The sequence below is a fragment of the Coregonus lavaretus genome, assembly GCF_964263955.1.
Source record: "Coregonus lavaretus genome assembly, chromosome: 2".
In the NCBI taxonomy this organism is placed as follows: domain Eukaryota; kingdom Metazoa; phylum Chordata; class Actinopteri; order Salmoniformes; family Salmonidae; genus Coregonus; species Coregonus lavaretus.
Window position 1 is genome coordinate 79176529 of NC_139989.1, and position 266968 is coordinate 79443496.

Consider the following 266968-nt stretch of genomic DNA (forward strand, 5'->3'; position numbering starts at 1 on the left):
GAAATGTAAAACTTGTAGTGTATTTGAGGTTTTAAAAGGCTTCTGAAGTTTGTAATTTCCACTGAGAAATGCCAGACTTGAGTTTCGCTTAATAAAAATGTATCAACCGCTACAAAAATGTCCATTAATTATAATTCACACTTCCTGTTGCTGCAGGAATATTTTCCTGCTGTAGCAAACTGGCTCAAATTAAGATCCTACATATGTACATGCAAATGTACTTGGCGAATAAAGGTGATTCTGATTCTGTAAAGGTTGAGTCTTGAATATTGATATATTGAATTTGACTTGCCCATGTTCAGTTAGCACCATTTTGTATGATTAAACTGACACAAACCTGTCTCAGTTGAAGTAGACTGTTAGGTCTGAGTGTTTTACATACATTCACTGTACTAGAATTACACCATACATTTAATTTCTCTACACACTTTACAATCATTCCTGGCATGATTCTCACCTTGTAGCCTGAATTCACAACCAGAACATGTCAAGTCATTGAGATATCTACTGTTCTGCTGAGAGAGCACCTTCGTGATGACTAGCGCTCTGTATATTCCTATGGGTGAGCCCTGAGCTGGAATGTGAAGCTAACTGAAGCTAACTTTAGAAAACCATTATATCTAGCTTGCATCATAGTCCACCCCTCTGGCTAAGTTCAGGTTACAGCATGAGGCAGACATCAACAGCCGAGTTGTAGGCTACTACCTGGGTTGTACTCATTAGTTTACTCCGCAGCCAACAGTTATAAAAATGTTGCATAAACGGTTTGCTCCAAACGCTGTACAAGGTGACCTAAACAGTTTACGTTGCCAAACGTTTTGCTACGGTGGGCACTAATGAACACACACAACCTGTTTTGAGTAGTGTAAGTTGTTGTTAATCTTTCCACAGTATTTATTTGTCTCTCTTTCACACAACATACCTTCCTGAGTGAAAAGCGTTAACAGTAGATTAGAAAGAGAAAATGTTGTTGCTTGTTGTGTTTTAAGCCTGTTTTGAGAAGACAAGTCTATAGACCTATGATACAGTACACTCTTAGAAAAAAGAGTTCCAAAAGGGTCCTCTGGCTGTCCCCATAGGAGAATGCTTTTGGGTTCCAGGTAGAACCCTTCTGGCTTCCATGTAGAACACTCTGTGGAAAGGGTTCTTCATGGAACCCAAAAGGGTTCTACCTGGTACAAAAAAAGGGTTTTTAAGGAGAGTAGGCCTATTATAACACTGTCCACAAAACATATCATCAACTATATTAATACACATAACAATATCATCAACTATATTAATACACATAACAATATCATCAACTATATGAATACACATAACAATATCATCAACTATATTAATACACATAACAATATCATCAACTATATTAATACACATAACAATATCATCAACTTTATGAATACACATAACAATATCATCAACTATATGAATACACATAACAATATCATCAACTATATTAATACACATAACAATAACATCAACTATATTAATACACATAACAATATCATCAACTATATGAATACACATAACAATATCATCAACTATATTAATACACATAACAATCGTCGTCTTACCTTTTATATGTCTCTCAATAGAAGTAGAGTCTGGAATGATCATTCGGTGGTGGAAAGTTCCTTTAGTTTGTTCTGCTCATTTCCATATCAGGTTCTACCTGTTCTCTCTCCCACTCCCTGTCTCTTTATAGCTCTTACAATGTGCCTTGGCATACATTCTATAAGTGTCTGGAACTCCAAATGTAGTTCTGATTTAGTGTTCCAAATTAAAACAATTTGATTAAACTGGTTAATATGGTTAAAATACATTAAGACTGAGTAATGCTGTGATTGTTTTTATTATTTTCTATTGAAATGTTTGACTTTATTTTCCCTATGTCCTTTCAATATAGGAACAATTTGTGAAATGACAGCCTTCTGTAAATATGGACAAAAGTCTATGGATTCATTTGATGGTATGTGTCTTGCAACATTATGTAAAATGACAGGTTGAGAAACACTGCATCTTCCTAGGTGCATATGTGAGAAGGAACACAAACTGTCTCCCTATGTTTGTGCCATCCCTAAACATCAAGTGTTTGTGGTTCATTAAAGTGTTCATTGTCAAGGTTGAAAAAAGAAAAGAAAAGTCTCTTGAACTCTATTGGAGGGATGTGACATCATTCTTCCACAAGAAATTCCATAATTTAGTGTTTTGTTGATGGTTGTCTTCAATTGGGTTGAGACCTGGTGACTGAGACGGCCATGGCATATTGTGAAACATCAGCAAGTTCAGCAATCTTCATTACTGAAGCTCCTGCCAAACGTGCCCCAACAATCACCAATCGATAAGCTCTTCCCGAGCAGGGTCACAGTCTCTCTTCGTAGCAGCTCCTCTCTCCCCAGGGGCAGCAGCTCCTCTCTCCCCAGGGGTAACAGCTCCTCTCTCCCCAGGGGTAACAGCTCCTCTCTCCCCAGGGGTAACAGCTCCTCTCTCCCCAGGGGTAACATCTCCTCTCTCCCCAGGGGCAGCAGCTCCTCTCTCCCCAGGGGTAACAGCTCCTCTCTCCCCAGGGGTAACAGCTCCTCTCTCCCCAGGGGTAACAGCTCCTCTCTCCCCAGGGGTAGCAGCTCCTCTCTCCCCAGGGATAGCAGTTCCTCTCTCCCCAGGGGTAACAGCTCCTCTCTCCCCAGGGGTAACAGCTCCTCTCTCCCCAGGGGTAACAGCTCCTCTCTCCCCAGGGGTAGCAGCTCCTCTCTCCCCAGGGATAGCAGTTCCTCTCTCCCCAGGGGTAACAGCTCCTCTCTCCCCAGGGGTAACAGCTCCTCTCTCCCCAGGGGTAGCAGCTCCTCTCTCCCCAGGAGTAGCAGCTCCTCTCTCCCCAGGGGTAACAGCTCCTCTCTCCCCAGGGGTAACAACTCCTCTCTCCCCAGGGGTAACAGCTCCTCTCTCTCCCCAGGGGTAGCAGCTCCTCTCTCCCCAGGGGTATCAGCTCCTCTCTCCCCAGGGGTAGCAGCTCCTCTCTCCCCAGGGGTATCAGCTCCTCTCTCCCCAGGGGTAGCAGCTCCTCTCTCCCCAGGGGTAACAGCTCCTCTCTCCCCAGTGGTATCAGCTCCTCTCTCCCCAGGGGTAGCAGCTCCTCTCTCCCCAGGGGTAACAGCTCCTCTCTCCCCAGGGGTAGCAGCTCCTCTCTACCCTAGGATATGAAGACATCGGTGGCTTAGCCCACAGCCAGTAGGAGGGTCCGGGAAGGAATTTCAACAGCTAAATCCGTGAATACATCACCAGTGTATTGCCAAAAACCACTCAAGAACTTCAAACATAGACTCTGACCTGTCCAATGAGCCAAACTGATTAAATAATCCCACAGTACCTAAACACTCTATCTCTCTCTCTCTCTCTCTCTCTCTCTCTCTCTCTCTCTCTCTCTCTCTCTCTCGCTCTCTCTCTCTCTCTCACACACACACAGTGCAGTAATTAGAATCCCGATATCAGCTTTTAGTGATAGTCTACTGTGTGTTCTCCCCTCCTCTGTCTCTATCAATCACTTTCTCTGTGTCGTCTATTGATGTCTTTCATCTTGTCTGGTGTCTCTCTCCATCATATCCTATTCTTCTGTTGCTGTCTCTGTGTCTTGTCTGGTGTCTCTCTCCATCATATCCTATTCTTCTGTTAATGTCTCTGTGTCTTGTCTGGTGTCTCTCTCCATCATATCCTATTCTTCTGTTGCTGTCTCTGTGTCTTGTCTTGTGTCTCTCTCCATCATATCCTGTTCTTCTGTTGTTGTCTCTGTGTCTTGTCTGGTGTCTCTCTCCATCATATCCTATTCTTCTGTTGTTGTCTCTGTGTCTTGTCTGGTGTCTCTCTCCATCATATCCTATTCTTCTGTTGTTGTCTCTGTGTCTTGTCTGGTGTCTCTCTCCATCATATCCTATTCTTCTGTTGTTGTCTCTGTGTCTTGTCTGGTGTCTCTCTCCATCATATCCTATTCTTCTGTTGCTGTCTCTGTTTCTTGTCTGGTGTCTCTCTCCATCATATCCTATTCTTCTGTTGTTGTCTCTGTGTCTTGTCTGGTGTCTCTCTCCATCATATCCTATTCTTCTGTTGTTGTCTCTGTGTCTTGTCTGGTGTCTCTCTCCATCATATCCTATTCTTCTGTTGCTGTCTCTGTGTCTTGTCTGGTGTCTCTCTCCATTATATCCTATTCTTCTGTTGTTGTCTCTGTGTCTTGTCTGATGTTTCTCTCCATCATATCCTGTTCTTCTGTTGCTGTCTCTGTGTCTTGTCTGGTGTCTCTCTCCATCATATCCTATTCTTCTGTTGCTGTCTCTGTGTCTTGTCTGGTGTCTCTCTCCATCATATCCTATTCTTCTGTTGCTGTCTCTGTGTCTTGTCTGGTGTCTCTCTCCATCATATCCTATTCTTCTGTTGCTGTCTCTGTGTCTTGTCTGGTGTCTCTGTTTAGTTTTGCAATCCAAATTTGGAGCTATTGGAATTGTAACATGTTGTCCCATGTACATGGTGTAATTTACTGATGGTCCCTAACTAGCCCCATAGGGATATCCAAAGTCAACCCACATTTACCACAGGCATTACGATTGGGTTGCGTGCAGTTGCATTCTGAATGGATTATTACTTGGTGTGGGCATGTGGGCAACCTTCATTTACGTTGTGATGCAGTCACAACCACAAGTCTCACTAAACTCAGTTTTGGACAAGACTGACTTTATGACAAAAATTATCCAACATTTTCCCGCTGAATTTTGAGTGTGTGAGGGTGAGTGTCATGGTCGGGATGGCCTGAACTCAGAGCCTGATAGAATACCAAGGAAAACCGTAGTAACTGCAGTAGAACATGGTGGAACAAAGCCAGATGGCAGTAACCTCACTTACTGCTGTTTCCTTGGTTTTTACTTGGATTTTGTAGTTGCATCAAATTTGACACTCCATTTTCTCTGAAACTGAAGATAATTGAATCAGGACACTTTGTCACAAGATATAACAAATACTATGAAGCCTGATTTAGGTCTGAACTCATCTTTGACCAAATGTGTAGCAGCAGTTTGCAATCGTACGGCAGAATAGCTGTGCACATAATCCTAATACCTCTTCATGGACTACATTTGAACACTTAAACATTGTCTTCTTTTAGGGCGGGACCTGGTATGGTCTGGTCACATTGCCTAGTGGTTAGAACGTTGGGCCAGTAACTGAAAGGTTGCTGGTTCGAATACCCGAGCCGTCAATGTGATAATCTGTTGATGTGCCCTTAAGCAAGGCACTTAACACTAACTTGCTTCATGGGTGCTGTACTACTATGCCTTACCCTGTAACACAACACATTTCACTGCACCTATCCGGTGTATCTGACAATAAAAACATATATATTTTTTTGCAATTCCAACAGTTAATTTAACAATGCTGGTCATAACTCTTGTTTACGTTGATCCAAGGACATCTTCACTTGCCATTTGTTCTCAGATTCACTGTTTGCATAGACTGCTTTTTGCCTTTGTAAGGCAGTAGTTCAGGTGGCTTCCCTTGCCCTTAGTCTGCCTCCTGTCGCTCCTATCACCATGAAGACACCTTCCTGAAAACAATGACTCCATACTTTGCTGAAACCTGTTCTGCCAGTTCATGTCCTTAAAGATGAATGTTGGAATGTTCCAATGTGGTTACCCCAAAAAGATGCCAAGACAGATCACACATCCATACCTTGTTTCCTGCTTGTAGCAGGCCGCGTTTACAGGAATCCTTTTCTCTAACTATAAGTCATATGATTTCATGATAATATTTTTCTGTAGTGAGAGTGTAATGCAAGTCAAGGTGTCCTTTGATGAATGTCAACAAGATTTATAACCAGCATTGTTAAATTAACTGTTGTAATAAATAAATAAAATATTTGTAAATGTATTGTCACAGACACCGGATAGATGCAGTGAAATGTCCTGTTTTACAAGGTCATCCACAGTAGTACGGTGCCCCTGGAGCAAATAAGGTGTAAGTGCCTTGCTTAAGGGCACAGACAGATTTTTACCTTGATGGCTCAGGTATTTGAACGAACAACCTTTCAGTTACTGGCCCCACTAGGTAATCTTACCATACCAGTTCACACCCTAACAGAAGATACTGTTCAAGTTTACAAATGTAGTCCATAAAGAGGTATTAGGATGATGTGCACAGCTATTCTGCCGTACAATTGCAAACTGCCGCTACACATTCGGTCAAAGATGAGTTCAGACCTAAATCAGGCTTCGTAGTATCTGTTATATCTTGTGACAAAGTGTCCTGGTTCAATTATCTTCTGTTTCAGAGAAAATGGAGGGTCAAATTTGCTGTAACTACAAAATCCCTTTAAAAACCAAGGAAACAACAGCAAGTGAGGTACATAAGCACATAACACCATTAAAAACAACAAGAAAGCTGGATAAACACATTTAGATTTTTTAGATGCTGCACTTTGCTTTTGCATGACCCATACAGCTGTTTAAGGTCATACAAAGGCAGAGTGCAGTATCAGCATTTTAGGGGTCATAGGTCAGATCAGTGGTCATAATAAGATGATACATCAGTGCATTTACACTTATCTACCTACGACATATTTGGCTGAACAGCAAAAACAACTTTAAAGCCTTTTTTGTCTTCATGTCAGGTGTTGAGTGTGGATGCGGTGAGGAATCAAGCGCAGGAAACACGGGCGTTCGTCAACAGACTTTAGTAAACAAAAATGCAGCACCAAACAGGCGAACAGCCAACCCAACCGGGAGGCAAAGTACAAAATTACGCACAACACACACAGTGCGTAAAAATGAATAAAGCGCACACAGTGCAGACTCTCGGGAAAACAACAAACACGAGAGTATACAACAGAGCAACAGCTTGACAATGAACAATCACACATAACACCTGACCCAACACACGATAACTAAATAGGAAACAAAATCAGACACTAACAAGGGACAGGTGTACAACTAGACAAAACCAAACAAACATGAAACATCGAACGGTGGCAGCTAGTACTCCGGGGACGACGACCGCCGAAGCCTGCCCGAACAAGGAGAAGGAGCAGCCTCGGCCGAAACCGTGACACTTCAGTTGTACTGTTTTCTAGTTGATGCTCTTTGCCTTTGTAGGGCCGTTTATTCAAGCAGTCAACGGACAACAACTCTTAATGCGATCACGGGGAAAACACTTTTGAAAGCAGTTTTGGCCTTTGTTAAGGAATGGAATTAAGAATACAGTTGAAATCGGAGGTTTACATACACCTTAGCCAAATATATTTAAACTCTGTTTTTCACAATTCCTGACATTTAATCGTAGTAAATATTCCCTGTCTTAGGTCAGTTAGGATCACCACTTTATTTTAAGAATGTGAAATGTCAGAATAATAGTAGAGAGAATGATTTCTTTCAGCTTTTATTTCTTTCATCACATTCCCAGTGGGTCAGAGGTTTACATACACTCAATTAGTATTTGGTAGCATTGCCTTTAAATTGTTTAACTTGGGTCAAACGTTTCGGGTAGCCTTCCACAAGTTTCCTACAATAAGTTGGGTGAATTTTGGCCCATTCCTCCTGACAGAGCTGGTGTAACTGAGTCAGGTATGTAGGCCTCCTTGCTCGCACACGCTTTTTCAGTTCTGCCCACAAATTTGCTATAGGATTGAGGTCAGGGCTTTGTGATGGCCACTCCAATACCTTGGCATTGTTGTTTTAAGCCATTTTGCCACAACTTTGGAAGTATGCTTGGGGTCATTGTCCATTTGGAAGACCCATTTGCGACCAAGCTTTAACTTCCTGACTGATGTCTTGAGATGTTGCTTCAATATATCCACATCATGTTCCTTCCTCATGATGCCATCTATTTTGTGAAGTGCACCAGTCCCTCCTGCAGCAAAGCACCCCCACAGCATGATGCTGCCACCCCCGTGCGTCACGGTTGGGATGGTGTTCTTTGGCTTGCAAGCAACCCCCTTTTTCCTCCAAACATAATGATGGTCATTATGGCCAAACAGTTCTATTTTTGTTTCATCAGACCAGAGGACGTTTCTACAAAAAGTACGATCTTTGTCCCCATGTGCAGTTGCAAACCGTAGTCTGGCTTTTTTATGGAGGTTTTGGAGCAGTGGCTTCTTCCTTGCTGAGCGGCCTTTCAGGTTATGTCAATATAGGACTCGTTTTGCTGTGGATATAGATACTTTTGTACCTGTTTCCTCCAGCATCTTCACAAGGTCCTTTGCTGTTGTTCTGGGATTGATTTGCACTTTTCAGAACAAAGTACGTTCATCTCTAGGAGACAGAACGCGTCTCCTTCCTGAGCGGTATGACGGCTGCGTGGTCCCATGGTGTTTATACTTGTGTACTATTGTTTGTACAGATGAACGTGGTACCTAAATGCTATTTCCACAATTTTTCACATGAGTTTTTTAATTAGAAATGGTTGCTTATGGGTACCTTCAATATTACTGTTCTCAGATGTTTAATTAATAGATTTTAGATGTGCATTATTTTTAATTGCAAAACGCTATATATCCATTGTTTAGCTGAAATGGAATGTTCGTATCCTGTATATTTGACTGTATTATCTGGTTGTCTCACCTAGCTATCTTAAGATGAATGCACTTACTGTAAATCGCTCTGGGTAAGAGCATCTGCTAAACAGGTGGGGCTCTGCCCTGAATGACAGGTCACCACTGCTCCAAAGCAATTACATGTTGCACAGGAACCACTGACTCGCTGCATGTTTCTATTATCAAGACACCTGCTGGTACCTCTTAACTGGTTAGTACAGCTCATGAGGTGTCCTAAATATCTGCCAACTAGGTGGGACTCTTATGAATAAAGAGGCTTCATGCATAGCTTTAATTTATACCCATAAGAGTAGGACTAAAACGGCTTTATTCTCAGCACTTATACGACACATTTTCTACTCTGAGATGCTTTTTGGATATGGGCCCAGATCTCAAAATATTGTTTTAGAAAACGATTTTTTTTAATAAATAAAACATGAATATTACTAATGTAACTGACTTTAAAGACTTGGATTAGTTTATTGTGTTGCTCTGCTCATGTCTGCGTTCTGGAACTGTCCGCGTCCACGTACGGTTTGGTGCCAAGCATATTGTCCAGTTACGCGCAGAGTGGACTGAGGTGATCTTGGGGAACAACGACGGAGTTCGTTACAGTGTTGAGACACCGAAGTTTATTGTTCAATTTGCTTTTTTTCATAATGGTCAGGGACAGTATGAGTGTAGCCAGATCCTTTTCACTCTCTATCCTTGTTTAATTGTGTGGTTCACCGGATTCGTCATCATCCTCGAGGGACAGACGGACCTCTACAATCTATGTGTTGTGATAATTGCATTGTTTGCTCTATAACCTGTTAGTTCATATGCACTAAACAACTATTGATTTAGAACCACGGAGAGTTAACGCAAGTCACTAAGAAAACAGGAGCTGCCTCCACTATTCCAGCACCATTTCAACTTCAACATTTCAACATTATTAAATCACCTCTGCTTAGTCTAATACAGTGACAACTGAAAGATACCAAAAACAATTCAGTCCAATCAACGTTAGCTAAATATGATGTGGCTGTCCATGGGTCTGATTTCTCTGTGTGTGTGTTGGTGCCAGTAGAGAAAACATGTTGACTCACTCTACTAGGAGAGAAACACCAATGACATCCTCCTCTTTCATGTTGACTCACTCTACTAGGAGAGAAACACCAATGACATCCCCCTCTTTCATGTTGACTCACCCTACTAGTAGAGAAACACCAATGACATCGTCCTCTTTCATGTTGACTCACTCTACTAGTAGAGAAACACTAATGACCTCCTCCTCTCTTTCATGTTGACTCACTCTACTTGTAGAGAAACACCAATGACATCCTCCCCTTTCATGTTGACTCACTCTACTAGTAGAGAAACACCAATGACATCCTCCTCTCTTTTATGTTGATGATGTCGTGGAAATTCAACACAGGGACACACAAAGTCAAACTTAAATGAATTTAAGTTTAATTTAATATTGTTTATTAACAGTTAACTGGAGAGGTTCCAACCAACTCAATGCACCATAGTACACAGGTCGGTCAGAACATGGATTGGTTCCTGCTTGTGACTGGCTGTTATCCCGCAGGCTTAGTTTCCTAAGAAACTGAGCAATGTCTCCTATCTTAACTTCCAGAACATATTCTGGGCGTTCTGCCAGAGGGTCACAGTCACCTGCATGAACTAAAACAGAGTGAGAGAAGAGATAGCAATCTCTTCAGCAACAACATTCCAGCACAACAAAATGGTATATCACTCTGTCATACAGTACACACTTTTATTTGTTGTTGTCCTAGGCTACCTGGCTAAAAAGCTTGCTCGCTAGCCTAACTTCCATTCATTTGTATTTACATTTTTATTTCACCTTTATTTAACCAGGTAAGCCAGTTGAGAACAAGTTCTCATTTACAACTGCGACCTGGCCAAGATAAAGCAAAGCAGTACGATAAAACAACAACACTGTCACGATGTACTTGTGGATGTGGTGGTGAAGTCAGGTGCAGGACACAGCGGAGAAGTCAAACAGCTTTCCTTGACTGAATACACAATACAGAAAATAAATGGCCTCAAAACACAGGAGGCGAAAACCTGCAACGCGTAAAACACTAAAGCACAACATAAACCAACAGACAAACGACAGGCGGACAACAACACACAACTCCAAAACCTAACACAGGGAAACTTATAAGTGACATAATCAGGACAGAATACAAAACAGGTGCACTAAACTAGACATGACCAAACGAACATCGAAACATCAAACGGTGGCAGCTAGTACTCCGGGGACGACGAACGCCGAAGCCTGCCCGAACAAGGAGGAGGAGCAGCCTCGGCGGTATTCGTGACAAAGACAAATGTGACAGGTGAAAGCAATGTTTCCACACCTAGTACTATCTTAAGGGGCCAAGACAAATGCGCTGTAAGACGTCGGTACCCAGGTGATAATGTGATAATGTGTCTCACTGGTTGAATGATGCCAATGGATGAACGGGCGATGGAAACGGATAATGGGGCACGTTACTTTACAATTACATTTGAATGAACTGAACGATGAGGAGGGTGAAGAGGGTGAAATTAATTTAGAACAATGGTGTAATGATGATGAAGTATTGTGGGTGTTGTGGGTGGTCTAATTATGTTTACACATTTTGCCATGTGGTGTAGAGAAAATATTGCAGTTTTATAACACATTTCATGCAATTCTACATATTTTGACATGGGGCAGAGATACATTTTTTGAGTTTTAAAGCAAATTTCCTGCAATTTGACCCATTTTGCCAAGATTTCTTGAGTTATCTTGATTAATTCAGACTATTTTGAGGAAGTGTGTACTGGCTACGGTGTCTCAAAATGGACAAACAGTACTATAGCTTTTTTTTCAAGTTTTTTAAGCAAAGGTCTTTTAAGGTATTTTTAAGGGAGTATGCAAGAACACTCGTTGGGTTTGGCTAGCCAAGTTCAGAACCAGCCACTCTGAAGCATTATTCATGAGATTGATTCTGTCACGGACGTTGAGAGACGGGTCAGACCCAGGTGCAGCGTGGTATGCGAACATGTTTATTTAACTGAAATAAACATACAGAAACAACAAAACAACATAACGTGAAGTCCTCAGGCTAAACAAGCCCAACACAGGAACACAAACAAGATCCCACAACAGCAGGAAAACAGGCGACCGCTGCCTTTGATTGGAAATCACACCCGGCCAAACCTAGAAATACAAATATAGAATGTCCACATAGAAATACACACACATGATATTCACACCCTGACCAAACTACCTCGAGAATAACAGTCTCTCCAGGTCAGGGCGTGACAGATTCATGAGTTAAGACACGGGTCAGGCCACAATACAGGGTCCCATACAATCGATAAATGACTCTTGTTTTCATATCTTTTCATGGATATCTTTTCACCGATATTTATTTATGTAATTCATCCTTTACAATTGTTTCTGCACTATTTATCAAGCTTTGGTACTCATGTTTACAGCAAATAATATGACCGTGAGCCTTGCAGGTTGATATAATTCTCTTTTACGTTTTACTTTGTATAAAGAAGCTGTTACTGGACTGTATTACTTACTATAACTATATTACTAATCACATCTATAAATACTATTTATCAAATGTATTACATTGTCATGATTTTATTGTATGGGAAACGAAAATATGCTACATGTTTCAGTAGGCCTTTGTAGAATATTATATAACGTCTAATCCTGAACGCTGATTGGTTATAATATAAAACATATCCTTACATACATGTACTTCTAAATATACAACTATTCAAAATAATTAACAAAATATTCTTAAGACATTCAATGAAGCAATATGTTTTCTTTAGATGGTATTTATTTAGATTGATAACAACCCAGTAGATGAACCTGATGCGTTTGCTAAAGGAGATGCCCAACAACGTCCCCTACTGAAGTCTGAACGGTCTATAATGCAGTGCCTTCAGAAAGTCACACCCCTTGAATTTTTCCACATGTTGTTGTTACACAGCCTGAATTAAAAATGGTTTAAATTGAGATTTTGTGTCACTGGCCTACACACAATACTCCATAATGTCAAAGTGGAGTAATGTTTTTAGAAATTAATTAAAAATGAAAAGCTGAAATGTCTTGAGTCAACATGTATTCAACCCTTTTGTTATGGCAAGCCTAAATAAGTTCAGAAGTAAAAATGTGCTTAACAAGACACATAATAAGTTCCATGGACTCACCTGTGTGCAATAATAGTGTTTAACAGGATTTCTGAATGACAACCTCATCTCTGTACCACACACAAACAATTATCTGTAAGGTCCCTCAGTCGAGCAGTGAATTTCAAACACAAATTCAACCACAAAGACCAGGGAGGTTTTCCAAAGCTTCGCAAAGAAGGGCACATATTAGTAGATGGGTAAAAATAATATAAAAAGCAGAATATTTCTTTGAGCGTGGTGAAGTTATTAAGTACACTTTGGATGGTGTGTCACTACAAAGATACAGGCGTCCTTCTTAACTCAGTTGCCGGTGAGGAAGGAAACCGCTCAGGGATTTCACCATGAGGCCAATGGTGACTTTAAAACAGTTAGAGTTGAATGGCTGTGATAAGAGAAAACTGAGGATGGATCAACAACATTGTAGTTACTCCATAACACTAACCTAATTGACAGAGTGAAAAGAAGCCTTTACAGAATACATTCACATTTCAGTCACTGATGAGGTGGCGGATGGTCTCCTGAGGGATCTCCTCCCAGACCTGGACTGAAGCATCCGCCAACTCCTGGACAGTTTGTGGTGCAACGTGGCGTTGGTGGATGGAGCGAGACGTGTTCAATTGGATTCAGGTCTGGGGAACGGGCGGGCCAGTCCATAGCATCAATGCCTTCCTCTTGCAGGAACTGCTGACACACTCCAGCCACATGAGGTCTAGCATTGTCTTGCATTAGGAGGAACCCAGGGCCAACCGCACCAGCATATGGTCTCACAAGGGGTCTGAGGATCTCATCTCGGTACCTAATGGCAGTCAGGCTACCTCTGGTTAGCACATGGAGGGCTGTGCGGCCCCCCAAAGAAATGCCACCCCACACCATGACTGACCCACCGCCAAACCGGTCATGCTGGATGATGTTGCAGGCAGTAGAACGTTCTCCACGGCGTCTCCAGACTCTGTCACGTCTGTCACATGTGCTCAGTGTGAACCTGCTTTAATCTGTGAAGAGCACAGGGCGCCAGTGGCGAATTTGCCAATCTTGGTGTTCTCTGGCAAATGCCAAACGTCCTGCACGGTGTTGGGCTGTAAGCACAACCCCCACCTGTGGACGTCGGGCCCTCATACCACCCTCATGGAGTCTGTTTCTGACCGTTTGAGCAGACACATGCACATTTGTGGCCTGCTGGAGGTCATTTTGCAGGGCTCTGGCAGTGCTCCTCCTGCTCCTCCTTGCACAAAGGCGGCGGTAGCGGTCCTGCTGCTGGGTTGTTGCCCTCCTACGGCCTCCTCCACGTCTCCTGATTTACTGGCCTGTCTCCTGGTAGCGCCTCCATGCTCTGGACACTACGCTGACAGACACAGCAAACCTTCTTGCCACAGCTCGCATTGATGTGCCATCCTGGATGAGCTGCACTACCTGAGCCACTCGTGTGGGTTGTAGACTCCGTCTCATGCTACCACTAGAGTGAAAGCACCGCCAGCATTCAAAAGTGACCAAAACATCAGCCAGGAAGCATAGGAACTGAGAAGTGGTCTGTGGTCACCACCTGCAGAACCACTTCTTTATTGGGGGTGTCTTGCTAATTGCCTATAATGTCCACCTGTTTTCAATTCCATTTGCACAACAGCATGTGAAATGTATTGTCAATCAGTGTTGCTTCCTAAGTGGACAGTTTGATTTCACAGAAGTGTGATTGACTTGGAGTTACATTGTGTTGTTTAAGTGTTCCCTTAATTTTTTTGAGCAGTGTATATCAGTAAAAAAAATTACAATAGTTATTTGTTCAGAGAGTCAAGGATATGTTTTGTATAATTCTACAAAGTCCTAGAAAAAATGTAGGCCTATTTTCCTACAGTGAGTATCTATATCCACCATCATCAGTACAGATGACTCCAGTGCTTTTACCATTCCCCTACAGTGAGTTACTATAGGCAGCCGTGATGTCAGAGTTTTCAGTTCAAATGAAAGCTAACTTTGCAACAAGATTTGATGAGTTTAGTATCACAAAGGTGATGCATTTTTTAATGTTTATTATTATTCTATTATTTATTTATTTATTTTAAGGGGGTAGATCAGCTTTAATACTGCAGATAGATTGTAACTTCCATCAATGTAATTGTCTGCATCACTTCCAATCCCCCATATGTTTATTTTTTTGCAAATATATATATATATATACACACACACACATACTGTTGAAGTCAGAAGTTTACATACACCTTAGCCAAATCCATTTAAACAGTTTTTCACAATTCCTGACATTTAATCCTAGTACAAATTCCCTGTCTTAGGTCAGTTAGGATCACCACCTTATTTTAAGAACGTGAAATGTCAGAATAATAGTAGAGAGAATGATTTATTTCATCTTTTATTTATTTCATCACTTTCCAGTGGGGCAGAACTGAAAAAAGCGTGTGCGAGCAAGGAGGCCTACAAACTTGACTCAGTTACACCATCTCTGTCAGGAGGAATGAGCCAAAATTCACCCAACTTATTGTGGGAAGCTTGTGGAAGGCTACCCGAAACGTTTGACCCAAGTTAAACAATTTAAAGGGAACGCTACCAAATACTAATTGAGTGTATTGTGGGAAGCTTGTGGAAGGCTACACTCAATTAGTATTTGGTAGGATTCCCTTTAAATTGTTTAACTTGAGTCAAACGTTTCGGATAGCCTTAGTAACTGAGTCAGGTTTGTAGGCCTCCTTGCTCGCACAAGCTTTTTCAGTTCTGCCCACATATTTTCTATAGGATTGAGGTCAGGGCTTTGTGATGGCCACTCCAATACCTTGACTTTGTTGTCCTTAAGCCATTTTGCCACAACTTTGGAAGTATGCTTGGTGTCCATTTGGAAGACCCATTTGCGACCAAGCTTTAACTTCCTGACTGATGTCTTGAGATGTTGCTTCAATATATCCACATAATTTCCTTCCTCATGATGCCATCTATTTTGTGAAGTGCACCAGTCCCTCCTGCAGCAAAGCACCCCCACAGCATGATACTGCCACCCCAGTGCTTCACGGTTGGGATGGTGTTCTTTGGCTTGCAAGCAACCCCCTTTTTCCTACAAACATAGCGATGGTCATTATGGCCAAACAGTTCTATTTTTGTTTCATCAGACCAGAGGACATTTCTCCACAAAGTACGATCCATGTCCCCATGTGCAGTTGCAAACTGTAGTAAGGCTTTTTTATGGCAGTTTTAGAGCAGTGGCTTCTTCCTTGCTGAGCGGCCTTTCAGGTTATGTCGATATAGGACTCGTTTTACTGTGGATATTGATACTTTTGTACCTGTTTCCTCCAGCATCTTCACAAGGTCCTTTGCTGTTGTTCTGGGATTGATTTGCACTTTTCCCACCAAAGTACGTTAATCTCTAGGAGACAGAACGCGTCTCCTTCCTGAGCGGTATGACGGCTGCGTGGTCCCGTGGTGTTTATACTTGTGTACTATTGTTTGTACAGATGAACGTGGTACCTTCAGGCGTTTGGAAATTGCTCCCAAGGATGAACCAGACTTGTGGTGGTCTAAAAAAAAAATCAGAGGTCTTTTGATTTTCCCATGATGTCAAGCAAAGAGGCACTGAGTTTGAAGGTAGGCCTTGAAATACATCCACAGGTACACCTCCAATTGACTCAAATTATGTCAATTAGCCTATCAGAATCTTCTAAAGCCATGACATCATTTTCTGGAATTCTCCAAGCTGTTTAAATGCACAGTCAACTTAGTGTATGTAAACTTCTGACCCACTGGAATTGTGATACTGTGATTATAAGTTAAATAATCTGTCTCTAAACAATTGTTGGAAAAATTACTTGTGTCAAGCACAAAGTAGATGTCCTAACCGACTTGCCAAAAACTATAGTTTGTTAAGAAGAAATTTGTGGAGTGGTTGAAAAACAAGTTTTAATTACTCCAACCTATGTGTATGTAAACTTCCGACTTCAACAATATATACATATATACATATATATACACACATATACATATACATATATATATATATATATATATATATATATATATATACACACACATATACATACATATATATATATATACATACATACATACATACATACATACATACACATCCTTTTTAGAAATATATTCCCCTTTATTACTTTCCAACCCCACCACCCCTTCCCTAATTGGAATAAACTAGTGAACAACAAGGTTTAGGCCTCTACTTCCAGCTTACAGTGGGGGAAAAAAGTATTTAGTCAGCCACCAATTGTGCAAGTTCTCCCACTTAAAAAGATGAGAGAGGCCTGTAATTTTCATCATAGGTACACGTCAACTATGACAGACAAATTTAGAAAAAAAAATCAAGAAAATCACATTGTAGGATTTTTAATGAATTTATTTGCAAATGATGGTGGAAAATAAGTATTTGGTCACCTACAAAGAAGCAAGATTTCTGGCTCTCACAGACCTGTAACTTCTTATTTAAGAGTCTCCTCTGTCCTCCACTCGATACCTGTATTAATGGCACCTGTTTGAACTTGTTATCAGTATAAAAGACACCTGTCCACAACCTCAAACAGTCACACTCCAAACTCCACTATGGCCAAGACCAAAGAGCTGTCAAAGGACACCAGAAACAAAATTGTAGACCTGCACCAGGCTGGGAAGACTGAATCTGCAATAGGTAAGCAGCTTGGTTTGAAGAAATCAACTGTGGGAGCAATTATTAGGAAATGGAAGACATACAAGACCACTGATAATCTCCCTTGATCTGGGGCTCCATGCAAGATCTCACCCCGTGGGGTCAAAATGATCACAAGAACGGTGAGCAAAAATCCCAGAACCACACGGGGGGACCTAGTGAATGACCTGCAGAGAGCTGGGACCAAAGTAACAAAGCCTACCATCAGTAACACACTACGCCGCCAGGGACTCAAATCCTGCAGTGCTAGACGTGTCCCCCTGCTTAAGCCAGTACATGTCCAGGCCCGTCTGAAGTTTGCTAGAGTGCATCCAGAAGAGGATTGGGAGAATGTCATATGGTCAGATGAAACAAAATATAACTTTTTGGAAAAAACTCAACTCGTCGTGTTTGGAGGACAAAAAATGCTGAGTTGCATCCAAAGAACACCATACCTACTGTGAAGCATGGGGGTGAAAACATCATGCTTTGGGGCTGTTTTTCTGCAAAGGGACCAGGATGACTGATCCGTGTAAAGGAAAGAATGAATGGGGCCATGTATCGTGAGATTTTGAGTGAAAACCTCCTTCCATCAGCAAGGGCATTGAAGATGAAACGTGGCTGGGTCTTTCAGCATGCCAATGATCCCAAACACACCGCCCGGGCAACGAAGGAGTGGCTTCGTAAGAAGCATTTCAAGGTCCTGGAGTGGCCTAGCCAGTCTCCAGATCTCAACCCCATAGAAAATCTTTGGAGGGAGTTGAAAGTCTGTGTTGCCCAGCGACAGCCCCAAAACGTCACTGCTCTAGAGGAGATCTGCATGGAGGAATGGGCCAAAATACCAGCAACAGTGTGTGAAAACCTTGTGAAGACTTACAGAAAACGTTTGACCTGTGTCATTGCCAACAAAGGGTATATAACAAAGTATTGAGAAACTTTTGTTATTGACCAAATACTTATTTTCCACCATAATTTGCAAATAAATTCATTAAAAATCCTACAATGTGATTTTCTGGATTTTTTTTCCTCAATTTGTCTGTCATAGTTGACTTGTACCTATGATGAAAATTACAGGCCTCTCTCATCTTTTTAAGTGGGAGAACTTGCACAATTGGTGGCTGACTAAATACTTTTTTTCCCCACTGTATACAGTCAATTTTACAATAATTATATTTTGTTTGTTTTTACTCCTGAACTTCCTCTACCCTCAACCTCTCCGATCATTTTCATGATGTCCATCCGGTTTGCTTCTATATGCCATATCTTTCTAACTGTGCTCTTTCACAAAAGCTCTCAACCTATAACCTATATACTTGTAATGCTTATTATGGACACAGTATGCTTACATTATTAGTTATCTTGTTGTTATTGCTTGTTGTTAGTTGTTATTAGTCCCATCCTTAAACTCCATTCAATACCTCCCATCTATCTCTTAACACCATCCATATTGGATTTCTATTTGCCATATATGTTTCAACTGTACTGTGATGTTTTACAAAAGTTCTGAACCTTTCTATTCTCATTGTTTCTACAGATTGTAAAATGAAAATAAACATTTTTGCTAAAAGTATTATTATATTATTGATTGATTGACTATGACTTTTCAGATCACCCAGTAAGGCTATCTGCAGGGTTAGCTCCAGGTAAATATTGCAATCATTTAGCCATTCCTGGACCTGTGTCCAAAAACAAGCTACAAATGGACAGTACCAAAACAAATGATCTAATGATTCTGTGTCTTCGCAGCAAAATCTGCAGAGCTGGGAAGATTGTATCCCCCATATAAATATCATTCTATTGGTTGCAAGAATTTAATATAATAATTTAAATTGAAAAATTCTAAGTTTTGAATACGGCGTCGTTTTGCGTATCAGTTCATAAACACTATGCCATGGAATGGGTACGTCAAAAATCTCTTCCCAACTATTTTGCAATCTATATGGGACGGCTGTCAATCCTTTGGTCCTTAAATGAAACTGGTATATTTATTTATTTATCACAGTTTTCTTTAACCAATTATGTTCTTTAATGCAAGGCCGACAGACAAGTTCCTTACTTTTTCCCCCTTCCACTTTCCTCTTCCATTTTTGCGGTAATGCTGCAATTATTTGGTTGCAATTTTGGGTAGAGCAGACATTTCCATATGTTTTTGTTAGCTGCATGTGTGGTGATGCAGTTTGTTAGGGACTCTTTCTATACTGATGCGGCGGGGGAGACTTCTCTGTGAAAGCTAAGGTGCCGATGTCACATGACAAGGGTTCCCTCTACCTAGAGATCGTAGACATGCAAGTATCTTATCTGAGGCAGGCGCTTCAGTCTGTGGGCTGCGCAAAGTTTTGGACTGAGCATATTATTGCAGAAAAATTCCCAAACAGACAGGAGTAAATCCAGCTTCTCTCATATGAAAACGAACACTGTTCCTCCCTGTCAAATGGGAATCACTGCGGGTTGCCCTGATTACCTGCCAAACTTTTCTGCTCTCTCCAAATCTTAAAAGTGCAATTTCTTCCATTTGAAGGCAAACACTTGTGTGTTTCTTGTGTTAAAAATAAATGGTGTAAGACAGGAAAGAATGAAATGAAATAAATATAGAACGGAATGTGATACTGCTCAGTTGAAATATGCATAAAAGGTTGCCTATGTGTAGATGAAGACTAAAGATAAAGCTTTGGATGTAGAATGGAATGCAGGTCAACTGTGTTAGAAGTTATTTCCTGTCTTACACCATTTACTTTTTACATAAGAAACACACAAGTGTTTCCCTTCAAATGGAAGAAATTGCACTTTCACTAAATATCCAGTTAAATAACGCTGACTGCCACCCAATAGCTTCAGGATGCTATATCCAGTTAAATAACGCTGACTGCCACCCAATAGCTTCAGGATGCTATATCCAGTTAAATAACGCTGACTGCCACCCAATAGCTTCAGGATGCTATATCCAGTTAAATAACGCTGACTGCCACCCAATAGCTTCAGGATGCTATATCCAGTTAAATAACGCTGACTGCCACCCAATAGCTTCAGGATGCTATATCCAGTTAAATAACGCTGACCGCCACCCAATAGCTTCAGGATGCTGAGCACTAATGCTAGCTTATTAGAGGTCTATGATCGTCTTGTCTGTTCCATCTCCCTCCCTCCCTCCCTCCCTCCCTCCCTCCCCCCCCTCCCTCCCTCCCTCCCTCCCTCCCTCCCTCCCTCCCTCCCTCCCTCCCTCCCTCCCTCCCTCCCTCCCTCCTCTCAGCCGGTTTGACCCATCCCCACTCCCCTCCCTCCCTCCCTCCCTCCCTCCCTCCCTCCCTCCCTCCCTCCCTCCCTCCCTCCCTCCCTCCCTCCCTCCCTCCCTCCCCCCTCTCAGCAGGTTTGACCCATCCCTCCCTCCCTCCCTCCCTCCCTCCCTCCCTCCCTCCCTCCCTCCCTCCCTCCCTCCCTCCCCCCTCTCAGCCGGTTTGACCCATCCCCACTCCCCCCCCTCCCTCCCTCCCTCCCTCCCTCCCTCCCTCCCTCCCTCCCTCCCTCCCTCCCTCCCTCCCTCCCTCCCTCCCTCCCCCCTCTCAGCCGGTTTGACCCATCCCCACTCCCCTCCCTCCCTCCCTCCCTCCCTCCCTCCCTCCCTCCCTCCCTCCCTCCCTCCCTCCCTCCCTCCCTCCCTCCCTCCCTCCCCCCTCTCAGCAGGTTTGACCCATCCCCACTCCCCTCCCTCCCTCCCTCCCTCCCTCCCTCCCTCCCCCTCTCCCTCCCTCCCCCCTCTCAGCAGGTTTGACCCATCCCCACTCCCTCCCTCCCTCCCTCCCTTCCTCCCTCCCTCCCTCCCTCCCTCCCTCCCTCCCTCCCTCCCTCCCTCCCTCCCTCCCTCCCTCCCTCCCTCCCCCCTCTCAGCCGGATTGACCCATCCCCACTCCTCTCCTCCCTCCCTCCCTCCCTCCCTCCCTCCCTCCCTCCCTCCCTCCCTCCCTCCCTCCCTCCCTCCCTCCCTCCCTCCCTCCCTGTCTGTTTGTTTGTCAGCCCCAGTGCTTTCGTTAATGAATAGAAAATAATCTGTAGTCCGACTACAAAGTGCATAATATCCACTTCATGGATTGTGTTAATGGTGAAAGTGCATAAAGATGGTGGCCCCCATGTACTTACCACAAATACCTTGTTTGCTAAGTTTGCCGTATTGTACAGTGCTCTCCATTACTCATTTTTTGTTTTGTCATGAACACAGTATACTTGATCCCAATTTTAGCTCCAAGGTGGTGGACCGAGTGGTGCAATGGTCTAAGGTACTGTATTGCAGTGCTAGAGGTATCCTTATAGACCCGGGTTCAATCCCTGGCTGTATCGTGATCGGGAGTCCCATAGGGCGGCGCACAGCGTTGTCCAGGTTAGGGGAGGGTATGGCCGGGGTAGGCCGCCATTGTAAATAAGAATTTGTTCTTAACTGACTTGCCTAGTTAAATACATTTTAAAAAGTAGATGGTGCTGATTTACTGGTGCACTGAACCATGTTGCACACCGTAGTTTAAGAACTCTGTGGACCAGTAGTAAAAACAATGACGTCATATCTGAATTCTTCCATCTTTATGCACCTTGAAATTGTAACTCTGGTTTGGAGTGGTTTGCTGTGAGTTTGATTCAATGAATTGGACTGTAGAGAAAGGTTGTTAAGGTAACGATATGCTATCATTGGATCATTAAAGAAATCATCAGTTCAAGTGTACATGTCAAATGTGTGTGTACAGGATGGATGACTTTTATAGTTTCCTACGAGGCAGGAAAGTTCCGGAGGAGACTATAAGAGAGATGGAGAAAGAGAAGGTGCAAAAGTGAAGATTGATCCAGATAGTGTTGTTTTCCCTGGAATCAAGCTGTTTATTCAATACATTTCCACTGGGTCAAATTACATATATTTTGTACTAACTCCCCACTTGAAGTAAATTGTGGTTATGAACTTATACAACTATTGATGTTTTATGTCAATGGAAAATATATTATTTAGATTTTCTTCCCTGCATTAGAGTGATGAAAGTGTGCTTCCACTCACGAGTGATGACCAGCTAAGCGCATACCAACCGTCCTACGGGGATCGCCTTGCCATTCTCACATACTACAGGCAGAAGACTAAAAGCCTTGCCAAACGAAAATCTAAACTGTTTGACAGATTCAAATTCAAGTTAAAGGCAAAGCAGAGCCATCAGTCAACAGATCAATCGTCACAGGAAGAGAACTCAAGTGGAGAGACAAAATCAAGACCTGCTCTGATGAACAACAGAGACATGTAGGTGGGGGGGTCATCAATCAGAGGAAGAACATAACCTTTGTTAAGTCAGAGCCAGGCGAGGTGGGGGCACCCGCAAAGTTTATGTCCCCAAGGACAGGGGAAAGAACTCAAACAAATGGCACATAATTTATATTTTCCAAATGGAGAAAATGATCATGGAAAAATCGAAGACTTTGATGTGGATCTGACTGATTACTAAGAATAATAATATGCCATTTAGCAGACACTTTTATCCAAAGGGACTTACATTTTTACGTATGGGTGGTCCCGGGGATCGAACCCACTACCCTGGCATTACAAGCGCCATGCTCTACCAATTGAGCTACAGAGGACCACATTCAACTGATGACAGCATCACAGTTGGACAATTATATGAAGCCCAAAGTTTAATATAATGAGGTTCTACCTGACATCACAAGGAAGGTAAGAGGCAAATGGAACTAATGGAAGGGAAGAAGCAAATGGAACTAATGGAAGGGAAGAAGCAAATGGAACTAATGGAAGGTAAGAGGCAAATGGAACTAATGGAAGGGAAGAAGCAAATGGAACTAATGGAAGGGAAGAAGCAAATGTTGCTGCTGATGACAATGAAACACTCTCCAGGTTCTCAAGCCCTCCCAGATACTCATATAAGCATTCTGCTGTTACAAGACCTCCCAGATACTCATATAAGCATTCTGCTGTTACAAGACCTCCCAGATACTCATATAAGCATTCTGCTGTTACAAGCCCTCCCAGATACTCATATAAGCATTCTGCTGTTACAAGACATCCCAGATACTCATATAAGCATTCTGCTGTTACAAGCCCTCCCAGATACTCATATAAGCATTCTACGGTTACAAGCCCTCCCAGATACTCATATAAGCATTCTGCTGTTACAAGCCCTCCCAGATACTCATATAAGCATTCTGCTGTTACAAGACCTCCCAGATACTCATATAAGCATTCTGCTGTTACAAGACCTCCCAGATACTCATATAAGCATTCTACGGTTACAAGCCCTCCCAGATACTCATATAAGCATTCTGCTGTTACAAGCCCTCCCAGATACTCATATAAGCATTCTGCTGTTACAAGACCTCCCAGATACTCATATAAGCATTCTGTTGTTACAAGCCCTCCCAGATACTCATATAAGCATTCTGCTGTTACAAGCCCTCCCAGATACTCATATAAGCATTCTACGGTTACAAGCCCTCCCAGATACTCATATAAGCATTCTGCTGTTACAAGCCCTCCCAGATACTCATATAAGCATTCTGCTGTTACAAGCCCTCCCAGATACTCATATAAGCGTTCTGCTGTTACAAGCCCTCCCAGATACTCATATAAGCATTCTGCTGTTACAAGCCCTGACTCTTCACCCCCTGAGCAGGTGACCCAAAACACTGACATTGTGGAGAAGGCTTTTGCAGGAGCAAGCACAGACTTATTATATACAGAGGATATGCAATCTATAATGTATGTCAGTCTTATGGATGAGAGCAATATTGTCCCAGTTGGCAGTGGAGAACATCCAGGGATAGTAGACCTCAGGCTGGAGGACACGTTACCTCTTGGGAGAACCTCAGACAATACGGCCAGGATAGAAGACCTCAGGCTGGAGGACACGTTACCTCTTGGGAGAACCTCAGACAATACGGCCAGGATAGAAGACCTCAGGCTGGAGGACACGTTACCTCTTGGGAGAACCTCAGACAATACGGCCAGTATAGAAGACCTCAGGCTGGAGGACACGTTACCTCTTGGGAGAACCTCAGACAATACGGCCAGGATAGAAGACCTCAGGCTGGAGGACACGTTACCTCTTGGGAGAACCTCAGACAATACGGCCAGGATAGAAGACCTCAGGCTGGAGGACACGTTACCTCTTGGGAGAACCTCAGACAATACGGCCAGGATAGAAGACCTCAGGCTGGAGGACACGTTACCTCTTGGGAGAACCTCAGACAATACGGCCAGGATAGAAGACCTCAGGCTGGAGGACACGTTACCTCTTGGGAGAACCTCAGACAATACGGCCAGGATAGAAGACCTCAGGCTGGAGGACACGTCACCTCTTGGGAGAACCTCAGACAATACGGCCAGGATAGAAGACCTCAGGCTGGAGGACACGTTACCTCTTGGGAGAACCTCAGACAATACGGCCAGGATAGAAGACCTCAGGCTGGAGGGAACTTCACCTCTTGGGAGAACCTCAGACAATACGGCCAGGATAGAAGACCTCAGGCTGGAGGACACGTTGCCTCTTGAGAGAACCTCAGACAATACGGCCAGGATAGAAGACCTCAGGCTGGAGGACACGTTACCTCTTGGGAGAACCTCAGACAATACGGCCAGGATAGAAGACCTCAGGCTGGAGGACACGTCACCTCTTGGGAGAACCTCAGACAATACGGCCAGGATAGAAGACCTCAGTCTGGAGGGAACTTCACCTCTTGAGGGAACTACCACCAATGCAGCAAAGAGTATAACCCTGGTTGTCCACCGAGGCCAAGTACTTAAGGAACTGATCCACCATTTCTGTGATGACACTCTACTTGAAGCTGACATTCAGATCAAACTCATTCTTCCTGATGGAAAGTAGGAACATCTGAGTTCTGGGAGGAGTTTAACCACCAATGTACCATGGGTAATCATGCAAGGTGCCATTTCTTCAACACAACTTAGAGGAAAAGGAGTGGCAATGTGTAGGCCGCATTATTACAGTAGGATGGAGAAAGGAGAGATACCTACCTGTGAAGATGGCTCCAACAATATTGGAACAAGCAGCTTTTCGAGCAGTGAGTTCTGATCTTGAAGTACATAACTGAAGGGGAGCTCCTGACCTTGGAGGTCTGTCGGTCAGATTACAGCAGTGTAGATCCAGAGGAGTTGACAGAAATCCTGGATATTCACAGCTGTCCAAGGAAGGCAAAAGCAGATGACCTGGAAGAGATTCTACAGGAGTTGTTGTACTAAACATAGAAGTTTTCAATATACTATGACAACTACCCAGACTTTAGATCTGAGATTAACAAGATTCTAGAGAGTAAAGTGTGGGTGATGGACATTGAGTAGTAGGGAGAGAGTGTCACACCTAGTTCTTGTCTTTGGATGAATAATGTGTTCACCTGTGTTCAATGGTTGAACCAATTTGGATAATACCTCTGTTGGTACAGAGGTAGTTTTATGTTTCATGGTCAGATTTAGATATGGAGTCATCACAAATTTCACCCCTGGGGGCATGGTCTCTGAAAAAAATGCATACAAAGAAATGTCTATTCAAGTTTAAGATAGTTGGCCTTTAAACAATGCAATGTTATTACCATGTTTGTACAAAATGGTTGTTTTAAAATTGTTGTTTTTGATTGAATAACAACAATAAGGTTGCTTTGATACTAAACACAATAGAGAGGGTTGCAAATGATTTCCATAATAGATGTACATTAGTCCTCCTTTCCCATCGATTACCATCTCACCCAGAGTTGGTCCCTTTTATTGAAGAAAGGATCTCCTTCAGGGTCATAAACTAAATGTTGACATTTAAAAAATGACATTGTGTCTGTTGTGGTATTTAACAGGACATTGTGGCTGTTGTGGTATTTAACAGGACATTATGTCTGTTGTGGTATTTAACAGGACATTGTGTCTGTTGTGGTATTTAACAGGACATTGTGTCTGTTGTGGTATTTAACAGGACATTGTGTCTGTTGTGGTATTTAACAGGACATTATGTCTGTTGTGGTATTTAACAGGACATTGTGTCTGTTGTGGTATTTAACAGGACATTGTGTCTGTTGTGGTATTTAACAGGACATTGTGTCTGTTGTGGTATTTAACAGGACATTGTGTCTGTTGTGGTATTTAACAGGACATTATGTCTGTTGTGGTATTTAACAGGACATTGTGTCTGTTGTGGTATTTAACAGGACATTGTGTCTGTTGTGGTATTTAACAGGACATTGTGTCTGTTGTGGTATTTAACAGGACATTGTGTCTGTTGTGGTATTTAACAGGACATTGTGTCTGTTGTGGTATTTAACAGGACATTGTGTCTGTTGTGGTATTTAACAGGACATTGTGTCTGTTGTGGTATTTAACAGGACATTGTGTCTGTTGTGGTATTTAACAGGACATTGTGTCTGTTGTGGTATTTAACAGGACATTGTGTCTGTTGTGGTATTTAACAGGACATTGTGTCTGTTGTGGTATTTAATAGGACATTGTGGCCATGATATACACAATTATAGTTTTAACCACGTTTTGAAGCTATATAGTGTTTGTTTACATTTACTTTGTTTCCACACATTGGAGTAAAACAAGCTGATATGTTGAGTTCTGATGGGTACAACAGTTGAACTAAGCTCATGAGGCATTTATAAGTTATAACCTATTATTCAAGAATCAATAGTAAAAAGTCCAAAAATGGATCTAGCAACTGCAGATTGGAGCTTGCACATTAGTTGTGACTGACCTGACATATTGCTTAAGAGAGGCTTAAAAAGTTGTTACCAGGAGACAATATTATTGATACATAAAGTTGGGAATTCATAAGGAAGTAAATTGTACTGAAATTAAATCTGACTTTATTTGGAGACTGGAACACACACGGTACAATGACATGCTGACTGAGTCCAGACTACTGAACTAACTATATGAACCAGACTACTGAACTAACTATATGAACCAGACTACTGAACTAACTATATGAACCAGACTACTGAACTAACTATATGAACCAGACTACTGAACTAACTATATGAACCAGACTACTGAATTAACTATATGAACCAGACTACTGAACTAACTATATGAACCAGACTACTGAACTAACTATATGAACCAGACTACTGAACTAACTATATGAACCAGACTACTGAATTAACTATATGAACCAGACTACTGAACTAACTATATGAACCAGACTACTCAACTAACTATATGAACCAGACTACTGAACTAACTATATGAACCAGACTACTCAACTAACTATATGAACCAGACTACTGAACTAACTATATGAACCAGACTACTGAACTAACTATATGAACCAGACTACTGAACTAACTATATGAACCAGACTACTCAACTAACTATATGAACCAGACTACTCAACTAACTATATGAACCAGACTACTGAACTAACTATATGAACCAGACTACTGAACTAACTATATGAACCAGACTACTGAACTAACTATATGAACCAGACTACTGAACTAACTATATGAACCAGACTACTGAACTAACTATATGAACCAGACTACTCAACTAACTGAGAGATGATATTACATGTATTGTGTTTTGGAAACCAAACTGGATTAGAGATTTGTCCAGGAGAGATTCTGCAGAGTGTCCATCTCCTCTGAGCTGGTCAAAAATAGTCCATCCAAAACTCTCAACATTGACTTCTCAGAGTGAGCCACCAACGCTCAATTCTTTGATTTCCAGTGTTGGGGCCCAAAGTGACGCAGTCTGTTCCAGCCTCATCCACAGAGTGACGCAGACATTTTTGAATCTCTGCAATATGGGTGTTTTCAGTTCCATGATCAAGCCTCAATCTATAGCTGTATCCGTTTCTGTCATTCACAGCATCCATGAAATACACAGAGACGACCCAGCGACGACCCAGAGACGACCCCAGGGTCATTGTTTGTCATTGTTTGTCTCGTAGCCTTCTAGCCATATCTGTCACGATTCTCTAAAGCAGAACCCAGAAGCAGACCAGGACAAGGTGAGTAGAACGAAGGTGAGTATTTATTTACAGACTCAAAGGTGGGAGTAGAATAATCCAGGAGACGGAGCGGGCAGCGGAGGTGAGTTGGTGGGAGTGAATAGGCAGATCCAATGGTGTCACAGAAGCCACTGACGACCAGGCAGGGGTGGGGTGAATGTTCCGGGAGAATGACTGTAGACTGAGTAAACAGAGTGTCACGGTTTCGGCCGAGGCTGCTCCTCCTCCTGGTTCGGGCAGGCTTCGGCGATCGTCGTCCCCGGAGTACTAGCTGCCACCGATCTATGTTTCATGTTTGTTTGGTTTTGTCTTGATGTTGTACACCTGTGTCTTGTTAGTCCTCGTTAGTGTCCTATTTAGTTCTCGTTAGTTGTGTTTGTCGTTGTGTGTGATTGCTACTCTGTTCTCATGTTGGAGGTTGGTATTTCCCTCCAGTGTTTTGGAGAGGTATTTCCGCACATGTTTGTGCACCATTTATTTGACGCCTGTGTGCGCCGTGTATTCGCCTTCGGGCTTATTGTGCTTATTTCTCTACGTATATTACACTAAAGCCTTTTGGACTGAGCCTCTGCGTCCTGCGCCTGATTCATACACCACACCCACCTTCAGCAACCGCTGACAGAATCACACACAAATATGGAATCAGCAGGATCTGCAACTACGTCTGAGTCGCTTGAGGAGCATGTCCGTTGGCAAGATGACCAGATAATACAACTGGAGACCGCTCTACAGGACGTAATTAACACCTTGCACCGATGGGAGGCCAACGGGGTACCCACACCTCCACCTACCCTGTCAACCCCATCGGCCGGTCCACCAGTCCCAGGTCCGGAACCCAGGGGAATTAGACTCTCGCTCCCGAGGGCGTATGACGGAACACCTGCCGGGTGTCAGGGGTTCCTCCTACAGGTGGACACCCTGCTGGCCACCCGTGGACGTCCCGAGGGGGGTCCGTCCATTCCGCCCTCCGGCACCTCTGAGCCGAGCCCTATGGAGCTCGGGGGTGCCGGCGCTAGAGAAAGGAGGAGGAGGAGCCCGAAGGGGCCTGTCTCCTGCACCAAGTGCGGTCATGGAGGGCACACTGCGGCCAGGTGCTGGGGAGGGTTCTCCGGGGGAGAAGACAACAGGCCACGCACTGGGGGGGCCTCCCAGGTGAGTAGACGTCCCACTTACCCAGAGCTTTCTGTTGCGCACTTTTGTATACCTGTGTGTTTTCCACAGGTTGCACCTCATTCCCAGCATAAGGCGCTAGTAGATTCAGGCGCAGCTGGGAATTTTGTTGATCGGAAGTTTTGTTTAGATTTAGGGATCCCTCTCCTACCAATTGACAAACCTTTTCCCGTTTGTGCCTTAGATAGCCGCCCGTTGGGGTCGGAGTTGATTAGGGAGATCACAGCGCCACTTAGGATGTGTGCGCAGGGGGGTCATGAAGAGACTATACAGCTGTATCTGATCGACTCTCCTGCGTACCCAGTGGTGCTGGGAATTCCCTGGTTAAGCACCCATAACCCTGCTATTTCATGGCAACAGAGGGCTCTCGATGGGTGGTCTGCTCAGTGCAAGGGGCGATGTCTGGGTGTTTCCGTGGGGGCGACTTCGGTGGAAAGTCCAAACCAAGTGCCCGCACTGCACATTCCGCCTGAGTATGGGGATTTAGCTCTCGTGTTTAGTAAAACTAGGGCGACGCAGTTGCCTCCTCATAGACAGGGGGATTGTGCGATTGATCTCCAGGCAGGAGCAGCGCTCCCACGGAGCCATGTGTATCCTTTGTCTCAAGAGGAGAGAAAAGCTATGGAGACTTACATAGCCGAATCTTTGAGACAGGGATACATTCGGCCTTCCACTTCTCCCGCCTCCTCAAGCTTATTTTTTGTGAAAAAGAAAGATGGAGGGTTGCGCCCGTGCATTGATTACCGTGGTCTCAATCAGATTGCTGTAAAATACAGTTACCCACTCCCTCTGATTGCGACCATGACGGAGTCATTGCATGGAGCGCGGTTTTTCACAAAATTGGATATCAGGAGCGCGTATAACTTGGTGCGCATTAGGGAGGGCGACAAATTGAAGACAGCGTTTAGTACCACGTCAGGTCATTTCGAGTATCTTGTCATGCCATATGGGTTGATGAATGCTCCATCAGTCTTCCAATCCTTCGTAGATGACATTTTCCGGGATATGCAGGGACAAGGGGTGGTCGTGTACATTGATGATATTCTGGTGTACTCGTCTACCCGAGCCGAGCATGTAACCCTGGTGCGTCGTGTATTGAGGAGGCTGTTGGAGCACGACCTATATGTCAAGGCAGAGAAATGTCTGTTTTTCCAGGAGTCGGTCTCCTTTTTGGGTTATCGGTTGTCCGTGTCAGAGGTGAGAATGGAGGTGGATCGTGTGTCCGCTGTGCGTAATTGGCAAACCCCAACCACTGTAAAAGAGGTGCAGCAGTTCTTGGGCTTTGCGAATTACTACCGGAGGTTTATCCGGGGTTTTGGACAGGTGGCAGCTCCCATCACGTCCCTTCTGAAAGGGGGTCCGGTGCGCCTGCAGTGGTCAGCTGATGCGGACAGGGCCTATGGGAGACTGAAAGACCTGTTTACGTCGGCTCCGGTGCTGGCGCATCCGGATCCCGCATTACCCTTTCAGGTGGAGGTGGACGCGTCTGAGGCAGGTATAGGGGCCTTTCTCTCTCAACGGTCCGGCACGCCACCTAAACTCCGCCCCTGTGCTTTTTACTCTAAGAAGCTCAGCCCGGCGGAGCGTAACTATGACGTTGGGGACAGGGAGCTGTTAGCTGTAGTTCAAGCCCTTAAGGTGTGGAGGCATTGGCTTGAGGATGCTCAACACCCTTTCCTCATTTTGACTGACCATCGGAACCTGGAGTACATCCGGGCAGCGAGGAGACTGAACCCTCGCCAGGCTCGATGGAGTATGTTTCTCACCAGGTTCGTATTTAAAACCACATACATCCCTGGGTCCCAGAATGGTAAGGCAGATGCGCTGTCCCGGCGGTATGACACGGAGGAGAGGTCCGTTGAGCCTACTCCCATACTACCGGAGTCTTGCCTTGTGGCACCGGTGGTGTGGGAGGTCGATGCCGAAATCGAGCGAGCGTTGCGTACCGACCCCAGCCCTCCACAGTGTCCTGAGGGTCGGAAGTACGTTCCGCTCGAGATTCGGGATCGACTCATTTACTGGGCTCACACGTCCCCCTCCTCTGGACATCCTGTTATTGGCCGGACAGTGCATTGCCTTAGCACTAAATACTGGTGGCCTACTTTGGCTAGGGATGTGAGGGTTTATGTCTCCTCCTGCTCGGTGTGCGCCCAGTTTAAGGCGCACCGACATCTGCCCAGGGGTAAGTTACAACCCCTGCCCGTTCCACAACGACCATGGTCCCACCTCTTGGTAGATTTTGTGACAGACCTTCCCCTCTCTCAGGGGAATACCACCATCCTGGTCGTTGTGGACCGGTTCTCTAAGGCCTGTCGTCTTCTCCCAATGTCGGGTCTTCCTACTGCCCTACAGACCGCTGAGGCCCTATTTACCCATGTCTTCCGGCATTACGGGGTGCCCGAGGATATAGTGTCTGATCGAGGCCCCCAGTTTACCTCCCGTGTTTGGAGAGCGTTCATGGAGCGTTTGGGGGTCTCGGTTAGCCTTACCTCAGGGTACCACCCGGAGAGTAACGGGCAGGTAGAACGTGTCAACCAGGATATGGGTAGGTTTCTGAGGTCGTATTGCCAGGAACGGCCTGAGGAGTGGGCACGGTACCTTCCCTGGGCCGAGAAGGCCCAGAACTCTCTCCGCCACTCCTCTACCAACCTAACCCCCTTCCAATGTGTATTAGGTTACCAGCCGGTCCTGGCACCTTGGCAGCAGAGCCAGATTGAGGCCCCTGCGGTGGATGATTGGATGAGGCGCTCGGAAGAGACGTGGAACGCTGCCCACGTCCACCTACAGCGGGCCGTCCTTCGTCACAAGGCGAGCGCCGATCTCCACCGCAGTGAGGGGCCGGTGTACGCACCCGGAGATCGAGTCTGGCTCTCTACCAGAAACCTACCCCTCTGCCTGCCCTGCCGGAAGCTGGGTCGGCGGTTTGTGGGGCCCTTTAAAGTCCTGAGAAGATTGAACGAGGTATGTTATAGGTTACATCTACCTGTTGAGTATAAGAATATTAACCCCTCGTTCCATGTGTCTCTTCTCAGGCCGGTGGTAGCTGGTCCACTCCAGGACAATGAGATAGGAGAGACTCCTCCGCCCCCACTGGACATCGAGGGGGCTCCGGCGTACACCGTTCGGTCCATCTTGGACTCCAGACGCCGGATGGGGGGTCTCCAGTATCTCGTGGAGTGGGAGGGGTACGGTCCGGAGGAGCGGTGCTGGGTGCCGCGGAGGGACATCCTAGACCCATCTCTTCTGTCGGAGTTCCACCGGGACCATCCCGTGCGCCCTGCTCCGTGTCCTCCTGGTCGTCCCCGAAGCCGGGGTCGGCGCACGGCTGGAGCCGCGCGTCAAGGGGGGGGTACTGTCACGGTTTCGGCCGAGGCTGCTCCTCCTCCTGGTTCGGGCAGGCTTCGGCGATCGTCGTCCCCGGAGTACTAGCTGCCACCGATCTATGTTTCATGTTCGTTTGGTTTTGTCTTGATGTTGTACACCTGTGTCTTGTTAGTCCTCGTTAGTGTCCTATTTAGTTCTCGTTAGTTGTGTTTGTCGTTGTGTGTGATTGCTATTCTGTTCTCATGTTGGAGGTTGGTATTTCCCTCCAGTGTTTTGGAGAGGTATTTCCGCACATGTTTGTGCACCATTTATTTGACGCCTGTGTGCGCCGTGTTTCGCCTTCGGGCTTATTGTGCTTATTTCTCTACGTATATTACACTAAAGCCTTTTGGACTGAGCCTCTGCGTCCTGCGCCTGATTCATACACCACACCCACCTTCAGCACCCGCTGACACAGAGGTGAGTACACGGCAAGCAAAAAGTACAAAACAACAAAACTAACTCTAGTAAACTTGAGGCTGATACGCTGACACAACATACTGTTCATGGCTAACGATCCGGCAGGGAATGGATGTCAGGTCACAGCTTATGAAGAGAAGAGGTGATGATCAGGACCAGGTGTGCAGATAGCTGATGAGATGCAGGTGCGGGTACTGGAGAGATCTCTCGCCTAGCCTCGTCGCCCGGCAACCAGACAGGGTGCGTTCAGGAACCTTCAGGAAACAGACTCCAAGACAGAAAACAGGCAACTCAGGCAGAAACAGAACTCAGGAAGCGGGATTCCTGACAATATCCTTTTAGGTGAAAACCCGTCGATGCATCCACTGGTACATATTCCATAAGGTTTTAACTTGTCGCAACCACCCACATGCCAAACATAAGGCGGTTTCTCAGGCGGTTTCTTGTTCGCAGGTTGACACCCTGACCATCCTGAAGGCACAGAAGTTGACGGACAGTTTCCTTGTCGGTAACTATTCCGGCCATCCAACATTTCTGGTGCGTCCAGCGGTAGCCATGTTGTCGACCTGATGTTTGAAGCTGCTGGTGTATGAAGGAGAGCACCTCTGCTTCATCTGCTCTGTTTTTAACCTACCAGAGATGATTCCTACTTAGAACTATTTCTGTCTGAAGACGTATTGTAATGTTGAGTGATTCCTCCAATAATAACATTTCGTTGTTGGTGAATCCACGCTGGAAGTAGTCCTCAATGATATTGTCCATTGTCTATGTAGGAGTTAAGACACTTAGGCTCTTATCAGGGCCACCAATACACCCCAACCAATCAATGTAGACACAGGGAATCTTGAGACTCAGAGAAATTAGGTAAGCCCCTCCCCCTCTAATTACACATATTATTACATCACAATATCAGCTAAACAATGTAAAAATAATAACCCACTTTATCATAAACTATACAGACTCTTATAGGTCGGGATGTGGCCTCCTTTTCACAATTCAGAACCAGACCTGTACATCCGTTTAACCTTACAAATCAATTAAAAACATTGAACAGCAATCAGAATGTAGTGATTAAACCAGCAGATAAGGGGGCTCAGATTGTTGTAATGGATAAAGTGAATATCTTCTTGAAACCAATAGACAATAGGATAATGTTAAACACTATGTGCTACATGGTCCCCAGGGTATATGAATATAAAGAGACATGAGACAAAACAATGGACCTGTAGAATGGAATAAGTTATAAGACCTCTATGATTCATTTCATTTGTCAGTTCTTCCAGCTAATGTGAGATGTTTAGATGACATAACATTTGAGGACACATACTGTAATTTAGCTGGCCATCTTTTCCCCTCCCTTTCTGGCTGCCCTCCCCCTTCCCTTCTAAGTTCAAGTTGGTTTATTTGTCATATACATGGAGTTAACAGTGCAATGAAATGCTGACTAGCAGGTTAACCTCTTGACAACAACAATAGAACAAGTCAGTAGCTAAGTTAATATAAAGAGTAATACAATAGTAATAAACCCTGCATTCATAACTATCCTTAACATACCTGGGGTGTTTCTGGGATAGAGGGTTGATATAAAAGTCAATATAATCAGCAACACAGGAAGATTCTGAGACACAATCACTTACTATTGGTCAGCCGTAGGGAACCGCCAACGTCTCAGGAGATATGTATTTTAGGCAGTAAGTATAACTGCCTAGGCCTTGGAGAATCTGCCCCAAAAAGATAGACCATCTGTTTATCTGTAATGTACTTATCCTCATATAGTTTACTCACTATCTCCTGGATTAATCTTTGTGTTTTCCGGTTGTGTTGAGTGGGACAATGGAACATAATGTTTACCATTATCCTATTGTCTATTGGCTTCAAGAAGATATTCACTTGATCCATTGCAACAATCTGAGCCCCCTTATCTGCTGGTTTAATCACTATATTCTGATTGCTGTTCAATGTTTCTAGAGCTTGATTTTTTGAAAAATGTGTAAGGTTAAGCTGATATACAGGTTGGGTTCTGAATTGTGAAAAGGAAGCCACATCCCTACGTATAACAGTCTGTATAGTTTCTGACACTGACTCCAACTGAGGTTCCCAATGTGAGGGGTTTGGAAATAGTATATGAGGAAAATCTGTTTCATAATCAAAATGATCTAAAAACTTAAATCTTCTATGATAGAAGTGTAGATCCCTCCGGAGCTCCCCGCAGTCCACATGTTTAGGAGTTGGTATGAAAGTCAGTCCTCTTTCTAGAACCTCACTCTCGGCTTGGTTGAGCCCAATGGGACATTGCTGGTCAACACCTCAAATCGGTTGTGAAGTAGTATGGACATATTGATGGAACAAGGTCACTAAACTGGTGGTTAGACAGGGTAGATCCAAGAGCAGGCCTCTGCTGTCATCTAGAGGGCGTTTCTCTGTACTGCTTGACACATGGAGACTCAATGGAGGCACAGTGCAAAGTGCTCAAAGTAAGGCCCAAACAATTGTTTGTCAGGCTGGGATCTATAGTTCTGGTGAAAAATGTCCTTTAAGTATCTCCACAATATCCCCATATGTCTTATTACCTGTTCTGTCTGGCTGTAGCAGGCTGCCAAGTAAATTACATGTCTTTGGCCCCATTACACTAAAACATGTAGGCACAATGTTGTCCTCATCCATGTCATCCAAGAACAAAATATTCAAACCGTTCTGTATATGAGCTCCACTGTTCAATACTTTTATCAAATTGTCCAATGTTTACAACAATTCCAATAATTGTTCATTTCTCAATAAGCTCCTGATTGTCACTCACTTCAATATTGTCCTCAACCACAGCAATATTTTCCTCAGTCACATGATCTTCATTCACTTCACTCACTGACGTTTCCTCCTAAGTTCGCTCATTTAGCAGATTTAATTAAAAGGTTTGTCTTCACAGTTGAATAAATGTCCTTTCCTTTAATCACTGTATATTCCTCCTTTTTAATCACGTTGTTTTCCCACTCCAATGTCCGTCTCGAGTCCTTTTCTGCCGTCCATGACGATGTTAACTCCAGTGGTGGAAAAAGTACCCAATTGTCATATTTGATTAAAGTAAAGATACCTTAACAGAAAATGACTCAACTAAAAGTGAAAGTCACCCAGTAAAATACTACTTGAGTAAAAGTCTAAAAGTATTTGGTTTTAAATATACTTAAGTATCAAAAGTAAATGTAATTGCTAAAAATTTACTAAAGTATCAAAAGCAAAAGTACAAGTATAAATCATTTCAAATTCCTTACATAAAGCAATCCAGACGATTTTCTTGTTTTTAAAATGTACGTTCAGCCAGAGGCAAACTCCAACACTCAGACAATTTACAAACAAAGCATTTGTGTTTAGTGAGTCCCCCAGATCAGAGGCAGTAGGGATGTTCTCTTGATAAGTGTGTGAATTGGACCATTTTCTGTCCTGCTAAGCATTCAAAATGTAATGAGTACTTTTGGGTGTCAGGGAAAATGTATGGAGTAAAAAGTACATTATTTTCTTTAGGAATGTAGTGAAGTAAAAGTAAAAGTAGTCAAAAATATAAATAGTAAAGTCAAGTACAGATACCCCCAAAAAACTACTTAAGTAGTACTTTAAAGTATTTTTACTTAAGTACTTTACACCACTGGTTAACTCTCTTTCTTAGCTAGCTCGACTATGCACTTGCCTCTGCTAGCAATACACTGTGCTAACATTAGCCTATTCTGCACCACAGAAAATAACAGTTTTAAACAGTTGTAAAAACCCACTTCTTCCAGACAGAATAGTTCCTGTAGATTCAGACGTACTCATCACCAATCTTTTGTTGTGTCTCGTTGGTTTCATAACCACGTCTGTATAACAATTCAATAATGATGAGACAGGAGACAGGAATCAGTTCAACCATTTATCTGGAACGTGATCATCTCAACACATACAAACCCCCATGATGCTCTGCAGCACAACCCCAATATACAACAAATACATAAATAAGTAAATGGACACTAAATAAAACTAATAGAGGAATTTAAATGTTCAGTTGTAGAAAGTAGGGCCATGGGATAGGGTCAGAAAGGTCAGTATGTTTGATAACTGGTTACAGAGGTGACATAACAAGCATAAGGTCCATTATAACACAGTGAAGTAGAGGTGGGAGCTAAAAGCAGACATGGACAGTGAGACCGTGTGAGGAGGTCAGGGGTGAAACACTAGATCAGGACAGGTAGAAATGGCAGGGCTGGAAATAGACACAGAGACACATTCTGATCATGGCTCAGACCTGACCTGAGACACCCAAACAGAAGATGCCATAGGAAAGTCCTGTCCAGTAGGCTATATGGGATTTCCTTTCATCAAAATACAACACATGGAAATGTGTCCAGTGTGTGAGTGTCCAGAGTGTGTGTGTGTGTTTCCAGTGTGTGTCCAGTGTGTGTGTGTGTGTGTGTGTGTGTGTGTGTGTCCAGTGTGTGTCCACTGTGTGTGTGTGTGTGTGTCCAGTGTGTGTGTGTGTGTTCAGTGTGTGTGTCTAGTGTGTGTATGTGTGTTCAGTGTGTTTGTGTGTGTGTGTGTTCAGTGTGTGTGTGTGTGTGTGTGTGTGTCCAGTGTGTGTGTGTGTGTCTAGTGTGTATATGTGTGTTCAGTGTGTGTGTTTGTGTGTGTGTTCAGTGTGTGTGTGTCCAGTGTGTGTGTGTGTCCCCAGTGTGTGAGTGCAGTGTGTGTGTGTGTGTGTGTGTGTGTGTGTGTGTTCAGTGTGTGTGTGTGTCTAGTGTGTGTGTGTGTGAGTGTGTCCGGTGTGTGTGTGTGTGTGTTTGTCCTGCGTGTGTGTGTCCAGTGTGTGTGTGTGTGTGTGTGTGTGTGTGTGTGTGTGTGTGTCCAGTGTGAGTGTGTCCAGTGTGTGTGTGTGTCCAGTGTGTGTGTGTCCAGTGTGTGTTTGTCCAGTGTGTGTGTGTGTGTGTCCAGTGTGTGTGTGTGTACAGTGTGTGTGTGTGTGTGTCTAGTGTGTGTGTGTGTGTGTGTGTGTGTGTGTCCAGTGTGTGTGTCCAGTGTGTGTGTGTGTGTCCAGTGTGAGTCTGTCCAGTGTGTGTTTGTCCAGTGTGTGTGTGTTTGTGTGTGTGTCCAGTGTGTGTGTGTGTATGTGTGTTTGTGTGTGTCCAGTGTGTGTGTCCAGTGTGTGTGTGTTCAGTGTGTGTGTGTGTGTGTACATTGTGTGTGTGTGTGTGTGTGTCCAGTGTGTGTGTGTGTGTCTCGTGTGAGAGTGACCAGTGTGTGTGTGTGTCCAGTGTGTGTGTGTCCAGTGTGTGTTTGTCCGTTGTGTGTGTGTGTCCAGTGTGTGTGTGTGCACAGTGTGTGTGTGTGTGTGTCTAGTGTGTGTGTGTCCAGTGTGTGTGTTTGTCCAGTGTGTGTGTGTGTGTGTGTGTGTTTGTGTGTGTCCAGTGTGTATGTGTGTGTGTGTGTGTGTGTGTGTGTGTTTGTTTGTGTCCACTGTGTGTGTCCAGTGTGTTTGTGTCCAGTGTGTGTGTTCAGTGTGTGTGTGTGTCCAGTGAGTGTGTGTGTGTTCAGTGTCTGTGTGTCCAGTGTGTGTGTGCAGTGTGTGTGTCTAGTGTGTGTGTCTAGTGTGTGTGTGTGTGTGTGTGTGTGTGTGTGTTCAGTGTGTTTGTGTGTGTGTCCAGTGTGTTTGTGGGTGTTTAGTGTGTGTGTGTGTGTGTGTGTGTGTGTTCAGTGTGTGTGTGTAGAGTGTGAGTTTGTGTGTGTGTGTGTGTGTGTTCCCAGTGTGTTTGTGTGTGTGTGTGTGTGTGTGTGTGTCTGGTGTGTGTGTGTGTGTTTGTCCTGCGTGTGTGTGTGTGTGTCCAGTGTGAGTCTGTCCAGTGTGTGTGTGTCCAGTGTGTGTGTGTTTGTCCAGTGGGTGTTTTTGTGTGTGTGTCCAGTGTGTGTGTGTATGTGTGTTTGTGTGTGTCCAGTGTGTGTGTCCAGTGTGTGTGTGTTCAGTGTGTGTGTGTGTGTGTGTACATTGTGTGTGTGTGTGTGTGTGTCCAGTGTGTGTGTGTGTTACCCGTGTGAGTGTGTCCAGTGTGTGTGTGTGTCCAGTGTGTGTGTGTCCAGTGTGTGTTTGTCCGGTGTGTGTGTGTGTGTCCAGTGTGTGTGTGTGTGTACAGTGTGTGTGTGTCTAGTGTGTGTGTGTGTGTGTGTGTGTTTGTGTCCAGTGTGTGTGTTTGTCCAGTGTGTGTGCGTGTGTGTGTGTTTGTCTTTGTGTGTGTGTGTGTGTGTCCACTATGTGTGTCCAGTGTGTTTGTGTCCAGTGTGTGTGTTCAGTGTGTGTGTGTGTCCAGTGTGTGTGTGAGTGTGTTCAGTGTGTGTGTGTCCAGTGTGTGTGTGCAGTGTGTGTGTCTAGTGTTTGTGTGTTTGTGTGTGTGTGTGTGTGTGTGTCCAGTGTGTGTGTTTGTCCAGTGTGTGTGCGTGTGTGTGTGTTTGTCCAGTGTGTGTGTGTGTGTGTGTGTGTGTGTGTGTCTTTGTGTGTGTCCACTGTGTGTGTCCAGTGTGTTTGTGTCCAGTGTGTGTGTTCAGTGTGTGTGTGTGTCCAGTGTGTGTGTGTGTGTGTTCAGTGTGTGTGTGTCCAGTGTGTGTGTGCAGTGTGTGTGTCTAGTGTGTGTGTGTGTGTGTGTGTGTGTGTGTGTGTGTGTGTGTTCAGTGTGTTTGTGTGTGTGTCCAGTGTGTGTGTGGGTGTTTAGTGTGTGTGTGTGTCTAGTGTGTGTGTGTGTGTGTGTGTGTGTGTGTGTCCAGTGTGTGTGTTTGTCCAGTGTGTGTGCGTGTGTGTGTGTTTGTCCAGTGTGTGTGTGTGTGTGTGTGTGTGTGTCTTTGTGTGTGTCCACTGTGTGTGTCCAGTGTGTTTGTGTCCAGTGTGTGTGTTCAGTGTGTGTGTGTGTCCAGTGTGTGTGTGTGTGTGTGTGTGTGTGTCCAGTGTGTTTGTGTGTGTGTGTGTGTGTGTGTGTGTGTTTGTCCGGTGTGTGTGTGTGTGTGTTTGTCCTGCGTGTGTGTGTGTCCAGTGTATGTTTTTTAGTGTGTGTCCAGTGTGTGTGTGTGTGTATGTGTTTTTGTGTGTGTCCAGTGTGTGTGTCCAGTGTGTGTGTGTTCAGTGTGTGTGTGTGTGTGTGTGTGTGTACAGTGTGTGTGTGTGTCCAGTGTGTGTGCGTGTGTCGAGTGTGAGTGTGTCCAGTGTGTGTGTTTGTCCAGTGTGTGTGCGTGTGTCCAGTGTGTGTGTGTCCAGTGTGTGTTTGTCCAGTATGTGTGTGTGTCCGGTGTGTGTGTGTGTGTGTTTGTGTGTGTCCAGTGTGTGTGTGTGTGTCCAGTGTGTTTGTGTCCAGTGTGTGTGTTCAGTATGTGTGTGTGTTCAGTGTGTGTTCAGTGTGTGTCCAGTGTGTGTGTGTGTGTGTGTGTGTGTGTGTGTGTGTGTGTGTGTCAGTGTTACCATGGTTATTATTTACAGGGACACTGAGGAGTCAACATCCCAAACCCAAAACCCTGGATAGAGGGGCTCAGTGAATGTGGAGTGGAATGTGTTCAGGTGGGTCAGTGTGTCAGAGGAGACTCTGTAGAAGGACAGAGTGCCGGCTGGCCAGTCCAGATACACTCCTACTCTGTGGGAGCTGGAGGAGGGGACGTCTATGGTAGTGTGATTATTATTGTGCCAGGCAGAGTAACTGTTGTCAGAGCAGGTCAGACTCCAGGACTTGTCATTGTATCCAATCACACAGTCATCACCCCATCCTCTCCTGCTGATTCCTTTATATGCCACTCCTATATCAGCCTCACTCCCACTCCACTCTACCTCCCAGTAACAGTGTCCAGTCAGACCCTCTCTACACAGCACCTGTCTCCTGCCCTTAAATCTCTCTGGGTGATCAGGATACGGCTGCTTCTCTCTCCTACATGTCACCTTTCTGTTCTCCTCAGACAGAGAGAGGTGTCTGTTTACTGTGTTTAGGTCCAGTGTGAGATCACAGACATCTGATGGATGAAACCAGACACAATATTAGAAATCATCATCATTCACATTAGAATGTTAACTCACTTTTCACTAATTCATTTAATGTAGATGTTTCTAGGTATCAAAAGGAGAAGTTACGGTAACTTGAGACTTGTTGAATGATCATATGTTATACTGTATGGTAATATAAAACACACTTATTCCCATTAATTACACACACACACACACACATCCTGAACACACACACACTGGACACACACACACACACATTTCTAACATAACACGAGCACGCCACACACACACACAGACATTAATTACATACACACACACACACACACACATTGTCAAAGCAACTCTTTGTAAACTTTGGTGTCCCTGATTTGTGCTTCTGTAGAACTACAGCTGATATTTAATATGACCAAGTAAGTAATGATGGTGGTCTTTGACTTTGACTTCACTTGAATTAAGACTTATTCTTAGTCATATTCTTCACAGCAGTCAACACTCACATTTTCTAAGTCCAGGTTTCATTGTGTTCTCTCCACCATGTTCCACACTGTAGCGGTAAGCAGAAGAACAGACAGTCATTGAGGGATACACCTGAACTCTCACACACACACACACAAACACACACACACACACACACACACACACACACACACACACACACACTGGACACACACACAGTCTTTATATAACTTAGTCCAAGTGGTGGTCAGAATGTTTGTCTTAACTAGCCTGATAACTCCAACATGTCTGATATGAACATTGACATAAAACCTCTACATACTTGAGTTTCTCCAGTCTGCAGTGTGGATCCTCCAGTCCAGCAGAGAGCAGTCTGACTCCTGAGTCTCCTGGGTGATTGTAGCTCAGGTCCAGCTCTCTCAGGTGTGAGGGGTTTGACTTCAGAGCTGAGACCAGAGAAGCACAGCCTTCCTCTGTGACTAGACAGCCTGACAGCCTGCAAAGAGTCAAATCATATTAAAACCACACTGCTATTCTTTGGTGGTGAAAATAGTGGCAGTATATTTTTTCTACATATTAAGATATATCAGTGTCCTGAAACCTGCCATATCTATTCATAAATGAATGTATCATTATTAGAAATTAGAAATTATCAAAGTATTGCTTGTAGATAGAAAAATGCATATTACAAATATTTGAGTAGACTGACCAGAGCAGTTTAAAAAGCAGTATCAGTCAAAAGACAGACAGTGAGGTATAAGATTTAGATTGTATTGAGTATACAGTCCACACCATATATAGTTTGACAGTGAAGCTAACATTTTAAATGTGGCTCTGTACTCCAGCATTTTGGATTTCAGATCAAATGTTTCATATGAGGTGACAGTATATAATGTCACCTTTTATTTGAGGGTTTTTTAATACAAATCTGTTTCACTGTTTAGAAATGAAAGCACTTTATGGATCTATTCCCCCCATTTGACGAAGTCAAACGTATTCTGACCATTTCACTTACAGTGTATTAAAGTAGTCAAAAGTTTAGTATTTGGTCCAAACTCATTGGTTGCATTTGCAGTTTGTCTTGGTTGTGTTTTGGGTTATGTTTTGCCCGATAGTAACTGAATGGTGGATGATGACTGGAGTAATTTTCTGTCTAAGTGAGTAGATAACATGTTTCTAAACACTACTAAATTAATCCTAATGATGCCATGATTAATAAAAGTCATGAATGAATCATGAATAATAATGAATGAGAAAGTTACAGAGGCTACAACAAAACATGCTAACCTCTCACCATTACCAATAACAGAGGGGGTATGATACTTGTTCCTCTGTAACTTTCTCATTCATCATCATTCACGATTCATTCATGATTATTCATAATCATGGTAGCATCCACAAGAATGTAGAAGTGTTCAGAAACATCTTCTATTCTTACTGACAATACAAGTGAAGTGTCTCCAAAATGACAGGACATTATTCACCATTCAGTTTCTATTAGGAAAAACATCATCCAAAACACAACCAAGACAAACTGCAAATACATTCAGCAAGTTTGTAGAATCACAAGCTTGGTGTAATCACTGCAGGTAAGGAATATGGGACCAAATACTAAACTTATGACTACTTTAATACAATATAAGAGAATGTGTCCAAATTATTACGACTTTTTCAAATGGGAGAACTAGACACATAATGTGCTTTCATTTCTAAACAGTAAAACAGATATGTATGAAAATACTCTCAAATTAAAGGTGACATTCTGTACTGTTGCCTAATATGAAACATTCCATCTCAAATCCAAAATGCTGGAGCATAGCACCAAATGTAAAACTGTAAGCTTCACTGTCCAAACACATATGGTGTGGACTATGTGTGCCTGGTAAACACATGTGGATCTGGTGAACAGTTATCACTTGTTGACCAACTACAGGAATACTGACCTCAGAGTCTCCAGTTTACAGTGGGGATTCCCCAATCCAGCAGAGAGCAGCTTCACTCCTGAATCCTTCAGGTCATTGTTACTCAGAGCCAGCTCTCTCAGGTGTGAGGGGTTTGACTTCAGAGCTGAGACCAAAGAAGCACAGCCTTCCTCTGTGACTAGACAGCCTGACAGCCTGGAAAGAGTCAGAGCATATTAAAACCACACTGCTATTCTTTGGTGGTGAAAATAGTGGCAGTATATTTTTTCAACATATTCAGATATATCAGTGTCCTGAAACCTGACATATATATTCATAAATTAATGTATCATTATTAACAATGACAAATGATCGAAGTATTGTTTGTAGAGAGAAAAATGTATATTACAAATATTTGAGTAGACTGACCAGAGCAGTTTAAAAAGCAGTATCAGTCAAAAGACAGACAGTGAGGTATCAGATTTAGATTGTATTGATTATACAGTCCACACCACATCTATTTTGTCAGTGAAGCTAACATTTTAAATGTGGCTCTGTACTTCAGCATTTTGGATTTGAGATCAAATGTTTCACATGAGGTGACAGTATATAATGTCACCTTTTATTTGAGGGTTTTTTCATACATTTCTGTTTCACAGTTTAGAAATGAAAGCACTTTATGTATCTAGTCCCCCATTTGAAGAAGTCATAAGTATTCTGACCAATTCACTTATAGTGTATTAAAGTAGTCAAAAGTTGAGTATTTGGTCCAAACTCGTTGGTTGCATTTGCAGTTTGTTTTGGTTGTGTTTTGGGTTATGTTTTGCCCAACAGTAACTTAATGGTGGATGATGACTGGAGTAATTTTCTGTCTAAGACAGTAGATAACAGGTTTCTAAACACTACTAAATTAATCCTAATGATGCCATGATTAAGAATAATCATGAATGAATCATGAATAATAATGAGTGAGAAAGTTACAGAGGCTACAACAAAACATGCTAACCTCTCACCATTACCAATAACAGAGGGGGTATGATCCTTGTTCCTCTGTAACTTTCTCATTCATCATCATTCACGATTCATTCATGATTATTCATAATCATGGTAGCATCCACATGAATGTAGAAGTGTTCAGAAACATCTTCTATTCTTACTGACAATACAAGTGAAGTGACTCCAAAATGACAGGACATTATTCACCATTCAGTTTCTATTGGGAAAAACATAATCCAAAACACAACCAAGACAAACTGCAAATGTATTCAACAAGTTTGTAGAATCACAAGCTTGATGTAATCACTGCAGGTAAGGAATATGGGACCAAATACTAAACTTATGACTACTTTAATACAATATAAGTGAATATGTCCAAATTATTAAGACTTCTTCAAATGGGAGAACTAGACACATAAAGTCCTTTCATTTCTAAACAGTAACATAGATATGTATGAAAATATCCTCAAATAAAAGGTGACATTATGTACTGTCACCTCATATGAATCATTTGATCTCAAATCAGACCAACTACAGGAATACTGACCTCAGAGTCTCCAGTTGACAGTGGGGATTCCTCAGTCCAGTAGAGAGCAGCTTCACTCCTGAATCCTTCAGGTCATTGTTACTCAGATCCAGCTCTCTCAGGTGTGAGTGGTTTGACTTCAGAGCTGATACCAGAGAAGCACCGCCTTCCTCTGTGACTAGACAGCCTGACAGCCTGCAAAGAGTCAAATCATTTTCAAATCACACTGCTATTCTTTGGTGGTGAAAATAGTGGCAGTATATTTTTTCAACATTCTCATTCATACCAGTGTCCTGAAACCTGCCATATATATTTATAAAAAAATTACAGTTTGATTATTGGAAATTACAAATTATCGAAGTATTGCTTGTAGAGAGAAAAACCTAAAGTACACATATTTGAGTAGCCTGACCAGAGCAGTTTAAAAAGCAGTATCACTCAAAAGACAGACAGTGAGGTATCAGATTTAGATTGTATTGAGTATACAGTCCACACTATATCTATTTTGACAAAGATAACATTTTAAATGTGGCTCTATACTCCAGCATTTTGGATTTGAGATAAAATGTTTCATATGAGGTGACAGTATATAATGTCACCTTTTATTTGAGGGTATTTTAATACTTATCTGTTTCACCGTTTAGAAATGAAAGCACTTTATGTATCTAGTCCCCCACTTTTGAAGAAGTCATAAGTATTTTCATAAATTCACTCATAGTCTTTTAAAGTAGTCAAAAGTTTAGTATTTGGTCCGATATTCCTTGAACACAATGGCTACATCAAGCTTGTGACTCAAACTCGTTGTCACGATCGTCTAAAACAGGAGACCAAGGCGCAGCGTGTTGAGCGAACATGTTGACTTTATTTAATGAAAGCAACACCGAAACAACAAAACAACTGACGATAGTGAAGTCCACAGTGACAATGACTGACTAGGAACAAAAACCCACAACACCCAAGAGAAAACACACAGTATAAATATGGCTCCCAATCAGAGATAACGAGCCGACAGCTGACACTCGTTACCTCCGATTGGGAGTCAATGACCAAACCTAGAAATAAACGTGACAGAAATGCAAACATAGAAAATCACCCAAAACCCAACAAAACACAATACACCCTGGCTCAAATACAAAAGTCCTGGAGCCAGAGTGTCACAGTACCCCCCCCTAAAGGTGCGAACTCCGGGCGCACCAGCATACAGTCTAGGGGAGGGTCTGGGTGGGCGTCTGTCCACGGTGGCGGTTCTGGCCCTGGTCCCCACCCCACCTTAGTCACTACCCGCCTCCGTAGCCTCCTCCACATGACCACCCCCCAACTAAACCCCACTGGATTAAGGGACGGCACCGGACTAAAGGGCAGCACCGGACTAAGGGGCAGCACCGGACTAAGGGGCAGTACCGGACTAAGGGGCAGCACCAGGATAAGGGGCAGCACCGGGCTAAGGGACAGCACCGGACTCAATGGCGGATCCTGGCTGGCTGGCTCTGGCGGATCCTGGCTGGACGGCTCTGGCGGATCCTGGCTGGCAGAAGGCTCTGGCTGATCCTGTCTGGCGGAAGGCTCTGGCTGATCCTGTCTGGCGGAAGGCTCTGGCTGATCCTGTCTGGCAGAAGGCTCTGGCTGATCCTGTCTGGCAGAAGGCTCTGGCTGATCCTGTCTGGCGGAAGGCTCTGGCTGATCCTGTCTGGCAGAAGGCTCTCGCGGCTCCGGTCTGGCGGACGGCTCTGACGGCTCATGGCAGACGGGCGGCTTAAGCGCCTTTGGGCAGACGGGCAGTTCAGGCCCCGTTGGGCAGACGGCAGACTCTGGCCGTCTGAGGCGCACCGTAGGCCTGGTGTGTGGTGCCGGAACTGGAGGTACCGGGCTGAGGACACGCATCTCAGGGCTAGTGCGGGGAGAAGCAACAGGGCATGCTGGACCCTGGGGACGCACATAAGGCCTAGTGCAGAGAGCCGAAACAGGGCATGCTGGACCCTGGGGACGCACATAAGGCCTAGTGCGGGGAGAAGCAACAGGGCCTGCTGGACCCTGGGGACGCACATAAGGCCTAGTGCGGAGAGCAGCAACAGGACGCACAGGACTCGGGGAACACACAGGAGGCTTGGTGCGTGGTGTAGGCACTGGTCGGGCTGGACTGGCGACGCACACCGTGGACTTGGTGCGGGGAGCAGGACTATGCCGGACCGGGCTGTGGAGACGGATAGGAGGCCTGGAGTGAACAGCGGCCACCACCCGTCCTGGCTGAATGCCTACCCTCACACACTCTGTGTGAGGCATCCGCACAGGACGTACAGGGCGGTGTACCCCTGGCCTGGTGGCCTCCTGGATTCGCCCCATCTTTGCCTCCGTCGTCCATGCCGTGTGCTTGATGCGTGGAGTCGGAACAGGTCGGGCTGGACTGGCGACGCACACCGTGGGCTTGATGCGTGGAGTAGGAACAGGTCGGGCTGGACTGGCGACGCACACCGTGGGCTTGATGCGTGGAGTAGGAACAGGCCGGTCCGTACTGGGAACACACACCACTGGCTTTAACTGGGGATCAGGAACGGGCCGGACCGGACTGGTAACACACATCAGTCTCTCACGCCGTGCCGCAACAACTTCCCTTCCTCTACTCGCCAATGGCTCCCGTAATCCGATAGCCTTCTCTCCACATCTACCTGTGGCAGCCTCCTGCTGCCCAACCGCCCAAGCCATGTGCCCCCCCAAAAAAACTTTTTGGGGTTGCCTCTCGTCCCTCCGACGATGGCCCTGCCGACGCCGTTGTTCCTCTCTCCGTCGCCTCTCCACTGTCTCGCTCCATGGACGGCGATCCATCCCCTCCAGGATTTCCTCCCAAGTCCAGGACCCTTTTCCGTCCAAAATCTCCTCCCATGTCCAGACCTTTGGAGCTGGGTCCTGTTGCCGCTTGACACGCTGCTTGGTCCTCTTATGGTGGGTTTTTCTGTCACGATCGTCTGAGGAAACGGACCAATACGCAGCGCGTGGAGTGAACATGATGACTTTATTTAAATAAAAGCAACCACGAAAACAACAAACAAATGACGATAGTGAAGTCCTACAGTGACTATGACTGAAACGGAACAAAAACCCACAACACCCAAGAGAAAACACACAGTATAAATATGGCTCCCAATCAGAGATAACGAACCGACAGCTGACACTCGTTACCTCCGATTGGGAGTCAATGACCAAACCTAGAAATAAACGTGACAGAAATGCAAACATAGAAAATCACCCAAAACCCAACAAAACACAATACACCCTGGCTCAAATACAAAAGTCCTGGAGCCAGAGTGTCACACTCGTTGGTTGCATTTGCAGTTTGTTTTGGTTGTGTTTTGGGTTATGTTTTGTCCAATAGTAACTGAATGGTGGATTATGACTGGAGTAATTTTCTGTCTAAGTGAGTAGATAACATGTTTCTAAACACTACTAAATTAAACCTGATGATGACATGATTAATAAAAATCATGAATGAATCATGAATAATAATGAGTGAGAAAGTTACAGAGGCTACAACAAAAACATGCTAACCTCTCACCATTACCAATAACAGAGGGGGTATGATCCTTGTTCCTCTGTAACTTTCTCATTCATCATCATTCACGATTCATTCATGATTATTCATAATCATGGTAGCATCCACATGAATGCAGAAGTGTTCAGAAACATCGTCTATTCTTACTGACAATACAAGTGAAGTGACTCCAAAATGACAGGACATTATTCACCATTCAGTTTCTTTTAGGTAAAATATAATCTATAACAAAACCAAGACAAACTGCAAATGTATTCAACAAGTTTGTAGAATCACAAGCTTGATGTAATCACTGCAGGCAAAGAATATTGGACCAAACACTAAACTTTTGACTAAATTAATTTGTCTAAATAATTATGACTTTTTCAAATGGGAGAACTACATAATAAAGTACTTTCATTTCTAAACAGTAAAATATACAGTGAGGGAAAAAAGTATTTGATCCCCTGCTGATTTTGTACGTTTGCCCACTGACAAAGACATGATCAGTCTATCATTTTAATGGTAGGTTTATTTGAACAGTGAGAGACAGAATAACAACAAAAAAATCCTGAAAAACACATGCCAAAAATGTTATAAATTGATTTGCATTTTAATGAGGGAAATAAGTATTTGACCTTTCTACAAAACATGACTTAGTACTTGGTGGCAAAACCCTTGTTGGCAATCACAGAGGTCAGACTTTTCTTGTAGTTGGCCACCAGGTTTGCTCACATCTCAGGAGGGATTTTGTCCCACTCCTTTTTGCAGATCTTCTCCAAGTCATTAAGGTTTCGAGGATGACGTTTGGCAACTCGAACCGTCAGCTCCCTCCACAGATTTTCTATAGGATTAAGGTCTGGAGACTGGCTAGTCTTAATGTGCTTCTACTTGAGCGCCTCCTTTGTTGCCTCAGCCGTGTGTTTTGGGTCATTGTCATGCTGGAATACCCATCCACGACCCATTTTCAATGCCCTGGCTGAGGGAAGGAGGTTCTCACTCAAGATTTGATGGTACATGGCCCCGTCCATTGTCCCTTTGATGCGGTGAAGTTGTCCTGTCCCCTTAGCAGAAAAACACCCCAAAAGCATAATGTTTCCACCTCCATGTTTGACAGTGGGGATGGTGTTCTTGGGGTCATAGTGTCATGTGCATTTCTATCTCTAATTCAACCTAAGCTTGAATCATTACCAGAGGTTGTAAGGCTCTGGTTTTAATCATCAATGATTCAAGGTCCATAACCAACAAGTCTTATCTGTATATTTATTCATGGAGAGCTCTGGCGCCAAAGACACAAACATACGATTTTATACCTCCTGGACTTGACTCCTCCCACCTTTAGGTGACTTTTCTAAACAGTTTCCGCCTTCCCCCTTGAATGTTTAGTACCGCCCCCTCTGTTAATGGTTTGACACTACATGATAATTCTAACATTTATACTGTATTTGGGGTGAAATCCTTTAGTCATTATTCTTAAAATCCAAATTAATCTAACACATAGGCAGCATTCCTGCTCCTCCAAACACGGCGAGTTGAGTTGATGCCAAAGAGCTCGATTTTGGTCTCATCTGACCACAACACTTTCACCCAGTTCTCCTCTGAATCATTCAGATGTTCATTGGCAAACTTCAGACCGCCATGTATATGTGCTTTCTTGAGCAGGGGGACCTTGCGGGCGCTGCAGGATTTCAGTCCTTCACGGCGTAATGTGTTACCAATTGTTTTCTTGGTGACTATGGTCCCAGCTGCCTTGAGATCATTGACAAGATCCTCCCGTGTAGTTCTGGGCTGATTCCTCACCGTTCTCATGATCATTGCAACTCCACGAGGTGAGATCTTGCATGGAACACCAGGCCAAGAGAGATTGACAGTTATTTTGTGTTTCTTCCATTTGCGAATAATCGCACCAACTGTTGTCACCTTCTCACCAAGCTGCTTGGTGATGGTCTTGTAGCCCATTCCAGCCTTATGTAGGTCTACAATCTTGTCCCTGACATCCTTGGTGAGCTCTTTGGTCTTGGCCATGGTGGAGAATTTGGAATCTGATTGATTGATTGCTTCTGTGGACAGGTGTCTTTTATACAGGTAACAAACTGAGATTAGGAGAACTCCCTTTAAGAGTGTGCTCCTAATCTCAGCTCGTTACCTGTATAAAAGACACCTGGGAGCCAGAAATCTTTCTGATTGAGAGGGGGTCAAATACTTATTTCCCTCATTAAAATGCAAATCAATTTATAACATTTTTGACAAGTGTTTTTCTGGATTTTGTTGTTGTTATTCTGTGTCTCACTGTTCAAATAAACCTACCATTAAAATTATAGACTGACCATTTCTTTGTCAGTGAGCAAATGTACAAAATCAGCAGGGGATCAAATACTTTTTTCCCTCACTGTATATGTATGAAAATCTTTAAATAAAAGGTGACATTCTGTACTGTTGCATAATATGAAACATTGTATCTAAAAACCAAACTTAAAACTGTAAGCTTCACTGTCCAAACACATATGGTGTGGACTATGTGTGCCTGGTAAACACATGTGGATCTGGTGAACAGTTATCACTTGTTGACCAAATACAGGAATACTGACCTCAGAGTCTCCAGTTTACAGTGGGGATTTCCCAGTCCAGTAGAGAGCAGCTTCACTCCTGAATCCTTCAGGTCATTGTTACTCAGATCCAGCTCTCTCAGGTGTGAGGGGTTTGACTTCAGAGCTGAGACCAGAGAAGCACAGCCTTCCTCTGTGACTAGACAGCCTGACAGCCTGCAAAGAGTCAAATAATATTAAAACCACACTGCTATTCTTTGGTGGTGAAAATAGTGGCAGTATATTTTTTCAACATATTCAGATATATCAGTGTTCTGAAACCTGCCATATCTATTCATAAATGAATGTATCATTATTAGAAATTATCATAATATTGCTTGTAGAGAGAAAAATGTATAGTACGAATATTTGAGTAGACTGACCAGAGCAGTTTAAAAAGCAATATCAGTCAAAAGACAGACAGTGAGGTATCAGATTTAGATTGTATTGAGTATACAGTCCACACCATATCTAGTTTGACTGTGAAGATAACATTTTAAATGTGGCTCTATACTCCAGCATTTTGGATTTGAGATCAAATGTTTCCTATGAGGTGACAGTATATAATGTCACTTTTCATTTGAGGTTATATTTAAACAAGTCTGTTTCACCATTTAGAAAAATAAAAGCACTTTATGTATCTAGTCCCCCTATTTGAAGAAGTCATAAGTATTCTGACCAATTCACTTATAGTGTATTAAAGTAGTCAAAAGTTTCGTAGTTGGTTCCAAACTCGTTGGTTGCATTTGCAGTTAGTTTTGGTTGTGTTTTGGGTTATGTTTTGCCCGATAGTTTCTGAATGGTGGATGATGACTGAATTAATCGTCTAAGTGAGTAGATAACAGGTTTCTAAACACTGCTAAATTAATCCTAATAATGCCATGATTAAGAAAAATTATGAATGAATCATGAATAATAATGAGTGAGTGAGTTACAGAGGCTACAACAACACATGCTAACCTCTCACCATTATCCTCAAATATAAGGTGACATTCTGTAATGTCACCTAATATGAAACGTTTTATCTCAAATCCAAAATGATGGAGCATAGAGCCAAATGTAAAACTGTAAGCTTCACTGTCCAAACACATATGGTGTGGACTATGTGTGCCTGGTAAACACATGCGGATCTGGTGAACAGTTATCACTTGTTGACCAACTACAGGAATACTGACCTCAGAGTCTCCAGTTTACAGTGGGGATTCCCCAGTCCAGCAGAGAGCAGCTTCACTCCTGAATCCTTCAGGTCATTGTTACTCAGATCCAGCTCTCTCAGGTGTGAGGGGTTTGACTTCAGAGCTGAGACCATAGAAGCACAGACTTCCTCTGTGACTAGACAGCCTGACAGCCTGCAAGAGTAAAATCATATTAAAATCCATCACTTGATGGTTTCATTTCAGAGACAAATAATGTGTTTCTTTTGTAAAATGCTATATATCTGCCTCACTCTCAGAGAAATCAGAAGTATTGCTAGGTTTTACACAGTAATAAATGTAACAAATAACTACATTTGTAATAAAGAACTGTACACATGTACAACATTCAATACAGTAATATGAGATCTGTATGTAAAACATTTACATTTGACATTTTAGTCATTTAGCAGATGTTCTTATCCAGGACTGGTTTCCCAAAAGCATCTTAAGGCTAAGTTCATCGTTAGAATCTTCCTAGGAGCATCATAGATGCTTTTTTGCCCTTCCGCATGACTTTATACACAGAAGATCTCCAGTAAACATAGAATCACATGGTTTATCCGTCTCTTTGTGACCGCAGATAAATTCAGAACAAAGTTGAGTACAAATACAAAGTTGCCAATGTCTTTGCAATTGATTCAAACAAGGGAAGTACACAAATTTGTTTCAAATGAAAACCGAGATGACTGCACTAAAATATAAACAGTAGGCTATAGGCCTATTTCAATCATATTGAAATATATTTCATGTTCAATTAATTGAGTTCTATTTTGCTACTTGTAGGCTACAGTCTGTAATTTGTCCCAATATATTTCATGATGTGTAGCCTAACATGTGCCCAATGATGTGCCAAATCCATATTTGCAGCCGTAGGTGATAATATCTCTCTAGGAGCTGATCTGTCATCAGTATTGTGAACTAATTATAATGTTAAGGAAAGATTTGAATGGAGAAAACTGATCCGAGAGCAGCGCTCCCCTTCTTTCGATCCTATCAGTATCGATACATGCTCCACCGGACTTGATACCTTGTCATTCTGCTGATCCAGTTTCTGCTATGGAACTCTGACCTGTTCACCGGACGTGCGACCTTGTCCCAAACCTGCTGTCTCGACCTCTGAATGCTCGGCTATGAAAAGCCAACTGACATTTACTCCTGAGGTGCTGACGTGTTGCACCCTCTATAACCACAGTGATTATTATTTGACCCTGTTGGTCATCTATTAACATTTGAAAATCTTGAAGAACGATCTGGCCTTAATGGCCATATCCTCTTATAATCTCCTCCCAGCACAGCCAGAAGAGGACTGGCCACCCCTCAGAGCCTGGTTCCTCTCTAGGTTTCTTCCTAGGTTTCTGCCTTTCTAGGGAGTTTTTCCTAGCCACCGTGCTTCTACATCTGCATTGCTTGCTCTTTGGGGTTTTAGACTGGGTTTCTATATAAGCACTTTGTGACAACTGCTGATGTAAAAAAAATATTCTGGGAACGCATATGAAGCAGACCAGGCCAGGGTTTGGGGTTTGAGAAGTCAATGAGAGGTAAAAATGACTTCCTTAGTTGTTAATTTTGAAAATGTTCTGTCTTAAGTAGTTTAACAAACTGACACATTTTCATGTTAGTCATAAACAACTTTATATCGAAGGAGTGCCTTTGATTTGACGGCCTGCACATGTGCAGTTCAACACAAGATGACCATTAGACCCAATGACGTATTTCTGCGCATGAGCTTCAAATGAAATCAAATTGTATTTCTCACATGCGCCGAATACAACAGTGGTACACTTTACCGTGAAATGCTTACTTAAGAGCCCTTTCCCAACAATGCAGAGTTAAAAAGTAACAAAAATTAGCTAAATAAAAAAGCAAATAGTAACATAATAAAATTACAATAATGAACATAATAAAATAACAATAAGGGGTACCAGGTAGTTGAGGTAATATGTACATGTAGGTAGGGGTAAAAGTGACTAGGCAATCAGGATAGAGATTACATCTCCTCATCCAGGGAGTGCGCACACACACACACACACACACACACACACACACACACACACAGGGAGGGAATGTTGTGTTAGTTTAATATTGTTTCAGGACTATGAAAATTGAAAAAAGATTTAGCCTATGGATTATGAAAACAACAAAAAGAAATGGGAAAATGGGAGTGGAGAAATGACTAGAGACAATGTTGTTTAACTCACTGACCATGACCCATGAGTTCTTCTTACCTTTGTTCAGTAGAAAAGGCTCCCTCCCAAAACGCTATATATCCATTTTCAGAAATGTTGGTAAATTAGCTTTTATAGTTTAAAGAAATTATGAAAGAGATTGGTGTGTTTTTTCACTATCTAATCATGGCATGGGGTTGTTCAATGACAGACATGTATTTGTTTAAAATCAATCACTTGATGGTTTCATTTCAGAGAGACAAATAATCATGTTTCTTTGCACAATGCTATATATCTGCCTCACTCTCAGAGAAATAAGTGCCTCACTCTCAGAGAAATAAGTAGTACTGCTAGGTTTTACACAGTAATAAAATATATCTGGCTCACTCTCAGAGAAATAGGTAGTACTGCTAAGTTTTACATAGTCAAATGTGACTGATCTGCTCAATTTTATGTAGCAACATTTGAAATTTGTGTTTTTTACATTGGATAAAAGTAGAGACTCAGCTAGAAAAAGGTATATCATACACTACAGTTGAGGAACAATGGGAAAGTAATTTTGCTTTGAAAGATGATAAACTTGTAACCTCACTTTTGAGAAAATGGCCTTTGAAAGTTTTGGTTCACCTACTGGAGAGCTCTTCTTTATCTACAGTGATGTTACTTTGGCAGATAATGTCACCCATCTAAATAAATAGTATATACACTGCTCAAAAAAATAAAGGGAACACTAAAATAACACATCCTAGATCTGAATGAATGAAATAATCTTATGAAATACTTTTTTCTTTACGTAGTTGAATGTGCTGGCAACAAAAGCACACAAAAATTATCAATGGAAATCAAATGTATCAACCCATGGAGGTCTGGATTTGGAGTCACCCTCAAAATTAAAGTGGAAAACCACACTACAGGCTGATCCAACTTTGATGTAATGTCCTTAAAACAAGTCAAAATGAGGCTCAGTAGTGTGTGTGGCCTCCACGTGCCTGTATGACCTCCCTACAATGCCTGGGCATGCTCCTGATGAGGTGGCGGATGGTCTCCTGAGGGATCTCCTCCCAGACCTGGATTAAAGCATCCGCCAACTCCTGGACAGTCTGTGGTGCAACGTGGCGTTGGTGGATGGAGCGAGACATGATGTCCCAGATGTGCTCAATTGGATTCAGGTCTGGGGAACGGGCGGGCCAGTCCATAGCATCAATGCCTTCCTCTTGCAGGAACTGCTGACACACTCCAGCCACATGAGGTCTAGCATTGTCTTGCATTAGGAGGAACCCAGGGTCAACCGCACCAGCATATGGTCTCACAAGGGGTCTGAGGATCTCATCTCGGTACCTAATGGCAGTCAGGCTACCTCTGGCGAGCACATGGAGGGCTGTGCGGCCCCCCAAAGAAATGCCACCCCACACCATGACTGACCCACCGCCAAACCGGTCATGCTGGAGGATGTTGCAGGCAGCAGAATGTTCTCCACGGTGTCTCCAGACTCTGTTACGTCTGTCACGTGCTCAGTGTGAACCTGCTTTCATCTGTGAAGAGCACAGGGCGCCAGTGGCGAATTTGCCAATCTTGGTGTTCTCTGGCAAATGCCAAATGTCCTGCACTGTGTTGGGCTGTAAGCACAACCCCCACCTATGGATGTCGGGCCCTCATACCACCCTCATGGAGTCTGTTTCTGACCGTTTGAGCAGACACATGCACATTTGTCGCCTGCTGGAGGTCATTTTGCAGGGCTCTGGCAGTGCTCCTCCTGCTCCTCCTTGCACAAAGGCGGAGGTAGCAGTCCTGCTGCTGGGTTGTTGCCCTCCTACGGCCTCCTCCACGTCTCCTGATGTACTGGCCTGTCTCCTGGTAGCGCCTCCATGCTCTGGACACTACGTTGACAGACACAGCAAACCTTCTTGCCACAGCTCGCATTGATGTGCCATCCTGGATAAGCTGCACTACCTGAGCCACTTGTGTGGGTTGTAGACTCCGTCTCATGCTACCACTAGAGTGAAAGCACCGCCAGCATTCAAAAGTGACCAAAACATCAGCCAGGAAGCATAGGAACTGAGAAGTGGTCTGTGGTCACCAACTGCAAAACCAGTCCTTTATTGGGGGTGTCTTGCTAATTGCCTATAATTTCCACCTGTTCTCTATTCCATTTGCACAACAGCATGTGAAATTTATTGTCAATCAGTGTTGCTTCCTAAGTGGACAGTTTGATTTCACAGAAGCGTGATTGACTTGGAGTTACATTGTGTTGTTTAAGTGTTCCCTTTATTTTTTTGAGCAGTGTATATATATAGATAACTAAATGTATGGTGTTTTTGGTTTATGTCAGTTTCATTGTTTGTTATGCTATAAATTGTTATGTTATGGTTGTAAGTGGTAAAATGAACTAGAAAATGTCATATTTTGCAATTCTGAGTAATCACTACTTTAGTAAGGATATACTTTATTCAGTACTACTGCAGTTGCTAAATAATTCCAATAGATGGGAGCGTAAGACCATGAATGACATTTTAGAAGGTTAGTTTAGTTTTCTCCCTGGATACACCACCACTCCCCCTCACAGGAAAATTCCTGCACACGCTTTTTACTGTCCCTTTCCACACTGCTAACGCAAGAGGAACGACTGAAAAAGCATTTAACAGATTACTGTGAAATAATATAATGATGATTCATGTTTATTATTAGCTGTTTTTATGCTCATGTTTTGAAATTATACTTCATTACTATAACAATTATCAATAAGCCTGAACATTTATTTAGTCACCTCTGGTCAAGAAAACGTATTTTCCTAGTACATTCATTGTCAGATTCATCAACCAGCAGCGAGCACTCTGCCTTCTAGCACAAGCGAGGGGCATGTTGAGGTACATTTGCTAACCGCGAGGGTTGCATGATGTAATTCATTGGCGGGCTGGAAGACGCACTCTTGTCTTATTTATTCTGAGGTTGTTTAATCGTAATATTAGATATTTAAAAATGCATGTATACTAGGGTTGAGGTTGGAGCATCTGACTAGTGATTATTTACCAGGGGTTCAACACCTGCTATAGTCACTATTTAATTGCTCTTCCAAAAGCATCACAGGCCTAATACGAGATATATAGCTAACTAAAGTAATGAGTGACCATTTTAGAAAATCATGGGACATATATATTTTGGTTGCATGCTATTTTAAGTGAATCATATTGCTGCTTGTAGCCTATAACTGATGCTTTGTGGTCTTATGCTGCCATCTATTGGAAATATTTTGCTATTAAAAGTTATTAATTCACGTACAGACATTGGTGAGGCAGCTGAGAAATAAAGTGTATTAGATCAGTCTCAATCCTGCCCCACACCAATTGCTGGACTTTCACACAGAGGTTACTAGGTCACCCAATTCAAACCACATTTGAAAAATAAAACAAATGTGTCTTATTTATCAAGTGTTCTGTCTTGACATTATACATATAATAAAATAACAACAAAATAATCAAAACGCTATTTAATACTATAATTGTATTTACTAAGATAATATTATTACTAAAATAGTTTCTAAGAGTGTTCTAGGCTACCCTACCCTAGAATTAGGGGTTAGGGTTATGGCTAAAATAGGTTATAAGTAGGGTAAGAGTTTCTGTATAGCACTTTGTGACATCTGCTGGTGTAAAAAGGGCTTTATAAATACATTTGATTGATTGTTAGGCAAAAAACAGTATGGGTTTATGGCTCTCTTGCTCCTCCTTGTTGCCGTCTGTGGGTACTACATAACTCATTCATGACACCTGCTAGGCTCATAATCTGAGGTAGCAACTGCATCCGATCTACAAATCCATTGGCTAGACCATCCTGTAGTGGCTTCCTTTCCTCTTTACCATAGCCACTGCCCTAGCCTGAAGCGGGGTTGTTTCGGACGCATACAGTCCACACTCAACGTTTCCAAACGGCCAAACATTCAATGAGATCCAGGGATATAGTGCAACAAAAAATGTTTATTCTTCTTATCTAACAAAAAGGTATTCTCCAATCAACTTAAAGCAGAGATTACTTGAAATGCAAATACATAATATAATATGACCTGTCTGTCTGTATTTCTGTATGTCTATATGGTCAAAAAACTATACCGCTCCCGCATCTAGCAAGGACTCCTCCCCCCGAAGGCCCAACTTCCTGCCTTTATACTAACACAATTAACACAGTACAATGAATGGGCAAGAGGGGGGGCCAAAAACTGAGTTACACTAATAACAAATGAATATATCTCAATCCGGTAAATAAATCATAAAGGTACGTACCTAATATTTCATCATATACATTAATATTTAATATATTTACACAAATGTACATGGAGCTCAGTATGTTCAGTCTTTTATACAAAATATGCCCAAATCGGCTCTAACATACCGGCCCCTAATTGTTGACTGCACTGAATGCACAACAATTACTTAATATTCAAACGTAGAGCCAATACAAAAACATTCTATACCAGAGCACCATTACAGTTCATAGCTATATACAAATATACAAGGTGCCATATAGGAAAATAGTCCATAGATCTCAGTCTGAGTTGAAGTGTAAAGGTGTTCAACTTCCAAAAAATGTCAAGAGTTTGACGTCCACAAAATGTATGACATCAAAGAATGTAAGAGTACGACATCAACGAATCAGAGGTGCACGTGATTCAAAGATGGAGCCCTGTGTGTGTGTGTGTGTGTGTCTCACTTCGTCGCCTCAAGGAGCAGACAGAGTTTATTGATAGGTCTCTGTAGGATATTGGTCTTAGTCTTAACCATGACGCTCCGGACAAGACCTTTGGCCCCTGGCAAAGCCTTCACCACACGCCCCATTAGCCAAGAGTTCCTTGGGGCGGTGTCATCGACGATGACCACAAGGTCACCAGGACTGAAGTTTCTCTTAGTTTTGTTCCACTTGTTCCGCTCCTGCATAAGTGGAAGATACTCCCTGATCCATCTCTTCCAGAAGAGGTCAGTGATATATTGTACTTGCTTCCATCTCCTTCGTGAGTATAGGTCACTTCTCTGGAATAGTCCTGGTGGCAGGACTGGCTTTGCTTTCAGATGAAGCAGATGGTTCGGAGTCAGGGGTTCTAGATCGTTAGGGTCATTTGTTACAGTAGTGATTGGTCTGTCGTTCATAATCGCCTCAACTTCACACAAGGCTGTCTGCAAAGCCTCATCATCCAGTACTTGCTCTTTAAGGACTGAATAGAGGATCTTTTTCACCAGTCGGATCAACCTCTCCCATACCCCCCCATGGTGGGCTCCAGAGGGAGGGTTGAATGACCATGTCACTCCTTCCTTCAGTAATTTATTTTGAATCTTGTTGTGATCCAGCTCTTTCAGAGCTTCTCCTAGCTCTCTGTGTGTTCCAACAAAGTTGGTGCCATTGTCTGTTCTGATACTTGTTACTGGGCCCCTTCGACAGATGAACCTGCGCAGGGCATTGATGCAGGAATCAGTATCCAGATAACTAGCAACTTCTAGATGGACAGCTCGACTCACAAGGCAAGTAAAGATCACACCATACCGCTTCACATGAACGCGGCCTCGCTTCACCTCTATGGGGCCAAAGTAATCTATGCCCACATGGGTGAAAGGCGGCAAATCAGGTGCTACCCGATCTTGTGGAAGGTCAGCCATCTTCTGTTCCCCAGCTCTAGCTTGCATCCGCCTGCAGAAGACACAGCTCTTAAGGATCTTCCTTGCTAAGGAGTTGGCACAGGGTATCCAATATCGCTGGCGAAGTCTAGAAAGCATGTGACCTCTCTCAGAGTGGCCAACCTGCTCATGGATGTGGAGTAAGATCAGTCTGGAGATGTAGGAGTCTTTGGGCAGGATCATAGGATTCTTTAGTTCCGTAGGCATAGCAGCTTTGCTTAACCTTCCTCCTACTCTCAGAATGCCATTGTCAACTATTGGATCAAGCTTACAGATTGAGCCGCTTCTCTTGGCACATTGTTTTCCTTTTACAACTAGTGCAATTTCTTGTTTAAAGTGCTGTCGTTGCTCAAGTCGAATGATGACCTTTTCTGCTTCATCTAGGTCATCTACAGACAGACTTTCTTTTCCAAACGTCAGTTTGAACTTGTCAATTTGTTCCTTCAGTGAGTTTGTCAGACTCTGATCTGATCCTGGATCAGTTTGGGTGAGAACTTTCCTTTTCTGGCTTAACTGTAGTAGAAGTCTCTTCAGTTTCAGCATCCAGGCAACTGCTTTCTTCAAGCTGTTCCATGTTGAATAGTACTCAATCAGTTTGCTGGTCGGACTCTTTTCTTCCACACATGTACTGTTTACGATGACGTCTTTTCTCACCTCTGGATCATCTGGAGGGATGGAGCCAAGCTCCTCGGGGACTTTCGGCCATTGTGTTTCTGTTTTCTCCAGGAATTCTGGTCCTTTGCGCCATCTCTTTGAGTTCAGGAAAGTTTCAACATGTAATCCTCTTGAGGCATCATCGGCTGGGTTGTGTTTGGAGTTCAAATACCTCCACTGTTTTGCTTTCGATAGGTCACGGATCATAGCAACCCTATTAGCCACAAAAGTATGGAATCTCTTGGTATCGTTGCGGATGTATTTTAGCACCGACTGGCTGTCTGTCCAGAAAGTTGACTCCTCAAGTTCAATCTGGAGCTCCAACCTTAACATCCTGTCCACTCGCACTGCCAATGTTGCTGCAGCAAGTTCCAGTCTGGGGATCGTCATCTGCTTGAGTGGAGTCACCCTTGATTTCCCCAGTATGAATGCGATGTGGACCTTTTCCATAACGTTTGTGAACCTAAGGTAGCTTGCCGTGCCATAACCTTGTTCACTTGCATCACCGAAGTGATGCAGCTGTGCGGTCTTGATTTGACCAAAGTTCTCCGGCATCATACACCTGTTGATCTGGAATCTGGAGAGCTGGTCCAGCTCTGAGAGCCATCTCTTCCATGAAATAGAGTGTTCTTCAGGGATGACTTCGTCCCATCCACACTTTAGCTTGCAGAGCACTTGAAGAATTTGCTTTGCCTTTAATACGAATGGGGCGAGGAAACCTAATGGATCATAAATAGAGCTGACAGTTGAGAGAATACCTCTTCTTGTAAGGGGTCTGTTCTTGACAGTGACCTGGAAGGTAAACACATCCCTTTCAATGTTCCATCGGATTCCAAGTGCCCTTTCAACAGGCAGCTTTTCTCTGTCCAGGTCCAGTTCTTTTATCTGCTTGGCTTTGTGTTCATCAGGGATAGAAGCTAGTACAGTGCGGCTGTTGCTGACCCACTTGGTCAATTTGAACCCACCTTGAGAGCACACATCCCTGAGGTTTCTTGTGAGAGCTATGGCTTGTTCTTCTGTGGCCACTGACTTGAGGCAGTCATCAACATAGAAGTTGGACTTGACTGTTTGAATCACCTCTTCATCGTACCCCTCACAGTTGTCTTCTGCAGTCTTTCGCAGTGCAAAGTTTGCACAACTTGGAGAGGATATAGCACCGAAAAGATGTACTGTCATTCTGTACTCCTCCAATCTTTTGTTAGTATCACCATCCGGCCACCATAGGAATCGCAGGAAGTCTAAGTCATCTTCATGGACACGTACTTGATGGAACATTCCTTCGATGTCTGCCATCATGGCAATGTGCTCTTGCCGAAATCTTAGCAAGACTCCTATAAGCGTGTTTGCCAGGTCAGGGCCTTGAAGGAGTTCACTGTTAAGAGATGTACCTTTATAGGATGATGAACAGTCAAACACCACTCGTATCGTTCCTTTGCGCTTATGGTGAACGCCATGGTGTGGTATGTACCATACCTTGCCTTTCTCTCTGAGGAGCTGTTCTTGTGGTACCTTCTCGGCGTAACCTTTTGTTATCATCTCTTCCATGAAGCCTTTGTACTCTGCAGCGTAACCTTTGTCCTTCTTGAACTTCCTGATAATATTTAGAGCCCGCTGCTTTGCCATGTCACGGTTGTTTGGCAGGACTACATCTTTGTTGCGAAAGGGCAACGGTAAGTAGTAGTGATGGTCTTTGAGGGTTATGGAGCTTGATACTATCTCCATAAACCTACGATCCTCGGCTGACATCTCACTTTTCTCTTCATACTCTCTCTCAGGGAAGTCATGGTTGTACTGATTTACAAGAAGAACCCCCAGGTCGGCCATTGAGATACGATTGGCCATCACCGTAGGACGCCCGGATTCTTCTGCCATGGTACAACTGTTGAGAGGACCATTCATCACCCATCCAAAGAGGGTTTTCACTGCATACGGTCCGTTGCCTTGGCTATTTATGATTTGCCAGGGTTCCATTGCCTTTGGAGCATTTACGCCAATCAGAAGTTCGACGTCAGCATCAATCTCCTTCAACTGAACCTCTTTCAGGTATGGCCACCTTTTGAGCTCTTTCTGAGTGGGAATGTTCTCTCTTGTCACTGGGATCTTATGTTGGGTGTAGACCTTTGGTAATGCAAGAAATGTGTCGCCTTCCACATTGCCAATCTCTAATCCAGATATCTCAAAGCTCTTGGTAGGACTCTCCTGCCCCATTGTGCGTAGCAGAATTTCAGTCGCACTGCCTTTAGCTTGCAACTGCCTCATGAGTCTCTCCGTACAAAATGTTGCTGAGCTACCAGAATTGAGAAACGCATAGGTTAACACAGACTTGCTTCCATTTGCCACCTTTACTTGAACTGGCACAATTGCAAGTGCACAATCTGTACCGGCCCCGGTATCTTCACCAGCTTCCAGTGAAACAAGAGCACTGCTGACAGTCTCCTCCCGCTTTACTGCTACACCACTCATATCTGCCTTTTGAGATCTAAATCTCTCTCTTCCTTCAATGTGCAGGATAGTGGGGTGCTTTCTTTGACAGCTCTGACAGGTCATCCTTCTTTTACATTCTCTGCTTAAGTGTCCTCTCATCAAACAGCCAAAACAAAGGCCTTTTGATCTCAGAAACTCAACCTTGAATTCATGTGGCTGTGCCTTCACCTGTTGGCAGTCGACCAATAAATGCGCACCAGCACAAAATATACATGAGATACTGGGAGCATCAGAAGGGTAGGTGCCTGGTCTCTTTACTTTGAATGTTTGTTCTTTTAAAGGTTTTTCAGAGTCACAATCTGCCACTACAGCTACTGTAGTGGCAAAGCTGCTTCCCCTACTCTTGGACTTGAACTGCTGTTTAAAGTCAGCTTCTGTTTTGGGTTTTAAAAACCTTTTGTTGTACAGGGGATCTTGAATATCTCCATACAACGGATCCTGCAGTATTTTGGCCTGTTTTTCCATGAACGTTACCAGGTCACTGAACTGGGCCCTCAGGTGACTTCTCTCTAAAATATCACATGCCATAGACCTCCATTTTTCCCTTAGTTTGTAGGGAAGTTTTGACATGATCAGCTTTATGTTGGAGGGAAGATTAAGCTCTTCCATGTTCTGTGGGTCTTGCATAGCGTTACAGCAACCTCTTAGATAGAGTGCATAACCACCCAGTCCCTTTCCATCATCGGGTTTGATGTTTGTCCAGTTCCAAGCCTTTTCCATGTAAGCAGTGGTGACTTTGATTTCATTGCCAAAGTGTTCCTTTAACAACCTCTTAGCTACTGCATAGCCTCTTCTGGCTTCCATATGCAGACAACTACGGACCAGATCCTTGGGCTGACCAGAGGTGTATTGTTCCAGGTAATAGAGCCTATCCTGGTGACTGCTTGTCTTATCTTCTATACCATGCTCAAATGCACGCATGAATGGCCTAAAGTTTAGAGGATCACCGTCAAACCTAGGTATCTCCCTAACAGGGAGTGTGGCTTGTTTGTGCTGTAGTACAAGGAGGTCAGCAATTTCATTCTGCCTTTGCATGACAGTAGAGAGGTTATCATGGCTGGTATTATGGCTGATACCCGCAGTGTTGATTCTGTGTCAATTGCTAGACCTTGCTGTTGGCTGCTGAAGAGTGTGGTTTACGACTGTTTTCGGAATAGGGTTTGATGGCTTTGTGATCGGTTGTTGTAAAACTCTTTGTAGTGGGGTCTTTGGAACTGCACCTAATGCAGCAAACTCAACAGGTGATGGTTCAGGTTCCACATAGACCTCTGGTTCCTGTTTCTCAAAATAAGAGTTCATTCCATCTTCTTGGCTTAGTAAATGGGCTGCCACAGAATGGGATTGAGAAGTTGACTCGGTACTCTCCAGGACCTTCAGTTTGGCATTATATGCTGCTATGTCCGTTTCCAGTGCCATTTTTTCCATCCTAACATTCAGTTGAGCTTTCTCCAGTTCCAATGCATGCTTGTCTTGTAATGATGCTTGGCGAGCTAGTAGAGCTGCTCGTTCTGCCTCGGCTTTAAGGCGTTCAGAGGACACTGAGGAAGCAGTCTTAGAATACTTAGTTTTACTTGATATTTTTGACACATTGGAAATGCTGTCATGTGGTTCAATGAGCGTTTGTGGCTCAACTTCAGCCTTTTTCCATATTTCCACCTCTTTCAGGAAATGTTCATAAGTTCTCATTCTTGGTTGATAATAGTTAATGCTCTCCTGTTCCTGTTCCTCCTCTGTGACCAGCTCTAGCACAGATTCATGAGCCTTCTTAAAGTCATTGAGCACAGCATCAAATGCTTCAAGACTCTCATTCACAGTTGCAATGTTTCCTCCATCAACAAGAAGGACTTTTATTTCATTCATTTTGCGTGTACACACTCCAAGTTTGCCTCTCCGGGCTGCATAGAGTGAATTTAGATGCTCCTCTGCCCTCTCCAGTGGAGTCTTATTTGGGATTTCCTCCTCCATCATTCACTTTTAGTTCACTCAATTTACAATGACACGGTTGTTGGTTTGATTGTTAAATGTAATGCCCCTTTAGACCTCCTTTAATCTTTAAAAACACAGTCATCCATTTCAGCATATTGACCCATTTTGAATTGCACATGTGCAAGTTTGGCATTTTAGATGCGTTTTAAACATTTCATCCCGTTGAGGTTTTGTCCCTTTAATGAAGTTTTAACACGCAGTATCTTTAGATCCTTAAGTTGCATTCGTTGCGTTGATGGATTGCATTTCCACGTTAGGCCAAATATTAGATATATGATTAGGCTACATTGTGCATAGGATCTGTGTTTCCCAAACTTAAACTTCTTAATTGTTTTCACAGCGCTGTATTTTGAATTCCATTCCCAAGTTTATCAAACATTCCAATTATAAGCACATTTGCGCTTCCATAATATGCATGATCAAACGATCGCCTTGAACAGGGCAGCTCATTCATTCGCAGTGGTTACTCACGGCTGGCGAAATCTAGGAGTTCAAATCCTTCCAAGCGAGCTGTCCTTATGGTCCGAATGCAATTACAAATAGAACAAAATCCAGCGTGTGTCCGAACCGGAGATTTCCTTCCGGTAGTAATCCTTCACGGAGTTTTTTGACTTGATTGTAGTGGCTTCCTTTCCTCTTTACCATAGCCACTGCCCTAGCCTGAAGCGGGGTTGTTTCGGACGCATACAGTCCACACTCAACGTTTCCAAACGGCCAAACATTCAATGAGATCCAGGGATATAGTGCAACAAAAAATGTTTATTCTTCTTATCTAACAAAAAGGTATTCTCCAATCAACTTAAAGCAGAGATTACTTGAAATGCAAATACATAATATAATATGACCTGTCTGTCTGTATTTCTGTATGTCTATATGGTCAAAAAACTATACCGCTCCCGCATCTAGCAAGGACTCCTCCCCCCGAAGGCCCAACTTCCTGCCTTTATACTAACACAATTAACACAGTACAATGAATGGGCAAGAGGGGGGGCCAAAAACTGAGTTACACTAATAACAAATGAATATATCTCAATCCGGTAAATAAATCATAAAGGTACGTACCTAATATTTCATCATATACATTAATATTTAATATATTTACACAAATGTACATGGAGCTCAGTATGTTCAGTCTTTTATACAAAATATGCCCAAATCGGCTCTAACACATCCGATTAGACAATCATCACCCCATTATACCCATTTGGTTTGCAACTCAGTGAACCTGCGCAGCATTCGCTCAATTTGATGCCTACGAACTAAGATTTCGATGCATATCAAATTACCCAGCAGCCATTTAGAAACAACAAGTCGTCCAAAAAATGGTTATTTCTTAATTAAAAAATGTCTTCTGGCTGTTTAAAATCACCCACATCTTGAAAAAGAGGACAGGGACATGCGTTTTGTTTAGATTGTACACATTTTTCTTAAAACAAATATGGTTAACCATGACCAGAAAATGTTTAATGTTTGATGGCTATCCGCCAGCCATCGCTGAGAGGGAGAAGCCGGACAGGGGGAGCGTAGGCCAGCATCCATCAACGAGAGAGGGAGAAGCCCTCCACGGTATTTAACAGGTGGAAGAAACAACCAAGGAGCTCCATCGGTCCACAAGAAATGCAGGCAGCCAGTGATGATGTAGGGATAGCTAGGATAACTAGGATGCTGCTGGTAGAGTAGCTAGCTTAGCTAGCTGTACCGACTAGCTTGGCTAGCTAGCAGGTCGTTCGTCTGTCCCTCGAGGATGATGACGAATCCTCTGAACCACAAGATGAAACAATGATAGCGAGTGAAAAGGATCTGGCTACACTCATACTGTCCCTGACCGTAAAGCAAATTGAACAATAAACTTTGGTGTCTCAACACTGTAACAAACTCCGTCGTTGTTCCCCAAGATCACCTCAGACCACTCTGCTCCTAACTGGACAATATGCTTGGCGCCAAACCGTACGTGGACGCGGACAGTTCTGTATGGGGACATGAGCAGTGCAACACAATAAACTAAACCCAGTCTTGACAGTGGCTTACATTAGTAATATTCATTTTTCTTTTAAAGATGTAAAACAAACATTATGTTTTTTTATAACAATATTTTGAGATCTGGGCCCATATCCACAACGCGTCTCAGAGTAGAATATTGGTCGTATAAGTGCTGAGAATAAAGACATTTTACACTTATGGGTATAAATTAAAGCTATGCATGAAGCCTCTAGTCCCACCTAGTCGGCAGATATTTAGGACACCTCATGAGCTGTCCTAACCAGTTAAGAATTAACAGCAGGTGTCTTGATAATACTATAGAATAATGCAGCGAGTCAGTGGTTCCTGCGCCACATGTAATTGCTTTGGAGTAGTTCAAAATAATGTTTCTATATTTCTATATGATCAATCCATAAATAATATAGACCTACATGCAACCGTATGTCTTGTGCTTTTGGCAATGATTTCTGTATGATAATTATGTATAAGTGATACCATGTATGTCTGCATAGCATGTTGTCTTCATTTTGGCAGATTAACTCATTCTTATTTCTGAAGAGTAACTCAGGTTTTCGCCCAGCGTCTAAGGAGTTGGAGCAGTGGCAGGAGTTGGACCTATGGCAGAAAGGTGGCTGGTTCGAATCCCGTGCCGGGCGCTGGAAATAACAGGCGGGCTTGATCTGACCTGGAGGGCTGCTGGGTTCACATCCTCAAAACATTCACCTTTCGTTGATCAGAACTATAGAGGTTCTTCTTCACTGAACCCCAAAATATATATTACTTTTATTGGTTCCATACAGTTGAAGTCGGAAGTTTACATACACTTAGGTTGGAATCATTAAAACTCGTTTTTCAACCTCTCCACAAATTCCTTGTTAACAACCTATATTTTTGGCAAGTCGTTAAGGACATCTACTTTGTGCATGACACAATCATTTTTCCAACAGTTGTTTACAGACAGATTATTTCACTTATAATTCACTGTATCTCAATTCCAGTGGGTCAGAAGTTTTTATACACTAAGTTGACTGTGCCTTTAAACAGCTTGGAAAATTCCAGAAAATGATGTCATGGCTTCAGAAGCTTCTCATATTCTAATTGACATCATTTGAGTCAATTGGAGGTGTACCTGTGAATTTATTTCAAGGCCTACCTTCAAACTCAGTGCCATTGTTCTCTTTTACTTTACTTTCTTTTTACTTTTCTCTTTTTTTTAGTTGAAATTTGAAAATGAATTTTCCCACACAGCAGGAAATGCATACTTGTAATGTATTCAAGGTTTAAAAAGGCTTCTAAAGTTTATAATTTCCACTTCAAAATGTCAGACTTATTTTGCTATAATGAAAAATGTATCAACCCCTACAAAAAATTTCCATTAATTATAATCCACATAATATAATTCACATTTCCTGTTGCTGCAGGATGCTGCAGGATTATTTTCCTGCTGAGAGAAACTGGGTCAAATTAAGATATGGCATCTGTAAGTGCATTCATCTTACAATAGCTAGGTGAGACAACCACATATCACAGTCATATATACAGGATATAAACATTTTATTCTAGCTGAACAATGGAAATGTAGTGTTTTGCAAACAACAAAAAAAAAAATGCATACACATTTAAAATCTATGAATTACAAATCTGAGAAAAGTAATATCAGCAATAAATTATATATTTTTTTAAACACAAATGTGATTTTTTGGGGGGAAATAGCGTTTTGGAAATAAACATAATAAATTCTTCATATAATTGTTATCTCACCTCTTAGCTTTGGTGTCATGTTCCCCAGAGAGACGCATTTTAGAGGCAGGGCCCCCCTCCTCTCTCTCTCCAGAGAGACTCATTTTAGAGGCAGGGCCCCCCTCCTCTCTCTCCCCAGAGAGACTCATTTTAGAGGCAGGGACCCCCTCCTCTCTCTCCCCAGAGAGACTCATTTTAGACCACTGACCCCTAAACAGAGATGCAGCATGTTGGTTGTGGTGAACACAGTGACAACTCATTCTAGAATGTCAATTTATCTCTTTTACTCATGATCTCTTAGAAATAAAACATTTACTAACAGACACATGCAAATAGTCGGGTGATTTAATTTAATCACATGAACATTGTTACGTTCCTCAACAAGAAATAAAACATTGTCTCTCAAACAGAAGAAGGAACTAACAAAGAGTCACTAACAACAACCAAAACGAAACAGGTGGTTTTAGGAGGGGTTCTGAAAGACACTCATGGGGGTGTCCACTAGTGGTGGGAAAACAGAGGCTTTCTGAACCCTTTGGGGCTTTCAACAAATTTTGCAGAAAACGCCATGGATAGATTTGAGTACTAATAAAAATAACATTTAGTTAGTTATGTTTTCAAAAATGATGCATCTGTGGTATTATTTAGGATACTAAATACAGAAGATTATCATAGGTTACACTAAATAAAACACATTATTTAAACAACAATGGGAAATCCCAATCCCCGTCCCTACCTGCTGAGCTCCCATTCAGGGGCTACAAACTGGAAGACATCAAACTAAATGTATAAATAAGGTGTCCAGTAGAGGTCAGTGTTTGAAAGAGACTTTGCATCTAAAAAAAAAAGCACTGGCACCAGGGAGAAATCAGTGAGATCTCTCGCATTTTGTGAGGCCGGTTGGACGTACTGCCAAATTCTCTAAAACGACGTTGGAGGCAGCTTATGGTAGAGAAATGAACATTCAATTATCTGGCAACAGCTCTGGTGGACATTCCTGCAGTCAGCATGCCAATGGCACGCTCCCTCAAAACCTGAGACATCTGTGGCATTGTGTTGTGTGAGAAAACTGCACATTTTCGAGTGGCCTTTTATTGTCCCCAGCACAAGGTGTACCTGTGCAATTATCATGCTGTTTAAACAGCTTCTTGATATTCCACCCCTATCAGGTGGATGGATTATCTTGGCAACTGAGAAATGCTCACTAACAGGGATGTTAACAAATTTGTGCACAAAATTTGAGAGAAATAAACTTTTTGTGCGAATGGAACATTTCTGGAATATTTTATTTCAGCTCATGAAACATGGGACCAACACTTTATATGTTGTGTTTATATTTTTGTTCAGTATAGATAAAAACACAAAGCTTCCAGCAGAGGTCAGTGCTCTTCTGACACCTGTCAGATGGTAGTGTAATGTCCGAAGCTTCGACCGTCATCATCACGTAGTATTGTTACTTTGATACAAGCATTGATACGTTGTGTCAAATCAGTAGAGATTTTGAAAACTGCAACGTGCATCGTAGCCCCGGTATTAATGGTCCAATCCTTAGTGTCCACTGAATGTTGACTAGCAACAAGAAAGTGGTACCTAAAGGACACCCACCATGAGTGCCCATTGAAGTGGCTCCAGACGAGGACATCTGAAATAAAAACCCTCCAACTTACAACATGGAGTAAAAAAACAAGTGGAGCAAACCAAACCAAACCAGACCAAACCAGACCAAACCAGACCAAACCAAACCAAACCAGACCAGACCAGACCAGACCAGACCAGACCAGACCAAACCAGACCACACCAAACCAGACCACACCAGACCAAACCAACCCAAACCAGACCAAACCCTGGAAGATACAAGACAGAAAGACTTTGTTCATCAACTTAAAGAAGCAGTGCTACAAAGAGGTGCCAGTCTTCTAACATCTCTAAGGCCAACCAGAACACTGGACCAGCTGCTCTTCAATATCACATAACAGATGGAACCCTTCTGACTAAAGAGATGACAAGCCAGTACAGGCATAAGCATACTGTCTATTGAGGTGGCGCCAAGAGGTGCGGCCAACATGCTAACGTCCAACCTCAAAATATAAATGGAAATACCAAAGCCTGTAACAACATGTAGTCGTGACTGATTTCTTTCACCTCATCTCCCTGTTACTGTTTGTTTAGGTAGTTATAGACAGTGCAGCAACACAAGGCCACATTCCTATCAGCCCTTCCACTCTCTCAGGCTAATGTGTATTTATTAAAAGTAGACTGTTTCTTTCAATCTGTTATTTTCTAAACGTATCTGAGAATGTAGACAGAAGGGCTAAAACGGACATGATTGATCTGAGGGTGATCAGTGATCCGTACAGAAAGGTTTTTTGCAAGAAGTAAGAGATTTTATATTATGCAAAGTAGGCTAGGTTTTACTGTATAATGGCAGTTTGTTGGTGATATGCAGATCAAGGTCTATACCTCGGCTATAGCCCAAGCGTCGTCCGGGGTAGGCCGTCATTGTAAATAAGAACTTGTTCTTAACTGACTTGTCTACTTAAATAAAGGTTAAATTAAAAAAGGTTAGGTCTCTAGATTCCCTTGCTGCTCTGGGGAAATAATGAAATGGTTGTCATAGTGATTTAAACTGGGACTGGTTATCTCCAAACTCTGAGACCATGTCATTTGTTACATTTCACCCAATTGATAAAGGAAGCTAGAAGGCTGAACCCAGAAGACAACTCTAAATCAACACTTACTGATATTATCCTCAAATCCTTTCACTCATATTATAATGTATCTTTGTTCAACGGATGTCGGGAAGCCTATGATATCAATAGTGTAGCAAACAGCGGGCAGGGCGGTAAAGCCAGGTCGCTGGCCAAAAAGGCAAACACCCTACGCATCGCAGCAATGGGAATTGTAACCTGACTCACACTGTCCCCTACAAAAGTCCCGTGCTTCGACTACTCAGACCCCTCACATGTCCGGGCCATGAATTCTGATGGCCTCACAGACACCATACTACTTCTGACACCAATGTAGCGAACAGCGGGGCAGGGAAGCTAACCCAGGTTGTATGTGTAAAAGGCAAACATCCTACGCATCGCGCCGTTGGCGCCAATTGGGTTACTTGGTTGGAATTGTGACTTGGCTCATTTAGCGAGGATCACTACACTATAGTGGAACTATGATACAATTACAGTTATCATATGAAATGTTAAATGTAGAGCTATAATATATGAATATATTGAATTTGACTTTCCCACATGCAGTTAGCTCCATTTTGTATGATTAGACTGACACAAACCTGTCTCAGTAGAAGTCGACTGTTAGGTCTGAGTGTTTTACATACACTCACTGTACTAAAATTACACCATACATTTAATTTCTCTACACACTTTATAATAATCCCTGGAAAGATTCTCACCTTGTAGCCTGAATTCGCAACCAGAACATGTCAAGTCATTGAGATATCTACTGTTCTGCTGAGAGAGCACCTTCCTGATGACTAGCGCTCTGTATATTCTAATGGATGAGGCCTGAGCTGGAATGTGAAGCTAACTGAAGCTAACTTTAGAAAACCAGTATATCTAGCTAGCATCATAGTACACCCCTCAGGCTACATACAGGTTTCAGCATGAGGCAGACATCAACAGCCGTGTTGTAGGCTACAACCTGGGTCGTATTCATTAGTTTACACCACAGACAACAGTTTTAAAAATGTTTCATAAACAGTTTACACCAAACGCTGTACAAGGTGACCTAAACGGTTTCCGTTGCCAAACGTTTTGCTACGGTGGGCACTAATGAACACACACAACCTGTTTTGAGGAAGTGTAAGTTGTTGTTAGTCTTTCCACAGTATTTATTTGTCTCTCTTTCACACAACATACCTTCCTGAGTGAAAAGAGTTAACAGTAGATTAGAAAGAGAAAATGTTGTTGCTTGTTGTGTTTTAAGCCTGTTTTGAGAAGACAAGTCTATAGACCTATGATACAGTAGGAGATCACCCTGGGGAACACAGTCTATAGGTCTATGATACAGTAGGAGATCACCCTGGGGAACACAGTCTATAGACCTATGATACAGTACACTCTTAGAAAAAATAGATCCAAAAGGGTCCTCTGGCTGTCCCCATAGGAGAACGCTTTTGGGTTCCAGGTAAAACCCTTCTGGCTTCCATGTAGAACCCTCTGTGGAAAGGATTCTTCATGGAACCCAAAAGGGTTCTATCTAGGACCAAAAAGGGTTCTACAAAGGGTTCTCCTATGGGGACAGCCAAAGAACCCTTTTAGATTCTAGATAGTGTAGGAGCGATCACCCTGGGGCACACAGATGGAAACAGAACGAATTCACCCCACACATCTAATTTATATTGAAAACATTTTAAGGAGAGTAGGCCTATTATAACACTGTCCACAAAACATATCATCAACTATATTAATACACATAACAATATCATCAACTATATGAATACACATAACACTATCATCAACTATATTAATACACATAACAATATCATCAACTATATTAATACACATAACAATATCATCAACAATTTGAATACACATAACAATATCATCAACTATATTAATACACATAACAATATCATCAACAATTTGAATACACATAACAATATCATCAACTATATTAATACACATAACAATATCATCAACAATTTGAATACACATAACAATATCATCAACTATATTATTACACATAACAATATCATCAACAATTTGAATACACATAACAATATCATCAACTATATTAATACACATAACAATATCATCAACTATATGAATACACATAACACTATCATCAACTATATGAATACACATAACAATATCATCAACTATATTAATACACATAACAATATCATCAACTATATTAATACACATAACAATATCATCAACTATATTAATACACATAACAATATCATCAACTATATTAATATCATAACACTATCATCAACTGTAGTAATACACATAACAATATCATCAACTATATTAATACACATAACAATATCATCAACTATATTAATACACATAACAATATCATCAACTATATTAATACACATAACAATATCATCAACTATATTAATATCATAACAATCGTCGTCTTACCTTTTATATGTCTCTCAATAGAAGTAGAGTCTGGAATGATCATTCGGTGGTGGAAAGTTCCTTTAGTTTGTTCTGCTCATTTCCATATCAGTTTCTACCTGTTCTCTCTCCCACTCCCTGTCTCTTTATAGCTCTTACAATGTGCCTTGGCATACATTCTACAAGTGTCTGGAACTCTATTGGAGGGATGTGACATCATTCTTCCACAAGAAATTCCATAATTTGGTGTTTTGTTGATGGTGGTGGAAAACGTTGTTTCAGGCGCCTCTCCAGAATCTCCCATAAGCGTTCAATTGGGTTGGAACCTGGTGACTGAGACGGCCATGGCACATTGTGAAACATAAGCAAGTTGAGCAGTTTTCGTCACTGAAGCTCCTGCCAAACTTGCCCGAACAACCACCAGTCGTTAAGCTCTTCCCGAGCAGGGTCGCAGTCTATCCTGGTTGCTGCCCCTCTCCCCAAGGGTAGCAGATTCTCTCTCCCCAGGGGTAGCAGCTCCTCTCTCCCCAGGGGTAGCAACTTCTCTCTCCCCAGGGGTAGAAGCTCCTCTCTCCCCAGGGGTAGCAGCTCCTCTCTCTCCAGGGGTAAAAGCTCCTCTCTCCCCAAGGTTGAAGCTCCTCTCTCCCCAGGGGTAACAGCTCCTCTCTCCCCAGGGGTAGCAGCTCCTCTCTCCCCAGGGGTAGCGCTCTTCTCTCCCCAGGGGTAGCAGCTCCTCTCTCCCCATGGGTAACAGCTTTTCTCTCCCCAGGGGTAGCAGCTCCTCTCTCCCCAGGGGTAGCAGCTCCTTTCTCCCCAGGGGTAGCAGCTCCTCTCTCCCCAGGGGTAGCAGCTCCTCTCTCCCCAGGGGCTCCTCTCTCCCCAGGGGTAGCAGCTCCTTTCTCCCCAGGGGTAGCAGCTCCTCTCTCCCCAGGGGTAACAGCTCCTCTCTCCCCAGGGGTAACAGCTCCTCTCTCCCCAGGGGTACCAGCTCCTCTCTCCCCAGGGGTTGCAGCTCCTCTCTCCCCAGGGGTAACAGCTCCTCTCTCCCCAGGGGTAACAGCTCCTCTCTCCCAAGGGGCTCCTCTTTCCCCAGGGGTAGCAGCTCCTCTCTCCCCAGGGGTAGCAGCTCCTCTCTCCCCAGGGGTAACAGCTCCTCTCTCCCCAGGGGTAGCAGCTCCTCTCTCCCCTAGGATGTGAAGACATTGGTGGCTTAGCCACACAGCCAGTAGGAGGGTCCGGGAAGGAATTTCAACAGCTAAATCCATGAATACATCTACAGTGTATTGCCAAAAACCACTCAACATATTCAAACATAGACTCTGACCTGTCCAATGAGCCAAACTGATTAAAGAATCCCACAGTACCTTAACTCTCTCTCTCTCTCTCTCTCTCTCTCTCTCTCTCTCTCTCTCTCTCTCTCTCTCTCTCTCTCTCTCTCTCTCTCTCTCTCTCTCTCTCTCTCTCTCTCTCTCTCTCTCTCTCTCTCTCTCTCTCTCTCTCTCTCTCTCTCTCTCTGTTATGAGATATTTTTGTCAGATGTTACTATGGTATACTGAAGTATAATTACAAGCATTCCATAAGTGTCAAAGGCTTTTATTGACAATTACATTAAGTTTATGCGAAGAGTCAATATTTGCAGTGTTGACCCTTCTTTTTCAAGACCTCTGCAATCCGCCCTGGCATGCTGTCAATTAACTTCTGGGCCACATCCTGACTGATGGCAGCCCAGTCTTGCATAAAAATGCTTGGAGTTTGTCAGAATTTGTGGGTTTTTGTTTGTCCTCCCGCCTCTTGAGGATTGACCACAAGTTCTCAATGGGATTAAGGTCTGGGGAGTTTCCTGGCCATGGACCCAAAATCGCGATGTTTTGTTCCACAAGCCACTTAGTTATCACTTTTGCCTTATGGCAAAGTGCTCCATCATGCTGGAAAAGGCATTGTTCGTCACCAAACTGTTCTTGGATGGTTGGGAGAAGTTGCTGTCGGAGGATGTGTTGGTACCATTCTTTATTCATGGCTGTGTTCTTAGGCAAAATTGTGAGTGAGCCCACTCCCTTGGCTGAGAAGCAACCCCACACATGAATGGTCTCAGGATGCTTTACTGGTGGCATGACACAGGACTGATGGTAGCGCTCACCTTGTCTTCTCCGGACAAGCTTTTTTCCGGAATCCCCAAACAATCGGATGTAATGTATTGTCAAATACTTTATGATGATAGACTTTATGATGATAATATATGCCTAGGAACTAACTTGGTTAAGGCCACAGGACTGAAAATGAACGAATTCAACGACCATGTCGCTGTCACTAACAAGTACAGTCAGTGGTAACGTTACAGTTCACTATAAAAGGCAAGACACACTGGGAAATGATTTAGGAGGCGTGGCTTAGTGGGGGGCAAGGCTTTCACATTACCTGGAGTGGGAGATGTACCGTGCTACAGACAAGCCCCCTTTATGAGAGTCACAAGTACGCATCAGGCACTGAAGGAGGCAGTGTCATGGTGCGTTTGTTACCAAGTGGGAAGTGGGAATTTACTACATAACACTGGGAAAAATCCACTTGAACGGCCCTCCAACTGGTAATTACTAGTGGGAAACTGGTCTATCATCCTGAGCGACCACTTCTCCCACACGGTGACCTCTGACCTCACCTAATAAGGAAATGGTTTCTATAACAGTATTTTTGGCAGTTAAATGCAACAACAAAACATTATTTATAAAAATCTATCTGTTTTTGAACTCTATAATTTGGTTACAAGCATGATAACTGTACTTTTAGTTCATGGTTGACGAAGTTGTTGGCCATTAGCCAAGCACCGTTTATCAATGAGTTCAAATTAAATGAATGCATCCAACTGCTTTTTACGACTTCAGAAAAATTCCCAACTTCCAAATGGTTACAAACGCAGCATCAGAGTGGAAACTTGAGAGACCAAACATAACAATCCTGTCACAACAGAAAATGCCATTGTGAATGATGAACAATAGGAATGTTCTTTTAAAGAGTCCTTGGCAGTTTGCACAGTGCAAGAAATCTTTTGGATTTCCATTTGGGAAACTGCTTTGTTTATAAGGAACTATAACACCTTTGCCTTCTCTTATGATTTGCCTGTTGTGTGCTCTGTCCCCACGTTGTCTCAGTATGGTCAGTGGGAGCTTCCAGTCTTTGGAGTTCTTTGGGAAAGAAAGGGCCTTTTGCCACTTCAGCTTCACCTTTATGAATCATTTCCAGATGCCGGGCAATTTTTGATTGTGGTTTCTCACAAAAGAGACAGTAATGTTTTGATCAATCTTTAGTCTTTGTAACGTGCATGACTTCAAGTGAACTTGTGGATTCTTGCACAGAGGTGTCAGACTCAGTATTTATATGTCCCTTATAGGCCTTTGTTCTTCAATACAGTAAAGCTCTAAACTGCTCTCGTTGCCACGTTCTGTTCCTGGCACATATTCATCTTCTGTTGTTTCTATGTTGCTGATTGAGTCTTCAGAATCATATCCAAGCATTTGTTTGTTGAGCTGAAATCATAAAAACAATCAGAATTAATACAGTTGTTTTACTGAATACATTGTCTGGTCACTGAAAACATGAACTGTTTTACTCCAACATATCAACTCTTATTTACTAAACCAATAACTGTTCAATCATGTCCTGATTTTTCTGAAAAGGGTTATTTCATATAATCAAGAAAGAAAAACTGTAAACATTCCATTACCTATTTTGTAGGCTAATGCACAGAATAGTACACACCCCAAATCCTATGGGGACAGCCAAAGAACCCTTTTAGGTTCTAGATAGCACTATTCTTTCCTAAGAGTTTAGAAAGATGATATCCACAGTATTTTGGCCTGAGCTCATGGTCTTCCTCTACCTCTTCTGTGACAGCCAGGGGGAGCAGGAGGCTGACTAGTGGTGGTTATTCAGCATGAAACGTCCATTGGGGTGGGGGCATGGTAAGACGTCTGTAGCATCCACAGTGTTTAGAAAACAACACAATACATTATCTAGCATTCATTTCAATTCGGCACAAAATAATCAGAAACTACCTAAACAAACTGCAAATGCATCCATCGAGTTTGAAGAGTCACAAGCTTGATGTATGCATTGCGTGCTCGGAATATGGGATACATACTAAACTTTGGAATTGAAACAAGCCCCAAAATGGCTATTGCACAAGTATCCCAAAAACATTTCCCTAACACAAGTGGTTAGTACCTGTGCAAGAATGAAATAATCACAGCCATTTTGTGTTGAGATATAAGGGGTTGGGGTCAATTCCATTTAAATTCCAATCAATTAAAAAAGTTAACCAAATTCCAATTCCACATTTTCCTAATTGAAAACTATTGAAGAGAATTGGAATTTCAGTGTACTTCTTGAATTGACTGGAATTGAAATGGAATTGACCCCAACCCTGTGTGATAAACTGTACATTGATATTTACAAATACACTCTCTGTTCTTTCCAGTTGCGGAACCACTTCTCTGGTTGAAACAGATGTATTGTCAATTTTTGGGCTCGACTGAAAAATAAATCAAATAAGAACCATTTCAAGTAATGAAATGACAATCCTCATGTCAGTGACTTGGATCTTATGAGAGGTTGAATTGACTGGCTTCCAAAATAAAAACAAAAGGAAGCAAAGCTCTAGCAAACACATTTCTAAACATCTAGGTCAGGGCTATTCAACTGGCAGCCCACAGCCAAGATCCATACCATTTATCAATTTAGAATGGCCCTTTGATAAATGCTGAACATTAATTAAAAATAATCTGCAAAACAATCCCAGTAAAAATGGAATGTTTAGGGCCAAAATGAGCCCTCGTTCAATATTCTCCAATGGGAGAATCTGTTTTCCTATAGTCTTGCCCATTAAGTGCTGTCAATCAATATAAGTAACATACCAGTTGCAGCCAATCAGAGCTGCTAACAGGGGTACAGGGACTGTCTGCCCGCCTACTGGCTCTTTCGGCACTGATAAGACTACACTGCCAGAGCGTGCTTTGGCTAAACTCAGCATTGACTTAAAAAACTATGAACTCAGTTATGGCTATCATAAACTTTATCCGATCAACATTTATCCTTCAACATTGATGTTTCGTGGTCTGCTGAGCATCATGATATACTTTTACATAATGAGGTTCGGTAGCTAAGTAAGGGTAGGCCTAATTCTCTCAAGAGAGTATGGGAGTTTAGGGAGGAGATCATTGCTTTGCTGTAATGACAGTGGTGAATTATCATTAAGTGATAACAGTCTGGGGGAACAAGGTATGAGGATACCTCTTTCCAAAACATGTCCCCTGGTCACTCCCAGTACATATGATTAAAGGAGCCCAAGGCACCTTGATTACATAGATCAAACAGAGGAGCGGTTGTGATTTCTATTAAATTATGTTTTCTAGGTAGAAGGTTTACCCTGTGTATGAGATTAAAATGTATCAGCTGATAATTAGGATTGTTAGATGAACCCACTAAGTTCCTGATGAACTCAACTGGTGAGCCTCTTTAGCAGCTAGTTCCATGGACACACTGATTCCAATGTCCTTTGCCAAGGTCAGATGACTTTCAGTCAACAGTCTCTTTTGTGTAGCTTCACTCCGTAGCCCACAGAGCTCACACCCAGTGGCTCTCCAGGACCAGGTTCAGAGAACACCTGACTCACTGATAATAGTCTAACACCTGGAAGGACAAGGGATTCACTAAAATTATATTTAGTGGCCTTTAATGAAGGGTTTTAATTGAAGATATTGTTTAAAGATATTGTCCATCATGTTGTGTGCAGAAGAGGCTTTGGCCTTCTGGGCTTGTTCAATGACAAGGCCATTATGGAAACAGTTGTTCAGCTGTAGAGACACATCAACACAGTAATTCAGTATATCTGGTCCTCCATTATGGAAAGAGTTGTTCAGCTGTAGAGACAAAACAACACAGTAATTCAGTATATCTGGTCCTCCATTATGGAAAGAGTTGTTCAGCTATAGAGACACATCAACACAGTAATTCAGTATATCTGGTCCTCCACCATGGAAAGAGTTGTTCAGCTATAGAGACACATCAACACAGTAATTCAGTATATCTGGTCCTCCACCATGGAAAGAGTTGTTCAGCTGTAGAGACACATCAACACAGTAATTCAGTATATCTGGTCCTCCATTATGGAAAGAGTTGTTCAGCTGTATAGACACATCAACACAGTAATTCAGTATATCTGGTCCTCCATTATGGAAAGAGTTGTTCAGCTGTAGAGACACATCAACACAGTAATTCAGTATATCTGGTCCTCCATTATGGAAAGAGTTGTTCAGCTGTAGAGACACACAGTGGCGGCTCCTGAAAAAATTCTCAGGAGGGGCAATTTTTCTGATGATTTAGGTGACCTACACACATTTTAAAAAAGATATGTCCAGCAACAACATGAAGACAGGGGCAGCATATAAGTCAATACCAGAAGCATTTATTGACTGATCTGGGGAGATGGATTCCAGTTTCTGTGACAGATTATAAATAATCTCTGATGCCTTTGTTATATTAGCTTTTGGTTGAATGTACTGTCGTAGTAAATATATAATGTTATAGCTTGGTCTGACTAAAATCTTGTGCATGACCCATTTTGTGTTGGGCGTTTGTTTTCAATCAATGCTGTTCCTATCCTATAACAATGGACAAAAGAGTCCTATCTTGTCAGCCTTGTCAGCAGGTGGCCAAGGACAACACCCACGCCATAGGTCTCTCAGTTCTTCCAACTCACGAGTTCTTGCTCTGAGGACACACACACACACACACACACACACACACACACACATCATCACTGATAACACACACACACACACACATCATCACTGTTAAACACACACACACACACACACACAAATCCCCTCTCTTTAGGCTGAACATTTGAAGACAGAGAACCCGACTCAGAGCCAATGCATTAAAGGGCCACATCAGAATGTTAATGTTTCTAGGTATTAAAGGGCCACATCAGAATGTTAATGTTTCTAGGTATTAAAGGGCCACATCAGAATGTTAATATTTCTAGGTATTAAAGGGCCACATCAGAATGTTAATGTTTCTAGGTATTAAAGGGCCACATCAGAATGTTATTGTTTCTAGGTATTAAAGAGCCACATCAGAATGTTAATGTTTCTAGGTATTAAAGGGCCACATCAGAATGTTAATGTTTCTAGTTATTAAAGGGCCACATCAGAATGTTAATGTTTCTAGGTATTAAAGGGCCACATCAGAATGTTAATGTTTCTAGTTATTAAAGGGCCACATCAGAATGTTAATGTTTCTAGGTATTAAAGGGCCACATCAGAATGTTAATGTTTCTAGGTATTAAAGGGCCACATCAGAATGTTATTGTTTCTAGGTATTAAAGATACACATCAGAATGTTAATGTTTCTAGGTATTAAAGGGCCACATCAGAATGTTATTGTTTCTAGGTATTAAAGAGCCACATCAGAATGTTAATGTTTCTAGGTATTAAAGGGCCACATCAGAATGTTAATGTTTCTAGTTATTAAAGGGCCACATAAGAATGTTAATGTTTCTAGGTATTAAAGGGCCACATCAGAATGTTAATGTTTCTAGTTATTGTCAGGGGTGCTGAAGGTGGGTGTGGTGCAGGAATCAAGCGCAGGACGCAGAAGCTAAGTCCAAAAGACTTTAGTGAATTATACACGTAGTACACAAGCACAATAAGCCCGTAGGCGAAATAAAGGCGCACACAGGCGTCAAACAAAAGGCGCACGAACATGTGCGAAAACCTCTCCAAACAACGGAGGGAAGTACATAGCTCAGAACACCAAAACAGAAGAGCAATCACACACAACACCATACACACACAACGAGAACTAAATAGGACACTAATGAGGACTAACTAGACACAGGTGTACAACATCAAGACAAAACCAAACGAACATGAAACATAGATCGGTGGCAGCTAGTACTCCGGGGACGACGACCGCCGAAACCTGCCCGAACAAGGAGGAGGAGCAGCCTCGGCCGAAACCGTGACAGTACCCCCCCCTTGACGCGCGGCTCCAGCCGTGCGCTGACCCCGGCCTCGGGGACGACCAGGAGGGCGCAGAGCAGGGCGCGCGGGATGGTCCCGGTGGAACTCCGACAGGAGAGATGGGTCTAGGATGTCCCTCCGCGGCACCCAGCACCGCTCCTCCGGGCCGTACCCCTCCCACTCCACGAGATACTGGAGACCCCCCATCCGGCGTCTAGAGTCCAAGATGGACCGAACGGTGTACGCCGGAGCCCCCTCGATGTCCAGTGGGGGCGGAGGAGTCTCTCCTATCTCACCTTCCTGGAGTGGACCAGCTACCACCGGCCTGAGAAGAGACACATGGAACGAGGGGTTAATATTCTTATATTCAACAGGCAGATGTAACCTATAACACACCTTGTTCAATCTTCTCAGGACTTTAAAAGGCCCCACAAACCGCCGACCCAGCTTCCGGCAGGGCAGGCGGAGGGGTAGGTTTCTGGTAGAGAGCCAGACTCGATCTCCGGGTGCGTACACCGGCCCCTCACTGCGGTGGAGATTGGCGCTCGCCTTGTGACGACGGATGGCCCGCTGCAGGTGGACGTGTGCAGCGTTCCACGTCTCTTCCGAGCGCCTCATCCAATCATCCACCGCAGGGGCCTCGATCTGGCTCTGCTGCCAAGGTGCCAGAACCGGCTGGTAACCTAACACACATTGGAAGGGGGTTAGATTGGTAGAGGAGTGGCGGAGAGAGTTCTGGGCCATCTCGGCCCAGGGAATGTACCGAGCCCACTCCTCAGGCCGGTCCTGGCAATACGACCTCAGAAACCTACCCACATCCTGGTTGACTCGTTCTACCTGCCCGTTACTCTCCGGGTGGTACCCTGAGGTAAGGCTCACCGAGACCCCCAAACACTCCATGAACGCTCTCCATACTCGGGAGGTCAACTGGGGGCCTCGATCAGACACTATATCCTCGGGTACCCCGTAATGCCGGAAGACGTGGGTAAATAGTGCCTCTGCAGTTTGTAGGGCAGTAGGAAGACCCGACATAGGGAGAAGACGACAGGCCTTCGAGAACCGGTCCACAACGACCAGGATGGTGGTATTCCCCTGAGAGAGGGGAAGGTCTGTCACAAAATCCACCGAGAGGTGGGACCATGGTCGAATGTGGAACGGGCAGGGGTTGTAACTTACCCCTGGGCAGGTGTCTGGGCGCCTTACACAGGGCGCACACCGAGCAGGAGGAGACATAAACCCTCACATCCCTGGCTAACGTGGGCCACCAGTATTTAGTGCTAAGACAATGCACTGTCCGGCCAATACCCGGATGTCCAGAGGAGGGTGACGTGTGAGCCCAGTAAATGAGTCGATCCCGAATCTCGAGCGGAACGTACTTCCGACCCTCAGGACACTGTGGAGGGCTGGGGTCGGTACGCAACGCTCGCTCGATTTCGGCATCGACCTCCCACACCACCGGTGCCACAAGACAAGACTCCGGTAGTATGGGAGTAGGCTCAACGGACCTCTCCTCCGTGTCATACCGCCAGGACAGCGCATCTGCCTTACCATTCTGGGACCCAGGGATGTACGTGATTTTAAATACGAACCTGGCGAGAAACATACTCCATCGAGCCTGGCGAGGGTTCAGTCTCCTCGCTGCCCGGATGTACTCCAGGTTCCGATGGTCAGTCAAAATGAGGAAAGGGTGTTGAGCCCCCTCAAGCCAATGCCTCCACACCTTAAGGGCCTGAACTACAGCTAACAGCTCACTGTCCCCGACGTCATAATTTCGCTCCGCCGGGCTGAGCTTTTTAGAGTAAAAAGCACAGGGGCGGAGTTTAGGTGGCGTGCCGGACTGTTGAGAGAGTACGGCCCCTATACCGGCCTCAGACACGTCCACCTCGACCTGAAAGGGTAATGCGGGGTCCGGATGCGCCAGCACCGGAGCCGACGTAAACAGGTCCTTCAGTCTCCTAAAGGCCCTGTCCGCATCAGCTGACCACTGCAGGCGCACCGGACCCCCTTTCAGAAGGGACGTGATGGGAGCTGCCACCTGTCCAAAACCCCGGATAAACCTCCGGTAGTAATTCGCAAAGCCCAAGAACTGCTGCACCTCTTTGACAGTGGTTGGGGTTTGCCAATTACGCACAGCTGACACACGATCCACCTCCATTCTCACCACTGACGCGGACAACCGATAATCCAAAAAGGAGACCGACTCCTGGAAAAACAGACATTTCTCTGCCTTGACATATAGGTCGTGCTCCAACAGCCTCCTCAATACACGACGCACCAGGGCTATATGCTCGGCTCGGGTAGACGAGTACACTAGAATGTCATCAATGTACACGACCACCCCTTGCCCCTGCATATCCCGGAAAATGTCATCTACGACGGATTGGAAGACTGATGGAGCATTCATCAACCCATATGGCATGACGAGATACTCGAAATGACCTGACGTGGTACTAAACGCTGTTTTCCATTCGTCGCCCTCCCTAATGCGCACCAAGTTATACGCGCTCCTGAGATCCAGTTTTGTGAAAAACCGCGCTCCATGCAATGACTCTGTCATGGTCGCAATCAGAGGGAGTGGATAACTGTATTTCACAGTAATCTGATTGAGACCATGGTAATCGATGCACGGGCGCAACCCTCCATATTTTTTCTTCACAAAAAAGAAGCTCGAGGAGGCGGGAGAAGTGGAGGGCCGTATGTATCCCTGTCTCAAAGATTCGGCTATGTAAGTTTCCATAGCTTTTCTCTTCTCTTGAGACAAAGGATACACGTGGCTCCGTGGGAGCGCTGCTCCTGCCTGGAGATCAATAGCACAATCCCCCTGTCTATGAGGAGGCAACTGCGTCGCCCTAGCTTTACTAAACACGAGAGCTAAATCCCCATATTCAGGCGGAATGTGCAGTGCGGGCACTTGGTTTGGACTTTCCACTGAAGTCGCCCCTACGGAAACACCCAGACATCGCCCCTCACACTGAGCAGACCACCCATTGAGGGCCCTCTGTTACCACGAAATAGCAGGGTTATGGGTGCTTAACCAGGGAATTACCAGCACCACCGGGTACGCAGGAGAGTCGATCAGATACAACTGTATAGTCTCCTCATGACCCCCCTGAGCACACATCCTAAGTGGCGCAGTGACTTCCCTGATCAACCCCGACCCCAACGGGCGGCTATCTAAAGCATGAACGGGAAAAGGCTTGTCAACAGGTAGGAGAGGGATCCCTAAATCTAAACAAAACTTCAGATCAACAAAATTCCCAGCTGCGCCTGAATCTACTAGCACCTTATGCTGGGAATGAGGTGCAACCTGTGGAAAATAAACAGGTATACAAATTTGCGCAACAGAGAGCTCTGGGTAAGTGGGGCGTCTACTCACCTGGGAAGGCTCCCCAGTGCGTGGCCTGTTGTCTCCTCCCTCGGGGAACCCTCCCCAGCACCTGGCCGAAGTGTGCCCTCCAAGACCGCACTTGGTGCAGGGGACAGGCTCCCTCGGGCTCCTCCTCCTCCTTTCTCTAGCGCCAGCACCCCCGAGCTCCATAGGGCTCGGCTCGGAGGTGCCGGAGGGTGGAATGGACGGACCCCACTCGGGACTTCCACGGGTGGCCAGCAGGGTGTCCAGACGGATGGACATATCGACCAACTGGTCGAAGGTGAAATTGGTGTCCCTGCAGGCCAACTCACGTTGAACGTCCTCCCGTAGGCTACATCGAAAGTGGTCGATGAGGGCCCGTTCATTCCACCCTGCGTCTGCCGCTAGAGTCCGGAACTCCAGCGCGAACGCCTGTGCACTCTTCCTCCCCTGTCTCAGGTGGACTAGACGCTCCCCCGCCGCTTTGCCCTCAGGTGGATGGTCGAACACGGCCTTGAAGCGACGGGAGAACTCGGCGTAGGTGATGGTGGTGGCGTCCATCCTCCTCCACTCGGCGTTGGCCCATTCCAACGCCTTGCCCGTGAGACAGGAGATGAGGGCGGAAACGCTCTCGTGTCTCGAGGGCACCGGGTGTACTGTGGCCAGGTAGAGCTCCACCTGCAGGAGGAACCCCTGACACCCGGCAGCTGTTCCGTCATACGCCCTCGGGAGCGAGAGCCGAATCCCACTGGGTTCCGGACCTGGGACTGGTGGACCGGCCGATGGGGGTGGCAGGGTAGGTGGAGGTGTGGGTACCCCTCTGGACTCCCATCTGTGCAGGGTGTTGATGACGTCCTGTAGAGCGGTCCCCAGTTGTCGTATCTGGTTATCCTGGCCGCGGACATGCTCCTCCAGCGACTCAGGCGTGACTGTTGCTCCTGCTGATTCCATTCTTAAGGGTGTGTGATTCTGTCAGGGGTGCTGAAGGTGGGTGTGGTGCAGGAATCAAGCGCAGGACGCAGAAGCTAAGTCCAAAAGACTTTAGTGAATTATACACGTAGTACACGAGCACAATAAGCCCGGAGGCGAAATAAAGGCGCACACAGGCGTCAAACAAAAGGCGCACGAACATGTGCGAAAACCTCTCCAAACAACGGAGGGAAGTACGTAGCTCAGAACACCAAAACAGAAGAGCAATCACACACAACACCATACACACACAACGAGAACTAAATAGGACACTAATGAGGACTAACTAGACACAGGTGTACAACATCAAGACAAAACCAAACAAACATGAAACATAGATCGGTGGCAGCTAGTACTCCGGGGACGACGACCGCCGAAACCTGCCCGAACAAGGAGGAGGAGCAGCCTCGGCCGAAACCGTGACAGTTATTAAAGGGCCACATCAGAATGTTAATGTTTCTAGTTATTAAAGGGCCACATCAGAATGTTATTGTTTCTAGGTATTAAAGGGCCACATCAGAATGTTGTTTTTTCTAGGTATTAAAGGGCCACATCAGAATGTTAATGTTTCTAGGTATTAAAGGGCCACATCAGAATGTTAATGTTTCTAGGTATTAAAGGGCCACATCAGAATGTTAATGTTTCTAGGTATTAAAGAGCCACATCAGAATGTTAATGTTTCTAGGTATTAAAGGGCCACATCAGAATGTTAATGTTTCTAGGTATTAAAGGGCCACATCAGAATGTTAATGTTTCTAGGTATTAAAGAGCCACATCAGAATGTTAATGTTTCTAGGTATTAAAGGGCCACATCAGCATGTTATTGTTTCTAGGTATTAAAAGGCCACATCAGAATGTTAATGTTTCTAGGTATTAAAAGGCCACATCAGAATGTTAATGTTTCTAGGTATTAAAGAGCCACATCAGAATGTTATTGTTTCTAGGTATTAAAGGGCCACATCAGAATGTTATTGTTTCTAGGTATTAAAGAGCCACATCAAAATGTTAATGTTTCTAGTTATTAAAGGGCCACATCAGAATGTTATTGTTTCTAGGTATTAAAGGGCCACATCAGAATGTTAATGTTTCTAGGTATTAAAGGGCCACATCAGAATGTTAATGTTTCTAGGTATTAAAGGGCCACATCAGAATGTTAATGTTTCTAGGTATTAAAGGGCCACATCAGAATGTTAATGTTTCTAGGTATTAAAGGGCCACACCAGAATGTTAATGTTTCTAGGTATTAAAGGGCCACATCAGAATGTTATTGTTTCTAGGTATTAAAGGGCCACATCAGAATGTTAATGTTTCTAGGTATTAAAGGGCCACATCAGAATGTTAATGTTTCTAGTTATTAAAGGACCAAGGAAAGGTTATTTAAGACTTGCTGAATGATGATATGTTATACTGTATGGTCATTTAAAACACAAACACAGAGCAAAACATAACCACAGAGTGAAGTCCTATTAGTGTAACCACACATCCATAGCTCACTTATCAAGCAAGCTCTGAAAAATGATTCCATTATTTTCTAACCCCTTACTATAAAAAAGACTGAGTAATAACAAGCTAATTCTTCCCAGCAGTTAACACTCACATTTTCTAGGCCAAGGTTTGATTGTGTTCACTCCACCAGGTTTCACACTGTAGGGGGAGCAGAAGAACAGACAGTTAGTAAATGGAAATCTCTCTCACTAACCTGATAACTATCATTTATCATACTGTAACTAGCCTGATAACTATCAATTATCATACTGTAACTAACCTGATAACTATCAATTATCATACTGTAACTAACCTGATAACTATCATTTATCATAACTAACCTGATAACTATCATTTATCATACTGTAACTAGCCTGATAACTATCAATTATCATACTGTAACTAACCTGATAACTATCATTTATCATAACTAACCTGATAACTATCATTTATCATACTGTAACTAGCCTGATAACTATCATTTATCATAATGTAACTAACCTGATAACTATCATTTATCATACTGTAACTAACCTGATAACTATCATTTATCATACTGTAACTAGCCTGATAACTATCATTTATCATAACTAACCTGATAACTATCATTTATCATACTGTAACTAGCCTGATAACTATCAATTTCATTATGTAACTAGCCTGATAACTATCATTTATCATAAATAACCTGATAACTATCATTTATCATAACTAACCTGATAACTATCATTTATCATACTGTAACTAGCCTGATAACTATCATTTATCATAACTAACCTGATAACTATCATTTATCATAACTAACCTGATAACTATCATTTATCATACTGTAACTAGCCTGATAACTATCATTTATCATAACTAACCTGATAACTATCATTTATCATACTGTAACTAGCCTGATAACTATCATTTATCATACTGTAACTAGCCTGATAACTATCATTTATCATACTGTAACTAACCTGATAACTATCAATTATCATACTGTAACTAGCCTGATAACTATCATTTATCATAACTAACCTGATAACTATCATTTATCATACTGTAACTAGCCTGATAACTATCATTTATCATACTGTAACTAACCTGATAACTATCAATTATCATACTGTAACTAGCCTGATAACTATCATTTATCATAACTAACCTGATAACTATCATTTATCATACTGTAACTAGCCTGATAACTATCATTTATCATAACTAGCCTGATAACTATCATTTATCATACTGTAACTAACCTGATAACTATCATTTATCATAACTAGCCTGATAACTATCATTTATCATACTGTAACTAGCCTGATAACTATCATTTATCATACTGTAACTAGCCTGATAACTATCATTTATCATACTGTAACTAACCTGATAACTATCATTTATCATAACTAGCCTGATAACTATCATTTATCATACTGTAACTAGCCTGATAACTATCATTTATCATACTGTAACTAGCCTGATAACTATCATTTATCATACTGTAACTAGCCTGATAACTATCATTTATCATACTGTAACTAGCCTGATAACTATCATTTATCATACTGTAACTAGCCTGATAACTATCATTTATCATACTGTAACTAGCCTGATAACTATCAATGATCATACTGTAACTAGCCTGGTAACTATCATTTATCATACTGTAACTAACCTGATAACTATCATTTATCATACTGTAACTAACCTGATAACTATCATTTATCATACTGTAACTAGCCTGATAACTATCAATTATCATAACTAACCTGATATTTATCAATATCATAACTAACCTGATAACTATCAATTATCATAACTAACCTGGGGCGGCAGGTAGCTTAGTGGTTAAGAGCGTTGTGCCAGTAACCGAAAGGTCGCTGGTTCTAATCCTCGTGCTGTCTAGGTGAAAAATCTGTTGATGTGCCCTTGAGCAAGGCACTTAACCCTAATTGCTCCTGTAAGTCGCTCTGGATAAGAGCGTCTGCTAAATGACAAAAATATATTAAAATATATCATAACTAACCTGATAACAATCAATTATCATAACTAACCAGATAATTATCATAACTAACCTGCTAGCTATCAATTATCCTAACTAACCTGATAACTATCAATGATCATAACTAACCTGATAACTATAAATGATCATAACTAACCTGACAATTATCAATTATCATAACTATCAATTATCATAACTAACCTGATAATTATCAAAACTAACCCAAACATTTCTTACAGTATTGTGTTGACGCTGTGATTACAGCTTGCAAGGAATGACTTCACCAAATCATGAACAAACTGCTCTATGCCGGTGCCTCCTTGCCAACTCTGCCTGGGTCTCTGAGAAACTGTTATAAGGCCGATCCGAGAGTTCAGGCAGGTGATTGAGGAGAGCTGGTGCTTTGATGAACGTTGGGTTCCATAGCCTACAAGTATCTGTATTGCACTCACTCTAATGGGGACATGTTGTCGTTCGCTGCTGGGTAGGGCTGCCGGCGACAAAGACAGGTAGTGAGGGGGAATTTGGGGAACAAGATGAGATAGTTGTGTTTCAAGGGGTGCTCATCCTGTCCCCTACACCTTTGGAATAGAACAGGCTGCTTGTTGTAGCACGTTCTTTAGCCTCCAACTGAAATAACTAGCCTGAACTAGAGCACAGCTGTTGCTGCATTATTAGGGTGGTCTTATCGTGTTCTTCTGGATTCTAAGTAATGAACCTGAATCTGTGTCCCCTTCAGGCCACTGTAGTTTATTCACCTGCAACTTGCCATGCCAGCCGGCTCAGCAATACTGATGCTCAGGTTGAATCACATCGCCTACTGATGCTCAGGTTGAATCACATAGCCTACTGATGCTCAGGTTGAATCACATAGCCTACTGATGCTCAAGTTGAGTCATAGACTCCATCCATTTTGTAGGCCACCTCACATCTTATCCACATTATCCTATGAACTTGATTGTAATAAAGTATTACAATGTTTTCCTCAGGTGGTTGTGTGTTGGTGTGTTCAGACCTCTGATGCCGGCCCATACTGGTTAATGCAAAGATGGTGGTAGCGCTATGCTACTCTGATCAATCCAGTCCTTGTCCCTCCACTCAGGTGGTCTACTCTGATCAATCCAGTCCTTGTCCCTCCACTCAGGTGGTCTACTCTGATCAATCCAGTCCTTGTCCCTCCACTCAGGTGGTCTACTCTGATCAATCCAGTCCTTGTCCCTCCACTCAGGTGGTCTACTGTGATCAATCCAGTCCTTGTCCCTCCACTCAGGTGGTCTACTGTGATCAATCCAGTCCTTGTCCCTCCACTCAGGTGGTCTCAAGCTCTATTACAGTAAGTCAATCATCAACACAGATTGACACAAACCCTCTACATACTTGAGTTTCTCCAGTCTCCAGTGTGGATCCTCCAGTCCAACAGAGAGCAGTCTGACTCCTGAGTCTCCTGTGCGATTGTTACTCAGATCCAGCTCTCTCAGGTGTGAGGGGTTTGACCTCAGAGCTGAGACCAGAGAAGCACAGCCTTCCTCTTCGACTGCACAGAGCGACAACCTGCAGAGAGTTAAACATGATTTCAAAATCACACTGCTCAGAGGTGACCCTTCATTCAGGCTAGGTGGGGCAGAGCTGTTTTGAGCCCCACCAGTTTAGCTTTAAAAAAGAGCCTGTTTTGCTTGTTATTTTTTGCATTAACACGTGTCAGATATCAGTTTGCAAACAATGTAAAAAAAATTAAATAATAACTGAGTTAATAAAGCCGCATACAAACATGGTCTCTTTTTTGCTTTCTTGAGTAAGGCAGCTCCAAAATGCAGGTGTTTCAGCCTAGCTCAGTGCTTTCTGTGGTGGTGGGGCAAGCCAGCGGAAAATACGGAGCGTAGGGGTTGGTAATGTTCTCTAGTTGCGCCGTGATTGGCTCAGTGTTCTGTCACTCATGGAGACTCTATGTCACCGTAAAATCTAAGGGGAGAGCTCGAAAATTCAAGCTCCTTGGGTGCTGCCATAGAGTTACATTAGAAGTGCCCATCCCAGAAGGCTCAAGGTCATTGGCCACAGATAAAATGACGTCAAATCACGTTATATCTACAGTAGCTTTGATTGGACTGATCCTATCAACATCATACTAGGAAGCTAGCAGTCATCATCATGAATCAAGTCGACAATCTACTGGCAAATCCTTTTCAAACCTTTTCACATGAAGATAAATTATGGAGGGAAATTATAGATAAAACGTATCAGTGCTCATCGGCCATTGGACATAAACATTACACAACAAGTTGGAAATTGCAAATTCAACAACGAGTGGTTTAGAAGGAATCAGTGGCTAACTGCAAGCATTGCAAAGCGATCACTAGCCTGCTATACCGTGGAGTGGATGTGTGGTCCAAGTCTGGGTTTAAGGGTCTCTTTTCCAAGCTTAAAAGGATAAACATTCACATGCAACATCATGGGCCAGAAAAGGTTGAATACATTGGCCATGCTGTTAATCCAGCATGACTTCTGTCGCTTTCAAAACAACTGGAAACTCGGAACTTGGAAATCTCAGACTTCAGTGAGTTCGAGACAACTGGGAACTCTGAAAAAAACGAGCTCCGACTGGGAAAATACGTTTTGAACGGTCATCCAACTTGTAATTCTAAGTCGGGAACTTGGGCCTCTTTCTAGAGCTCCGACCTGAAAGTCACTAACGTCATGATTCGACCTTGTTTTTTTCTGAGTTCCCAGCTGTCTTGAAAGCACCATAAATCCAGAGAATGCCAGACTTTGATGACAAAGTTTGATGACTAAATTTGCCCACGAAGGACCGCCGCGCCACCTTCCTGTTCAATTGAGCACAGAACAACAAGGTGAGTCCAAAAATGCATTGTACGCTACTGCATGAATTATGTAATATGCCTGGGAGATATGTATACTGCAGCTAAGAAAGTAATATTAAGTGTATGTTGTGTAGTAAGCTGTTAGTAGCCCATGTGCCTCACCCTAGTAATTTGGTCCCTTTTCCCCTCATAACTTAGCCTACTGTTCTGACTTGGTGGTGCACATGTAGCCTATAACCTATTTTAGAGAAATTTAACCATTGAATATTGTAAGAGCTTTCATTGTCTGCTTATATTCCCCCTTTATGTATCCTACAGTTCTGACTTGGTGTACAGGGAGAACACTGTAAGAACGGCCCGTGATCTGAATTCTGTCGCTGTACATTTCAAAAGTGCTGAACAAATAGTTATATTGACTTCGTCCGTCCCAGCTCGCTCATTAATGTCTTAATCGATATTACGGATTGCCTCTTATCCGCTCGTCATCCCCTTATGCCATAGTTTGGACATCTCAATTGTCAGTAGAAACCACATTTGTTTAAGCAAGTCAGCCATATCAGCTATGTGTTTTTAAAAGGCAGTAAATGAGGCTGAATGAACTGTTTTGCTGCCAGACAAGGCTCTGCTGATAGCCAGGTGTAGCAGTGGTAAGGTGTTGGGACTGCTGTTGGGAGAGCTTTATGTAGACCCTAACAGTTTGTGGGCACCGTTTGTCACCGTCCAATGAATGTACTGTTTAGTGTTGTGTTGTGTAGTGGCTTTGCCCCACCAAGATTTACGTGCTAAAATCGCCACTGACACTGCTATTCTTTGGTACTGAAAAGAAAAAGTGGCAGCTTCATTAAATTAAAATAAAATAAAACATGTATCTATATATTGTCAGTCAAAGGTCAGATGATGAGGTGTCAGATTTACATTGAATTATGTATTTTGGTCCTTTATAAACACGTGGATCTGGTGAACAGTTATCACTTGTTGACCAACTACACTATAGGAACACTGACCTCAGAGTCTCCAGTATACAGTGGGGATTCCCCAGTCCAGCAGAGAGCAGCTTCACTCCTGAATCCTTCAGGTCATTGTTACTCAGATCCAGCTCTCTCAGGTGTGAGGGGTTTGAGCTGAGAGCTGAGGCCAACACTTCACAAGATGCTTCTGTGAGTTTACAGCAAGTGAGTCTATGAACACAGAGTAAGCATTTTAATATAAAACCATTACATGTGGATCTAATAAAAGGTTATCACTTGTTGACCAACTACAGGAATAGTGACCTCAGAGTCTCCAGTTTACAGTGGGGATTCCCCAGTCCAGCAGAGAGCAGCTTCACTCCTGAATCCTTCAGGTCATTGTTACTCAGATCCAGCTCTCTCAGGTATGACGGGTTTGAACTGACAGCTGAGACAAACACTTCAAAGGATGTGTCGGTGAGTTCACAGTCAGTGATTCTGCCAACACAGAGTTAATACCATGACAGACAGGTTGTATGACAACGTTACATTTAGCTTTCCTTACACAGTTACCAGTGCAGGTCTAATGTGTACAACGTGAATACTGTACATGGCTTGATGTTGCAACTTATTTTGATCAGTTTGTATTATAATTTGTTCAAGAGTTTTCAGCTGATAGACAATCTAGTCAGCAAATGAAACTGCTGTTCCTACAAAGATAATCTCGGAACTCCAGAACTAGGGTTTAATATCTTCCCTGGATTTTACAAATGTTCCATACCAAAAATAAACAAATTTTCTCCCGGGTAACCTGGTCTTTCCCAAAACCGGACGTTCCTGAGGTGAACCTTCGTCCCAGTCTGAGGTCCTGAGCGCTCTGGAGCAGGTTTTCATCAAGGATCTCTCTGTACTTTGCTCCGTTCACCTTTCCCTCGATCCTGACTAGTCTCCCATCCTTGCCACTTAACAAAAACATCCTCACAGCATGATGCTGCCACCACCACGCTTCACAGTAGGGATGGTGCCGGGTTTCCTCCAGACGTGACGCTTGGCATTAAGGCCAAAGAGTTCAATCTTGGTTTCATCAGATCAGAGAATCTTGTTTCTCATGGTCTGAGAGCCCCAAGCGGGCTGTCATGTGCCTTTTACTGAGGAGTGGCTTCCGTCTGGCCACTCTACCATAAAGGCCTGATTGGTGGAGATTCTCCCATCTCCACAGAGGTACTCTTGAGCTCTGTCAGAGTGACCATCGGTTTTTGGTTTGGATAGGTTTTAATCGTCATAGTGGGAACAATATCCCCTATACACTTCCTGATTAACTCAGTCACCATGTCAGTGTACACATCAATGTTATTCTCAGAAGCAACGCAGAACATCCCAGTCCACGTGATCAAAACAGTCTTGAAGCATGGATCCCGATCGGTCAGACCAGCGTTGAATAGAACTTAGCAAGGGTACTTCCTGTTTGAGTTTCTGTCTATAGGAAGGGAGGAGCAAAATTGAGTCGTGATCTGATTTGCCAAAGGGGGGCGGGGGAGGGCCTTGTAGCCATCCAGGAAGGGAGAGTAACAATGGTCGAAATCTTTAGAAGCACAAGTACTGCAGGCGAAGTGTTGATAAAACTTCGTAAGCATTTTTCTCAGATTTGCTTTATTAAAGTCCCAAGCTACAATAAATGCGGCATCAGGATATGTGATCTTTCTAGAGCTCCGACTTTCCGACCTGAAGATCACTGACATCATGATTTGACCTCATTTCTTTCTGAGTTCCCAGTTGTCTTGAAAGCACCAACACAAGTATTTACAGAGCCTTTCTGCGGCACTCCACAACTGGACCTCCAACGTCCCTCCACTGATTTTGATATAAAGCTCATAACAGGAGCAGTCAAGCTATTGTAAGGCCGGGGTTAAACAGTTATCTATGGACACTCCAACTTCAGATGTAGACTCAAGGTTTAATTAAAGCGAGCTACACAACTTCAGGGTACAAGTAAAATAAAGGATGAAATACTATGAGCAGAGATCAGGCACCTGCAATGGCACCAAACTATAAACTGAACAGCTATCCCAGCAACCTCTGCCGATTAAACCCAGAGTCTAAGCACCCGCCATCAAATTAAAATTCACAAAATTAAGGCCCCATATTATATTAGAAACACATGGATTGACTGAACAATTATCACTTGCTGATCAAGTAAAGGAACACTGACCTCAGAGTCTCCAGTTTGCATTGGGGATTCCCCAGTCCAGAAGAGAGCAGCTTCCCTCCTGAATCCGTCAGGCCATAACTTTCCTTTAGATCCAGCTCTATCAGATGGGAGGAGTTTGAGCTGAGAACTGAAGCCAACACTTCACATAATGCGTCTGAGAGGTGACAGTCAGTGAGTCTGTCAACACCAAGTAAATACCATGACAGACATGTTATTATAATGTTACGCTTAGCTTTCCCTGCTTACCCTGTTAGCCCTGCATGACTAATATGTACGCCGTGCATACATGGCTCAACTTTTTCTGATCAGTTATAGGTTGTTGAAGAGTTTTCAGCTGATAGAAAGTTTAGTCAGCTAATTAAAATACTGCTATAACTACAATTTATTTTGGTGTGGGATATTACTTACAGAGCTTTCCTGCAGCGCCTCACAGCTGGGAGCAGTCTCCTACGACCCTCCTGTGATGTCTTGTATTGCTTCAGGTCAAACACATCCAGAACCTCCTCTGATATCTGTAGCATGTAGGCCAGCGCTGAACACTGAGAAAGTGTGAGGTTTTTGGATATGTTCTCTGACCTCCAGTACGCTTGGATTTCCTCCTGTACTGAATGGTCTTTCATCTCTATCAGACAGTGGAAGAGATTGATGCACCTCTCAGGGGAGATGTTCTTCCTCTGCATCACCTTAAGGGATCTGATTGTTTTCTGGATGCTCTCTGGACTGCTTTCTGTCTGTGTCACCAGACCTCGTAGGAGCTTCTGATTGGACACCAGTGACATGCAATGAAGGAAGCGGACAAAGAGGTCCAGGTGTCCGTTCTTGCTCTCCAAGGCTTTATCCACGGCACTCTTCAGCAGCTCATGCAAGGTTAGCTCTTCAGATGCAGCTCTAGACTTTCTCTTGAGGAAGGGCTTCAGTGCATCCATGTTCTTGGTTGTGTAACAATGGTACATGTAGACAGCTGAGAGAAACTCCTGAAGACTCAGATGAACAAAGCAGTACACCACTCTCTGAAATAACACAGACTCTTCTTTAAAGATTTGTGTGCACACTCCTGAGTACACTGAGGCTTCTTTGACATCAATGCCACACTCTTTCAGGTCTTCTTCATAGAACATGAGATTACCCTTCTCCAGATTTTCAAACGCCAGCTTCCCCAGCTTCAGAAGTACTTCCTTATCTGACTCCATGAGCTCCTGTTGATCCATCTCATCTCTTCCATGATATTTCTGGTTCTTCAGGCTGGTCTGAATGAGCAGGAAGTGTATTGACATCTCAGTCAGAGTCGTGGGCATCTCTCTCCTCTTGTCTGTACTCAACATGTGTTCAAGGACTATTGAGGAAATCCAACAGAAGACTGGAATGTGGCACATGATGTGGAGGCTCCTTGATGTCTTTATGTGTGAGATGATTCTGCTGGCCAGGTCCTCATCACTGAATCTCTTCCTGAAGTACTCCTCCTTCTGTGGGTCATTGAACCCTCGTACCTCTGTCACCTGGTCAACACACTTAGGGGGGATCTGATTGGTTGCTGCTGGTCGGGAGGTTATCCATAGGAGAGCAGAGGGAAGCAGATTCCCCTTGATGAGGTTTGTCAGCAGAACATCGACAGACGATGTCTGGGTGACATCAGACACCTTTTCATTGTGCTGGAAATCCAATGGAAGTCTGCTTTCATCCAAACCATCAAAGATGAACATAGCTTTACAGGCAGTGAGTTTCTTTGCATTGCCTATGTCTAGTTCTGTGTGGAAGCCATTTAAAAGTCTGAGAAGACTGTACTGGAGATCTTTAATCAAGTGCAGCTCCCGGAAAGGAAGCACAAATATGATATCCACATCTTGGTTCGCCTTCCCTTCAGCCCAGTCTAGGATGAACTTCTGCACAGAGACTGTTTTTCCGATGCCAGCGATGCCCTTCGTCAGCACAGTTATGATGCTTCTCTCTTGGCCTGGTAAGGGTTTAAAGATGTCATTGCAGTGGATTGCTGTGTCATGTGAGGTTGGCGTCCTGGATGCTGTCTCTAGCTGCCACAACTCATGTTCATTGTTAACCCCTTCACTCTATCCCTCTGTGATGTAGGGCTCTGTGTAAATCCTGTTGAGGGGAGTTTGGTTCCCTGCTTTTTCCATGCCTTCTATCACACATTCATACCTCCTTTTCAGACTGTCTTTATGGTTTACTATAGCTCTCTGCAGGCTGTCATCCACTACAAGGGAAGAGGAAAAATGATGTGTATCAGAAACATTCATTGACAGGATGAAAAGTGGGCCTTCCACAACTACAGTAACTTCTATTATCTCATAACATTGCAGTTAACTACTGTAAATCATATTAAGGTATTGACTTGGCCCACGTGTGCAAGTGGTCTTACTGTTTTCAGAGCCTCTTGTTTTATTGGGTTGACTCAGGTGCTGTAGTACAGGACGTGTTCTGGATCTCTTTCTACACTGAGGACAGTCATAGTCTCCTGAAAGAGCAGGTTTCTCCCAGTATCTGGTGATGCACTGTCTGCAGAACCTGTGTCCACGGGTGATAGAGACTGGATCCCTCAGCACCTGCTGACACACTGCACACCTGGACTGATACTCTGGCAGAGTAGACCTTCCACTACAGAGATAAAAGAGAGAGAGATTGTAGATGTTATAACTGATCCTTTAACAGAGTAGACCTTCCACTACAGAGATAAAGGAGAGAGAGAGATTGTAGATGTTAATACTGATCCTTTAACAGAGTAGACCTTCCACTACAGAGATAAAGGAGAGAATGATTGTAGATGTTAATACTGATCCTTTAACAGAGTAGACCTTCCACTACAGAGATAAAGGAGAGAGAGAGAGATATTGTAGATGTTAATACTGAGCCTTTAACAGAGTAGACCTTCCACTACAGAGATAAAGGAGAGAGAGATTGTAGATGTTAATACTGATCCTTTAACAGAGTAGACCTTCCACTACAGAGATAAAGGAGAGAGAGATTGTAGATGTTAATACTGATCCTTTAACAGAGTAGACCTTCCACTACAGAGATAAAGGAGAGAGAGATTTTAGATGTTAATACTGATCCTTTAACAGAGTAGACCTTCCACTACAGAGATAAAGGAGAGAGAGAGAGATTGTAGATGTTAATACTGATCCTTTAACAGAGTAGACCTTCCACTACAGAGATAAAGCAGAGAGAGATTGTAGATGTTAATACTGATCCTTTAACAGAGTAGACCTTCCACTACAGAGATAAAGGAGAGAGAGATTGTAGATGTTAATACTGATCCTTTAACAGAGTAGACCTTCCACTACAGAGATAAAGGAGAGAGAGAGAGATTGTAGATGTTAATACTGATCCTTTAACAGAGTAGACCTTCCACTACAGAGATAAAGGAGAGAGAGAGAGAGATTGTAGATGTTAATACTGATCCTTTAACAGAGTAGACCTTCCACTATAGAGATAAAGGAGAGAGAGAGAGATTGTAGATGTTAATACTGATCCTTTAACAGAGTAGACCTTCCACTACAGAGATAAAGGAGAGAGAGAGAGATATTGTAGATGTTAATACTGATCCTTTAACAGAGTAGACCTTCCACTACAGAGATAAAGGAGAGAGAGCTTGTAGATGTTAATACTGATCCTTTAACAGAGTAGACCTTCCACTACAGAGATAAAGGAGAGAGAGATTGTAGATGGTAATACTGATCCTTTAACAGAGTAGACCTTCCACTACAGAGATAAAGGAGAGAGAGAGATTGTAGATGTTAATACTGATCCTCTAACAGAGTAGACCTTCCACTACAGAGATAAAGGAGAGAGAGAGATTGTAGATGTTAATACTGATCCTTTAACAGAGTAGACCATCCACTACAGAGATAAAGGAGAGAGAGATTGTAGATGTTAATACTGATCCTTTAACAGAGTAGACCTTCCACTACAGAGATAAAGGAGAGAGAGAGAGATTGTAGATGTTAATACTGATCCTTTAACAGAGTAGACCTTCCACTACAGAGATAAAGGAGAGAGAGAGAGATTGTAGATGTTAATACTGATCCTCTAACAGAGTAGACCTTCCACTACAGAGATAAAGGAGAGAGAGATTTTAGATGTTAATACTGATCCTTTAACAGAGTAGACCTTCCACTACAGAGATAAAGGAGAGAGAGAGAGATTGTAGATGTTAATACTGATCCTTTAACAGAGTAGACCTTCCACTACAGAGATAAAGGAGAGAGAGATTGTAGATGTTAATACTGATCCTTTAACAGAGTAGACCTTCCACTACAGAGATAAAGGAGAGAGAGATTGTAGATGTTAATACTGATCCTTTAACAGAGTAGACCTTCCACTACAGAGATAAAGGAGAGAGAGAGAGATTGTAGATGTTAATACTGATCCTTTAACAGAGTAGACCTTCCACTACAGAGATAAAGGAGAGAGAGAGAGAGATTGTAGATGTTAATACTGATCCTTTAACAGAGTAGACCTTCCACTACAGAGATAAAGGAGAGAGATTGTAGATGTTAATACTGATCCTTTAACAGAGTAGACCTTCCACTACAGAGATAAAGGAGAGAGAGATTGTAGATGTTAATACTGAACCTTTAACAGAGTAGACCTTCCACTACAGAGATAAAGGAGAAAGAGATTGTAGATGTTAATACTGATCCTTTAACAGAGTAGACCTTCCACTACAGAGATAAAGGAGAAAGAGATTGTAGATGTTAATACTGATCCTTTAACAGAGTAGACCTTCCACCAATGTTCCCTCTAAATGTTTTGGGGCACTGAGCAAATTTCTGCTCTTGTGAGCGGAAACTTGAACGTTGTGAGAATTCTGAGCAACTTCCGGCGCACGTTTACAGTGAACACTGAGGCTGTACCCTGACAGTTGTAGACAGTAGCCAATAGGATGTACCCTGACAGTTGTAGACAGTAGCCAATAGGCTGTACCCTTACAGTTGTAGACAGTAGCCAATAGGCTGTACCCTTACAGTTGTAGACAGTAGCCAATAGGATGTACCCTTACAGTTGTAGACAGTAGCCAATAGGCTGTACCCTTACAGTTGTAGACAGTAGCCAATAGGATGTACCCTTACAGTTGTAGACAGTAGCCAATAGGCTGTACCCTGACAGTTGTAGACAGTAGCCAATAGGCTGTACCCTTACAGTTGTAGACAGTAGCCAATAGGCTGTTGTGGCTATTTTAGTATAATGTAGGCCTACCAACCAAACCAATGGAGCAAATCCTATATGTGGTGTTCAATGCAGGCCTACATTGCATGAGACTTAAAAAAAAGTTTTTACCTTATTCAGGGCTTGCCATTAACCCTTAAAAGTATATTGATGCACCAGTGCGTCAACCTAAGTAACATAAAAAAATCCCCAACAAAATCAGTCAGTTTAAGCTGGAGATATAGTCTCAATCCACCGCATCCGCCTATGTTGGCCTTCCACATCTGCGGTGGAAGGTGGCGGATCTACAGCGGAGTTTGTCAGACCATGAGACATCCCGAAAATTGGTCTTCTCACGAAAATGTCTGTAGCATCTGTATGATCCCACTATGAAAAGGAGAGACTCTCGTGAACATGGTAGTGTTCTCTGTTTTGCTCTACGACCCACACAAGTGCTACGGGACTCATCTGAAGCTATCCCATACAAACAAATAGAAGTATGGAGGTAGTTTTGTGCCCCATAAATATGGGGTTATATGGGTAAAAAAAATATAAAGAATCCTGATCTGTCTTATGTCTCCTAGATACAGGACAGACACTTCAAAACTTTATTCCTTATGATGTATTTTTTTGACTGTCTTTTTTTGCCATTTATGAATGTGTTATTCAATGAGTTTATATGGGCTTTAGTAGTAAAGGCCAAATTCAATATTTTATCAAATAATTGTTATATATATATATATATATATATATATATATATATATATATCATCTAATGCTAGCTAGCTACCCAACCAGCCCATAGAGAGAGCATTGCGGATGTTGTAGTCAACTTTAACTGCAACAGATTTCCACAACAATTTTCACATTGCTACCAACCTTACTATAACACGAAAATGTAATATTTGTTCACAAAAAACATTGTTCTCACATATTAGTGTTATTTAACGCTGTAAATTATAGGAACTTGTGGTTTTGGGTGGATTTTTCCTTTAATTTAGGCACGACAGAAAAACATAAAAGCCCATTGATGTAGCCATGCTCTTTTAGGTAAATCAATGAAACAAGCTCCAGTAGGCTAATCTTTTTGAGTGTGGACTGTACTGTATGGTATTATACTGTATTATATGGACTGGAATTACACACATTGTTCAAACCATGAAGCTGGGAGAGAACATGCATGCTTTCGCAGGACATATAACCTACAAAGTTACCATCATAAGCTAGCGAATTAGATTTTAATAATAGTGCCTACTTTACATGTATAATGTATATATACACCTTTCATAATATTCCCCCTAATATTATTAGCCTATCTCCTCCTTCTCTCTCTATTGGTGCTTCATTCCTTCCTCGCTTTAAAGCAGTTAAATGAAATAGGTTCCGTTGTCCTGATCTTCATCATTGTAATGACATGCTGAATAATACAGGACTAGAATAAGATGCAGACGTCTTTCACTTCTTTTCACGAAGATTGAACAGTTATAGGTCTGAATAAATAACTGCTATAGCCCAGTGTTTCCCAAACTATAGCCCGGGCTAGATCGTGGCGAGCCAAGGGAAGCCCCTTGGCCAAACCCTCCCCTTGGACGGCACTGGGCCAATTGTGCGCCGCCCTATGGGCCCGGTCATGGCCAGCTGTAGTGGCGCCTCAGCACTGGGATGCATTGCCTTCCTATAATTTACATTGTTAAATAACACTACTAATAATATTACTAATATGTGAGAACAATATTTTTTTGTGATCAAATGTTTCATTTAGCCGTTATTATAAGGTTGGTAGAAACATGTAAAAATCGTTTTGGGTATCTGTCGCAGCTCAGGTCGGCTACAAAATCCACAATACAATGCTCTCTCTTTGCGCTGGCTGGCTAGCTTGCAAGCAAGCAAGCAAACGTAGCTACACAAATTAATACCAAATACAATATCAGCATGTGAAGTAGCTAGTTAGCTGTAAAGTGGCCTAAACAAACTGCACTATCAATTTAGGGGTCTACAATCTCACCATGTTCAACCTGCAGATCGATGTGCCTCACAGAGTGGAGTCTGATGTTCACAACGGCAGAGATCCTTTTGAGGAGATGGGGAAACTCCATTGGACTCCTGGTAACTCCATTGGACTCCTGGTAACTCCATTGGACTCCTGGTAACACCCATTGGACTCCTGGTAACTCCATTGGACTCCTGGTAACTCCATTGGACTCCTGGTAACTCCATTGGACTCCTGGTAACTCCATTGGACTCCTGGTAACGCCCATTGGACTCCTGGTAACTCCATTGGACTCCTGGTAACGCCCATTGGACTCCTGGTAACTCCATTGGTCTCCTGGTAACTCCATTGGACTCCTGGTAACTCCATTGGACTCCTGGTAACGCCCATTGGTGTACATTGCCCATGCTACGTCCATGGGCCGCGCGGTGCATTCTGGGTGATTCTGGGACAAGGAGAGCTCTCCTTCAAGGAGTGAACGGGAGGCAATTGAGTGCTAGCTAAAAAAAAAAAAACATTAGCACGAATTTCGTCAACAAGGTACAACATTACGAATCTTTTCCGAGTTATGATATAATTGATCTCTTTATATCTGTAATATTGTATAGCTTTGGAATCGTCACATTATGAACTTTCGAGGAAAATAGGCAAGTTTCTGGACTCATACCCTGAATTTGAGAAGGGATTCCGCTACGATTAGTTTAGCAACCGCGTGACGCTGTATGACAACTTCAACGGGATTGGTCGACAGTCTGCTGGGGGTGGAGCGTTATACTCTCCGACGTGCATTGCCCAATGTGATTCCTATCTGTTTTCTCTAATATCTCTGGCAACGGCACCATGCAATGCACCCTGGACTGAAGAGGCAGACAAATAGGAGAAATGTGCTAGACAGATGGTTTTATTTGGTTTTATTTCCTGCAGTGTCTATTCATTGTCCAAACGCATGGCCGCTTTCTGGCTTGCTCCTGACTGCTGTAGAGTTTTCACAAATGCCTTAGTACACATCATTCCCAAACATTCAAAATAATTTATTAAAACGTGAAAATGAACATTTCTAAGTGGTCACTTGTCAGAAAATGTTTTAAAAGTATCATATTATTCCCGGGGGTGTATAATGCATTTAATTCAGTTGACTGATTGCCTTATATGAACTGTAACTCAGTAAAATCTTTGAAATTGTTTGCTGTTGCTTTTATATTTTTCAGAGAAAGACTGCGAGAGAGTGCTGGCATGTGCATTGATTCAAAGCAACGATATTCAAGTGATAGGCTGTTTTAAAACTCTGCCGCTGCAATAAATAAAAATATAAGTATCTTTACAATAACAAATTTGCCCCCCCCCCCCCCCGAAACCAGATGTAGATGTGTAAATTAGACTCGCATTCTGTCCTTATGTTACCATAGCAACAGTTACCATGATGAGATGGTAGGTCTACATGCATTGTCCTGCGCTCCATCCTGAGAGGTGCTCTGTCCCCACCCGGAGGGTTGATGATTGATCATGCAGATAGCAGAGACAAGGCCGTCGATAAGCCAGATTTAGACATTGCATATAATTTAACAGTTCCATTTTACATTTTGCTGTTAATATAAACAATGTATTATAATCGACCGGTTTGTGCGTTTGAACGGTAGTGGGTTTGAACGGTAGATCTCGGTAACCCGGTTCCCGCTATTCAACCCTAATCACCATGCACTCCTTAAATATCTCAGTGTCAGTGAAGAACTTGGTGTGTTAAGTTAAAACCAGGGCTCTAATTGAGTGGGTATGTGAGGGTATTGTGGCTTTTGTTAAAGAAAATGGCTGATTATATAAAGCGATCTATATGCCAGAAACAAGCTGTAAAATGCAGGCGAAAGACGTGACCGATGCATATTGGACATCTTTGATTTGTCTATGATATTCAGAGGCTGCACAACATTTTATAGGATAAACAAAATTGACTTTGCTTAAGCAATGTGTGATTCTGTCACCATCAATTGATGTTCGACATTTCAACCGACTGTTAAACAACATACTAACTCTAAATGAGTCAGGAGCAAGCCAGGTAGCCTAAGGAACGAAAATGAATTATTTAGGCTGTATTATTATTATTATTCCAAGGCTATAGCCTGCCATTTAAGAAATCAATTGTGAAGCATTTCAAATATCGTCCAAATCAAATTGTATTGGTCACATGCACATATTTAGCAGATGTTATTGTGGGTGCAGAGAAATGCTTGTGTTTCTAGCTCCAACAGTGCAGTAGTATTTAACAATTCACAACAGTACACACTAATCTAAAAGTAGAAGAATGGAATTAAGAAATATATAAATATTAGGACGAGCAATGTCGGAGTGGCATAGACTAAGATACAGTATAATAGATGACAGTATATACATATGAGATGAGTAAAGCAGTATGTAAACATTATTAAAGTGGTTAGTGTTCCATTATTAATGTGGCCAGTGATTCCATGTCTGTGTATATCGGGCGGCAGCCTCTAAGGTGCAGGGTTGAGGAACCGGGTGGTAGTGTTCCATTATTAATGTGGCCAGTGATTCCATGTCTGTGTATATCGGGCGGCAGCCTCTAAGGTGCAGGGTTGAGGAACCGGCTGGTAGTGTTCCATTATTAATGTGGCCAGTGATTCCATGTCTGTGTATATCGGGCGGCAGCCTCTAAGGTGCAGGGTTGAGGAACCGGTTAGTGTTCCATTATTAATGTGGCCAGTGATTCCATGTCTGTGTATATCGGGCGGCAGCCTCTAAGGTGCAGGGTTGAGGAACCGGTTAGTGTTCCATTATTAATGTGGCCAGTGATTCCATGTCTGTGTATATCGGGCGGCAGCCTCTAAGGTGCAGGGTTGAGGAACCGGCTGGTAGTGTTCCATTATTAATGTGGCCAGTGATTCCATGTCTGTGTATATCGGGCGGCAGCCTCTAAGGTGCAGGGTTGAGGAACCGGCTGGTAGTGTTCCATTATTAATGTGGCCAGTGATTCCATGTCTGTGTATATCGGGCGGCAGCCTCTAAGGTGCAGGGTTGAGGAACCGGCTGGTAGTGTTCCATTATTAATGTGGCCAGTGATTCCATGTCTGTGTATATCGGGCAGCAGCCTCTAAGGTGCAGGGTTGAGGAACCGGCTGGTAGTGTTCCATTATTAATGTGGCCAGTGATTCCATGTCTGTGTATATCGGGCGGCAGCCTCTAAGGTGCAGGGTTGAGGAACCGGTTAGTGTTCCATTATTAATGTGGCCAGTGATTCCATGTCTGTGTATATCGGGCGGCAGCCTCTAAGGTGCAGGGTTGAGGAACCGGTTAGTGTTCCATTATTAATGTGGCCAGTGATTCCATGTCTGTGTATATCGGGCGGCAGCCTCTAAGGTGCAGGGTTGAGGAACCGGTTAGTGTTCCATTATTAATGTGGCCAGTGATTCCATGTCTGTGTATATCGGGCGGCAGCCTCTAAGGTGCAGGGTTGAGGAACCGGTTAGTGTTCCATTATTAATGTGGCCAGTGATTCCATGTCTGTGTATATCGGGCGGCAGCCTCTAAGGTGCAGGGTTGAGGAACCGGTTAGTGTTCCATTATTAATGTGGCCAGTGATTCCATGTCTGTGTATATCGGGCGGCAGCCTCTAAGGTGCAGGGTTGAGGAACCGGGTGGTAGTGTTCCATTATTAATGTGGCCAGTGATTCCATGTCTGTGTATATCGGGCGGCAGCCTCTAAGGTGCAGGGTTGAGGAACCGGTTAGTGTTCCATTATTAATGTGGCCAGTGATTCCATGTCTGTGTATATCGGGCGGCAGCCTCTAAGGTGCAGGGTTGAGGAACCGGGTGGTAGTGTTCCATTATTAATGTGGCCAGTGATTCCATGTCTGTGTATATCGGGCGGCAGCCTCTAAGGTGCAGGGTTGAGGAACCGGCTGGTAGTGTTCCATTATTAATGTGGCCAGTGATTCCATGTCTGTGTATATCGGGCGGCAGCCTCTAAGGTGCAGGGTTGAGGAACCGGTTAGTGTTCCATTATTAATGTGGCCAGTGATTCCATGTCTGTGTATATCGGGCGGCAGCCTCTAAGGTGCAGGGTTGAGGAACCGGGTGGTAGTGTTCCATTATTAATGTGGCCAGTGATTCCATGTCTGTGTATATCGGGCGGCAGCCTCTAAGGTGCAGGGTTGAGGAACCGGGTGGTAGTGTTCCATTATTAATGTGGCCAGTGATTCCATGTCTGTGTATATCGGGCGGCAGCCTCTAAGGTGCAGGGTTGAGGAACCGGTTAGTGTTCCATTATTAATGTGGCCAGTGATTCCATGTCTGTGTATATCGGGCGGCAGCCTCTAAGGTGCAGGGTTGAGGAACCGGTTAGTGTTCCATTATTAATGTGGCCAGTGATTCCATGTCTGTGTATATCGGGCGGCAGCCTCTAAGGTGCAGGGTTGAGGAACCGGGTAGTGTTCCATTATTAATGTGGCCAGTGATTCCATGTCTGTGTATATCGGGCGGCAGCCTCTAAGGTGCAGGGTTGAGGAACCGGCTGGTAGTGTTCCATTATTAATGTGGCCAGTGATTCAATGTCTGTGTATATCGGGCGGCAGCCTCTAAGGTGCAGGGTTGAGGAACCGGTTAGTGTTCCATTATTAATGTGGCCAGTGATTCCATGTCTGTGTATATCGGGCGGCAGCCTCTAAGGTGCAGGGTTGAGGAACCGGTTAGTGTTCCATTATTAATGTGGCCAGTGATTCCATGTCTGTGTATATCGGGCGGCAGCCTCTAAGGTGCAGGGTTGAGGAACCGGGTGGTAGTGTTCCATTATTAATGTGGCCAGTGATTCCATGTCTGTGTATATCGGGCGGCAGCCTCTAAGGTGCAGGGTTGAGGAACCGGCTGGTAGTGTTCCATTATTAATGTGGCCAGTGATTCCATGTCTGTGTATATCGGGCGGCAGCCTCTAAGGTGCAGGGTTGAGGAACCGGTTAGTGTTCCATTATTAATGTGGCCAGTGATTCCATGTCTGTGTATATCGGGCGGCAGCCTCTAAGGTGCAGGGTTGAGGAACCGGCTGGTAGTGTTCCATTATTAATGTGGCCAGTGATTCCATGTCTGTGTATATCGGGCGGCAGCCTCTAAGGTGCAGGGTTGAGGAACCGGGTGGTAGTGTTCCATTATTAATGTGGCCAGTGATTCCATGTCTGTGTATATCGGGCGGCAGCCTCTAAGGTGCAGGGTTGAGGAACCGGCTGGTAGTGTTCCATTATTAATGTGGCCAGTGATTCCATGTCTGTGTATATCGGGCGGCAGCCTCTAAGTTGCAGGGTTGAGGAACCGGCTGGTAGTGTTCCATTATTAATGTGGCCAGTGATTCCATGTCTGTGTATATCGGGCGGCAGCCTCTAAGGTGCAGGGTTGAGGAACCGGGTGGTAGTGTTCCATTATTAATGTGGCCAGTGATTCCATGTCTGTGTATATCGGGCGGCAGCCTCTAAGGTGCAGGGTTGAGGAACCGGTTAGTGTTCCATTATTAATGTGGCCAGTGATTCCATGTCTGTGTATATCGGGCGGCAGCCTCTAAGGTGCAGGGTTGAGGAACCGGTTAGTGTTCCATTATTAATGTGGCCAGTGATTCCATGTCTGTGTATATCGGGCGGCAGCCTCTAAGGTGCAGGGTTGAGGAACCGGTTAGTGTTCCATTATTAATGTGGCCAGTGATTCCATGTCTGTGTATATCGGGCGGCAGCCTCTAAGGTGCAGGGTTGAGGAACCGGGTGGTAGTGTTCCATTATTAATGTGGCCAGTGATTCCATGTCTGTGTATATCGGGCGGCAGCCTCTAAGGTGCAGGGTTGAGGAACCGGCTGGTAGTGTTCCATTATTAATGTGGCCAGTGATTCCATGTCTGTGTATATCGGGCGGCAGCCTCTAAGGTGCAGGGTTGAGGAACCGGTTAGTGTTCCATTATTAATGTGGCCAGTGATTCCATGTCTGTGTATATCGGGCGGCAGCCTCTAAGGTGCAGGGTTGAGGAACCGGCTGGTAGTGTTCCATTATTAATGTGGCCAGTGATTCCATGTCTGTGTATATCGGGCGGCAGCCTCTAAGGTGCAGGGTTGAGGAACCGGGTGGTAGTGTTCCATTATTAATGTGGCCAGTGATTCCATGTCTGTGTATATCGGGCGGCAGCCTCTAAGGTGCAGGGTTGAGGAACCGGCTGGTAGTGTTCCATTATTAATGTGGCCAGTGATTCCATGTCTGTGTATATCGGGCGGCAGCCTCTAAGTTGCAGGGTTGAGGAACCGGCTGGTAGTGTTCCATTATTAATGTGGCCAGTGATTCCATGTCTGTGTATATCGGGCGGCAGCCTCTAAGGTGCAGGGTTGAGGAACCGGGTGGTAGTGTTCCATTATTAATGTGGCCAGTGATTCCATGTCTGTGTATATCGGGCGGCAGCCTCTAAGGTGCAGGGTTGAGGAACCGGCTGGTAGTGTTCCATTATTAATGTGGCCAGTGATTCCATGTCTGTGTATATCGGGCGGCAGCCTCTAAGGTGCAGGGTTGAGGAACCGGGTGGTAGTGTTCCATTATTAATGTGGCCAGTGATTCCATGTCTGTGTATATCGGGCGGCAGCCTCTAAGGTGCAGGGTTGAGGAACCGGGTGGTAGTGTTCCATTATTAATGTCGCCAGTGATTCCATGTCTGTGTATATCGGGCGGCAGCCTCTAAGGTGCAGGGTTGAGGAACCGGGTGGTAGTGTTCCATTATTAATGTGGCCAGTGATTCCATGTCTGTGTATATCGGGCGGCAGCCTCTAAGGTGCAGGGTTGAGGAACCGGCTGGTAGTGTTCCATTATTAATGTGGCCAGTGATTCCATGTCTGTGTATATCGGGCGGCAGCCTCTAAGGTGCAGGGTTGAGGAACCGGCTGGTAGTGTTCCATTATTAATGTGGCCAGTGATTCCATGTCTGTGTATATCGGGCGGCAGCCTCTAAGGTGCAGGGTTGAGGAACCGGCTGGTAGTGTTCCATTATTAATGTGGCCAGTGATTCCATGTCTGTGTATATCGGGCGGCAGCCTCTAAGGTGCAGGGTTGAGGAACCGGCTGGTAGTGTTCCATTATTAATGTGGCCAGTGATTCCATGTCTGTGTATATCGGGCGGCAGCCTCTAAGGTGCAGGGTTGAGGAACCGGCTGGTAGCCTCCTAGTCATGGCATGTAGCATTGGTCACATGCTGCATGCTGGCAGGAGCATTCAGCATTTCAACAACACATGAACAACAGCACTTCAACAACATGCCTATAAATTGAGCATTTAGGCTGTATAAAACGCATGCCTTATTAAGCTATACAGTGCCTTTGAATTTACTTTTTAGAAACACGAGTTTGGCCAGTCTTTGGTTTGAGGATCATGTGGTGAGTTATAAATGCCTGGTTTGTTAATTTAGCCTAGCAGAGGCTAGTGTATTCCCACGCCCTAATCACAGTCAACACAAATCTATTTTGTAACAACAATATCATGGAAAGAAATAGAATACATTAGAAAATGATAGTTTCCCCCAAAATAATTTACAAGTGCACATTTTCCCACCTGATGATTTGCGGCTGCTGTGTTGAAAAATGAATAACTTTTTCTCAAATTCATTGATGATCAGATACTTCAGTTGTAACTGGTTCTGTTTACATTTACATTTTAGTCATTTAGCAGACGCTCTTATCCAGAGCGACTTACAGTTAGTGAATGCATACATGTTTTTTGTGTTTTTTTTTCATACTGGCCCCCCGTGGGAAACATCCCACATCCCTGCTGGCCAAACCCTCCCCTACCTTGGACGACGCTGGACCAATTGTGCGCCGCCCATGGGTCTCCCGGTCGTGGCCGGCTGCGACAGAGCCTGGACTCGAACCAGGATCTCTAGTGGCACAGCTAGCACTGTGGTGCAGTGCCTTAGACCACTGCGCCACTGTTGCGCTCCATGTTTACAGTTGATGGACAGCTTTAGCACTGTTCCAAACTTAGAATATCCTATTTTTTTAACAATAGCCTGTATAGATATCAAGATGTATCAGGTGCTGCAGCATGATCTCATTCGTTGTCATGCTCTGCTGTGGTATCAAAAAAGATTCTGCTTGTCACCAGTCATGTAAAATGACGTAGAATTGCATCGGACCTCAAATAAGATGATAGACTCATGCAGTGTTTTTATTATAATGGATATCTTTTCACCCCTACCCTTGTCCACGGTGGCCTGCGAATCCGCAACCTTCTGGCTACTTTGCCATGTAATGCTTACAAAACGAACAACAGTTTGTAAAACTGCATATCTAAGGCTCTGGTCTGTCCTAGGAGTGGAGGGTAAATGCAGGGTTCGATACTGTGATCGTTTGACTTGGCAGTGCGACACACATTTTAAATTGATCACAAGGTAGCCAGTGAAAATATTTTACCTGTTCACATTAGTTTTTGGTTCACAATTAGCTTTTAATGTTTTATCATCCTGATTTATTCAAATAGTAATGTGCAATTGACCGAAAATAAGCCTACTTCCTGAAGAGGAAACAATGTCACGGAATGCCCCTGTCTGTGTGTGTGTGTGCAGTGTGTGTAGGGCCTATAGCCTAGGTCTACCACGGAATGCCCCTGTCTGTCTGTGTGTGTGTGGGCAGTGCGTGTAGGGCCTATAGCCTAGGTCTACCACTTTGTGTAGGTGTTAGCGATGATAATGACAGCCTAACCGTCTTCGGCTAGATGGAAATGCAATTAAAAGGAAACTACAAAGTAGGCTGTGCCTACCTGGCAGAATCATTACATTTTACATTTTAGTCTTTTATTAGACGCTCTTATCCAGAGCAACTTTTTTTTTTATACTGGCCCCCCGAGGGAATTGAACCCACAACCCTGGCGTTGCAAACACCATGCTCTACCAACTGAGCTACATCCCTGCCGGCCATTCCCTCCCCTACCCCTGGACGATGCTGGGCCAATAGTGCACCGCCCATGAGTCTCCCAGTCGCGGCCGGCTGCGACAGAGCCTGGATTTGAACCAGGATCTCTAGTGGCACAGTTAGCACTGCGATGCAGTGACTTAGACCACTGCGCCACTCAGGAGTCATGACTATTTGTATCAATCCAGGGGCCATTTGTTTTGAAAACTCCATCACAAGTGCTCTACAGACATAGGAGGCACATCCATAACCTAGCTTTCCCCTAAAGTCAATGGAATTAAATAGCCAAAATGGTGGCACGTCCATAAACTAGCTTTCCCCTAAAGTCAATGGAATTAAATAGCCAAAATGGCGGCATGTCCATAAGCTAGCTTTCCCCTAAAGTCAATGGAATTAAATAGCCAAAATGGCGGCATGTCCATAAGCTAGCTTTCCCCTAAAGTCAATGGAATTCAATAGCCAAAATGATATAGCCTAATTAGCCTGCTCTTATCTATATGGAAATAAATACAATCATTCAAAATAGACTACTACACAAGAAAGCATGATTTGGCCACAGAGGATCATTGGTTTCTTTAAAAAATAAATAAGCTGTGGATTGCTTACAGTCGAAAGAGCCCGCAGTTTGGGCAGCAAATACCCTGGTTTTTAATGTCTATGCAAATACCACATAGATTGTTGAGTTGTGACTGTCAGCGACAAGCAGAGAGGCCCAGCCAGGCTATTGCAATATTTCATCATAGTTTGGAAAGCTAATGACTATTGCTGTAAAGACTAATCTATACATCTGTCGTTTATAGTTATCAAAATTCTCAACTGAATTGATTAGTATAGCCTATCTTATTGGCATCAGCAGAGAGCATCGCCATATACATTTACATTTTAGTCATTTAACAGACGCTCTTATCCAGAGCGACTTACAGTTAGTGCATACATTTTTTTTCTTCATACTGGTCCCCCGTGGGAATCGAACCCACAACCCTGGCGTTGCAAGCGCCATACTCTACCAACTGAGTTACACGGGACTAGTGTAGTAATAAAGGCCTAGTTCACGAAAATGTATCCCCCCCCAAAAATGTGGGGTTTATCAGGCAGCACCTGATGTGTCTCTAAATCTCTTAAGCTCAGTGTCTGTTTAGTTCAGTGCCAGCTCCTCACAGGCATGCCTGGTGCTAAAATACGTTGAAAATATGTATTTTCCAGATGTTGAAATCAGGGTTGGGCTCAATTCCAATTCAATTCTTGAATTTGAATTTAATTTCAATGAAAGGAAATATAATTTAATACAGTGAAATTAAATTAAATGTAAATGCCTCTTCAATTCCATTTTAGGTGTCGTCTATATAAACATAATCATAATAATAATATGCCATTTAGCAGACGCTTTTATCCAAAGCGACTTACAGTCATGCGTGCATACAATTTTTTTGTGTATGGGTGGTCCCGGGGATCGAACCCACTACCTTGGCGTTACAAGCGCCGTGCTCTACCAGCTGAGCTACAGAGGACCGCATCCCCTGCTTCCAATTGGCTCATTCATCCCGCCTCCTCTCCCCTGTAACTATTCCCCAAGTCGTCGCTGTAAATTAGAATGTGCTCTCAGTCAACTTACCTGGTAAAATAAGGGTAAAATAAAAAATAAATTAAAATTGTGTGGGTGGGAACTAGTGTGCCTGAGAGCACAGACAATTTTCAACCGTTTCATATCGTACTCTTTCTGTTAGTGACAATGATTTAAGAAAATAACGAAAATAAATGGACTAAAATTATTGGATTTCTCTCTTTTATTGGATTGTGTGCAATGGAATTATCCCCAGGTCACTAGTAAGTGGCATCAATAATTTTTTGTTTTTGCCACTACAAACTGGTGAGATGACAGAGAGGTACCGGGAGGCCCAGGTCAAGGCCAAACTCAGTGTAATAATTGATGGAGGAGTGGGAGCAGGAGAGGTGGCCAGAGAGGTGTCCAGAGAGGGATGGATGAGAGGGGGCAGGAGAGTGGGCCAGAGAGGGATGGAGGAGAGGGGGCAGGAGAATAGGCCAGAGAGGGATGGAGGAGAGGGATGGAGGAGTGGGAGCAGGAGAGGTGGCCAGAGAGGGATGGAGGAGAGGGATGGAGGAGTGGGAGCAGGAGAGGTGGCCAGAGAGGGATGGAGGAGAGGGGCCAGGAGAGTGGGCCAGAGAGGGATGGAGGAGAGGGGGCAGGAGAGTGTGCCAGAGAGGGATGGAGGAGTGGGAGCAGGAGAGGTGGCCAGAGACGGATGGAGGAGAGGGGGCAGGAGAGTGGGCCAGAGAGGGATGGAGGAGAGGGGGCAGGAGAGTGGGCCAGAGAGGGATGGAGGAGAGGGGGCAGGAGAGTGTGCCAGAGAGGGACGGAGAAGTGGGAGCAGGAGAGGTGGCCAGAGACGGATGGAGGAGAGGGGGCAGGAGACAGCCACTGATGGGGGATAAGGGGGTAAGAGCAGTGTTGCTCATCGGAGGCGTGTACCACTGACACATACACACACACACCAGAGGAGGCTGGTAGGAGGAGCTATAGGAGGATGGGCATATTGGAATGGCTGGAATGGAATAAATGGAACGGTATCAAACACATCAAACATATGGAAACTCTTCCATTTATTCCATTCCAGCCATTACAATGAGCCTGTCCTCCTATACCTCCTCCCACCAGCCTCCTCTGACACACACGTATACATAAACACACTAGGCATTCATGCACCTAAGGGTATTCTGTTGATGCCTCTCTCTCTCTCTCGTTGCATCCAATGGCAGTGTACGCGATAAGCTAATGCAAGGAGCTGCTTGTGGATTTGCCATCTCTAACGCAGTTCCACCTCCGATTTGATAGAATCTAGCCCTTCACATTGCATTATCCAGTAACCACATCAACCTTTAATCCACATCTTATACTTTTCTCATATTTTGTGTGTTCTTTCATCCATATGGGAATGAATGCTGACAAATAAATGCTCATATTATTTTATTGATGAAGTATTCCACTAAATGAAAGAAGATAGAAATGAACTTTTGACCAATGCTAGCTGATAATATTTACTCTTCCATATGCGTTGTGTTCTTACATCATCTTCAGTATGAGGTCTGGGATGTACACCATGTGATTTTTTTTGCCATTTGCCTTTTTCAACAGCTTTTCTCTTTCTTTCTCCCTCTGTTTCTTTTCGTTATAGTTCCTTGCCACCTCGTCCAGGTGGGCTTTCACCCTCTCCTTATTCTTCCTCACTTCTTCCTTACTCTCTGCTTTTCTAGCTCTGAGCAGTTCTTTTACTTTGTTCTTCTCCAACAAGTCTCTTTCTTTCCTCTCCTTTTTCTCCTGCTTTGCCCTGACTCTCTGGGCGCGTTTAGTTTCCATCTGAAAGAGAAAGTCCATACATGTTGGTCAGTGATCTGAAATATGATTATTACTCCTTCTCTAGCATGCAGTCAACTTAATCTGTTGAATCTGATAGTATAACCATTAGGAGGTGACTTATGACCTCCCTGAACTGTGACTGGTTAAATGGAGTACTGTACCTGTGCCTGCTCTTGCTCTCTGAACCTCAGGACAGTCTGCATCTGGTACAGCTTTATGTACGCCTCCTTCATCCTCTCCACCACATCCCTCTTCTCTATTGCCCATCTCTCTTTGTCCCTTTGCATTTTCTCAATTTCACTACTCTTTCTCTCCCGCTCCTCTGTAATCTTCCAGTTCTCCTTCTCCATCTCTCTCTTTTCCATCTCCCATCCCTTCTTCTCTTGTCCATTCAGGCACAGAATCCTCATCTTTTCTCTTTCCAGAGCCTCTATCGCTCTCTCCTTCTCTCTCAGCTCAATGATCCACTCCTCTGCTGCCTGCGTGCTCCTCCTCTTAATCTCCTCCTTCTCCTTCATCCATCTTTCCCCCCGTTGATCCAAGAGGCTTCGTAGGCCAGCCTTGGCCTTGGCCCATCTCCCCCTGTCCTCCTTCCAGGCTACTAGGGTCTGATTCCTCTCCTGGTCTGCTTTGGCCAAAGCTGTCTCCAAACCATTTCTTATGAGGTTCCATCCATTCCTCTCTCTCACCCTCTCCTTCCCCACCCTTTCATTCTCAGCTAACAGTCTCTTCTTGTTCTCCACTGTCACCTTCCATAACTTGCCCAAGGACATCTTCACCTTTGATATCTTGTCCACCATTGTTTGTTTGTCGGTCGCTGCGCTTTCTCTCTGTTTGTCCATCACCTCTCGCTGCCTTTCATTCTCAGCTGACAGCCTCGTGTTCTCCACGGTCAACTTCCCTATCTTGGCCAAGTGCAGTATGTTCTGCACCTTCAGCTTTGCCATCTTGAGCTCCATCTTTTTTCTGTCTGACACTGCGCTTTCTCTCTGTTTGTCCGACACCTCTCTCACCCTTTCATTCTCAGCTGACAGCCTCGTGTTCTCCACGGTCAACTTCCCTATCTTGGCCAAGTGCAGTATGTTCTGCACCTTCAGCTTTGCCATCTTGAGCTCCATATTTTTTCTGTCTGACACTGCACTTTCTCTCTGTTTCTCAAACAACTCTCTCTCCAGCTTCCATTGGTAGCAGTTTACCTCAATAGAAGCCTCAGTCTCCCTTATCTGTCTCAGCAACTCTTCAATTAGCCTTTCTCTTTCTTGCTCTGGTTCCACCCTCACCTTGTTGACTTCCTCCAACACCTCTCTCTGCAGCTTCCACCGGTAGTGGTCTACCTTGTTACAAGTCTCAATCTCCTTTCTCATTCTCAGCAGCCCCTCCATTTCTCTTTGTCTTTCTATCTCTCGTTCCCCCCTCATCTTGTTGCCTTTCTCCATCTCCTCACTTTTAGTCATCTCTTTCTCCATCTCAATGACTTCTCTCTGCATCAATATGTATGGAGAAACATGTATTCCTTATTGTTTTTATTTTGTGTGAATCTTTTCCATGTCATTTTCTTAAAACTGTCTGGCCATGCCAGTTTTCCAACTTCAGTTACCTTCAGGCTAACTGGTATAATTTATTAAATGGTAATAAGTAGGCCTACCTTCACTGATTTCCTTAGAAGTCAAACACTTTTACACATTATTATGTTCTAACTCACCTCTCCTCCGCGATGTCTGTCCACTTCTGAAGATTTAAAAAGATATACACTTGAGTAGTTATGGTGTGGTGAATGGATATGCTGGTTGTTTTCTTTGGTTTGGAACTTGTTGTAGCCAAGTTCTAATTCCAAATTCTATGGTTGTAGCCTAGCTTAATTGTTGAGTCATAATGAGATTGGAATGTTGGCTTGAATTCTGTATTATGGACAAAAATCTCAGAATTCTGAAGATTTTAGAATTATATTTAAAAATTATTGTTTGTCATACATTCTATATACATCATTCTAGCCCTTGGATGCTCTCTCAGAGTTATAAGTCTTATATTCTCAGCCCAAAAGAAATTTGGTCTATTTCAAAAATATTCAAAATAAGGATTACTTTGTAAGTATTGGTTGTCATGGTGCCGTGAGGAAGCCTAGGCAGAGAGCTCTGTTAATATGTGACCGACCCCCCCCCCCACACACACACACACTCACTTAAAGACCTTGAAGTTTGGTTTGGAAACAACATCACTATTTGTCCTGGCAATGAAGGTCTGTCTTCTGGAACACTCATGAAAAAAGAGAATGGTTTTCGTTTAAGTTGTCCACTTTAAAAACCCTTCAGCTTCTTCTCGCTGAGTTGCTTGAGGACACGGTAGCGCTGTGGCGAGGAGGCACAAGATAGGTCCTTAAAATAACATAACTAAGGCTACTTAACACTGTAGAAACTCTGGAATCACACTTTGTTGGCATAAAGACACCCACAATCTCTCCTTCTATCTCGGTACATTCTGTGTTGCACCAACGAGTGTTCAGTCCTTGCACACCATATAATGGAGGGTGTCATTCCAAAATACCCCTTCGCTGCATTGAACCTGCTAATTACCGAGACAGTTGAACGTTAAAATGATTGAGAATGACTTTCACCACTAAATAAACTTCCACAGTTTGACAAAGACACATCAGGGGAAAACAGCTACTCGTATTAAAAACCTTTCATTATGGCGATAGCTATTTGCTGCAGTGACTGAGAGCCAATTGAGGCCCAGTATTCTCAGTGCTTCTGGGGCCTGTGCAGTGCAGGTGAATGGTGTGCGTGTGTGTATGTGTGAAATGTAGGATTGTCTGAGCACAAACAGAGCTACTTATTTTGGCAACGCATGAAGCAGAGTTAGCAAACAGCTTGAGTGATGAATGACAGGCTGCTAGGAGAGGCAGAGAACCCAAAGATCCTTCCTCACTCACACTCCCAGAAAAAGCTTTTGAGTTGCTGTGGATCCAGTGGTTTGTGTGTGTGTGTGTGTGTGTCTGTGTGTGTGTGTGTGTGTGTGTGTGTGTGTGTGTGTGTGTGTCCAGTGTGTGTGTGTGTGTGTGTGTGTGTCCAGTGTGTGTCCTGTGTGTGTGTGTGTCCAGTGTGTGTATGTGTGTGTGTCCGGTGTGTGTGTGTGTGTATCCTGTGTGTATGTGTGTGTGTGTCCAGTGTGTGTGTCCAGTGTGTGTGTGTGTGTGTGTGTGTGCAGTGTGTGTGTCCAGTGTGTGTGTCGTGTTTGTGTCCTGTGTGTGTGTGTCCAGTGTGTGTGTGTGTGTGTGTGTGTGTCCAGTGTGTGTGTGTGTCCAGTATGTGTGTGTGTGTGTGTGTGTGTGTCCAGTGTGTATGTGTGTGTGTGTCCAGTGTGTGTGTATATGTGTGTTTGTCCGGTGTGTGTGTGTGTGTGTGTGTGTCTAGTGTGTGTGTCAAGTGCGTGTGTGTCCAGGGTGAGTGTGTGTTCAGTTTGTGGAAACACAAACACACACACACACACACTGGACACACACACACACTGGACACACACACACACTGGACACACACACACACTGGACACACACACAAACACACTGGACACACACACAGGACACACTCACACACTAGACACACACACTGGACACACACACTGCACACACACACTGCACACACACACACACACACACACACACACACACATACACACACACCAGAGACACACACACACACACACACACACACACACACTGGACACACACTGGACACACACAGGACACACAAACACACAGGTCACACACACACTGGACACACACACACACAGAAACACACACACACACACACAAGACACACACACACACACACACACACACACTGGACATACACACACACACTGGACACACACACAAACTGGACACACACACACAAACTGGACACACACAGTGGACACACAGGACACACACACACACAGGACACACACACAGGCACTGGACACACAGACACACACACACACACACACACTGGACACACACTCACATACTGGACACACACACACACACTGGACACACACACACACACACTGGACACACACACAGACACACACACACACACTTGACACTCGACAAACACACACACACACAAGTCACACACAGACTAGACACACACACACACACACACACTCGACACACACACACACGTACTGGACACACACACACACACTGGACACACACACAGACAAGCATTCTTACCACCGCTTGGACAAAGTTATATGCTGACTGTGTGTGTGTGTGTGTGTCCAGTGTGTGTGTCCAGTGTGTGTGTGTGTGTGTGTGTGTGTGTGTGAGTTCAGGTGTTTCCCTCAATTACTGTCTGTTCTTCTGCTTACCGCTACAGTGTGGAACATGGTGGAGAGAACAGAATGAAACCTGGACTTAGAAAATGTGAGTGTTGACTGCTGTGAAGAATATGACTAAGAATAAGTCTTAATTCAAGTGAAGTCAAAGTCAAAGACCACCATCATTACGTACTTGGTCATATTAAATATCAGCTGTAGTTCTACAGAAGCACAAATCAGGGACACCAAAGTTTACAAAGAGTTGCTTTGACAATGTGTGTGTCTGTATGTGTGTGTGGCATGTTCGTCTTAAGTTAGAAATGTGTGTGTGTGTGTGTTCAGAAAGTGTATGTGTGTCCATTGTGTGTGTGTGTGTGTGTGTGTGTTCAGGATGTGTGTTTGTGTCTATGTGTGTTCAGTGTGTGTGTGTGTGTGTGTGTGTGTTCAGGATGTGTGTGTGTTCAATGTGTGTGTGTGTGTAATTAATGGGAATAAGTGTGTTTTATTTTACCATACAGTATAACATATGATCAGAACTGATCTGAGGACAACAGAAAGGTGACATGGAGGAGAGAGAAGCAGCCGTATCCTGATCACCCAGAGAGATTTGAGGACTGGAAAAAGGTGCTGTGTAGAGAGGGTCTGACTGGGCGCTGTTACTGGGAGGTAGAGTGGAGTGGGAGATGGGTTGGTATAGGAGTAACATATAAAGGAATCAGCAGGAGAGGAGGGGGTGATGACTTTGGGATTGGATGGAATGACAAGTCCTGGAGTCTGTTCTGCTCTGACAACAGTTACTCTGCCTGTCACAATAATAAGTCCACTACCATAGACGTCCCCTCCTCCAGCTCCCACAGAGTAGGAGTGTATCTGGACTGGCCAGCCGGCACTCTGTCCTTCTACAGAGTCTCCTCTGACACACTGACCCACCTGAACACATTCCACTCCACATTCACTGAGTCCCTCTATCCAGGGTTTTGGGTTTGTTATGACTCCTCAGTGTCCCTGTAAATAATAACCATGATAACACTGACACACACACACACACACACTGGACACACACACACACTGGCCACACACACACATACACTGGACACACACACACACTGGACACACACACTGGACACACACACACTGGACACACACACACACACTGGACACACACACACTGGACACACAAACACACTGGCCACACACACACACACACTGGACACACACACACACTGGACACACACACTGGACACACACACACTGGACACACACACACACACTGGACACACACAAACACACACTGGACACATACACACACTGGACACACACACACTGGACACACACACACTGGACACACACACACACACACACTGGACACACACACACACTGGACACACACACACTGGACACACACACACACACACACACTAGATTCACACACACACACACACTGGACACACACACACACAGGACACACACACACACTGGACACACACACACACTGGACACACACACTCACACACACTGGACAAACACACACACACCTGACACACACACAGGACACACACACACACACACTGGACACACACACTAGACACACACACACACACACACACACTGGACACACACACTGGACACACACAAACACTGGACACACACACTGGACACACACACATACGCTGGACACACACACAAACACACTCACATATGGACCCACACACATACACACTGGACACACACACACACTGGACACACACACACACACTGAACACACACACACACACAGGACACACACAAACACAATGGACACACACACACACACACACACACACACACACACACTGGACACACACACTGGACACACACACATACACACTTACACACACACACACACTCACACACACTGGACACACACACACACACTGGACACACACACACTGGACACACACACTCACACACACTGGACACACACACATACGCTGGACACACACACACCTGACACACACACACATAGGACACACACACAGGACACACACACACACACTGGACACACACACACACACTGGACACACTCACACACACACACACACTGGACACACACACTCACACACACTGGACACACACACAAACTGGACACACACACATACACACTTACACACACACACACACACACACTGGACACACACACTCACACACACTGGACACACACAAACACATACACACACTGGACACACACACTGGACACACACTCATACGCTGGACACACACACACTGGACACACACACACACTCACACTGGACCCACACACATACACACTGGACACACACACACACAACACACACACATACACACTGGACACACACACCTGACACACACACACACACACACACACACACACTGGACACAAACACACACACTGGACACACACACTCACACACACTGGACACACACTGGACACACACACACACACACACTGGACACATTTCCATGTGTTGGATTTTGATGAAAGGAAATCCCATATAGCCTACTGGACAGGACTTTGCTATGGCATCTTCTGTTTGGGTGTCTCAGGTCAGGTCTGAGCCATGATCAGAATGTGTCTCTGTGTCTATTTCCAGCCCTGCCATTTCTACCTGTCCTGATCTAGTGTTTCACCCCTGACCTCCTCACACCGTCTCACTGTCCATGTCTGCTTTTAGCTCCCACCTCTACTTCACTGTGTTATAATGGACCTTATGCTTGTTATGTCACCTCTGTAACCAGTTATCAAACATACTGACCTTTCTGACCCTATCCCATGGCCCTACTTTCTACAACTGAACATTTAAATTCCTCTATGAGTTTTGTTTAGTGTCCATTTACTTATGTATGTATTTGTTGTATATTGGGGTTGTGCTGCAGAGCAACATGGGGGTTTGTATGTGTTGAGATGATCACGTTCCAGATAAATGGTTGAACTGATTCCTGTCTCCTGTCTCATCATTATTGAATTGTTATACAGACGTGGTTATAAAACCCACGAGACATAACAACAGATTGGTGATGAGTAAGTCTGAATCTACAGGAACTATTCTGTCTGGAAGAAGTGGGTTTTTACAACTGTTTAAAACTGTTATTTTCTGTGGTACAGTCTAGGCTAATGTTAGCACAGTGTATTGCTAGCAGAGGCAAGTGCATAGTCGAGCTAGCTAAGAAAGAGAGTTAACCAGTGGTGTAAAGTACTTAAGTAAAAATACTTTAAAGTACTACTTAAGTAGTTTTTTGGGGGTATATGTACTTGACTTTACTATTAATATTTTTGACTACTTTTACTTTTACTTCACTACATTCCTAAAGAAAATAATATACTTTTTACTCCATACATTTTCCCCTGACACCCAAAAGTACTCGTTACATTTTGAATGCTTAGCATGACAGGAAATGGTCCAATTCACACACTTATCAAGAGAACCTCCCTACTGCCTCTGATCTGGGGGACTCAGTAAACACAAATGCTTTGTTTGTAAATTGTCTGAGTGTTGGAGTGTGCCTCTGGCTGAACGTAAATTTAAAAAACAAGAAAATCGTCTGGTTTGCTTTATGTAAGGAATTTGAAATGATTTATACTTGTACTTTTACTTTTGATACTTTAGTATATTTTAGCAATTACATTTACTTTTGATACTTAAGTATATTTAAACCCTCTGTAGCTCAGCTGGTAGAGCACGGCGCTTGTAACGCCAAGGTAGTGGGTTCGATCCCCGGGACCACACGTACACAAAAAAATGTATGCACGCATGACTGTAAGTCGCTTTGGATAAAAGCGTCTGCTAAATGGCATATTATATTATATTATTATTATAATACTTTTAGACTTTTACTCAAGTAGTATTTTACTGGGTGACTTTCACTTTTAATTGAGTCATTTTCTGGTAAGGTATCTTTACTTTTACTCAAGTATGACAATTGGGTACTTTTTCCACCACTGGAGTTAACATCGTCATGGACGGCAGAAAAGGACTCGAGACGGATATCGGAGTGGGAAAACAACGTGATTAAAAAGGAGGTATATACAGTGATTAAAGGAAAGGACTTGTATTCAACTTCAAATTCAATTGATTGGACATGATTTGGAAAGGCACACACCTGTCTACATAAGGTCCCACAGTTGACAGTGCATGTCAGAGCAAAAACCAAGCCATGAGGTCGAAGGAATTGTCCGTAGAGCTCCGAGACAGGATTGTGTCGAGGCACAGATCTGGGGAAGGGTACCAAAAAATTTCTGCAGCATTGAAGGTCCCCAAGAACACAGTGGCCTCCATCATGCTTAAATGGAAGATGTTTGGAACCACCAAGACTCTTCCTAGAGCTGGCCGCCCGGCCAAACTGAGCAATCGGGGGAGAAGGGCCTTGGTCAGGGAGGTGACGAAGAACCCGCGAAGAACCCGATGGTCACTCTGACAGAGCTCCAGAGTTCCTCTGTGGATATGGGAGAACCTTCCAGAAGGACATCTCTGCAGCACTCCACCAATCAGGCCTTTATGGTAGAGTGGCCAGACGGAAGCCACTCCTCAGTAAAAGGCACATGACAGCCCGCTTGGAGTTTGCCAAAAGGCACCTAAAGGACTCTCAGACAATGAGAAACAAGATTCTCTGGTCTGATGAAACCAAGATTGAACTCTTTGGCTTGAATGCCAAGCGTCACGTCTGGAGGTAACCTGGCACCATCCCTACGGTGAAGCATGGTGGCGGCAGTATGCTGTGTGGATGTTTTTCAGTGGCAGGGACTGGGAGACTAGTCAGAATCGAGGGAAAGATGAACAGAGCAAAGTACAGAGAGATCCTTGATGAAAACCTGCTCCAGAGCGCTCTGGACCTCAGACTGGGGTGAAGGTTCACCTTCCAACAGGACAAGGAGCCTAAGCACACAACCAAGACAATGCAGGAGTTCTAAAAACCCATAACTTTGTCATTATGGGATGTTGTGTGTAGATTGATGAGTAAAAAAAAACAATTTAATCAATTTTAGAATAAGGCTGAAAATGTGGAAAAAGTCAAGGGGTCTGAATACTTTCCTAAAGCACTGTGTAACTATGTGTGCTCGATTGTATACACCTGTCAGTAACGGGTGTGGCTGAAATAGCAGAATCCACTCATTTGAAGAGTGTCCACAAACTTGTGTATATTATGTTAATTATTTATGCATAGTCACTTTAACTCTACCCACATGTACATATTACTTCAACTACCTCAACTAGCCGGTGCCCCCGCACATTGACTCTGCACCGGTACCCCCCTGTATATATAGCCTCCCTACTGTTATTTTATTTTACTTCTGCTCTTTTTTTCTCAACACTTTTTTGTTGATGTTTTATTTTATTTTTTTTCAAAAAAAAATAAATGCACTGTTGGTTAAGGGCTGTAATTAAGCATTTCACTGTAATGTCTGCACCTGTTGTATTCGGCGCATGTGGCCAATAAAATTCGATTTGATTTGATTTGATATATAGTGTATTTCCCTGGGATATTACTCAGGTCCCACCAGTCCAGTTATGCTGCTCTGGCGCCATCCTGTGGACAGCTGGGAACACAACTTCAACTCCATTACATTCAATGTATCCCACAAAGTGCCACTTGGCTGGACAAAGCAGTCTGAATGGAAATCAGGTCCATATATGAATACAGGCAGACACACAGCCTTACATGTCATATCACTGAGTCTCAGTTTAAATCACGGTTTAAACATAACAAGTCATTGCAAGTGAAAATATTTCTCAATTAGGTTTTAGGTTTTATTTATTCACACCAAGAAAATAAGTGAAAGACAAAACACTGCAGATAAATAAACAGGTAAAACTGTGTTCAGGTGAGGATGGGAAGCTCAAAAGGGCTGATATGAAAATAAACAGGTAAAAACGGTGTTCAGGTGAGGCTGGAAGCCCAAAAGGGCTGATATGAAAATAAACAGGTAAAAACGGTGTTCAGGTGAGGCTGGAATCCCAAAAGGGCTGATATGAAAATAAACAGGTAAAAACGGTGTTCAGGTGAGGCTGGAAGCCCAAAAGGGCTGATATGAAAATAAACAGGTAAAAACGGTGTTCAGGTGAGGCTGGAAGAAAAAACATGTTTGATTATGTATGTGTGTGAGAGAGAATCAGGCTACATGGAGGATTATTGGGTAGTTTGGTTCATCAGGCTGACCCCTAGTCTTCATGGAGGGGATTATTGGGTAGTTTGGTTCATCAGGCTGACCCCCAGTCTTCATGGAGGGGATTATTGGGTAGTTTGGTTCATCAGGCTGACCCCCAGTCTTCATGGAGGGGATTATTGGGTAGTTTGGTTCATCAGGCTGACCCCCAGTCTTCATGGAGGGGATTATTGGGTAGTTTGGTTCATCAGGCTGACCCCCAGTCTTCATGGAGGGGATTATTGGGTAGTGTGGTTCATCAGGCTGACCCCCAGTCTTCATGGAGGGGATATTGGGTAGTTTGGTTCATCAGGCTGACCCCCAGTCTTCATGGAGGGGATTATTGGGTAGTTTGGCTCATCAGGCTGACCCCCAGTCTTCATGGAGGGGATTATTGGGTAGTTTGGTTCATCAGGCTGACCCCCAGTCTTCATGGAGGGGATTATTGGGTAGTTTGCTTCATCAGGCTGACCCCAGTCTTCATGGAGGGGATTATTGGGTAGTTTGGTTCATCAGGCTGACCCCCAGTCTTCATGGAGGGGATTATTGGGTAGTTTGGTTCATCAGGCTGACCCAAAGTCTTCATGGAGGGGATTATTGGGTAGTTTGGTTCATCAGGCTGACCCCCAGTCTTCATGGAGGGGATTATTGGGTAGTTTGGTTCATCAGGCTGACCCCCAGTCTTCATGGAGGGGATTATTGGGTAGTTTGGTTCATCAGGCTGACCCCCAGTCTTCATGGAGGGGATTATTGGGTAGTTTGGTTCATCAGGCTGACCCCCAGTCTTCATGGAGGGGATTATTGGGTAGTTTGGTTCATCAGGCTGACCCCCAGTCTTCATGGAGGGGATTATTGGGTAGTTTGGTTCATCAGGCTGACCCCCAGTCTTCATGGAGGGGATTATTGGGTAGTGTGGTTCATCAGGCTGACCCCCAGTCTTCATGGAGGGGATTATTGGGTAGTTTGGTTCATCAGGCTGACCCCCAGTCTTCATGGAGGGGATTATTGGGTAGTTTGGTTCATCAGGCTGACCCCCAGTCTTCATGGAGGGGATTATTGGGTATTTTGGTTCATCAGGCTGACCCCCAGTCTTCATGGAGGGAATTATTGGGTAGTTTGGTTCATCAGGCTGACCCCCAGTCATCATGGAGGGGATTATTGGGTAGTTTGGTTCATCAGGCTGACCCCCAGTCTTCATGGAGGGGATTATTGGGTAGTTTGGTTCATCAGGCTGACCCCCAGTCTTCATGGAGGGGATTATTGGGTAGTTTGGTTCATCAGGCTGACCCCCAGTCTTCATGGAGGGGATTATTGGGTAGTTTGGTTCATCAGGCTGACCCCCAGTCTTCATGGAGGGGATTATTGGGTAGTTTGGTTCATCAGGCTGACCCCCAGTCTTCATGGAGGGGATTATTGGGTAGTGTGGTTCATCAGGCTGACCCCCAGTCTTCATGGAGGGGATTATTGGGTAGTTTGGTTCATCAGGCTGACCCCCAGTCTTCATGGAGGGGATTATTGGGTAGTTTGGTTCATCAGGCTGACCCCCAGTCTTCATGGAGGGGATTATTGGGTAGTTTGGTTCATCAGGCTGACCCCTAGTCTTCTCTTGAAGTTATTGAGGGTTGATGATGTTTTGACGATGTGAAGATAAGAATTCCAGAGTATGGTACCTCTGTATCTGATAGAGAATTGACTATGTGAGATGTGGCAGTGGGGAGGGTGACGGTTATCACAGTTACAGTGGGGAAAAAAAGTATTTAGTCAGCCACCAATTGTGCAAGTTCTCCCACTTAAAAAGATGAGAGAGGCCTGTAATTTTCATCATAGGTACACGTCAACTATGACAGACAAATTGAGATTTTTTTTCTCCAAAAAATCACATTGTAGGATTTTTAATGAATTTATTTGCAAATGATGGTGGAAAATAAGTATTTGGTCACCTACAAACAAGCAAGATTTCTGGCTCTCACAGACCTGTAACTTCTTCTTTAAGAGGCTCCTCTGTCCTCCACTCGTTACCTGTATTAATGGCACCTGCTTGAACTTGTTATCAGTATAAAAGACACCTGTCCACAACCTCAAACAGTCACACTCCAAACTCCACTATGGCAAGACCAAAGAGCTGTCAAAGGACACCAGAAACAAAATTGTAGACCTGCACCAGGCTGGGAAGACTGAATCTGCAATAGGTAAGCAGCTTGGTTTGAAGAAATCAACTGTGGCAGCAATTATTAGGAAATGGAAGACATACAAGACCACTGATAATCTCCCTCGATCTGGGGCTCCACGCAAGATCTCACCCTGTGGGGTCAAAATGATCACAAGAACGGTGAGCAAAAATCCCAGAACCACACGGGGGGACCTAGTGAATGACCTGCAGAGAGCTGGGACCAAAGTAACAAAGCCTACCATCAGTAACACACTACACCGCCAGGGACTCAAATCCTGCAGTGCCAGACGTCTCCCCCTGCTTAAGCCAGTACATGTCCAGGCCCGTCTGAAGTTTGCTAGAGTGCATTTGGATGATCCAGAAGAGGATTGGGAGAATGTCATATGGTCAGATGAAACCAAAATAGAACTTTTTGGTAAAAACTCAACTCGTCGTGTTTGGAGGACAAAGAATGCTGAGTTGCATCCAAAGAACACCATAACTACTGTGAAGCATGGGGGTGGAAACATCATGCTTTGGGGCTGTTTTTCTGCAAAGGGACCAGGACGACTGATCCGTGTAAAGGAAAGAATGAATGGGGCCATGTATCGTGAGATTTTGAGTGAAAACCTCCTTCCATCAGCAAGGGCATTGAAGATGAAACGTGGCTGGGTCTTTCAGCATGACAATGATCCCAAACACACCGCCCGGGCAACGAAGGAGTGGCTTCTGAAGAAGCATTTCAAGGTCCTGGAGTGGCCTAGCCAGTCTCCAGATCTCAACCCCATAGAAAATCTTTGGAGGGAGTTGAAAGTCCGTGTTGCCCAGCGACAGCCCCAAAACATCACTGCTCTTGAGGAGATCTGCATGGAGGAATGGGCCAAAATACCAGCAACAGTGTGTGAAAACCTTGTGAAGACTTACAGAAAACGTTTGACCTGTGTCATTGCCAACAAAGGGTATATAACAAAGTATTGAGAAACTTTTGTTATTGACCAAATACTTATTTTCCACCAAAATTTGCAAATAAATTCATAAAAAAATCCTACAATGTGATTTTCTGGAGAAAAAAAATCTCATTTTGTCTGTCATAGTTGACGTGTACCTATGATGAAAATTACAGGCCTCTCTCATCTTTTTAAGTGGGAGAACTTGCACAATTGGTGGCTGACTAAATACTTTTTTCCCCCACTGTATATAGATGGATTTCAGAATGAACCTGGAAGAATCCATTGAAGGGTTTAGGTAAACTGTCTGGTAGGTGAGAGTATTTGTAGATGAAAGTGCGTAATTTCTGTACATTAATGTCGTAAATAGACAAGATATTGAGTTTCTTAACCAAAGGTCCAGATGGAGCCAGGTAATTAGAGGAGGTGGCTGGTGGTGCACATTTCTTTTGTATGATGAGTAATTTGTGTAGGTAGGAAGCATATGTACTGGTCCAGACAATATTACAGTAAATGAAATATGGGTGAATTAAGCTATAGTATAGAGTTAGGAAGCAAGCCTGAAGAACCAAACCACTAGTCTTTCCGATTTCATCACTTTGCTACAGACAAATTGAATACGATCTTTCCAGGATAACTTTTCATCAATTAGAACTCAGAGGAATATAGTGGATGTGACGTGTTCCATTTCATTCCCACCAATTGAGATTCTGGCTCTTTTTTGAATTTTTAAACTATATTTCTTATTCTTCTAGTGAATACAATAAAGTTGGATTTTTTAACATATAAAGATAATTTGTTTATCTGGTCCTGTTTGGCGCCCCCTCTGGCTTGTGTGGTGGAGGAGATCTTCGTGGGCTATTCTCAGCCTTGTCTCAGGGTCGTAAGTTGTTGGTCTGTTTACAGGGATTCTTTTTAAAGTTCGATCAGTAACAGTTTTGTTATTATTACTGTGGTTGTGTTCCAAATGACACCCTATACCAGGGGTGTCAAACTCATTTTAGCTCAGGGGCCACATGGAGGAAAATCTATTCCCAAGTGGGCCGGACCGGAAAAATCATGGTATATATAACTTAAAAACAACAACTTCAAATTGTTTTCTTTGTTTTAATACGATCAACATACAACATAAAGCTGGAGCCTGAGGACAGTGTGTCCAAAATAGTACAAGCACAACATCACTATTAATCATAAAACACGTCAAGTTTATTTGAAAATTCTAAAGAAAAAGAACACACAAACACACAATGCCTCAGTGATTAACAGAACTGTTTCACAGATCACAGAACTATCTCAGGGTGTCATTTCTCAGGCAGAAATGTAGATAAAAATAATGAAATCCTGTTCCCCAAACAAGTGCAAGAACCACAGAGTCAAGAATAGGTTAAATATACAAATAAAATAAAGTCAATTAAAAACAATAGCACATCAACATAAAAACATATAAACATAAATCTGAAAGCGTTGCTCAAACTCCCGTAACAGTCCCGTTATTTTATCTTTGAACCGCTTCATGTCTGCCACATGTTGGGTCGCGCACACTTTTTTCAGACAGGGGAAGTGAGCTGCATCACCACCGGCAAGTTGCGTCTCCCACAATGACAGCTTCAACTTGAAAGAACGTATGCTGTCATAATACTGCGTGACAACTTTGTTGCGCCCTTGCAGCTGTTTGTTCAAGTTATTCAGGTGCTCTGTAACATCCACCATAAATGCAAGGTCCTGCATCCATTCTGCGGAATGAAATTCTAACACTGGTTTGCCCTTTTCTTCCATGAACTGTTCAATTTCTTCTCGTAAATCAAAGAAACGCCTCAGCACAGCACCTCGGCTTAACCATCTTACCTCAGTGTGGTATGGCAGGCCATAGATGTGGTCTTTCTCTCTGAGAAGGCTGTCAAACTGACGGTGATTCAGGCTTCTGGATCGGATGAAATTAACAGTTTGGATGACCACCTTCATGACGTTATCCATCTTTAATGACTTGCAACACAAAGCCTCCTGGTGCAAAATACAGTGAAAAGTCAAAAAATCACGTCCTCCATTTGCAGATTGCACTTTCTCTCTGAACTTTGTCACAACGCCTGCTTTTTTCCCGATCATTGAGGGAGCACCATCTGTAGCCAGGCTGACAGCGCGGGACCAGTCCACTCCGACCCTGTCCAGCGCGCCGACGAGTGCGGTAGAAATATCAGCTGCTGTCGTTGTATCTGTCATCGGCACCAACTCCACGAACTCCTCGGTGACGGTCAATGTGTCATCAACTCCGTGGATGAAAATGGCCAGTTGTGCAACATCTGTAATGTCCGTGCTTTCATCAATTGCAACCGAAAACGCAATAAATGACTTTACTTTTTGCTTCAACTGGCTGTCCAAATCCACTGAAAGATCGGAAATCCTGTCTGCAACTGTGTTTCTTGTCAGGCTGATATTTGCAAAAGCCTGCCGCTTTTCAGGGCACACAATCTCCGCTGCCTTCATCATGCATGTTTTTACAAATTCACCCTCACTAAATGGTTTTGAAGCCACTGCGATTTCATTAGCAATGAGGTAGCTAGCTTTCACTGCAGCGTCACTGATGTCTCGGCTGTGAGTAAACACAGACTGCTGTTTCTTCAGACCCGCCAACAGTTCATTCACCTTCTCTCATCTCCGCTGTCCTTGAAAGTTGTCATATTTGTCGGCATGAAGACTCACATAGTGGCGACGAAGGTTATATTCTTTCAGCACTGCAACATGCTCTGAACACACCAAACATACAGCTTTCCCATTCAATTCCGTGATTAAATAGGATGACAATTTTTCTTGGAACACTCTGCACTCTGCGTCCACTTTTCTCTTTTTTGACAGAGACATATTGGGGCAATGAGGGTGCCAAAGCACATAATGTTAAAAGTAGAAGCCGTAATAAATATCGCGGGCAAAACAAAGTAGCTCATTGGCTGCACGTGCTTGACCTACTTGCTCTGCCCCGGTATAAACAGTTTGCTTGCTTAACACAATTGCTATTGCGCCATCCAGTGGAACAGCAGTTTATTTTATTGAAAAATTGCAGCGCATTTTTATACTTTACAAAACATTATTTTTTTATTTTTTTATCATCTCGCGGGCCGGATTAAACCCGTTTGCGGGCCTGATCCGGCCCGCGGGCCGTACGTTTGACACCCCTGCCCTATACCCTTTATAGTGTGTTACTTTTGACCTGGACCCTTAGAGATGCGTTCACAGGGTGACATGTGACAAACAGAACACTAGATGATGAGGTGTTGTCCAGTCTTGTCAAATAACAGTAGTTAAAGTACAGGCTATACTCAGCCTTGTCTCAGGGTAGTAAGTTGGTGGTCTGTTTACAGGGATTATTAATAACAGTAGTTAGAGTACAGGCTATACTCAGCCTTGTCTCAGGGTAGTAAGTTGGTGGTCTGTTTACAGGGATTATTAATAACAGTAGTTAGAGTACAGGCTATACTCAGCCTTGTCTCAGGGTAGTAAGTTGGTGGTCTGTTTACAGGGATTATTAATAACAGTAGTTAGAGTACAGGCTATACTCAGCCTTGTCTCAGGGTAGTAAGTTGGTGGTCTGTTTACAGGGATTATTAATAACAGTAGTTAGAGTACAGGCTATACTCAGCCTTGTCTCAGGGTAGTAAGTTGGTGGTCTGTTTACAGGGATTATTAATAACAGTAGTTAGAGTACAGGCTATACTCAGCCTTGTCTCAGGGTAGTAAATTGGTGGTCTGTTTACAGGGATTATTAATAACAGTAGTTAGAGTACAGGCTATACTCAGCCTTGTCTCAGGGTAGTAAGTTGGTGGTCTGTTTACAGGGATTATTAATAACAGTAGTTAGAGTACAGGCTATACTCAGCCTTGTCTCAGGGTAGTAAGTTGGTGGTCTGTTGATTTCCCTCTAGTGGTGTGGGGGCTGGGCTTTGGCAAAGGGGGTGGGGTTATATCCTACAGTATAGTAGACTCTCTCTCTATTGTATAGTATATATACAGTATAGTCTACTCTCTATAGTATAGTATATATATAGTATAATAGACTCTCTCTCTAGTATAGTATATATACAGTATAGTAGACTCTCTCTATAGTATAGTATATATATATACAGTATAGTAGACTCTCTCTATAGTATAGTATATATACAGTATAGTAGACTCTCTCTCTATAGTATAGTATATATACAGTATAGTATACTCTCTCTATATATAGTATAGTATATATTCAGTATAGTATACTCTCTCTCTCTCTAGTATAGTATATATAAACAGTATAGTATACTCTCTCTATATAGTATAGTATACATACAGTATAGTATACTCTCTCTCTATAGTATAGTATATATACAGTATAGTATACTCTCTCTCTATAGTATAGTATATACATTATAGTATACTCTCTCTATAGTATAGTATATATACAGTATAGTATACTCTCTCTCTATTGTATAGTATATATACAGTAGAGTATACTCACTCTCTATAGTATAGTATATATATAGTATAATAGACTCTCTCTATATAGTATAGCATATACAGTTGAAGCTGAAGTTTACATACACTTAGGTTGGAGTCATTAAAACTCGTTTTTCAACCACTCCACAAATTTCTTGTTAACAAACTATAGTTTTGGCAAGTCGGTTAGGACATCTACTATGTGCATGACACAAGTAATTTTTCCAGCAATTGTTTACAGCCAGATTATTTCACTTATAATTCACTGTATCACAATTCCAGTGGGTCAGAAGTTTAAATACACTAAGTTGACTGTGCCTTTAAACAGATTGGAAAATTCCAGAAAATGATGTCACGGCTTTAGAAGCTTCTGATAGGCTAATTGACATCATTTGAGTCAATTGGAGGTGTACCTGTGGATGTATATCAAGGCCTCTCTGCTTGACATCATGGGAAAATCAAAAGAAATCAGCCAAGACCTCAGAAAAAAATTGTAGACCTCCACAATTCTGGTTCATCCTTGGGAGCAATTCCCAAATGCCTGACGGTACCACGTTCATATGTACAAACAATAGTACGCAAGAATAAACACCATGGGACCATGCAGCCGTCATACCGCTCAGGAAGGAGACGCGTTCTGATGAACGTACTTTGGTCCGAAAAGTGCAAATCAATCCCAGAACAACAGCAAAGGACCTTGTGAAGATGCTGGAGGAAACAGGTACAACAGTATCTATATCCACAGCAAAACGAGTCCTATATCGACATAACCTGAAAGGCCGCTCAGCAAGGAAGAAGCCACTGCTCCAAATCCTCCATAAAAAAGCCAGACTATGGTTTGCAACTGCACATGGGGATAAAGATCGTACTTTTTGGAGAAATGTCCTCTGGTCTGATGAAACAAAAATAGATCTGTTTGGCCATAATGAGCATCATTATGTTTGGAGGAAAAAGGTTGTGCATGCAAGCCGAAGAACACCATCCCAACCGTGACGCACGGGGGTGGCAGCATCATGCTGTGGGGGTGCTTTGCTGCAGGAGGGAATGGTGCACTTCACAAAATAGATGGCATCATGAGGAAGGAACATGATGTGGATATATTGAAGCAACATCTCAAGACATCAGTCAGGAAGTTAAAGCTTGGTCGCAAATGGGTCTTCCAAATGGACAATGACCCCAAGCATACTTCCAAAGTTGTGGCAAAATGGCTTAAGACAACAATGTCAAGGTATTGGAGTGGCCATCACATAGCCCTGACCTCAATCCTATAGCAAATTTGTGGGCAGAACTGAAAAAGCGTGTGCGAGCAAGGAGGAGGCCTACAAACCTGACTCAGTTACACCAGCTCTGTCAGGAGGAATGGGCCACAATTCACCCAACTTATTGTGGGAAGCTTGTGGAAGGCTACCCGAAACGTTTGACCCAAGTTAAACAATTTAAAGGCAATGCTACCAAATACTAATTGAGTGTATGTAACCTTCTGACCCACTGGGAATGTGATGAAAGAAATAAAAGCTGAAATAAAACATTCTCTCTACTATTATTCTGACATTTCACATTCTTAAAATAAAGTGGTGATCCTAACTGACCTAAGACAGGGAATTTTTACTACGATTAAATGTCAGGAATTGTGAAAAACTGAGTTTAAATGTATTTGGCTAAGGTGTATGTAAACTTCCGACTTCAACTGTATTGTTAATCCCATTCCTTACTTAGATTTGTGTGTATTGGGTATATGTTGTGAAATTGTTAGATATTACTTGTTAGATATTATTGCACTGTCGGAGCTAGAAGCACAAGGATTTCGCTACACCCGCTATAACATCTGCTAAACACGTGTAAGTGACAAATAACATTTGATTTGATTTGATTTGGTCATACTGGAGACACCACCTGGTGATACTGGGGTCGGTGACAGTCACACACTCCAAGGTTGAAACCTCAAACGTAAACAAGGAAAAGTTCAGTTGATCACAGTAAAAGAGACTGGACTGAAGCTGACCATGACGCCTCTGAGGCATTCAGTATACTATATGCACAAAACTCTCCTCCAACATCACAAGCAATGGGTGGCAAAAAGAAACTGGACTGAACTTGACCACGACGCCTATGAGGAATTCATGCAAATGATGGCACAAAACCCTGCACCATCATCACAGGGTTTACCTCCTACTGAGTACAGGATCCCAACAGGGAGACCATGGTGCACCAAGGCTGCATTCTGCAAGCAACATCATTCAACCACAGCAACAGCCACTAACACTGAACTGAATGTTGTGAGATTGTTAGAGCTCTGTTGCGAATGACATAACATATTGGACCATATAGCCTGTATGCATGGTCTATTATCAGATGGTAAATGATTTTAACATATTGAACCATATAGCCTGTATGCATGGTCTATTATCAGATGGTAAATGATTTTAACATATTGAACCATATATCCTATATTCATGGTCTATTATCAGATGTTCTATTAGCAATAAGCATGATCCCCTGTAGCCCAACGGATGCAGCATAGTGGCTATAAATGAAGCATGGGGTTTGTCCAGCTGCATTTACCCCATTGGACACAACTTCCTGATTATTATTATTATTATTATTATTTATTATTATTATTATTCACTCAGAATTGTTGTTGGGGGGTTTCTATTACAAAGTTGCCCTTTTAAGATGCTGTTGCCCCTTTAAGAGCTCTGTTGCGAATGTTCCTAAACCATGCTTGATACTCCGGTTTTAAGATGCCGTTGCCCCTTTAAGAGCTCTGTTGTGAATGTTCCTAAACCATGCTTGATACTCCTGTTTTAAGATGCCGTTGCCCCTTTAAGAGCTCTGTTGCAAATGTTCCTAAACCATGCTTGATACTCCGGTTGTAACTGCATTTTTAAAACAATGCTTTAGCACAATTGTAGGAGTATAGAAATAAACGTGATATCAATGGAAAGCTTGGATCCCCCTCTTGTTTTAACAAAGGTCAAAACTGCTTTCAAAAGTGTTTTCCCCGTGATTGCATTAAGAGTTGTTGTCCGTTGACCGCTTGAATAAACGTTTTCAAGCGTTTCAATATTTTGTTTGCTATCTTTCTTACCATTATCTGGGTATTTGCATTTCAATGTGAGTTAAACCATAATGTTTCTGCGGGATTGTGCCATGTTTTATTCTGGTGATAACTGGACCACTGGCTGTCTCATTGAGTGTGTGAGGGTGAGTGTCATGGTCGGGATGGGCTGAACTCAGAGCCTGATAGAATACGAAGGAAAACCGTAGTAACTGCAGTAGAACATGGTGGAACAAAGCCAGATGGCAGTAACCTCACTTACTGCTGTTTCCTTGGTTTTTACTGGGATTTTGTAGTTACAGCAAATTAGACCCTCCATTTTCTCTGAAACAGAAGATAATTGAACCAGGACACTTTGTCACAAGATATAACAGATAATACGAAGTCTGATTTAGGTCTGAACTCATCTTTGACCAAATGTGTAGCAGCAGTTTGCAAATGTACGGCAGAATAGCTGTGCACATAATCCTAATACCTCTTCATGGACTACATTTGAGCACTTGAACAGTGTCTTCTTTGAGGGCGTGAACTGGTATGGTAAGATTACCTAGTGGCGCTAGTAACTGAAAGGTTGCTGGTTCGAATACCTGAGCCTTCAAGGTAAAAATCTGTCTGTGCCCTTAAGCAAGGCACTTACACCTGATTTGCTCCAGGGGGCGGCGTACTACTATGACCCTGTAAAACAACACATTTCACATTATCTATCCGGTGTCTGTGACAACACATTTACAAATATTTTATTTATTTATTACAACAGTTAATTTAACAATGCTGGTTATACATCTTGTTGACATTCATCCAAGGACGCCTTGACTTGCATTACACTCTCACTCCAGAAAAATATTCTCATTAAATCATATGACTCATTGCTAGAGAAAAGGATTCCTGTGAACGCGGCCTGCTACAAGCAGGAAACCAGTTATGGATGTGTGATCTATCTTGGCATCTTTTTGGGTAACCACATTGGAACATTCCAACATTCATCTTAAAGGACATGAACTGGCAGAACAGGTTTCAGCAAAGTATGGAGTCATTGTTTTCAGGAAGGTGTCTCCATGGCGATAGGAGGGGCAGGAGGCAGACTAAGGGCAAGGGAAGCCACCTGAACTACTGCCCTACAAAGGCAAAGAGCAGTCTACGCAAACAGTGAATCTGAGAAAAATGGCTTTAAAGTTGGGGTTTTTGTCCAATCATATCAACCATTAACACTGATATGACCTTTGACCCCTTAAATGTTCATACTGCACTCTGCCTTTTTATGGCCTTAAACAGCTGTATGGGTCATGCAAAAGCAAAGTGCAGTATGTAGAAATCTAAATGTGTTTATCCAGCTTTGTTGTTGTTTTTCTGTTTGATGGAAACAGTTTGAGTGTTGTAACTATATTCCAACTGTATTTAATGGTGTTATGTAGCAACAGCAGCAGCAGAATATGATATGATGGAGAGAGACACCAGACAAGACACAGAGACAGCAACAGAAGAATATGATATGATGGAGAGAGACACCAGACAAGACACAGAGACAGCAACAGAAGAATAGGATATGATGGCGAGAGACACCAGACAAGACATAGAGACAGCAACAGAAGAATATGATATGATGGAGAGAGACATCAGACAAGACACAGAGACAGCAACAGAAGAGTAAGATATGATGGAGAGAGACACCAGACAAGACACAGAGACAGCAACAGAAGAATAGGATATGATGGCGAGAGACACCAGACAAGACACAGAGACAGCAACAGAAGAACAGGATATGATGGAGAGAGACACCAGACAAGACATAGAGACAGCAACAGAAGAATATGATATGATGGAGAGAGACATCAGACAAGACACAGAGACAGCAACAGAATAATGGGATATGATGGAGAGAGACAGAACAGGCCATAACAGAAGAAAATAGACACAGGAGACAGTAACAAACTGGAACCTGAGACAGCAACAGATACAGACAGTAACAGGCAATACACAGACAGCAACAGGCAAGACACAGACAGCAACAGACAAGACACAGAGAGCAACAGGCAAGACACAGACAAGACACAGACAGCAACAGGCAAGACACAGACAGCAACAGGCAATACACAGACAGCAACAGGCAAGACACAGACAGCAACAGACAAGACACAGACAGCAACAGGCAATACACAGACAGCAACAGACAAGACACAGACAGCAACAGGCAATACACAGACAGCAACAGGCAATACACAGACAGCAACAGGCAAGACATAGACAACAACAGACAAGACACAGAGAAAGTGACAGAAGAGGGCAGATGGAGAGAGAACCAAGGTTGGTTGAGCAGAAGAGGGCAGACAAGAGAGAAAGCAACAGAAGAGGGGAGACATTAGAGACAGCAACAGAAGAGGGGAGACAAAAGAGACAGCAACAGAAGGGGGGAGACAAGAGAGACAGCAACAGAAGGGGGCAGACAAGAGAGACAGCAACAGAAGGGGGAAGACAAGAGAGACAGCAACAGAAGAGGGGAGACAAGAGAGACAGCAACAGAAGAGGGGAGACAAGAGAGACAACAACAGAAGAGGGGAGACAAGAGAGACAGCAACAGAAGAGGGGAGACAAGAGAGACAGCAACAGAAGGGGGGAGACAAGAGAGACAGCAACAGAAGAGGGGAGACAAGAGAGACAGCAACAGAAGAGGGGAGACAAGAGAGACAGCAACAGAAGAGGGGAGACAAGAGAGACAGCAACAGAAGAAGGCAGACAGGAGACAGCAACAGAAGAGGGGAGACAAGAGAGACAGCAACAGAAGAGGGCAGACAAGAGAGACAACAACAGAAGAGGGGAGACAAGAGAGACAGCAACAGAAGAGGGCAGACAAGAGAGACAGCAACAGAAGAGGGGAGACAAGAGAGACAGCAACAGAAGAGGGGAGACAAGAGAGACAGCAACAGAAGAAGGCAGACAGGAGACAGCAACAGAAGAGGGGAGACAAGAGAGACAGCAACAGAAGAGGGCAGACAAGAGAGACAACAACAGAAGAGGGGAGACAAGAGAGACAGCAACAGAAGAGGGGAGACAAGAGAGACAGCAACAGAAGAGGGGAGACAAGAGAGACAGCAACAGAAGGGGGGATACAAGAGAGACAGCAACAGAAGAGGGAAGACAAGAGAGACAGCAATAGAAGAGGGGAGACAAGAGAGACAGCAACAGAAGGGGGGATACAAGAGAGACAGCAACAGAAGAGGGAAGACAAGAGAGACAGCAACAGAAGAGGGGATACAAGAGAGACAGCAACAGAAGAGGGGAGACAAGAGAGACAGCAACAGAAGACAGAAAAAGTAATGGAGAGAGGCAGAGGAGGGGAGATCACACAGTAGACTGTATCACTTAAAGCTGCTCTTTAGATTCTAATTACTGCACAGTGAGTGTGTGTGTGTTGGGGGGGGGGATATGTGTGTGTGTGTGTGTCTGTGAGTGTGTGTGTGTGTGAGAGAGAGAGAGTAAATAATGGTAAAACAGCATTATAATGATAGTCATACAATGTCAAATATTTCTAAAGTATAAACATTCTCCATGATGAACTAACCTTAGGCCTACTATAATACAACATTGAAAACATGAAAAACACGACTACATAACACCATTAAATACAGTTGGAAGGTAGAAACAACTATCAAACAGTTTCCATCAAACAGATAAACAACAAGAAAGTTGGATCAACATATTTAGATTTCTACATACTGCACTTTGCTTTTGCATGACCCATACAGCTGTTTAAGGTCATAAAAAGGCAGAGTAGTATAGCACCCATGAAGCAAGTTAGTGTTAAGTGCCTTGCTTAAGGACACATCAACAGATTTTCACATTGACGGCTCAGGTATTCGAACCTGCGACCTTTCAGTTACTGGCCCAACGTTCTAACCACTAGGCAATGTGACCACACCATACCAGGTCCCGCCCTAAAAGAAGACAATGTTTAAGTGTTCAAATGTAGTCCATGAAGAGGTATTAGGATTATGTGCACAGCTATTCTGCCGTACAATTGCAAACTGCTGCTACACATTTGGTCAAAGATGAGTTCAGACCTAAATCAGGCTTCATAGTATCTGTTATATCTTGTGACAAAGTGTCCTGGTTCAGTTATCTTCTGTTTCAGAGAAAATGGAGGGTCAAATTTGATGCAACTACAAAATCCCAGTAAAAACCAAGGAAAAAGCAGTAAGTGAGGTTACTGCCATCTGGCTTTGTTCCACCATGTTCTACTGCAGTTACTACGGTTTTCCTTGGTATTCTATCAGGCTCTGAGTTCAGGCCATCCCGACCATGACACTCACCCTCACACACTCCATGAGACAGCCAGTGATCCAGTTATCACCAGAATAAACATGGCACAATTCCGCGGAAAAATATTAGATAATTTTGGTCACATATTCAGTCTTTTCCAAAACTGAGTTTAGTGAGACTTGTGGTTGTGACTGTTCACAACGTAAATAAAGGTTGCCCACATGCCCACACCAAGTAATAATCAATTCAGAATGCAACTGCACGCGACCCAATCGTAATGCCTGTGGTAAATTTGGGTTTAATTTGGATATCCCTATGGGGCTAGTTATGGACCATCAGTAAATTACACCATGTACATGGGACAACATGTTACAATTCTAATAGCTCCAAATTTGGATTGCAAAACTAAAGAGAAACATCAGACAAGACACAGAGACAGCAACAGAAGAATAGGATATGATGGAGAGAGACACCAGACAAGACACAGAGACAGCAACAGAAGAATAGGATATGATGGAGAGAGACACCAGACAAGACACAGAGACAGCAACAGAAGAATAGGATATGATGGAGAGAGACACCAGACAAGACACAGAGACAGCAACAGAAGAATATGATATGATGGAGAGAGACACCAGACAAGACACAGAGACAGCAACAGAAGAATATGATATGATGGAGAGAGACACCAGACAAGACACAGAGACAGCAACAGAAGAATAGGATATGATGGAGAGAGACACCAGACAAGATGAAAGACATCAATAGACGACACAGAGAAAGTGATGGAGAGAGACAGAGGAGGGGAGAACACACAGTAGACTATCACTAAAAGCTGATATAGAGAGAGAGAGAGAGAGAGAGAGAGAGAGAGTGAGAGTGAGAGAGAGAGAGAGAGAGAGAGAGAGAGAGAGAGAGAGAGAGAGAGAGAGAGAGAGAGAGAGAGAGAGAGAGAGAGAGAGAGAGAGAGAGAGAGAGAGAGAGAGAGAGAGAGAGAGAGAGAGAGAGAGGGTGTTTAGTTACTGTGGGATTCTTTCATCAGTTTGGCCCATAGGACAGGTCAGAGTCTATGTTTGAATATGTTGAGTGGTTTTTGGCAATACACTGTAGATGTATTCATGGATTTAGCTGTTGAAATTCCTTCCCGGACCCCCGTACTGCTATGGGCTAAGCCACCAATGTCTTCAAATCCTAGGGGAGAGAGGAGCTGCTACCCCTGGGGAGAGAGGAGCTGTTACCCCTGGGGAGAGAGGAGCTGCTACCCCTGGGGAGAGAGGAGCTGCTACCCCTGGGGAGAGAGGAGCTGATAACCCTGAGCTGCTACCCCTGGGGAGAGAGGAGCTGATACCCCTGGGGAGAGAGGAGTTGCTACCCCTGGGGAGAGAGGAGCTGCTACCCTTGGGGAGAGAGGAGCTGTTACCTCTGGGAGAGAGGATCTGTTACCCCTGGGGAGAGAGGAGCTGCTACCCCTGGGGAGAGAGGAGCTGCTACCCCTGGGGAGAGAGGAGCTGCTACCCCTGGGGAGAGAGGAGTTGCTACCCCTGGGGAGAGAGGAGTTGCTACCCCTGGGGAGAGAGGAGCTGCTACCCCTGGGGAGAGAGGAGCTGCTACCCCTGGGGAGAGAGGAGCTGTTACCCCTGGGGAGAGAGGAGCTGTTACCCCTGGGGAAAGAGGAGCTGCTACCCCTGGGGAGAGAGGAGCTGCTACCCCTGGGGAGAGAGGAGCTGATAACCCTGGGGAGAGAGGAGCTGCTACCCCTGGGGAGAGAGGAGCTGCTACCCCTGTGGAGAGAGGAGCTGTTACCCCTGGGGAGAGAGGAGCTGCTACCCCTGGGGAGAGAGGAGCTGTTACCACTGGGGAGAGAGGAGCTGTTACCCCTGGGGAGAGAGGAGATGTTACCCCTGGGGAGAGAGGAGCTGTTACCCTGGGGAGAGAGGAGCTGCTACCCCTGGGGAGAGAGGAGCTGATACCCCTGGGGAGAGAGGAGCTGCTACCCCTGGGGAGAGAGGAGATGTTACCCCTGGGGAGAGAGGAGCTGATACCCCTGGGGAGAGAGGAGATGTTACCCCTGGGGAGAGAGGAGCTGATACCCCTGGGGAGAGAGTAGCTGATACCCCTGGGGAGAGAGGAGCTGTTACCCCTGGGGAGAGAGGAGCTGATACCCCTGGGGAGAGAGGAGCTGCAACCAGGAGAGACTGCGACCCTGCTCGGGAAGAGCTTAACGATTGGTGATTGTTGGGGCACGTTTGGCAGGAGCTTCATTGATGAAGACGGCTGAACTTGCTGATGTTTCACAATATGCCATGGCCGTCTCAGTCACCAGGTCTCAACCCAATTGAAGACAACCATCAACAAAACACTAAATTATGGAATTTATTGTGGAAGAATGATGTCACATCCCTCCAATAGAGTTCCAGACACATTTTTTTTATTTTTTTATTTTTTTTAACCTTGACAATAAACATTTTTATGAACCACAAACACTTGATGTTTAGGGATGGCACACATAGGGAGACAGTTTGCGTTCCTTCTCACATATGCACCTAGGAAGATGCAGTGTTTCTCAACCTGTCATTTTACATAATGTTGCAAGACACATACCATCAAATTAATCCATAGACTTTTGTCCATATTTACAGAAGGCTGTCATTTCACAAATTGTTCCTATATTGAAAGGACATAGGGAAAATAAAGTCAAACATTTCAATACAAAATAATAAAAACAATCACAGCATTACTCAGTCTTAATGTATTTTAACCATATTAACCTGTTTAATCAAATTGTTTTCATTTGGAACACTAAATCAGAACTACATTTGGAGTTCCAGACACCTGTAGAATGTATGCCAAGGCACATTGTAAGAGCTATAAAGAGACAGGGAGTGGGAGAGAGAACAGGTAGAACCTGATATGGAAATGAGCAGAACAAACTAAAGGAACTTTCCACCACCGAATGATCATTCCAGACTCTACTTCTATTGAGAGACATATAAAAGGTAAGACGACGATTGTTATGTGTATTAATATAGTTGATGATATTGTTATGTGTATTCATATAGTTGATTATATTGTTATGTGTATTAATATAGTTGATGATATTGTTATGTGTATTCATATAGTTGATGATATTGTTATGTGTATTCATATGGTTGATGATATTGTTATGTGTATTAATATAGTTGATAATATTGTTATGTGTATTAATATAGTTGATGATATTGTTATGTGTAATAATATAGTTGATGATATTGTTATGTGTAATAATATAGTTGATGATATTGTTATGTGTATTCATATAGTTGATGATATTGTTATGTGTAATAATATAGTTGATGATATTGTTATGTGTATTCATATAGTTGATGATATTGTTATGTGTATTCATATAGTTGATGATATTGTTATGTGTATTTAAATAGTTGATGATATGTTTTGTGGACAGTGTTATAATAGGTCTACTCTCCTTAACATGTTTTGGATATAAATTAGATGCGTGGGGTGAATTCGTTCTGTTTCCATCTGTGCCCCAGGGTGATCGCTCCTACACTATCTAGAATCTAAAAGGGTTCTTTGGCTGTCCCCATAGGAGAACCCTTTGTAGAACCCTTTTTGGTCCTAGGTAGAACCCTTTTGGGTTCCATGAAGAATCCTTTCCACAGAGGGTTCTACATGGAAGCCAGAAGGGTTCTACCTGGAACCCAAAAGCGTTCTCCTGTGGGGACAGCCAGAGGACCCTTTTGGAACTCTTTTTTCTAAGAGTGTACTGTATCATAGGTCTATAGACTTGTCTTCTCAAAACAGGCTTAAAACACAACAAGCAACAACATTTTCTCTTTCTAATATACTGTTAACTATTTTCACTCAGGAAAGTATTTCGTGAGAAAGAGAGACAAATAAATACAGTGGAAAGACTAACAACAAATTACAGTTCCTCAAAACAGGTTGTGTGTGTTCATTAGTGCCCACCGTAGCAAAACGTTTGGCAACAGAAACCGTTTAGGTCACGTTGGACAGCGTTTGGAGTAAACTGTTTATGCAACATTTTAAAACTGTTGGCTGCGGTTTAAACTAATGAATACGACCCAGATTGTAGCCTACAACTCGGCTGTTGATGTCTGCCTCATGCTGAAACCTGAACTTAGCCTGAGGGGTGGACTATGATGCAAGCTAGATATACTGGTTAAAACCGATTTGTAGGTGATCAATCCTGCTACTGATAACCTATGTGAACTGATCTGAACAGGTTTAGGCTGGTCATCTAGGATATGTAGGCTATAGCTGAGGTATAGACCTCCATCTGTATCAGGACTAGGCTCCTGCTACTGTTACTGTTATAACGTTATGGGAACTGATCTGAACAGGTTTAGGCTGGTCATCTAGGATATGTAGGCTATAGCTGAGGTATAGACCTCCATCTGCATATCACTAACAAACCACTATTATATATTATAACCTAGCCTACTTTACATAATATAAATCTCTTACTTGTTGCAAAAAACCTTTCTGTACGGATCTGATCCCCCTCAGATCAATCACGTCCATTTTAGCCCTTCTGTCTACATTCTCAGATATGTTTAGAAAATAACAGATTGAAAGAAATAGTCTACTTTTAATAAATACACATTAGCCTGAGAGAGTGGAAGGGCTGAGAGGAATGTGGCCTTGTGTTGCTGCACTTATAACTACCTTAACAAACAGTAACAGGGAGATGAGGTGAAAGTTATCAGTCACGACTACATGTTGTTACAGGCTTTGATATTTCCATTTATATTTTGAGGTTGGACGTTAGCACGTTGGCCGCACCTCTTGGCACCACCTCAATAGACAGTATGCTTATGCCTGTGCTGGCTTGTCATCTCTTTAGTCAGAAGGGTTCCATCTGTTATGTGATATTGAAGAGCAGCTGGTCCAGTGTTCTGCTTGTCATCTCTTTAGTCAGAAGGGTTCCATCTGTTATGTGATATTGAAGAGCAGCTGGCCCAGTGTTCTGCTTGTCATCTCTTTAGTCAAAAGGGTTCCATCTGTTATGTGATATTGAAGAGCAGCTGGCCCAGTGTTCTGCTTGTCATCTCTTTAGTCAGAAGGGTTCCATCTGTTATGTGATATTGAAGAGCAGCTGGCCCAGTGTTCTGCTTGTCATCTCTTTAGTCAGAAGGGTTCCATCTGTTATGTGATATTGAAGAGCAGCTGGCCCATTGTTCTGCTTGTCATCTCTTTAGTCAGAAGGGTTCCATCTGTTATGTGATATTGAAGAGCAGCTGGCCCAGTGTTCTGCTTGTCATCTCTTTAGTCAGAAGGGTTCCATCTGTTATGTGATATTGAAGAGCAGCTGGCCCATTGTTCTGCTTGTCATCTCTTTAGTCAGAAGGGTTCCATCTGTTATGTGATATTGAAGAGCAGCTGGCCCAGTGTTCTGCTTGTCATCTCTTTAGTCAGAAGGGTTCCATCTGTTATGTGATATTGAAGAGCAGCTGGCCCAGTGTTCTGCTTGTCATCTCTTTAGTCAGAAGGGTTCCATCTGTTATGTGATATTGAAGAGCAGCTGGCCCATTGTTCTGCTTGTCATCTCTTTAGTCAGAAGGGTTCCATCTGTTATGTGATATTGAAGAGCAGCTGGCCCAGTGTTCTGGTTGGCCTTAGAGATGTTAGAAGACTGGCACCTCTTTGTAGCTCTGATTCTTTAAGTTGATGATCAAAGTCTTTCTGTCTTGTATCTCCCAGGGTTTGGTTTGGTTTGGTCTGGTTTGGTGTGGTCTGGTTTGGTCTGATTTGGTTTGGTCTGGTTTGGTCTGGTTTGGTTTGGTCTGGTTTGGGCTGGATTGGTCTGGTTTGGTTTGGTTTGGTTTGGTCTGGTTTGGTCTGGTTTGGTCTGGTTTGGTCTGGTTTGGTCTGGTTTGGTCTGGTTTGATCTGGTCTGGTTTGGTTTGGTTTGGTCTGGTCTGGTTTGGTCTGGTTTGGTCTGGTTTGGTGTGGTCTGGTCTGGTCAGGTTTGGTCTGGTTTGGTCTGGTCTGGTTTGGTCTGGTTTGGTTTGGTCTGGTTTGGTTTGGTCTGGTGTGGTTTGGTCTGGTTTGGTCTGGTCTGGTTTGGTCTGGTTTGGTCTGGTGTGGTTTGGTTTGGTCTGGTTTGGTCTGGTGTGGTTTGGTTTGGTTTGGTCTGGTCTGGTTTGGTCTGGTCTGGTCTGGTCTGGTTTGGTTTGGTTTGGTTTGGTCTGGTTTGGTTTGGTTTGGTCTGGTTTGGTCTGGTTTGGTCTGGTTTGGTTTGGTTTGCTCCACTTGTTTTTTTACTCCATATTGTAAGTTGGAGGGTTTTTATTTCAGATGTCCTCGTCTGGAGCCACTCCAATGGGCACTCATGGTGGGTGTCCTTTAGGTACCACTTCTTGTTGCTAGTCAACATTCAGTGGACACTAGGGATTGGACGATTAAAACCGGAGCTACGATGTGCCGTTGCAGTTTTCAAAGCACTACTGATTCGACACAACGTATCAATGCTTGTATCAAAGTAACAATACTACGTGATGATGACGGTCGAAGCTTCGGACATCACACTACCATCTGACAGGTGTCAGAAGAGCACTGACCTCTGCTGGAAGCTTTGTGTTTTTATCTATACTGAACAAAAATATAAACACAACAAATAAAGTGTTGGTCCCATGTTTCATGAGCTGAAATAAAAGATTCCAGAAATGTTCCATTCGCACAAAAAGCTTATTTCTCTCAAATTTTGTGCACAAATTTGTTAACATCCCTGTTAGTGAGCATTTCTCAGTTGCCAAGATAATCCATCCACCTGACAGGGGTGGAATATCATGAAGCTGATTAAACAGCATGATCATTACACAGGTACACCTTGTGCTGGGGACAATAAAAGGCCACTCGAAAATGTGCAGTTTTCTCACACAACACAATGCCACAGATGTCTCAGGTTTTGAGGGAGTGTGCCATTGGCATGCTGACTGCAGGAATGTCCACCAGAGCTGTTGCCAGATAATTGAATGTTTATTTCTCTACCATAAGCTGCCTCCAACGTCGTTTTAGAGAATTTGGCAGTACGTCCAACCGGCTTCACAAAATGCGAGAGATCTCACTGATTTCTCCCTGGTGCCAGTGCTTTATTTTTTTGATGCAAAGTCTCTTTCAAACACTGACCTCTACTGGACACCTTATTTATACATTTAGTTTGATGTCTTCCAGTTTGTAGCCCCTGAATGGGAGCTCAGCAGGTAGGGACGGGGATTGGGATTTCCCATTGTTGTTTAAATAATGTGTTTTATTTAGTGTAACCTATGATGATCTTCTGTATTTAGTATCCTAAATAATACCACAGATGCATCGTTTTTGAAAACATAACCTTCTAAATGTTGTTTATTAGTACTCAAATCTGTCCATTGCATTTTCTGCAAAATTTGTTGAAAGCCTCAAAGGGTTCAGAAAGCCTCTGTTTCCCACCACTAGTGGACACCCCCATGAGTGTCTTTCAGAACCCCTCCTAAAACCACCTGTTTCGTTTTGGTTGTTGTTAGTGACTCTTTGTTAGTTCCTTCTTCTGTTTGAGAGACAACGTTTTATTTCTTGTTGAGGAACATAACAATGTTCATGTGATTAAATTAAATCACCCCACTATTTGCATGTGTCTGTTAGTAAATGTTTTATTTCTAAGAGAACATGAGTAAAAGAGAACAATTGACATTATAGAATGAGTTGTCACTGTGTTCACCACAACCAACATGCTGCATCTCTGTTTAGGGGTCAGTGGTCTAAAATGAGTCTCTCTAGGGAGAGAGAGGAGGGGGTCCCTGCCTCTAAAATGAGTCTCTCTGGGGAGAGAGAGGAGGTTTGCGAGCTCACAGAACAGAGCTCCGGGCAGCGGAGCGGAAATGGAAGAAAACTAAACTCCCTGCCGACCTGGCATCTTTTCACTCCCTCCTCTCTACATTTTCTTCATCTGTTTCTGCTGCTAAGGCCACCTTCTACCACTCTAAATTCCAAGCATCTGCCTCTAACCCTAGGAAGCTCTTTGCCACATTTTCCTCCCTCCTGAATCCCCCCCCCCCCCCCCCCTCCTCTCTCTCTGTAGATGACTTCGTCAACCACTTTGAAAAGAAGGTTGACGACATCCGATCCTCGTTTGTTAAGTCTAATGACACTGCTGGTCCTGCTCACACTGCCCTACCCTATGCTTTGACTTCTTTCTCCCCTCTCTCTCCAGATAAAATCCTGCGACTTGTGACTGCAGGCCGCCCAACAACCTGCCCGCTTGACCCCATCCCCTCCTCCCTTCTCCAGACCATCTCCGGTGACCTTCTCCCCTACCTCACCTCGCTGATCAACTCATCCTTGACCGCTGGCCATGTCCCTTCCGTCTTCAAGAGAGCGAGAGTTGCTCCCCTTCTCAAAAAACCAACACTCGACCCCACTGATGTCAACAACTACAGACCAGTATCCCTTCTTTCTTTTCTTTCCAAAACTATTGAGCGTGCCGTCTTTAGCCAACTCTCTTGCTATCTCTCTCAGAATGACCTTCTTGATCCAAACCAATCAGGTTTCAGGACTGGTCATTCAACTGAGACTGCTCTTCTCTGTGTCACTGAGACTCTCCGCACTGCTAAAGCTAACTCTCTCTCCTCTGCTCTTGTCCTTCTAGACCTGTCTGCTGCCTTTGATACTGTGAACCATCAGATCCTCCTCTCCACCCTCTCCGAGCTGGGCATCTCCGGCGCGGCTCACTCCTGGATTGCGTCCTACCTGACCGGTCGCTCCTACCAAGTGGCGTGGCGAGAAGCTGTCTCCGCACCACGTGCTCTCACCACTGGTGTCCCCCAGGGCTCAGTTCTAGGCCCTCTCCTTTTCTCCCTATACACCAAGTCACTTGGCTCTGTCATATCCTCACATGGCCTTTCCTATCATTGCTACGCTGACGATACACAACTAATCTTCTCCTTTCCCCCTTCTGATAACCAGGTGGCGAATCGCATCTCTGCATGTCTGGCAGACATATCAGTATGGATGACGGATCACCACCTCAACCTGAACCCTGGCAAGACGGAGCTGCTCTTCCTCCCGGGGAAGGACTGCCCGTTCCATGATCTCGCCATCACGGTTGACAACTCCGCTGTGTCCTCCTCCCAGAGTGCGAAGAGCCTAGGCGTGACCCTGGACAACACCCTGTCGTTCTCCGCCAACATCAAGGCGGTGACCCGCTCCTGCAGGTTCATGCTCTACAACATTCGGAGAGTACGACCCTGCCTTACACAGGAAGCGGCACAGGTCCTAATCCAGGCACTTGTCATCTCCCGTCTGGACTACTGCAACTCGCTGTTGGCTGGCCTCCCTGCCTGTGCCATTAAACCCCTACAACTCATCCAGAATGCCGCAGCCCGTCTGGTGTTCAACCTTCCCAAGTTCTCTCACGTCACCCCCCTCCTCCGCACACTCCACTGGCTTCCAGTTGAAGCTCGCATCCGCTACAAGACCATGGTGCTTGCCTATGGAGCAGTGAGGGGAACGGCACCTCTGTACCTTCAGGCTCTGATCAGTCCCTACACCCAAACGAGGGCATTGCGTTCATCCACCTCTGGCCTGCTGGCTCCCCTTCCTCTGCGGAAGCATAGCTCCCGCTCAGCCCAGTCAAAACTGTTCGCTGCTCTGGCACCCCAATGGTGGAACAAGCTCCCTCACGACGCCAGGACAGCGGAGTCACTCACCACCTTCCGGAGACATTTGAAACCCCACCTCTTTAAGGAATACCTGGGATAGGATAAAGTGTTCCTTCTAACCCCCCCCCCAAATTGTAAAGTGGTTATCCCACTGGCTATAGGGTGAACGCACCAATTTGCGAGTCGCTCTGGCTAAGAGCGTCTGCTAAATGACGTTAATGTGCCCTTGAGCAAGGCACTTAACCCTAATTGCTCCTGTAAGTCGCTCTGGATAAGAGCGTCTGCTAAATGACTAAAATGTAAATGTAAATGGGCCCTGCCTCTAAAATGAGTCTCTCTGGGGAACATGACACCAAAGCTAAGAGGTGAGATGACAATTTTATGAAGAATTTATTAATTTTATTTACACAATAAATAGCTATTTTAAGATGAATGCACTTACTGTAAATCACTCTGGATTAGAGTATCTGCTAAATCAGGAGTTCTCAATCCGGGGTCAGTGGAGGTACTGCAGGGGTTCTGCAGCACCCTGACTGGACTCGTTGCAATGGAAGACATTTGATAGAATTTACACGACACGACCTCTTTGCCTACTCTTCATTATTGCCTAATATAATGGAATGCATATTTCTTTAACCAATTCTGATGGTTGTTACAAGCAGAATTTTGACAATATTACCATTATACCAACACACTCTTCACACCCGTTTAACAACTCTAAATAGCTTTGGCATAGTAGGCATCAAGTCCCTTGTCAATAATGTTGGCTACGACGTTGCATACAATGTTCATTTTCATCGAACACATATTTCGCCCTAGATGCCTTCAATTGCCCAATTTATAGCCATGCCCAATTTACAATTATTTTTTAACAACATGATGTTGCGCTCCAAAGGGATAACTTGAAATAGCATGAGAACCAAAAAGGCTTCTATTACTTCCTTAATATATGGAACCAGTAAAAGTTATATATATTTTTGGGGTTCAGTGAAGAAGTACCTATAGAGTTCTGATCAACCATGTGTAGCCCCGTGTAGCTCAGTTGGTAGAGCATGGCGTTTGCAACGCAAGGGTTGTGGGTTTGATTCCCATGGGGGGCCAGTAGGAAAAATAAATAATGTATCCACTCACTAACTGTAAGTCGCTCTGGATAAGAGCGTATGTAAAAAATGATAAACGAAAGGTGAATGTTTTGAGGATGTGAACCCAGCAGCCCTTCAGTGGTCTGAACAAGCCCGCCTGTTTTTTCAAGCGCCCGACCCGGGATTCGAACCAGGCGCCATAGGTCCAACTCCTGCCACAGCTACAACTCCTTAGACGCCGGGTGAAAACCGGATTTAATCTTCAGAAATAAACACGAGTTAATCTGCCAAAATGAAGACAAAATGCTATGCAGACATACATGGTATCACTTGAACATAATTATTATACATAAATTATTGCCAAAAGCCCAAGACATATTGTTTCATGTAGGTCTATATTATTTCTGGATTGATCATATAGAAAGTTTATTGTTCAATTTGCTTTTTGCTTTACGGTCAGGGACAGTATGAGTGTAGACAGATCCTTTTCACTCGCTATCCTTGTTTCATCTTGTGGTTAACCGGATTCGTCATCATCCTCGAGGGACAGACGAACGACCTGCTAGTTAGCCAAGCTAGTCGGTACAGCTAGCTAAGCTAGCTACTCTTCCAGCAGCATCCTAGTTATCCTAGCTACCACTACATCATCACCTGCTGCCTGCATTTCTTGTGGACCGATGGAGCTCCCTGGTTGTTTCTTCCACCTGTTAAATACCGTGGAGGGCTTCTCCCTCTCTCGTTGATGGATGCTGGCTTCCTACTATCCCTCTGTCCGGTTCTCCTCTCTTCACTAGATGGACAGTAACTTTAGTGTTTAACCCCTCTGTGTCCAAGGACCGAACTTTTGAATATTATTTTCGGGGCGCCTCAAGTGGGTTTTTTTACAACGTTTTTTCCTGATGAAAAATAGTTAATTGCATCCACCATGGAGCCCAGTTTCATAATATCACCTTCTGTCTCCAGTTATGAAGTAATCACGAAAAAACAAGCCTTATTTTAGGTCATTTTTCACCCTACCAGTTCCTATTAGTTATATTGAGCTCCTTGACACCGACTCGCCTTCAGAACGTTCTATTCCCAGTCCATTGTTCTGCGTCACAATGTCAGCTTCACTATTGTTATCAATGAGACCTGCCTGCGTTATCCCTGTAGGTTTACCTCAGGTAACTTATTATTAACAAGGTTACGGCTACTTGGTGAGCACGCACACTGTTTACCTGAGTACATGTTGTGGTCACCAATAGTGAGGTGAGACACAGTTTAAGAGGCGATGGCTGGCAGATAGCCATCAAACCTTAAACAGTTTCTGGTAATTACATTTTACATTTACATTTACATTTTAGTCATTTAGCAGACGCTCTTATCCAGAGCGACTTACAGGAGCAATTAGGGTTAAGTGCCTTGCTCAAGGGCACATTAACGTCATTTAGCAGACGCTCTTAGCCAGAGCGACTCACAAATTGGTGCGTTCACCCTATAGCCAGTGGGATAACCACTTTACAATTTGGGGGGGGGGTTAACTATGGTTAACATTATTTGTTTTCAGAAAAAGGTGTACAACCTAAACAAAACGCATGTCCCTGTCCTCTTTTTCAAAATGTGGCCAATTTAAAATTTACATTTTTTTATTAAGAAATAACAAGTTTTCTTTGATGATGTGTTGTTTTTAAATGGCTGCGCAGGTTCAATGAATTGCAAACCAAATGGATATAATGGGGTGATTGTTGTCTAATCGGGTGGTCTAGCTCATTGATTTGTAGATCTGACGCAGTTGCTACCTCAGATTATGAGCCTAGCAGGTGTCGTGAATGAGGTGTGTAGTACCCACAGACGGCCACAGGGAGGAGCAAGAGAGCTATAACCCCATACAGTTTTTATTTTTGCCTTAAAATCCCTAAACCTATCAATCAATCTATCAAATGTATTTATAAAGCCCTTTTTACAACAGCATATGTCACAAAGTGCTATACAGAAACTCTAACCTTACGTATAACCTATTTTAGCCTTAACCCTAGGTATAACCTATTTTAGCATTAACCGTAACCCTAATTCTAGGGTAGGGTAGCCTAGAACACTTTTAGAAACTATTTTAGTAATAATATTATCTTAGTAAATACAATTATAGTGCTAAATAGCATTTTGATTATTTTGTTAATCAAAACCTGTCTAAGCGTTTTGCTGTTTAAAAAAAAGAAGTTATTTTATGATATTTATTATTGCAAGGCAGAACACTTGATAAACAAGCCACATTAGTTTTATTTTTCTGGGTGACCTAGTAACCTCTATGTGAAAGTCCAGCAATTGGCGTGGGATAGGTGGGGCAAGTTTGAGACTAATCTAAGGAATTAACAAGAAAAATACACTTTATTTCTCAGCTGCCTCACTAATGTCTGTACGTGAATTCATCACTTTTAATTGTTAAATATTTCCAATAGATGGCAGCATAAGACCACAAAGCATCAGTTATAGGCTACAAGCAGCAATATGATTAACATAAAATAGCATGCAACCAAATACTATATATCCCATGATTTCTAAAATGGTCACTCATTACTTTAGCTAGCTATATATCTCATATTAGGCCTGTTATGCTTTTGGAAGAGCAATTAAATAGTGACTATAGCAGGTGTTGAACCCCTGGTAAATAATCACTAGTCAGATGCTCCAACCTCAACCCTAGTATACATGCATTTTTAAATATCTAATATTGCGATTAAACAACCTCGGAATAGATAAGACAAGAGTGCGTCTTCCAGCCCGCCAATAAATTACATCATGCAACCCTCGCGGTTAGCAAATGTACCTCAACATGCCCCTCGCTTGTGCTAGAAGGCAGAGTGCTCCCTGCTGGTTGATGAATCTGACAATGAATGTACTAGGAAAATAAGTTTTTCTCAACCAGAGGTGACTAAATTAATGTTCAGGCTTATTGATAATCGTTATAGTACTGAAGTATAATTTCAAAACATGAGCATAAAAACAGATAATAATAATAAACATGAATCATTATTATATTACTTCACAGTAATGTGTTAAATGCTTTTTCAGTCGTTCCTCTTGCGTTAGCAGTGTGGAAAGGGACAGTAAAAAGCGTGTGCAGGAGTATTCCTGTGAGGGGGAGTGGTGTTGTATCCAGGGAGAAAACTAAACTAACCTTCTGAAATGTCATTCATGGTCTTAGGTTGCCATCTATCGGAATTATTTAGCAACTGCAGTAGTACTGAATAAAGTATATCCTTACTAAAGTACTAATTACTCAGAATTGCAAAATATTACATTTTCTAGTTAATTTGACCAGTTACGACCATAAAATAACCATTTATAGCATAACAAACAATGAAACTGACATAAACCAAAAACACCGTACATTTAGATAACTATATATATATATATATATATATATATATATATATATATATATATATATATATATATATATGAATCATCATTATGTCACTATATATACATACGATTTATTTAGATGGGTGACATTATCTGCCAAAGTAACACCACTGTAGATAAAGAAGAGCTCTCCAGTAGGTGAACCAAAACATTCAAAGGCCATTTTCTCAAAATTGAGGTTACAAGTTTATCATCTTTCAAAACATGATGTACTTTCCCATTGTTCTTCAACCGTAGTGTATGATATACCTTTTTCTAGCTGAGTCTCTACTTTTATCCAATGTAAAAAACACAATTTCAAATTTTGCTACATAAGATCGAGCCGGTCGGTCACATTTGACTGTATAAAACCTAGCAGTACTACTTATTTCTCTGAGAGTGAGGCAGATATATATATTATTACGGTGTAAAACCTAGCAGTACTACTTATTTCTCTGAGAGTGAGACATATACATTAATACTGTGTAAAACCTAGCAGTACTACTGATTTCTCTGAGAGTGAGGCAGATATATTAATACTGTGTAAAACCTAGCAGTACTACTGATTTCTCTGAGAGTGAGGCGGATATATATTATTACTGTGTAAAACCTAGCAGTACTACTTATTTCTCTGAGAGTGAGGCAGTATATATATTATTACTGTGTAAAACCTAGCAGTACTACTTATTTCTCTGAGAGTGAGACAGATATATTATTACTGTGTAAAACCTTGCAATACTACTTATTTATCTGAGAGTGAGGCAGAAATATTAATACTGTGTAAAACCTAGCAGTACTACTTATTTCTCTGAGAGTGAGGCAGATATATTATTACTGTGTAAAACCTAGCAGTACTACTGATTTCTCTGAGAGTGAGGCGGATATATTATTACTGTTTTAAACTTAGCAGTACTACTTATTTCTCTGAGAGTGAGGCAGATATATTATTACTGTGTAAAACCTAGCAGTACTACTTATTTCTCTGAGAGTGAGGCAGATATATATTATTACTGTGTAAACCTAGCAGTACTACTTATTTCTCTGAGAGTGAGTGTAACACTCTGGCTCCGGGACTTTTGGATTTGAGCCAGGGTGTATTTGTTTTGTTGGGTATTTGTTGTGGGGTTGGTTGTAAGGGTCTATTCGGTTGGTTGGGTTTTGGGTGTGTTAATTGTGGTGTCGTGTGACTCCCAATCGGAGGTAACGAGTGTCAGCTGTCGGCTCGTTATCTCTGATTGGGAGCCATATTTAATCTGTATGTTTTCCTGTGGGCATTGTGGGTTTTTGTTCCATGTTTCCTTGTTGCTGTTAGTCATTATCAGTATTGAACTTCACTTTCGTCATATTTGGTTTGTTGTTTTGATCGTGGTTTCTTTATAATAAAGTCTACGATGTTCGCTCAACACGCTGCGCTTTGGTCTCCTCCTTTTGACGATCGTGACAGAAAAACCCACCTTAAAAGGACCAAGCGGCGTGTCAAGCGGCAACAGGATCCACCTACACAGGATTTATATCCACCCATAAAGGATTCATGGACATGGGAGGAGATTCTGGATGGTAAGGGGCCTTGGGCACAACCGGGAGAATATCGCCGTCCTCGTGAAGAGCTGGAGGCAGCTAAAGCCGAGAGGCGGCGATATGAGGAGGCAGCACGGAGGCAAGACTGGAAGCCTGTGGGTACTACCCAAGAATTTCTTTGGGGGGGGGCTAAGAGGGAGTGTGGCGAAGTCAGGTAGGAGACCTGCGCCTACTCCCTGGACTGACCGTGGAGAGCGAGAGTACGGGCAGACACCGTGTTACGCAGTTGAGCGCATGGTGTCTCCTGTACGCAGGCATAGCCCGGTTCGGTACAGTCCAGCTCCACGTATCGGCCGGGCCAGATTGAGTGTTGAGCCGGATGTCATGAAGCCGGTCCCACGCAGCAGGTCACCAGTGCGTCTCCTCGGGCCGGCGTACATGGCACCAGCCTTACGCATGGTGTTCCCGGTTCGCCCACATAGGCCGGTGCGGGTTATTCCACCTCCCCGTACTGGTCGGGCGACGGGGAGCATCAACCCAGGTAAGGTTGGGCAGGCTCAGTGCTCAAGGGAGCCAGTACGCCTGCACGGTCCGGTATTTCCGGCGCCACCTCCTCGCTCCAGCCCAGTACCACCAGTACCTACACCACGCACCAGGTTTCCTGTGCGTCTTCAGAGCCCTGTGTCTCCTCCACGCACTGGCTCGATGGTGCGTGTCTCCAGCCCTTTACCACCAGTGCATACACCACGCACCAAGCCTCCTGTGTGTCCCCAGAGTCCTGTGCGTCCTGTTGTTGCTCTCCGCACTAGCCCCGAGATGCGTGTCCTCAGCCCGGTACCTCCAGTTCCGGCACCACGCATCAGGCCTACGGTGCGTCCCCAGGGTCCAGCATGCCCTGTTGCTTCTCCCCGCACTAGCCCTGAGATGCGTGTCCTCAGCCCGGTACCTCCAGTTCCGGCACCACGCACCAGGCCTACGATGCGCCTCAGACGGCCAGAGTCTGCCGTCTGCCCAACGGGGTCTGAACTGCCCGTCTGCCCAACGCCGTCTGAACTGTCCGTCTGCCAAGCGCCGCAGGAACTGCCCGTCTGTACTGAGCCTGCAAAGCCGCCCGTCTGCCATGAGCCTTCAGAGCCGTCCGCCAGACCGGAGCCGCTAGAGCTCTCCGCCAGACAGGAGCAGCCAGAGCCTTCCGCCAGACAGGATCAGCCAGAGCCTTCCGCCAGACAGGAGCAGCCAGAGCCTTCCGCCAGACAGGATCAGCCAGAGCCTTCCGCCAGACAGGATCAGCCAGAGCCTTCCGCCAGACAGGATCAGCCAGAGCCTTCCGCCAGACAGGATCAGCCAGAGCCTTCCGCCAGACAGGATCAGCCAGAGCCTTCCGCCAGACAGGATCAGCCAGAGCCTTCCGCCAGACAGGATCAGCCAGAGCCTTCTGCCAGACAGGATCAGCCAGAGCCTTCCGCCAGCCAGGATCCGCCAGAGCCGTCCAGCCAGGATCCGCCAGAGCCGTCCAGCCAGGATCCGCCAGAGCCAGCCAGCCAGGATCTGCCCCTCAGTCCGGTGCTGCCCCTTAGTCAGGTACTGTCCCTTAGCCCGGTGCTGCCCCTTAGTCCGGTGCTGCCCCTTAGTCAGGTGCTGTCCCTTAGCCCGGTGCTGCCCCTTAGCCCGGTGCTGCCCCTTAGTCCGGTGCTGCCCCTTAGTCCGGTGCTGTCCCTTAGTCCGGTGCTGCCTCTTCGTCCGGAGCTGCCCCTTAATCCAGGTGGAGTAAGTTGGAGGGTGGTCATGTGGAGGAGGCTAGGGAAGCGGGTGGTGACTAAGGTGGGGTGGGGACCACGACCAGGGCCAGAACCGCCACCGTGGACAGACGCCCACCCAGACCCTCCCCGAGACTGTATGCTGGTGCGCCCGGAGTGCGCACCTTTAGGGGGGGGTACTGTAACACTCTGGCTCCGGGACTTTTGGATTTGAGCCAGGGTGTATTTGTTTTGTTGGGTATTTGTTGTGGGGTTGGTTGTAAGGGTGTATTCGGTTGGTTGGGTTTTGGGTGTGTTAATTGTGGTGTCGTGTGACTCCCAATCGGAGGTAACGAGTGTCAGCTTTCGGCTCGTTATCTCTGATTGGGAGCCATATTTAATCTGTATGTTTTCCTGTGGGCATTGTGGGTTTTTGTTCCATGTTTCCTTGTTGCTGTTAGTCATTATCAGTATTGAACTTCACTTTCGTCATATTTGGTTTGTTGTTTTGATCGTGGTTTCTTTATAATAAAGTCTACGATGTTCGCTCAACACGCTGCGCTTTGGTCTCCTCCTTTTGACGATCGTGACAGTGAGGTAGATATATATTATTACTGTGTAAAACCTAGCAGTACTACTGATTTCTCTGAGAGTGAGGCGGATATATTATTACTGTTTTAAACCTAGCAGTACTACCTATTTCTCTGAGAGTGAGGCAGATATATATTATTACTGTGTAAAACCTAGCAGTACTACTTATTTCTCTGAGAGTGAGGCAGGTATATTTTATTACTGTGTAAAACCTAGCAGTACTACTTATTTCTCTGAGAGTGAGGCAGATATATATTATTACTGTGTAAAACCTAGCAGTACTACTGATTTCTCTGAGAGTGAGGCGGATATATTATTACTGTTTTAAACTTAGCAGTACTACTTATTTCTCTGAGAGTGAGGCAGATATATTATTACTGTGTAATACCTAGCAGTACTACTTATTTCTCTGAGAGTGAGGCAGATATATATATATTATTACTGTGTAAACCTAGCAGTACTACTTATTTCTCTGAGAGTGAGGTAGATATATATTATTACTGTGTAAAACCTAGCAGTACTACTGATTTCTCTGAGAGTGAGGCGGATATATTATTACTGTTTTAAACCTAGCAGTACTACTTATTTCTCTGAGAGTGAGGCAGATATATATTATTACTGTGTAAAACCTAGCAGTACTACTTATTTCTCTGAGAGTGAGGCAGGTATATATTATTACTGTGTAAAACCTAGCAGTACTACTTATTTCTCTGAGAGTGAGGCAGATATATAGCATTTTGCAAAAAAAATATTATTTGTCTCTCTGAAATGAAACCATTAAGTGATAGATTTTAAACAAATACATGTCTCCAATCTCTTTCATAATTTCTTCAAACACTAAAAGCTAATTTACGAACATTTCTTAAAATGGATATATAGCGTTTTGGAATGAAACTCTTCTTATTTTTCCCCATCTGAGCTCAGAGTAGATGAGAGACGTAATGTTTGTCTCTGTTGTGTTGAAGTCCAATCATGCAGGAGAGACCAGCCTCCCCTGTACCCAGCTGTGTGTCCATGAAGAGTGAACGGTCTATGGATCAACCTGAACAGTTTAGAGAGGGAGACTTTTCTAGTGAACAAAGGTAAGAAGAACTCATGGGTCATGGTCAGTGAGTTAAACAACACTGTCTCTAGTAATTTCTCCTCTCCCATTTTCCCATTTATTTTTGTTGTTTTCATAATCCATAGGCTAATCCTTTTTTCCATTTTCATAGTCCTGAAACAATATTAAACAAACACAACATTCCCTCCCTGTGTGTGTGTGTGTGTGTGTGTGCACTCCCTGGATGAGGAGATGTAATCTCTATCCTGATTGCCTAGTCAGTTTTACCCCTACCTACATTTACATATTACCTCTATTACCTCAACAACTGGTACCCCTGCACATTGAATCGGTACTCCTTATAGCCTCATTATTGTTATTTTATTATGTTACTATTTCAATTTCTTTATTTAGCGAAATGTTGTGACTTTTTAACTCTGTATTGTTGGGAAAGGGCTCGTAAGTAAGCATTTCACGGTAAAGTGTACCACTGTTGTATTCGGCACATGTGAGAAATATAATTTGATTTTATTTGAAGCTCATGCGCAGAAATACGTAATTGGGTCTAACGGTCATCTTGTGCCGAACTGCACATGTGCAAGCCGTCAAATCAAAGGCACTCCTTCCATATAAAGTTGTTTTTGACTAACATGAAAATGTTTCAGTTTGTTAAACTACTTAAGACAGAACATTTTCAAAATTAAAAACTAAGGAAGTCATTTTTACCTCTCATTGACTTCTCAAACCCCAAACCCTGGCCTGGTCTGCTTCATATGTATTCCCAGAATATTTTTTATACATCAGCAGTTGTCACAAAGTGCTTATATAGAAACCCAGTCTAAAACCCCAAAGAGCAAGCAATGCAGATGTAGAAGCACGGTGGCTAGGAAAAACTCCCTAGAAAGGCAGGAACCTAGGAAGAAACCTAGAGAGGAACCAGGCTCTGAGGGGTTGCCAGTCCTCTTCTGGCTGTGCTGGGGGAGATATTATAAGAGTACATGGCCATTAAGGCCAGATCGTTCTTCAAGATTTTAAAATGTTCATAGATGACTAGCAGGGTCAAATAATAATCACTGTGGTTATAGTGGGTGCAACACGTCAGCACCTCAGGAGTAAATGTCAGTTGGCTTATCATAGCCGAGCATTCAGAGGTCGAGACAGCAGGTGTGGTAGAGAGAGAGAGGGAGAGAGAGAGGGTGGGGGGGGGCGAAACAGCAGGTTCGGGACAAGGTCTCACGACCGTTGAACAGGTCAGAGTTCCATATCCGCAGGCAGACCAGGAGAAACTGCATCAGCGGCATGACAAGGTTACACGTCCGGTGGAGCATGTATCAATACTGATAGGATCAAAAGAAGGGGAGCGCTGCTCTCAGATCAGTTTTCTCCATTCAAATCTTTCCTTAACATTATAATTAGTTCACAATACTGATGACAGATCAGCTCCTAGATAGATATTACCAACTACGGCTGCAAATATTGAGGCGGCTTATTCTATATCACAGATTTGGCACATCATTGTTCACATGTTAGGCTACACATCATGAAATATATTGAGACAAATTACAGACAGTAGTCTACAAGTAGCAAAATATAACTAAATATATTGAATATTGAATATATTCCAATATGATTGAAATAGGACTATAGCCTACTGTTTATATTGTAATGCAGTCATCTCGGTTTTCATTTGAAACAAATTTGTATACGTCCCTTGTTTGAATCAATTGCAAAGACATTGGCAACTTTGTATTTGTACTCAACTTTGTTCTGAATTTATCGGCGGTCACAAAGAGACGGATAAACCATGTGATTCTATGTTTACTGGAGATCTTCTGTGTATAAAGTCATGCGGAAGGGCAAAAAAGCATCTATGATGCTCCTAGGAAGATTCTAACAATGTACTTAGCCTTAAGATGCTTTTGGGAAACCAGTCCTGGATAAGAACATCTGCTAAATGACTAAAATGTAAAATGTAAATGTTTAACATACAGATCTCATATTACTGTATTGAATGTTGTACATGTGTACAGTTCTTTATTACAAATGTAGTTATTTGTTACATTTATTACTGTGTAACACCTAGCAATACTTCTGATTTCTCTGAGAGTGAGCCAGATAAAAATTATTACTGTGTAAAACCTAGCAATACTTCTGATTTCTCTGAGAGTGAGGCAGATATATAGCATTTTACAAAATAAACACATTATTTGTCTCTGAAATGAAACCATCAAGTGATGGATTTTAAACAAATACATGTCTGTCATTGAACAACCCCATGCCATGATTAGATAGTGAAAAAACACACCAATCTCTCTTAGGAAAAACTCCCTAGAAAGGCAGGAACCTAGGAAGAAACCTAGAGAGGAACCAGGCTCTGAGGGGTGGCCAGTCCTCTTCTGGCTGTGCTGGGAGGAGATTATAAGAGTACATGGCCATTAAAGCCAGATCATTCTTCAAGATTTGTTTGACCAACAGGGTCAAATAATAATCACTGTGGTTATAGTGGGTGCAACACGTCAGCACCTCAGGAGTAAATGTCATTTGGCACCACCACCTTTTCATAGCCGAGCATTCAGAGGTCAAGACAGCAGGTGTTGTAGAGAGAGATAAGGAGAGGGAGAGAGAGAGAGAGAGAGGGGCGAAACAGCAGGTTCGGGACAAGGTCGCACGTCCGGTGAACAGGTCAGAGTTCCAGATCCGCAGGCAGACCAGTAGACACTGGATCAGCAGCATGACAAGGTATCACGTCCGGTGGAGCAAAAAAGGATCGAAAGAAGGGGAGCGCTGCTCTCGGATCAGTTTTCTCAATTAAAATCTTTCCTCAACATTATAATTAGTTCACAATACTGACCATGGATCAGCTTCTAGAAAGATATTAATTAATTATTAAATTGAGGTAGTTTATTCTAATGCTTACACAATAAAAATGCACTAAATCACAGATTTGGCACATCATTGGGCACATGTTAGGCTACACATCATGAAATATATTGAGACAAATTACAGACAGTAGCCTACAAGTAGCAAAATAAAACTAAATATATTGAACATGGAATATATTCCAATATGATTGAAATAGGCCTATAGCCTACTGTTTATATTGTAATGCAGTCATCTCGGTTTTCATTTGTAGCAAATTTGTATACGTCCCTTGTTTGTATGAATTGCAAAGACATTGGACACTTTGTATTTGTAGTCAACTTTGTTCTGAATTTATCTGCGGTCACAAAGAGACGGATAAACCATGTGATTCTATGTTTAGCGGAGATCTTCTGTGTATAAAGTGACGCGAGAGGGCAAAAAAGCATCTAACGACGCACTTGGCTGTTCTACAAGTGGTCTGAGGCAGGTGTTAGAATATGAGCGTTTTCAAGTGCTCACCGTTAATAACGATTGTTTTGGGAAACAGCTCAGAGATTTAACAATGCTCCTACGAAGGTTCTAACGATTAACTTAGCCTTAAGATGCTTTTGGAAAACCGGACCCTGGATAAAAAACATCTGCTAAATGACTAAAATATCAAATGTAAATGTTTTACATACAGATCTCATATTACTGTATTGAATTATTATTTTACAATATTTAAATATTGATGTCACAAGTGTATCATTTGTACAGTTCTTTATTAAAAATGTAGTTATTTGTTACATTTAACTGTGTAAAATCTAGCATTACTACTTCTCTGAGAGTTAATTAGATATATAGCATTTTGCAAAAAAAACATTTGTCTCTCTGAAATGAAGCCATTAAGTGATTGATTTTAATCAAACACATGCCTGTCATTGATCAACACCATGCCATGATTAGCTAGTGAAAAAACACAACCATTTATTTGATCATTTCTTTAAAAAATAGAAGCTAATTTACGAACATTTCTGAAAATGGATATATAGCATTTTGGAATGAAACTCTTCTCATGTTTCCCCATCTGAGCTCAGAGTAGATGAGAGATGTAATGTTTGTCTCTGTTGTGTTGAAGCCCAATCAAGCAGGAGAGACCAGCCTCCCCTGTACCCAGCTGTGTGTCCATGAAGAGTGACCAGTCTATGGTTGACCCTCTAAAGTTTAGAGAGGGAGACTTTTCTAGTGAACAAAGGTAAGAAGAACTCATGGGTCATGGTCAATGAGTTAAACAACACTGTCTCTAGTCATTTCTCCTCTCCCATTTTCCCATTTCTTTTTGTTGTTTTCATAATCCATAGGCTAATCCTTTTTTCCATTTTCATAGTCCTAAAACAATATTAAACCAACACTACATTCCCTCTGTGTGTGTGTGTGTGTGGTAAATGTAAATGTAAATGTGTGTGTGTGTGTGTGTGTGTGTGTTTGTGTGTGTGTGTGTGTGTGTGTGTGTGTGTGTGTGTGTGTGTGTGTGTGTGTGTGTGTGTGTGTGTGTGTGTGTGTGTGTGTGTGTGTGTGTGTGTGTGCGTGTGTGTGTCTGTGTGTTTGTGTGTGTGTGTGTGTGTGTGTGTGTTAGTGTGAGTGTACTCCCTGGATGAGGAAATGTAATCTCATGTTTTGTCTACAGAAACCAACAGAAGAGATCAGAGTCAGAGATTCTCAGTGGTCAGTCTTCCCAGAGTCATCAAACAGACCTGGACTCCATATTCAGTGTATGTGGTCCTGTTATGTACATTTGTTTTTGTTTACCTCAAGTAAAGTTGATCTGTCAATCATTCATTAATGTGTTAATGAGAAAGCATTTAGTCTCTTGCTTAACTTATTTACTTGATTTATTTCAGTTGCTTGAAGAGAATATTATGACATTGGTGAAGAACGAGCTGAAGATGTTCAAGAGGATTCTTAGTCCAGAACTCCCAGAAGGCTTTGAGAGTCAGAAGCAGGATAAGGAAGTGGTAGATGCTGAAGATGAGAAGCAGGAGAGCAGTGCCAGAGAGGGGGCTCTGAAGATCACACTGCACGTCTTGAGGAAAATGAACCAGAAGGAGCTTGCTGACACACTGGAGAAAAGTAAGAGCTGTCTGCCTCATGTTGAATGCTGTTTTAGAACATATAAAAGCTGTAGCTAAAGTACAGCTAAAGTAGCTGTGTAACTCAGTGATATTGTAGCAGCCTTAACACAACACCTAGTGACCTCATCGAGTAGCAGAAGGGATGTGTTGTGGTGATTAATTTAGACACAGAGAGAGAGAGAGAGAGAGAGAGAGAGAGAGAGAGAGAGAGAGAGAGAGAGAGAGAGAGAGAGAGAGAGAGAGAGAGAATACCAATAATAATATAATCAGTCACACCAGTCTGTAATGCATTATGAAAACATTTACAGATTTATACAGACAGTTAAGAGAATAAATTATTATAATTTAAACTTTATAACACAGTTTTACAAAACTGTAGGCATTAAATGAATATCCTCTGTGTTATTTCTTCATTCAGATGAGCTTGCTGTGATTTGCCAACGTGAACTCAAATCTAATCTAAAGAAGAAGTTTCAATGTGTATTTGAGGGGATCGCTAAACAAGGAAACCCTACACTTCTCAATAAGATCTACACAGAGCTCTATATCACAGAGGGTGGAACAGGAGAGGTCAATAATGAACATGAGCTGAGAGAGATTGAGACAACAACCAGGAAACAAGCAAGAACAGAGACTGCAATCAAATGTAACGACATCTTCAAACCCTTAACTGGACAAGACAAACTTATCAGAACTGTGCTGACAAAGGGAGTCGCTGGCATTGGAAAAACAGTCTCTGTGCAGAAGTTCATTCTGGACTGGGCTGAAGGAAAAGCAAATCAGGATGTCCAATTTGTATTTTCATTCCCTTTTCGGGAGCTGAATTTGATGAACGGGGATGAACACACTTTGATTAAACTTCTCAATCACTTCTCAATGGAAACCAAAGAATCAAGAATCTCCAACTACGACAAGTACAAAGTTCTGTTCATCTTTGATGGTCTGGATGAGTGCCGACTGCCCCTAGACTTCCAGAAGAACAAGATTTGTTGTGACGTCACAGAGTCAACCTCAGTGGATGTTCTGCTGACAAATCTCATCAAGGGAAATCTGCTTCCCTCTGCTCTCCTCTGGATAACTACCCGACCTGCAGCAGCCAATAAGATCCCTTCAGTGTGTGTTGACCAGGTGACAGAGGTACGAGGGTTCAATGACCCACAGAAGGAGGAGTACTTCAGGAAGAGATTCAGTGATGAGGACCTGGCCAGCAGAATCATCTCACACATAAAGACATCAAGGAGCCTCCACATCATGTGCCACATTCCAGTCTTCTGTTGGATTTCTGCAACAGTCCTTGAAAACATGTTGAGTACAGACAAGAGAGAAGAGATGCCCAAGACTCTGACTGAGATGTACACACATCTTGTGGTGTTTCATATCAAACAGAAGAATGAAAAGTATCTTGGGAAAGAAGAGACAGGTCCACACTGGAATAAAGAGATCATTCTGTCACTGGGAAAACTGGCTTTTCAACAGCTTGTGAATGGCAATCTGATTTTCTATGAAGAAGACCTGAAAGAGGCTGGCATTGATGTCAATGAAGCCTCAGTTTACTCAGGATTGTGCACACAGATCTTTAAAGAGGAATGTGGGCTGTACCAGGACAAGGTGTACTGCTTCGTGCATCTGAGCATTCAGGAGTTTCTGGCTGCTGTATATGTGTTCCTCTCATTCATCAACAACAATGACAATCTAATGGCCGATCCGCAAGTTACTGAAGTTACTGTCTACATGAGTGCTGTGGATAAAGCCTTACAAAGTGAGACAGGAAACCTGGACCTGTTCCTCCGCTTCCTTCTGGGCCTCTCACTGGAGTCCAATCAGAAGCACTTACGAGGTCTACTGACAAAGACAAGAAGCAGCTCACAGAGCCATGAAGAAACAGTCAAGTACATCAAGGAGAAGATCAGGGAGAATCCCTCTCCAGAGAGGTGCATCAATCTGTTCCACTGTCTGAATGAACTGAATGACCATTCTCTAGTGGAGGAGATCCAAAGCTACCTGAGATCAGGAAGTCTCTCAGAAGCCAACCTGTCACCTGCACAGTGGTCAGCTCTGGTCTTTGTGTTGCTGACTTCAGAAAAGGAGCTGGATGTGTTTGACCTGAAGAAATACTCCAGATCAGAGGAAGGTCTTCTGAGGCTGCTGCCAGTGGTCAAAGCCTCCAGAGCTGCTCTGTGAGTACATAAAATGACATTTAAGTACTAATCATCAGGAAGAAATATTACGTTTAGAGAAAATATATATTATAATATGTATATAATATATATTGAAAAACATATTGAATCAATGCATTGATGTTCACATTAGTAGAACAATATGACCATACAATTCTAGGAGACGGAATATGAATCTATATGTTGTTTAAGAGAATAAACCACATGCTCTACACTACTGTTGTTCAATTAACAGTGTGTTTGTGAAATCATGATGATCTCTTTGTCAGGCTGTCAGGCTGTGGAGTCACAGAGAAAGGCTGTGCGTGTCTGGTCTCAGCTCTGAAGTCAAACCCCTCACACCTGAGAGAGCTGGACCTGAGTAACAATGACCTGAAGGATTCAGGAGTGAAGCTTCTCTCTGCTGTCCTGGGGAATCCCCACTGTAAACTGGAGACTCTGAGGTCAGTATTCCTGTATTTTTATTTTTATTTCTTAAGGATCCCCATTAGCTGCTGGAAAGGCAGCAGCTACTCTTCCTGGGGTCCTGCAACATTAAGGCAGTTATATATAATTTTAAATATTACATGATATTATATTTCATAACACTTTACCCAATTCATTTAGTGTTTTCCCTCAGGCTACTACTCCACTATCACATATGTACAATACAACATCCATGTGTACGTGTGTGTAGAGTGAGTGTCTATATGTATATTCCACAGGGTGTATTTTTATCTGTTTTAAAAATCTGATTCTACTGCTTGCATCAGTTACCTGATGTGGAATAGAGTTCCATGTAGTCATGGCTCTATGTAGTACTGTGCGCCTCCCATAGTCTGTTCTGGACTTGTGGACTGTGAAGAGACCTCTGGTGGCATGTCTTGTGGGGTATGCATGGGTGCAAGTATTCCAAACAGACAGCTCGGTACATTCAGCTCATCGACACCTCTCACAAAAACAAGCAGTGACTAAGTCAAGCTCTCTTCAACTCTGAGCCAGGAGAGACTGACATGCATGTCATCACTGTTAGCTCTCCGTGTGCTTTTAAGGGCCAGCCATGCTGCCCTGTTCTGAGCCAACTGCAATTTTCCCAAGTCCCTCTTTGTGGCACCTGACCACACTACTGAACAGTAGTCTAGATGCGGTAAAACTAGGGCCGGTAGGACCTGCCTTGTTGATAGTGTTGTTAAGAAGGCAGAGCAGCGCTTAATTATGGATATACTTTTCCCCATTTTAGCTGCTGTTGTATCAATATGTTTTGACCATGACAGTTTACAATCCAGGGTTACTCCAAGCAGTTTAGTCATCTCAACTTGCTCAATTTCCACATTATTCATTACGAGATGTAGCTGAGGTTTAGGGTTTAGTGAATGATTTGACCCAAATACAATGCTTTTAATTTTGGAAATATTCAGGACTAACTTATTCCTTGCCACCCATTCCGAAACTAACGCTAACTCTTTGTTAAGTGTTGCAGTTATTTCAGTTGATGTAGTAGCTGACGTGTCATCTGCATACATAGACACACTGGCTTTACTCAAAGCCACTGGCATGTCGTTAGTAAAGATGGAAAAAAGCAAGGGGCCTAGACAGCTGCCCTGGGGAATTCCTGATTCTTCCTGGATTTTGTTTGAGAGGCTTCCATTAAAGAACACCCTCTGTGTTCTGTTAGACAAGTAACTATTTATCCACATTATAGCAGGGGGTGTAAAGCCATAACACATACGTTTTTCCAGCAGCAGACTATGATCGATAATGTCAAAAGCCGCACTGAAGTCTAACAAAACAGCCCCCACAATCTTTTGATCATCAATTTCTCTCAGCCAATCATCAGTCATATGTGTAAGTGCTGTGCTTGTTGAATGTCCTTCTCTATAAGAATGCTGAAAGTTTGTTGTCAATTTGTTTACAGTAAAATAGCATTGTATCTGGTCAAACAGAGTGGCACAGCAGTCTAAGGCACTGCATCTCAGTGCTTGAGGCATCACTAGAGACCCCCTGGTTTGATTCCAGGCTGTATCACAACTGGCCGTGATTGGGAGTCCCATAGGGCGGCGCACATTTGCCCAGTGTTGTCCAGGTTTGGCCGTCATTGTAAATAAGAATTTGTTCTTAACTGACTTGCCTAGTTAAATAAAGGTTAAAAATAAAAATAAAATCCCAATAGTTTACTAAGGGTTGGTAACAGGCTAATTGGTCAGCTGTTTGAGCCAGTAAAGGGGGCTTTACTATTCTTAGGTAGTTGGTGAACCAGTGATAACTGTTCACCAGATCCACATGTGTTTACCAGGCACACATAGTCCACACCATATGTGTTTGGACAGTGAAGCTTACAGTTTTACATTTGGTGCTATGCTCCAGCAATTTGGATTTGAGATAGAATGTTTCATATTAGGTGACAGAACAGAATGTCGCCTTTTATTTCAAGGTAATGGTGAGAGGTTAGCATATTTTGTTGTAGCCTCTGTAACTTTCTCATTCATTATTATTCATGATTCATTCATGATCTTTCTCAATCATGGCATCATCAGGATTACTTTAGTAGTGTTTAGAAACATGTTATCTACTCACTCAGAAAGAAAACACCTCAACGCCACAGAATAGCAGTGTGGTTTTAATATGATTTTAATCTTTACAGGCTGTCAGGCTGTCTAGTCACAAAGGAAGGCTGTGCTTCTCTGGTCTCAGCTCTGAAGTCAAACCCCTCACACCTGAGAGAGCTGGATCTGAGTAACAATGACCTGAAGAATTCAGGAGTGAAGCTGCTCTCTGCTGGACTGGGGAATCCCCACTGTATACTGGAGACTCTGAGGTCAGTATTCCTGTATCACACAGTGAACACACACACACTGGACACACACACTACACACACACAATGGACACACCCACACTGGACACACACATACACACACACTGGACACACACACACTGGACACACACACACTGGACACACACACACACACGGATTAATTTAGTAGTGTTTAGAAACATGTTATCTACTGTTAATAATGATACATTAATTAATTTATATACAGTACCAGTCAAAAGTTTGGACACACCTACTCATTCAAGGGTTTTTCTTAATTTGTACTATTTAAATTATATTTTATATAAGAGTGTGCAAAGCTGTCATCAACGCAAAGGGTGGCTATTTGAAGAATCTTAAATATATAATATATTTTCATTTGTTTGACACTTTTATGGTTACTACATGATTCCATATGTGTTATTTCATAGTTATGATGTCTTCACTATTATTATACAATGTAAAACTTTTTTTTTTTTACTAAATAGTTAAATGAGTAGGTGTGTTCAAATGTTTTACTGGTAGTGTATATATACATATATGAATAGATATGTCAGGTTTCAGGACTGTGATGTATCTGAAAATGTTGAAATATATATTTTCACCACCAAAAGAATAGCAGTGTGATTTTAATATGATTTTACTCTTTGTCAGGCTGTCACGCTGTCTAGTCAAAGAGGAAGGCTGTGCTTCTCTGGTCTCAGCTCTGAAGTCAAACCCCTCACACCTGAGAGAGCTGGACCTGAGTAACAATGACCTGAAGGATTCAGGAGTGAAGCTGCTCTCTGCTGGACTGGGGAATCGCCACTGTAAACTGGAGACTCTGAGGTCAGTATTCCTGTAGTTGGTCAACAAGTGATAACTGTTCACTAGATCCACATGTGTTTACCAGGCACACATAGTCCACACCATATGTGTTTGGACAGTGAAGCTTACAGTTTTAAATTTGGTGCTATGCTCCATCATTTTGGATTTGAGATATAATGTTTCATATTAGGTGAAAGTATTTAATGTCATATTTTATTTGAGGGTATTTTCATACATATCTGTGTTACTGTTTAGAAATGAAAGCACTTTATGTTTCTAGTTCTCCCATTTGAAAAGGTCTTAATAATTTGGACAAGTTCACTTACAGTGGGGAAAAAAGTATTTAGTCAGCCACCAATTGTGCAAGTTCTCCCACAAAAAAAATGAGAGAGGCCTGTAATTTTCATCATAGGTACACGTCAATTATGACAGACAAAATGAGAATAAAAAAAATCCAGATAATCACATTGTAGGATTTTTAATGAATTTATTTGCAAATTATGGTGGAAAATAACAAAAGTTTCTCAATACTTTGTTATATACCCTTTGTTGGCAATGACACAGGTCAAACGTTTTCTGTAAGTCTTCACAAGGTTTTCACACACTGTTGCTGGTATTTTGGCCCATTCCTCCATGCAGATCTCCTCTAGAGCAGTGATGTTTTGGGGCTGTCGCTGGGCAACACGGACTTTCAACTCCCTCCAAAGATTTTCTATGGGGTTGAGATCTGGAGACTGGCTAGGCCACTCCAGGACCTTGAAATGCTTCTTACGAAGCCACTCCTTCGTTGCCCGGGCGGTGTGTTTGGGATTATTGTCATGCTGAAAGACCCAGACACGTTTCATCTTCAATGCCCTTTCTGATTGAAGGAGGTTTTCGCTCAAAATCTCACGATACATGGCCCCATTCATTTTTTCCTTTACACGGATCAGTCGTCCTGGTCCCTTTGCAGAAAAACAGCCCCAAAGCATGATGTTTCCACCCCCATGCTTCACAGTAGGTATGGTGTTCTTTGGATGCAACTCAGCATTCTTTGTCCTCCAAACACGACGAGTTGAGTTTTTACCAAAAAGTTATATTTTGGTTTCATCTGACCATATGACATTCTCCCAATCCTCTTCTGGATCATCCATATGCACTCTAGCAAACTTCAGACGGGCCTGGACATGTACTGGCTTAAGCAGGGGGACACGTCTGGCACTGCAGGATTTGAGTCCCTGGTGGCATAGTGTGTTACTGATGGTAGGCTTTGTTACTTTGGTCCCAGCTCTCTGCAGGTCATTCACTAGGTCCCCCCGTGTGGTTCTGTGATTTTTGCTCACCGTTCTTGTGATCATTTTGACCCCACGGGGTGAGATCTTGCGTGGAGCCCCAGATCGAGGGAGATTATCAGTGGTCTTGCATGTCTTCCATTTCCTAATAATTGCTCCCACAGTTGATTTCTTCAAACCAAGCTGCTTACCTATTGCAGATTCAGTCTTCCCAGCCTGGTGCAGGTCTACAATTTTGTTTCTGGTGTCCTTTGACAGCTCTTTGGTCTTGGCCATAGTGGAGTTTGGAGTGTGACTGTTTGAGGTTGTGGACAGGTGTCTTTTATACTGATAACAAGTTCAAACAGTTGCCATTAATACAGGTAATGAGTAGAGGACAGAGGAGCCTCTTAAAGAAGAAGTTACAGGTCTGTGAGAGCCAGAAATCTTGCTTGTTTGTAGGTGACCAAATACTTATTTTCCACCATAATTTTCAAATAAATTCATAAAAAATCCTACAATGTGATTTTCTGGATTTTTTTTTCTCAATTTGTCTGTCATAGTTGACGTGTACCTATGATGAAAATTACAGGCCTCTCTCATCTTTTTAAGTGGGAGAACTTACACAATTGGTGGCTGACTAAATACGTTTTTCCCCCACTGTATATTGTATTAAAGTAGTCATAAGTTCAGTATTTGGTCCCATATTCCTTACCTGCAGTGATTACATCAAGCTTGTGAACCTACAAACTTGTTGACTGCATTTGCAGTTTGTCTTGGTTGTGTTTTGGATGATGTTTTTCCAAATAGAAACTGAATGGTGAATAATGTCCTGTCATTTTGGAGTCACTTCACTTGTATTGTCAGTAAGAATAGAAGATGTTTCTGAACACTTCTACATTCATGTGGATGCTACTATGATTATGAATAATCATGAATGAATCGTGAATGATGATGAATGAGAAAGTTACAGAGGAACAAGGATCATACCCCCTCTGTTATTGGTAATGGTGAGAGGTTAGCATGTTTTGTTGTAGCCTCTGTAACTTTCTCACTCATTATTATTCATGATTCATCCATGATTTTTCTTCATCATGGCATAATCAGGATTAATTTAGTAGTGTTTAGAAACATGTTATCTACTCACTTCGGTTACTATCGGGCAAAACATAACCCAAAACACAACCAAAACAAACTGCAAATGCAACCAACGAGTTTGGGACCAAATACTGAACTTTTGACTACTTTAATACACTATAAGTGAATTGGTCAGAATACGTATGACTTCTGCAAATGGGGGGACTAGATACATAAAGTGCTTTCATTTCCAAACGGTGAAACAGATATGTATTAAAATATCCTCAAATTAAAGGTGACATTATATACTGTCACCTCATATGAAACATTTGATCTCAAATCCAAAATGCTGGAGTATAGAGCCACATTTAAAATGTTAGCTTCACTGTCAAACTAGATATGGTGTGGGCTGTATACTCAATACAATCTAAATCTGATACCTCACTGTCTGTCTTTTGACTGATAATGCTTTTTAAACTGCTCTGGTCAGTCTACTCAAATATTTGTACTATATATGTTTCTATCTACAAGCAATATTATGATAATTTGTTATTGTTAATAATGATACATCCCTTTATAAATATATATGGCAGTTTTCAGGATGCTGATGTATCTGAAAATGTTGAAAAAATATACTGCCACTATTTTCACCACCAAAGAATAGCAGTGTGGTTTTAATATGATTTGAATCTTTGCAGGCTGTCAGGCTGTCTAGTCACAGAGGAAGGCTGTTCTTCTCTGGTCTCAGCTCTGAAGTCAAACCCCTCACACCTGAGAGAGCTGGACCTGAGCTACAATCACCCAGGAGACTCAGGTGTCAGACTGCTCTCTGCTGGACTGGAGGATCCACACTGCAGAATGGAGAAACTCAAGTATGTAGAGGGTTTATGTCAATGTTCATATCAGATATGTTGAAGTTATCAGGCTAGTTAAGACAAACATTCTGACCACCACTTGGACTAAGTTATATAAACACTATGTGTGTGTGTGTGTGTGTGTGTGTGTGTGTGCGTGTGTGTGTGTGCGTGTGTGTGCGTGTGTGTGTGTGTGTGTGTGTGTGAGTTCAGGTGTATCCCTCAATGACTGTCTGTTCTTCTGCTTACCGCTACAGTGTGGAATATGGTGGAGAGAACACAATGAAACCTGGACTTAGAAAATGTGAGTGTTGACTGCTGTGAAGAATATGACTAAGAATAAGTCTTAATTCAAGTGAAGTCAAAGTCAAAGACCACCATCATTACTTACTTGGTCATATTAAATATCAGCTGTAGTTCTACAGAAGCACAAATCAGGGACACCAAAGTTTACTAAGAGTTGCTTTGACAATGTGTGTGTGTGTGTGTGTGGCGTGTTCCTGTTACATTAGAAATGTGTGTGTGTGTGTGTGTGTGTGTCCAGTGTGTGTGTGTCCAGCGTGTGTGTGTCCTGTGTGTGTCCTGTGTGTGTGTGTCCAGCGTGTGTGTGTCCTGTGTGTGTCCTGTGTGTGTGTTCAGGATGTGTGTGTGTGTGTGTGTGTGTGTGTGTGTGTGTGTGGTGTTCAAGTTACGTTAGAAATGTGTGTGTGTGTGTATGTGTCCAGTGTGTGTGTTCAGGATGTGTGTGTGTGTGTGTGTGTGTAATTAATGGGAATTAGTGTGTTTTATATTACCATACAGTATAACATATGAGCATTGAACAAATCTCAAGTTACCTTAACTTCTCCTTTTGATACCTAGAAACATCTACATTAAATGAATTAGTGAAAAGTGAGTTAACATTCTAATGTGAATGATGATGATTTCTAATATTGTGTCTGGTTTCATCCATCAGATGTCTGTGATCTCACACTGGACCCAAACACAGTAAACAGACTCCTCTCTCTGTCTGAGGAGAACAGAAAGGTGACATGTATGAGAGAGAAGCAGCCATATCCTGATCACCCAGAGAGATTTGAGGACTGTAGACAGGTGCTGTGTAGAGAGGGTCTGACTGGACGCTGTTACTGGGAGGTAGAGAGGAGTGGGAGAGGGGTTGATATAGGAGTGACATATAAAGGAATCAGCAGGAGATGAGGGGGTGATGACTGTGTGATTGGATGGAATGACAAGTCCTGGAGTCTGATCTGCTCTGACAACAGTTACAGAGCCAGGCACAATAAGAAGTCCACTACCATAGACGTCCCCTCCTCCAGCTCCCACAGAATAGGAGTGTATCTGGACTGGCCAGCCGGCACTCTGTCCTTCTACAGAGTCTCCTCTGACACACTGACCCACCTGTACACATTCCACTCCACATTCACTGAGTCCCTCTATCCAGGGTTTTGGGTTCATGATGTTGACTCCTCAGTGTCCCTGTAAATAATAACCATGGTAACACTGACACACACACACACACTGGACACACACAAACACACACACTGGACACACACACACACACACACACACAAGTGCTTTGAGAGATTAGTCAAGGATCATATCACCTCTACCTTACCTGTCACCCTAGGCCCACTTCAATTTGCTTACCGCCCCAATAGATCCACAGACGATGCAATCGCCATCACACTGCACACTGCCGTATCCCATCTGGACAAGAGGAATACCTATGTAATAATGCTGTTCATTGACTATAGCTCAGCATTCAACACCATAGTACCCTCCAAGCTCATCATCAAGCTCGGGGCCCTGGGTCTGAACTCCGCCCTGTGAAACTGGGTCCTGGACTTCCTGACGGGCCGCCCCAGGTGGTGAAGGTAGGAAACATCTCCACTTCACTGATCCTCAACACCCCACAAGGGTGCGTGCTCAGCCCCCTCCTGTACTCCCTGTTCACCAATGACAGCGTGGCCAAGCACACCTCCAACTCAATCATCAAGTTTGCAGACAACACAACAGTAGTAGGCTTGACTACCAACAATGACTAGACAGCCTACAGGGAGGAGGTGAGGGCTCTGGGAGTGTGGTGCCAGGAAAATAACCTCTCACTCAACATCAACAAAACAAAGGAGATGATTGTGGACTCCAGGAAACCGCAGAGGGTGCATCCCCCTATCCACATCGACGGGACAGCAGTGGAGAAGGTGGAAAGTTTCAAGTTCCTCTGCGTACATATCACTGACAAACTGAAATGGTCCACCCACACAGACAGTGTGGTGAAGAAGGCTCAACATCGCCTCTTCAACCTCAGGAGGCTAAAGAAATTTGGCTTGGCACCTAAAACCCTCACAAACTTTTACAGATGCACAATTGTAGAGCATCCTGTCGGGATTGAGAGTATCCTACGGCAACTGCAACGCCCGCAACCGCAGGGCTCTCCAGAGGGTGGTGCGGTCTGCAAACTACCCGCCCTCCAAGATACCTAGAGCACCCGATGTCACAGGAAGGCCAAAAATATCATTAAAGACATCAACCACCTGAGCCACTGCCTGTTCACCCCGCTATCATCCAGAAGGGGAGGTCAGTACAGGTGCATTAAAGCTGGGACTGAGAGAATGAAAAACAGCTTCTATCTCAAGGCCATCAGAATGTTAAACAGCCATCACTAGCACATTAGAGGCTGCTGCTGCCTATTGAAATCACTGGCCACTTTAAGAAATGGAACACTAGTCACTTTAATAATGTTTACATATCTTGCACTACTCATCTTATATGTATATACTGCATTCTATTCTAAAATATTCTACTGTATCTTAGTCCATGCCGCTCTGTCATTGCTTGTCCATATATGTATATATTCTTAAATTCCATTCCTTACTAGATTTGTGTGTATTGGGTATATGTTGTGAAATTGTTAGATATTACTTGTTAGATATTACTGCACTGTCGGAGCTAGAAGCACAAGCATTTCGCTACACCCGCTATAACATCTGCTAAACACGTGTATGTGACAAATAAAATTTGATTTGATTTGATACACACACACACACACACACTGGACACACACATACACACACTGGACACACACACGGGACACACACACACACACACACACACAGGACACACACTGCACACACTGGATACACACACACACACACACACACACATGCACACACACACACACACACACACACTGGACACACACACGCTGGATACACACACACACACAAACACTGGATACAAACACACACCACACACTGGACACACACACACACACACACACACACACACACTGGACAAACACACACTGGACACATACACACACACACTGAACACACACACACTGGACACATAACCACACACACACACTGGATACACACACACACACACACACACACACACACATTGGACACACACACACTGGACACACACACACACTGGACACACACACAAAGGACACACACTGGACACACACACACACACACACACACACTCTACTTCACTGTGTTATAATGGACCTTATGCTTGTTATGTCACCTCTGTAACCAGTTATCAAACATACTGACCTTTCTGACCCTATCCCATGGACCTACTTTCTACAACTGAACATTTAAATTCCTCTATGAGTTTTGTTTAGTGTCCATTTACTTATTTATGTATTTGTTGTATATTGGGGTTGTGCTGCAGAGCATCATGGGGGTTTGTATGTGTTGAGATGATCATGTTCCAGATAAATGGTTGAACTGATTCCTGTCTCCCGTCTCATCATTATTGAATTGTTATACAGACGTGGTTATGAAACCTATGGAATGAACCTTTTTGATGACCTATGGAATGAAGTGTTGAACACAGCTGAGCAATGTGATACTGCAATACAGCCCCCTGCAAAACCTTGCCTTGGGAGAGGTGTGCACATTTCATGGGCGGGATCTGTACCCAGGTGTCCCATGGGAAAAACCAGTGTCTTGACCATTAGACCAAGAGGTAATGCCCTCTTGACCTGAGGGTGACACTGATTTTGAAGTTGAAGGCAGGACAACCTCATTACCAGATCATGAGACAGACTCATGTTTTCTACACACATGGGATAGTGTAAAAGGAACTTTGCCTAGGAAGCCCATGCTAGAAGTGTTAGGAGGTGGAAGTTAGAGAATTAGTCCAGTAACTGAAAGGTCACTGGTTTGAGTCCTGAGCCAGACAACAAAATGTGGGATTTGATCTGAACTGGCAGATCTGTGACCAACCCCCTTCAGAAAGACACATTCCCTTTGTTCCCTGTAACATGGACTAATAAAGTTGTACTGTACTGTGCTGTGCTGCACTTTATTGACCAGAACCTGAGAGTCCAGCATGTCAGGGGATGGGGTGGGGGGTGGGGGGTGAGAGCAGCAGTGGGGGATGGGTAGCTAGTCCTTGATTGGCTGTAGACCTGGGAGCCACAACTGCCAAGAGAAATTCAATCTACCCTTTTTATCAGCCAAGCCAACATACTGTTTTACACACCATTTTTGTGGACTGTTAATGTTTATATTTAAAATCAACACTGAGCTTTTCATGTTATAATCTGTTATTTATCACATCTGATAGTAAGATATTGAAACCATATACAATATGCACTAGAAATGGTTGTAATGAAAACCTGGGACACTCCTATAGACCTATGGAATTATGAGGAGGGGAAAATAATGTATTTCTGAAAGATATCAAGTAATTTGAAGTCAATTCTTGCGTGGGAAACTGCAGTCTGGTTTGTTTGTCTGATTGTTTTAATGGTGGGATTGATATGAGTGGAGGCCAACCGGACGATTCAACAGTGAAGATTTTCACACACAGCTGTCTCAACAACCTTTTTCAGCCAAAAACCGGGAGTTTTTCTCCTGCGTTTCGCATGAGGGAATGTCTTAAGATAAGACTTGCTCTGTGTCAGATCTAAAAGGCCCTGAATGGAACATCCCTGCCTGGGTACGCATTGGAAGAGGAAGTCTGTGGGCCAGATTATTTGAAAGTCATACGAATCTCTTCAGTAGCGTAGAGTCCAGACTCCAAAGTGACAATATTAGGTTGTTCTAAATTCAATAGCGCAAATGCCACCCAATCTGTTAGTTCGTATGTATTTTCAAACGCTTGCACAGAGGTCAACTATTTAGTTGCCTGTCTTTAGCTTCAAGTGGCGAGATTGGTTTAAGGTGCTTGATATGATGAAACAAGTGCAACAGTTTTTCCACCATCAAAAACTTGGGCTCATCGGCAAGAAGTTTTTATTTATTTATTGTTTCTTCTGTCCTCAAGACAAAACTTGGGCTTATCGGCAAGAAGGTTGATCTATCATCGAAAAGAAAACATGCGAAACCTTGAAGGCCATGGAGAGCCTGGTGGAAGAGGAAACGTCTGAGTCCCTCACAGCTTGAAGACGGGGATTTGGAGACTGATGGGGGTGTCAAGTTACAAAAGGCCCCTGAAACTGAGAACAATGCTGATTCTGCTTTTTTTCTAAGAAAAACATTATTATAATAATTATACATTTATTGTTTAGTAAGGTGTAGTTTTGTGTAATAATAACGTTTATGATACATAGGTTTAGTAGTAAACATTAGTGTCATAGTTTAATATTCAATATTGTATAGTGAACTTTAATAACTTGTATATGTATGCTTCCATTTCTGAAGTAACAATTTTGAAGAAAATAAAAGGTTTGAAAGAAAATTGTATTTACCTTCAATGAATTACAGCTCTCTCTCTTTCTCCGTCCCTCCCCTATCTATCTATCTATCTATCTATCTATCTATCTATCTATCTATCTATCTATCTATCTATCTATCTATCTATCTATCTATCTATCTATCTATCTATCTATCTATCTATCTATCTATCTATCTATCTATCTATCTATCTATCTATCTATCTATCTATCTATCTATCTATCTATCTATCTATCTATCTATCTATCTATCTATCTATCTATCTATCTATCTATCTATCTATCTATCTATCTATCTATCTATCTATCTATCTATCTATCTATCTATCTATCTATCTATCTATCTATCTATCTATCTATCTATCTATCTATCTATCTATCTATCTATCTCTCTCTCTCTCTCTCTCTCTCTCTCTCTCTCTCTCTCTCTCTCTCTCTTTCTCTCTCTCTCTCCGTCCCTCCCCTATCTATTTATCTATCTATCTATCTATCTATCTATCTATCTATCTATCTATCTATCTATCTATCTATCTATCTATCTATCTATCTATCTATCTATCTATCTATCTATCTATCTATCTATCTATCTATCTATCTATCTATCTATCTATCTATCTATCTATCTATCTCTCTCTCTCTCTCTCTCTCTCTCTCTCTCTCTCTCTCTCTCTCTCTCTCTCTCTCTCTCTCTCTCTCTCTCTCTCTCTCTCTCTCTCTCTCTCTCTCTCTCTCTCTCTCTCTCTCTCCGTCCCTCCCCTATCTATCTCTTTCTCTCTCTCAATTCAATTTCAATTTAAGGGCTTTATTGGCATGGGAAACGTGTGTTAACATTGCCAAAGCAAGTGAAGTAGACAAAAGTGAAGTAAACAAAAGTGAAATAAACAATAAATATTAACAGTAAATATTACACTCAGAAGTTTCAAAATAATAAAGACATTTCAAATGTCATATTATGTATATATACAGTGTTGTAACAATGTGCAAATAGTTAAAGTACAAATGGGAAAATAAATAAACATAAATATGGGTTGTATTTACAATGGTGTTTGTTCTTCACTGGTTGCCCTTTTCTTGTGGCAACAGGTCACAAATCTTGCAGCTGTGATGGCACACTGTGGTTTTTCACCCAGTAGATAAGGGAGTTTATCAAAATTGGGTTTGTTTACGAATTCTTTGTGGATCGCTGTAATCTGAGGGAAATATGTGTCTCTAATATTGTCATACATTTGGCAGGAGGTTAGGAAGTGCAGCTCAGTTTCCACCTCATTTTGTGGGCAGTGTGCACATAGCCTGTCTTCTCTTGAGAGCCAGGTCTGCCTACGGCAGACAAATGACAATTTTATGTGACATGTCTCAAGGTGTCTCAGAACCCATGAAAATGCATGCCAAACCAAGTCTCTACTCAAGACTGGACCACTGGCTCCACCTAGTGGATATACAGTTACATCACAGTTATAGAAAAATTACTAGTCAATTGATTATGTGTGTGTGTGTGTGTGTATATCTAGAATGTTAGTATAATATATATATATATATATATATATATATATATATATATATATATATATATATATATATATATATATATATATATATATATACCTACAAATGTATTTATCCTACTGTTTTTACCAAACAAATTTCTATGTTATGTAAAGTGTCTAATCAAGAGTGGACCACTGGCGCCACCTAGTGGATGTTCAGTTACATCACAGTTGTAGAAAAGAATTACCTAGCACGATAGTATACTATTCTATATCCCTCTCTCAATGGATAACAGTTCACTCAATGTATAACAATGGTTTTTTAAATATTTAACAATATTTCAATATTTGGTTTTTGCAGACATTTTAAGACTGGATGACATACAATTTTCAGGTAATTAATATTATTATTTTATTTATTTGTTTTTTTTAAGGGGGTAGATCAGCTTAATATTGCAGATAGATTGTATCTTCCATCAATGTAATTGTCTGCATCACTTCCAGTCCCCCATGTTTTTTATATATACACACACACACATATTTACATTTACGTCATTTAGCAGACGCTCTTATCCAGAGTGAGTGAGTGCATACATTATTTAATTTTTTTCTCCATACTGGCCCCCCGTGGGAATCGAACCCACAACCCTGGCGTTGCAAACGCCATGCTCTACCAACTGAGCTACATCCCTGCCGGCCATTCCCTCCCCTACCCTGGACGACGCTGGGCAAATTGTGCACCGCCCCATGGGTCTCCCGGTCGCGGCCGGCTACGACAGAGCCTGGATTTGAACCAGGATCTCTAGTAGACCACTGCGTCACTCGGGAGATAATACACATACACACACATATATATATATATATATATATATATATATATATATATATATATATATATATATATATATATATATATATATATATATATATATATATACATATATACACATATATACACACATACATGCACACATACACACATACATACACACATACAGTGAGGGAAAAAAGTATTTGATCCCCTGCTGATTTTGTGATTGACAGTTCTTTTGTGTTTCTTCCATTTGCGAATAATCGCACCAACTGTTGTCACCTTCTCATCAAGCTGCTTGGCGATGGTCTTGTAGCCCATTCCAGCCTTGTGTAGGTCTACAATCTTGTCCCTGACATCCTTGGAGAGCTCTTTGGTCTTGGCCATGGTGGAGAGTTTGGAATCTGATTGATTGATTGCTTCTGTACACAGGTGTCCTTTATACAGGTAACAAACTGATATTAGGAGCACTCCCTTTAAGAGTTCGCTCCTAATCTCAGCTCGTTACCTGTATAAAAGACACCTGGGAGCCAGAAATCTTTCTGATTGAGAAGGGGTCAAATACTTATTTCCCTCATTAAAATGCAAATCAATTTATAACATTTTTGAAATGCTTTTTTCTGGATTTTTTTGTTGCTATTCTGTCTCTCACTGTTCAAATAAACCTACCATTAAAATTATAGACTGAGAATTTCATTGTCAGTGGGCAAACGTACAAAATCAGCAGGGGATCAAATACTTTTTTCCCTCACTGTACCATTAAAATTATAGACTGATCATTTCTTTGTCAGTGGGCAAACGTACAAAATCAGCAGGGGATCAAATACTTTTTCCCTCACTGTACATACATACAGTACATATCCTTTAAAAAAAATATATTCCCCTTTATTACTTTCCAAACCCACCACCCCTTCCCTACTTGGAGTAAACTAGTGAACAACAACGCTTAGGCCTCTACTTCCAGCTTCTACTTACTATATACATTTTATGGACACAGTCAATTTTACAATAATTATATTTTGTTTGTTTTTGCTCCTGAACTTCTTCTACTCTCAACCTCTCCGATCATTTTCATGATGTCCATCCGGTTTGCTTCTATATGCCATATCTTTCTAACTGTGCTCTTTCCCAAAAGCTTCCAACATACAACCTATATACTTATTATGGACACAGTATGCTTACGTTATTAGTTATCTTGTTATTATTTGTTGTTAGTTGTTATTAGTCCCATCCTTCAACTCCATTCAACACCTCCCATCTATCTCTTAACACCATCCATATTGGATTTCTATTTGCCATATATGTTTCTACTGTACTGTGATGTTTTACAAAAGTTCTGAACCTTTTTATTAATTAATATTATTACTATATTGTATTTTATGTAAAATATCAGTATTTTTAAGTAAAAAATGTATATTGTAATATAATGTAAATTCTACAGGTTACCCTACATTTATGCAGCAGGTACCCAAAGTAATTGATGTGGATCAAGAAGCAACACCACAAACAGAAGTGATTGTTATAGAGGATAACGAGTTTGAGGAACAACAGACAGAAGCTGTATCTTTACTCAGTCACTCGCCATCAAGATATTTTAGACGTGAGTCAACATTTAAATTAGCAATAATCTTTATATAATAAGCAATAAACAAAAGGTGTACTATGTTTTAAAAACCTAATCTTGTGTTTACAGCTGACTCTCCATGTAGAAGCGTGTACAGCGTTCAACCCAGGCATTATGGACTGTCACGGTTTCGGCCGAGGCGGCCCCTTCTCCTTGTTCGGGCAGGCTTCGGCGGTCGTCGTCTCCGGGATACTAGCTGCCACCATTCGATGTTTCTTGTGTGATTGGTTTTGTCTGTTTGTCACACCTGTTTAGTGTTTAGTTTCATTAGGCACCCTATTTAGTTCCCTTGTGTTAGGTCAGGTGTTGTGTGTAATTGTTCTGCTGTCGTGTGGTTGTTTGGTCCTCTGGATTTTGTTCTCTCTTATTTTCGGATTGTTTAGAGAGACCTGCACTTTGTGCACACTTACTTTGACTGTCTAGTGTGCGTTTGTTTTCGCCTGTGGCCTGTTGCCGGTTTTGGCGTACACTAAGGACTTCACTAAAGAGCTTTGGATTTAATTCTCTGTGTCCTGCGTGTGATTCCACATCCCACTACACTCCACTTCTGACATGGACTCCTCCGTTGAATGACTGCTTGAATGATTGTGAAAACGACGTTCTCCTCTCTTTCTGTACAGCAGGCTTTGACATAGACGAAACTCAAACCAACCCAAGAACAGAGGGATTGTCATACCTAGACACGCCTCCAAACCCCCCCGAGGCGTTCAGTATATAATAGGGCACCGACACTATTTCAAAGTCCAGCACGGCTCCACAGACACATAGTTCAAGTTGACAGAATGGCTTCACCTTTGACCGAGGAGAACGATTGGTCTGAAAAGGACTGGATTGAAGAACCAGCTCTTTATGGATATGGCCTGTTATATTATAGTTATAACTTTTAATGACTATGTTAAAAACAATATTATGATTATTATTTTTGTAAAAAGACAGACTCAGACAATGGACAGTGGGAAGAAAACACGCCTTCCATGACTCCACAGAAAAACAGGTTTAGTCAACAAACAGACAGCTATTTCCCTGTAACCCAAGTCCGAACAGTGAGAAACAGAAACAGTGAGTTAGGATATATTGATATGTTAACACATAATAAATTAACTTTTTATTATTTAAAAATTAAATATTTGTTTATATGTATTCTTATAATTTAGTTATTATTATTATTTTAATAGACTATTTATTATATATATATATATATATTATTATTTTTTGGGCTCCTCCAAGGCCTATACAAGCATAGCAGACCCAATACAACAAGAGGAAGAGGAGGAAGAGGAGGAAGAGGATGATGATGATATACTAATTACTGCATCTAAACAGGTCAATACATTCAATGATGATAATGTCAATGAGGTTAATGTTGAGGATGATGTGTTGAGCTATGATGAGGATGATGTGTTGAGCTATGATGAGGATGATGTGTTGAGGTATGTTGAGGATGATGTGTTGAGGTATGATGAGGATGATGTGTTGAGCTATGATGAGGATGATGTGTTGAGGTATGATGAGGATGATGTGTTGAGGTATGATGCGGCTAATCAGCTTGATACAATACATTCTGAGGTAGAGCCTATACTGATTGAGGACAGCGTCAGTGGGGACGAGGATCAGGATATAGATCTTCAAGATAGGTTTCTCACAGCCTTTTACAGGGCTCTGAAAGCCAGAAAGGTCCAGTTACACAAACGTATGGTTGCTTTGCTAAAACGTCAGTACATCCAAGACATAGCCTTCTGGAAGAAAAACATGCCACGTTTGATAAGCAGCAATCTGAATAAAAAAAACTCCCAAACAAACGATATAGCCGTATGTAACATGGATACTTCTAGAATACCCCTAAGCTCATTAATCAAACAAATGAAGGATCTAGGACCAACCCCTACACATCAACACACACCTCCTTTAACTCATGCAAATGAGGACACATTATCACAGGTACTCCCAGAACTTAGCTCCTTAATTAAACAAATTAACGAGCTAACGCCACCCTTAAATTAGACAACCCCCCCAACCTCACGTATATGGTATCCTACACTGCCCTATCTGTAAAGGGCCTTTGAAAAGCAGAGACCCAGAAGTGGCTCAAGAATTGGAACATGAGTGCTACCTTCAACCATCAGATGAAGATGAACATTCAGAGAAATTTGTGTTTTATGACTTTGAGAGTAATCAGCAATCAGGGTTTCATCTGCCTATTTCTGTATCTACCGTGACTTTCAAGGGTGAAAAGTGGTCGGCAGAGGACCCCAATGGTGCACTACTCTTTCTGAAATGTTTCTGAAAACCCCAGTACAAAAACTTCACTTTTATAGCTCACAATTCTAGATCCTGTGATTCCTATCTTCTTTCCAATCCCTTGATCAAATCAAATCAAATTGTATTTGTCACATGCGCCAAATACAGCAGGTGTAGACCTTACAGTGAAATACTTACTTACAAGTCCTTAACCAACAATGCAGTTTTAAGAAAAAAAAGTGTTAAGAAAGTATTTAGTAAAATAAACTGAAGTAAAAAAAAATAATTAAAAATAATAATAATTAAGGAGCAACAATAAAATAACAGTAGCGAGGCTATATACAGGGGGTACCGGTACAGAGTCAATGTGCGGGGGCACCGGTTAGTCCAGGTAATTGAGGTAATATGTACATGCAGGTAGAGGTAAATGGACTATGGTTAATAAACAGAGAGTAGCAGCAGTGTAAAAATGGGGTGGAAGCTGTTAAGAAGCCTTTTAGACCTAGACTTGGCGCTCCGGTACCGCTTGCCGTGCGGTAGCAGAGAGAACAGTTTATGACTAGGGTGGCTGGAGTCTTTGACAATTATTTGGGCCTTCCTCTGACACCGCCTGGTATAGAGGTCCTGGATGGAAGGAAGCTTGGTCCCAGTGATGTACTGGGCCGTACACACTACCCTCTCTAATGCCAACAAGGTGTTGCACCCAATGTCATAGCCCAAGGTAGTCAAATCTTGTGTTTTGTAGACCCAGCCTTCAACCAGAGATACATTGACAGTTTAAGTTTCTTGCCCATGAGATTGGCTCAAATGCCAGAGGCATTGGGGTTTTGAAAACTCTGTGAAAGGATGGTTTCTTCATTTCTTCACATCTGAGGAGAATCGACATTATATTGGATCTTATCCTGGTCCCGAAATGTACAGGTGTGATCAAATGTCTCCCAAAGAGAGAGAGAGAGATTCATGACTTAGTATGAGACAGTACGCCATAATACCTTTGATTTCCATAAAGAGATGGAATTATATTGTGATAATGATGTGGTTATACTGCGAGAAGGATGCCTCAGATTCAGAGCAGAGGTAATCAAAGATGCATGCATTGACCCCTTGAGTTGTACAACTATTGCATCGGCATGCATGAAAACTTATCGTAGACACTTTTTACCTCCAGCCTCTATAGCTATTCCATCGCCCTGACAACTACCGTAGACAATACAAGTTATACTCTAATGCTATTCCATCGCCCTGACAACTACCGTAGACAATACAAGTCATACTCTAATGCTATTCCATCGCCCTGACAACTACCGTAGACAATACAAGTCATACTCTAATGCTATTCCGTCGCCCTGACAACTACCGTAGACAATACAAGTCATACTCTAATGCTATTCCATCGCCCTGACAACTACCGTAGACAATACAAGTCATACTCTAATGCTATTCCATTGCCCTGACAACTACCGTAGACAATACAAGTCATACTCTAATGCTATTCCATCGCCCTGACAACTACCGTAGACAATACAAGTCATACTCTAATGCTATTCCATCGCCCTGACAACTACCGTAGACAATACAAGTCATACTCTAATGCTATTCCATCGCCCTGACAACTACCGTAGACAATACAAGTCATACTCTAATGCTATTCCATCACCCTGACAACTACCGTAGACAATACAAGTCATAGTCTAATGCTATTCCATCGCCCTGACAACTACCGTAGACAATACAAGTCAGACTCTAGCGCAGGGGTGTCAAACGTACGGCCCGCGGGCCGGATCAGGCCCGCAAACGGGTTTAATCCGGCCCGCGAGATGATTTTTTAAATAAATAAAGAAACATTTTATTTTGTATTTTTTTTTAAGTATAAAAATGCGCTGCAATTTTTCTATAAAATAAACTGCTGTTCCAATTGCGTCCACTGGATGGCGCAATAGCAATTGTGTTAAGCAAGCAAACTGTTTATACCGGGGCAGAGCAAGTAGGTCAAGCACGTGCAGCCAATGAGCTACTTTGTTTTGCCCTCCATATTTATTACGGCTTCTACTTTTAACATTATGTGCTTTGGCACCCTCATTTCCCCAATATGTCTCTGTCAAAAAAGAGAAAAGTGGACGCAGAGTGCAGAGTGTTCCAAGAAAAATGGTCATCCTATTTAATCACGGAATTGAATGGGAAAGCTGTATGTTTGGTGTGTTCAGAGCATGTTGCTGTGCTGAAAGAATATAACCTTCGTCGCCACTATGTGAGTCTTCATGCCGACAAATATGACAACTTTCAAGGACAGCGGAGATGAGAGAAGGTGAATGAACTGTTGGCGGGTCTGAAGAAACAGCAGTCTGTGTTTACTCACAGCCGAGACATCAGTGACGCTGCAGTGAAAGCTAGCTACCTCATTGCTAATGAAATCGCAGTGGCTTCAAAACCATTTAGTGAGGGTGAATTTGTAAAAACATGCATGATGAAGGCAGCGGAGATTGTGTGCCCTGAAAAGCGGCAGGCTTTTGCAAATATCAGCCTGACAAGAAACACAGTTGCAGACAGGATTTCCGATCTTTCAGTGGATTTGGACAGCCAGTTGAAGCAAAAAGTAAAGTCATTTATTGCGTTTTCGGTTGCAATTGATGAAAGCACGGACATTACAGATGTTGCACAACTGGCCATTTTTTCATCCGCGCAGTTGATGACACATTGACCGTCACCGAGGAGTTCGTGGAGTTGGTGCCGATGACAGATACAACGACAGCAGCTGATATTTTTACCGCACTCGTCGGCGCGCTGGACAGGGTCGGAGTGGACTGGTCCCGCGCTGTCAGCCTGGCTACAGATGGTGCGCCCTCAATGATCGGGAAAAAAGCAGGCGTGACAAAGTTCAGAGAGAAAGTGCAATCTGCAAATGGAGGACGTGATTTTTTGACTTTTCACTGTATTTTGCACCAGGAGGCTTTGTGTTGCAAGTCATTCAAGATGGATAACGTCATGAAGGTGGTCATCCAAACTGTTAATTTCATCCGATCCAGAAGCCTGAATCACCGTCAGTTTGACAGCCTTATCAGAGAGAAAGACCACATCTATGGCCTGCCATACCACACTGAGGTAAGATGGTTAAGCCGAGGTGCTGTGCTGAGGCGTTTCTTTGATTTACGAGAAGAAATTGAACAGTTCATGGAAGAAAAGGGCAAACCAGTGTTAGAATTTCATTCCGCAGAATTTCATTGCATTTATGGTGGATGTTACAGAGCACCTGAATAACTTGAACAAACAGCTGCAAGGGCGCAACAAAGTTGTCACGCAGTATTATGACAGCATACGTTCTTTCAAGTTGAAGCTGTCATTGTGGGAGACGCAACTTGCCGGTGGTGATGCAGCTCACTTCCCCTGTCTGAAAAATGTGTGCGCGATCCAACATGTGGCAGACATGAAGCAGTTCAAAGATAAAATAACTGGACTGTGTCACGATCGTCAGGGAGAGAAGTAGACCAATGCGCAGCGTGATGAATGAACATGTTTACTTTATTAAATTAAAGCCCAAACTAAACAACAAACGACTCGTAACGTCCACGGTGACAAATGACCGAACACGGAACAAAAACCCACAAACCCAAAGTGAAAAACAGACAGTTTAAATATGGCTCCCAATCAGAGACAACCAGCCAACAGCTGAACTCGTTGCCTCTGATTGGGAGTCACTCAGGCAAACATAGAAAATGAAGAACTAGAACCCCCAACATAGAAAATAAACACATAGAATGAACACACCCTGGCTCAACAAATAGAGTCCCAGAGCCAGGGTGTGACAGACTGTTACGGGAGTTTGAGCAACGCTTTCAGATTTATGTTTATATGTTTTTATGTTGATGTGCTATTGTTTTTAATTGATTTTATTTTATTTGTATATTTAACCTATTCTTGACTCTGTGGTTCTTGCACTTGTTTGGGGAACAGGATTTCATTATTTTTATCTACATTTCTGCCTGAGAAATGACACCCTGATGTAGTTCTGTGATCTGTGATATACTTCTGTGAATCACTGAGGCATTGTGTGTTTGTGTGTTCTTTGTCCTCAGAACTTTCAAATAAATGTCGTATATGATGAGTGGTGGCAATTATTGCTGATGAACAAAAGGAGTCTGCTCATACTGAATATTGATCATAAGGTTTATTCAGATCACAAGCTTCAGCATGGGTGACAGACTCGCGAGGTCTGGAGAACAGTGTCCTCCCATTCTAGGGGCTGCTCTGGGGTTTATTGTCTAAAACCCTTCTTATATAGACAATACCAAAATAAGGGTTACCCCCTCTTCTGGCCAATCTCCAGTCTCCCCTCGGGCGTCACCCTCCAAGCGGCACATTTCAAATAACATCATAAAACATCCCCCCTCTGGCCTGAACAACCAACATTCCATTTCGTCATGAAAAACATTTAGCCCCATCATAATCTTCAATACACTACATTCCCCCCTTTCGAGACAACCTAAACGTCTCGAAACCAAACAGAATAAGATTATAACAAGTAACAATTTATCTCATTGAGTATCTTTAACATTAAACCAAAACATTCTTCTCTAGAGCGTAAATTCCTTTCTATGCAATACCTGTTTATGAAGTGGGAATACATTACTATGAAATATGAAGAAATCTCTATGGAGTGTGAATACATTACTATGAAACATGAAGAAATCTCTATGGAGTGTAAGAGCGAAAAACTGTCTGGCAGCCATCTTTTCAGATATCCATCCATCAATCAAGACAGTAAAATTCTCTCACGGTCCCTCTGCCCCAGGCAACCACCGTCGGTACTCCAGATAACCTCATAACTCATGTAAATGCATTTGAAAGTATGATGCAACTAAATACACATGTAAGCCCCTGCAAACGAAATCCTATCCATAAACATCCATTGTACGGCTGGTCAACCCATTGGACCGTACAAGTGGAACTCTCCCTGCCTAGACCTTCTGTCCCTAAGCATTCACCGAAATAAACAAAAACATCTAAGATCCTTACATGTATTCAATAACATCAAACATCATTCTACAAAATTAATCCCTGAGGCTATTACACAATTATGTATTACACATGTCTATATTTCATTGCCGATACTGGAATGTAGTCCACTACACTTCATCTCCCCGTAGTCTCCTCTTCCAATGGACTTGTTGATGATGGAATCAGCCACACCCTCCTTGTTTCATCTCCTCCAGTCATACTGTCCCTTCATATTGTCTTTGTCTGAATATTCCAATCTCCCCATGTTCTCCCAAATGCCTCTGGAATGAAAAGAAAAGAAACGACCAAACAGTATCCTTTGCAAAACAGCCACTTTCAAATTAAACCTCAATTTCACCTAAGAATTTTAAAAAAATGATATATAAATGATGTATGAATCACATAAACCTATCCCCCCCTTTGATTCATAAATCATATCAAAATCACCCCAATATTGAAAAAAATTTTGGGGAAAAATAATCAACTCATTAAAAAACGATATTTATCCATCAGTAGTCCATCCATCTTCCTCCAGATCCGGAACAGTCAACACCGGCATCGGAGTGTTGTCTCCAGGAATCACTCTCCAACCTATCTCAGTATCATAACTTTCTCAAAGATCAGTAACAAATTACAAACATCACAGTGTTATCAAAGCTGAAACTAAAATCTGACCCATCACTGCCCCTACTGGCCTAATTGATCTTGCAACCAAATCTTCTCAGATCTCCCAAACACATCCCTTATAATGCATATATAACCCCAGTGATCTTATCTGAACTATCTGGACTCAAAAGATAACTAATATTTATCAATATGATCTTCCCAAATGTTACACCATACCATGAATAAAGTCCCCCCTTCTCCCTTAGACTTATTCTTCAATGATAGGCTTGAAGCCTATGACATGTCCCTTTTCATCCTATTTTGAACTCTAATTTCAGATCGATCTGTGTTCGGTGCTACTCCTCTTTTAATAGTAAAAGCCTCATATGGAAGCTTCAACGTTGACATGTAACCAAATCCTGTCCATCCCTAATATAAGTATATATATATGCTTTATCACCCCCAAACCCCTAAATATCTCTAAAATTCCCCATAGTCACATTGTCAGTCAAAAGCTAATCGTTTAACCATCAAAGTCCTGCTTTTCTACTACCTGGTGTTACATTATATTTGTCATCTCTAACCTTATGTTCATGCTTATCCAAAGTTATCATATAACATCACACTCTGATCTTCCCATAAACATACCCCTTACCTCATATGCTTTATTAGAACAAAAACAACTTTTATCCCTCCATATTTCACCTGAATACTTCAGGATTCCGTTGTTACCTGATTTTCCTTTCCCATTTAACAATTCCCATATTAATTCACTTAACCCAATTCCACCTAACCCTAGGCTTAAACCACTGTTCTGACAACTACATTATTTTATCTGTCAATGACTGTTGCCAATACCCCAGTCATGACAAATCATAAGACTGCCCCACACCTGATAGAGGCTGCGCAACCGTCTAACATGTTTGGGATGGAATTCTCAACAGACATGGACCCTCAAGATTCCTCACTGATCTTACAGAATGAGTTAATCTATCTCTAATTTCCACAACAGAAGAACGAGCGGTACTGATCAGATACCTCTCCCTGTTCCGTCATTAAAATCAAAGACCTCATCCTGTATCTCCATGATGAATCTATATTCTCTCTACTACTCTCTGTTCTCCTATTTTAACCCTATTCGTACTATCATTGACAGCACTCTCCATCCGTAACCTAAACCCCTGAGTCCTTCTTGCTAACCCCCTTTAATTTCAGAACAGTTGTTGTCGGTATCATACTCCTATATTTGCTATTGCCATAGTATCATTAATCCCTTCCAAAGTTACCATTAAAGTAGTTGATTTAGCTGCTGTATCAACCCTAATTACTTCTAGTGCAAAGTTTCCCATTATCCTCGGTGTATTATCTACTGTTGGAGTGACTACTGTCCATTCAGTTCTACTCCTCCTGAACTCCCTCAATGACTGTGGAGGCTACCACAGACCTCAACTCTTCCATTATAAGCGTTACTTTATGAATTACATAGCCCTTTAACCAATAATTCCTAACCGGAACAAATTCTAATGCTTGCCCTAAATAAGTACACATATATTCTCCCTGACCTTTCTCTGTAACATTACGCAACATAAGTGAACAGTCACTCCTAACCTTCTTCTAAACTATACCTCCTTTTACTCCTGGTCCTGATAACAATACTTATTCTCCATAATTATCTCTCCATATGGGAGAAACGTCCCCATCCTAAACCCTAATAAGTATTTTTCCCTAACATTGGTGCTGTATTGGTTCCCTTATAATCAAATGCGATATATTTATGGCTTTAATAACTATCCATGTTGAAAGAGTTAAATTGCTTCTCCCTGTTGTTCTAATAGACTGAAGTGTTAATGTCCTTATTTACTCCTAGTTTTCCCCTAAGACTTTGAACTCTTTACTTGTACCAAATACACCTATAATTACCTTGATCTTCCTACTCTACAGTGTCATTCACCATTGTTCTCTCTCTCTCTCTCACTACTAACTTTGAAACTTAGCTTACTGTCTCAGAGTTCCTTCAACCCTAATCTACTCCTAACTTATTTTAATCTACTGTTTTTTCTCATAACATTTAACTTTTTCCACTAATTTTCACAAAATCCCTTACCACCAAATTTGTAGAATATGTGATTGGGAAAGTTCCCCACCTGCTTCTGACTCATTACACACAGACTTGGCAAACGACTAAACACCTTTTAGCCTAGCCTGAAATCTCTTAGTGTAAGAATGTAACCCAGAATAAACAGTCACCCCTTTTAACTTTGTAGATGTTTAACCTCTTTAGGCTGAACCCAGATAAGTTTTCCCCTATTCACTATCCCTTCTAATGGTCAGTTGTTTCAACTGTTAGCTATTTTCTCTTCTTCGCTAATCGATGCTCTCAGCAATGCACCCCCCTTCCGGATCTCCTCTAGAACAGGTGATCTTCACTTTCTCCTTCATCTTCTTCATCTCTGTTGTTTTCTCCTGTTCTTGGGATTCTCTCAGCAGTTTTCTTGGTCCTGTTCCTTCTCGTCGTTGACATATCAGTATTCTTCAACCTTAGTTCTAAGTTCTGTCCTCGAAATATCATCTTCCATCATCTTCTTACTTTTATTCTATGCCAGTCCTTGTAGGACAAACTCCTCTTGAAAATAAAGCACCTTTAATCTCCAAATCTTCATCGCTTTCTTCATCAGAACTCGAATCTCTTGTCTCCTTCGTTTCTCTCTTGCCAACTTCCTTCTGATCACAGAGTCATATCCACCCATGCATAACCTCTTCATCATCACTCATCTTCATCATCCTCGTCTTCTTTAAGTTCCATCCTCCTTACCTCCCTCTTCTCTTCCAGACATCACATTTCCTTCCTTCTGGAGTTTTGATTCATCTTCATCGTCGTTTCTGCTTGTATTCGTCTTCATCTCTGATGCCATAATCACCCTGCTGGATGATGTCTTTCTGCTGAATCCGTATGTGAGAAAGGTGTACTAACATCTGCCATTAGTCTCTCCTAACACTACCTTAGTTAAATAATTACTATTTTAGTCAATTTTCCCCTATATCAACCCTTTTAAATTCCTTTATTGTGAACTATGTTATTCTAGACTGTATAGCCTAAGGCTTACCCCCTTAAATTATTAATATAACCCTAACAACTCCAAATAAATCCAAATAAAAATCACGAATAATTAAAACCAATTTTTATTCCTATATCCTATATCCCATTAGTGTTGGCTATTTTACCACAACCCATCAAATGCAAGTACCTAAATTCAGATTATAATCCTCAAAACCAAAGGCTGTACCCCTACAACACTACAATCCCCATAACCCCTTGTTTCTTCCTATGATATAAACCCCAAGTATCATAATTGCAAAATAATGTCAGTACCTGATTTCCAATCGAACTGTAATCCAGCCCAGTGATGCACATAGCCTCCAAAATGTAACTTTTATTGAAATAGAATTTGCCAAGCCTATGCAAAATTGTCATTTTATCACATTTCTTTAAATTGGAAAATGTTGCAACCTAGCCTGATATCTGATCCTCTGCTGCGTCATGTGATGTCACGTCATGTGACGTCACGCCACGCACACGTCAGCCCCTCCTCTCTCTCTCGTCTCGCCTCGCCGTTCCATGTTCCTCTCATATTTCAAAAAACTTAGAAACACACAAGATTTCAGCAGTTTATGCAATTAACCAAGTTATCCACATTCAATATTCGTCCGTTTTACATTCGCTCTAAGACTTTAACTCAGGACGAATTATAGATCGCTCAAAAACATTTAAAATTTTATTTTCATCCGTCATTTAATTTAATTCAATCTATTATAATCCGTTACCCTATATCTAATTTATAAATTCAATAGGTTACAAACCAAGTTCCATCTTTAACCAATCGCAGTTTAAACTAGAATCATCGTGTCAAAATTTATCCTCTGTCTGTCTATTTTCTCCGTCTCCCTGCAGCCCCCAGATGGGACCTATGACCCTAACCAACCATTTTGTTTTGTAGGCTCAGCACAACCGCATGTCGTAGATTTAGTGCCGTAAACCAAAACGTGTCCTAATCTCGTGTCATAAACTCCCCCTTTCTGTAGTGTAGTGTCGCAAAATTAAACGCATGCGCACAGCCATTCAAAAATACCTTTTCCCCGTGAAAGAATGATTCTCTACTCTCTCTCCCCAAACAGAAAGAATAACAGCCAGCTGTAACTTCCCATTTCCCCCTTATAGTCAAACAAACATTTAACAGCGCTCACAAAACATATAACCTGACTTAAACACAGAGACAAATTTAAGAGACTTTAATCCATCGCAATGGAATCTCTAAGGATACGTTAGCATGCAGCACACAACACAATTAGCCTTTAGCTAACTGCGGTCTACCCCACACTCCCACACCCTGCACTGGCCTAATTATTTTAACATATTTATCCTACCGTTTTTGCTACCGGGACTAATGACCATTACACCGAGAAATCAGACCCAATCAAACGCCCCGTCGGACGAGAGTCAAATCATAATTACAATCAGATAAACCCCATGAATCCGAGCTCTCTTTAAGAAAAAAGAAACCCACCGTCCACCCATTCTATCGTGTAAACGGATTTGTCGGCCCGACATCTAAAATGGCCCCCACTGGAGGTCTTAAAGCGGTCCAGTGCCCTAAAGAATGCGCATATCTGAATTTACCAACCATTGTCACCCGTTACCAATGAAAGAATTTACCAACCATTGTCACCCGTTACCAATGAAATCATCGCAATTATACCGTTCCTTTTGCTCTAAATTTGTCATTGCCCATAGTTACCAATGAAATATAAATGTCTCCTACCGTTTTCCTAAATTTGTCATTGCCCATAGTTACCAATGAAATATAAATTTATGCTCTAAATCCTCATTGCCATCCGTTACCAATGAAATAAATTATCATTGTCTATAGTTACCAATGAAATAACATTTTAGCAGACTCCAGTCGACCAGCAACAACGCCACCGAGGCCAGGTCGAAATGGAACATCTCTTCAGTGTACACAAGTCATATCCAATCTAACAACCTCCGAAGCGGTAAGAACACTCACCCTTTTTCCGACCATGCTTCAGAGAGAGTTAAGCCGGCGGTTGACTGAAACAAGGAAGAGACGCAAACCCAGCCCCACGTTGGGCGCCATTATGTCGTATATGATGAGTGGTGGCAATTATTGCTGATGAACAAAAGGAGTCTGCTCATACTGAATATTGATCATAAGGTTTATTCAGATCACAAGCTTCAGCATGGGTGACAGACTCGCGAGGTCTGGAGAACAGTGTCCTCCCATTCTAGGGGCTGCTCTGGGGTTTATTGTCTAAAACCCTTCTTATATAGACAATACCAAAATAAGGGTTACCCCCTCTTCTGGCCAATCACCAGTCTCCCCTCGGGCGTCACCCTCCAAGCGGCACATTTCAAATAACATCATAAAACATCCCCCCTCTGGCCTGAACAACCAACATTCCATTTCGTCATGAAAAACATTTAGCCCCATCATAATCTTCAATACACTACATAAACTTGACGTGTTTTATGATTAATAGTGATGTTGTGCTTGTACTATTTTGGACACACTGTCCTCAGGCTCCAGCTTTATGTTGTATGTTGATCGTATTAAAACAAAGAAAACAATCTGAAGTTGTTGTTTTTAAGTTATATATACCATGATTTTTCCGGTCCGGCCCACTTGGGAATAGATTTTCCTCCATGTGGCCCCTGAGCTAAAATGAGTTTGACACCCCTGCTCTAGCGGCTCCATTCAATGGTTGGAGTACTTGTCCCAGGCTAAAAACATCTTTATTCAACATGCTTTGAATAAAGGTGAAAAAAAGATTGGCCCCTACCATGTAGATGAGTACACACAGATTGTTGAGACAGTGTTTGAGTACAACGGTTGTTTCTTCCATGGTTGTAAATCTTGCTTTCTGCCCCAGGCCATGTGTGTCTTAACCCAGAAGACTTTGGGGGAAATCTACCAGGAGTTCCAAGACAAGTGGTCCTCTTTCCAGGCTGCTGATGGGGTGAAAGGGAAGGTGATGTGGGAGTACGAGGGGACAGAACTCACAAGGTCTGATCCTCATGTTCCAGCTTTCCTTTCCACCTTTGACCCCAACCCCTGGAGCCCTGCCAGGCCTTGTTTGGGGGTCGTACCAATGCTTTGACCTTACGTTATATAGCTGATGAGGAAATTGGATATATAGATTATACTTCCCTTTATCCTCAAGTAATGAGTTCCTCTTGTTATCCTTTGGGGCATCCTGAAATAATTCACTGTGACTTTGACTTACCACAAAACTATTTTGCTTTGATAAAAGCAACTGTTTACCCTCCCCGGGGCTTGTTTTTGTCAGTGTTGCCTTACAAAGGACCTCAAGGAAAACTTTTCTTTCCCCTTTGTCACAACTGCAGTGAAAACAACAACCAGGAAAAGCCTTGTGATCATTCAGATCAAGAAAGAGCCCTGACCGGTGTATGGGTCACCGTTTCATTCTCTAAGGCTATAGAGAAGGGGTATCGTGTGGAACTTTCCCAGGAAACCAGAGAAGAAATATGTTAACAACATCTATCATTAAAGATCCCGAAGAATTTATGGGATTGGTTTTTTCAGACCAATCTGACATTTCAAATGTTTTGTTCATGAATCAAGACAAAGCTCTGGTGTAATGGAGACGCAACAAGAAGTGGGTTCTACCCCCGAGTAATGGAAACGTGTTTCTAGCAGCTTTTACCACAGCCTATGGGCGACTTGAACTACACACCATCATGGAGCACCTGCAGAGTCGGGTTCTTTACCATGACACAGACTCTGTGGTCTATGGAAGCAAACCTGGTGATTGGAACCCCCCCCCCCCCCCCTCTCTTAGCAACTATCTGGGTGGTTTAACGAGTGAACTGGAAGATGGTGACCATATCATAGAGTGGTCATCCTGTGGACCCAAACGCTATGCTTTTAGGACTAAACACAATCACGTAGTGTTGAAAGCCAAAGGCGTGACACAAAACTATGAAAATTCCATGCGTGTAAACTTGGAATCAATCACACGCTTAGTCGAGGGTTTTATAAACGACCGAAATAGTGTTTTAGAAATGTTGAAACTCCTACAAAAAGATTGTTAGGGATTAAAAGGGGTTCCATCTACGTAATGCCCCACTTACTAAAATATTCCGGGTCGTCTGTGACAAGAGCTGACTTTTACCTGACGGGACCACCTTACCCTTTGGTTACTGACTTTATGTTCCAATCCTTTTACCTGACGGGACCACCTTACCCTTTGGTTACTGACTTTATGTTCCAATCCTTTTACCTGACGGGACCACCTTACCCTTTGGTTACTGACTTTATGTTCCAATCCTTTTACCTGACGGGACCACCTTACCCTTTGGTTACTGACTTTATGTTCCAATCCTTTTACCTGACGGGACCACCTTACCCTTTGGTTACTGACTTTATGTTCCAATCCTTTTACCTGACGGGACCACCTTACCCTTTGGTTACTGACTTTATGTTCCAATCCTTTTACCTGACGGGACCACCTTACCCTTTGGTTACTGACTTTATGTTCCAATCCTTTTACCTGACGGGACCACCTTACCCTTTGGTTACTGACTTTATGTTCCAATCCTTTTACCTGACGGGACCACCTTACCCTTTGGTTACTGACTTTATGTTCCAATCCTTTTACCTGACGGGACCACCTTACCCTTTGGTTACTGACTTTATGTTCCAATCCTTTTACCTGACGGGACCACCTTACCCTTTGGTTACTGACTTTATGTTCCAATCCTTTTACCTGACGGGACCACCTTACCCTTTGGTTACTGACTTTATGTTCCAATCCTTTTACCTGACGGGACCACCTTACCCTTTGGTTACTGACTTTATGTTCCAATCCTTTTACCTGACGGGACCACCTTACCCTTTGGTTACTGACTTTATGTTCCAATCCTTTTACCTGACGGGACCACCTTACCCTTTGGTTACTGACTTTATGTTCCAATCCTTTTACCTGACGGGACCACCTTACCCTTTGGTTACTGACTTTATGTTCCAATCCTTTTACCTGACGGGACCACCTTACCCTTTGGTTACTGACTTTATGTTCCAATCCTTTTACCTGACGGGACCACCTTACCCTTTGGTTACTGACTTTATGTTCCAATCCTTTTACCTGACGGGACCACCTTACCCTTTGGTTACTGACTTTATGTTCCAATCCTTTTACCTGACGGGACCACCTTACCCTTTGGTTACTGACTTTATGTTCCAATCCTTTTACCTGACGGGACCACCTTACCCTTTGGTTACTGACTTTATGTTCCAATCCTTTTACCTGACGGGACCACCTTACCATTTGGTTACTGACTTTATGTTCCAATCCTTTTACCTGACGGGACCACCTTACCCTTTGGTTACTGACTTTATGTTCCAATCCTTTTACCTGACGGCACCACCTTACCCTTTGGTTACTGACTTTATGTTCCAATCCTTTTACCTGACGGGACCACCTTACCCTTTGGTTACTGACTTTATGTTCCAATCCTTTTACCTGACGGGACCACCTTACCCTATGGTTACTGACTTTATGTTCCAATCCTTTTACCTGACGGGACCACCTTACCCTTTGGTTACTGACTTTATGTTCCAATCCTTTTACCTGACGGGACCACCTTACCCTTTGGTTACTGACTTTATGTTCCAATCCTTTTACCTGACGGGACCACCTTACCCTTTGGTTACTGACTTTATGTTCCAATCCTTTTACCTGACGGGACCACCTTACCCTTTGGTTACTGACTTTATGTTCCAATCCTTTTACCTGACGGGACCACCTTACCCTTTGGTTACTGACTTTATGTTCCAATCCTTTTACCTGACGGGACCACCTTACCCTTTGGTTACTGACTTTATGTTACAATCCTTTTACCTGACGGGACCACCTTACCCTTTGGTTACTGACTTTATGTTCCAATCCTTTTACCTGACGGGACCACCTTACCCTTTGGTTACTGACTTTATGTTCCAATCCTTTTACCTGACGGGACCACCTTACCCTTTGGTTACTGACTTTATGTTCCAATCCTTTTACCTGACGGGACCACCTTACCCTTTGGTTACTGACTTTATGTTCCAATCCTTTTACCTGACTGGACCACCTTACCCTTTGGTTACTGACTTTATGTTACAATCCTTGTGTGTCTTAACCCTGAAGATACAATGGATGCTGTAGAAGGTTTTGATCCTAGGTTGCAACTACCATTTTCAGCCTTAATCGCAGGACCATCCAATAGCGGTAAAACTTGTTCTGTAAAAAGGATTTTAGAGAATTCTGAACATGTATTATCTCAGAAACCTGACAATATTGTGTGGTGTTATTCATGTTATCAACTTTTGTATGATGAGTTGTTGAAGAAAATAAAAATCTAATTTGTTGAAGGAATACCAGCATCCCTGTCTGATGATGAATTCTTACCTCCTGCTGGTTTTGGATGATATGGTTTTTGCCGGTAGTGAACATCCTGAAATAGCTCAAGCTTTTATTCAATATACTCATCATCAAAACTTGTCAGTGTGTTACTTCGTACAAAATGTGATTCACCAAGGTAAAAATAGCCGTACCATTAGCCTGAACGCCAATTACTTGGTTTTGTTCAAAAACCCTAGAGACAAACTACCAATAAACATTCTAGCCGTAAATCCTACTTTATGGAAAGCAATGAGGACGCCACCAAAGCTCTGTTTTCTTATTTAATCGTGGATTTAAAATCGGTTGGACACAGAGTGTGATGGCCAATAAAATGTACTTAGTACCTAAACAAGATTTGGACAGACGTTGTTATGGAAACAGGTATCCTGTATGTGTGTTTGTTTTCCCTCTCCTTCAGCCCTAATCACAGGTGTCCCTTGTTTTCCTGATTGGTGGTCGTTGGGGTGTCCCACCTGTCCGACATCCGTTCGTCTGCTGATTGCTGAGGTGGACCAATCAGTGGACGTTCCTCAGTATTGCCCCGCCTGTTTCTGTTTTTTTACATTACCATATCAAATCCCCTGGTTTTAAAAGCCAGTCAGATGTGTTTTCTGACAGAGACTCTCTTTCTCTGTGAGTATGGCAACTGTGGTGTCTTGGTTTTTGTGTACTGATGCGTTTGCTGTCTAGTCCATATTGGACCTATGTTGTTTGCTGTCTAGTCCATATTGGACCTATGTTGTTTGCTGTCTAGTCCATATTGGACCTATGTTGTTTGCTGTCTAGTCCATATTGGACCTATGTTGTTTGCTGTCTAGTCCATATTGGACCTATGTTGTTTGCTGTCTAGTCCATATTGGACCTATGTTGTTTGCTGTCTAGTCCATATTGGACCTATGTTGTTTGTTTGTTCCTGGGGAAAGGTGGGTTTAGCAAGTGGCCCTTGGGCCTACACTACCCGTAGGACAACCTTGTCTAAACACACTAGTTAGACCTGAAGGGACCACCCACTGTATTTTAATATGGTTAGCAGTAAGCTTAGCGGTTCTTGAGGCAGGCAAGATCAGTTTAGGGTTTTTTTACTTTATTGTTTCATTCCTTGGGTCCAGCTCAGGCCCTTTTCCCCAAACCGTTTACCGTGTGTTTATAATAAACATTGTGTTTGACCGTAACATTTGTTTTGTCGGTGTATTTTGTTGTCAATATTCTAATTCGCATGAGTTATGTTACGGGTCTCTTTTCCATCCACCCTAGACTTTTAAATCCACGGGGTTCGTAACACTCAGGCAGAAACCTGAATGATCTATTCTGGCCAGGCCCATCTTTTCAAAGAAAACACCATTTAATTCTATCTCTATTTGAACGAATTAGGTAGTTTTGTTGTGATCAACCAGGAAATCCTAACAATTCAGGTAAATAACGCCACAGTCAGGCAGAAAAGTCTGAATGTTCTATCATAAAGTGAGTCCAATTAGTTTCCCTGGCTGATATTGCTTCTACATAGAAATACTATGAGAGTAAATGAATAGATGCCATTCACTGCTATAAACCTGTCTCCAATATAATCAGCTAGTTTACACAGACCCACCGCGGACCTTCGCGTGTAAAGGCCTTTTATGGTCTGTTTTGGCAACGAGCCCAGATGATCCCAATAATGTAGGTTGCCTAGTAACCGATGCCCTCCTCTGGTATGTTCTATTGTGAACTGTCTGGGACTCCTTGTTGTTTCTCTGTTTACTACTCAAACATATTTCACTGATTAAGTCTAAAACGAAATTAACTGCAAATATATTAGCGTAACTAGACTACACAGAACATGTAAAATGAGAGGCTTTTTATGGTATTAAAACGTGTCCCAGTCCAACATGCCTAGCTCTGCCCACTGGGGCCTGGTTGACGGAGCGCTCTCTGAAAGAAGTCCTCGTATCGTCGTATTCCACCGGATAGAGTTGTCTCATCACACCGGCAGCAGCAGTTCTGTCTCCTCATATTGATCCGTCATCAAGTAGCGTGTACCCTTCACTGGATTAGGACGCGCTGTTTGAGAGCGTTGCTCTGAAAGTGCTGCTGCTGCTGTCGGTGCTCTCCCCCGACATGCCCGCTCCAAATAGGCCATTTATCTTTTAATGCAGTCATCTCGCTTTTCATTTCAAGCGTCTTTTTTATCATTCGCTTGTTTGTAACAATTGCAAAGACATTGGCAATGTTGTATTTGTAGTCCCAACTTCGTTGTGAAGTTATCGGCGGTCACAGAGAGACAGATAAAACATGTTGATTTTATGTTTAGTGGAGGTCTTCTGTGCATGAAGAGACGCAGTAGTGAAACAACACATCTAACGACGCACTTGGCTGTTCTACCAGTGGTCTGAGGCAGTCGGTAAATAATGAGCGTTTTCAAGTGCACTTTAACTTTAGTAACGATGGTTTTTGGGGAAACAGCTCAGAGATTTAACAATGCTCCTACAAAGGTTCTACTGATAAACTTAGCCTTAAGATGCTTTTGGGAAACCGGGCCCAGATGGTCTCCGTAGGAAATGTTGTGAAATTATTGGGCTTAGGCTACATGCCCTGTTATTTAGACTTAACACCGATTTGTAGGTGATCAGTCCTGCTACTGATAGTCAATGGGAACTGATCTGAACAGGTTTAGGCTGGTCATCTAGGATATGTAGGCCATATCTGAAGTACAGTACCAGTCAAAAGTTTGGACACACCTACTCATTCCAGGGTTTTTCTTAATTTTTTTACATTACATTTTTTACATAGGGTCCAGAGTTTTACTGGTTAGGTTAACAGATAAGGAAAAACTCTGGGCCCCAGGAGGTAAAATGGCCCCCCTACTCTGGGACCTATGGTGCCACCAGTCTGCTTGCAGTTGTCAGTTATCATCAGGTATGTGGATGATCAGGGCGTTATTCAGGAATGTTTCTTGGGCTACTTTGATGTGTCAAGTGGGCGAGATGCGGACTCTGTGTTTAACTTCACGGAGAAACTTGTTGTTCAAACCTATGAGTGCGCAGCTGTAATGGAATGTATCTGCTATTTGTATTTCCAGCTAAGTCCCCTCCTGTTCCCTGATTAAGAGGTGATGACCACTCCACTCTATTACCATTGTCAACTCTGTCCTGACATGAACTGAAGCCACGTCTCATGTCCCCCGCTCATCCACTGGCACATTGAAATGTTTCCTCTCCAAGCACTGGGAGTACCCCTATCAATTTTCTCTCGTTACTGTATGTAGAGTCAATCACATACAGAAACACAATGACATTATTACACATCAATGATTTTACTCCTTGCTTGGACTATCTCCTTCTCAGCTCTTTGGTCTCTAACTGTGTAGTGTGTTGTGTTGTTGTTTTTTGTCCTCCCAGTCAATTCCTGTCCTGCACTGAAGTCAAGCCTCTGAACACCTCAACAAATGCCTCGTACCCTCATTCAATCACTGCTGTGATCCCTTCCCAACACTGTGGAAGTAGCCCTCTCATTCAATCACTGCTGTGATCCCTTCCCAACACTGTGGAAGTAGCCCTCTCATTCCCATTCCCATAATATTGTACTATAAATGTCTTTATTAAATGCTTTAGGTTAAAATAATTACTCTTTGACGATTTTTGAAACACACTTTGACATCTCCGTGCGTTCCGCGGCTATACCGTGGGTCTCCCATCCTCCTTGATTTTTCAAGTCACCAGCCTCCGCTGCTTTTTTTACCAGTACAGTAGAGGAAAGACTCTTCTTCTTGGATAGACAGTAGTATGAATACCTGTGTTACCAGTACAGTAGAGGAAAGACCCTTCTTCTTGGATAGACAGTAGTATGAATACCTGTGTTACCGGTACAGTAGAGGAAAGACTCTTCTTCTTGGATAGACAGTAGTATGAATACCTGTGTTACCAGTACAGTAGAGGAAAGACTCTTCTTCTTGGATAGACAGTAGTATGAATACCTGTGTTACCAGTACAGTAGAGGAAAGACTCTTCTTCTTGGATAGACAGTAGTATGAATACCTGTGTTACCAGTACAGTAGAGGAAAGACTCTTCTTCTTGGATAGACAGTAGTATGAATACCTGTGCTACCAGTACAGTAGAGGAAAGACTCTTCTTCTTGGATAGACAGTAGTATGAATACCTGTGTTACCAGTACAGTAGAGGAAAGACTCTTCTTCTTGGATAGACAGTAGTATGAATACCTGTGTTACCAGTACAGTAGAGGAAAGACCCTTCTTCTTGGATAGACAGTAATATGAATACCTGTGTTAACAGTACAGTAGAGGAAAGACCCTTCTCCTTGATCGGCTATGAAAAGCCAACTGAGAGACCTGAGCCCTAGGACCATACGTCGGGACTACCGGCCGTGGTGACTCCTTGCTGTCCCCAGTCCGCCTGGCCTTGCTGCTATTCCAGTTTCAACTGTTCTGCCTGCGGTTATGGAACCCCTACCTGTCCCAGACCTGCTGTTTTCAACTCTTAATGATCGGCTATGAAAAGCCAACTGAGATTTATTCCTGATTATTATTTGACCATGCTTGTCACTTATGAACATTTTTGAACATCTTGGCATGGTTCTGTTATAATCTCCACCCGGCACAGCCAGAAGAGGACTGGCCACCCCTCATAGCCTGGTTCCTCTCTAGGTTTCTTCCTAGGCTTTCGCCTTTCTAGGGAGTTTTTCCTAGCCACTGTGCTTCTACACCTGCATTACTAGCTGTTTGGGGTTTTAGGCTGGGTTTCTGTACAGCACTTCGAGATATTAGCTGATGTAAGAAGGGCTATATAAAATAAAATTGATTGATTGATTGATAGACAGTAGTATGAATACCTGTGTTACCAGTACAGTAGAGGAAAGACCCTTCTTCTTGGATAGACAGTAGTATGAATACCTGTGTTACCAGTACAGTAGAGGAAAGACCCTTCTTCTTGGATAGACAGTAGTATGAATACCTGTGTTACCAGTACAGTAGAGGAAAGACCCTTCTTCTTGGATAGACAGTAGTATGAATACCTGTGTTACCAGTACAGTAGAGGAAAGACCCTTCTTCTTGGATAGACAGTAGTATGAATACCTGTGTTACCAGTACAGTAGAGGAAAGACCCTTCTTCTTGGATAGACAGTAGTATGAATACCTGTGTTACCAGTACAGTAGAGGAAAGACCCTTCTTCTTGACACGCCCCAGCAGCAGTGGATGCAGCAAGGTTGATCTGCTCCTGTTTGCGAGACATCCAACAGAAACCAAACACCTCACACTCCAGCCACTCCAGGTGGTCTTGATGCATTGTGGGAGGTCTGCAGGTACTTGGTACACGTTCTAAGTTCCACTGATTTTGGTGGCCAGAAGGGTGACATAAGCACCTGCTGCCAACTATATGAAGCAGAAACATTAAACAATCAATGATCACATATCTCCAAGTTGTGTTTTCCATATCTTGGATGTGTAACAACAGGACGTGTAACTACAGGATGTGTAACTACAGGATGTGTAACTACAGGATGTGTAACTATAGGATGTGTAACTACAGGATGTGTAACTACAGGATTTGTAAATCCAGTATTTAAAATGAAGTAATGTGTCAAATGGATGAATCTCCACGCCTGCACCATGTCTCACACATGCGGGACATTGTCCTGGACTCATTCCTTCACTGCTTTGTGGGAGAAGGCTGCCTTCAGCTGAGTCAGTGTCCTTCTTGAGGCTTCACTGATTAGCCTGAAAAGAGACAATCCATTATGTCCTTAAGGATGTCTGTTAATAATACATTTGAGGTTTCACACAGAACAATGTCAATTTGGATGGATTATTTAGATACAAGGCTCCAATTGTCGTTTATTCTGCACAGATTGGCAGAGTCAATATAATTTCCTTATATTCATAGTTTCCTACGTCATAACGTATGAGTGGGTGTGAATACTTGTTTCAATACCTTTTGGTTATTAACAAATGTACATTGTTGAATTTCTATGTAATCACCTGGAGGAGTAGAATCTCTTTGTGGAATTCCTGTGGTGCCTCAATAAGACCTTCCAGTCTTGCAGTGGCTGTTGCTCCAGTGTTGCGTAATCTTTTACAGTGGATCATCCGCTCAACACTGAAGCCATCTCCACAGGACAGGTACCAAGGCCCCATCCACAACCAGAACATACAGGTGGAGAGGCTCCATTATCTTCTCTGCAGATCCTCTCAAGCTCTGTCAGGTTGGATGGGGAGCGTCGCTGCACAGCTATTTTCAGGTCTCTCCAGAGATGTTCCATCGGGTTCAAGTCCGGTCTCTGGCTGGGCCACTCAAGGACATTCAGAGACTTGTCCGGAAGCCACTCCTGTGTTGTCTTTGCTGTGTGCTTAGGGTCATTGTCCTGTTTGAAGGTGAACCTTCACCCCAGTCTGAGGTCCTGACTGCTCTGGAGCAAGTTTTCATCATGGATCTCTCTGTACTTTGCTCCGTTCATCGTTCCCTTGATCCTGACTAGACTCCCAGTCCCTGCCGCTGAAAAACATCCCCACAGCATGATGCTGCCACCACCATGCTTCACCGTAGGGATGGTGCCAGGTTTCCTCCAGACGTGACGCTTGACATTCAAGCCAAAGAGTTCAATCTTGGTTTCATCAGACCAGAGAATCTTGTTTCTCATTGTCTGAGAGTCCTTTAGGTGCCTTTTGGCAAACTCCAAGCGGGCTGTCATGTGCCTTTTACTGAGGAGTGGCTTCCGTCTAGCCACTCTACCATAAAGGCCTGATTGGTGGAGTGCTGCAGAGATGTCCTTCTGGAAGGTTCTCCCATCTCCACAGAGGAACTCTGGAGCTCTGTCAGAGTGACCATCAGGTTCTTGGTCACCTCCCTAACCAAGGCCCTTCTCCCCCGATTGCCCAGTTTGGCCAGGTGGCCAGCTCTAGGAAGAATCTTGGTGGTTCCAAACTTCTTCCATTTAAGAATGATGGAGGCCACTGTGTTCTTGGCGACCTTCAATGCTGCAGACATTTTTTGGTACCCTTTCCCAGATCTGTGCCTCGGCACAATCCTGTCTTGGAGCTCTACGGACAATTCCTTCGACCTCATGGCTTGGTTTTTGCTCTGACATGCACTGTCAACTGTGGGACCTTATATAGACAGGTGTGTGCCATTCCAAATCATGTCCAATCAATTGAATTTACCACAGGTGGACTCCAATCAAGTTGTAGAAACATCTCAGGGATGATCAACGGAAACAGGATGCACATGAGCTCAATTTCAAATATCATAGCAAAGGTTCTGAATACTTCTGTAAAGGTATTTCTATATATTTGCAAACATGTCTAAAAACCTGTTTTCACTTTGTCATTATGGGGAATTGTGTGTAAATTGATGAGGAAAAATAACTAATTTAATCTATTTTAGAATAAGGCTGTAACTTTACAAAATGTGGAAAAAGTCAAGGGGTCTGAATACTTTTTGAATGCACTGTAGATATAATGTGGACTGTATATTCAATACAATCTAAATCTGATACCTTACTGTCTGTCTTTTGACTGATACTGCGTTTTAAACTGGTATTTTCTGTCTACTATAAATTTTTCTCTCTACAAGCAATACTTTGATAATTTGTCATTTCTAATAATGAAACATCCATTTATGAATAGATAGGGCCAGTTTCAGGACACTGATTTAACTGAAAATGTTGAAAATATACTGCCAATATCTTCACCACCAAAGAATAGCAGTGTGGTTTTAATATGATTTGACTCTTTGCAGGCTGTCAGGCTGTCTAGTCACAGAGGAAGGCTGTGCTTCTCTGGTCTCAGCTCTGAAGTCAAACCCCTCACACCTGAGAGAGCTGGATCTGAGTAACAATGACCTGAAGGATTCAGGAGTCAGACTGCTCTCTGCTGGACTGGAGGATCCACAATGCAGACTGGAGAAACTCAAGTATATAGAGGGTTTATGTCAATGTTCATATCAGACATGTTGGAGTTATCAGGCTAGTTAAGACAAACATTCTTACCACCACTTGGACAAAGTTATATGCTGACCGTGTGTGTGTGTGTGTGTGTGTGTGTGTGTGTGTGTGTGTGTGTGTGTGTGTGTGTGTGTGTGTGTGTGTGTGTGTGTGTGAGTTAAGGTGTATCCCTCAATGACTGTCTGTTCTTCTGCTTACCCCTACAGTGTGGAACATGGTGGAGAGAACACAATGAAACCTGGACTGAGAAAATGTCAAAGACCACCATCATTACTTACTTGGTCATATTAAATATCAGCTGTAGTTCTACAGAAGCAGAAATCAGGGACACCAAAGTTCAGAAAGAGTTGCTTTGACAATGTGTCTGTGTATGTGTGTGTGGCGCATTCGTGTTACTTTAGAAATGTGTGTTTGTGTTCATGCACATTAACAGATAGGGGTCTATATTATAGACAGTTGACCTAACCCTAACCCTGTTGGGTAATGGTATATATATATATACATCTATATCTATATTATAGACAGTTGTCCTAACCCTAACCCTGTTGGGTGATGGTATATATATACATCTATATCTATATTATAGACAGTTGTCCTAACCCTAACCCTGTTGGGTGATGGTATATATATATATATATATATATATACATCTATATCTACCGTTGAAGTCAGAAGTTTACATACACTTAGGTTGGAGTCATTTAAACTCATTTTTCAACCACTCCACACATTTCTTGGTAATAAACTATAGTTTTGGCAAGTCGGTTAGGACATATACTTTGTTTATGACACAAGTAATTGTTTACAGACAGATTATTTCACTTATAATTCACTGCATCACAATTCCAGTGGGTCAGAAGTTTACATACACTAAGTTGACTGTGCCTTTAAACAGCTTGGAAAATTCCAGAAAATGATGTAATGGCTTTAGAAGCTTCTGATAGGCTAATTGACATCATTTGTGTCAATTGGAGGTGTCCCTGTGGATGTATTTCAAGGCCTACCTTCAAACTCAGTGCCTCTTTGTTTGACATCATGGGGAAATGAAAACAAATAATCAGCCAAGACCTCAGAAAAATAATTGTAGACCTCCACAAGTCTGGTTCATCCTTGGGAGCAATTTCCAAACGCCTGAAGGTACCACGTTCATCTGTACAAACAATAGTAACAGCGCCGGAAGAAGATGGCTGCCGTTTTACAGCCCTCTAACCAATTGTACTATTATGTGTGTTTTTCCGCGTTATTTGTAATTTATTTTGTACATAATGTTTCTGCCATCGTCTCTTATAACCAAAGAGAGCTTCTGGATATCAGGACAGCGATTACTCACCTCGCGTTGGACGAACACTTTTTCTTCAACGAGGCGTTCGCGAAGGATATTCTACAGACTCCCGACAAGGCCCAGATCCCCGTCATTCGCGTGAGGAAGAGACGGAGATATCGTGGACGTAGGTCGGGGTGCCTTGTAAGGATCCGACGGCGAACGAGTAAACTGCCTCTCCCATCAATCCTATTAGCCAACGTTCAAGCTTTGGAGAATAAAATGGACGATTTAAGATTACGGTTATCCTACCAACGGGACATTAAAAACTGTAATATCTTATGTTTCACGGAGTCGTGGCTGAACGACGACAATGATAACATTCAGCTAGCAGGCTATACGCTACATCGGCAGGACAGAACGGCAGACTCGGGTAAGACGAGGGGTGGCGGTCTCTGTATATTTGTAAACAACAGCTGGTGCACCAAATCAAATACTAAGGAAGTCTCAAGGTTTTGCTCGCCTGAGGTAGAGTATCTTATGATAAGCTGCAGACCACACTATTTACCAAGAGAGTTTTCATCTATATTTTTCATAGCTGTCTATTTACCACCACAAACCAATGCTGGCATTAAGATTGCACTGAATGAGTTGTACAAGGCCATTAATCAACAGGAAAACGCTCATCCAGATGCAGCGCTCCTAGTAGCAGGGGACTTTAATGCAGGGAAACTTAAATCCGTTCTACCTAATTTCTACCAGCATGTTAAATGTGCAACCAGAGGGGAAAAAACTCTAGACCACCTTTACTCCACACACAGAGACGCATACAAAGCTCTCCCTCGCCCTCCATTTGGCAAATCTGACCATAACTCTATCCTCCTGATTCCTGCTTATAAGCAAAAACTGAAGCAGGAAGCACCAGTGATTCGGCTAATAAAAAAGTGGTCAGATGACGCAGATGCTAAGCTACAGGACTGTTTTGCTAGCACAGACTGGAACATGTTCCGGGATTCTTCAGACAGCATTGAGGAGTACACCACATCAGTCACTGGCTTCATCAATAAGTGCATCGATGATGTCGTCCCCACAGTGACCGTACGTACATACCCCAACCAGAAGCCATGGATTACAGGAAACATCCGCACTGAGCTAAAGGGTAGAGCTGCCGCTTTCAAGGAACGGGACTCTAACCCGGACGCTTATAAGAAATCCCGCTATGACCTCCGACGAACCATCAAACAGGCAAAGAGTCAATACAGGTCTAAGATTGAATCATACTACACTGGCTCTGACGCTCGTCGGATGTGGCAGGGCTTGAAAACTATTACAGACTACAAAGGGAAGCACAGCCGCGAGCTGCCCAGTGACACAAGCCTACCAGACGAGCTAAACCACTTCTATGCTCGCTTCGAGGCAAGCAACACTGAAGCATGCATGAGAGCACCAGCTGTTCCGGACGACTATGTGATCACGCTCTCCGTAGCCGATGTGAGTAAGACTTTTAAGCAGGTCAACATTCACAAGGCCGCAGGGCCAGACGGATTACCAGGACGTGTACTCCGAGCATGTGCTGACCAACTGGCAAGTGTCTTCACTGACATTTTCAACATGTCCCTGACTGAGTCTGTAATACCAACATGTTTCAAGCAGACCACCATAGTCCCCGTGCCCAAGAACTCTAAGATAACCTGCCTAAATGACTACCGACCCGTGGCACTGACGTCTGTAGCCATGAAGTGCTTTGAAAGACTGGTCATGGCTCACATCAACAGCATAATCCCAGAAACCCTAGACCCACTCCAATTTGCATACCGCCCCAACAGATCCACAGATGATGCAATCTCTATCGCACTCCACACTGCCCTTTCCCACCTGGACAAGAGGAACACCTACGTGAGAATGCTATTCATTGACTACAGCTCAGCATTCAACACCATAGTGCCCTCAAAGCTCATCACTAAGCTAAGGATCCTGGGACTAAACACCTCCCTCTGCAACTGGATCCTGGACTTCCTGACGGGCCGCCCCCAGGTGGTAAGGGTAGGTAACAACACATCTGCCACACTGATCCTCAACACGGGGGCCCCTCAGGGGTGCGTGCTCAGTCCCCTCCTGTACTCTCTGTTCACCCATGACTGCATGGCCAGGCACGACTCCAACACCATCATTAAGTTTGCCGACGACACAACAGTGGTAGGCCTGATCACCGACAACGATGAGACAGCCTATAGGGAGGAGGTCAGAGATCTGGCCGTGTGGTGCCAGGACAACAACCTCTCCCTCAACGTGACCAAGACAAAGGAGATGATTGTGGACTACAGGAAAAAAAAGAGGACTGAGCACGCCCCCATTCTCATCGACGGGGCTGTAGTGGAACAGGTTGAGAGCTTCAAGTTCCTTGGTGTCCACATCACCAACGAACTATCATGGTCCAAACACACCAAGACAGTCGTGAAGAGGGCACGACAAAGCCTATTCCCCCTCAGGAGACTAAAAAGATTTGGCATGGGTCCTCAGATCCTCAAAAAATTCTACAGCTGCACCATCGAGAGCATCCTGACTGGTTGCATCACCGCCTGGTATGGCAACTGCTTGGCCTCTGACCGCAAGGCACTACAGAGGGTAGTGCGTACGGCCCAGTACATCACAGGGGCAAAGCTCCCTGCCATCCAGGACCTCTATACCAGGCGGTGTCAGAGGAAGGCCCTCAAAATTGTCAAAGACTCCAGTCACCCTAGTCATAGACTGTTCTCTCTGCTACCGCACGGCAAGCGGTACCGGAGTGCCAAGTCTAGGTCCAAAAGACTTCTCAACAGCTTCTACCCCCAAGCCATAAGACTCCTGAACAGCTAATCATGGCTACCCGGACTATTTGCACTGCCCCCCCACCCCATACTTTTTACGCTGCTGCTACTCTGTTAAGTATTTATGCATAGTCACTTTAACTCTACCCACATGTACATATTACCTCAACTACCTCAACTAGCCGGTGCCCCCGCACATTGACTATGCAACGGTACCCCCCTGTATATATAGCCTCCCTACTGTCACTTTATTCTATTGTATATATAGCCTCCCTACTGTCACTTTATTTTTACTTCTGCTCTTTTTTTCTCAACACTTTTTTTGTTGTTGTTTTATTCTTACTTTTTTTGTTTAAAATAAATGCACTGTTGGTTAAGGGCTGTAAGTAAGCATTTCACTGTAATGTCTGCACCTGTTGTATTCGGCGCATGTGACCAATAAAATTTGATTTGATTTGATTTGATTTGATTTAGTACGCAAGTATAAACACCATGGGACCACGCAGCCGTCATACCGCTCAGGAAGGAAACGCGTTCTGTCTCCTAGAGATGAACGTACTTTGGTGCGAGAAGTGCAAATCAATCCCAGAACAACAGCAAAGGACCTTGTGAAGATGCTGGAGTAAACAGGTATAAAAGTATCTATATCCACCGTAAAACAAGTCCTATATCGACATAACCTGAAAGGCTGCTCAGCAAGGAAGAAGCCACTGCTCCAAAACCGGCATAAAACAGTCAGACTACGGTTTGCAACTGCACATGGGGACAAAGATTGTACTTTTTGGAGAAATGTCCTCTGGTCTGATGAAACAAAAATATAACTGTTTGGCCATAATGACCATCGTTATATCTGGAGGAAAAAGGGGAACGCTTGCAAGCCGAAGAACACCATCCCAACCGTGAAGCACAGGGGTGGCAGCATCATGCTGTGGGGTTGCTTTGCTGCAGGAGGGACTGGTGCACTTCACAAAATAGATGGCATCAAGAGGAAGGAAAATTATGTGGATATATTGAAGCAACATCTCAAGACATCAGTCAGGAAGTTAAAGCTTGGTCGCAAATGGGTCTTCCAAATGGACAATGACCCCTAGCATACTTCCAAAGTTGTGGCAAAATGGCTTAAGGACAACAAAGTCAAGGTATTGGAATGGCCATCACAAAGCCCTGACCTCAATCCTATAGCAAATGTGTGGGCAGAACTGAAAAAGCGTGTGCGAGCAAGGAGGCCTACAAACCTGACTCAGTTACACCAGCTCTGTCAGGAGGAGTGGGCCAAAATTCACCCAACTTATTGTGGGAAGCTTGTGGAAGGCTACCCGAAACGTTTGACCCAAGTTAAACAATTTAAAGGCAATGCTACCAAATACTAATTGAGTGTATGTAAACTTCTGACCCACTGGGAATGTGATGAAATAAATAAAAGCTGAAATAAATCATGCTCTCTACTATTATTCTGACATTTCACATTCTTAAAATAAAGTGGTGATCCTAACTGATGTAAGACGGGGAATTTCTACTAGGATTAAATGTCAGGAATTGTGATAAACTGAGTTTAAATGTATTTGGCTAAGATGTATGTAAACTTCCGACTTCAACTGTATCTATAAAAGTGCTGATCCAATGAGGCGTGGTGGTTGACAACATATTTTTAGCTGCTGTCAAACCTGACAACATTAAATGTCTTTTCTGTAATGATAGTGGTGAATTATCATTAAGTGATAACAGTTTTGGGGAACAAAGTATGATGATATCCACTACAGCAGATAAGACAGAGGGTATCACTTTCCCAAACAATGTCCCCTGGTCACTCCCAGTACATATGATTAAAGGAGTCCAAGGCACCTTGATTACATAGATCACAAAGAGAGGTTAAGATTTTCATTAAATTATGTTTTCTAGGTGTAAGGTGATTACAATGTATCAGCTGGTGATTAGGATTGTTAGATGAACCCACTAAGTTCCTGATGAACTCAACTGGTGAGCCTCTTTAGCAGCTAGTTCCATGGACACACTGATTTCAATGTCCTTTGCCAAGGTCAGATGACTTTCAGTCAACAGTCTCTTTTGTGTAGCTTCACTCTGTAGCCCACATACTAGTCTGTCTCTAATGTTGTCATTTACAACATCATTAAACTCACAGTGTTCTGGTAGTTTCTTTAATGCAGCAGCAAACATTGTTACTGATTCTCCCTCTTCCTGATGTCTCCTGTGGAACCTGAACCTTTCAGCATTAACTAGTGGTTCTGGTGAAAAATGTCCTTTAAGTATCTCCACAATATCCCCATACGTCTTATTACCTGTTCTGTCTGGCTGTAGCAGGCTGCCTAGTAAATTAAATGTCTTTGGCCCCATTACACTAAAACATGGAGGCACAATGTTGTCCTCATCCATGTCATTTACAAGAAAAAAATATTCAAACCGTTCTGTATATGAGCTCCACTGATCAATACTTTCATCAAACTGTCCAATGTTTCCAACAATTCCAATAATTGTTCATTTCTCAATAAGCTCCTGATTGTCACTCACTTCAATATTGTCCTCAACCAAAGCAATATTTTCCTCAGTCACGTGATCTTCATTCACTTCCCTCACTGACGTTTCCTCCTAAGTTCGCTCATTTAGCAGTTATAATTAAAAGGTTTGTCTTCACAGTTGAATAAATGTCCTTTCCTTCAATCAATGTATATTCCTCCCTTTTTAATCAAGTTGTTTTCCCGTTCCGACGTCCGTCTCCAGTCCTTTCCTGCCGTCCATGACGATGTTAACTCTCCTTCTTAGCTAGCTCGACTATGCACTTGCCTCTGCTAGCAATACACTGTTCTAACATTAGCCTAGACTGGACCACAGAAAATAACAGTTTTAAACAGTTGTAAAACCAACTTCTTCCAGACAGAATAGTTCCTGTAGATTCAGACTTACTCATCACCAATCTTTTGTTATGTCTCGTGGGTTTCATAATCACGTCTGTACAACAATTCAAAAATGATGAGACAGGAGACAGGAATCAGTTCAACCATTTATCTGGAACGTGATCATCTCAACACATACAAACCCCCATGATGCTCTGCAGCACAACCCCAAAATACAACAAATACATACATAAGTAAATGGACACTAAACTAAACTCATAGAGGAATTTAAATGTTCAGTTGTAGAAAGTAGAGCCATGGGATAGGGTCAGAAAGGTCAGTATGTTTGATAACTGGTTACAGAGGTGACATAACAAGCATAATGTCCATTATAACACAGTGAAGTAGAGGTGGGAGCTAAAAGCAGACATGGACAGTGAGACGGTGTGAGGAGGTCAGGGGTGAAACACTAGATCAGGACAGGTAGAAATGGCAGGGCTGGAAATAGACACAGAGACACATTCTGATTATGGCTCAGACCTGACCTGAGACACCCAAACAGAAGATGCCATAGCAAAGTCCTGTCCAGTAGGCTATATGGGATTTATTTTCATCAAAATCCAACACAAGGAAATGTGTCCAGTGTGTGTGTGTCCAGTATGTGTGTGTGTGTGTGTGTGTGTGTCTAGTGTGTGTGTGTGTGTGTGTGTTCAGTGTGTGTGTTCAGTGTGTGTGTGTGTGTGTGTGTGTTTGTCCTGTGTTTGTGTGTCCAGTGTGTGTGTGTGTGTCCAGTGTGTGTGTGTGTGTGTCCAGTGTGTGTCCAGTGTGTGTGTGTGTGTATCTAGTGTGTATGTGTCCAGTGTGTGTGTTTGTCCAGTGTGTGTTTGTCCTGTGTGTGTGTGTCCAGTGTGTGTGTTCAGTGTGTGTGTGTGTACAGTGTGTGTCTAGTGTATGTGTGTGTGTGTCAAGTGTGTGTGTGTGTCCAGTGTGTGTGTCCATTGTGTGTGTGTGTCCAGTGTGTGTGTCCAGTGTGTGTGTGTGTGTGTGTGTGTGTCCAGTGTGTGTGTGTGTGTGTGTCCAGTGTGAGTGTGTCCAGTGTGTGTGTTTGTCCCGTGTGTGTGTTTGTTCAGTGTGTGTGTGTGTGTGTCCAGTGTGTGTGTGTGTCCAGTGTGTGTGTGTGTGTCCAGTGTGTGAGTGTGTCCAGTGTGTGTGTGTGTCCAATGTGTGTGTGTCCAGTGTTTGTGTGTGTGTGTGTCCAATGTGTGTGTGTCCAGTGTGTGTGTGTGTGTGTGTACAGTGTGAGTGTGTCCAGTGTGTGTGTGTGTGTGTACAGTGTGAGTGTGTCCAGTGTGTGTGTGTGTATGTCCAGTGTGTGTGTTTGTGTGTGTGTGTGTCCAGTGTGTGTGTGTGTGTCCAATGTGTGTCTGTCCAGTGTGTGTATTTGTCCAGTGTGAATGTGTCTAGTGTGTGTGTGTCCAGTGTGTGTGTTCAGTGTGTGTGTGTGTGTGTGTGTCCAGTGTGTGTGTGTGTGTGTGTCCAGTGTGAGTGTGTGTGTGTGTCCAATGTGTGTGTGTCCAGTGTGTGTGTGTGTGTGTACAGTATGAGTGTATCCAGTGTGTGTGTGTTTGTGTGTGTGTGTGTCCAGTGTGTGTGTTCAGTGTGTGTGTGTGTGTGTGTCCAGTGTGAGTGTGTCCAGTGTGTGTGTTTGTCCAGTGTTTGTGTGTTTATGTGTGTGTGTTTGTGTGTGTCCAGTGTGTGTGTATGTGTGTGTCCAGTGTGTGATTGTGTGTGTGTGTGTCCAGTGTGTGAGTATGTGTGTGTGTGTGTGTGTCCAATGTGTGTGTGTGTCCAGTGTGTGTGTGTCCAGTGTGTGAGTGTGTCCAGTGTATATGTGTGTGTGTGTGTGTCCGGTGTGTGTGTGTCCAGTGTGTGTGTGTGTGTGTGTGTCCAGTGTGTGTGTCTAGTGTGTGTGTGTGTGTCCAGTGTGTGTGTCTAGTGTGTGTGTGTATTTGTACAGTGTGTGTGTGTCCAGTGTGTGTGTGTGTGTGTGTGTGTCTAGTGTGTGAGTGTGTCCAGTGTATATGTGTGTGTGTGTGTGTGTGTGTGTGTGTGTGTCCAGTGTATATGTGTATGTGTGTGTGTCCGGTGTGTGTGTGTGTGTGTGTGTGTGTCCAGTGTGTGTGTGTGTCCAGTGTGTGTGTGTGTCTAGTGTGTGTGTGTGTCCAGTGTGTGTGTTCAGTGTGTGTGTGTGTGTATTTGTACAGTGTGTGTGTGTGTCCAGTGTGTGTGTCCAGTGTGTGTGTGTTTGTGTACAGTGTGTGTGTGTCCAGTGTGTGTGTGTGTGTATGTCCAGTGTGACTGTGTCCAGTGTGTCCATTGTGTGTGTGTGTGTGTGTGTGTTTGTGTGTGTGTGTGTTTGTGTGTGTACATTGTGTGTGTGTGTCCAGTGTGTGTGTTCAGTGTGTGTGTGTGTGTGTGTATGTGTGTGTGTGTGTGTCCAGTGTATTTGTGTGTGTGTGTCATGTGTGTGTGTGTCCAGTGTGTGTGTGTCCAATGTGTGTGTGTGTCCAGTGTGTGTGTGTCCAGTGTGTCTTTGTCCAGTGTGTGTGTGTGTTTGTGTGTCCAGTGTGTTTGTGTGTCCAGTGTGTGTGTGTGTCCAGTGTGTGTCCAGTGTGTGTGTGTGTCCAGTATGTGTGTGTGTCCAGTGTGTATGTGTGTCCAGTGTGTGTGTGTGTCCAGTGTGTGTGTTTGTCCAGTGTGTGTGTGTGTGTGTTTGTGTCCAGTATACGTGTGTGTGTGTGTGTGTTTGTGTGTGTGTGTTTGTGTGTGTCCAGTGTGTGTGTGTGTGTACAGTGTGTGTGTGTACAGTGTGTGTGTGTGTTTAATGTGTTTGTGTGTGTGTGTTCACAGTGTATTTGTGTGTATGTGTGTGTGTGTACAGTGTGTGTGTGTGTCTAGTGTGTGTGTGTGTGTGTGTCCAGTGTGTGTATTTGTCTAGTGTGTGTGTGTGTGTGTGTCCAGTGTGTGTGTGTGTGTGTTTGTGTGTGTGTGTGTATGTGTGTTTGTGTGTGTGTGTGTGTCTAGTGTGTGCGTGTGTGTGTGTGTGTGTGTCCAGTGTGTGTGTGTGTGTGTCAGTGTTACCATGGTTATTATTTACAGGGACACTGAGGAGTCAACATAAAGTCTAATATAAAGTGTTTGTGTTCAGTGTGTGTTTGTGTGTGTACAGTGTGTGTGTGTGTGTGTGTTTAGAGTGTTTGTGTCTGTGTGTTCCCAGTGTGTTTGTGTGTGTGTTGTGTTTGACACAGGGACACTGAGGCGTCATCCCAAACCCCAAACCCTGGATAGAGGGGCTCAGTGAATGTGGAGTGGAATGTGTTCAGGTGGGTCAGTGTGTCAGAGGAGACTCTGTAGAAGGACAGAGTGCCGGCTGGCCAGTCCAGATACACTCCTACTCTGTGGGAGCTGGAGGAGGGGACGTCTAAGTTAGTGGACTTATTATTGTGACAGGCAGAGTAACGGTTGTCAGAGCAAAACAGACTCCAGGACTTGTAATTAAATCCAATACCACAGTCCTCAACCCTTCCTCTCCTGCTGATTGCTTTATATGCCACTCCTATATCAACCCCTTCCCCATTCCACTCTACCTCCCAGTAACAGCGCCCAGTCAGACCCTCTCTACACAGCACCTGAGGCCAGACCTCAAATCTCTCTGGGTGATCAGGATACGGCTGCTCCTCTCTCCTCCATGTCACCTTTCTGTTCTCCTCAGACAGAGAGAGGAGTCTGTTTACTGTGTTTAGGTCCAGTGTGAGATCACAGACATCTGATGGATGAAACCAGATACAATATTAGAAATCATCATCATTCACATTAGAATGTTAACTCACTTTTCACTAATTCATTTAATGTAGATGTTTCTAGGTATCAAAAGGAGAAGTTAAGGTAACTTGAGACTTGATGAATGATCATATGTTATACTGTATGGTAATATAAAACACACTTATTCCCATTAATTACACACACACACCTACACACATCCTGAACACACACACACACCCTGAACACACACACACAAACACACAAACACACACACACACTGGACACACATACACATCCTGAACACACACACACACACTTACACTGAACACACACACACACACACACACACACACACACACACTGGACACACACACACATCCTGAACACACACAGGAACACGCCACACACATACACAGACACACACATTGTCAAAGCAACTCTTTGTAAACTTTGGTGTCCCTGATTTGTGCTTCTGTAGAACTACAGCTGATATTTAATATGACCAAGTAAGTAATGATGGTGGTCTTTGACTTTGACTTCACTTGAATTAAGACTTATTCTTAGTCATATTCTTCACAGCAGTCAACACTCACATTTTCTAAGTCCAGGTTTCATTGTGTTCTCTCCACCATGTTCCACACTGTAGCGGTAAGCAGAAGAACAGACAGTCATTGAGGGATACACCTGAACTCACACACACACACACACACACACACACACACACACACACACACACACACACACACACATTACACTAAAACATGTAGGCACAATGTTGTCCTCATCCATGTCATTTACAATAACAAAATATTCAAACCGTTCTGTATATGAGCTCCACTGATCAATACTTTCATCAAACTGTCCAATGTTTCCAACAATTCCAATAATTGTTCATTTCTCAATAAGCTCCTGATTGTCACTCACTTCAATATTGTCCTCAACCAAAGCAATATTTTCCTCAGTCACGTGATCTTCATTCACTTCCCTCACTGACGTTTCCTCCTAAGTTCGCTCATTTAGCAGTTATAATTAAAAGGTTTGTCTTCACAGTTGAATAAATGTCCTTTCCTTCAATCAATGTATATTCCTCCCTTTTTAATCAAGTTGTTTTCCCGTTCCGACGTCCGTCTCCAGTCCTTTCCTGCCGTCCATGACGATGTTAACTCTCCTTCTTAGCTAGCTGGAATATGCACTTGCCTCTGCTAGCAATACACTGTTCTAACATTAGCCTAGACTGGACCACAGAAAATAACAGTTTTAAACAGTTGTAAAACCAACTTCTTCCAGACAGAATAGTTCCTGTAGATTCAGACTTACTCATCACCAATCTTTTGTTATGTCTCGTGGGTTTCATAATCACGTCTGTACAACAATTCAAAAATGATGAGACAGGAGACAGGAATCAGTTCAACCATTTATCTGGAACGTGATCATCTCAACACATACAAACCCCCATGATGCTCTGCAGCACAACCCCAAAATACAACAAATACATACATAAGTAAATGGACACTAAACTAAACTCATAGAGGAATTTAAATGTTCAGTTGTAGAAAGTAGGGCCATGGGATAGGGTCAGAAAGGTCAGTATGTTTGATAACTGGTTACAGAGGTGACATAACAAGCATAATGTCCATTATAACACAGTGAAGTAGAGGTGGGAGCTAAAAGCAGACATGGACAGTGAGACGGTGTGAGGAGGTCAGGGGTGAAACACTAGATCAGGACAGGTAGAAATGGCAGGGCTGGAAATAGACACAGAGACACATTCTGATTATGGCTCAGACCTGACCTGAGACACCCAAACAGAAGATGCCATAGCAAAGTCCTGTCCAGTAGGCTATATGGGATTTCCTTTCATCAAAATCCAACACAAGGAAATGTGTCCAGTGTGTGTGTGTCCAGTATGTGTGTGTGTGTGTGTGTGTGTGTCTAGTGTGTGTGTGTGTGTGTGTGTTCAGTGTGTGTGTTCAGTGTGTGTGTGTGTGTGTGTGTGTGTGTGTTTGTGTCCAGTGTGTGTGTGTGTCCGGTGTGTGTGTGTGTGTGTGTGTGTTTGTCCTGTGTTTGTGTGTCCAGTGTGTGTGTGTGTGTCCAGTGTGTGTGTGTGTGTGTCCAGTGTGTGTCCAGTGTGTGTGTGTGTGTATCTAGTGTGTATGTGTCCAGTGTGTGTGTTTGTCCAGTGTGTGTTTGTCCTGTGTGTGTGTGTCCAGTGTGTGTGTTCAGTGTGTGTGTGTGTACAGTGTGTGTCTAGTGTATGTGTGTGTGTGTCAAGTGTGTGTGTGTGTCCAGTGTGTGTGTCCATTGTGTGTGTGTGTCCAGTGTGTGTGTCCAGTGTGTGTGTGTGTGTGTGTGTGTGTCCAGTGTGTGTGTGTGTGTGTGTGTCCAGTGTGAGTGTGTCCAGTGTGTGTGTTTGTCCCGTGTGTGTGTTTGTTCAGTGTGTGTGTGTGTGTGTCCAGTGTGTGTGTGTGTCCAGTGTGTGTGTGTGTGTCCAGTGTGTGAGTGTGTCCAGTGTGTGTGTGTGTCCAATGTGTGTGTGTCCAGTGTTTGTGTGTGTGTGTGTCCAATGTGTGTGTGTCCAGTGTGTGTGTGTGTGTGTGTGTACAGTGTGAGTGTGTCCAGTGTGTGTGTGTGTGTGTACAGTGTGAGTGTGTCCAGTGTGTGTGTGTGTATGTCCAGTGTGTGTGTTTGTGTGTGTGTGTGTCCAGTGTGTGTGTGTGTGTCCAATGTGTGTCTGTCCAGTGTGTGTATTTGTCCAGTGTGAATGTGTCTAGTGTGTGTGTGTCCAGTGTGTGTGTTCAGTGTGTGTGTGTGTGTGTGTGTCCAGTGTGTGTGTGTGTGTGTGTCCAGTGTGAGTGTGTGTGTGTGTCCAATGTGTGTGTGTCCAGTGTGTGTGTGTGTGTGTACAGTATGAGTGTATCCAGTGTGTGTGTGTTTGTGTGTGTGTGTGTCCAGTGTGTGTGTTCAGTGTGTGTGTGTGTGTGTGTCCAGTGTGAGTGTGTCCAGTGTGTGTGTTTGTCCAGTGTTTGTGTGTTTATGTGTGTGTGTTTGTGTGTGTCCAGTGTGTGTGTATGTGTGTGTCCAGTGTGTGATTGTGTGTGTGTGTGTCCAGTGTGTGAGTATGTGTGTGTGTGTGTGTGTGTTTGTGTGTGTGTGTGTGTGTGTGTCCAATGTGTGTGTGTGTCCAGTGTGTGTGTGTCCAGTGTGTGAGTGTGTCCAGTGTATATGTGTGTGTGTGTGTGTCCGGTGTGTGTGTGTCCAGTGTGTGTGTGTGTGTGTGTGTCCAGTGTGTGTGTGTGTCCAGTGTGTGTGTCTAGTGTGTGTGTGTGTGTCCAGTGTGTGTGTCTAGTGTGTGTGTGTATTTGTACAGTGTGTGTGTGTCCAGTGTGTGTGTGTGTGTGTGTGTCTAGTGTGTGAGTGTGTCCAGTGTATATGTGTGTGTGTGTGTGTGTGTGTGTGTGTGTCCAGTGTATATGTGTATGTGTGTGTGTCCGGTGTGTGTGTGTGTGTGTGTGTCCAGTGTGTGTGTGTGTCCAGTGTGTGTGTGTGTCTAGTGTGTGTGTGTGTCCAGTGTGTGTGTTCAGTGTGTGTGTGTGTGTATTTGTACAGTGTGTGTGTGTGTCCAGTGTGTGTGTCCAGTGTGTGTGTGTTTGTGTACAGTGTGTGTGTGTCCAGTGTGTGTGTGTGTGTATGTCCAGTGTGACTGTGTCCAGTGTGTCCATTGTGTGTGTGTGTGTGTGTGTGTTTGTGTGTGTGTGTGTTTGTGTGTGTACATTGTGTGTGTGTGTCCAGTGTGTGTGTTCAGTGTGTGTGTGTGTGTGTGTATGTGTGTGTGTGTGTGTCCAGTGTATTTGTGTGTGTGTGTCATGTGTGTGTGTGTCCAGTATGTGTGTGTCCAATGTGTGTGTGTGTCCAGTGTGTGTGTGTCCAGTGTGTCTTTGTCCAGTGTGTGTGTGTGTTTGTGTGTCCAGTGTGTTTGTGTGTCCAGTGTGTGTGTGTGTCCAGTGTGTGTCCAGTGTGTGTGTGTGTCCAGTATGTGTGTGTGTCCAGTGTGTATGTGTGTCCAGTGTGTGTGTGTGTCCAGTGTGTGTGTTTGTCCAGTGTGTGTGTGTGTGTGTTTGTGTCCAGTATACGTGTGTGTGTGTGTGTGTTTGTGTGTGTGTGTTTGTGTGTGTCCAGTGTGTGTGTGTGTGTACAGTGTGTGTGTGTACAGTGTGTGTGTGTGTTTAATGTGTTTGTGTGTGTGTGTTCACAGTGTATTTGTGTGTATGTGTGTGTGTGTACAGTGTGTGTGTGTGTCTAGTGTGTGTGTGTGTGTGTGTCCAGTGTGTGTATTTGTCTAGTGTGTGTGTGTGTGTGTGTCCAGTGTGTGTGTGTGTGTGTTTGTGTGTGTGTGTGTATGTGTGTTTGTGTGTGTGTGTGTGTCTAGTGTGTGCGTGTGTGTGTGTGTGTGTGTCCAGTGTGTGTGTGTGTGTGTCAGTGTTACCATGGTTATTATTTACCGGGACACTGAGGAGTCAACATAAAGTCTAATATAAAGTGTTTGTGTTCAGTGTGTGTTTGTGTGTGTACAGTGTGTGTGTGTGTGTGTGTTTAGAGTGTTTGTGTCTGTGTGTTCCCAGTGTGTTTGTGTGTGTGTTGTGTTTGACACAGGGACACTGAGGCGTCATCCCAAACCCCAAACCCTGGATAGAGGGGCTCAGTGAATGTGGAGTGGAATGTGTTCAGGTGGGTCAGTGTGTCAGAGGAGACTCTGTAGAAGGACAGAGTGCCGGCTGGCCAGTCCAGATACACTCCTACTCTGTGGGAGCTGGAGGAGGGGACGTCTATGGTAGTGGACTTATTATTGTGACAGGCAGAGTAACGGTTGTCAGAGCAAAACAGACTCCAGGACTTGTAATTAAATCCAATACCACAGTCCTCAACCCTTCCTCTCCTGCTGATTGCTTTATATGCCACTCCTATATCAACCCCTTCCCCATTCCACTCTACCTCCCAGTAACAGCGCCCAGTCAGACCCTCTCTACACAGCACCTGAGGCCAGACCTCAAATCTCTCTGGGTGATCAGGATACGGCTGCTCCTCTCTCCTCCATGTCACCTTTCTGTTCTCCTCAGACAGAGAGAGGAGTCTGTTTACTGTGTTTAGGTCCAGTGTGAGATCACAGACATCTGATGGATGAAACCAGATACAATATTAGAAATCATCATCATTCACATTAGAATGTTAACTCACTTTTCACTAATTCATTTAATGTAGATGTTTCTAGGTATCAAAAGGAGAAGTTAAGGTAACTTGAGACTTGATGAATGATCATATGTTATACTGTATGGTAATATAAAACACACTTATTCCCATTAATTACACACACACACCTACACACATCCTGAACACACACACACACCCTGAACACACACACACAAACACACAAACACACACACACACTGGACACACATACACATCCTGAACACACACACACACACTTACACTGAACACACACACACACACACACACACACACACACACACACACACACTGGACACACACACACATCCTGAACACACACAGGAACACGCCACACACATACACAGACACACACATTGTCAAAGCAACTCTTTGTAAACTTTGGTGTCCCTGATTTGTGCTTCTGTAGAACTACAGCTGATATTTAATATGACCAAGTAAGTAATGATGGTGGTCTTTGACTTTGACTTCACTTGAATTAAGACTTATTCTTAGTCATATTCTTCACAGCAGTCAACACTCACATTTTCTAAGTCCAGGTTTCATTGTGTTCTCTCCACCATGTTCCACACTGTAGCGGTAAGCAGAAGAACAGACAGTCATTGAGGGATACACCTGAACTCACACACACACACACACACACACACACACACACACACACACACACACACACACACACACACACACACACACACACACACATACACACACACACACACACACACACACACACACACACACACACAGTCAGCATATAACTTTGTCCAAGTGTGTGTGTGTGTGTGTCCAGTGTTTGTGTCCTGTGTGTGTCTTTTTGTGTATGTGTCCTTTTGTGTGTGTATTTGTCCAGTGTGTGTGTGTGTGTGTGTACAGTGTGTGTGTGATCGTGTGTCCAGAGTGCGTGTGTGTCCAGTGTGTGTGTGTGTCCAGTGTGTGTCCTTTTTGTGTATGTGTCCAGTGTGTGTGTGTGTGTGTCCAGTGTGTGTGTGTGTGTGTGTGTGCGTGTGTCCAGTGTGTGTGTGTCCAGTGTATGAGTGTGTGTGTCCAGTGTGTGTGTGTCCAGTGTATGTGTGTGTGTGTCCAGTGTGTGTGTGTGTGTGTGTGTGTGTGTGTCCAGTGTGTGTGTGTGGGTTTGTGTCCAGTGTGTTTGTTTGTTTGTGTGTGTATGTGTGCGTGTGTGTGTGTCCAGCGTGTGTGTGTGTGTGTCTAGTGTGTTTTTTTCCAGTTTGTGTGTGTGTGGGTGGGTGAGTGTGTGTGTGAGTGTGTCCATTTCGTGTGTGTGTGTCCAGTATGTCTGTGTGTGTCTGTGTGTGTGTGTCCAGTGTGTGTGTGTGTGTTTGTGTGTGTGTGTGTGTGTCCTGTGTGAGTGTGTGTGTTTCCTTTTTCTGTCTGTGTGTGTCCAGTCTGTGTGTGTGTTTGTCCAGTGTGTTTGTTTGTGTGAGTATGTGTGCGTGTGTGTGTGTGTCCAGCGTGTGTGTGTGTGTCTAGTGTGTTTTTTTCCAGTTTGTGTGTGTGTGGGTGGGTGAGTGTGTGTGAGTGTGTGTGTGTGTGTGTGTGTGTGTGTGTGTGTGTCCAGTGCGTGTGTGTGTGTGTGTCCAGTATGTGTGTGTGTGTCTGTGTGTCCAGTGTGTGTGTGTGTGTGTCCAGTGTTTGTGTGTGTGTGTGTGTGTGCTTGTGTGTGTCTGTGTCCAGCGTGTGTGTGTGTGTCTAGTGTGTTTTTTCCAATGTGTGTGTGTGTCCAGTGTGAATGAGTGAGTGTGTCCATTTCCAGTGTGTTAGTGTGTGTTGCTCCAGTTTGTGTGAGTATGTGTGTGTCCAGTGTGTGTGTGTGTGTGTGTGTGTGTGTGTCCAGTGTGTGTATGTGTGTGAGTATGTTTGTGTCCAGTGTATGTGTGTGTGTGTCCATTTGTGAGTGTGTGTGTGTGTGTGTGTGTGTCCAGTGTGTGTGTGTGTGTGTGTGTGTGTGTGTGTGTGTGTGTGTGTGTGTGTGTCCAGTGTGTGTGTGTGTGTGAGTATGTGTGTGTCCAGTGTGTGTGTGTGTGTGTGTCCATTTGTGAGTGTGTGTGTGTGTGTCCAGTGTGAGTGTGTGTGTGTATGTGTGTGTCCAGTGTGTGTGTGTGTGTGTCCATTTGTGAGTGTGTGTGTGTGTGTCCAGTGTGAGTGTGTGTGTGTGTGTGTGTGATCCAGTGTGTTTGTGTGTGTGTTTTTGTCCAGAGTGTGTGTTTCCAGTGTGTGTGTTTCCAGTGTGTGTGTGTGTCCAGCGTGTGTGTGCGTGTGTGTCTGTGTGTCCAGTGTGAGTGTGTGTATGTGTCCTTTGTGAGTTTGTGTGTGTTTGTGTGTGTGTGTTTGTCCAGTGTGTGTGTTTCCAGTGTGTGTGTTTCCAGTGTGTGTGTGTGTCCAGTGTGTGTGTGTGTGTCCAGTGTGTGTGTGTGTCCAGTGTGTGTGTGTGTCCAGTGTGTGTGTGTGTCCAGTGTGTGTGTGTCCAGTGTGTGTGTGTGTGTGTGTATGTGTCCAGTGTGTGTGTGTGTGTGTCCAGTGTTTGTGTGTGTGTGTGTCCAGTGTTAGTGTGTGTGTGTGTGTGTGTGTCCAGTGTGTGTGTGTGTGTTTGTGTGTGTGTGTGTGTCCAGTGTGAGTGTGTGTGTGTGTGTGTGTGTGTGTGTGAGTGTGTTTGTCCAGTGTGTGTGTGTGTGTGTGTCCAGTGTGTGTGTGTGTGTGTTTGTGTGTGTGTGTGCGTGTGTCCAGTGTGGGTGTGCGTGTGTGTGTGCATGTGTGTGTGTCCAGTGTGTTTGTGTGTCCAGTGTGTGTGTGTGTCCAGTGTGTGTGTTTGTCCAGTGTGTGTGTGTGTGTGTTTGTGTCCAGTATACGTGTGTGTGTGTGTGTGTTTGTGTGTGTGTGTTTGTGTGTGTCCAGTGTGTGTGTGTGTGTACAGTGTGTGTGTGTACAGTGTGTGTGTGTTTAATGTGTTTGTGTGTGTGTGTTCACAGTGTATTTGTGTGTATGTGTGTGTGTGTACAGTGTGTGTGTGTGTCTAGTGTGTGTGTGTGTGTGTGTCCAGTGTGTGTATTTGTCTAGTGTGTGTGTGTGTGTGTGTCCAGTGTGTGTGTGTGTGTGTTTGTGTGTGTGTGTGTATGTGTGTTTGTGTGTGTGTGTGTGTCTAGTGTGTGCGTGTGTGTGTGTGTGTGTGTCCAGTGTGTGTGTGTGTGTGTCAGTGTTACCATGGTTATTATTTACAGGGACACTGAGGAGTCAACATAAAGTCTAATATAAAGTGTTTGTGTTCAGTGTGTGTTTGTGTGTGTACAGTGTGTGTGTGTGTGTGTGTGTTTAGACTGTTTGTGTCTGTGTGTTCCCAGTGTGTTTGTGTGTGTGTTGTGTTTGACACAGGGACACTGAGGCGTCATCCCAAACCCCAAACCCTGGATAGAGGGGCTCAGTGAATGTGGAGTGGAATGTGTTCAGGTGGGTCAGTGTGTCAGAGGAGACTCTGTAGAAGGACAGAGTGCCGGCTGGCCAATCCAGATACACTCCTACTCTGTGGGGGCTGGAGGAGGGGACGTCTAAGTTAGTGGACTTATTATTGTGACAGGCAGAGTAACGGTTGTCAGAGCAAAACAGACTCCAGGACTTGTAATTAAATCCAATACCACAGTCCTCAACCCTTCCTCTCCTGCTGATTGCTTTATATGCCACTCCTATATCAACCCCTTCCCCATTCCACTCTACCTCCCAGTAACAGCGCCCAGTCAGACCCTCTCTACACAGCACCTGAGGCCAGACCTCAAATCTCTCTGGGTGATCAGGATACGGCTGCTCCTCTCTCCTCCATGTCACCTTTCTGTTCTCCTCAGACAGAGAGAGGAGTCTGTTTACTGTGTTTAGGTCCAGTGTGAGATCACAGACATCTGATGGATGAAACCAGATACAATATTAGAAATCATCATCATTCACATTAGAATGTTAACTCACTTTTCACTAATTCATTTAATGTAGATGTTTCTAGGTATCAAAAGGAGAAGTTAAGGTAACTTGAGACTTGATGAATGATCATATGTTATACTGTATGGTAATATAAAACACACTTATTCCCATTAATTACACACACACACCTACACACATCCTGAACACACACACACACCCTGAACACACACACACAAACACACAAACACACACACACACTGGACACACATACACATCCTGAACACACACACACACACTTACACTGAACACACACACACACACACACACACACACACACTGGACACACACACACATCCTGAACACACACAGGAACACGCCACACACATACACAGACACACACATTGTCAAAGCAACTCTTTGTAAACTTTGGTGTCCCTGATTTGTGCTTCTGTAGAACTACAGCTGATATTTAATATGACCAAGTAAGTAATGATGGTGGTCTTTGACTTTGACTTCACTTGAATTAAGACTTATTCTTAGTCATATTCTTCACAGCAGTCAACACTCACATTTTCTAAGTCCAGGTTTCATTGTGTTCTCTCCACCATGTTCCACACTGTAGCGGTAAGCAGAAGAACAGACAGTCATTGAGGGATACACCTGAACTCACACACACACACACACACACACACACACACACACACACACACACACACACACACACACACACACACACACACACACACACACACACACACACACACACACACACACACACACACACACACACACACACAGTCAGCATATAACTTTGTCCAAGTGTGTGTGTGTGTGTGTCCAGTGTTTGTGTCCTGTGTGTGTCTTTTTGTGTATGTGTCCTTTTGTGTGTGTATTTGTCCAGTGTGTGTGTGTGTGTGTGTGTACAGTGTGTGTGTGATCGTGTGTCCAGAGTGCGTGTGTGTCCAGTGTGTGTGTGTGTCCAGTGTGTGTCCTTTTTGTGTATGTGTCCAGTGTGTGTGTGTGTGCGTGTGTCCAGTGTGTGTGTGTCCAGTGTATGAGTGTGTGTGTCCAGTGTGTGTGTGTCCAGTGTATGTGTGTGTGTGTCCAGTGTGTGTGTGTGTGTGTGTGTGTGTGTGTGTGTGTCCAGTGTGTGTGTGTGGGTTTGTGTCCAGTGTGTTTGTTTGTTTGTGTGTGTATGTGTGCGTGTGTGTGTGTCCAGCGTGTGTGTGTGTGTGTCTAGTGTGTTTTTTTCCAGTTTGTGTGTGTGTGGGTGGGTGAGTGTGTGTGTGAGTGTGTCCATTTCGTGTGTGTGTGTCCAGTATGTGTGTGTGTGTCTGTGTGTGTGTGTCCAGTGTGTGTGTGTGTGTTTGTGTGTGTGTGTGTGTGTCCAGTCTGTGTGTGTGTTTGTCCAGTGTGTTTGTTTGTGTGTGTATGTGTGCGTGTGTGTGTGTGTCCAGCGTGTGTGTGTGTGTCTAGTGTGTTTTTTTCCAGTTTGTGTGTGTGTGGGTGGGTGAGTGTGTGTGAGTGTGTGTGTGTGTGTGTGTGTGTGTGTGTGTGTGTGTGTGTGTGTGTGTGTCCAGTGCGTGTGTGTGTGTGTCCAGTATGTGTGTGTGTGTCTGTGTGTCCAGTGTGTGTGTGTGTGTGTCCAGTGTTTGTGTGTGTGTGTGTGTGCTTGTGTGTGTGTGTGTCCAGCGTGTGTGTGTGTGTCTAGTGTGTTTTTTCCAATGTGTGTGTGTGTCCAGTGTGAATGAGTGAGTGTGTCCATTTCCAGTGTGTTAGTGTGTGTTGCTCCAGTTTGTGTGAGTATGTGTGTGTCCAGTGTGTGTGTGTGTGTGTGTGTGTGTGTGTGTCCAGTGTGTGTATGTGTGTGAGTATGTTTGTGTCCAGTGTATGTGTGTGTGTGTCCATTTGTGAGTGTGTGTGTGTGTGTGTGTCCAGTGTGTGTGTGTGTGTGTGTGTGTGTGTGTGTGTGTGTGTGTGTGTGTGTGTGTCCAGTGTGTGTGTGTGTGTGTGAGTATGTGTGTGTCCAGTGTGTGTGTGTGTGTGTGTGTCCATTTGTGAGTGTGTGTGTGTGTGTCCAGTGTGAGTGTGTGTGTGTATGTGTGTGTCCAGTGTGTGTGTGTGTGTGTGTGTCCATTTGTGAGTGTGTGTGTGTGTGTCCAGTGTGAGTGTGTGTGTGTGTGTGTGTGATCCAGTGTGTTTGTGTGTGTGTTTTTGTCCAGAGTGTGTGTTTCCAGTGTGTGTGTTTCCAGTGTGTGTGTGTGTCCAGCGTGTGTGTGCGTGTGTGTCTGTGTGTCCAGTGTGAGTGTGTGTATGTGTCCTTTGTGAGTTTGTGTGTGTTTGTGTGTGTGTGTTTGTCCAGTGTGTGTGTTTCCAGTGTGTGTGTTTCCAGTGTGTGTGTGTGTCCAGTGTGTGTGTGTGTGTCCAGTGTGTGTGTGTGTCCAGTGTGTGTGTGTGTCCAGTGTGTGTGTGTGTCCAGTGTGTGTGTGTCCAGTGTGTGTGTGTGTGTGTGTATGTGTCCAGTGTGTGTGTGTGTGTGTGTCCAGTGTTTGTGTGTGTGTGTGTGTCCAGTGTTAGTGTGTGTGTGTGTGTGTGTGTCCAGTGTGTGTGTGTGTGTGTTTGTGTGTGTGTGTGTGTCCAGTGTGAGTGTGTGTGTGTGTGTGTGTGTGTGTGTGTGTGTGTGAGTGTGTTTGTCCAGTGTGTGTGTGTGTGTGTGTCCAGTGTGTGTGTGTGTGTGTTTGTGTGTGTGTGTGCGTGTGTCCAGTGTGGGTGTGCGTGTGTGTGTGCATGTGTGTGTGTCCAGTGTGTTTGTGTGTCCAGTGTGTGTGTGTGTGTGTGTCCAGTTTGAGTGTGTGTGTGTGTTACCAGTTTGAGTGTGTGTGTGTGTGTGTCCAGAGTGAGTGTGTGGGTGTGTGTGTGTGTGTGTGTGTGTGTGTGTGTGTCCAGTGTGTTTGTGTTTCCGGTGTGTGTGTGTGTTTGTCCAGTGTGTGTGTGTGTGTGTGTGTGTGTGTGTGTGTCCAGTGTGAATATGTGTGTGTGTGTCCGTGTGAGTGTGTGTGTGTGTGTGTGTGTGCCCAGTGTGTCTGTCCAGTGTGTATGTGTTTCCTTTTTGTGTGTGTGTGGGGCCACTTTGTGTGTGTGTGTGTGTGTGTGTGTGTGTGTGTGTCCAGTGTGTGTGTGTGTGTGTGTTTGTGTGACCAGTGTGTGTGTGTCTGTGTCCTTTGTGTGTATGTGGTGTGTGTGAGTGTGTGTGTGTGTCCAGTTTTGTGTTTGTGTGTGTGTGTGTGTGTCTAGTGTTTGTGTGTGTGTGTGTCCAGTGTTAGTGTGTGTGTGTGTGTCCAGTGTGTGTGTGTGTGTGTTTGTGTTTGTGTGTATGTGTGTGTCCAGTGTGAGTGTGTGTGAGTGTGTGTGTGTGTGTGTGTGAGTGTGTTTGTCCAGTGTGTGTGTGTGTGTGTGTGTGTGTTTGTGTGTGTGTGTGCGTGTGTCCAGTGTGTGTGTGTGCGTGTGTGTGTGCATGTGTGTGTGTCCAGTGTGTTTGTGTGTCCAGTGTGTGTGTGTGTGTGTCCAGTTTGAGTGTGTGTGTGTGTGTCCAGTTTGAGTGTGTGTGTGTGTGTGTGTCCAGAGTGAGTGTGTGTGTGTGTGTGTGTGTGTGTGTCCAGTGTGTTTGTGTTTCCGGTGTGTGTGTGTGTTTGTCCAGTGTGTGTGTGTGTCCAGTGTGAATATGTGTGTGTGTGTCCGTGTGAGTGTGTGTGTGTGTGTGTGTGTGTGTGTGCCCAGTGTGTCTGTCCAGTGTGTATGTGTTTCCTTTTTGTTTGTGTGTGGGGCCACTTTGTGTGTGTGTGTGTGTGTGTGTGTGTGTGTCCAGTGTGTGTGTGTGTGTGTGTGTGTTTGTGTGACCAGTGTGTGTGTGTCTGTGTCCTTTGTGTGTATGTGGTGTGTGTGAGTGTGTGTGTGTGTCCAGTTTGTGTTTGTGTGTGTTTCCAGTCTGTGTGTGTCCAGTGTATGTGTGGCACACATACACACAGGACACACACTCACACACACACACAAACACACACAAACACAGACACACACTCTGGACACACACACCACACACACACACACAAACTGGACACACACACACACTCACACACACCACATACACACACACCAAACACACACACACACACACACACAGTCTTTATATAACTTAGTCCAAGTGGTGGTCAGAATATTTGTCTTAACTAGCCTGATAGCTCCAACATGTCTGATATGAACATTGACATAAACCCTCTACATACTTGAGTTTCTCCAGTCTGCAGTGTGGATCCTCCAGTCCAGCAGAGAGCAGTCTGACTCCTGAGTCTCCTGGGTGATTGTAGCTCAGGTCCAGCTCCCTCAGGTGTGAGGGGTTTGACTTCAGAGCTGAGACCAGAGAAGCACAGCCTTCCTCTGTGACTAGACAGCCTGACAGCCTGCAAAGAGTCAAATCATATTAAAACCTCACTGCTATTCTTTGGTGGTGAAAATAGTGGCAGTATATTTTTTCAACATATTCAGATATATCAGTGTCCTGAAACCTGCCTAATCTATTCATAAATTGATGTATCATTATTAGAAATTATCATAATATTGCTTGTAGAGAAAAACATGTATAGTACAATTATTTGAGTAGACTGACCAGAGCAGTTTAAAAAGCAGTATCAGTCAAAAGACAGACAGTGAGGTATCAGATTTAGATTGTATTGAGTATACAGTCCACACCATATCTATTTTGACAGTGAAGCTAACATTTTAAATGTGGCTCTGTACTCCAGCATTTTGGATTTGAGATCAAATGTTTCATATGAGGTGACAGTATATAATGTTACCTTTTATTTTAGGGTATTTTAATACATATCTGTTTCACCATTTAGAAATGAAAGCACTTTATGTATCTAGTCCCCCACTTTTGAAGAAGTCATAAGTATTCTGACCAATTCACTTATAGTATATTAAAGTAGCCAAAAGTATAGTATTTGGTCCCAAACTCGTTGGTTGCATTTGCAGTTTGTTTTGGTTGTTTTTTGGGTTATGTTTTGTCCAATAGTAACTGAATGGTGGATGATGACTGGAGTAATTTTCTGTCTAAGTGAGAAGATAACATGTTTCTAAACAATACTAAATTAATCCTGATGATGCCATGATTAATAAAAATCATGAATGAATCATGAATAATAATGAGTGAGAAAGTTACAGAGGTTACAACAAAACATGCTAACCTCTCACCATTACCAATAACAGAGGGGGTATGATACTTGTTCCTCTGTAACTTTCTCATTCATCATCATTCATGATTCATTCATGATTATTCATAATCATGGTAGCATCCACATGAATGTAAAAGTGTTCAGAAACATCTTCTATTCTTACTGAAAATGCAAGTGAAGTGACTCCAAAATGACAGGACATTATTCACCATTCAGTTTTAGTTATTCGTCAATACCCTCAAATAAAAGGTGACATTCTGTACTGTCACCTAATATGAAACATTCTATCTCAAGTCCAAATTTAAAACTGTAAGCTTCACTGTCCAAACACATATGGTGTGGACTATGTGTGCCTGGTAAACACATGTGGATCTGGTGAACAGTTATCACTTGTTGACCAACTACAGGAATACTGACCTCAGAGTCTCCAGTTTACAGTGGGGATTCCCCAGTCCAGCAGAGAGCAGCTTCACTCCTGAATCCTTCAGGTCATTGTTACTCAGATCCAGCTCTCTCAGGTGTGAGGGGTTTGACTTCAGAGCTGAGACCAGAGAAGCACAGCCTTTCTCTGTGACTCCACAGAATGACAGCCTGACAAAGAGATCATCATGATTTCACAAACACACTGTTAATTTAACACCAGTAGTGTAGAAGGACAATGGCAGATGCTTTTGTTTTATTCTCTAAAACAACATATAGATTCATCTTCCGTCTCCTTGAATTGCATGGTCATATTGTTATACAAATGTGAACACCAATGCACTGATTCAGTAAGTTTTTCAATTTAATATATCATATACATATTATAATACATATATTTCTCTAAACTGAATATTTCTTCCTGATGATTAGTACTTAAATGTCATTTTATGTACTCACAGAGCAGCTCTGGAGGCTTTGACCACTGGCAGCAGCCTCAGAAGACCTTCCTCTGATCTGGAGTATTTCTTCAGGTCAAACACTTCCAGCTCCTTTTCTGAAGTCAGCAACACAAAGACCAGAGCTGACCACTGTGCAGGTGACAGTTTGGCTTCTGAGAGACTTCCTGATCTCAGGTAGCTTTGGATCTCCTCCACTAGAGAATGGTCATTCAGTTCATTCAGACAGTGGAACAGATTGATGCACCTCTCTGGGGAGGGATTCTCCCTGATCTTCTCCTTGATGTACTTGACTGTTTCTTCATGGCTCTGTGAGCTGCTTCTTGTCTTTGTCAGTAGACCTCGTAAGTGCTTCTGATTGGACTCCAGTGAGAGGCCCAGAAGGAAGCGGAGGAACAGGTCCAGGTTTCCCGTCTCACTTTTTAAGGCTTTATCCACAGCACTCTTGTAGACAGTAACTTCAGGCTTGTCTCTGGACTGCGCAAAAAAGTAGCTGAACATTGATTGAGGTTTGGCCATTAGATTCTCATTGTTGTTGATGAATGAGAGGAACACATATACAGCAGCCAGAAACTCCTGAATGCTCAGATGCACGAAGCAGTACACCTTGTCCTGGTACAGCACACATTCCTCTTTAAAGATCTGTGTGCACAATCCTGAGTACACTGAGGCTTCATTGACATCAATGCCAGCCCTCTTCAGGTCTTTTTTATAGAAAATCAGATTGCCCTCAACAAGCTGTTGAAAAGCCAGTTTTCCCAGTGACAGAATGCTCTCTTTATTCCAGTGTGGACCTGTCTCTTCTTTCCCAAGATACTTTTCATTCTTCTGTTTGGTATGAAACTCCACAAGGTGTGTGTACATCTCAGTCAGAGTCTTGGGCATCTCTTCTGTCTTGTGTTTCAACATGTGTTCAAGGACTATTGCAGAAATCCAACAGAAGACTGGAATGTGGCACATGATGTGGAGGCTCCTTGATGTTTTTATGTGTGAGATGATTCTGCTGGCTAGGTCCTCTGAATCTCTGAATCTCTTCCTGAAGTACTCCTCCTTCTGTGGGTCATTGAACCCTCGTACCTCTGCCACCTGGTCAACACACACTGAAGGGATCTTATTGGCTGCTGCAGGTCGGGTAGTTATCCAGAGGAGAGCAGAGGGAAGCAGATTTCCCTTGATGAGATTTGTCAGCAGAACATCCACTGAGGTTGACTCTGTGACGTCACAACAGATCTTGTTCTTCTGGAAGTCTAGGGGCAGTCGGCACTCATCCAGACCATCAAAGATGAACAGAACTTTGTACTTGTCGTAGTTGGAGATTCTTGATTCTTTGGTTTCCATTGAGAAGTGATTGAGAAGTTCAATCAATGTGTGTTTTTCCCTGTTCATCAAATTCAGCTCCCGAAAAGGGAATGAAAATACAAATTGGACATCCTGATTTGCTTTTCCTTCAGCCCAGTCCAGAATGAACTTCTGCACAGAGACTGTTTTTCCAATGCCAGCGACTCCCTTTGTCAGCACAGTTCTGATAAGTTTGTCTTGTCCAGTTAAGGGTTTGAAGATGTCATTACATTTGATTGCAGTCTCTGGTCTTGCTTGTTTCCTGGTTGTTGTCTCAATCTGTCTCAGCTCATGTTCATTATTGACCTCTCCTGTTCCACCCTCTGTGATGTAGAGCTCTGTGTAGATCTTATTGAGAAGTGTTGGGTTTCCTTGTTTAGCGATCCCCTCAAATACACATTGAATCTTCTTCTTTAGATTAGATTTGAGTTCATGATGGCAAATCACAGCAAGCTCATCTAAATGAAGAAATAACACAGAGGATATTAATATTACATCTGTTTTAATGCCTACAGTATTCTAGGACTGTTATAAAATTGTAAATAAAAGTATTATATTGTTTATTATACTTATTATTAATATAAGTATTATTAATGTTGTCTCTCTCTCTCTCTCTCTCTCTCTCTCTCTCTCTCTCTCTCTCTCTCTCTCTCTCTCTCTCTCTCTCTCTCTCTCTCTCTCTCTCTCTCTCTCTCTCTCTCTCTCTCTCTCTCTCTCTCTCTCTCTCTCTCTAAATTAATCACCACAACACATCCCTGCTGCTACTTTATGAGGTCACTAGGTGTTGTGTTAAGGCTGCTACAATATCACTGAGTTACACAGCTATTTTAGCTGTACTTTAGCTACAGCTTTTAAATGTTCTAAAACAGCATTCAACATGAGGCAGACAGCTCTTACTTTTCTCCAGTGTGTCAGCAAGCTCCTTCTGGTTCATTTTCCTCAGGACGTGCAGTGTGATCTTCAGAGCCCCCTCTCTGGCACTGCTCTCCTGCTTCTCATCTTCAGCATCCACCACTTCCTTATCCTGCTTCTGACTCTCAAAGCCTTCTGGGAGTTCTGGACTAAGAATCCTCTTGAACATCTTCAGCTCGTTCTTCACAAATGTCATAATATTCTCTTCAAGCAACTGAAATAAATCAAGTAAATAAGTTAAGAAAGAGACTAAATGCTTTCTCATTAACATATTAATGAATGATTGACAAATCAACTTTACTTGAGGTAAACAAAAACAAATGTACATAACAGGACCACATACACTGAATATGGAGGCCAGGTCTGTTTGATGACTCTGGGAAGACTGACCACTGAGAATCTCTGACTCTGACTCTGATCTCTGCTGTTGGTTTCTGGGGACAAAACATAAGATTACATTTCCTCATCCAGGGAGTGCACACACACACACACACACACACACACACACACACACACACACACACACACACACACACACACACACACACACACACACACACACACACACACACACACACACACACACACACACACACACACACACACACACACACACACACACACACACACACACACACACACACACACACACACACACACAGGGAGGGAATGTTGTGTTAGTTTAATATTGTTTAAGGACTATGAAAATGGGAAAAAGGATTAGCCTATGGATTATGAAAACAACAAAAATAAATGGTAAAATGGGAGAGGAGAAATGACTAGAGACAGTGTTGTTTAACTCACTGACCATGACCCATGAGTTCTTCTTACCTTTGTTCAGTAGAAAAGTCTCCCTCTCTGAACTCTATAGGTTGACGCATAGACTGGTCACTCTTCATGGACACACAGCTGGGTACAGGGGAGGCTGGTCTCTCCTGCTTGATTGGGCTTCAACACAGCAGAGACAAACATTACGTCTCTCATCTACTCTGAGCTCAGATGGGGAAACATAACAAGAGTTTCATTCCAAAACGCTAGATATATTCATTTTCAGAAATGTTTGTAAATTAGCATTTATTGTTTAAAGAAATTATGAAAGAGATTGTGTGTTTTTTCACTAGCTAATCACGGCATTCAATGACAGACATGTATTTACATTTACATTTTCTTATCCAGAGCGACTTACAAATTGGTGCATTCACCAGTGTTTTTTTTTGGGAGGGGTGGATTAAGGGGGGGTAGAAATTACTTTATCCTGGGGGTTAAAGGGGTTTCAAATGTCTCCGGAAGGTGGTGAGTGACCTTGATGGTTTCATTTTAGAGAGACAAATAATCATGTTTTTTTGCTAAATGCTATATATCTGCCTCACTCGCAGAGAAATAAGTAGTACTGCTAGGTTTTACACAGTCAAATGTGACTGACCGGCTCAGTTACATAGCAAAATGTGAAATTGTGTTTTTTACATTGGATAAAAGTAGAGACTCAGCTAGAAAAAGGTATATCATACACTACAGTTGAGGAACAATGGGAAAGTAATTCTGCTTTGAAAGATGATAAACTTGTAACCTCAATTTTGAGAAAATGGCCTTTGAATGCTTTGGTTCGCCTACTGGAGAGCTCTTCTTTATCTACAGTGGTGTTACTTTGGCAGATAATGTCACCCATCTAAATAAATAGTATATATATATATAGTTAACTAAATGTGAAAATGTTTAACGTTTGATGGCTTTGCGTCAGACAACACCTCTTAGACTGTGGCTCACCACAACATGTCCTCAGGTAAACATTGAGCGCGCTCATCAAGTAGCCGTAACCTTGTTAATAATAAGTTACCTGAGGTAAACCTACAGGGTTAACGCTCACCAAGTAGCCGTAACCTTGTTAATAATAAGTTACCTGAGGTAAACCAACAGGGTTAATGCAGGCAGGTCTCATCGATAACAATAGTGAAGCTGGCATTGTGACGCAGAACAATGGGCTGGGAATAGAACGTTCTGAAGGCGAGTCGGTGTCACGGAGCTCAATAGAACTAATAGGAGCTGGTAGGGTGAAAAATGCCCAAACATAAGGCCTGTTTTTTCGCGATTACTTCATAACCAGGGATAGAAGGTAATATTATGAAACTGGGCTCCATGGCGGATGCAATGAACTAATTTGATCAGAAATAAACGTTGTAAAAAATGTAACTTGAGGCGCCCCGAAAATAATATTCAAAATATTCAGTCCTTGGACACAGAGGGGTTAAACACTAAAGTTACCGTCCATCTAGTGAAGAGAGGAAAACCGGACAGAGGGATGGTAGGTAGCCAGCATTCGTCAACCAGAGAGGGAGAAGCCCTCCACGGTATTTAACAGGTGGAAGAAACAACCAAGGATCTCCATCGGTCCACAAGAAATGCAGGCAGCCAGTGATGATGTAGTGGTGGCTAGGATAACTAGGATGCTGCTGGTAGAGTAGCTAGCTTAGCTAGCTGTACCGACTAGCTTGGATAGCTAGCAGGTCGTTCGTCTGTCCCTCGAGGATGATGACGAATCCGGTGAACCACACAATTAAACAAGGATAGCGAGTGAAAAGGATCTGGCTACACTCATACTGTCACTGACCATTACGCAAAAAAGCAAATTGAACAATAAACTTCGGCGTCTCAACACTGTAACGAACTCCGTCGTTATTCCCCAACATCACCTCAGACCACTCTGCGCGTAACTGGACAACATGTTTGGCGCCAAACCGTACGTGGACGCGGACAGTTCTGTACGTGGACGCGGACAGTTCCAGAACGCGAACATGAGCAGTGCCACAAAATAAACTAAACCCAGTCTTTACAGTGGCTTACATTAGTAATATTCATTTATTTATTTTTATATGTAAAACAAACATTCAAAGTTTTTTTATAACAATATTTTGAGATCTGGGCCCATATCCACAAAGTGTCTCAGAGTAGAACATTGGTTGTATAAGTGCTGAGAATAAAGACTTCTACTCGTATGGGTATAAATTAAAGCTATGCATGAAGCCTCTAGTCCCACCTAGTCGGCAGATATTTAGGACACCTCATGAGCTGTCCTAACCAGTTAAGAGTTAACAGCAGGTGTCTTGATAATACTATAGAATAATGCAGCGAGTCAGTGGTTCCTTCTCCACATGTAATTGCTTTGGAGTAGTTAAAATAATGTTTTTATATTTCTATATGATCAATCCATAAATAATATAGACCTACATGCAACCATATGTCTTGTGCTTTTGACAATGATTTCTGTATAATAATTATGTATAAGTGATACCATTAATGTCTGCATAGCATGTTGTCTTCATTTTGGCATATTAACTCATGCTTATTTCTGAAGAGTAACTCAGGTTTTCGCCCAGTGGCTAAGGAGTTGGAGCTGTGGCAGGAGTTGGACCTATGGCAGAAAGGTAGCTGGTTCGAATCCCGGGCCGGGCACTGGAAAAAAACGGGCGGGCTTGATCTGACCACTGGAAGGCTGCTGGGTTCACATCCTCAAAACAATCACCATTCGTTGATCAGAACTCTAGAGGTTCTTCTTCACTGAACCCAAAAATATACATAACTTTTAGTGGTTCCATATATTAAGGAAGTGATAGAAGCATTTCTGGTTCTATAAGGAACCTTCTTTTCTAAGTGTATAATAAACACGCTTTTCTTTTGATTATTTAATTACCTACATCATGTTTTTTCAAGTTATCCCTTTGGAGCGCAACATCACGTTGTTAAAAAATAATCCTAAATTGGCCAAGGCTATAAATTGGGCAATTGAAGGCATCTAGGGCGAAATATGTGTTCGATGAAAATGAACATTGTATGCAACGTAGTAGGCAACATTATTGGCAAGGGACCCTGATGCCTACGATGCCAAAGCTATTTAGAGTTGTTAAACGGGTGTGAAGAGTGTGTTGGTATAACGGTAATATTGTCAAAATTCCGCTTGTAACAACCATCAGAATTGGTAAAAAAAAAATGCATTCCATGATATTAGGCAATAATGAAGAGTAGGCAAAGTGGTTGTGTCGTATTAAAATTCTATCAAATGTTTTACATTGCAACGAGTCCAGTCAGGGTGCTGCAGAACCCCTGCAGTACCTCCGCTGACCCCGGATTGAGAACTCCTGATTTAGCAGATACTCTAATCCAGAGTGATTTACTGTAAGTGCATTCATCAAAAATAGCTATTTATTTTATAAATAAAATTAATAAATTCTTCATAAAATTGTAATCTCACCTCTTAGCTTTGGTGTCATGTTCCCCAGAGAGACGCATTTTAGAGGCAGGGCCCCCCTCCTCTCTCTCCCCAGAGAGACTCATTTTAGAGGCAGGGCCCCCCTCCTCTCTCTCCCCAGAGAGACTCATTTTAGAGGCAGGGACCCCTTCCTCTCTCTCCCCAGAGAGACTCATTTTAGAGCACTGACCCCTAAACAGAGATGCAGCATGTTGGTTGTGGTGAACACAGTGACAACTCATTCTAGAATTTCAATTGTTCTCTTTTACTCATGATCTCTTAGAAATAAAAAATTTACTAACAGACATATCCAAACAGTCGGGTGATTTAATTTAATCACATGAACATTGTTACATTCCTCAACAATAGACCTAACAAAGAGTCACTAACAACAACCAAAACGAAACAGGTGGTTTTAGGAGGGGTTCTGAAAGACACTCATGGGGGTGTCCACTAGTGGTGGGAATGAGAGGCTTTCTGAACGCTTTGGGGCTTTCACCAAATTGTAACCGAAAATGCCATTGATAGATTTGAGTGCTAATAAACAACATTTAGTTAGAATGTGGGGTTCGCTTTTTGCCTCCAGGTTCACTATGTTTTGAAAAACGATGCATATGTGACTTTCAACGTGGCACCGTCATAGGATGCCACCTTTCCAACAAGTCAGTTCGTCAAATTCCTGCCCTGCTAGAGCTGCATGTTTGTTGATTTATGTAATGGCAGATATTTTAATGCTTTATGTCATGTATTTTATCTATTGAAATATAATTTTGATATAGTTTAAAATTTAGTTTCATGGTCATTTATTATGTTTTCCAGAATCTCCAACCAAACTATGAGATCAGTCTCTCCAGTACCCAGTCATCTGTCCATGAAGAGTGACTTCTCTATGGATCATCCTTTACATTTTAGTGATAAATCAGGGACCTTTGACCCCAGGTAAGTTACTGGTCAGAATTGATGATATTACTATTGAAGAGGAGAATCTTCTAGATCTGAAACCAGATGTATTTTGTGTATCTGAGCATATCATTTGTTGTTTATGTTACATATTTTAATACACTGAGTGTACAACATTTTCCACAACATTTCCAACGGAGACCATCAGGTTGGTAAGTCATCTTACTGTAGCTCAAACCTACTGTGATGACGACCTAACTTTATAATAGTTTGTAGCCTACCTAGCAGAATCTGCCCGTCTTTCTTTCAAAATCAACACATTTATCCATCTTCTTATGCAGTGGTGTAAAGATACTTTAAAGTATCTGTACTTTACTATTTATATTTTTAACAACTTTTACTTTTACTTCACTACATTCATAAAGAAAATGATGTACTTTTTACTCCATACATTTTCCCTGACACCCAAAAGTACTCGTTACATTCAGAAAATGGTCCAATTCGCACTTATCAAGAGAACATCGCTGGTCATCCCTACTGCCTCTGATCTGGCAGACTCACTAAACACATGCTTCCTTTGTAAGTGATAAAAATGATGTCTGAGTGTTGGAAAGTGACCCTGGCTATCCATAAATGAAAATAACAAGAAAATGGTGCCGTCTGGTTTTCTTAATATAAGGAATTTTAATTTTAATTATTCCTACTTTACTTTTACTTTTGATACTTAAGTATATTTTAGCAATTACATTTACTTTTGATACTTAAGTATATTTAAAATCAAATACTTTTAGACTTCTACTCAAGTAGTATTTTACTGGGTGCCTTTCACTTTTACTTGAGTCATTTTCTATTAAGGAATCTTTACTTTTTCCACCACTGTTCTAATGTTCCATATGCGCCACAGTTTGAACAGACATTTTGTAACTGCGTAGGCTACAAAGTCACTTTCAATTTCAAATAAGGAAATAAAGTTATAACGGTGACTGGGTAAATTAGTTTTCCATTGGCCGGCTCCCCGGGTGAGCAGAGTTGGCACGTTTTAGACCATTCCATTGGTCCTTAAATTAAATGTCCACCAGGTTTAGCTGTGCTTTTTTTCCTCCAAAATGTGAATTACTGTAGGCCTTTAATAATTGTAAACAGGCCTACAAATCCAAAAGGTTTTAATTTGAGAATGTTCATTTGTATGCCTCAAATATTCAACTGTCTTAAATTATCTGATGATTAGTTGAATCAGGTGTGTAAATGCTGGGCAAGAACAAAAGGATTGAGAAACCCTGAGATAAACATAAAACCCTATCATTTAAAAGCTCCTCCACCATCTTTACCAGACGTTTGACTGATAACATGTGATAACACTTTGAAAACTGCTTTCTGTCAGCAACTAAGCTCAAGTAGCAGTTCTACTAACTAGTAATATCTCATTCCAGGTATTCATTCTCTTACTCTGTCCATTAGAATAGATTATTGTTCAGAAATACTCACTTTATTTTTCAGTTCTCTCCATATGGTGTTTTCGGCGCGGTCGTCTCAAAATGGATCCTGTACAAAAGAACAACTTTACTTTCTGTTTCAGCTCAACCGTCTCCCCTTCCTGATAATAAAGTGTTTTATTGGTATCTTCCACTAGATGACAGTAAACACCTGCTGGTACTTTTTGTCCCATTTTCTGAAGAAGCCTATTGTGGTGAAACGTCAGGAGTACGTTTTTTGTTGTTGAAACTTTTAAATGAGCCACAGGGATGCTAACTGGGGACTCAGGTAAAACTAGACAAATACACCTTTTTATTTTGGTATTTTGGGGACCAAATAAATGTACACCAACAGTGGACAATTCCCAGCAAAAGCATGGAGCTCCAACTCTCTAGTGGAGAATAGAGGGAGTTTTCCCCTTGGAGAATCCAGAGTGGCTCACTGAAGAAAAACATATTGGAGAATAACAACAATCTCAATCTGAAGCTATAAAGAAAAAAGGGGAATTCTTCTGAAAATCAGGAACACCATTCTTCCTCCTGCAGTGTAGACATTGTTCATGTTGTAAATGGCTATTGTAGCTGGAAACTGCTGATTTTTTATGGAATATCTACATAGGCGTACAGAGGCCCATTATCAGCAACCATCAGTCCTGTGTTCCAATGGCACGTTGTTTTTGCTAATCCAAGTTGATCATTTTAAAAGACTAATTGATCATTAGAAAACCCTTTTCCAATTATGTTAGCACAGCTGAAAACTGTTGTGCTGGTTAAAGAAGCAATAAAACTGGCCTTCTTGAGACTAGTTGAGTATCTGGATCATCAGAAATTGTGGGTTCGATTACAGCCTCAAAATGGCCAGAAACAAAGAACTTTCTTCTAAAACTCGTCAGTCTATTCTTTGTTCTGAGAAATGAAGGCTTTTCCATGTTCTGTTTCATCTCAGCCGTCTCCACACCCTGATAAAAGTGTTTTATTGGTATCTTCCACTAGATGGCAGTAACCACCTGCTGTAACTAGACTACGACTATGTGTTCGGTTTCATACATGCAGTTTCCCAGAGGAGGAGTGCTGATCTAGGATCAGGTCCCCCCCTGTCCATCTAATCTGTTTCATTATGATCTAAAAGGCAAAACTGATCCCAGATCAGTACTCCTACTCTTTATGAATACTGTCACAGGTGACTCCTCAAGATGAGGCTCATGATTTATAAGTTATATTCTTTAAGAATCAATTAATATCATTAATTGAACTGCTTTGCCATGAACAGATCTGTGACGTCTTAACTTAAAGGTACTATATAGACTTTATGGTCATTTAAATGGGGTTGAACATTCATCCCATCAGATTGTAAAAAGGATTTTAGGAGTTCAGAAAAATACTGACTTGGAAGCATCTCTCTGACCTCACCCTGCTGAAACACACTCAAGTAAAGACCACATAGCTACAGTTATATGCTTTTCTGTTTTTACCCACTTTTACAGCCAATGAATGGACTGGTATCAATATGAATCAGTGGAATAAACAGACTAATTAACCACTAATAATGTTTACATATCTTGCACTACTCATCTCATATGTATATACTGTATTCTATTCTATAATATTCTACTGTATCTTAGTCAATGCCGCTCTGTCATTGCTTGTCCATATATGTATATATTCTTAAATCCCATTCCTTACTAGTTTTGTGTGTATTGGGTATATGTTGTGAAATTGTTAGATATTACTTGTTAGATATTACTGCACTGTCGGAGCTAGAAGCACAAGCATTTCGCTACACCCGCTATAACATCTGCTAAACACGTGTATGTGACAAATAAAATGTGATTTGATTTGATGAGGACTGTTATTTATTTAATCAATTGTAGAATGCTGTAACGTAACAAAATGTGGAAAAAGTCAAGGGGTCAGAATGCTTTCTGAATGCCCTGTATCCTCCTCTTTCTACCTGGTTTCCTTTTCCTCTGTCAACCATCAGCCTCTCATCTCCAAGACAAATGAATGAGGTGAGAAAAGGAAGAGGTGGATGTACTGAGGCGGCAGGTATTTAAGGGGGTCAGCCGCAGCACTAGCCGGGACTCCGGACTAATCACTAATTCTTACTCTGAATGTATCCTGCAGCGCGCAAGGATACCATATTTGAGTGATCTAATGTAGTGCCACATAACTACCTTCATTAGCAGCCAAGCATCGATCAACATGTCACCAGAATAAGACCCTCGATATTTATTGGAAAGGAGCATCAATCTCATCACCTTGCACATTCACCATCATTTATTTCACCTGTAGCCCAAGCCCGGCGGCAGGATTAACTCGGCAAGGGGGCATCGGAAATTACTAAGAGGGCACAACTATTTTCACTTGCTGATAACACAGGGTGGATAATAATCGATAGTACAATTACACACAATGTATTTGCAGCCACGCACGGCTGTCTTGCCGCAAGAATACAGGCTACTGCACCGCTTTACAAACGTGGACAATTCATAACCGGCTCCAGAAATTGCAAGTTATGACAACGCTACACAGCTACATGCAAAATACCCATCAATCCAATGCAAAACAGTTGCTAATTACCGTAATAACACTTCCTTATGCCAATCCAATGCAAAACAGTTGCTAATTACCGTAATAACCCTTCCTCATGCCAATACAATGCATTTCCAATCGCGGAAAGCAAACAATAATGTAGAATGCACTAGCAGGACTTATCGGTCCAATGCAGCTTGGACGCAGCTACCAAGCTGTCTTCCCACTAGAGTGCCGTCCTACGCTGCGTATGATAACAGAGACATTAGTATTCCATAGCAACGAGTTGTTAATGGCAACACTATAGCTACATCGTTACTCAACCATTGGTCAAGGTCTGCCCACCCTCATCAATGTAATACAAAGCACCTCTTCTACATTATAAAACAACATTAAAAACAATCCAAACTTTTCCAATCCAATCACAGAAATCAAGCAGTAGACTTGGCAGCAAGGCCAATAAAGAAAATCACGTCTATGCCTATTTCTGGCGTTTGCCACGCATTTCCAAAAGCTATCATATAACTCAATACTACAAGCCCAGCCAGGCTGCCTGTTCTTACCCAGATTCAAAAGAGTTGCAGCCGCCTTGATGCTGTGTTGAACCTCCTCAGCAGTCTCTCCTTCCACTCCCCATGGAATTTGCTTGTAAGATCCCTCTAAAATGCCAGTTGAATCAGCTGCGCTTTCCTCCTCTGCAACATGCTCCGTCTGTGCTCACTGAATACGTTTTTCTATGTTGAAAAAGAGTTCTCGCAAGTTGCCGTGGATGCTCCAAATGTTAATCCCAGCTTCAATGCCATCATCACAGTAGACATTGCTGTTAGAGGCCCGGAGAATCTCTCCAAAATGCTCTGCATTGTTCATTTTTCTTCTCCAGATCGGGCGATTTCAGTCTGTAGAAACTGGCGTGCGACAGTAAACTCAGTTTCCACAAAATCTCCTGAGATTTAGTCCAGCAGTGGTTCCACTTTTTCCACATCCATAAAGGTTTCATTCTCTGAGTGCAAGGTAAGTTGGCTGTTTCGTTGGTTAAATCTTGCTGACATTTCTCCCAGTACAGCATCCAGAGTGCTGAAAAACAGTCTGTTACACTCCCTCTCATTGTCCTCTTCTAGCTGGCCCATTGTTTTGTTTCGACCACATATTCTTTCAGATTACTACTCACTACTCTTTGCCGTTTGCTTGCAGCGGGGGTGTCCGTGTGCTTGTATTTCTCCCATAACTCATCAAACTGCATCTGCCTTGCAGCAGTCACTCTCTGCCTTTGAACCACGTGCTACAAAATGTCAGTTTTCTCCCACAGTACAGGCGGGTTGGGTATTTCCCCAGACAAACCTGCGCTGGCTCCTCATCACCGAGGTCTTCAGGCACTAACGGAGGCGCCGGTGCTTGTAATATACTGGCGGTGCTGCTGCTAGGTTTGGTCTTGGCGGCTGCAGGCCCCTCCTCGGGTTGGTTACCTCCTATGGCACCAGGCTGCAGGCCCCTCCTCGGGTTGGTTACCTCCTATGGCACCAGGCTGCAGGCCGGGTTGGTTACCTCCTATGTCACCAGGCTGCAGGCCGGGTTGGTTACCTCCTATGGCACCAGGCTGCAGGCCGGGTTGGTTACCTCCTATGTCACCAGGCTGAAGGCCCCTCCTCGGGTTGGTTACCTCCTATGTCACCAGGCTGCAGGCCCCTCCTCGGGTTGGTTACCTCCTATGTCACCAGGCTGCAGGCCCCTCCTCGGGTTAGTTACCTCCTATGTCACCAGGCTGCAGGCCCCTCCTCGGGTTAGTTACCTCCTATGTCACCAGGCTGCAGGCCCCTCCTCGGGTTAGTTACCTCCTATGTCACCAGGCTGCAGGCCGGGTTGGTTACCTCCTATGTCACCAGGCTGCAGGCCCCTCCTCGGGTTGGTTACCTCCTATGTCACCAGGCTGCAAAACGGTTTCGCAGGTGCCTTTGCTGCTGGGCCCAGCGGCCTTGGCCTCGGTGATTAGCGTCGGCCCAGCGGCCTTGGCCTCGGTGATTAGTGTCGGCTCAGCAGACTTGGCCTCAGTGATAAGCGTCGGCTCAGCGGCCTTGGCCTCGGTGATTAGCGTCGACCAGCAGCCTTGCCTTTGGCCTCTATGTGGCAGGCTTCTCCTCCTCCCCACCCGATTTGATCCGATGCTGCCGTTGTGCCCTGGAGAAGCCACTTTCTAATATCCATCATACTATCAGCTACCTACCTAACTGTTAACATTAGCTACATTCCATCCAGCTGCGTGGTGAATGTTTTTTTTTTTTGTAGTACGTAACTTTGAAAGTAAACCTAAACGGTCAAATTGACCCCGCCCCTCTAACCGGTAAAATGTGTATGACGTAGGTATGATGCGTGCAAGGGAGTTGCATGAATGAAGCATACACAACAAATGGGTTGGGCATGGCGGAGGGGGCAGATTGTGGGACAGAATAGGGATACAGAACTGAGGATGCACAATATTCCAACTAAGGGGGCATTTCCCTCTTCTGCCCCCTGGTGGCGCCGGGCCTGCACTTAACAGGCACTATAGACATTTGCATTATTTGACCTCTTGAGATGGAAAACATGTCTATTAAGTTGAACATGTAGGGGAGACCGGAGATGGTTGTAACACTTTTCACCTTTTTGTCAGTTTCTCAGAGATCCTTTATGGTGGTGTGTCCAAAACTTACATTTTTTTACATTTTAGTCATTTAGCAGACGCTCTTATCCAGAGCGATTTACAGGAGCAATTAGGGTTAAGTGCCTTGCTTAAGGGCACATCGACAGATTTTTCACCTAGTCGGCTCGGGGATTAGAACCAGCGACCTTTCGGTTACTGGCACAACGCTCTTACCCACTAAGCTACCTGCCGCCCAGGTAGCTTACAAACAACCTACATCTGTCCTTTACAAATGGGTGTGGTTATTATATATGTAAATCAAACTGCAAATGAATGGTGTTGTCTTAACTACAAGGAGTGAAGTGTTCCAGTTTACCCCATGGTCTGGCTTAATTGGAACAGTGCTTGGGCTGAATTGGAACAGGGCTTGGGCTGAATTGGAACAGGGCTTGGGCTGAATTGGAACAGAATGAAAAAGGGCATAGATCATGACATGCAACTGAATATTGTACAACTTTATTGAGACCATGAGAGCAACATTGCCATGTTCAACATTTCATTTGGCAGAAATCATAATAAATGTTGTATTATTTTCCCCTCCACTAAATTGTCTTTCTCAACCAAACAACATCTAGGCAAAACTAAACACCTGAACGTTTGTGGTGTGTGTGTGTGTGTGTCTGTATGTGTGTGTGTGTTTCTGTATGTGCGTGTGTGTGTCTGCATGTGTGTGTGTGTGTTTGTGTCTGTATGTGCGTGTCTGTGTGTGTGTGTCTGTGTGTGTGTGTGTGTCTGTGACTGAATGTTGGACATGTTCATTTAATCAGAGTCACAGTGGTGACAGTGGTATGGCTGTCCTGGGGTTCAGGCTTGGTAACAGTGGTATGGCTGTCCTGGGGTTCAGGCTTGGTGACAGTGGTATGGCTGTCCTGGGGTTCAGGCTTGGTGACAGTGGTATGGCTGTCCTGGGGTTCAGGCTTGGTGACAGTGGTATGGCTGTCCTGGGGTTCAGGCTTGGTGACAGTGGTATGGCTGTCCTGGGGTTCAGGCTTGGTGACAGTGGTATGGCTGTCCTGGGGTTCAGGCTTGGTGACAGTGGTATGGCTGTCCTGGGGTTCAGGCTTGGTGACAGTGGTATGGCTGTCCTGGGGTTCAGGCTTGGTGACAGTGGTATGGCTGTCCTGGGGTTCAGGCTTGGTGACAGTGGTATGGCTGTCCTGGGGTTCAGGCTTGGTGGGCCCATCATTCCCAACACTGCACCCAGACCTCCTTGGACATGGAATTGTTAAAGTGCTCCATGGACACAATGCCATTTCCCCCTTTTGCACCCTCGTGGCGCAGGGCCTGCATGGGGAACACAATTAGGGAGAAACTCTCTTCAGCTGGTGGTGCTAATGAGAGAGGGTGTGGTGGACTATACAGGTTGGTCCTCAGGGTGAGCGGTACTGTGGTCAATGTCTCCACCGAGTGGTCAATTACACAAATGGAACCACTAAAACAATTTGGGAGACAGGGCAATCATATTTCAACTGCAGTAGATATCATTGATGCAAAACCATTGCTATATAACACATGTTCAATATGTTAGGTATTGGAAAATAAACAACAACAAGTTGGGAAGGGGGGGATGGGGTGGGGGGGGGCGGTGAACTGGACTACCAAGGGAATGGACTCTTCACAAAAAATATGATTGCCCTGTCTCCCAAATTGTTTTAGTGGTTCCAGGTTAAGACCTCTGGGGACTAAAGTCTCTAAAACATACTATAGTCATTTTCCAGGTTAAGACCTCTGGGGACTAAAGTCTCTAAAACATACTATAGTCCTTTTCCAGGTTAAGACCTCTGGGGACTAAAGTCTCTAAAACATACTATAGTCCTTTTCCAGGTTAAGACCTCTGGGGACTAAAGTCTCTAAAATATACTATAGTCCTTTTCCAGGTTAAGACCTCTGGGGACTAAAGTCTCTAAAACATACTATAGTCCTTTTCCAGGTTAAGACCTCTGGGGACTAAAGTATCTAAAACATACTATAGTCCTTTTCCAGGTTAAGACCTCTGGGGACTAAAGTCTCTAAAACATACTATAGTCCTTTTCCAGGTTAAGACCTCTGGGGACTAAAGTCTCTAAAACATACTATAGTCCTTTTCCAGGTTAAGACCTCTGGGGACTAAAGTCTCTAAAACATACTATAGTCCTTTTCCAGGTTAAGACCTCTGGGGACTAAAGTCTCTAAAACATACTATAGTCCTTTTCCAGGTTAAGACCTCTGGGGACTAAAGTATCTAAAACATACTATAGTCCTTTTCCAGGTTAAGACCTCTGGGGACTAAAGTCTCTAAAACATACTATAGTCCTTTTCCAGGTTAAGACCTCTGGGGACCAAAGTCTCTAAAACATACTATAGTCCTTTTCCAGGTTAAGACCTCTGGGGACTAAAGTCTCTAAAACATACTATAGTCCTTTTCCAGGTTAAGACCTCTGGGGACTAAAGTCTCTAAAACATACTATAGTCCTTTTCCAGGTTAAGACCTCTGGGGACTAAAGTTTTTAAAACATACTATAGTCCTTTTCCAGGTTAAGACCTCTGAGGACTAAAGTCTCTAAAACATACTATAGTCCTTTTCCAGGTTAAGACCTCTGGGGACTAAAGTCTCTAAAACATACTATAGTCATTTTCCAGGTTAAGATCTCTGGGGACTAAAGTATCTAAAACATACTATAGTCCTTTTCCAGGTTAAGACCTCTGGGGACTAAAGTATCTAAAACATACTATAGTCCTTTTCCAGGTTAAGACCTCTGGGGATTAAAGTCTCTAAAACATACTATAGTCCTTTTCCAGGTTAAGACCTCTGGGGACTAAAGTCTCTAAAACATACTATAGTCCTTTTCCAGGTTAAGACCTCTGGGGACTAAAGTTTTTAAAACATACTATAGTCCTTTTCCAGGTTAAGACCTCTGAGGACTAAAGTCTCTAAAACATACTATAGTCCTTTTCCAGGTTAAGACCTCTGGGGACTAAAGTCTCTAAAACATACTATAGTCATTTTCCAGGTTAAGATCTCTGGGGACTAAAGTATCTAAAACATACTATAGTCCTTTTCCAGGTTAAGACCTCTGGGGACTAAAGTATCTAAAACATACTATAGTCCTTTTCCAGGTTAAGACCTCTGGGGACTAAAGTCTCTAAAACATACTATAGTCCTTTTCCAGGTTAAGACCTCTGGGGACTAAAGTCTCTAAAACATACTATAGTCCTTTTCCAGGTTAAGACCTCTGGGGACTAAAGTCTCTAAAACATACTATAGTCCTTTTCCAGGTTAAGACCTCTGTGGACTAAAGTCTCTAAAACATACTATAGTCCTTTTCCAGGTTAAGACCTCTGGGGACTAAAGTCTCTAAAACATACTATAGTCCTTTTCCAGGTTAAGACCTCTGGGGACTAAAGTCTCTAAAACATACTATAGTCCTTTTCCAGGTTAAGACCTCTGGGGACTAAAGTCTCTAAAACATACTATAGTCCTTTTCCAGGTTAAGACCTCGGGGGACTAAAGTCTCTAAAACATACTATAGTCCTTTTCCAGGTTAAGACCTCTGGGGACTAAAGTCTCTAAAACATACTATAGTCCTTTTCCAGGTTAAGACCTCTGGGGACTAAAGTCTCTAAAACATACTATAGTCCTTTTCCAGGTTAAGACCTCTGGGGACTAAAGTATCTAAAACATACTATAGTCCTTTTCCAGGTTAAGACCTCTGGGTACTAAAGTCTCTAAAACATACTATAGTCCTTTTCCAGGTTAAGACCTCTGGGGACTAAAGTCTCTAAAACATACTATAGTCCTTTTCCAGGTTAAGACCTCTGGGGACTAAAGTCTCTAAAACATACTATAGTCCTTTTCCATGTTAAGACCTCTGGGGATTAAAGTCTCTAAAACATACTATAGTCCTTTTCCAGGTTAAGACCTCTGGGGACTAAAGTCTCTAAAACATACTATAGTCCTTTTCCAGGTTAAGACCTCTGGGGATTAAAGTCTCTAAAACATACTATAGTCCTTTTCCAGGTTAAGACCTCTGGGGATTAAAGTCTCTAAAACATACTATAGTCCTTTTCCAGGTTAAGACCTCTGGGGACTAAAGTCTCTAAAACATACTATAGTCCTTTTCCAGGTTAAGACCTCTGGGGACTAAAGTCTCTAAAACATACTATAGTCCTTTTCCAGGTTAAGACCTCTGGGGACTAAAGTCTCTAAAACATACTATAGTCCTTTTCCAGGTTAAGACCTCTGGGGACTAAAGTATCTAAAACATACATTTACGTCATTTAGCAGACGCTCTTATCCAGAGCGACTTACTGTTATTTCATTTCATTTCATTTTGGTCATTTAGCAGACACTCTTATCCAGAGCGACTTACAGGAGCAATTAGGGTTAAGTGCCTTGCTCAAGGGCACAGACAGATTTTTCAGCTAGTTGGCTCTGGGATTAGAACCAGTGACCTTTCGGTTACTGGCACAACGCTCTTACCCACTAAGCCACCTGCCACCTGCTAGTGAATACATTTTTTTTTTTATATATATATATATTTTTTTTTATTATACTGGCCCCCCCTGGGAATCGAACCCACAACCCTGACGTTGCAAACACCATGCTCTATCAACTGAGCCCTACCCTGGACGACGCTGGGCCAATTGTGCGCCGCCAATGAGTCTCCCGGTCGCGGCCGACTGCGACAGAGCCTGGATTCGAACCAGGATCTCTAGTGGCACAGTTAGCACTGCGATGCAGTGCCTTAGACCACTGCACCACTCAGGAGTACATACTATACATACTATAGTCCTTTTCCAGGTTAAGACCTCTGGGGACTAAAGTATCTAAAACATACTATAGTCCTTTTCCAGGTTAAGACCTCTGGGGACTAAAGTCTCTAAAACATACTATAGTCCTTTTCCAGGTTAAGACCTCTGGGGACTAAAGTCTCTAAAACATACTATAGTCCTTTTCCAGGTTAAGACCTCTGGGGACTAAAGTCTCTAAAACATACTATAGTCCTTTTCCAGGTTAAGACCTCTGGGGACTAAAGTCTCTAAAACATACTATAGTCCTTTTCCAGGTTAAGACCTCTGGGGACTAAAGCCTCTAAAACATACTATAGTCCTTTTCCAGGTTAAGACCTCTGGGGACTAAAGTCTCTAAAACATACTATAGTCCTTTTCCAGGTTAAGACCTCTGGGGACTAAAGTCTCTAAAACATACTATAGTCCTTTTCCAGGTTAAGACCTCTGGGGACTAAAGTCTCTAAAACATACTATAGTCCTTTTCCAGGTTAAGACCTCTGGGGACTAAAGTCTCTAAAATATACTATAGTCCTTTTCCAGGTTAAGACCTCTGGGGACTAAAGTCTCTAAAACATACTATAGTCCTTTTCCAGGTTAAGACCTCTGGGGACTAAAGTATCTAAAACATACTATAGTCCTTTTCCAGGTTAAGACCTCTGGGGACTAAAGTCTCTAAAACATACTATAGTCCTTTTCCAGGTTAAGACCTCTGGGGACTAAAGTCTCTAAAACATACTATAGTCCTTTTCCAGGTTAAGACCTCTGGGGACTAAAGTCTCTAAAACATACTATAGTCCTTTTCCAGGTTAAGACCTCTGGGGACTAAAGTCTCTAAAACATACTATAGTCCTTTTCCAGGTTAAGACCTCTGGGGACTAAAGTCTCTAAAACATACTATAGTCCTTTTCCAGGTTAAGACCTCTGGGGACTAAAGTCTCTAAAACATACTATAGTCCTTTTCCAGGTTAAGACCTCTGGGGACTAAAGTCTCTAAAATATACTATAGTCCTTTTCCAGGTTAAGACCTCTGGGGACTAAAGTATCTAAAACATACATTTACGTCATTTAGCAGACGCTCTTATCCAGAGCGACTTACTGTTATTTCATTTCATTTCATTTTGGTCATTTAGCAGACACTCTTATCCAGAGCGACTTACAGGAGCAATTAGGGTTAAGTGCCTTGCTCAAGGGCACAGACAGATTTTTCAGCTAGTTGGCTCTGGGATTAGAACCAGTGACCTTTCGGTTACTGGCACAACGCTCTTACCCACTAAGCCACCTGCTAGTGAATACATTTTTTTTTTTATATATATATATTTTTTTTTTTATTATACTGGCCCCCCCTGGGAATCGAACCCACAACCCTGACGTTGCAAACACCATGCTCTATCAACTGAGCCCTACCCTGGACGACGCTGGGCCAATTGTGCGCCGCCAATGAGTCTCCCGGTCGCGGCCGACTGCGACAGAGCCTGGATTCGAACCAGGATCTCTAGTGGCACAGTTAGCACTGCGATGCAGTGCCTTAGACCACTGCACCACTCAGGAGTACATACTATACATACTATAGTCCTTTTCCAGGTTAAGACCTCTGGGGACTAAAGTATCTAAAACATACTATAGTCCTTTTCCAGGTTAAGACCTCTGGGGACTAAAGTCTCTAAAACATACTATAGTCCTTTTCCAGGTTAAGACCTCTGGGGACTAAAGTCTCTAAAACATACTATAGTCCTTTTCCAGGTTAAGACCTCTGGGGACTAAAGTCTCTAAAACATACTATAGTCCTTTTCCAGGTTAAGACCTCTGGGGACTAAAGTCTCTAAAACATACTATAGTCCTTTTCCAGGTTAAGACCTCTGGGGACTAAAGCCTCTAAAACATACTATAGTCCTTTTCCAGGTTAAGACCTCTGGGGACTAAAGTCTCTAAAACATACTATAGTCCTTTTCCAGGTTAAGACCTCTGGGGACTAAAGTCTCTAAAACATACTATAGTCCTTTTCCAGGTTAAGACCTCTGGGGACTAAAGTCTCTAAAACATACTATAGTCCTTTTCCAGGTTAAGACCTCTGGGGACTAAAGTCTCTAAAATATACTATAGTCCTTTTCCAGGTTAAGACCTCTGGGGACTAAAGTCTCTAAAACATACTATAGTCCTTTTCCAGGTTAAGACCTCTGGGGACTAAAGTATCTAAAACATACTATAGTCCTTTTCCAGGTTAAGACCTCTGGGGACTAAAGTCTCTAAAACATACTATAGTCCTTTTCCAGGTTAAGACCTCTGGGGACTAAAGTCTCTAAAACATACTATAGTCCTTTTCCAGGTTAAGACCTCTGGGGACTAAAGTCTCTAAAACATACTATAGTCCTTTTCCAGGTTAAGACCTCTGGGGACTAAAGTCTCTAAAACATACTATAGTCCTTTTCCAGGTTAAGACCTCTGGGGACTAAAGTCTCTAAAACATACTATAGTCCTTTTCCAGGTTAAGACCTCTGGGGACTAAAGTCTCTAAAACATACTATAGTCCTTTTCCAGGTTAAGACCTCTGGGGACTAAAGTCTCTAAAACATACTATAGTCCGTTTCCAGGTTAAGACCTCTGGGGACTAAAGTCTCTAAAACATACTATAGTCCTTTTCCAGGTTAAGACCTCTGGGGACTAAAGTCTCTAAAACATACTATAGTCCTTTTCCAGGTTAAGACCTCTGGGGACTAAAGTCTCTAAAACATATTATAGTCCTTTTCCAGGTTAAGACCTCTGTGGACTAAAGTCTCTAAAACATACTATAGTCCTTTTCCAGGTTAAGACCTCTGGGGACTAAAGTCTCTAAAACATACTATAGTCCTTTTCCAGGTTAAGACCTCTGGGGACTAAAGTCTCTAAAACATACTATAGTCCTTTTCCAGGTTAAGACCTCTGGGGACTAAAGTCTCTAAAACATACTATAGTCCTTTTCCAGGTTAAGACCTCTGGGGACTAAAGTCTCTAAAACATACTATAGTCCTTTTCCAGGTTAAGACCTCTGGGGACTAAAGTCTCTAAAACATACTATAGTCCTTTTCCAGGTTAAGACCTCTGGGGACTAAAGTCTCTAATAAAAAGCATGAGCTGGCGCACCCCCAGAGAACATTATTTAGTGTAGAGGTGCTGACTAACGGAGAATGAACTGGAAGATATAAAATATATATAGAGAGTCTCACACTCTGTATATCAACTGATGTCATGAATGATTGAACCAGGTTATGTAGACAAACAGTTCAATTAGTGCAACCAATGACAATAGAGTGGGGTGTGTCAACTGTGGGACCTTATATAGACAGGTGCCTTTTCAAATCATGTCCAATCAGTTGAATTTACCAAAGATGGACTCCAATCAAGTTGTAGAAACAGCTCAAGGATGATCAATGGAAACAGGATGCACATGAGCTCAATTTCGTGTCTCATAACAAAGGGTCTGAATACTTATGTACATGCGTTTTTTTCATTTTGAATTTTTATACATTTGCAAACATTTCTATAAACCAGTTTTTCGCTTTGTCATTATGGGGTATTGTGTGTAGATTGATGAGGACATTGTTTTATTTAATCAATTTTATAATAAGGCAGTAACGTAACAAAATTTGGAAAAAGTCAAGGGGTCACCTCTTTTCCATGTTAAATGTCAATAATAATATGAATAATAATATAATGTGTCACTGTTTGTTAAGGTAGTTAGACAGTGCAGCAACACAAGGCCATGTCCCATGTCTCTAACATATTTAGACAGTGCAGCAACACAAGGCCATGTCCCATGTCTCTAACATATTTAGACAGTGCAGCAACACAAGGCCATGTCCCATGTCTCTAACATATTTAGACAGTGCAGCAACACAAGGCCATGTCCCATGTCTCTAACACATTTAGACAGTGCAGCAACACAAGGCCATGTCCCATGTCTCTAACATATTTAGACAGTGCAGCAACACAAGGCCATGTCCCATGTCTCTAACATATTTAGACAGTGCAGCAACACAAGGCCATGTCCCATGTCTCTAACATATTTAGACAGTGCAGCAACACAAGGCCATGTCCCATGTCTCTAACATATTTAGACAGTGCAGCAACACAAGGCCATGTCCCATGTCTCTAACATATTTAGTCAGTGCAGCAACACAAGGCCATGTCCCATGTCTCTAACATATTTAGACAGTGCAGCAACACAAGGCCCTGTCCCATGTCTCTAACATATTTAGACAGTGCAGCAACACAAGGCCATGTCCCATGTCTCAAACATATTTAGACAGTGCAGCAACACAAGGCCATGTCCCATGTCTCTAACATATTTAGACAGTGCAGCAACACAAGGCCATGTCCCATGTCTCTAACATATTTAGACAGTGCAGCAACACAAGGCCATGTCCCATGTCTCGAACATATTTTTAATTAATTAAAATTAGTCTATTTGTTGTCTTTCAATCTGTTATTTTCTAAACATGATAAAGGATCATTGTTGCATCCTAAGATGCTGGGTTATTTTACTGAAGACTCCGAGGCGTACTTATAATAAACTGAACAGATTTATTTCATGTTCTCCTTAACACATTCCAGTGGACCACTCTCTACAGTGTCTTCAGCCCAACTCCCCAATACATCATTGAACTTTTACCGCCCTTGCATCTCGTAATCCAATCACTTCAATGCTAGAATGGAAAACCCAATGTCATTTGTTAATTCAAATAAACTCCTGCATACAAATCCCATTGGCTATTTGCAACCATTTTAAATCTAAACTCGTTAACACATAATACATTTCTCAATACACCACACTCCTCCCCAGGAAATTCTCACTTCCTCTGAAAACATCCTTGACGAACATCATGAGTTTTCCAAAATAGTTTTTCACTTCTCAACTCATATACAACCTGTTTACAGATCCAATCGGTCCGGAGGCCTTCTGACTCTTTTTGGCCTCTCATGATGCTCTGGACCCTCAGGCTCACGGCCTGGAACAATCTGTGTGTCTGTATTGGTGCCCGTCCCAGTGGTAGTGTCCAAGTCCCAATCAGAGATGTTCCACTCTGACACATTCAGCTCTTCTCTTTCATTGTGTTGCATCATCATTTGATCCACATGCTTCTTACACAGTTTTTCCCTCAGTCTGCACTAAGTAGGTTATAGGACCAAGTAGCCTTTTCACAACCCCGGGTCTCCATTTCTCTCTCTCTCTCCTCCCCGGTAATCTGGGACAAGCACTGTTTGTTCCGACTGTAAAAAACGAAGCCTCTTGCCCAACCCCTTGTCCTGTGTCTTAGACTGCATGTCAGCTGAAAAGCTGGGTTTAACCAGTGATAACCTTGTGTGTCTGAGTCTAACCTGGGCCATCTCCTTACCATGTCTTGTATGTCTGAGTCTAACCTGGGCCATCTCCTTACCATGTCTTCTATGTCTGAGTCTAACCTGGGCCATCTCCTTACCATGTCTTCTATGTCTGAGTCTAACCTGGGTCATCTCCTTACCATGTCTTGTATGTCTGAGTCTAACCTGGGCCATCTCCTTACCATGTCTTCTATGTCTGAGTCTAACCTGGGTCATCTCCTTACCATGTCTTCTATGTCTGAGTCTAACCTGGGCCATCTCCTTACCATGTCTTCTATGTCTGAGTCTAACCTGGGCCATCTCCTTACCATGTCTTCTATGTCTGAGTCTAACCTGGGCCATCTCCTTACCATGTCTTCTATGTCTGAGTCTAACCTGGGCCATCTCCTTACCATGTCTTCTATGTCTGAGTCTAACCTGGGCCATCTCCTTACCATGTCTTCTATGTCTGAGTCTAACCTGGGCCATCTCCTTACCATGTCTTCTATGTCTGAGTCTAACCTGGGCCATCTCCTTACCATGTCTTCTATGTCTGAGTCTAACCTGGGCCATCTCCTTACCATGTCTTCTATGTCTGAGTCTAACCTGGGCCATCTCCTTACCATGTCTTCTATGTCTGAGTCTAACCTGGGCCACCAGAAGTGTCTCCTTGCCAGAGCTTCCATTTGAACCATGCTCCAGTGGTTTTCATGTAGCTCCTTCAGTAGGTTCCTCTGTAGAGTAGCCGGCACCACCGCTCTCATACCCCATAACACACAATCACTGTCTACAGTGAGCTCATCCCTTCTCACCCAATCAGGCTTTAGTTCAGGATCAGTAACGTGGTTAGGCCACCCTGTAAGTGGGAAGTGCTTCACTTTAGCCAAACCCTTGTCCTTGGTAGTTTTCCTGGCTGTGTCCTTAGCTACAATGGGAAGTACATCTACAAATGCCACTGGATAGTTTGGATTGCTCTGAAATGGGAAGTACATCTACAAATGCCACTGGATAGTTTGGATTGCTCTGAAATGGGAAGTACATCTACAAATGACACTGGATAGTTTGGATTGCTCTGAAATGGGAAGTACATCTACAAATGCCACTGGATAGTTTGGATTGCTCTGAAATGGGAAGTACATCTACAAATGACACTGGATAGTTTGGATTGCTCTGAAATGGGAAGTAAATCTACAAATGACACCGGATAGTTTGGATTGCTCTGAAATGGGAAGTACATCTACAAATGCCACTGGATAGTTTGGATTGCTCTGAAATGGGAAGTACATCTACAAATGACACTGGATAGTTTGACACTGGATAGCATGCTGCTGAGAGGACTTGTATTGTATGTCATTCTGATATGCTGCTGAGAGGACTTGTATTGTATGTCATACTGATATGCTGCTGAGAGGACTTGTATTGTATGTCATTCTGATATGCAGCTGAGAGGACTTGTATTGTATGTCATACTGATATGCAGCTGAGAGGTCTTGTATTGTATGTCATTCTGATATGCTGCTGAGAGGACTTGTATTGTATGTCATTCTGATATGCTGCTGAGAGGACTTGTATTGTATGTCATTATGATATGCTGCTGAGAGGACTTGTATTGTATGTCATTCTGATATGCTGCTGAGAGGACTTGTATTGTATGTCATTCAGATATGCTGCTGAGAGGACTTGTATTGTATGTCATTCTGATATGCTGCTGAGGACTTGTATTGTATGTCATAGTGATATGCAGCTGAGAGGACTTGTATTGTATGTCAGACTGATATGCAGCTGAGAGGACTTGTATTGTATGTCATTCTGATATGCTGCTGAGAGGACTTGTATTGTATGTCACACTGATATGCAGCTGAGAGGACTTGTATTGTATGCCGTACTGATATGCTGCTGAGAGGACTTGTATTGTATGTCATACTGATATGCAGCTGAGAGGACTTGTATTGTATGTCATACTGATATGCAGCTGAGAGGACTTGTATTGTATGTCATTCTGATATGCAGCTGAGAGGTCTTGTATTGTATGTCATTCTGATATGCTGCTGAGAGGACTTGTATTGTATGTCATTCTGATATGCTGCTGAGAGGACTTGTATTGTATGTCATTCTGATATGCAGCTGAGAGGACTTGTATTGTATGTCATACTGATATGCTGCTAGTATTAACGCCCTCCTCTGGAGTCTGGCTGCTGCTGGAGCTGGGTCGTCTGTTGTTGGTCCTAGTATTTTAACAAGAGGCTGATGGTCTGTCAATGTAAACTTACCACCATATAGGTAGTCATGGAACTTCATTACCCCAAATATGATCCCTAGGGCCTCCTCCTCTATTGGGGCATACTTCACCTCTGTCTTCTCTATTGGGGCATACTTCACCTCTGTCTTCTCTATTGGGGCATACTTCACCTCTGTCTTCTCTATTTGGGCATACTTCACCTCTGTCTTTTCTATTGGGGCATACTTCACCCCTGTCTTCTCTATTCGGGCATACTTCACCCCTGTCTTCTCTATTTGGGCATACTTCACCTCTGTCTTCTCTATTGGGGCATACTTCACCTCTGTCTTCTCTATTGGGGCATACTTCACCCCTGTCTTCTCTATTCGGGCATACTTCACCTCTGTCTTCTCTATTGGGGCATACTTCACCTCTGTCTTCTCTATTGGGGCATACTTCACCTCTGTCTTCTCTATTTGGGCATACTTCACCTCTGTCTTCTCTATTTGGGCATACTCCACCTCTGTCTTCTCTATTTGAGTGTGGGTGAAGCATATGCAATAGGCCTCTCACTACCATGGGGCATTGTATGTGAGATGACAGCACCCACCCCATATGGTGAGGCATCACAAGCCAATATTACTGGCATGTGAGGGTCGTAGTGCACTAACACTGAGGAGGAAGACAGCTGCGTCTTCGTCATTTCAAATGCCTGCTGACATTGTTCTGACCCCACCCAAGGTCTATCTCTCTGGAAGAGCTCTGTCACAGGTTTGATGAGAGTAGAGAGATTCTCCATAAACTTCCTGTTTTACTCTTAACCCAGGCTCTTGCAGTCTCTGTAACGCTGCTGCTTCTACGTTCTGGAAGTGGTCCTCTGCCGATTTCCCTGTGATGAGAATGTGATCCAGAAAGCACCCAACCCCAGGTCAACCCTGTAAGACCTGGTCCATAATACGTTGGAATATAGCTGGAGCGCTTGATACTCCATAAGGCAGTCTATTCATCTGGTAGAAACCCTTGTTTATAGTCAGGAAATGCTTTGACTCTTGATCTACCTCCACTTGCTGGTAGTTCCTGTGTAAGGTCTAACTCTGTGAACTGTTTACCCCCAGCTAGAGTAGCAAACAAGTCCTGGGTCTTTGGTAAGGGGTACTGGTCCACATCCACCCATGCATTTACAGTCACCTTGTAATCATGACATATTCTGACACCCCCGTTTTGTCTTTGGAAGGCAAACTATAGGTGCTGCCCATTCACTATATTCTAATGGTGTGATCCCTCCCTGTTTTTCTATCTCTGTAAGCTGTTTGTCTACTGCCTCTCTGAGTGCATAAGGTCTAACCTTATAACACATTGGAACAGCTTTCTCTGACGCTTGAATGTTGGCTTTAACTCCCTTTACCACACCCATTTCACCACTAAACACCTTTAACTCCCTTTACCCCACCCATTTCACCACTAAACACCTTTAACTCCCTTTACCACACCCATTTCACCACTAAACACCTTTAACTCCCTTTACCACACCCATTTCACCACTAAACACCTCAGCATATTTATCGCCCAGCTGTGCAACTGGGTCTGACACATGGTTCACTCTTGATCAATTTGATTTTAGGTGCTGAATCCAGTTTCTCCCCATTATCGTAGGACCCCTTCCCTATTGACACTAATAGGGGTAGTGGTAACACCTGAGCACCACATCTCACTTTAACCTCCAGCTTTCCCAATAACTGACTAGGCTGAGCTGAGTAAGTTCTCAAAACAACATCACATGGTTGCAGTTTATGCTTCTTAAATATGCTGTTGTACAGCTTCGCTGAGATAAAACATGATGTGATACTCTCAACTTCTCTTTTACCAGAACCGAGAAGTTTCCTAGAGGAGACTGTTGGGGAGAGCTATAGGAGAACAGGTTAATTGTAATGGCTGGAATGGAATAAATAAATGATGGGTTAAATACCATTCCATTATTCCATTCCAGTCTTTACAATCAGCCCGTCCTCCTATAGCTCCTCCACCAGCCTCCTCTGGTTTGTATGTGCAAGTATGCTGGTGTCCATGTTGCTGTGGAGGTAAATTATATACAGTATATATAAAAAAAACTAATGCAGCCATCACATCACATTTTTGACAGCACTGGTCCTTTAAGGAAACAATTCTGAACAAAAAACATGGAGGCACAATGTTGTCCTCATCCATGTCATTTACAAGAACAAAATATTCAAACCGTTCTGTATATGAGCTCCACTGCTCAATACTTTCATCAAACTGTCCAATGTTTCCAACATTTCCAATAATTTTTCATATCTCAACAAGCTCCTGATTGTCACTCACTTCAATATTGTCCTCAACCAAAGCAATATTTTCCTCAGTCACGTGATCTTCATTCACTTCACTCACTGACGTTTCCTCCTAAGTTCACTCATTTAGCAGATTTAATTAAAAGGTTTGTCTTCATAGTTGAATAAATGTCCTTTCCTTTAATCACTGTATATTCCACCTTTTTAATCACGTTGTTTTCCCGCTCCGACGTCCGTCTGCAGTCCTTTTCTGACGTCATGACGATGCTAACTCTCTTTTTTAGCTAGCTCAACTATGCACTTGCCTCTGCTAGCAATACACTGTGCTAACATTAGCCTATTCAGTACCACAGAAAATAACAGTTTTAAACAGTTGTAAAAACCCACTTCTTCCAGACAGAATAGTTCCTGTAGATTCAGACTTACTCATCGCCAATCTTTTGTTATGTCTGGTGGGTTTCATAACCACGTCTGTATAACAATTCAATAATGATGAGACGGGAGACAGGAATCAGTTCAACCATTTATCTGGAACGTGATCATCTCAACACATACAAACCCCCATGATGCTCTGCAGCACAACCCCAATATACAACAAATACATACATAATAAATGGACACTAAACAAAACTCAGAGGAATTTAAATGTTCAGTTGTAGAAAGTAGGGCGATGGGATAGGGTCAGAAAGGTCAGTATGTTTGATAACTGGTTACAGAGGTAACATAACAAGCATAAGGTCCATTATAACACAGTGAAGTAGAGGTGGGAGCTAAAAGCAGACATGGACAGTGAGACGGTGTGAGGAGGTCAGGGGTGAAACACTAGATCAGGACAGGTAGAAATGGCAGGGCTGGAAATAGACACAGAGACACATTCTGATCATGGCTCAGACCTGACCTGAGACACCCAAACAGAAGATGTCATAGCAAAGTCCTGTCCAGTAGGCTATATGGGATTTCCTTTCATCAAAATCCTACACATAGAAATGTGTCCAGTGTGTGTGTGTCCAGTGTGTGTGTGTGTGTGTGTCCAGTGTGTGTGTGTCCAGTGTGTGTATCCAGTGTGTGTGTGTGTGTGTGTGTGTCCAGTGTGTGGGTCCAATGTGAGTGTGTGTGTGTGTGTGCAGCGTATGTGTGTGCGTCCAGTGTGTGTGTGTGTGAGTGTGTGTGTCCAGTGTGTGTGTGTGTCCTGTGTGTGTGTGTCAGGTGTGTGTGTGTGTGTCCAGTGTGTGTGTGTGTCCAGTGTGTGTGTCCTGTGTGTGTGTGTGTGTGTCCAGTGTGTATGTGTGTGGGTCCAGTGTGTGTGTGTCCAGCGTATGTGTGTGTGTCCAGTGTGTGTGTCCAGTGTGTGTGTCCAGTGTGTGTGTGTGTTGGTGTGTGTCCAGTGTGTGTGTGTGTGTGTGTGTGTGTGTGTCCAGTGTGTGTGTGTGTGTGTGTGTCCAGTGTGTGTGTGTGTGTGTGTGTCTGTGTCCAGTTTGTGTGTGTGTCCATTGTGTGTGTGTGTCCAGTGTGTGGGTGTGTGATCAGTGTGTGTGTGTCCTGTGTGTGTGTGTGTTTGTGTGTGTCCAGTGTGTGTGAGTGTGTGTGTGTGTGAGTGTGTGTGTCCAGTGTGTGTGTGTGTCATGTGTGTGTGTGTCAGGTGTGTGTGTGTGTGTGTGTCCAGTGTGTGTGTGTGTCCAGTGTGTGTGTCCTGTGTGTGTGTGTGTGTGTCCAGTGTGTATGTGTGTGGGTCCAGTGTGTGTGTGTGTCCAGTGTGTGTGTGTCCAGCGTATGTGTGTGTGTCCAGTGTGTGTGTCCAGTGTGTGTGTGTGTTGGTGTGTGTCCAGTGTGTGTGTGTGTGTGTGTGTGTGTGTGTGTGTCCAGTGTGTGTGTGTATGTGTGTGTCCAGTGTGTGTGAGTGTGTGTGTGTGTGAGTGTGTGTGTCCAGTGTGTGTGTGTGTCCTGTGTGTGTGTGCCAGGTGTGTGTGTGTGTGTCCAGTGTGTGTGTGTGTCCAGTGTGTTTGTCCTGTGTGTGTGTGTGTGTGTCCAGTGTGTATGTGTGTGTGTCCAGTGTGTGTGTGTGTTTGTGTGTGTCCAGTGTGTGTGAGTGTGTGTGTGTGTGAGTGTGTGTGTCCAGTGTGTGTGTGTGTCCTGTGTGTGTGTGTGTGTCCAGTGTGTGTGCGTGTCCATTGTGTGTGTCCTGTGTGTGTGTGTGTCCTGTGTGTGTGTGTCAGGTGTGTGTGTGTGTGTCCAGTGTGTGTGTGTGTCCAGTGTGTATGTGTGTGGGTCCAGTGTGTGTGTGTGTCCAGTGTGTGTGTGTCCAGCATATGTGTGTGTGTCCAGTGTGTGTGTCCAGTGTGTGTGTGTGTGTGTGTGTGTGTGTGTCCAGTGTGTGTGTGTGTGTGTCCAGTGTGTGTGTGTGTGTGTGTGTGTGTGTGTCCAGTTTGTGTGTGTGTCCATTGTGTGTGTGTGTGTCCAGTGTGTGGGTGTGTTTGTCCAGTGTGTATCCAGTGTGTGTGTGTGTGATCAGTGTGTGTGTGTCCTGTGTGTGTGTGTGTGTGTGTGTGTGTGTGTGTGTGTGTGTGTGTGTGTGTGTCCAGTGTGTGTTTGTCCGGTGTGTGTGTGTGATCAGTGTGTTTGTTCAGTTTGTGTGTGTGTGTGTGTGTGTGTCTGTGTGTGTGTGTGTACAGTGTGTGTGTGTATCAAGTGTGTTTTTGTGTCCAGTGTGTGTCAGTGTGTGTGTCAGTGTGTGTGTGTGTGTGTGTCCAGTGTGTGTGTGTGTGTGAATCTAGTGTGTGTGTGTGTGAATCTAGTGTGTGTGTGTGTGTGTGTCCTGTGTGTGTGTGTCCAGTGTTTGTGTGTTCAGTGTGTGTGTGTTCCCAGTGTGTTTGTGTGTGTGTGTGTGTGTTATGTTTGACACAGGGACACTGAGGAACCCCAAAGGTCAAAGGGGTCATCCCAAACCCAAAACCCTGGATAGAGGGGCTCAGTGAATGTGGAGTGGAATGTGTTCAGGTGGGTCAGTGTGTCAGAGGAGACTCTGTAGAAGGACAGAGTGCCGGCTGGCCAGTCCAGATACACTCCTACTCTGTGGGAGCTGGAGGAGGGGACGTCTATGGTAGTGAACTTATTATTGTGACAGGCAGAGTAACTGTTGTCAGAGCAGAACAGACCCCAGGACTTGTCATTCCATCCAATCCTACAGTCCTCACCCCCTCCTCTCCTGTTGATTCCTTTATATGCCACTCCTATACCAGCCCCACTCCCACTCCACTCTACCTCCCAGTAACAGCGCCCAGTCAGACCCTCTCTACACAGCACCTGTCTCCAGTCCTCAAATCTCTCTGGGTGATCAGGATACGGCTGCTCCTCTCTCCTCCATGTCACCTTTCTGTTCTCCTCAGAAAGAGAGAGGTGTCTGTTTACTGTGTTTGGGTCCAGTGTGAGATCACAGACATCTGATGGATGAAACCAGACACAATATTAGAAATCATCATCATTCACATTAGAATGTTAACTCACTTTTCACTAATTCATTTAATGTAGATGTTTCTAGGTATCAAAAGGAGAAGTTAAGGTAACTTGAGACTTGTTCTATGATCATATGTTATACTGTATGGTAATATAAAACACACTTATTCCCATTAATTACACACACACACATACACACTGAACACACACACACACACAAACACAC

The 266968-nt window shown here is 43.1% G+C and overlaps 4 protein-coding genes and 2 pseudogenes across 6 annotated transcripts; 2 read left to right on the forward strand and 4 right to left on the reverse strand.

The window, feature by feature from the left end:
• Positions 1–43874: 43874 nt before the first annotated feature.
• LOC311140725 (NLR family CARD domain-containing protein 3-like) lies at positions 43875–243548 on the reverse strand (the record flags this gene model as incomplete). The annotated part of the gene is made up of 8 exons (XM_084175925.1): positions 243472–243548; positions 241090–241278; positions 237678–237794; positions 237190–237280; positions 236832–237060; positions 234598–236392; positions 45238–45392; positions 43875–43891 (listed from the first exon to the last, which is right to left on the reverse strand). Exons 2-8 carry the CDS (start codon positions 241260–241262, stop codon positions 43875–43877), a joined length of 2577 nt encoding a protein of 858 aa, XP_084032051.1. The 5' UTR covers positions 241263–241278; positions 243472–243548.
• LOC311142129 (ribonuclease inhibitor-like) lies at positions 46042–74481 on the reverse strand. Its single transcript, XM_084177718.1, has 5 exons — positions 74276–74481; positions 69189–69377; positions 52481–52654; positions 51309–51482; positions 46042–48157 (listed from the first exon to the last, which is right to left on the reverse strand). The coding sequence occupies exons 2-5, from the start codon at positions 69359–69361 to the stop codon at positions 48148–48150; spliced, it is 531 nt and encodes a 176-aa protein (XP_084033844.1). The 5' UTR covers positions 69362–69377; positions 74276–74481; the 3' UTR covers positions 46042–48147.
• LOC311141684 (NLR family CARD domain-containing protein 3-like) lies at positions 96442–98517 on the reverse strand (annotated as a pseudogene). The gene is made up of 2 exons: positions 98412–98517; positions 96442–98246 (listed from the first exon to the last, which is right to left on the reverse strand). The product of its transcript is annotated as an NLR family CARD domain-containing protein 3-like (transcript).
• Positions 164454–208883, forward strand: LOC311098945 (NLR family CARD domain-containing protein 3-like; the record flags this gene model as incomplete). Its single annotated transcript, XM_084139500.1, has 5 exons — positions 164454–164779; positions 165200–166958; positions 167228–167401; positions 208388–208561; positions 208799–208883. Exons 1-5 carry the CDS (start codon positions 164500–164502, stop codon positions 208881–208883), a joined length of 2472 nt encoding a protein of 823 aa, XP_083995626.1. The 5' UTR covers positions 164454–164499.
• LOC311098951 (stonustoxin subunit beta-like) lies at positions 168080–175375 on the forward strand (annotated as a pseudogene). Its single transcript, XR_014615241.1, has 4 exons — positions 168080–168084; positions 173579–173752; positions 173992–174038; positions 174690–175375. The product of XR_014615241.1 is annotated as a stonustoxin subunit beta-like (transcript).
• A 22623-nt stretch (positions 243549–266171) lies between the features above and the next one.
• LOC311140730 (stonustoxin subunit beta-like) lies at positions 266172–266745 on the reverse strand (the record flags this gene model as incomplete). Its single annotated transcript, XM_084175937.1, has 1 exon — positions 266172–266745. A coding segment is annotated over one exon (567 nt), but the record flags the coding sequence as incomplete, so codon positions are not given.
• Between the last annotated feature and the right edge of the window lie 223 nt (positions 266746–266968).

What these genes read in the sequence shown, in the direction of transcription:
- LOC311142129 (XM_084177718.1), bottom strand. Translation starts at nt 69,361, where the DNA reads ATGAGTCTCTCTGGGGAGAGAGAGGAGGGGGTCCCTGCCTCTAAAATG. An exon ending in CATGACACCAAAGCTAAGAG is followed by an intron (nt 52,655 to 69,188) that starts GTGAGATAACAA and finishes TTACTCTTGCAG; the next exon opens with GCTGTCAGGCTGTCTAGTCA. An exon ending in TGTAAACTGGAGACTCTGAG is followed by an intron (nt 51,483 to 52,480) that starts GTCAGTATTCCT and finishes GACTCTTTGCAG; the next exon opens with GCTGTCAGGCTGTCTAGTCA.